The sequence below is a fragment of the Calypte anna genome, chromosome 15, assembly GCF_003957555.1.
Source record: "Calypte anna isolate BGI_N300 chromosome 15, bCalAnn1_v1.p, whole genome shotgun sequence".
NCBI classification, from domain to species: domain Eukaryota; kingdom Metazoa; phylum Chordata; class Aves; order Apodiformes; family Trochilidae; genus Calypte; species Calypte anna.
The window spans coordinates 3,752,167-4,040,524 of record NC_044261.1 but is presented as its reverse complement, the minus strand read 5'-3'; the positions used below and the strand labels follow the sequence as shown (position 1 = coordinate 4,040,524).

Below are 288,358 nucleotides of genomic sequence, written 5' to 3'. Positions count from 1 at the left end.
TGGCACGTCTCTCTTTCAAATGCCCAGGGAAGAATATAGTTCATAAAACATTTTACAGCTTTGACAAAATTTCACTTACAGATAAAATACAGTTTTTGCCAAAAAAATCATGAGCCGTTTGTTCTCTTGGCTCTGCCAGTTCCTTTATTTTGCTCTGCTTTCATCCCCAAACCTCCTACCCTTTTTCTGTCTTGTCTGTTTTGATTCAGTCCATGCCCTGAATGACTTCTGTCTTGCTATGTGCTTGTATTCTGTCTATCACAACAGGTTTCAATCTGTTAGCACCTAGAGACATTAACATAATGCAGGTAATAAGGTCTAAATTTAACTTGGGCACAACTACTTTTACTCACTCTAATATGCATCATGCTCTTCAACTGACAGACTCAAGTTGCATATAATAGCTGCCTGGCTACAGTACACAGATGAAGAAGCTGATAGAAAGCATTTGCATCAATAAAAGGAATACTTTTCTCTTCCAAAACCCTCAGCATTATTTTTTCCCATTGCTTTCAGAAGCTCTGTGTCAAGATAGATTTTCCTCCCACTGTGATGCCATTAAATCTCATGGCTGGCATAAAATATACTTTATGAGTTATTAAAGAATGTTACAGTAGCTGAATTGGGCAATCATTAAATAAATATTGCTAAATAGTTTATAAAAAGAAAATATAAGTGCTTGCCATTTTTATATTCTCCCTAGGAGGGGTAATTTCAGAGTTTTTCTTTATCTATTTTTATGACCTGGAATGAACTCTAAAAACTTCATGGTTCATCCAAATACCTGAGATTTACTTGATGAAGATCCTTTGACAAATAGCTAAGCAGCATGTCCCTAAATTTCTGTGTTTAGTTCCAGGAGTCTCCAAAACTCCAGAAAATTTTGTTCAAGACCATAGGTATTTGATTCTTTCTTTTCACAAGTCTTAACTATAACTGTTACCAGTAATAATCAAATTATGTATGGGAAATTGGAAAGAAGTAATTTAATATTAAAAGTACAAAAAGACTGAACTACAGGAAACATTTTTTTTAGAGTTAATGTTGACACAATACCCTGACTTTGGTTCTTGGCAAAAGCAAGATCAGATTGTGACTTCTCCATGTAGTAATTTTTTAATATTTTTTTCCTGCTAGGAATTCATGTTTATTTCTTTATTCACTCTTCTTCTTTCTGAAGATCTTATGGCTGTGTGGTCCATCTGCAGATGCCATCATCTTTGTTGGCCCTATTTCTTCTTTGGTTAAACTACGGGGCTGCAAAGTCTTGACCTTTTTCAAAATTCAAACATACCAAGATTGGGTCCAAATCCACGATCTGCAGCTTCTCTTGTCCATCCCTAAAGTAACTGAATCTTTTCTGGCTCTCTTCCATTTAACTGTCTTCTCTTTCAATAGATTCCAAAATAGCTCTTGTATACTTAATTATGCTTCACTTCACTCTCTTCCAGTTCATTCAGTCTCCAGTACAGTTCTTTGTCTGCTGACAGACATTCCATTTAGGCTGCCTGATGTTCAACCTATTATCCTTCCAGCCCATATTGACTGAAAGAGGTTGTTATCTTATGAGACCAGGAGCCCATGCAGCAAAGTATTGTTGACAAAAAATTAGGTCAACAATGTCATATGAGTGCCTTTCAGTTCATGATAAATTTGGTCATTAGGAGCCATGAAAGCAAAAGTATAACAGTGGACAGAAAAGTAAAGAAGTAATCAGAATATTTCCCTTTCTCCTTTTAATAAGCTATCATTTATCCCTGTTCTATTTTAAAACCTGTGGGGCATACAGCTGGAGCAGGGAAATTGAAAAAAAAAAAAAAGAAAAAAAGAAAAAAATAGCAAGAAAATTAGTAATAAAATATTGCCTGGGTTTTAAATATTTGTAGTATCAAGGCAGCAACATAGAATCTGTAACTAAATCCATGATGAAATGGAGGAACTCTGGGTCTTTCAAAGCAATTATTAAGTTCAGTTCCAGAGGGATGTCAGTGCTTCTATCTGCTTGCTGGGTTTTCTTTCAGGAAATTATCTCTCTGGAGAGCCCTGATCCAGAAGCCCACTGCAGTCAATGGCAGCTTTCTCACTGCCTCAGACTCTTCTTGAGTAAAAGCCTAAAAAGTAGCTGAAGCTTTCTATGGGTGGAGGAGCTGCCACCACAATCATTTGAGTTATGGTTGTAGCACCAGTGTCTGCTGGTGATCCAAATAAAGTAAATTATATACAAACACCAATCAGAGGACAGCCCCTGTCTTAAAAACATCCTGTCCAGAACAGGACACTGGAATACCAGAATAGGATCTGGTTATTCTATAAATAACCAGATCTTTATGACTATATTTCACTCAACACATTGTGATGCATATCAAGGAAATCCTGACAAACACATGAAGGTTCTAGAGGTGAAATGAACCCTAATTTATCTACTTGATAACCCTCTGCAAGGCAAATGCATTCATCTTTTATGGAATCACAGAGCTCCTCAGTAACATATAATATAATGTAGTGTGAAAACAGCATTTCCTCTCAGCCTGAGATATTTGACCTACCTTGCATTAGCTCCTCATCTCAAATGAATGTAGTTCATCTTTTCTTACAACATAAATATAAATTACATTTTAAACTGCTGAAGGTGTTTGCTTCCTCTGAGATGCACTTTTCATTTGTTGCATTAGTAGGATAGATGAGTGATAAAACTTTTTTAAATGCTATGAGATAATGTACAAAATCAGAGTGAGGGGAAGGAGGGAGCTGAAATACAGCAAGGGACACTAGTTTGATATCCCTATTGAATAAATTAATTACTCTGGAAGAGGAATGATGGGGTAGTCTCTATGCACTGAAGAACATGATAGCTGGAAAAATAAAAAGATAGAGTAGCAGCAGACTAACCTGCTCAAAACAAGTCTTCTCTCACATGCTAATATATTTGTTAGAGCAAGAGACACTGAGGATGCTTTATGGGCTTGATCTGAAGTCTGCTGAATCCAATCAAAAGATGCTTATTGGTGTCAGAGGATGCTGAAGTGAGCTGTGTTTTTCTTCTGTTAATTCCAATTTTTAACATCTTGCCTTCAATCCTTGTGACTGCTGTTGGTATGTGCTGAGACTGAGAACATTGTCTGATGGCTATGTCCCCCAGGCCTGACAGAAATGTCAATTAGGCTTCTAATATGACAACAAAAGAGAAGTGTTGAAGAAACATCACATTTTTGGAAAAATGTGCAAAAGTTAATGACAGAAGATACTTCCTTTTTTTTATTTTTTTTTTTAGCAAAAAGGATACTTGCCATCTTTTGATATATTGGATATATTTTACCAACTCAGAAGCCACTTTTATACTTAAAACAAAACTGAGAACAAAGACTGCTTTAAACACAGCTGCAGGTGCCTGTGCAGTGTACACTTCTGAAAGTACCAAAGTTGGAGAAATAAAATGACCATTGAACTGTTCTGTACAATGAAAATTCCTGGTTAAACATATATTCTCATTCCATTTCATAGTACAGCACATATGTCCCTGGGGTGAAAGTCACAGCTGGTTATGAAAACATTGTAATGAACTTAGAAGTGCTGTATGCATCTCACAGCCCTCTGTTGGAAGAAATTTGGATCTTTGAACTGTAGACCTGATGGAAAAGGGGAGAATTTTTTTTTCTATAATTCAAACACATCTAGTTTAAAAAAAAAACAAACCAAACCAAACCAAACAAACAAAAAAAGCCATATACCCTTTTGAAGAGGAAGAGCTGAGGCCTTTTCCTTAGAGTTCAAAACTTCCTCATGTATTTCAGGACCAAACAGAACAGGAACCTTCCAGCCTGGAGAAAAGTAAGAACACTACAGTTCTTTATATTTAGCTCCCTTTCCCAGCCTCTTCCTTGGCAAAGGTTGGTCAGGCTAATAAACATTTTCCCGTGGAAAAAAAAAATTCATGAGAAAAATAATGAGGCAGTTTACAATATACAGCATACTGAGTGCAACTTATGGGTAAGGATTTTTCCAGAGGCCAAAATATTCTGTGACTGTGGAAGTGCCTCTAAGTGCATTTTATCCCTTCCACTGCACTGCACCCAGGGCACAGAGTGCTCCTCAGTAAATCTGATCTGAGGGCAGTAACATAAGATATGTTAACTTTCAGGTTTCTATTCCCTGACCATTAGTACCAATTGTAGCAAGAGCTCTGAATGGAAGGGAGGAAATAGCAGAACCCTGATTTTCAACTTCTTTGTGCTGTAACTCAAACATTTGGCCTGCCCATACATTGTTGCTGGAATACTTAGATAATGTCAAGGGAAAGAAAGTGCAATTGTAATACAATTTCTTTATTTAGGTGCCAAGTGCCCTTGAAGGTGAACCAGGTCTCAGTGGATGCAGGAGACAGAACCATCTCTGAAATCCAAGAAGAAAAATATTCTAAGTAAACCAAAGCTGGCATTTACTCTTTGGTGCATTGCCAAAGCTCAGGTAAGGCTGAAATTTTATGCAAGTTCCATCACTGAATTAAAGAAAATTGCTTTCTAATAACTTGGTGAAAACCACTCCTAGGGTTTAGATGTGTTGACATTAAATAGCTTTTGATTTCTGATTTGTTCCATAGTGCTAAAATGGTGCTGGAGGCAATTAGCTTCATTTGGAAGTAGGGGAATGATTGATTGTTCTGCTTCCTCTCAGCTGCTTTGTGGATTTAACTTTTATCTACAGTTTAGAATCAAAGAGTGCTTTTTTTTTTTTTTTTAACTGTTTTACAATCTGTTGACAAAAAGGCCTTCCATCTGAATAGATGCTCCTGTTTATCTGGATTAAAAATGACAATTATATTTTAAGAAAAATACTATTTTCCTGATTATTTCTACCTGGGGGAAAAAACAAACAAACAAACAAAAAAAAGAGCGAGAGGGTGGAAATAAACTGTGGTTAATTTCTGCTTTCCCTTGATGACTTGAGCCTTTTTTCATTTAGAAATTTCTTCACTCCTCTCTTCACAGTAATAGATCAGGATTTGTTTTTTAAATCACCAGAGGCTCTAAATTTGCAACTGGAAGCCAATGAAGCTCTGTGCTGACTTTGGTTAGAATGAAGAAACAGGGATAGGATTGGATTGAAGCACATTTTCACAGACCCTCTTCAAACAACCAAGTCAGTGAAGGGCTGTTTCTTGCAACAAAACTTCATCAATCCCCCTATTTGGAAAGCAGAATTCCCATGGGAATGGGAGAGGTGCTGAGAGACCTTGATTCCAGGCACTCCAGTGCGGCTGTCACTAACCTGCACTGCAAATATTTCTACCCTTGCCAGCTCTTCCCTGGATTTTACAGTTCATCCAGGGAAGAAGGCAGAGGCTGCCAAGATTGTTTCTATCTTGCTGGTAGCACAATTAGCTTTCTCTTGAGATGAACATTTACCAGAGGCCTGGAACTCTCCAACTCTTTGGAGTTAAGATGATTTTTTTTTTACACTCCAGCTGCTGTTCTGCAAAAATGGTTGAAAAGTGTCCAGGGGGTGAACTTCACAACAAATGCTGCCTACAGCCAAAAGACAACAGGGGTGAAAAGGGAAGCAGCTGGATTTAAAACCAGTAAGCAGGAAATACAATTGCAAACATTTTTGTCCTGGGTTTATTTAGGGGCTTTAGGGGGAGTTCAGGCACTCTCCATGCCTCTCTTGCATCTTACTCAGTGGTTACAGCTCCTAAAAAGAGAATGGACACTGCTCAACTGCTGCAGATAGGGAAGAGGGAAAGATGGGTTCAGAGTCTTTCCTACAGTCTGCTCAAGTAGCTGCAAGCTGGAGCTCAGATTCTCTATAGAAAAAGAGATGAAACCAGAGAAGAGGTTGGGGTGTCGTTTGATCTCTGATCTGCCCCTCAGGGCAGCTATGAACTGCACCTTTCTCAGGCTAGATGGGAAAATTGTCATCTACTCTACTTAGACTACACCTGGAGAGAATAAGAAACATTTGAATGGCATCTGCAGCCCTTTGGCATTCAGTGCCCAACTCTCAGCTCTTATGTTCTATCCTCAAGCTTGGCTTATAAAGAGGATACATCCAGAAATTATTCAGAGAAGAAGGCAGGACATGCACAGACAAGACAAAGAGGGAGGAGTACCACAGATTTTCAGGCCAGGTCGGAATTCTCTGTTGCATTTTGTAGCCAGTATGCATATTTATGATGCCTGGATGGGAAAGGCCAACAGAGAAAATACAGCTCACAAATCACATCTTTCAGCCTGCTACAGAGTTTGTTAAAGTTCACTCATGTCTCCTATCCTTGTACTTCATTAATCATTCCTGGTTCTGAAAACAAGGGTAAATTTCTATCCCCAATCTGCATTAAGATCATGTCTATTTCATCTCATGGTTGTATCTCTTTCAAGGCAGTCTGCCTCAACCTTGCTTCTCATAAAAATGAATTGGAGGACCACTGCTTTCTTAATGGCCTATGACAGGATGAGAGAACTACATCTCCTGGGGGTGGTGACATCCAACTCAGTCTCTCAATGTGAAAGTTCTCCTTAGTGATCTATCCTCTGCCTCCAGTACAACCTCATGAAGTGTTGAAGAACAAAGGTTTTTTGGTTTTTTTTTAATCTTAAAATCCTTAGGGAAGGAACCTTTGATCTGTCATTAGATGACTGGAATATTCTCTGCTCCACGTTTTGACCCACTATTCAAAGTGGAATAAAGTTGAAAGTGGGTATTTTATAATATTTTCATATTTGACTTTTTTTAAAGACAATTTTACCTTCAAACAAGAAGTCCACAACTGGTCCTTATGTCTTTTTTTTCCTTCTGAATATTCATACTTGAGTGCAACAAACTGCAGATCTGATGCTGCATCTCAGGAATCCCAATTTTACACCAGTGTACTTCTGCTGGCATCTGTGATGATGGTCCTGACTTTAAAACTGTCAGTGAGGTCAGATTCATACTCATGAAGTTGACTCAAAGCTTCAAGACAAATCTGAAAGCAAAGAAATAGAATAAAGGAGATTATTAACCAGCAATGCTATTGCAGCTGAGTGTTGCTGAAATCTCTCTGCACTCAGCTCTAGTGTAGCATATGGGCTATAACCAAAAGACACAATAATGTGAATTAAAAATTTGTTTTTCTTCAACACTTTCTCTCCACAAAACCTGAGATTTCCAAATACAGTCTAATTAAGTGCAGTTCAGTCACCTTAAAGACAGAAGGCAAATATAATCCAGTCAAATGTTTTTCATTCTTTAAACAAATGCACCTATCTGATGTATGCTAGATCCCAGCATGAGCAGGAAAAACACTTTTGCTTTTAACATTCCTTCTTCATTCTGTTTTATTGATTTGATGGCAAGTTGGATAGCAGTACCTGCAATTATTTGTCATTTTGCTCTTAAAAAATCATCTGAAGTCGTGGCATTGGCTGCAAATGAGATGTTCCCTGGGGTGGAACTGCAGTATCCAAGTTACTCAGGCTTATGTTGAAGGGAATTTGACTTGCATATTTACAGGGTAGCCCTCAAAAATTCTGTCTATTTTTGGAGGAGCTAGAAATACTAAGGATTTTGCATAAAGGAAGAATTATACCATAAAGAAATGGTGAGACTGAGAAATCAGAAATAACTCAGAAAGTTGTTGTTAAGATTTAATCCCAACACTGTGGAAAAAAAACTGATTAAAAAAGAGGAGAAATTGTAAAACATTTAGAGGAGGAGTTGTAAGAGTGATATGACAGCTACTAGTTCTAAATGGGGATATTTTTCTTCCAAAAATAAATGTTTTTAGCTTAGTCTAACCATCTTAACAGTTCAGTGTATGCAGCATTATAACAATAGAAATCCCTCCCCCTCCAAGCTCTAAGACTCCTTAGCTGTTTCTCAGGCAGAACCAGGAGGGTTCCCATACCTAATTACTGTTAGATGATGCAGCATGAAATCTGAATTTGTGCCAGTAAATAATGCACATTAAGATCAGTTCATAAATCAGATTAATTACCCACAAGCAACAAATACACAATAAAAATGACCTTTTTATAGTATATACAAATCAGAATGCAAAATGCCACTTACCAGATGCTGAAATGAATATTACCATGTTTTCATGAGACCACCAAGGAGGATACATGGGCAGAATCACACTGAACTCTGCAAGACTGAAGGAGTGAACCCCACCTGCAGCAGGAAGGAATGTGCCCTCAGATACTCACTCACTGGTAAATCATGCCAAAAGTATTTAATTTGATGTTGGTTTGATACACATTTTTTTCTTTTAAAAAATTATGATAATCCTAGCAAATAGCTTTTTAATATTTAGTAATCAGGTTTAATGAAAATGCAGATGAAAGCTTAGAGGCATTAACTTCAAGACAGATTTAAAAAAGCAAAACCAACCAAACAAAAAAACCCTGCTGAAAATGGAATTGACCACTTGTCGTTGACCAAATGGCAGAATTTCAAGTCAGTGTGAAATGGGCTGACTTCACAGCAGGCACCAACTCTCCCACACATTCCCCCACCTGTAAAAGTTTTCTGCAACAAAGAGGAAAAATACCTTGAGTTAAGCTACTGCTATTTTCATATTTTTTCACACCAGCAAAATCAATAGTTCTGGTTCTTGCCAAAAGCTAGTTATAGCAGTTGTACTTCCATCTCCTTATTTTAACTCCCAGAGAAGTGCCAGCTTCGACTGAATTAGCTCTGCATTGTATCTATTAAAAGAGAGGAACAAATCCTTCGTGTACACTTCAGTGGCAAGGTCTGGCAACACTGAACACCACATGGGGTACAAACAGTTACTTCTCATTCAGCTTAACCACTGATTTAGATGGAAAGATGCTGTCCATCCAGGGATGAAATGTGCTGAGTCTAGAAACAGGTAATGGACAGTTGCTTGAAGGTAATCACTTACTAAATTTCTAATAATACATACAGTTTAGGAGAAAAGCTGGCAACCTTAGATGGAAGATTAAATGAATGAGACTCCCAGAGATTCTCTCAGCTAAAGAAATTGATTAATAGCATGCAGAAAAAGCTTTCCTTTGGAAATTGAGTGAGCAGCTGGCTGCAATTTATATAAATTAAACCTTCAGCTTGTTCTTCTGGCTGGAGGGGTTTTTTTCCCCCTGTTTTTAACAAAGCTACTGGTGTATAAATAGTGTTTGTGGATTCTTTCAGGTTTTTTTTCTGAATGTCGGTTCTGTAAAGTTGTTTTTAATCACTGAACCTTTTGGAATCAATTGTAGAATTACTTTAATTGCTGGTTCACTGTTTACTCCTTGTTCTATGGAACATGGTACAAGAGGAAAGCTGCAGCCAGGGAGAAAAGTCACAGCTTTGCATTCTTGTCTCGTGTCACTTTCCTCAAACAGTCTCAGATCTATCATTACAATCAAAATTCTTTATCCTGAAAATTGCCACATGAAATTTTAAGGCTTAAAATAGCACTTCTGTAAGGCAGAGATTAGATTCTGCAAAGTGTTAATGCAGCATTAACTGAAGAGTCCCAATTAAATAATTATAAATAGTTACAAGTCTGGCCTTTTTATTTCCAGAGCACTGTAGCTTCAAAGTTTCACACTTTCCTTTCTTTCTCTGACAATGTTATGCCAGTTAAGGAAGACCAAGACCTCTGCACCTTTTAGTTTAGTTATTGACTTTTCATGGTCCCATACACCCCCAGTTATTTCTTTGTATATAACAAAACAGTCCAGAATGGTTTTTTCTTAAGTACATTTTTGAGGGGTAGGGTTTGGCTCTTGGGGAGTGACCATTGTTGCAGTTCACTAATAGAATGTGGTTTGGATGAGATTTTTAAGTCAAACACAGCTACCCATTTAGTACCCTTTTCCTGCTTGTTTCTTTTCTCAATCTATGCAGTGAAATCAGAGAGATAATTTCATTATTCATTAAACTAATAATCTAATCACAGAAAAATATTGCATGTCAGGGACAAGAATCTACAAAATTTTCACAGCCTAAAAAACTAGTTCAACTCAATGGATCATTTCATTTTTTAATTCAATGCAAACCAAATCTTCCTTGAATGCCTTTTCTATCTTCTTTTGCTCACAGAATTTACATTTAAGTAACAGTTTCTCTGGATAATTATGAGATGATAATTTTAAAATGTTAACATTAACAGAAACACATGAAACTCTTAAACTCTAAGTTCTTCCTGGTGGTTTTTGTCTGCAGTAGCCTCAGTTACATCAGCAGTTCTGGTGCCTCAAGGGGAAGCCTTTGGAAGGTGGATACCTTTGGAAATGCACATCCCCTCTGTGTTTCCCCAGGTACTGATGATGCTTCATGTTCATCCCTGTTCCATCTTGCAATGCTCATGCCCATGCTGCTAGCACCATCTCCTGCATACATAGCAGACCTTGGTCAGAGAAGGTGCAATGCTTCAGAACTACAATAATTCTGCTCCAAACCCATCACAATTTGCACAGCCCTCTTCCATCTGATGTAGACATAGTCAATGGCCAAGGTGCTGTTGTAAAGGTGCAGTCACTGAGGCCACTGTTGGCAGACAGAGGCTCCAGACAGCTCTTGACTTCAAGTGCTGATCAGTTCTTTCAATACTCTCAAGTGTCTTAAGTCTCCTTTGACATACAATAGGGAAAAAAAAATTATGTCCTTGCCTAATCTATGGTGAAATTAATGTTTTTCAGTGGTGTGCTCCTTCTGTACTGAAGGAAAACCATATTCCTTTCTACAGCAGCCAGTTATGTCCTGAACAGATTTAATTAATTATTTCACTTATCTGCCTAAGCATTAGGTTAACACTCTCTGCATGAGATCACTTCCCAATTATTTAGCTAGTAACATCAGCAGCAGAACACAACTTTCCTGGGTAATGAGAGGCAATCAACCATCAGAGAGTCATTTGAACCAAAGCTCAGCATACATGCTCAGCTCCCTGGAGGACAGCAACGTAATGCCACAGATAACTGAAATGATAGCTCTTGCACAAGCAGGCTTTTTATTTTTTCCAGTGGTGGCAGATACCAGCTCCACTGATAAACTTGTTACAAGCCATTGCAGTCCATGTGAAAGTTAAGTCAGCTGTAATATTTTGTTTTCTTTTCTGCAGAGCCAGGAGAGTAAAAAGTAAAGAACAGGATAGGCTGTAATCTGTTTCTCCCTCATGGAGATCTAAGGTAAGAAGCTAATTATTTACCTCAGCTGTTCAATGCCTTATAATAATCTACGTAGCAATTTATTGTACTTCTAAAATACCATCTTCCTGAGGCAAGCTTTTTAAGTGACATATAAAGATGGTTAATCAGGAGTCATTATCACAACCTTAGGACAGGAGGGACAAAAGGGAAGCAATCTGATATCAAAATGAAGATTGAAGAAACTTAAAACCAAAATTTACACTTAGTATTAAGAAATACAGATATAATTGCAGTCTGACTGATCAAAGCAGGGGGATAAAAAGTGTTTGAACTCCATTAGGGCATTCATACATGCTGCAGAATGATCAGCTTGCTGGTAAGACCTCTTGCTTATTTGCTGAATTGAAAACTTTTTATAAAATGTTCCTAATCCTAGATTCACAGCTACAGAAGAACTATTCTGCATAAGAAAACTTCTCATATCTTCTGCTTTGTATAAATTTCACCTCAGAGGTCCTGATGTGTATGTTAGTGAAGGCTTTGTCTCCAGTAACATAATCACAGTACACAGAATCAAATTTTAGGACTGACATCCTGAGCTCTTGGTCTGGTAGCATGGTACCTAGGAAGCCAAGGACACCAGTGAGGCATTTTCTTTATTCATTTCATTGCAGATTCATCTTTAAGCAAAGATGAGGAAGTGAGTGTGGTTCTGAACACGTTTCTAAACAAAATCTTTAGTTATTATCCCACTAAAACATCCTAAAAGGCCCCTCTGTGCACAAACACACCCCTTTCCTATCTTTCTTGCTTCTGAATTTCAACCAAAACCAGGAAAGAAAATGAGGGAAAAAAAATACTTTGAGGCTGAAACCAGAGGGCTTTTGGTTCTGAAGTGGGTATACAGAGCTGTACACTTAATAATAAGCCAGGGAACCTCTTACAGCTTCTTTGTTGCTGTAAAATAAAGCCTGAAATACTAAATTCAGTATAAAATCCTGCCTGGAGAGGAAGAAAGAACAGTCAGGATTATTTGCTCCATAGGTTGTTCTTTTTTATGTGAAATCATCTGATGTTTGAAATTTCTTTTAGTGTATTCACTTATTGGTTTACCAGAGATTGCCAACTGAAACTATAAATATTGAACAGTGTAGTGTGGCTGTTGCCTTTCCTTTTACTGCTTTTGAAACTGCCTTTATGGAAAGCTACAAAGTATATTTTGACTTTCCAGGTTTAATGTATTTAAAATGTCAAAAGTTGCTCCCACCAAGTCTTTGCAGAGGCAAAACTGAGCAAAGAAAGAAGACAGAAAAGGGGACCTAAATTTTATAACTATTAAAATATTAAAGTCTGTCAGTTTGTTGTTTGATTTGGTCGTTTGTTGCAACTAGAAAATATTTACCACATTCTCTTACCAGGAATTTTGTCTTTCTTTTCCAAATTGACATTCCTCAGGGGACTGGTAACCCCTTTCCCTCCTTCTAAAAGGTGAATCTCCGAAGCAACACATCTCCCTTAACACATCTGTCCCTTGACAAGGAGCAGCCATGACAAGATGAGAAAGTTTAGGCCTGTCACTTGTCCCTTTTGCAAACTGGTGTATCATTATCACCCAGTTATCTCACAACAGGTATTTATTTCTGATGACAGTGTTATCTAAGAGATAACACTCTAGGCATGTGACTCAGGAGACCTGGGTTCTATTTCTGGTTCTGGTGCCAGAGATTATTTTTTGAGATTATTTTCTGTGAACAGTGAAATTACTGGTATTTATTTCACAGAAACTGAGATGCTGTGTCAATTTTCCTGTCCCCCTCTTGGCAGGGCAAGGCAAGTGGTCATAATGTTCTTTCTGTAGTGAAATTTTAAGATGTAGCAAAATATGTTTGAAGGCTGTGAACTGACTGACCCAAAATACTGTTTTTCTGTCTTAATTTTTTTCCTTTAAAAAAGAAAAAAAAGTATTCAGTTGTGCCCAAGCATTGCAAGTTTGAAGATCAGCATTAGATTGTCATAATCTTTATTTAGTACAGTGTTGTGTTGAGTTATTTATTTAAAGCTGACACTTCATGACAGTATTAGGTTACATCTTAGGGAGATACTGTGAGTTGTGTTTGAAGCTGCATCTTGGATTTATTGCAGCTGCTGTAAATATCAGCTAAGCAACCTTCATAAATTATGCTAAAGGCATTTCTCAGTTATATAAGAATTATTCTGGTATGTAAATGGCTTTCTACTTGTTATCTTTTATAAAGCAAGTAAATACATGGCATTTAAAATTTTATATTTAAGGGTCATTCTAGTTTACAGTAGTGTGAACACGTATATGTTGTATCCTGTAGAGTACACATGCAAAATTGATCATTGTATTAGTGCAGCTGATACAGTTGTGCTTTTTCTTCTAAAGACATAATTGATTGGCTAGCAACATGGGTTCTCAAAAAAAAAAAATCCTATATAACTTATCCCAGAGGAATAATCCAATTTTATATGGTGCTCCAAGGTTTGCAGTGTCAGGAGCTCTTCTGCACAGGTCTGGGAAAGGCTCCTGGTGGGACAAATTGTCCAGTTCTGCATGTCACAGAAACCACTAAACAAATACAGGCAGCAGATAAATGAGCTGAGTACATTTTGGGTGACTTGGGCATGTGCAACCACCAAGGCCAAAGACACCTGGTAGTGACAGACAGTATAGGACCTCTGTGAGAGTCCAGGTCTCAGGGTAATGATTCCTGCCTGGCCCTCAGTTATTAGAAAGAGCAGAGTGAAAATGAGTAAGAGATTGGAGCACTGATAGACTCTCCAGTGACACAGTAATGATGGTGGCTTAAAGGCAACTGCTGGCTGGGTGGCAAGGTAAGGTAAATATACTATAAATCATTTGGCTGCAGGAGTTCAACTCAAGGTGTGCTGTCAGCTTAAGCACTCATATCACTATTTACTTTTACTCATAGAAAATCTCTAGTGGAGCTGGCTGTAGTGAATGCATAGGAAATGCATAATCTTCCCTGCTAAATACTGTGCACCCTTGGGCTCTGTCCTGGCTCTCAGTCTTTGTACCACTGGCAGTCCTGGGACTTCCAAATAGAGGTCACTTCCTCCTCTTCTGCCCCTCCAGTGCCTCAGAAAATAAGGGCAGATCTTGGTACTTCCCTCCTCCCTTCATGTAGTAGTGACAGCAGCATGGATCTCAGTTACCAGCCCTTTGGGCCATCAAACCAGATTATTTTATTGTAAGTAGACTGTGTGGAGACTCTGAACTGCCTGTGCCTGCCTATCCAAAGTGAATCTCTGCTAAGGGATAAATGAGATGTATGAATTACTTCTGTGATGCATTTCATAGCTGCCCTTGCACTGAGGGAGTCCCACTAATCCCAACCCAATATAGGGATAAGAATTCAGTAATTAACTGTAGAGACACAAAATTAAAAATTTATAGGCAGTATAAAGAAGTGACTGGCCATTTAGTACCTAGTTATAGCAGCATCTGACTGCTCCAGCCAAGGCTGAACACATGGTGTGAAAACGTGTCTGTCCAGAGGAGATTTTGCATTGTAACCTGTCAAGTGGCAGGGAGAAAAATGGGAGGAAAGTATGAGACTCAATTATGTTTATAAAGGGCCTGATCCCAAGCCTATTACTGAATCTTTCTATTGACTTCAACACCAGCTTTGGACTAAGGCCAGGTGTATCTGCAGTAGTAATGAATCTATTATTATATCTTTCTGTCTGTGAAAGAAAGCTGTAGGAAAGGGAGAATTCTTACAGTGTGCAATCAGCACCTGTAATGTAGTTTTTCTATAGTAAAACTAAGAATAATTCTTCAGTCATAGCTTTATGTTTAAACAACATTGAGGTAATGCTTTTTTCCTTATCTTAATTGGTATAATTCCCAGGCTGCAATGCAGAAAATCCTTTCCAGATATTAAAGAGATTATAAAAATGTCATGTCAGATTTGAAAACTGTCACTAACACGAGAGTTTTAATTAGGAATATATTAAAAAAAAAAAAAAAAAAAAAGACAGAAACTGCTTTTCCTGTGGCAATAAGATTTTACATTGTGCACAAACACTAAAGCTTACGAATGTTCAAAGGCTGAAAAGTAAAAGTGAGATAAGAGAAGGGATAATGGATTATTCTGGAAAATGGATGAAAGTAAAACTTATAAAACATTATTATTCAAATTATATCTTTACAGAAGTCATTACAAGAGAATTAATGTTTTTGGAAGACAGAAAGAAGCAAGGTTATAAACCATTCAAGCCACTATGCCAGAGATTTATTCCAATAAATTAATTCTAGCAACTTGTAGCAACAAATCAGAAACCAGAAATCTAGCCAAGGGTGTGCAGGAAATCCAGGGGACCTTACACCATAAAGCACACATGTCCAACTCAGCAGTGAAGAACATCTTTGTATTTAGCAGCAATACCTTTCCTGAGTGCTACAGAGGATACTCTGATTTCACTGAGACTTTCCACATGCTTTGTTTCATATCCAGGCTCTGATGTGTGTTCCTGGCTCTATCCCCAAATTTCTGTCTTCCTTTAGAGTTGAGACATCTCGAGTTTTCCCAACCATTTCTGTGCTGAGCAGGACCACGGGCTGGCTCCAGCCTCCTTTCCCTCAAGATTGTACCCAGAGCCAAGGTCTACACAACATGGGCAAGAAAAGTTACATCTACTCCAATTGATTTATCTAAAAGTAAAACTCTCTAGAGTACTTGGCAGCCTTAGAGATACATTCTGGAGGCACAACTATGTTAGGAAAATATTTTACATGGTGAGGGAGCCCATTACCATTTCTCTCCCATTTCTCTCGCTTCTCTGTCTCTCTCTCTCTTATATCTTCTTTTTCTCTCTGCTCCTTTGCCTGGCTCTATCATTTTGCTTGTGTCAATTGTCAAATAAAATTCTGCTTTCCCCCAACCCTTCTACATTTGGACTTTGTTTCACAGATCCAAAACACAAATAAATTTTAATGTTACTTGGTTCCGTAACAATCTCATTTTATATTACTTTGTTTAATAAATCATCTTCCACTAGAAGCCTACTCTAAGATGAATTGAACAGACTTTATAAATGATGAGTCAATATCAACTTTGTCATAAATTCATTTTTAGTTTGGATACAGGCCCAGTGGGTTTTTTCTATTGCTTTCTTGCAAACGATCCGTAATTCATAATTAACTTTGACTTTAAAAATGTGACAACACTTTTTCTTTTGTCAAGCCTGGAATTTTTCCCTTTGATTTTTCAGCAAAGAGAAATTAATACTACTTTAATTGCAGGCTTAGGTAATGCTAATTTCAATTTACTTATCTGTGTTGCATGGGATGGTTTGAAATCAATCTAGCAGCAAGAACAGGATTAAAAATACACACTGACAAAAACAATGCATGGAGGAACAAGTTCAGTTGTTGTCAATGGCTCAGGGAGCTGCAGGGGAAATTCATGTTTCTTAATGCAGAGAAAAATATTTGCTTCAGTTCTCTTATTACTCACGTTCTGGCTTTTGCAGATATTTACAGAAAACTTAAATATTTCTGTGTTAGCAAGGAGATGAGCCTGAGGCAAAAGCAGGTTTGCTCTTGATAAGACCATTGACTGGAAATACTCCATCTATGTGTGGGACCTGAGGGTGCCACTTTCCAAGAAAGCTAAAAAAAAACAAACAGATGCCCCACCCAAATAGTTTAATTATTGCAATACATGATCTTTTAGAACAGTCATGACATTTCAGTGGGAGCATGGAGGATGTCTCAAGGTTACAGTTTGGATGGGAACAACTGCAGACTTGGCCGTAAATGAGTACAGTGTGGAAAGGTAGAAATTAAGTCAGCTAAACAGATTGAATTCAGTCTTCAACTATGTGTGGTACAGGAGCATGGAATGGGAAAGAAACAGAACCTAAAATCAACATATGTGGACCTGTTTTAGTCTCAGAAATATGACTTAACATCTGATGACTTGTATGGCTTTCTTTTCTGGAATTAATATTTTGGAACATCCAATCTAGGAGATAGGACAGTGAATCCTGCTGCTTATTAACAACTCCCTCTGATATGAGTGTCACCCATGAGAGCTACACGAATGAATTCAAGCCTCACTGTGTTCCATTCCAAAATGCAAGATTGGAATTCTACCTTCAGCTGAAATGAGTCTCTGTTGATCCATCTGTAATTATACATTAACAAGACAACCTATAAGCTACACAGTTATGGCTGGTGCAGAGAGTTTTAAATCGGTCTTTCCAAGGAAATCTTTTAACTGTGCTATATGCAGGACAGTACAGTCTATAGAAGTTTACTACTTATCCCTCTACTGCCTCAGAGAAGATGAAATAAAGGGAGAAACCAGGAATCCTACATAAAGAAACCATTCATCCTAGGACAAAGTCCCAAAAGTTAAATGAAATCGAAGTGTCCACTTCCAAGTTTACCACACAACTTGAATGAAGACTGAGTTCCTTGGTAATTAAGAAAACTAATTGTTACCAACTAATTACTACATCTGAGCACCCATGCAGCAGAGAGCAGTCTTTGGTCTAGAAGTGAGTCAGGTCACCCCCAGGTCAAAGAGTATGATGGAGATGCTACTCCATGGCAGATCTCCCAGTAAAACTACTGGTTTTACTGGAAGCTGTAGTCATGCTGCTTCATGCTGCTGCATTCTTCCCATTTGCAATAATTTTCTCAAGTATGAGGCTGAGAATGAGAGTGATCTCATTTCCATTCAGAAGGCAGGTTCCTTGCTGAGAAATCTCAAACACAGCAGTTCCTCTTCAGCAATCAGCAGTCCTTTTTCTAGCTTGTTTTGCTCAACCATTCAGCACCTACCAAGGTTGTTTTGAACCAGCCCACCTGTAACTTCTTTTGTTTTAAAAGCAAAATTGTGTATTTTCCTCTCTGCAGGTACTCTGCCTGAAATGAGAATATGCTGACATTTCCTTACTTTGCTGTCCCCTTTAGCCATGCTTACCAGATCACAACCTGGAAAACATTCTCTGTAGAGGTCTTTTGGAGGGTGATGGATGATTGCAGAGGAAGGAATCAGGTAGCATTAGAGGGGATAGATAGAATACTTGTGTGTGCTCTCTTGGCTTGGGCACTGATGTGTTTCAAGTCTTTCACATTTTTCCCCTACCTGATCACTAATGCTGTATGGAAAGAGCTCTCTTTTCTTTCCCATTAATCATCTGTGGCACATCACTGGGATTTTTTTTCCCTTGTGTTCAAGGTCAGGCTGATTGCATGGCAGAAAAGCATGCACTGTCTTCCAGTCATACATATGATAATGTGTGGTGGATGTGTGGCTTTGATTTCTTAATGTGCTTTATACAAGAACCGTTCTGCTATTGCACCTGAATATCTGACTGATAAATGCATCACAAGCACATCATCAGTCACTATCTAACTTTTATCTCCAAATTCTTTTCTTTTCTAGTAGGTAAGTGAGGGATGATTTGGCTGAGGTCAAAGTTGACACTCAGTTAGCTCCCAGGCCCAATGTGAGAGCATGAAATTCTTGCTGGGACCTTGATGAATTCTGAAAGGGTTTTCACAAGCTGATTGGTTTTTCATGTTTGAATTAGATGTGGAAAAACCTAGCAGTAATTATACATATTCCTTTGCTTAAGGTTTGTACCATCTTGTAGTTAGAGTGACTTTTAATCCCTGGTGTCAATTACACCCAAAATGCAGGACTTTTAATCCATACTAGTACTCGGTTGCAAGTCAGGAAAGTGTCTTATCTTGTCCAACTATCATTTCAGTCTTTTATGTTATATATTTCTGCTGCAGTTAGACATTATGAAAGACAGAGTCTTTGACAGAATCTTTGACAGAATCTTTGACAGTATCTTTGACAGTGTCTTTGATAGAATCAAAAAAATAAATACAGAATCACCTCTAAGAACAGGCAAAATGGCTGCCTACTTAACTTAGTAGGAAGTCAAGAATGGAGAAAGAAAAGAAAATTAAAAATGGTCAACATAGCTTGCTGGGAATTCCTATTTGCTTCCTGTTTAAGATGGTGACTGTAATGAATTTAATTCTTGTAGTAATTTCCTCTGAAGTTTGGAAGTACTTCAGGGACAGGGACCAAGAGTCAACTCTCATTTCCTAAAGACCAGGCAAATATTAGGAATGGATAAATTAGCAAAAAAATCTGGCTGTGCTGTTTTGTTTAAGATCATATGATTGGGTTAAAATTCAGTGTTAGGCTAAGAATGATAGTCAGGTCTGTGTCCATTAGGAGCTGCACTTAAATTCAGTTTAACTGGCCACATTTTGCTTCAGGCTTCTGCTGCTCACTTACAGCTGGCCCCTTACAGCAAGATTTTCATGCTGAGTTTTCTATACAGACAGACAGGCAATTTCAGTTGTTGATCTTCACAACCTTCCAAGCTGGCAGAGGGTATTTTCAGAAACATTTCCAAATTCCCCACGGAGGTTCAGGGAATATGCTTCTCTTTCCAGAGACCTTTGAACAGAGCTTCAAAAGCACATTATTAAAAGCTTTTCAATTTCAGAAAAAGTTTTAGTTGAGATTCATGGATAAAACCTGTGAGGTCTTGTTTTGTACACCTGTCACATTTCAGATTCATTTTGAATGTCATGTTTAAACAGAAGCTTCATGTAGATTTGGGCCTGCTGCCATTCTCTGCAGAGAATTAATAATGATTTGAGATGGAGGCCCAGTAGAAAGTTACCAGAAAAGTCTCTGTAGTTCTAATAAGTGATGCAAAACCTTTTTTTTTTTTCATTTTTTAAATGAAAAAGTCACACAAAATTGTACAGATAAAAACTAAAAATGTTCTGCCTGATAATCTAAATAATTGATTTTTCCAGCTTCTCAGCACCTGTAATGATAAGAAACATTTTATTGACAAGTAGTAGGAACTCCTTTTGAGAACTTTTCCATTTAATAACTTCTAAGACAGAAAAGTAGAGAGAAGGTAGAGAAGAGATGTGATAGGCTGAGACAAGTGCTGACCCCTTGCTAAGGTAATTCTAATGCAGTGAAGCTTTAGAGCCTTTCTTTTTCATTAATATAAATCAAAATCTACTGAATGAATTCAACTGTGATTCTGGATTTGATTATTCTTTAGCTGAATAAGCAGAGAACAAGTGATTAAATTAATCACTGGTTTTTAGGTCCACAGCTTTCCTTGTGCATTGGCCTTCACTAACCAAACTTAACTCATGATAGCAGGGAAATAAAAATGAATTAAAAATCAAAGAGCTAAAAGATACCAAGAATGGATGGCAAGTCAGTGCAGGAGCTTGCAGTTGCAGATATGCTATTGCTCACTTGGGGTTTTGTGTCCCTTTGCTGCAACTTTTTTTTATATCTCAAGCTTCCTCCTGGCCTCTCTGGACTTTACTGTCTCTAATGGAAGCAATAATGAGCTTTAACTTACATATACCATAACAACTTTTGTTCACAAGTTCCTCTGATATCTTGAGAGAATGGTCCTGGGCAGGAAAATCTTTTGGTTTTCTAAAGTAAAGGAATGGGTACTTCAGACAAGTTTCTGCCCTCCACTGCTGTGTGTAGATTTGGGTATTAATAATAACTCATTTTCTCCTGTCCTTGTATGTTTACATAGAAAACTCTTGAGAATAAAATTGTCTGTTATTTTCTTCCTGGACATTAAGAGTGATTTTATTAAGGCCCTCAGCACACTGTGACTCTATAAAGAAATACTCATAGTGGTTATGTCAGTGATGACTATTAGCCTTGGCAAGGGACAATCAGAAATGTACTGCTTTCCACTTGGGTCTGCTCAAAGCAAACTAATGAATTTTAACCAGTGACTTTAATGGCATACAAATTACTTTAATGGAAGGCAAATTAGGCCAGCTTGAAACACATTTAGAAACCCCACCAGTAATAAGGCACCATATAATCCTTATTCTGACGTACCAAACTGAATCTTACTGGATGTGTTTTATGCCAGCAAACACTGTGCCTGAGGTGAATTTCACTGTATTAGAGTATTGCAAACCCAGTATGGATACTGCATGATTATGAGCAGTAGCATGTGGAGAACACAGACTAAGGTGTTAGCTGAGGTGGTTCTATTGGATCTGACAGGCATCAGATTTGAGTAGCACCTGCAGGATTTGGCTCCAGTGTTTGTATTGTTATTAATTTGCTGTCATGTAGAGTAAGCAGTTTTTCATCTTGAGAGTTTGTGACGTTTTGCCATGTCAGCAGAGACAGAATTGATTCAGGAAAGGACATTTCAGTTATTTTCTCATTGACTCTACAGCTCAGGAATCTGGTGTTTCTGACACGAGTGAAGGATAAGAAAAAAATGAGAAAGTCTACACTTTTATTTACAGTATGCTACAAACAGCAAATGGCAGCTAAATTGACATATATTAAATTCCACAGTTAATCATATTTCAGGCACAGTGCTCAGTTGTGAAGAAACAGTTTAAGATAAGGGTGAGACCTATCAAATGAGCTGGCATGGTGTACATCCTCAGATAGGTCCCACACATTCACCTTTGCAATACAGGGAATTTAGAAGGGAAGAGCAGATACCAGTACAGTACTGTTTCCCAGTGGGCAGATTGGACTCCTCTTATTGTAGTTTTTGCTTCCTGGGTTTGCAGGTATGAGATTAGCCTGAAGGTCTCATCGTAGTATTAGTTTTAGCCTGAACTTCACACTGAATGAAGGAAAGTGAGGTTTTGTTATCAATGCAAGGAACAAATCCCATTTACATTCTTCTGCTGATGACCTTGTGAGCAGCCATGGGTAGGTCATTTTATCTACCTTGTTCCTTGTTTATGATCTTCTTTACCTTTGCAACATGATAATGAATTGCTGCACTATACCTCTTCTATAAAGTCTGGAATAATTCTGCATAGCTTTATTTTTGCTCAAGGAGCTTAATGCTGGAGTAATAAGGAGTTGGGAGATGAATGTTTTGCTCAGGAAAGTCATGATGTATCATAGCATCTAAGGTTCAACTCAATGTCATAGTAATTATTTAGACATTGGCATTAAGTTCACCAGAATTTATTTTTGTTTCCTCTGGTGTTAAGAATGAAAAGCATTTTGAATAATAGCTAAAAGCAAATGCATCTGCTATTATGGTACTGGGTATTAAAGCCAACAAAAGTGCAATGTTCCATCTCCAAAATATTCATGGACACCTTGACTTTCTGAGTTTCTATCTTTGGTGAGTGTTTTAGTCTCTTGGTGAGAGGTGATATGATCTTTTCAAAGACTGGCTTCAAATCTAGACTGGCATTTTCTAACTAGGGGAATAATATCTGCATACTCTAAGTACAATGATAATAATATAATATTGCTGAGATAATAAGGCTATATTCCAGGACTGATCCTAACCTGGATGATTCTTCTCAGGTTGGAATGTGAAGGGCATGATGCATCTATACAGACCAGCACAGGGACAAGGATTTTCAGAAGAAATCAAAGGAATCCCAGTGCCATAGAACTTCTCTGAAAACTCTGTTGTGAGTAGCACACATTCATAACTCATGTTAAAAGATCATTGTCTGTGATCTGAAAGGAACAGACTGATGTTTCTTACCAGTGTTATCATCTCCTGCCATTTGGAGAAAAGGGACCCATTTGCCAAGCAGGTCATGTTTAAGAGATGGTTTATTCTGTAGTCATGAAATATCTGCCTGAGCACATATGTCCTTTACCCAGAGGCTAGAGGAAGGTTTACTGTTCCAGTTGTGTGCATAAATATAGCTCTAAATAGCATCTGGACCATGAAATGAAATTCAAAATCATGAATTGTAGGCATTTAGGGTGAAGACAGCTTGACTAATGCTCAATAATCACTAATTTCAGATGAAACTCATAAGGAAAAACAAGACAAGAGGGAGATTATGGAGTAATTCTGAATTTCAAAATAATTGTCAAGAGCATAGAATCAGGCAAGCAAATTCTGTCAGTGACTGAAATCAAACCAGAATTAAAATTTTCCTATAAAATGTGAATTCCTATATCTAGCTTCATCCTTTTCCCACATCAATGTAACTTTCTGTCCTCAAGCTACAGTGTTCCAAGGGGACCACACAGCAATGAAAGAAAACTTAATAAAAAGGTTTATGTCTTTTTGCCAAAATCATAATAATTTTTTTTTTTTAATAAAACTTTAGGATTAAGATAAGCAAGATCAAATTAAGACAATTTAATGTGATTTTTAATTTTTATTTTATTCATTTATCTTTTAATGAAGTCATAATGAGAATATTTTACTTTTTTTCTGGAAGAAGAGTAACTGGATTTAACAGAAAATACTTTTCTTTTTGATCTTTGCAAAGGGATGTAAGTATTACAGAGAAGCAGCAGCACCCATATGTCATGGTGATGGCACCACCTGGATACATAAATATGAGAAAACTTCCTGTATGCTAAAAAACTCCAATTAACTGCAAAGAGAGGGAGGAGAAAGGTTTCACCTCAAATATTTTTAAAGGACAAAAAATCTGAATTGAGTTATAAGAAAGATATCCTGCTGCCTACCTACAGCTTAATCATCTTCTTACCCAAAGATGGCCTTTTTTTAAAAAAATCTAACTGGAGATGTAAGATATCTTTAAGGAGCTTACTAAATGCTGAGATGCTTATGTTTAAGCATGGGTAATTTCACTGAAATTGTTGGTACTAATCTTCTGCTTTAGATTTAAGATGTGCTTTAGTTCTGTGCACAGTGGTGTCATAAATTGCAAGACACAAGCACAGCAATTTACTCCCTAAGGCTCAGGACTGTCCCCTCTGAGCCCATTATTACTTTACTGTTGATGAACACGAAGTTCAATAGAAAATCTCTTCCTAGACACAGTCAACTAGATAAACCTCTAGTATCTTTTGTTGCAGAAGTTTCTACAGCCTTAAAAAGATTTTGTAAAAAAGCTTTGTTTAAGCTAGGTGAGAGGTAATGAAATCTCAGAGATTTTACATGAGTTTAAAAACCTGAGACCTCATTTCTCTGAAAGACCATGAGTAAGATTGCCTATGAGCAGCTCTTCCTAAATTGTGGGTTATATCACAGAATCACAGAATCACAGAATCCTAGGGGTTGGAAGGGACCTCGAAAGATCATCTAGTCCAACCCCCCCTGCCAGAGCAGGGCCACCTAGAGTACATCACATAGGAACGTGTCCAGACAGGTTTTGAATGTCTCCAGTGAAGGAGACTCCACGACCCCCCTGGGCAGCCTGTTCCAGGGCTCTGTCACCCTTACAGGAAAAAAAATTTTTTCAAATATTCAACTTGAACCTCCTATGCTCCAATTTACACCCATTACCCCTTGTCCTATCACTGGTCAATATCCTCCTCCAGCTCCAGGTCCCTTTGTTAAATGTGCAGTAAATAAAATGTTTATTAACATACCAATGGGCCACCCTGGTATTTTGCCTGTACATTTGGGAAACCAGTGGAGGATTTTCTAAAATCTCATTATATTGAAGAAAGAATGGTTTTTAGATATGAAATGTGAATTATATGGATGAGGAAGCATCAGTAAACAAGCATTTTTTTAAACTGATACTTTGGAAAAACTATTTCTAAAAACAATTAGCCATTAATTACTTATAGAACTTGGGAAGGTGATTAAACTATGTTCACTACATTAGCAAGTGTAGAGAAAATTCACAGCTCAAAGATGGGATGGACACGTTTTTTTTCTCAGACAAGGAAACAAACTGTTCCTGCATTCTCTGCATATAGCAAGGATGTTCAAAGAGGCCAAAAGGTTCATAAAATAGCAAAACCTTTCAAATCCTCCAGCTGTACTCAGGCATCACGTTCATCTTATGAAATAGTTCAGGATTCCAAATTGACCAGAAATTGAGGTCAAAATTTTTTGTGCCACTCCAGCAGTTCAAGGACTTGGCCATTGACACTCCTTGTAAATGCTGCTCTATCAAACTCCTTCGTCACCTCCTTGCCACTGCTAAACCAGAGAGGAGAAAAATGGGGAACCCAAGAAAGAAGTATAATAGATTTACTGTCAACATTGTATTTGATGCAATCAATCTGTAAAATGACATAGGATGGATTCCTACTGAACCTCATCATATTATATCTGCTGCTTTTGGGTACTAAAATACAATTTACAGAATTCAAAATTGGAGCAAAGAGCTAGTTGGGATATTTTATTTATTTCATTTTTGCTTTTTAAATCATGTTCAAATTGGGCTGTACATTGCAATAATTCTTAGGGAACCTAATCTCTCTGGCATGAGGTCTATCAGATGCAGAAGCAACACCTTCACTAAGGTGGGCTGTGAATTAACAATCTGGATAAAATATTAAAAGACAAGTAAAGAGGACAGTTATGGTTAAAACAGGGATCCAAAGCACAGCTTCAGTTCTGGACTGAAGCTTCAGTTTTGTCTTCCCTCAGGCTCCTGTGAATTCACTATCCATGTGAAGAGGTACAGGAATTTCATTTCCTCATGGATCATATCAAGGCAATGATAACTTTCAGCACCCTCTGTCTGTCTGGACTGACACTATAAATCATATCCCCAGTGAAACTCACTGAATCATCATTGGATCTTCCATAAGGTGCTACTGAAATACTGGTAATGCAGGCTGCCCTGGGTGAACTGTCTCACCTTGGTCATGTAAAGAGGGGTTGGTAATTTTACCTGAAGAACCTGTACTTTGGTGTCTTTATACCACTACAGATGGCAGAAGAAGAACTTATCTGAAATACAGAAAAAAACACACACTTGATCAGAGGCTCTGCCAGAGAAGGTTTTAATGAGTGTCTCCTGCATACCAGTTTCTGAAGGAGAGGAAAAAAATTAAGCTACCTATTTTTCCTTAAAAAAGGAAACAATGAAGATGTTCTTCAAACTATGATTACGCCAAACTATGCCCTATTTTTTCTGCTTTTTAACAGGCAAATAGTACTCCGTATAAAAAAAACAGAAGGCTTCCCATCACATTTCAACAAGATTAATTCCAGTGATCACTGAGTTCAGCTTAGAAGAAACAAGTTTGTTGAAAGAAATTTAAGCAGAGAAGAAGCAAAAATAAAAGGTAAGGTGGGTAGTTACAAGGCCAGATATCTATCTAAAGTAATGTTTCTTTCTAGTCAAGCAGATTATAATGTCAAAGGATTTTCTCATCTGATCATCCATCACAGCAGTGGGTGTAAAAAAAAGTTCTCATTACTTGCAATGTTTGACTTAAATTGCCAAAAAGAAAGAAATGTAGTTTTTCAAAGCTCTTCAGTTTATGTAAACAACTTGGTGTCTAATTGTGTTTACACCTTTGACACTTGCTCTTAAAAGAGCCAAATGGGACAGTTTTTCCTTAGGTAAAACACCCATTTAAATCAGCACATAGGAGGCACAGGGACAGGAGAAGAAATTAAATTGAGATCCTCTGGGCTACAGAATATATGAATTCCTTTTAATGAGATTTTGATTACAAGCAGTACTGCCTTGGAGCAAAAACTACAGCAATAATCTCTAATGTATTATTTTGGAGGAGAAATTTAAACATTATAATGGTAATCCAATGGGTGTCCATTAAGCTACCTAATGATGAAAGGCTGTATATTACATAGTGCTAACCAAGTAATATGAGGAGAGATGCCTTTTATGGGATTATGTAAAAAAAGATCAGTTTCATCAAGAATGCAGTTACTCATTTGGAAACCTTCCCATTTACTGAGTCTCAGGAATCATGGGGGATCAAACCTAAATATAATGAGATCATTTGCCCCAAGTAAAAATGCAGTATGTGATTAGGCATTATTGACTATTATACTAAATGAAAAGGTGTTCTATCCCACATCCATGTCCTTTCACATGGTGAAGTCTGGTTCTAGAAAGAAGCTTGTGATTTTTTTGGTTGGAAGGTCCAAGTTCTGTCTCAATGGAGACGTGTTTCAAAGGGGAAACGGTGGTATCACATTACTGATAGCTTTTTCTGAGAGGAATGCAAAACTCCCAAAAGAAACCACAAATTGACTGGAATCACTCTACAGTGCTTCGGTATCGGTTCAAAATTCCCAAGAAGCTTATCAAACCTTTTGTGAAAGTTGAAGTATTAAAAAAACTGAGCTGCCTTTCATAGACTTTTACTGTTTCTAATACCTCTCCATCCAGAAAGGAATATAAAGTGTCCAAGGATCAGGACTAGGTCTTGCAATGAGGCAAGTTACCTTTTTTATTTTTTTTTAACAACCCTCTCAAGCTGAGTTAAATGAATAGAGGAGAAAACTGCACATCTGCCACAACTGAGTAGAATGAGTCGTGGTCTGTTGTGCCTGCAGAGCTGAGAAATCTGAGCAGAAAGCTCAGGCCCTGGACAAAAGCTGAAACAAGACAAGGTGTTTCTGGGGGTCCTAGGTGGGTGCATGACAGCCTGATCTCTTCTTTTGTATCATTCTCCCTGACACAGATAAAGAAATGGCTTCCCCATGGTGGCTAAAGGAATCACTCCACAGGCTAGTGACTTTAGAAAAATATTTTATGCTTTTCTGATTTATTTTAATAGGGTTAACAGTTAGAACTGGGGGAAGCTAACGTGTCTGTCAGAGTACTCAGTGGAATACCAGTGGGTTCTTCATGTTCCTTGGTGGAAACCCAGCAGTGTAGAAACCATCAATGCCACAGACCTGCTGTTTGAAACTCAATGCTCTGCTTATTTAATGGATCACATAAACCACTGCCGAGACTGAGGCACAAAGCCTGAGTTTCATACAAGACTACATCTGCACTCTCCAGCCCAAAATCTAGAGCAGATGCGTTCTGACACAGCCGAGTGAAAATGAGTTTCACTTCTCTATTAAGACGCGTTCAGAGATGTGCTAAAAAACACCCCTGTGCCTCTAGGGGAAAAGAAAACAATGGAGAGAGTGGATGTAGTGGGAAACAGATGAATGCTTTGCCAAGCAGAAGCTGCTGTGGGATAGCATATGAGGCAGGTGGCCAGCAGCACAGAAAGCCTGGTGGGCTGAATTAACCTTCACACAGCTCTCCCAGGCACACAGTGCTTCCACACAGGAAAAAAAAGCCAAGGTGCCCCATGCTAGGCACTCCCTGAGCCCCTCCAGATGCACACTGGTGTGATCCAGGAGGGAAGCTCAAAGAATCTCCAAACCCAGGCTCGCCGATGGAGAGCTCATCATACATGAGTTTTGTACGGGAAACGAAAATCTTCCATTTTATGGAACTTCCTGGCCGGCAGGCTACAGCAAGAGGGAGTTTCCATCTCTTTAATAGCTGAAAGAATCACCGGGTGCTAAGTCCCCAAAATGGCTCCCCTTAAAGCTCAGGGAGCTGCCCCCTAACACTCCACCTGCCTGGCGGGGGTCTCCTGGGCTGAGGCGGGAAAATTCTGACCAATCAGAGAACACCTCCACCTCAGCCGCTGCCCGATTGGCTGAGCCTGGATGAGGGTGGCTATGAAATGGCGGCAGTGAGGGGGGGAGGTTGTTCACCTCAGGATCTGCGGCTCTGCGAGGGCTCCTCGAGTTAGCTGCCAAGTGCCCGGGACTGAGGTGAGGGTGACTCTGTGTGTGTTTTTCTGCCCTTTGATCAAGGTGTGCAATGGTTGAATGCCTCTTGGCTGCTGGCATGTTGAGGGCTTTGAGTTTTTTCACGCTGTTTGCTGTGAAACTGGAGCCAAGGGTGAGGTGATGTGGGGTGCTGGATTCAGAGCAGGGTCCCGCTGGCCTCAGAGGGTTTAATGATTTATACAGCAATGCAGGGCTCAATAATTCTTGATACTCTGCTGGGTTTTGCTGTTTTGGGTGGTGTATTGAGCAGGAGTTGATGAGGAACCTACACTGAAATAGCATTAAGTACATAAAGAAATGGTGGGGAGAGTGCCCGCCACATTCACCTCTCAGGGTCCCTGCTTTGCCCTACAAAGTGAGCTTGGCTGATCATGGTGGCTTTTGTTGGTGAATATGATGGGAATCTTCACTTCTGGAAGTCTTCTGGATCTTGCTGTTAATTCCATAAAAAGTTTTTTTTACATCACTTTCTTGTGAATACTTTTTGTGTATTCCCTGCTAACCTTTCAGCAAGTGCAGGTGGTTTGAGTTGGAGAACCCTAAAATGTTATGCATCACACCTGAAAATCATCGGCAAAGTCCATAACGAGCCAGGTGTAGAGAGTTGGGGTATAATTGAGCCCAGGTGTTCTGTTGCCAGGTTTGGTGAGTGTATAGACTGAAAGTATCTGGACATGAGGTGGGGGAAATAAATAAATATGTTCTTCCAGCTGCTGGGTTCTGGGGGGTGAGCTGGACAACCTCCCTTTTCTTTGTTCATGCCCTAAGCTTCCATGAGCTCCAAAGGTGCATCCATTGAGAAACCATACATAGAATGGCACATTTACTGGTGATATCACTTGATGTTTTTATTATATAATTAAACAGCAATTACTTTCTTTCCTTCCTTCCTCCTGTCTTCCTACAGAGAGTTCTGAAAAGAGCATGTTGAGATCTATTCTTGGTGAAACTGTGCAATTGCGCTTCTTTTTTTAATTACTTTGGCTGCATAAATCCAAAATAAGAAACCTGGCAGCATATATTTGAGGCACTCAAAATCTGATGTTAGTTTTCCTGGGTCAGTGACAGTGAATTAGCAAGGACTGAAATAGATATTTGTGGTGGTGTTGTTTTTTTTCCTTCTGTATCCTTTTAGAAAAATACGAGCTAATATCTATTCATCAGATATTTTAATATATATGGCACTTCAGCCTTTTGAATTCTGCTCTTGCTGTAAAATTAGTTTATCTGTATTAACTTTATGCCCAGTCATGCTTGTCTTCAAAGCTCAAGGGTATTTTGTGTAGTTACATTACAAAATTAATTTGGGATGGTCAGACTGCCTTGTTTGTCTCCTGCTTTCCTCACACAAATTTCCATAGATCCTTTTGTATGGATGACCTTACAGGTATAACTCTTCTTTTACTGTAACTTATTCCTGTAGATTACTTATATCACTACTAGAAACAAAGAAACTTGATTACTTATCTTGGCACTGTGACAGGTATAGATTCTTCTACAGTGGTTGTGGCTGTACCTCTGAAATAAAAACAAGATTTTGTGATGTATGGAGAGAAAGGAAACTCATTTAGTACTAAGCCATAGAGAACAAATCTGTCCCACTTTTCAAGAGTTAAATTCAGACTGTTTGTCTTAACTGCTATTAATATCCTTAAAAGGCAAGACAGTTCATGCCAACTCGGTGCTTGGTGCAAAATTCTCTCATTTTTCATTTACATTATGCAGCTGTGTGACTGAATAGCTGTTAAAAAGTGCTTGCATAGTTACCCCCAAGTAAACTGCTGCCTTGACATGTAAAGCTTGACCAGTGATGTCTGGTTTTACTGCATTACAAAGTAACATCAGTTTAAAGTGCAAGGCATTTGTTCTGAAAAGTTTACCCAGACGAGACTCCACATAAAATCCTTCTGAATGATTTATCTTTAGTAATTTATCAAATATAGTATTTCTGTTGTACCCTGCTTACACTGAAAACAGTGGCACTATTTTTGGTACTTGGTGTCTTCTCTGCCCTCCAATGAGATAAACTGAGAGAAACAGGGAAGATGTCTTTGCTGTCCTTTAAAGACTGAAGAACAAAGCCACATTTTTGGAAAGGGTCATCTCCCACACTGATACCTGAACTGAAGCCACGTGTTTTATGGCTACACAACTGGAGGATCTCACTGGGAACAAAGGGATGTTGCCAGGGAGGAACATGAGCTCCTGAAAATCTGGTTATCCTTTTATTCTTATCTAGCACAACTTTGCTGGCACTAAAAATTCCCAAAAGCTAATGGCTTCTCCAGAGGATAATGGTTTTGATTTATTCCAGCTTATTCATGAGTGTTAAGAAAAATGTGTGTTTTCTAAACTGAATCTCACTGAAGTTTTGGGAAGGAAGAAATACATTTCAAGTTCAGTCTGAAGGAAAAATGACCATGCCATTACTCTAAGACATGATTCTGTACTAGACAGTTTTAGTGAATATGAGAATAACTTGCTGCAGATTTTTCTTGCTTACATCTATTGCTGTGTCAGAGATTGTTTGGTAGTGTTTTTCTTCTGGTGTACCCAAACATTTTGTTCTTTAATTTTTTGAGCTTCACTTTGTTTCTAAGGAAACTTTACACAGTTGACTGTCATTAAGTATTTCTGATGTTTTATCCCTACTGAAATTACTGCCACTGTGTATCAGCACAGTCAAAGTGCTTTAATACATCAGCTAATTTATTGACAGCATAAGTTAGTGGGAGTGACAGTAGAACAACAATCAAGCAGAATAATTCCTATGGTTCTCATTATGCTTTTAATCAGGGTTAGCAGAAATAAATAGAATGTAGGTTGTTCAAACAAAAGTAGTGTTAACCTAGCAATAAGATTTGCTAAATATCCATCTTGTTCTTTATAACAATGTAGGTAGTATGGATACATCTTATTATAGCTGTGCCAATAATTTACCAAATTGGCAGATACAAGTGCAGGAAAACAATTTTGGGTTGGCCATGCATGACGTTGTCCTCTCTACAGAGGTGCTGAGTGGAGCAGAATGAAAATGGAAATATTCTTAGCTTTGTGGCAACTCTGAAATTCAGGGTGAAAATTACTAGTTTAGACTTTTCTGTAAGTTGGTTTAGAAAATGTAAATATCTTTTTTTTTTTAGCTGTTTTGCTTTGGTAATTGATTCTTTGATTTCTTGGGGGTTTTTTCACAGTAAAAGAAAGGAATAAGTGAAAGTTAGAGCTAGATTAATTCCAAAATGTAAAATTTTTACTAGAAGAATTTTGGAAAATTGCATTTTGGCATTTTGAAAAATAAATTTGAAATTTCCTAGAACTGTCTTGAAATTTCACATCACTTTTATGACATAGAAACAGCATGTTCATTTTCTTGAAAAACCTTATTAAAAATTTTGACTGGCCTCGTAAGATTCTGTAGGAGGAAGAAGAAATAGAGATTCTTGCCAAAATGATAACAATCATACAGCCAGGCAAAATGCCTTTTAGCCCTTGGGATCCAGTGTCTGTCAATAGGATAAATAAAAAAACCCAAAAACTTCAGGACTAAAGCTACCCATTCCTGCTTTTTTTACTCTGTGCCTCCCACTTCAATTTCAGCTCGAATGATTATGGGATAAAGTAGCTAAATCACATTGTGCATTGCAAAAGGTGGGAAGGTAAAATCCTGAAATGCAGAGTGCATTTTGCATTGGGGCAGATGGATGCATCTGAGAATTATGGGCACAGAGTTCTGTGCCTCTCTAACCTAACTAGACTGGGTATTTAATGTAATTCCTTGCCAGTGCTTCCCCTCACACACAACTGTAGTTTGGCACCAAAAAAGATGTATGGGATATAAAACTTTTAAAGTATGTTCATAGCAGTAGTTTAAATCACAAGAATAACTCAGTACAGAATGTTCCTGACTGCAAGAAATCCAACTCAAAAGTTGTCAGATTTCTGGAATCAGAAAGAGGGGTAGAATGTTGGAGGTAGCTCAGAGGGAAGAGTGAGCTGTGGGAACTCGGATAAAAGGAAATATGAGAAGAGTGAAAAACATATAATGTGGCTGAGCAGTGGCTACAGAGAGACATAACAGCACACAGATGTTTGAAAGATTTAAGCACCAAAGAAGGAGTGGAATTCTGAATGCTAAAGATGGATTCCTCTAGGAGTAATGGGTGAGGCTTTATGCAGCACTTCAGGAAAATCTGAGAGTCCTCAGCTTTGGGATACTGTGGTATCAGCTACACCAGGAGAGCTCTGAAGCACCAGAACTACTAAACTAGAGGTGGCACCAAAGGAACTTTTCACTACTGGGCAGGCTTTTGTTTTCTGACAAATTGAACTTTCTGGAAGTCATTCATTGCTCAGCTTTGGAAAAATGTGGCTGCCATCTCAGTCAGCTGTTTGCTTTGTTTTAAATTGTGGGGTCTGTACTACCATTCCTTCTGGAGAAGGCAGATTCTTCCAGAGAAGAAACAGAACTGAAAGTTTGATCCTGTCAGAGGACCATGAAACCCCACAGTAGAAGAGGTACATTAGATATGCAAAAGAGCACCTGCATTATAGGCTTTACCTTGAAGATGGAGATGAAAGCAACCAGCTGCAGTCCCTTTTTAGAAAGAACAGAGCAACACCTTTTGAGCTGAAGAGATCTTTCCAAGTCTCAGGGACTTGACCTCAAACTGAGATAAGCATAATTTACACTCCGTACAGCTTCTACCAAGATGTTTGTCCCCTGACAAGGTGCTTCTCTTTATTGAAGCATCCATTAGGCAGGTATAAAACCAGAGAAAACTCTGCAAGTCCTGGGCATGTTTTTATTATCAAAACTGTTCCGTGCAATATGTATTTTTATGGTGCTTTGGTGTGTGCACAGTGGGGCAGCCCTTACCTTTGAAGAAGATCTGGTTTTAGTAGGTCATTTTCACACACTGTATGAGATAAAAAACTTGTTATTACTTCAGTGTTTGAATTAGTGACAATTTGGCATTTCAAGCAGAACAGCACTTTATTGTGAAAAAGCATCTGTAACCATTAGCAACTCTGATTTGGTGTCAGGCTTAACTGTGCCTTAAAAATGATCGCTTGTCCTTGGAGATGTTCAATAATAGCAGGTGTCTCTGGGAGTAAAGCACCATGCCTGTCTATCTTGATATGGTGTCTCTTTTAAAGGTAGAGGGATAGTTTGACATGGCAAATAATACCCACAGAAAATTAGCAACAGGAGGGACAATCTCAGATAAAAATAAAAATGCTTCTTCCTTTGATCTTTTAGTAAATTTTCTAAGATATTGATAGAGCAATAGATTATTAGAGCAGATGGTCTTATTAAATATGTGCAAAATATGAGAGAGATCAGTGGAAATATGTGGAATGGCAACTAAAGAAAAAAGGCAAATTTACAATACTGCATCATTAATTGACAGAAGAAATGTGACTGAGCAAATTGAGCAATGTTATCTGCAAATAGGTTGGTCCCTTTCAAAGAGAATTTCAATAAATTCAATAGCAGTAGAAATTTTTCCCTTTGCAATACTGGGCAGTGCTTCTGCCAGAAAGCTAAAACATCAAATATAATGGTTAGTGAGAGCAGGACTTCAGAAAAATGGGTTTCACTTACATAGAGTGGAGCTCTGAATGAAGAGTGTATGGAATACACTGCAGGTCAAGAAGGTTTGGCATTGCAGTGTTCTTCTTACCTCTTACTTCCATGCAGCAAATGAAATATGAAAATGGGGCAGCAACTGGGCAATGAGACCAACTTCATGAATTTAATTGAAAAATCTTTGCCACAGTTGATCAGATAAGATTTTGGGTCCTATTTATTTGTCTATTGCTATGTTATGTCTTCTTGCTTCATAGAGGGACTTTTAAAAGGTTTCTCACATCGACTATTATTGGGAAAGAATACTTATAAGAATCAGCTTTTTCAAATCAGAATAAAATCCTTAAGGAGGAAAAAAAAATCTTATTTTTAAAAAAGCCCAACTTCCTCACTAGAAAGGTGAAAACATAATTTATTTGATAGAAGTTAACTTTTGTCATTGGAAGTTGAATATTTGGCATTGTTTTGTTTTGAGTTTCATCCAAAAAGTGGAAATACTCTCATTATCATCTTTAGGGGAGAAAAAAGCATTTACAGGCTCTCATGGAAAATAAGCTGCTTGGCAAGAAGTTTTATAAGTCCTATGCAGGCAGAGAATTGAAAATGCTGAAATCTTCATGGTTTTGTTGACTGCTTACAAGATTTTCCCCCCAGATTAATGGTTAAATTTCAATTCAACTTTTTCCCTTTAGTTTTCTTAGAATGAAGTTCTTCAGAAATAGGAAGAGATGTCTAAAGTGTGTTCTCTATAAAATGCTATTTATAATACACATACTAGTGTTTGGAAGTGTATTTGTAGTCTTTCAAATGCATCTGGAAATAAATATTGTACTGAAAATAGATTTTCATTTATTCAGGCTGCCTATCAATGAGCAGATGTATCCACACTGTGTTCTGAAAGCTTCAGGAATTCATCATCTGTCCTTGAAAAGTAGAGACAAGGGCAAGTTGTGCTTCTATAAATAGTATAAATAGGTGTGGTCCTTGAACCCCTTTGCCCTAACTTATCTAGGTGAGGACACAATCCAGGGAGAGATGTACCTTTCCTGACCATTTTTGGTGTTTTCAATGCTACAGAACTCAATCAAAAATTCTTACCATGCAAGATCAATAACTGTGGCCATTGAAGCAAAAATAGAACAATTAGTAACCCAAACGAGTAACACAGGAAGCTGAAAGGAGCAGGCTAGTGAAGAATGACACAGATAGATGCCAGCAGTAAAGAGTTGGAAAATAAAGTAGAACATCTGTCCAATTTACCTAATTGTGTAATAAAAGTTAAAGAAATCTTCCTACTTGAAGTAGTGCACTGAAAGTTTGTGCACAAAATATTCAGAACATGGTGCAGTTTGAGGAAAGGGAAGAGAAGGAAAGGGTGGTATAAGAAGTGGTGGTAAGGTGAAGTAAGGGTAAGAAAAAATAAGGTGTGGTAAATTAAGCTTTGGGAAAGTGTGGTAAAATAAGCTGTAGGAAGGTGTGGTAAGGGAAGGGTAAGGTAAGGTGTGGAAAGGTGTGGCAAGGTAAGGTAAGGTGTGATAAGGGAGGGTGTTGAAAGGGAAGGTGTGGAAAGGTGTGGCAAGGTAAGGTAAGGTGTGATAAGGGAGGATGTTGAAAGGGAAGGTGTGGAAAGGTGTGCAAAAGTAAAGTAAGGTGTGGTTAGGAAAGGTGTGGTAAAGTAAGGTGAGGTGTGGCAAGTTAAGGTGAGGTGTGGAAAGGTGTACAAAGGTAAAGTAAGGTGTAGTAAGGGAAGGGTAAGTTAAGGCGTGGTAAGGTAAAGGAAGGGTAAGGAAAAGTAAGGTGTGGTAAGTTAAGCTTTGGGAAAGTGGTAAGATGAGCTGTGGGAAGGTGTGGAAAGGGAAGGGGTGGTAAGGTAAGGTAAGGGTAAGGTAATGTAAGGTGTGGTAAGGTAAGGGTAAGGTAAGGTAAGGTAAGGTGGGGGTACCATGCCACTGGAAACCTGGCTGCCAGTTTTAGTTTGTGTGAAGGTCATGACTGACAGTTTGAATTAGTAGGTTGAATACTGAAACTGAAGTCAGAGCCTGGTTTCTATTTCCAGGCTTTCTACTATCCATCTGAGTATACATCTCCCAGTATGTGGTATTCTTTTGCTTTTTACCTTTCTTCTTGTGTAATTCTCAAGATCTTCAGGGCAGGCTTTGACTCAGGTGTCTATGACTTCAGTCTGGGTTGGAGCTGGTGTTACTGTAATACAAACCATATGTCTTAATTCAAGGTAATGATAATGTAAAACTTATTTATCCTGAGAAATCTTTTCCCAAATATCAAGACAATGTTGGATAAGGAGGAATAAAATTTTTTAAAATGCTGTAGTAGATATGTGGAAGGGAAAAGAAGGGCTCCTTGGTAAAGTAATTAGGGAATGTCCTGTTTGAGATGCTTCAAATCCACAGCTGGCAGAAGTTCAGGCATCTGTGTCAGGAGATGATGTTTAACAAAGTAGTAGACAGGGCCAACCAAGAGCTGTAAAGTGAAATTCAAAAGCAAATTTTAGGCTACAAATTTTCCAACACAGACCTTTTTTCCTAGTTATCTCCTATCTGGGAACCCTAAAAGGGGTAAAAGTGTTCTGGTTCAGCTGAGAAGCAAGTTTTGAAATACTGGTGGTTTCTGCAAGCAGAAGAGAAGTCTGGAGTTTGACTCAAGTCAGTAGTGATCCACCACAGCATGGGTGAGTTGTGTATATTCTGAGGCCAGAGTGTGTTGCATTCTGCACCACACCAACTGTAATCAAAATATGAAGAAAGTAAAATTGACTTATACAAGAAAAATGGGCTTTGGATTCCTATTAATGATAAAATTCATTTTATAACCAAAACATTGGACAGTGCCCCCTTGAAGAATGAAAATCCTGTAGACAGTGAACATTGTAAGATGCATAACATCTTATCACTTTCCATTGCAGCCTCGCCTGGGAGAGCTGTGATTAATTATGGGAAAATGACAAATGGTTGAGGCTATGCTGAAGGCAGTGGCCCTGGTGCTTGACATTGCAATGCAACTGGGGAAAAGCTTGTCAAATCAAGGTTGTGTTAATTTATTAGGTAGCTATTCATACCAAGTTGAGTAAAAGGAAGAAAAAACAACAGGTGGAATGCTACTGCAAATATTAAACATTTGTTAAATATTATATTAAACATTTCATCATATGAATAATTTAAAGTAATTTTATTCATTTAACTTCCATTGCAGGTGCTTGTTTAAGTGTAATCACACCTTACACATTACGCCGATGCTGACAATCCTTATGTCATTATTAGTGACAACCTATAGTGTCAGTGGAGTAAACGTAGTTTGGCCAAACGTGGGTTCAGTTTCTCATCAATAAATTACAAGTCTTTCACAGTCTGTCTAGTTTAATGCTTGCCAAAATACATACTTCAAAATACTTCCTTCAGTTCCTCTGATTCTTTACACATGTGCTCTCCATAAAAAAGAAAGAAAAATCAGTGGAGTCCCATAGCTAAGTTGTTGGGTTTAGCACTTGGGAAAAGTAGATTCCAGCCTTTGCTGGGCTGTTGGCTTCTTGTGTGTACTTTGGTGACTGCTTACTATGCTGCTTTTCTGTCTTGATTACTTCAACTGAACAGGAACATTTTTGTACCTATACAAGTCTAAACAAAGCTTTCAGTAGGAAGGAGTGAACATACAAAAGATTAATACTTGCATGTAAACTGAAGTGAGCTGTTTGCTTTCAGCAAGCCCCTTAGGAGGGATTTGATATTTTTTTCATAGATGCTAACAAACAGCAAAAGCCATTGGCTGAAGCCAAATGAGTAACATGACAAGCAGTGTCCAAGAATTCTGGATTTGTCTCCTTCCAACCTTAATATGCAGTCTTCAAAAAATGTCATTGTGCTGTCAGCCCTTGGAGAGCATCATGGTACTGTCCAAATGGGTTTGCATAGGAAATTGGCTTTTAAAGGCCAGAAAATATTCAGTTCTCCCTGAGCAACTGTATCTGGACATTTAGCACAGGTGCAGCTCTAATTGTGACACATTGGGAACTTTATGTCAATAGTCCTAAAATCTGCACCTCCAGTTATACAAGAGACTATAGGTAGCAGTTGTTATAAGACTAAGGATTCATAACAGACCCCTAATGTGCATGCTGGGTTTTTTAAACATTGTAAGGATAGAAAAGACTCTTTATACATGTGATGACACTTCAATTTTCATTATTTTTCTCTGAATGTTGGCTGTCTGGCTATTTAACTGGTTAACTTGCATATGACCACACTGTCTTGGACCAGAATGTGACAATGTGTGATAATACTGCTTCTGCAGCTCTCCAGGTGGCTGTCACCAGCTCATCACTCATGTTTTTTCACCATTCATTAAATTATACAGGGAAGAAGTGACTTATCTAACTAAACCCCTCCTCCAAAAATCAGTAATTTTTTGCTTGATCAGTTGATTACTAAGACATGTCATTTGGCAGCATGTATCTGATTAGAGACACTTCTAGCTGAATGTTAAGCATATATCTACTGGGATGAAATTCTAAGTAGTGCTATAAATCTGTCTATATAGGTCTCTAGTATATGGTTGGCATTCAAAAATTGTTTAAATGATGAATTGCCAATTAATTTCTTAGTTTGTGCTGTAGGCTGGAGCTGCAGATCCAGTGGTTTGCTAATGTGCAATTCGACTTCCACTGCTGGACTTCAGGCAATTCTTGCTGTTCTGTTTAAATGTGGCCCTCTGGACTGTGCTGTGGTTATATATTTCTGTGTGTGTATGGATGCTACAGTGTTTAATTATAAAAGTTATACATGGAGAACTTTGGGCAGATGTTCTGATTGTGCAGTACACTGGTGATGAAGTCCCAAAGACTGGTGCCCAACTCTGCAGGGGCAGAGAGATGGAGTGGTGGCTGCTGTGCTTCTGGCCACTCTACCTACTGAGCAACATATCCTCACCCCTTGGTTACCTGAGGGGCCACTCAGATGTTGTAACAGTTCAAATGAGGGGATTCTTGACCTGGGTAAGGATCATAAAATGGGGCAAAGCCGCTTCCACATCAGTGGTGCAATTAAAGTTGCCCTTGAAGCAGTTGGCAAGCTGGAATGAGGCATATTTTCTTGATGCAAGTTTGCTGACTGCTGATGATGAATCTGTGTTTTTATTTTTCTTTTTGTTGCTGAGGCTCAAGACATGAAAATGTGTCTGAAGTCTTTCATTTCCACCTATTGAAAATGCTTTAAAGCGGAAAGAAATAAACAGATGGCTCTCATTAGCACAAGAGTGCTTTAATCTTTTGCACATTTTAAATTTTATTTTCCTTTCAATGTTTGGAAGTAAATTGGTATAAAATTAAGACTTCACCAGAGCAATTGAGTTTCACACATTTCTGTCCATGAAAGGAGAGGTGGACTCCATCCAAATTGTGACAACTGATGTAATCCTGGCTTCACAATTATCTATTATGATGAACAAATGCATTCTAAGTGAATGAAATGCCACGAGACTGACCTTTACACATCTTACTCAAACAAAACTCATTTGAAAACTCTGTCTACAATTGTCTGTCTTGCCTCTACAATTAAACCAAATCATTTTTATTTTAAGCTGGAGAAATACAAAACTCATCATTTTGAGAAAGCTGTGCAAGAAACTGGGTTAAGGCTTGGTTTATTCAGTAGAAATTAACATCTTGTCCACTCGTTTACTTTTTTTTAAAAAGTTGAAAATTTGAGAACTTCTAGATTTTCAACACCAGAAAATGAAGCTGAAGACACTTGGGACAAAAGATTTTAATTCTGCCCCTCTTAAAGCAGAATGCTCTGTAAGGCTTTTTGAGTTCCTAGGAGCTTTAAAAGAAAAGCTCAACATTTCAGTTACATGAGACATTTTGCTTTGAGTCTAACCTTTTAAAATACTGATATTTTAACAGAAGATGGAGTACACCTCATTGTGGAAAGTTGTTTTTAAATGTGGGAAAAAAAATCATACTTTTGTGACTACTACAGAATTTTTCAGGTTTTGTTATCTAATTGCATTATTTTGGATGAGGGAAAGTATTTCAACAATTATCCTGTCAAAATCTGAATAACTTAAAAGGACTTGGCATGTTTCTCTGTTGCAGTTTCTTTTCTTGATACTAAAACACAAGATTCTGTGTCTGGTTGAAGTGTTTTGCACATAGTTCTGGAACAATCAGCTGGTTTATGCAGACTGCTAGGGAGGCCAGATAGCCTCAGATCTTTTGCTTTTCTGTATTTCTTGGAGCTGTTGGGGTTTCACTTAAGAATAATTCATCATGATTCAAACTAGAAGAAATAAGCTTTACTATCTTTCTGTTAGTTTTCATTTAAAAATATAGATAGAAGTGACACTACTGCTGAAACTGATTTTCATGGACGGAGTTCAAATGTCATCTTGACCATGTTCTTGGCCTCAAAGTGTTATGGGTGTCAAGAGGTCTTCCAGATGAACTTTGAGCCTTACTGCAGAGTAAAGTATCCTCCATCCATCAAGAGAAGTGTTTTTCTTGTTCTTAAGGTTCTGTGAAGATGAAGAGTCCACATGCTCTCCAGCCAATTTGTTGCAGTGCTGAAATAACCTTATCATTTGAAAGCTCTTCCACCTATCTACCCCAGAGCATTTTTCTACATTTTTTTTTACCTTATTGCTTTTGTTTCATCTTTCCCAATGAACATACTGCTGCTGCAGTGTTCTTAACAGCATTTCTTTCTGTATCTAAACACTATTGACATCCTTCCTCCTCACTTCATCACTTATGTGTGTATATATATAGAAACTTGACATACTCAGTTCTCTTAATATAATTTCATTATCCTTTCATATGTAAAACTGATATTTAATTTTGGCTGCATAACTTTTTTCTAATGTTGTATGAATGAAAGGAAATTTCTTATCTAAATGAGATCTTTACTGGATCTTTCACTGGTTCTTTTTGCACACTCACAAATGCAGGTCACAATTTATAAATTTAAGTTTAGAACCTCTTGTAGTGCAAGCCAGACTTTATTGTACTGAAGCTGTTTATACTGCCAGTCTCTTTTTAATATGTAGATGCTAGTTAACTATGCCTATATTCTTAAGTTTAGAGATCATTTATTTTGCCTTCTAAGAAGGGAAAAATATAAGATATGATCTTGGATTCACTTAGATTTATTTCATACCTTGTGTAATGTCATGGAGTCACTCACTGCCAGCAATGTCAGATCAGAATCAAGCCTCCAGCTTCTGAGTGCTGCCAGCTGAGCTGAAAACTGCATAACCAAATTGCAGCAGCAGTTACCAGATCTCTGCATAACAAATGAAAGGACACTCCAAAGAGTAAGAAATCCCCTTGAGCTGAGGGAGAACAGAAAAAGGCAATAATGTGAACTGCATGCTGTGCTGTCAAGAGCCAACATTAGGACTCCATTGAAATAAACTTGCCGTGGAAATACAATTTCAACGCTGCCTGTAGATTTATTTAACGGGCTCAAAAGTGCAAATAGGGGAGGAAGAAGACAAATTAAGACATTAAAAATAAGAATTCCTATTAAAATAATTGATTTTGCACTTTCTTTGAAAAATGGGGATTTTTAAATTGTTGTCTTTTCTTCTATCTCTACTCCTGGTAGCAAATAGGAAGGAAACATTTTGTTTCCGTAAAGGTGTCGATAAGCTCATGAGCTCCTGTAAAGGCATCTGAGACAATGACCTGTAAGCATTTAAACAATATTACAAAGGTCTTCCCACAAAAGTCTGACAGTAGTGGTTGTTTTTGTCATATTTAAAAGGGAATTTAATTGGTTGTGTTGGGGGGCGGGGGTTTGTTGATTTTTTTTTTTTTTAAGGAATATAATTGTCCATAGGCCCGTATGAGTTTCAGGCATCTCTGAGGGCAAAATGTTCCCCAAAATATGAAAATGTTGCCACAATATTTTGTGCGTTATCCAAGTATGTTATCTTTTTGTGAAAGGAATTTCAATCCCTGAGCCTTTGGAATGCTATATTTGAATATCACACTTGATAGAAACCATTTTCTGAACAACTGGCCTGTTACTGTCATTCCACTGGATGAGTATGTATTTTTGTAAGACCATGTAACACTTTTTTTTAAAAAAAAACTTGGAAAGGCCTTTTTAACCTGAAGAATATTTTTCAATCTCTTTCAAGATGAAGATCTTCCTTATTATCAAGGCTTTGGTGACAGTATTTTGATTGTGTATCTATATAGAAACAAACTATAATTGTTCTTCTAGTAGCTAACAACCTGTGAAGGGGTAGTCCTATATTTTTCTCCTTAGAAGGATCTCTATTGATGATTACTTTTTCCCTGGAATATGGATTTCTTCCATGGAGCTCCTGTTGCCTTTTGTATCATTCTCCTGTCATCTTTAACCCATCCCTTTCACCTACTTTCTTTTCTAACAGGCCTTTCCTCCTTATTGCTTCCTGCAGACATGCTTCACTTTGTTCTCAGTAAAGTGATGCTGGTCTTATCTTTGCCAAGTTCCATCCCTCTTAGATGTCAGATCGTGTCAGTGCCTTTGCTATTATATCCTCTTGTAGCTTTGTTTTCTCCTTCTGCAGTCCATCATTGCTGCCACATTCTGTCAGCTTAAAAAGTCCTTGTGTCTGTCACAACCACTGGCTTAGGTCATCACTGCCTCCCCCTTCCTGTTACAATGCATCTTTTCTCTCTAAATCTTCAGCCCCTAAGTGACACTTTAAGCTCCCAATTTAACAATGGGGTTACATGGAAAACCTTTATAATGTAATTTCATTCCTCTGCATCTTTATTTTCTAGTTGTTCTAACAAAAGTGAATATACTTCATGACTTTGGGAGACTTAAGGTGAAATTAGGACAATTTGTAACTTCATACTATTGATTGGCTGGTATTTTTGTTTAAAAATAAGTGACCAGTAATGGTAACAGCTACTGTCAGACTGTTGAAGCAATGTATGAGATAAATACACCTGTTTTCTCCCATTTGAACACACTATGTCTGTTCTCAAATGTAAAGTTGTTCTTTGCTGTTCATTACTATCTTTTCAAGGTTGAAAAATAAAATGAGAATATGGCTCCATGCCCCCTCCAGGAAGTGCAGGATGTTGTAGTTGCTTCGTGAAGAATGGTGCATTAATGAACTCAGGCAAACACCTAATGTGGGTGCCAAGCCAATTGTTTTGCCAGCCCTTAAAGCCCTGGCTTTATATTTAGCATTGAGCTAGACCTAAGGGAAAAACTGACAGGAGATGAACCACCTATTGATTTGGTTTTCAAGGCTTTCTCGTGTGTCAGCTTCTGTGAAAAAGCTGTGTAACACAGTCAGACAATTAGCAAACAACTTTGGTTTGAATTGACAGCACTTCTGTTTGGGCACACTTTGCATCCAAGTGTTCAGTCTTCTATTGAGCTTGAACCCTAACAGTTGGCCCATTTTGATTTGAAGCAATCAAAGAGGAGAATCTTTGGAGCGTGGTTTCTCCTTTTCTTCCAGTTGCCAGAACTTGGTGTTCCTCATCCCCAGTGTAAGGCAGCAGTTCCAGTTCTCTGAAGTTAAGGGAGAGCTCTTGTTTAGAGAAGTAAAATGGATGGGAAAAGAAAACATTATTTGCTTGTTCTGCACATAGGAAACTGATGCAAGGAGTTTCAGTGAATTAACCAAGGCAGTGCAGAGTAGATCACAGAACTGATCTGTATTGTAAATGTACAATTGCTTCCTGTACTAGATATAAGGCTTTATCTGCCTGAGAAGTGAACCCAAGTCCTTCTGAGCAGTCCAAGGTTGATCTAACATTTTGTTTCCTCTTAAAATATTTATACTTATTTTTAGCTGTTCTGTTTAATTTTTACTATTATTTTCACTACATATTTAACTAATGAGACATAAGTGTATTGACTTGAGGTGTTTCCTTTTATCTTACTGGGACAAAAACCTGACTCATAAATGAGCTGAATTCTCAGCTCTATGAAGGTCACTGTTAAAGCAGCTATGAATGATGGTTTGGGAGTCCATCTTATGAAGGATCTAGAAGCAGTGACATTGTCACCCCTCCTTCATCCATTCATGAGAAATTTTACACTAGTGGTTTGAGTTTAGGACTACACATGTACACAGCTAAATTGTTTGACATGTATGGACTACCATATAGATTGTAGCATCCCTCAGAAGAAAGATGAGAGGGTCTGAGAAACAAGATTTCTACCTGGCTAAACTCCTGTGGTTAAATGACTTCTTATTAGTAAGATGTTGAGAAGAGCTATTCATCAATCAAGTCAGAAGCCAGGATCTTTTCCAGTGTAGACAGTTTAGGCCCATTCCTTGTCACGTTTTCCAATAACTTAGATTTAAACAGGGTGAGACTGTTAGTGCTGGCTGGGGAAACACTGCTGATGGTCCTGAGACAAAATGTCTGTTCGTCTTCTCTGAAGACCTGAAATATACTGAGAGGAGTAAACACTGAAAGGAATGTCTTTATAGGACTTGACAAGAGCATAGACTTGCTAAAGAAGCTTTTTTTTTCTCTTGCACCACAGAGAGATGAAGTATAGAAGGAATCCTTAACCTCAGAAATTAGAGTTTCTGCAGGGGGTGCTATAATACAGAAGACCCTGGCCCTAGAGCTGCCCTTGCCCAAAAATTACCTTCTTCCAAGGGGAAAAACTACACCTGGGTGGTAGGGCAGCAGTAGGCATGGTACATCACCTTGGTTCACTACAGAGGGAAACACACACTATCTCACTGGAGCATTGTAGCTACAGGTGGTTTGTCAGGTACCACATCATATGGCCCAAGTTCTTCAGATTGCTTTAAAAGAAAAAAAAAATCATATTCCCCAACTGGCATTTAGCTTTTGTGTCTGTCACAGCCATAGCACTTCAGTCTGCATTTCTTGCAATACTGTGTCCCTGGGAATAGGGGTGAGAGTCTAATGGAGGAAATTAGTAGCATATGCCAGAGCCTCTATAATAAAACACTAATTGTACATCTTCTTTCAGAGTTCTGCCTTTTAGAAATATGCTGTTCCAACCACGTGTAGAATTTAACCTTATTTTCCAATCTAACAGCTAACCAGTATATTGAAGTAATTCCCATTGTCTTTTTTCCTCAACTCAAACATTACATCAGTTATCTTTTGTGCTGGAGGGTATGATTATCCTCTATAGATAGAAATGTGCTATTGGCTGAGTCAAAGACATTTAGCTTGTCCAGAGAAGTTATTGTTTGGAGGCCAAAATGTCTCCAGTTCATATCCTAGTTCTTGTTTCCATTATTATGTGTGTGTGATATTAATTTCTATCTTAGAGGAAAAAAAGAAATCCATCTAGTTCTGTGAGAAGAGGGGAGAAATGAATTTCTGTGGACATGTCCCCTGGCATATCTCTTCATCTTGGCAATAGCAAATAGTAAGGGTTTCATATAAATTCAAAAAAAATTAAACAAAAATGTTGGAAGGTGTTGCAGTTTCTGTGGAATAACTTAGTTTTCTTCACTAGAACCCAAGAAACCATTTCCATGCACATAACATTTATATGAGAAGTAGCTTTCTCTAGTGGGGCCTCCTGCATCATTTTAATCCAAACAAATACAGATCTTTGCACAAGTTAGTAAACTGAAACTGTACAACAGTTAAGCCAAACACCAAAGCAACTTCTGTGATTTATGTTTACTTAGAGAAGTGCATTATAGTCATTGTTGCCTTTTATCTCAGCCAAAGTCTAGAAAATTGCCTTCCACTGTCACAATTTATAAAATACTCTTTGAGTGTTTATTACTGGTACACAGTCATTACAACACCAGTAAATGAGTGGGATTCTTTAAACAGCTCTTCATGATAATAAAGTCATTTATGCTAGAGATAGCCAAAAATTGGCAAAGATGGAAAATTAGTAATAAAGTTGTTAAAGTTTCCACTAATAAAAACTCCATTACTTTAAAAACTCAAATTTCTGAAAAAGATAACACTTGACAAGTGAGAGCACTGAGAAGTGTGAGCAGAGGTTCAGCAATGTGCTCAGGGTTGCACAACTGAGCAGTTGCAGACCCTCAAAGGTGTAGTTCTCAGCCTGCAATTCTTTCCTCAAGCAGTGTTTCCCTGCCTTTTCCCAGTATTCTGATCCCAGATCTTTTTCCAGTAATGTTTGAAGTTACATATTTGGCCATCAGCAGTTCTATCTGAAATAAAAATCTAATTCTTTGGCATCCTTCATCCATACCCATATCCATTTAGCTGTGTTATTGTATAGCTGTCAGCAAGCCAGAGGGAGTCAAGTCTCATAGAACAGCCATCCAAAACTCAACATGCACACAAAAAGATTGAGGGCAAAGAGCATTTGAGTAGCTACCCTTCCCTACCTCTGTGGAAGGCAGCCAGTTAATTTATTTAAAATAAAAGTCTTTCAGCCAGCTGGATAGTGGCGCTTGGCTGCCCTTGCAGGGCCTTTTTGGCATTTACTTTAGCCATGGGGTTACTTAAGTATTCAGAATGTGTTGAGGTAGCTGTCAGTACCTAAGGCTGTACACAGAATAAAGAAATAAAATACCCCAGCAACAAGTAGCACAGCATAGCAAACTAAAACACTCAAGCCTGACCCTTCTTGTTCAGCCAGTATGTTTGTGCTGCTGTTGAAGTTACAGGTGTAAATGTCTGAGCACTCCTCAGCTCTCAGCCTGGAGTCTGAATAGCTGGTGACTTCTCTGTTCTCTTGGAGGCACCTCTCAGGACTGATACTGTGTAGAATGCACAGGACTCAATACCTGTTTGGATTCCCTTTGCCTTTTCATGCAGGTTTCAACAGGGCAGAGTCACAGGTCTGGTTTGTGTGTAGTCAAATTGAGACAAAAAAATTGGTGCCTATTCTTTAATTGTGGGATTTGGTAGAGGAGCTCCTAGCTTTAAAAGTGCATCATAATATTGGGATTATCTAAGCAAGTATTACCAGAATTTCTGCTGTTCCCCATAAGAGATTGATACATGCAAGGTTATGCCTCATGATATGTTGGTTTCTTGCCAGAGGATTCAGACGTAAGTGACTTACTGTGTTGTGAACTGATCATTTTTTAAAAGTCAGTAAAATTTCACAATATACCTTTAAATGTTAATATTTGGTGCACAGTGAATGTACCACAGCTTTATGTTCTACTACTGCTTCCTTCTGGGAAGAGCATTTAGAAGAAAAAAGCCCTTTTATGTAGCTTGCCATGCAGTCTGATAGCTTTTTAAAATGCTTTCAAAAATTATAAACATGATGAGCCAGGTCCTTAGCTGGTATAAATCATCCTCACCCCTCTGGATTACACCAGCTGTCATTCTCTGAAGAGTTATCCAAACCAGCCTTTCACTGGCTACCTGGCAGGGTTCAGCTGTGTCAGTCTGTGAGCTCTCAGTAGCTCTGCATGTGAATTGCCCTGATGGGGACTGAGTTCTGCACCATCCCCACTCACTTTTGGACACTGGAAGACTGTGTGAGCCAAACTGAGCCTCACTGCTGATGGACCCAACTGGGAATGATAACATCCACCCTCACATCCTTCCTACTCCACTGAAAGTGGGTTTATGAATCTGAACCAAAGCTAAGCAAGCTCAGCTAACACTTAAATCTTCAAACCAATTTTCTCCAGCTGTATTTTCTCCTATATTTAATTTTCTACTATTAGTCTGAGTTTTTAACTGCAATGACAGGAATGCTTAATTTTCTTTGCTTAATAGGAAAGGCTAAAGGAAATGAACAAAAGTGTTACATTCACCACCATGAGTATTCATGCCAGGAGCTTTTCTCTCTGCAGATTATTTAATCATGGGAACACATAATTTAGTTGTCCAGTGCTGGCTGATTGAAAATTTGAATATCAAGGGAGGAAAAATGTCTCTGAGATGTGGAAAGTTCAAGAATCACTCACCAGAATTCATTTGCTCTGATGGGATTGAGAAGTTTTGGTTGCCTTTTTTTTTTTTTTTCCAAATGTTCTGATCTGTCAAAAATAAATTTTTTAACTAGAGAGGGGGAACCCATTAAATTATTGGCTCTTTTCTATATCCAGTGGTTTTCTGCCCTTTGCTTATTGGTCATCCTCTGGAAGAAGAACTTTTACCATTTCTTCAAGTGACTGCATTCTCATGTGGAAATAAAGCAGGAATGTGGCCCTTAAAAAACAAAATCCTATTATCCTCCTCACCTGTTCACTGTTTAGCATGCAGCATGTGTTGCAGTGGTAAGATTCCAATAAGAATTCATCAGTTATGGTTTTGCAGTCTTGCTAGAAAAAAAACCCCAAAACTCAGATTTCATCAAACAAGGCTGGGCAATGAATGGCTGGGGTAAAACGTGGTGAGATTCTCTGGCTCTACTTGAGATGTCAGTCATCTTTAAACAATGAGTCATGTCAAGAGGGATGGAAAACATTGTACCAGAGAACTGTCACTGTTGGGAATGAGATAGTAACTCCCACATAAAGGAAGGGATATATGTATTTACGTTGATAATATCTGAATGAGAATCTCAGGTTTAATTTTTGATACCATTGTTTGGCAGATTTTGAATGCTGATGATATTTTTCAGAAAAGGCTCAAATGTCTTCAAGAAGTAAGCAGGAAAGATACCCTTCACCCACCTGTTCATGTTAATTGTAACATCATTCACATACTCTTGTAATTATTTCGGGATCTGTTCCAAACATTTTTTTAAGCTGGATCATGATGATAATGAACTTCCAAGGCCTGTTTTCCTACAGCTTGCAGTGTCATGCTAAATGGACTGCAACAAGAAATGTTGCTGTGCCTGAGCTGTATGAGAGCCAGCTTAGAATTTGCAAATGTGTTTTCTGGGAGCTGCTGCTATTTCTCACCACCTCCTTGCAGAGACTGCAGAACAGTGCAGAGCACTTCCCACTGCTGAAATCTGAGAGTGGGAACATTTCGGACTGATCATCCTGACAGTGGCCAGTAAAGCATAAACCAAAGCTCTGAACATGCCTAAGGAATCTGGGGTAATGCAGTTCCTGTTTGTTCTGTGACAGACACTTGCAAAAGCACCTGGCATTTTGGAAAGACAAAATACCTGCCTTCTACTATTTAAGCCCCCCCTATTAGACAAAATCTCAATTTACCCAGGGAAACTGAGTAAACATGAGTGGTCATATGATCACTGTCTTACTGGATTATTTAATGCTTGCCCAGCCATGAGGAGGTGTGTGTGTAAAACCTTTTGTTTTCCACACCGTTTTCTCTCTGTAAGAGAAAATTAAAGATCACAGAAATGGTGAGTGTTTAGTAGGCTATTGAAGGATTAGAGCACTAATATAAGGGGATTAATAAATAAACAAGATGCATTAAGCAATATGGAGCCTGGGAGCCAAATTCTGATTGAAAGCTTATCTGTTAAAGTCAGTGAAATGTTAATGCAGACCCCAGGTGCTGGGTGAGACTCCAGACTTCAGTTCCTGGATCAGAAGGGCATGCTGTGTACAGAGAGGATGGACAGGCTGTCAGTGCACCATTTGTTTAATTGGCAGTCATTATAGGAGCTTGGGTTTCTGCAACAATGAGTAGAATCCTGAAAATCATTTGGACAGGAGCATCTCAAATTGTTTTGGAGGCCGTATAATGTTCTGGAATCTCATTAATTTTTGTCCTAATGAAACTATCGAGATCTTGTATATTTTCCAGTAGTCACTTAAAAAAAAATTTCATCCAGCCATACACAAAAAATCACTTGATTTTTTTCTGGTGATATTTGTAAAGTGAAATCCTGAAACATTATTTGGTGGAGTAATATAACTAATGTACTCTTTCTGCATAAGGACAGCACATTTTTCCTGTAATGACTTAGGTGGCTTGATGGCAAAGTTATGGGAGGGAGGTTTATTCTTGTTCTTCAAGGGCAACAGTATTCTAGAGTGGAAACGGTCTGTAATATTTTCTCCCCCTTATCAGACATTTCATTGTTCAAGAAAGTGTTTCAGAAAAAACATAACAATGGATGAATGAAAAATGTGCACCTGCTGTTTGTGGAGATAAACACAAAACAGAATGGGAATTAAAGACTCTCATCAGAAGTGTCATTTTTTTCCACAATGAGAATGTTTTCTTCACCACTATAATAGAAACACCTAATGTCAAATACTAAAACAGTTCCTCCAAAATACATTCCTATCACATTACAAGGCTTATATGTAATTTGATGGCTCTTGGTATGTGGACCAAAAATGTTCAATAGCTGAGCTTGTTACTGTCACTGATAGCATCTCTCACTGGAGTTTTTTTCTCCAGATGCTCACCTCCTGTCATAGGGAGGTATCATTCTGGTTGTTCCAATGAAGGGATGCTTTGGGAGCCACACTTCTGGATTTCAAACTTGCACCAGCAATGCAGGAAAAACAAACTGACAGATCTTGTTTTCATGACTGCTCTATTCTTAGAGAGGAGCTACACTAGGAGGATGAGTCGTTTTAGGAAGTTTTCCAGCAAATGATAGATCCTCTTCTGGGTCACAAATTCTTGTCACCTTATGTATTAATAGGATCTGCCAAGGTTTTATCATAAGTTTCATTGCTTACAGTAAGTGACATGGGTAACAGAACCAAGAAGAGTGGAGCATCTGTGACCCACATACTGAAGAAGCAAAGGGAAGAAGAGCCAAATAAGGACACAGCGTTTGAGGCAGGAGCTTGATTGGTGTAGCAAAAATGTTTATGCAATGCTCTGAAAATCAACTGGGAAGCACTGCAGCAGGGTAAAGATTTGTAAATAATGTGGGATTATCTCAGTTATCGTGCCACACGCTGCACACCCCCCAAAGCTGCACATTTCTGTTGTCTGAAGACCTGGGGAGTGCCACACTCAGCAGACAAATCACTGTGGGCTTCCAGCAAATCTCTGGCCCTGCGTGTCACAAAGTCTGCTCCTGCTGGCAGCAGGTACTCATGCTCCCACAGGTTGGTCGAAGTGTTTCGTATTATTTAGCATAAAAAAGAGGAAAGTTCACTTCTTGGTCATGTTTTCTTGCATTTTGAAGGGTCAGAGGTTAGAAATGCTGTAGAAAAGTACAGCAGACTCACCCCTGAGAGGCTCACAATGCCAGCTCTCAATAGCCCAGCTAGCAGCAGGCACTGTTTATCCCTAGGCAGCCAAAATATTTCGTACCCACTGTAAGATACAGCTGGGGAAGACTTCCTAACAGGCACTCCTAGAAGGACAAATTCTGTGACCCCAGTGCATGCCAGTGACTTTGAAATTTGAAGTCATATTTAAGTGATTTTGACAATGTAATGGAACCAGAGCATTTGTACCAGCTGAGGATTTACTCTGCTAGAATGTGAATTTTTCTCTTATTGAAGGAAGTGGAGGCATTTTCTTCTCTCTCTTCTCCATTGCATTATTCCCCTTCAAAATCTGGAAGCAACTGAGGTTTTCCCTAAGCTCACCTGAGTATTTTTGTCAATGCTGTTGAACATGGCAGTGCTTCAGTGTCAGGGATAGCATTGCACTAGTGCAATAAGCTTCCCTCTGCTATTTGTGTCTGGTTCCAGCAGACTGAATCAAACTGGGATCTGTCCTGCCTGCCCCTCCTCATCTGCAGAAGTAAAACCCTCTTCCAGAAATATTGAGAGGTATTTGGCAGATACAGCAAAAAAAATTGTTCCATGGAATAAGGGAACCTCAGTTTGTCTACAGATGGCAGTGTATAGCAGTTAGCTTTTTAATTAAATGGTAAAGAAACAAATTAATAATCTGTGTGTAGATAATATGAATTAGCCCCTGTGTTATGCAGTTATTGGACTGTACTTCACTGTTGCAAAGCACTAAGCTGAAATCCATGTCCTAATTATTTGCCATGATGTGCGTGTCTCTGCTTTTGTACTAAATGAATGTAGGTAAAGATAAAAACGTATTACAAAAAGCTAGGATTCTAATGTAAGATAGGCCAGTGCTAATTACTGGCTAATCATTGTGTTAGAGTAATTATATTATGTGCTTTCACAGCCTTGGTTAGTGCCAAATTGAACACTAGCATATAATTTGTCAGAGAGGAGTTAATTTTTCTTGTTATCATACCAAGGTGGTATTTTTCTTTTTTTCTCTCAATTTTTTTGAGGGATGTACAATTTTATCAGTGTTTTGAACATTTTCCCTGTCTTGTTAGCCCTAGGGAACTGTTTTGCAAATGTTAATGTTGAATTTAGGGCAGGTTTCATTCTCTATTGCACTAATTGGAGAGAGCAGTAACAGGTTTTGTCACTGCTCAGTTAAGTGGATGCCATGGCTATGTACAGCTGTATTCTCAATGTTATTTTTCATTATTTTCCTCCTTACTGGACCCAGGCAGCACCTTTATCAAACAGTCACAATGTCAAGGAGTGATTTTTTTATTTTTTTTTTTGCATAGCCCAGTAGGAAATCTTCCAGGCCTGATCCTGCTTTTCTGACACCCAGCAAGAGCCTTCTCTTTTTGGATCCACAGCACCTCTGTCCTGTGCTTGTAATATGCTCAGTAGCCAAAGTACCTGGAATAAATACAGTCATGGAAGTTGACAGTATAGAAAGTCAACATAGTATTTTTAAGAAAGTGTTTACCATGGTAGCAATTATGGGAAGATGGATGGCTCAAATCTCCAGAGCAAGTGAATAGTTGGAAACAGCCATATTCTTCACTTAACTTCTCTTCCCATTATTCCACAGACATGTGGAATATATCATTAATTTTAAAGAGGGAAATAAAACCAAATTGAACGACCTAGATTCAAAGGCAGTACCTAAGCACTGCCATTTATTCTCTCTGTAATGGCTTGAAAATCTGTGTTGAGTTTCTTATGACAGAATTGGCAGAATACTTCCAATTAAATACGAATTCTTTGCAGATCAAAATTAGAAGCTTTTGCTAGCTGAAGATGGCTGTCTTAAACTTGGTGGGGAAAAATGGTTCTTGGATTCTTAAAGGTTACACTATATCTGCTTTTTATATATTTATACTGGTAGCTCTTTCTGTCTGGCTCACCTAATATAAAATATATTTTTTCTTTTTTTGAGGTACAATGATTTAATTTATTTCCTGCAAAATCTTTCTATCCTTGACATACTGAATCAACTTCTTGACCTTGACTGTTGTAATCCTGGAGAACTGGCTTGGGTTTAGTAGTTTTTGCAGCTTATAGCTATGTCTGAAAAGCAGTTCCTCTTCTGAAGATTCTGGGGCAAGTTTATTCATGTTCATCATGATCTTTAATTGGAAATAATCTTCAAAACAGCTCAGTCTCTGGCGTGTTTCTATGTGAAGCTGGTCACTTATTCTAGTGCCTGAAGAGATGAAGAGCTCTTTTGAAAAATCTGACCCCAGCTCCAAGTGCTGAACATATTTCTGAATCTGATTTGTTGTTTTTCCAGCCTGCAGACAATGAGATAATTACCTGTCTCTGGTATTAATAGCAAAGGAGAACCACGTTCCCAGTTTGCTGGCTGGGACTCCAGAATGGCATCTGCATTAATAAATTAAATGGGCTTTGGGCAAAGGCCACACTGGTGCTTGACCATCATTAACATTCAACTCTTGAAGCTGGTGTCAACCAGCCCTTTCCATACAGTGCCTGGCCATGGTTTGGGGTAGTGGAGGACTACTTCCACTGGGGACAAAGTTAGTTTGTATGGCAGGGGGAAAATAATTAGTTGTAGGGATGATTAGTGTAGTGGTGAAGGCAGGATTGTAATGCTGAGCTGCTGTAAATTCTGAGGAAACTGTGCTCCTACTATAATAAAGCAATATCTGTTATTGAAAATATCTGGGGAGTGGCTATCAGACCTGGGATTTTGCATGTTCTTATTTGTCAGCTATCAAAATATTGACAAATTATGCATAAACCCAGCGAGTCCATTTGAAAAATGGCAGTTCTTGCACTCTGCTCCATGTGATGGATTGCTTTAGTGAGGAAATGAGCACAAATTACATCTTTGATACTGGGAGAATTCACAAGCAAGCTATTGCAGCCTAAGTCAGGGAAATGTCACACTTCAAAATGCTTGCAGAATTGATCCCTGAGTATGATTTACAGTTTATTCATAGCTTTTGGTTTTATTGGCCTCTTGAATATATTAAGGTAATAATGATACTGGGCTGATCCAGGAACACCTGCAGCTTAGGGACATCTTTCCAATCAAGGATTTAGTGTCCTGAACATAATCCAGGATCTGGCTAGTTGCTTAACATCACAGACACAAAGCAGAGAAAAGGGCAATATGTAACATTGATGTGATTGTGAAAGTGGCTCTTTGAAAGTACAGCTCAGTGCTGGCTACAGTCAAACAGGCAAATAGAATTGTAGGGATGCATAGAAAAATGAGAGTGGAAGAGAGAGCATAATTGTGCTGCCCTATATAATCTGTAGTGCCCCCAGACCTGGACTGAACGTTGTGGACAGTAATTGCCACCAGAACACACAAGGATAGTGCTAAAAATTTGCAAAAAGGCAGAGAGATGCTCAGAGACAAAGCATGGCTTAGAGAGAGGGAGAAAGTAAACAGGGCAGAATTTACCAGCTTGAGGTGGAGAAGGTATGAGATATACAAAATTATGAAAGAGACAGAAGTCATATAAGGAATAGTTATTAATTATTTTTTTTGCTTTTAGGAGCACAAAACATAGGGGTTCCCAGTAACATTGTCAAACTGCTGGTTCAGAACAAAGAAAAGGAATTAATTTTTATACAGAATGTGATTAAACTGCAGATCTTGGTACCATAAGATGCCAGAGAAGCCAAAAGTATAAAGTGTCTCAAGAAAATTTGTGAGAGATTGGCTGAGTATAAGTGGCTTTTAAATAGAATGCCTTGGCTGTAGTTTCCAGCTACAGAAGCTACAGAACCACTGACTGCTGGAGAAATCTCAGAGAGAATCATTTCTCTGATTTTCTACACCTTTTGTCTGGGCAGTCACCATCAGAGGAGGATGCTGAGCTAGATCCATCTTGGATCTGTTGCCATATTACTGTGGTTCCTACCTTCATTTGGTTAAAGCTTGGATAGATGCCCTTGTAAAAGCTTCAGTTTCTTTGCTGCTGTTAGACAGTGTTTCAGTATTTAGTATGATATATTAAATAGCCCTGGTAGCTCCTTTGGGTAACTCCAGGGCCTTGACATGATTGTAAAAGGAGCTGCCAGGAACTGAGCAAAACTTCAAATGTCTCTGCAATGAATTCAAAACTGGGAACTGCTTCCTCATTCTGAATTAGAAATAAAAGGCAAACTCTTTGAGCAAAATCTAGTAAATGAACATTAAATATATATGACTTATCCAAAAGACTATTTTTCTGAAGTTGAATCACTTCTCTGTCTTGATTAGTTTGGGATATCTGAGGAAGGCAAAATGAGAAGGTTCAGCTCTGTCCCAGTTACCTGTTTCAACATGTTTTTAATGACATTCAACATGTTTTTTGCTGACATTTTGCCATGCACGCTGCACAGAGCTCCTACAAGATATTCCCAGGTAAATTGTGCTGTAAATGCCATTGAGACTTATTTTTCTGGGGTTTTTTCTTATTTTTTCTAATGAAAAATTTTTTTGTTAGGGTGCTGTATGTGAAAATGACAGTGGAAAAAAACCCAGAAACCTCCCTTTTGTTCAATTGTTTTGTACACCCTGAAAGAAAACAGGTAGCTGTCAATGTGGTGGTGGTATTTTTAATCCCCAAATTACTGATACAAACTTCACTTTGGGTTTTGGGACTAACTCATCAGCACAGGCTAAGATAAAATATCCTAATTATTTTGGGCATTATGGAGATGGAAGTAATAGTCCTCTGCTCTAGTAACAAATGTGAGAATTAGCAAGACATCATCCTCTGCAGTGCTGTCACTGCTGTACCAAGCTGGTTATCCCACTCTGGTTGTTTAGGAGGCTCTGGAAGAGAAGAGGAAGCTCTTCAGTATTTTGGGCAGTGGTGATTTCAGGCCAAGACCCAGAACCCTTTTTTTCCTTAGGGAAACAAAGAGTTATTTGCAAGGATTCTTTTGTGGGCTTGTGCAGAGCCAGCACTGCAACAACCAGTGGGTGGCACTGTGGTTGCAAGGAAACTTTAAAAAACCCACCCGTGTAACACTTCAGTAATGTTTGGATGGAAGTTTTCCATTGAAAACAGCAGTTTTGTCGAAATTGAAACATTTCATGGCACATGTCGCTTCTCAATGAATTTTTAATAGGGAAAAATGTAAATTACTCAGTTTGACTTTATAATTTCAGTTGAGCTTGTTTTCCCTTATTTATTCAGTTTATTAGTTTATATGGCTATGCAATTTTAAAACAATTCATAATTTTATGGTTTTTTCTATCCCAGTGACTTGAACTCTCAAAACATAATGGCTTTACTTTATGGAAAAATAAATGTTTCAATATTTATTAAAATAATATATTTTTTAATGGTTTTCAAATGCTATCCCAGGGAAAACAAACTTTGACTCTTGATTTGGGACAAATCAGGTTTCTGAGGGATTGAAATGTTTGTTTGGATGTTCTGTATTTTGTCCAGCTCCAAATGGGTCTTTTTGACAAGAGAACATGCTCTGAGATGCTGTTAGGTGGTGCCATGTGAGTGGCAGTGCTACTCAGCAGAACTTGCTCTCTAGAGAAACGCTTCCCTCCTGCTCCTACATTATTCTGTGGTGTCAGGCAGGTGACACTGAACCTTGGTGTCTTTGCAAGGTGCCAAGGGCAGGGAGGATGTGCCAACAGAGAGCTGAAACCTCGGGTTGTTACTGCTTTTGAAACATAACCAGTTGTGGGGGCTGCCCAGGAGCAGCTCAGTGTCTGTGAGTGATGAGTGTCTACAGAATGGGTAAAGGCAGTGCAGGAACCAGGAAGCAGAGGGAAAGAATTCAGTGAACTGGGGAGAGAACACCTTCCCTTTCTCTGTCTTCCAAAAAAGCCACGATTTATTCATAGATGGCTTTTCTTGCTTGTTTTCATAAATGTGAAAAACCTGATTTTTTTGTATATAGGCAGTTAGTTATTTAAAGTGACTCCTCATCCTGTCATCTTGGAGGAAGTCCAAATGCTTCATCTGCCATATGCAAAACTTCCTGCAGTTCTTGCAGGCATCTCAGATTGTGCCCACTTCATTAGGGGCAAACTAGCATTGCTCCAACTGCAGTGTGCAAAGCCATAGGATTTAAGGTGACATACACAGGGGCCCTATGGAAATAAAACTAGTGACAGGGATATTGGCTTAAGGATCCACATCTCATCTCCAGAAATGTACTTGTTTTCTAATCAGGTGTGAATAATGGCCATATGAGCAATTATGAGCGGCCTAAATCTCTCTGGATAGCACAGCACAGCTACTGCAACACCACACAAAAAGTGCTTCAGCATATGCAGCCATCTCTGTAATGACTGTAAATGTAATGTAAATCAAGGTACCTAATTAGGTCAAGACAAATTCCATAGAGATATTCAAAGTATGTACATAAATGGTTTTATAGATCAGAGCATAGAGAAGGACCCCTAGATGTCCCAGAGGAAGACCACAATTTCTGTATTTCCTCCAGGGATACGTGGCTGTCCTTTTGTTCTTGTAAGTGCTGCATGGAACTCTTTGAGAAGCACATCCTTTTTTTGTCTTTGTTTGACAGTTACTTCTGTGGCTGTGTCAACAATGGAGAAAGAACCAAATTGTGTTACTACTTCTGTCAGTTCTTAAACAGCACTGCAGAGTTCCCTCTCCTCCCCAAACGAGGAAGAGAAATTCACACTGTAATATTAATAACTGTGGGGCCCTTTAGCCTTTAATAATTAACACACTGCTAACTGCAGCTGAATGTTCCTTTTTGTGATGCCAGTTACAGACCCATTTGGACCAGGCTCAACTGGAGGAAGTGGCTGAGCAGCACTGCTATAATAGAGACCTAGATCTGACTTAAATTGTTCTCCTTTGCCCCACACAGCAGATTAAATAAGAGTTTGGGCTCAGATAATTGTGAAGCTAAATCATCAGGAATTACAGAAAAGCACATAAACTACTATTGTACCCCAGAAAACATTTTGAGGATAATCTGATAACCCAAAGATGACATTAGTACTTGCACAGAAAGTTAAAAAAAAAAAAAAAATCAGATTTTTTTTTAATTAAAAGAATTCTAACAAGCTCTAGTTGGGAAAAGCGAGTGCATTTTTATCTAATATTAAACTAATAAGAGGATGGCTTCTTGCATTTTGGACATTTTGGTGAAAGTCATTTCTTTTGGTTTCTCCAAGCCTGTTCATCCATCTGCAATCCTTTCAAATACCATTAATCTAAAATGTTACACCAATAGTGAGAAAACCCCCTGTGTTTCAAAGAAATAAAAGCATGTTTGACAAAGTAATAAAAACAGAAGAAATCTGACTAGAAAAGAGAGTATAACCTAAACAGAGCTGGAGATTGGCAATCAATGGTTTCACTTTTAGGGCTGTTTACAATTTCTGTTCTGACCTGATGCTCTGGAGCCAGGCAGCAGGAAGGCAGCTGAATGATGTTTACATCCAAAAGACATCGGACAGGATCCTGAAGTTCTGGGTTCAATTCAGTGTGAGGGTTGCTGTTTATGACTGCATGGCAATGGCCTACGTATGACACGAGGATGAAAATATTTCAGGGAAAAGGCTGATTTCTAAGTGTGAGTCTCAGTAGCACTTACTACAGTCCCACTACTACAGTCCACCACTTAGAGGGTCTTGGAGGTTTGCCTTGGTTAGGCAGTTATTGTGCTGTGCCAGACACATTTTTGAGACTTAAAATACACAGAAACTACAAGTCTGTTTCAGAAGGAACCCAGTGAAGTTGAAAATTTTACATGCCCAACTTCCACCAGAAATCTTAGACTTTTGTGACACATTTTGAGTGTGGGAGATTTTGTTTTTATAGCCCCTGTTAGGGGATAGTTGAGTGTACTTTTGCTCTGAGTTTTGACCAGAAATCCAACCCCAGACTTTGCTGGCCATAAAACCCATCAAACCCATCCTCCTCTCTTTTTAAGATACAATGTCAACTGCTTTACTTTCCGAAAATGAATTTTTTGTAGGATACTCAACCAGTTTTGTTCTGATTATAGCTTTAGTATTAACTGTTAACAATAATTACAAGGAGAGAATTTAAAAAATCTCTGCAGGTTCTGATTAGAATAAACATCTGGGTTAAACTTTCCTGGAACACTGTAAAACACTAGTTAAATCCTTCTGATGCAGTGCTTGGTTATGTCTGGATTACCCTGTTTCATGGCTATGCAGACCATAGAAAGTTAGCAGAAAATACAAATCAGGGGGCAAAAGGTGCTCTTTCAGACAACTTTGTAATTAGTATGATGGATTTACCCTAGGTGAGAGCAGAGCTTATCATTAACTCTGGGATCTATGGCTACATTTTCATGGCCTTTCCAAATCCACAAGAAGATGCACATATCACCACCTTCAAAAAGTCAAGATACCCATCAGGAAAAACAGCCAAAGCAGACATTTTGAAGATAACCTATGAACAACTGCCTTAAAAATAGCAGCTGCTTAGGAGGTGAAGATTTCATTTTTAATGCTGATCCTTTCTCCCTGCAAAATATTGCTCCCACCTTATCAATATTTTAGAAAAGAAAGAGAAACCTTTTGCAGCTGCAGAGACAATTTGGAGGGATTAAAAATTTATCCTGTTTTGAGCAAAGTTTTCAGCAGGTGCTAGAATCCACTTAATCACAGGTGGGCAACCTGCACAACCTTTATTTCCCATGGCTAAAACTGGAGTGAAGGTCCTGATGAGTCTTTCTTGTCATCTTCCAATTCCAAGCATAGTGAGCTGCATGCTTGGCTTACAACAGCACGGAATTCCAGTCTAGAATGTAAGGGGGATTTTTTTCCTTCTAGTTGCTTTCATTTGCTGGGGAAATAGTCAAGCCCACTTTTGGAGTGGCTCAGTTACCATGGCTGGATTACACCAGGCCATTCTGAATTTGATTCAGTAATTAAAAGAAGTAGTCAACATTAGCTGCAACTCAGAGTTTGGGCTCTGCAGATAATTCAGACAATTCTATGTTGATTTTCACTCTAAAGTGGAAAGAGCCACTGGTGGTTTGGAAATTTCTCTCCAAATATCCCCCTCAACAAGAATAGAGGAAAATAGAAAAACTCCAGCTGAGACTCAGAAATCAAAACAAAACCTTAATTTTGAAAAGACTTTTAAGCATACGTTTTCCTCACATCTCTAAAGAAAACCTAACTAAAACATCTCTTTTCAAATATCTTTCAGTGAAATTTTACCATGATTATGATGTTAAATGGAACCTTTTTGTTACACAAACCAGTGTTTTTCAGGTGTAAAAACATGACCTGGTAGCTGGGGAGACTTCTTTCTCTTTTGCTTGGACTATTTGACACTCACAGGACTGTTTTACTAATCCATATGAAGGAACGAATAGACACCATTGCTGAGGACAGAGCACTTTTTCTGCTCTCAAGAGAACAAGTTGCAGCTGACAATGATAGACTGTGTAGAGTAACTGTACCATTTGTTTACAGATCTGCATGTAATTTCCACCCACTAGAACTAATTGCTTTTATCAACACCAGTAATTAGAAGTGCCAAAGCAGCATCAAATTTCCTGACTGAGCATGGTATGAAATGGTGTGCAAAAGTGTGCTGGGGCACTTTGGACTCAGGCAGATAGCATTTTGGGAAAAAAATAATCAAAGAGGAGATTGATAGATAAAACACCTGCTAATTGGGTGCTTCCTCCTATACTTGTGAAGAAATAGCACAGATTCCATTGTAACTTCCCTCAGTCATTTTCTTTAGAATGCTGTGAAAATGCACTGGGATTTACAGGGAGATAACAAATTTGATTAACATTTTGGTGTGAAAGTTTTCTCAGAGAATGGAACAGCAGAAACAAATTGTTGTCTGATGAAAGTAGAACAGAACATTTGTTGTCAGGAGGATTAGGTTGTAGTAGTCAAGAGCCTCAGTTTAAAACAGCGCTTGAATTTGGGTCCCCCACTGCAGACAAGATCCTTTCATCATCAGGGTGCTGGAAAGCTGGGAAGCATCCAGTTCAAGATAGGGTTCACTGAGCCTATGGAAAAAGCAATTCCCACTTCCCATCCCTATCATTCCCTTCTCTGAACCATTGAGTGGAAAAACAGAGCTCTCCTGGGCACAGGGAAGTGCTAATGCCAGGACTGCATCATTCCACATTGCAAATGTATCCAGCCTTGCAGGAAAGTTCAGTGAGGGGAAGGAAAGGATGATTTTTTCAGGCAAAGGAATTCAAGCTTTTTACCTCAGTGCTAGACAGGTTTTGCATAATTTGTGATAGGTAATAATGGAAAACTCTTTCTGACTAAACTCTAAATAATGGCTGCCAGAATGCCATCATGGTGCTGCTGAGTATTTATCCAACAGAAGAAAAACAGCATGTTGATTTTTGAACCACAGAAAGCCATAATTGTCATTTAAAATCTGGCATGTTGTTTAAAATAATAAATACATTATCTTTCATGATCTTTATAATTATACATCTAAATTATCACTCTGAATACTGTTGCAAGTGTAAAGAAACAGACATTCTTTTTTTCCTGACAACTGATGAGACTGTTTTGTTGTTCCATTTGAAAGAGCTACCTAAACCTAAGTATTAAGGCCCAAGTGAAAAACTAAATGAAAAAATCCAACCTGCATAGAATCTAAAGTTCATTCTGTTTCAATCCACTCCTGTTACATTTACTCAAACAAGTTATCATTTTGAAATTGCAATACTTATTTGGAACATGTCTTTTGCTCATAAATGTTCCTCTTCTCCTCTCACAACAAAATAACCATACCAAAGAAATTTTTTTCATAAAAACATGTGCTGAGGAAAAAAGCAAACCAAGGAATATTAAAACTTCTCAGCTTCAGAGATACCTGTTATTAAGGACTGTGACAGGGTATAAATTGTCAGAAATATTGAAAGGAGGGAAAAAACAATCAAGCTTTGACATTAACAAGATGATAGCAGCCATTGGCTCTTGTTCAGAAGCTTCCACCCCAGAACTTCAGCAGTGAGATAATCAGAATTTCACTGGCTCATATGTGGACATGGATCTGACTTGGATCAGACCCTGCTCTTTGGCCTAGATGCTATTATCTGGTTATTTACTGGAAGAATTTTGACAAAAATTACAAACCTCTGAGTAAGGTTTTCAAGGGCAGAGATTGAATGCCCAACAGGTAAATCACAGGAAGTCCAGATCCTTGAATTAGCTCTGAACTCATGCAGTGTCTGTGTGGAAGCAGAGCTCTTGAAAAGCCAGAGCTTTGAGAGGCCAAAGAATCTATCTAGGGGTGAGCTCAGCATGAAATATTCTGCCAGTAGGGGGGAAAAGAAATCAGACATTTCTCCTACTCTAAAAAGCATGCTGTGCCTTCAACCTTTAAAATGGTATTAAAAGCATGAAAGATGTTATCAAAACTTGAGACTTCATAAGATGATTTTCATGTAATTTTTTCCTGTTGCAGCTAAGAACCAAAAAGCAGTGATGAGAAGAGCTGCAGATTTTCTTTCTGGTGTAATTTATGACTTTTGTACCTTGGATGCCTGGTGTTTAACTCATCAAAAACATCAGCAACTTATGGGCTTGGTGTCAAGATTACACGGGGAGCCCTAGTTATGGGAAACATGACAAGAATGTGGCCAGGTACTCTTAGCACATGGAGACATCTAAAAGTGCTGGGCTGGGTCTTGCCATGCATTTCTGTACCTCCAAATTCTGCACCATTTTAGCCCCCAACAAACAAAGCAGCCCATGGAAGTGGGCCCCTTGGCAAAGACCTCTGAATTCTGACAGGTTTTGTCAGCACAGGAGAGAAACAGGCAGCTCCTGGAAGAATTACAGTGATGTACATTTGTAAGAAACCTCAACCTCAGTGCTATTGATTATGGATTTTGTGGTATCTTTGTTCAGGACTCAGGTTCGTTCACTGCTGATGCTTAAACTTGACAGACAATTTACCTAGATCTTCACTGTTTTCTGCTCCTTGTACAACCTGTGCAAATCTGGCAAATAGAAAAAGAGAAAATACCATAACACTTCACTTAAACCAAATAATTCCAAAGTTCTGGCACAAGTGATGTGTTTTATAGAAAGAGAATTGAGCTGAAATAGCACTGCAGTGACATGCTTGATCACTGAGGAGAGGAGATGTAATCATTTTGGACAGCAACTGTCAGGGTTAAGAAAGTTATTTGTTCCATTGGTTTATGGTGCAGACCAGTAGTATTTTATTGTCAAGCAGAATTAGTTTTATATCAAGAAGAGTGATTACTTGGGTTAACTGTGTTTGAGATTAAACTTGATGATTTCATGTCCATTATTGATTTAGGCTTTACGTTCAGAGAAGTAGCAGTTCATATTTTACTTAGGGGAATTTGATCACAGGAGATGTAATCTTCAATGGTTTCAGCAAATAAATTAGTAAAGTTGCTATGCCTCTTAGATTAACTGGAAAAAAAGTGAAAAGGGCTAGAAAAATGCTGCCTTATCTCAACCAGACCAGTGCAAAAAAGATCTAGAGAAGGTGGCATAAAATACCACTTATCTTTCCAGTTTGGAAGGGATATGCAACACTATGGCAAGCACAAAAGCAGGAATCACATGGAAGTCCCTCTGCCAGTGGCAGACTGTGGCTCCAGCCTCAGATGGTATCTATTTGCTAAAGTGATGCAAAAAACTTACTGTATTTTGTCTCTTCTAATTTACCCTGAAACTACGCCAAAGGAGAGGGGGACATCCAAGGTGCTTTCCAACATTAGAACGGGGTCAGTGAAGCACCAAATGTGGGTGGCCTCTGTAGGAGGGAAATGTGCAAAGTGTGTAACATGTATCACTAAAAATAGCCCCTTTGAAACATTTTAAATCAGACAGTCTGTTAGAACAGGCCATGAGGAACCAACCAAGCAGTGCAGTCTGATGTGGGTCCTGCTCTGCTGCTGCTAGGAAATCTGTACCAAGAGAAGACAGATGGTTTATGGGCAGCCAGGGCTCTGCTCCCTTGGGCAGTGCTGCACGTCTGCAGAAGGAGGAGAGAAAGCATTTCGTGGAAGGCACTGTCAGAAGTAGGCTGTTTAACTTGAGAGCTCTGCAGTATTCCCCCAGGGATGGATGCTGTGGGATGCTGTCTATTGTACCTTCACCAGGAGTAGTTGCACAAGCAGAAACAGGTCCTGAGAGCTTTATTTAGAGCTGTCACAATCAGGCCATCATGAGTCCAAGCTTCTCTGGCTTCTAAAATCCTATCCTTATACACAGGTGTCTCAATGCCATGCTGAACTAGTGGTGCACCATTAAAATTATTGTGGGGCTTTTGGCAAGCACTGAGCCATTCTACCTGTATGGTCTTCTTCTTTCCATCCTACTGTAGGCTTGCATGTTGCCTCTGTGGTTTAGGCAGTTTTCAAACACACTAGACCACAGACCATAATGCACATTTTTAAAGGTATTTAGACTTATCCAGTACCTATTTTCTCCTACATTCTTACATAGCCTTGACCTAGCCAGAACCATTGTCCAGCTAACCTAACAGCTGACCTCTGCATGGAGACAAGTCTGAGAGTGTGGGATGTACTATGTATAATCCCTAACTCCTATGAGGTTGCCTGTCTCCATACTTGTCTATACACTGACTAGTACTACTAGATGGTAATTCAGGAAATATTAAATTGTTATGATCCCTACCTAGCATGCACAAAACTCCCTTTGTGACTCAGCACTTGTTCACTTGTTGCACAATTAAACAGTAATAGCTACCAAGACATACAATTTTTTTTTCCTCTATTACAATTTGTGTCCTTTGCCTTTTTGCTTTTCACTGAAAGGCACAGAGAGTAATCTGGCTCCATCTTCTTTATTTCCACCTATCTGATACTTCTGAATATTGTTAAGATTGCCCCAAGAGTTTGGAACATCTCCAAGACAAACAGTGTCGTCTCTCTCCTCCTTGCCTTATGAGTCAGATACTGCAGTCCCTTAATGACCCCGTGCCCATCCACAGGACCTGCTCTGGTAAGTCCTGGTCTTTCTTATAGTGGGTTGTCCAGAACTGAAACCAGTACTCCAGAGGTGCTCTCATTAGTGCTAAGCAACTGTTCCAGACATTGGAAAGACATCTCCATTCCAAAGGAGGAATCACATGTGTGGTTTTGAAACTGAATTGGATGCATTCATTGAGATGGGAACTAAAAACAAAAAGCCCAAAGCATTGTTTTTATTTTTATTTTTTTTTACTAATTTGGGGTTTTTTTATAAATTTGTTTCTCAATGCAGTGAACTGGTTCATATTTAAAGGATCACTAAGTTATGAGTACAATAGAAATGACAGCATGTATTTTCTAATTTAGATGTGTGGACAAATGCCCTCATTTGCAGGAAAGAGAACAAAACAGATATTGCTTAATAGCAAAATAGTAGAACCAGATGCTTGTCAGTATAGGTGGCAAAGTGAGTGACAGGTATCTGTCGTGGCTCTGACAAGCTTTGCTTGCTCTATAGCTTAAGAAAAAAACTGCAAATATGACTAAGTCATACTGCCTGACTTGTAGGTCAAGGTCATAAATAATTTATGATGCTTTGGAGAATTTTACCCAGTGGCACCTGGGGACACAAGCCCTGATAGCTTTCAGGAAGATTTAGCCTTCTTCCTACTTAAAAGGTTTGTAAAAGGTATTTGGATACTGTAAGAGATGTCAAAATGGATATAGGTGCCAAAGAATATTTGAAAATCTTGGTAGTTTTTTTACCTGGGCCTCATTCTTAACCCAGACTGGAGACAGTTGTTAACTCTGTTCAAGCATAGAGAGCTCTGGTACCTGCTGTATTTCTCCCTGTGTGTATTCTTCTTCCCCCTTGAACAGCTGAAGGGTCTATTACAGCTGCCTCTGGGAGATTGTTTTCCCTGACTTCAAAGCAGGAGGAGTCTCCCAGTAAAGGCAGGCCAGGTTTATTACATAAAAGTGGTGTTAAAAGGGCTTAACCAGGCAGAAGCAGATTCAGTAAAAAACATCTAGTATCATTTACAGGTTATGTGATTCTGCTACTGAGAAAATGCCAACTATTCCCAACTTGTGTACTAATGTGCCTACCTCAGTGTTTCTAGCCTCTGTTTTTATTTTCCTGTCAGGAAAACAGTTGTTTATCTAATGCTGCACATTGTTACTTTTCATGAAAGAGATTTCTCAGACTTTTGGCACTGCCATGTGTCTTGGTAGGGTCTCCATCAGCTACTGGTAAGTCATGGGAACAAGCTGACTTACAGACTGTCTTATAGTGACAAAAACTTGCTTCCATTATTTGGTACATACACTGCTGACTGATTTTCTTTTAAAGTACTATACATCCTTATGAGTTACAATGACCAAGAACCTACTAAAGAAAAAGGTAGCACAGTCAAATAGCAGCTGAACACACAGCAAAGTCCTTGCTTTGATCCTTGTTTGCTTTCAGAAATCATCTGTCAAGTGCCCTTATTTAAATGAAGCTCAACTGAAAGCAGAGGCAGCTGTCTCAGGAATTCCAGGGTGGCTCCTAGGTGTGTAATAAACTTGCTAGGAAAAGGACTGGCTGATTTATATGTTGTTACTGATGTGAAATAGCCTCACCAGCACACGAGGCTCCTGTGTTTATCCCCAAGTTTACTATGAAGTTTTCTCTCCTCCTTTGCTTCCACTGGTTTCTGGTGCACTTTACCTGTGTGCAGGTGAGTCCCCCAAAGGCCACCCACCCATTTCCATTCCACTTCAGACAGGTTCCAAGCACTGGAGGAGTCACAGGGCTCTCAACACGATAAGCATCAAAATCTTCTTATTTGAAAAGTAATCAGGTGTTACAAAATGGCTCATTTGTCATCAGGTACCCTGCCAACTTTTCTTTTTTAATATGCTTTCTGCTGGTGCTGACAACAGAAAGAAAAGCAGCAGGGTAAGAGGAACTCCTTCCAAATTAGGGAATGCCCTTAGGAATTTGGCTTCCAGAAGGCTTATTTTGAGGAGTGCAGCTTCTTTGGTGAATTGAATTGCTATAGTTATTATGTGCTCAACTTTTTCTAGCAAGTCTGAAATTTTTTGCTAGTCTCTATTTTGGTGATGCATGGTTTGGTGCTTTAAGCTATTTGATAAATTAGAATGGTGCACTAAGGAAAGCTCAAAACCAGAAAAGGACTTGAGCAACTGGGCCAGATCTGACTGAGAGTCAACACAGGCACCATATACAATATCTACAAGTATGACAGACAGAAGAGCTCATTTTATGCATTTATTTCCAGTAATCACATCCCTGTGTACCTTCACTAACTCACTGTGTAACAGACCTGGACTCAGTATTGGTCATTACCATTTTTGTGTCACAAACAGTGTCAGAACAGGTCTCAAAAAATCATCCATTTCACTTGAATATCTTAAATAATCTGCTTCTGTCACTAAGACAGCTCAATTTTACTCCCTCATTAACCAAACTTTTGCAGACACTGGCCACATGGCACACTGGCATAAGAAAAAAAGTCATGCTATAAGGGTTGTATTGGGAGGGTGGAGAACTAACAGCTAATTTTAACTGGCTCCTTTTTGACCAAAGAAATCCTCAAAGTTTCATGTGATGTGTCACATAAGTCTAGGCACCATCACTCTGTTTGCTACCAGGTAGAGGTGCTACTGATTGGAAAGTTTTATGTAACACAAGGCTGAGTCCAACCTCTCAGGCTCCAGACCTGACTGGTAATTGTCTGTCTCTGGTCCTGTCTTCTTTCCAACTCTTAACAAGACCAGTGGGAGTTTCAACTGAGACAGGCTTCAGCATTTGGCCTATTTAATTTGTGACAAATATCACTATGTGGCCCTTTTGCCTGCCAGCTCCTGAGGGCTCTCTTTTTTGGAAGAAAAAAAAAAAAAAAAAAGTTGTATTTGTTGGGTTATTTTTTTTCCCAAATGACTGTAGGTAGGTTTTGGTTTTTTTTTGTTCCACAGGACACACACATTGGTAGGTCAGTGTTACACCTAGGCTAGTTGTTTTGAACAGTTGAATGTATGTGTGTATAAGAAATATAACCATAAAGGCTATTTTTCTGGAAAAGCTCATACCTTTAGTTAACATAAGCAGAGCCCTACAGTGTCAATAGATCCACTGGCATTTCTTTGGTAAGATGCTGCTAAGGGTGGTGGTGAAGTAAGGATCAAATATAACTGGCAATGCAAAAAACCCCAATGTCAGTTACAAAACAAAACAAAATTCTTATTTTATTGTTGAGAGTATTGAGTGGTGACAAACTGGAATTTGTGCCCAAAGCACCATAGAGTTTAGGGTCTCTGAGGCACCTCCTTAATTGAGCTTTGCAATCCATTCATCCCATTGACTTTATTAAAAACCACTTCAGTACATTAGAAATGTCAGTAGTGATCATTAAATTGTTCAGGTGATCTTAAATGGCTCCCATTAGTAAGGCAGCCTGTAGCTTTGCAGGGAGTTTGCACAGTCAGATCTCAAGCGTGGTTCAGCTGAGAACAGCAAAAGGATGATGGAGGCACCTCCCAAGCACTGATGCCCAGTGCTGGATTGTCTGTGAGAGGCATGATTTCCTTGGGAGGCTGTGGCTGTCTGACACTTCTCCAAGACCAGCAGCAAAACCTAAAAAACTGGTGTTCAGTTCCTGGTTTGGCACTAACAAGCTGCTTCCCAACTCTGGTGATGAGGTCAGTGGTCACTTTATCATTTTGAGACTCTTTGATTCTAACATGAACATAAGGAAATTCAGACACAAAATCAAAAATCTGACCTTTGGTGATTCACCCTGGAGAGAACTAAAGGGATAGGCTCAGGTTTTTTTTTACCTTTTTCTTTAAACCCAAACATACATTTCTACTGTACTTTGCAAGACAATGGTCATTTAATATGTTCATCTGTCCATTTTATGCTGAGAAAGGATCACTCTGAAGGAAGAGGGGGCTGGAGCACTATTTTGAGGGAGGGTGCAATATATAATCTGGTGATTTGTGTTGCTTTGAACAAGGAGGCCCAGGAGCATCCCTGTGGTGATTCTGCTGATTTACTGTTCACACTGCAGGGGCACATTACCCTCAACCCAACCAGCAGATCACCTTGACCAGTATAAATGCAAAATGGTTTAGTCAGTTTTAAAAAAAAAAAAAAATCACAAGAAGATTGTTTATTTCTCCAGGAGAATCTGTTTCCTGTTTCCTTCACAGTCTCTCAGTTTCTTCTTTTCTGAGGAGTGCAGTCTTTATTTCAGGCATCTTTCCACAGAAAATATGGGGTTTGTTTTTTTTTTTTTAAGAGCACATTTTAAAAGATTAAAACTGAGGCTGGAATAGCTTAATCAGCATACAAACTACACAGATATAAAAGGTCTGTTTCATTGTCTTAACTTACAGTTTATTTTGTACAGAATTCATTATGTTATACATCTAAGACTTATATTGTATAAATATCTTGGGTGTGATGTATATACATATTCAGTGTTATAGATTCATCAATTAATGTATGCATTTCACAATACACTATAGTGTATTTCAGTGTAGTGCACATGATTTATATCTCAGAAAAGAGCATAACCACTATGAAAAATAGGTATTTTATTCATAGGGTACTCTACCTTGAAATACAGGGTTTTCCATTCTGTAATGGACTGTTTGACTGTGTCGTATGGCTGTAAGATTTCTCTTGTACATTCCCCAAAATGAATTAAGAAACAGCAGCTCAAAACATGGATCTGTGTGGTTCTACATCTAGAGGAGAGCAGGGCACTGGTTTCCTAAGTTCTTATTAGCATGAGAAAAGGTGTAGAGAAGCCCCATGGAGCTGGGCAGTGTGTGATGGCCAAATGAAGTAAGTTCTGCACAGATGAGAACTGCAAGCTCCTGCTTTTCCACTCTCTGTCTGCCAGCTGCCATAAATCACTCAGCTCTGATTGCAACAGCTGAGGATTTGGCATCAGCTTTATTTTTCAAAGTTCAAAACCTCTCCATGTTCCATTAATCCACTCTTTACTTACAGAATTTTCCCCACATGTCTCCTGGTAGATGCATTGCTACTGTGTCCCTCCTTATCTTGATAGCAGGCAAAGGACCCTGCTCCCAATGTCTTCTCTATACATGCCAGCAGTAAGATGCACTTTTTGCTCAGTATTAAATTATGAGTGCTGCTTTCCTGGGCACCTGCTGAAGCATAATTCTAATTAGTCTGTCAGTATAGTTTCTATTTTCTGTTTTTAAACAATTCTCCTTTCCTGCATACATGCATACATAATGTGCCTTTTGATCATTTGGATACCTTTGCTTTGTAATCTCAAAGGCAGAGATTCTTTTATCACCATATAAATGCTGTTCTTTTAAGAGAAAAGTAAAATATTACATATGAAGTGAACAAAATGCTTTCCTTAGAAAAACCAAACATTTAGGATAATCAGAAAACTGTGGGGTTTAAAATAATTTTAAATAAATATACTTAAAGTATGTCATAATTTTGAAACTTCAGTTTGATATATTTCACTTAAAAAGGACTGATCAGCTAAGAACTACATTTTGCATCAAATATATTAATATACATTCTTTCCCTTTTTATTTTTAGAAGCAGCATAAGTGCTTAAACGAGCACAAATCCAGCACAACTCCACTTCATTGGTCTCATCTCGGTTTTACTGAGACTAGAATTCTCTCTTCCCACCTTTTTTTGGGGTTTGTGTCATCATTTTTCCATGTAAGAACTTTCATGCAACAGCATGTGATGTAAAACAAAAAGAAAGGTTATATGAATATGCAGTTGTAGATTTTTTTTTTTTTTCCCCATTGCTAGATTTTGGAAGAGGTCTTTATGTGACCAGTTGTATCCAGTTCCATCGTTTTCCTGACCACCAGCAGTGACTGTGCTCCTTTGCAATGGGCTGTATTTGTAATTTAACTTAGGAATAGACACGTGGATGATGCCTTTAGCTGCAAAAGTCATGATTCTCAAGTAGCCCCACATTCAGCCACTGAGCCACCTAAGAACTTGATTGTAGAATTTCCCTGCAGGACTTCCTGACCATGCCTGTTGCTGCCCATGCAGTGGTGCTGGAGCCAGGTGATCCTTAAGGTCCCTTTCAACCCAAACCATTCTGATTCATGTTCAGTAAAACATCTGTGTTGCTGCCTTCTGCAACAACCATCAGCAGGTTGTTTCCTCTTATTTACAGACTAGATTTAGTTGAGGTTGATTTATACTAATTCACCCTTGTGCGAATGATGTGCTTCATTTGTTGTTGGGCTAAATACAAAGTAATGTTAAATTCTAAAAAGGGATGTTTATATTGTTAGTAAGAAGGATCATAATAGAGATTAATTTTTCCTTACAATGTCTGGATCATTTAAAGAAGAGCAAAAAACTGTTAAAGAAACCAAGATTTAATTTGACACACAAGTGCTGCATCCCTTATGAAACAGAAGCATCTCTGTGGTCTATTATTTTCTCTACTTAAAATTAGATTATAACAGATGCCATCCCCTCTTCTGTGCAGCTCAGTGCCAGCAAACAGAAGTCTCTAATCACTTATATAAGCCTGGTGTCCTCACTTCCTAGTCTCACCATTACAATTCTTATATTTGGTAGCAGTTACACTAAATATGTTACCAGTTGTGGATTAGGATCCAAATGCAGAATTTTCCATAGTTAAGGTTATCTGGTCTGTTCTAATGTCAGAACTGAATTATGAAATTTAAATTCTATCTTGATGTACCTAAAAGATGGGAACTACAATATGTAAGGCTGTTATAATTTGGATCTTGTGTTTATTGCACAGGATGCATCACAAGAACATGTGCTTTATTGGTTTTGCTAAGTATTGTGTAGCTTTAGTATTTTTATAACTGTAATTTTCAATTTATTTCAGTTATCTTTCAGTAAAAAAAAAAACAAAAAAAAAAAACATGTAATACATAGGAAATGGCAGCTTTGAATTTCCAGTGTGTTTTCCTTGTTAAAATTGGGAACAGTCACCTTCTAATGTGCCCAGTTTGTCTTTTCTTTCATTCTCCCTTTTGTTATGAAACATGGTGTAAAGTTTTTCTCTTTACCACACTTACAGTCTGAGATGTTTTAGACAAAGTCTGGGGCACTGGCTCTTGAGCACAGACTTCTTTGTCCTGCCAAACTCTACCATCAATGTATTAATTTGTACAGAGCAGCAGCTACTCCACACCTTTGCTTATTTGTTAGAAAATTTCCTTCCTGTCCCATGCATTTCAACACCACATTTGACTTTCTGGTATTAATGTGAAGTATCAACCAAGCTGCTGTTTCAGCAAAGCATTTTCCTTTGAAGTAAGTGCTGTTTTGTTGCAGATTATTTTTTCCATATTAGCAATGGCAAAAGTAAACCCAGGGCTACTCCTTGGTTTTTAGTTTCCAGGGTTTATTATTATTTACAGTTCCCTGTAAGAAGATACAACCCTTTCCCAGTAAGAGTTCTCTAATACCTTTCTATGTTGCAAATACTAACAACCCATATACCCATATGGAAAGAAGAAAGATAATCAGTGATGAAGGAGGTGTCTCTAGGGGCTGATGCAGATGAATAGAAAACTTAAATCATTATAAATATTACTGTATTACACTTTGGTACAACTGAAAAAAAAAAAAGAAAAAACTTTCAAAGAAAATATTTAATGTTCCCTAAGTCAAAGAAAATTCATAACAATAGGAAAGGAAATTAACCACATAGGGGTTTATATTGTGAAAAATAATAAGAGTACTTGGCTGCATTGCACATAGGCTAAAATTAGACTAATTCAGATCCCTTTTAAAGTGAGCCTCCTTCCAGGCTGTCAGCAAGAAATGTCCACTGTGCTTTACAAAGGACGACGACTAGAAAAATCAATGCAAACAAATATCCCTTTCTTTTCTGATTTACCCTTTATCATGAGAGATGACAGACAAATGAAGTCTCCTCTGAGTCTGAGCGTAGTTGTATTAGCATTTTGCTAGTACCAGGCAGTATACAAAAACAGCCATCGTGTGTGACACCTCCAACACCTACAGGTAGCTGTTTTAGGGGCACATCCTGGTTTGTGGTGAAACAGGTTTAACTCAGCCAGCCTCTTGTACCTGCTCAGTGATATCAGGTTATCATCTCAGTAACTCCAAGGTTGACTGTCTTGTTCCTATTGCTGACTGGACTGACTGCTCCACCATCCATAAACAGAAGGCATAAAGGTGATTACAAACATAAGAAAGTAGTTTTACATATTGTCTTGGAGTCTTTCCATATAGTCCCTAAGTTCCTTGGAATCACCAAGATTCATATCTTGGCATACCCATTTAATATTATCATCACTGTCAAATAGAATTGAGTTGGTGTAGGGGCCTCCATCCTCTGGCAGTATTGTTGTATATGAAGTGAACTTTACTCGCTTCTGCTTTGGTCCAGAAGGATTTATAGGTTCACTTTTAACTTCTTTTTCACAAAGGTACTCAGAAGATCTGAGGATATGGTTATGAAGAGTCTTCTGAGAACTGCCATTAAGGAGGAAGTTGCTTTCTTCAAACTGCATTCCTCTGTCGATCATGGTTGTGCACTCCTCTGATGGGAGTGAAATGTCAACTGGGTTTTCCAGCAGTTCAACCTCATTTCCAAGCCAGACCCAATCATGGGAATGGGGAATGTTGCCTTGCTCACTCACAGCAAACCTTTTATGTCTGTACTTCCAGGCAAATGCCACGCAGTTAATCAAAAAGACTAAGATTGCTAAGCAGAAAACACAGAGCAGGGCATACATGCCAATCTCCAGATCTGTTAATCCTCTTGGAGTCAATGTGAGATCACTGGGACTGCTTTCTCCTGGTAGTTCTACTTGAGCAGGGAAACCTGTAAAGGTAGTTGGGTTATTTTGGAGCTGCTCATCCTCCAGGGACTCCAGATCAATGGGAGATATGAAAGTTGTGCTTTTATTTGCATTGTCCTCATAACTGGACATCTCCTCGTGGTTTTTGGACCATTCTTGTGCTGTCCTCTCTTGTTCTGCTGGTTTCTCTATAGAATTGCTTGCATGGCTTTTAAAATCTCTATCTGCATCATCAATGTCATTACTACTTCCTTTTTGGTCAGAATCTTTTTGACCAAGCTTCACTTTGACACTTCCTTTCCCAACAGCCAGAATGCTCTTCCTCTTGGTCTTCTGACAAGTCTCACTGATGACCATTTCAATTTTAATCAAAGGTCCTTGCCCATCCCCTTCTGCCACTACCCCGGGCCATTTGGACTGAAGATTTTGGTGTACAGACACTACCATCTCATCCAGTGAAGTGATGGTGATTGAGAAGTCCTTGGAGTCATAGATATCTAATGGTGTTACTGACCCATCACTGAACAAAATCCAAGCACTGACTACAGCTTCCTGGGGATAAAAAAAAAAACAAACAAACATGAAACTCAGACAATCAATTGTTAAAATCTCTTTGAAGCTGGCAAAAAAAACCCACAATTTAAATTTGGTTTATTTTTGCAGCAATTAAAAAAAAAATCAAGTTGTCTACTCCAATTCTCATTTTTTTCTTGCAAATTTGTGTTCTCTAGACTGAGGCATTTATCTCTTCTTCAGGAACTATCAAAGACACGGTCACCTAAATTTAATAAAAGGCACTGACAAAAAAATAAAGGTTGACAATTCTTTTTTCAGTGTGAAGTGGGAAGCAGGAGAATTTTAAATATTGTGTTGTGCTTTCAGTTATACAAGATTATGAGAAATATCCAAATGTGATTGCAGTTCTTTCTGGGAACCATACAAACACTCACAAAAATGCCATTTTTAAAGGATGCTTAGGCCAAAACAATTTGTCTTGTTACTGCAAATTGCTAGTGCTAAATGATAGTCACACTTCTCTAGTGATTTAGAGTCTCAATTCCATAATAAATACAATAAAAAAGATATAAATATTTTATTCTGTGGTCTCATCAAAAGCTGTTTAGTTCCTCAGATTACACAGTCCAAAGTAAGCACAAACTCATCAGATTTCAGCAATGAAGATCATGAAAAAGGTCTTTTGGCTAAACTGACTTCATGAGACTGTCAAGGCAGGGGGTTTTTCCCTCTGCCTACATAGCTAAGATGTATTTTACCATAGAAAAAGTGTCTTGAGTGGTACACACATGCCTTCTACAGCATTATGTGTGCACAGACATGTCCATAATATTCAGTATTTTGTGCAGGTCTCCAAACTAGTTCTGAATAATTCAGTGGTCATTCTGTATGGGTATTTGCACCTGCAGGAGTTGGTCAGTTAGATGAGCAGCCTTGACTATGCAAACTTTCTGCTTTTCACAAAGCCATACATTACATATGCTGTCTAAAAATTACAGGGAGTGGCTTTTCTCCAGCTTCTAAGAAAGCACAACAGACAAACAAACTAATTCTATAGAGTAGTTTGGATCATACCTGTTTGGGACTATGAAGGATATCATATGCAGAGGTGGTAGAAACAACAGCTCTCTTATTTCCTTTGCTGATTTGTAAGGAGAGGGACAAGCCTGAAACCAGTTGTACTCCCAGGTCTGTAATGGTTACACGGTCATCTAGAACTATCACTGTCTTCTCTGCCAAGATGGAATCAGAAAGAGGAGACAGAACCTTGAAAGAGAAAGCAAACACCTTGCATGAAACAGACAGTAAATGTGTTGTAAAGCAAGAGTAATCTCAAATTGGTGTAACACTTCAGATTAATCTTAGGTTTGTCACATCCATGTATAAAGTAGAATTTATGTTTCCCCCCAAGACATTACACTAAGTTGCTGCTAAATTACCTAAATAATTTAATAAAACAAACAATCATTTCAAAATTGCAGCTTCATCTCAACAATGGAGTATAGATTAAATCAAATTGATTTGTTTTTCAAAAAGAGGTTGGTTTTGTGTGGTCAATAAAGCCTCCAATGAATGCAGAATTGCACTGCACGGAACACAGGAGACTGATTATCACTGAAATTCAGTAAGGGAATAAGTAAGTGTACAAAGCCTGGCTGATAGGAACCCAGCCCAATGTTTCTATAAGGACAGGGGACCTGAATGAAATAAAAGTGAGATTTGCAAAAGGACTTTGGAAATCCCAGTGATAAACAGAAGAAATGAAAACCCACTTAAACTTCTTTTTATGTTTAGCATATGACTTACATCAGCTGGGAATTTTTGTTTGGTTGTGTTTTGTTGTGCTTTTTTCTTCTCAGAGCAATTAAGTTTATATGCTAACGAGCTATTGTGTTTGTGTATCCAGCACTCTCTCTACAGGAGCTGCCTTAGGCTGTACCTGGACTGTGGTGATGCCATGCTCACGACCAACCAGAACTCGGCCATCCTGAAGCTGAGCAATCTTGGGTTCTTCCACCTTCATGAACTCAGTCACAAGGTCAGTGATGTCAAACTGCCACTCAGAGCCCAGCATATAGGTCAAGTGGCCTCCAAACTCAGAGGATTCAGCTACAAACTGTGTGAGAACTCGCACCATGGCATGCTGATACTGGAGGGTACAACCTTTTCCTTTCTTTTCATCATCCTCTTCATCCTCACTGTCACGGGTGGGCCTGTAAATAGATCCAGGTTTATCTGCTTTGCTTCGGTTGCATGGTATTTTCAAACAGATTAATGTTATCATCATTTGCTGCTGTAGGAAACATAAGAACCTGATTTTGGATGTTTCAGTTACTAACTCTAGCTGAGATAGTAGTACAGCTTTTTTGTGCTGCATAATTTAAAAGCTACTGTCACTTCTGGTACTGAATTCTTTGCTTGAGTGGGACGTCCCCAGAACTTGAAAATATATCTGTATTGCTGAGATTCCATGGAACTCCTGCTTCTTCACCATGTCTCCAAGTGGTAGTCAAATCTTGCAGAGGCCTAAGGAAAGCAGCATGAAGTGTTTATGAGGGCAGTTCTGACACCCCTGTAGCAGCAGTTCTGAAACCCCTGTTTCAGCAACCTTTCCACCACTTGTGCCCATAGTATTTGTGTCACTCTACTCAGCTCTGCAAATACAAAATGCACAAATAAATCCAATACAAAACTACTGTAACACACTCTGGATTCCCTGCTTAGGTAATGCCACCCCACTTTATCCCACATCCCTATCTCCCAGGTTCTTTAAACCCTTTGCATTTGAGAAATATACCATGATTTCACCTTAAATCTCACAGATTCCCTGCAGGTGTCTGGTATATTTGATAATGTCATGATCACATGGAGATTCCAGAAATCCAAATGAGGCACTTAAGTTACCACTTGGGACATCAACTCTGCCAAAATGGTGAGGCTTCCACTCACCCCACAGAACCAGTTGCAGCATTAAACACACTTTAACATAACTCCAGTGCTCTGTCCCCCTTGCAAAATGCAGACTGGAACAATGTCTTCCATAAGGTTTAAATAAGGCATCCCAGTGATTTATACTATAGCAGTGCTGCCACAACTGACAGAATTTTGTTTGGTTTCCATTTTCCCATTAATTCTTCTATCATTTTTATTTTGCTATTGTTTTTTCCTTGAGACTAACACATGGATTCTCTTGTCTCTTTCAAGTCAGGTATTAAGCACTAGGTGGTCACACTTTTACTCCTTATGCCCCCATGCTGTGGAATTCATTGCTCTGAAATTATTTGCCTTCCTCCTTTACTTATTTATTGAGCCTGAAGCCACCTCTATGGCAAGGGTGGAAAATACAGGGCAAGTCTCTTATTTTTCACAGTATTTTGGGAAGCATTTTGTGTTTACTCTGTTCCTTTATCTTCTGATTCAAAATAACACCTGTGAAAAACTATTATAAAACAGAATTGCTTGTGTTATAAATTGTTTTATGACAAAGTTGGCAAAGAGTAAGCTGAAAAAATATCTAAGAAAAGCCCTTATGCTTTTCAAAACGATAGAAAGTCCTGGTGTTACAGAATATAATACACTTGAAATACATTTTCAGTGCATTCCTTTTTAGCTGAATATATACATTCAGCCTCAAGTAACATATTTGGTGCAGTCTTTTGCTTTTCCTTGTGTAAAACAACAGTGTCCCATCATCAGCTGCTAAGTCAAACATTGAATAACCACTGAATAGCTAAGAAAAAACACGATTATAGGATTAGTTTTACAGAATTAGGATAGCTGGGTATTTCAGGGACATTTTCAATTGTTCTGCTTCCCAACACAAGTGTCAATCTGGACTATGAGCTGAACCAGCAGTCAGCAAACCAGCTGAAAGGAAAGTACTAGAAGGGGGGGACATTCATGCAGCTCATGTGGCCTGGGCCTCTTTAGTGGCTTGTAGAAAAATATTCACATGTTCAACACCCATACCAACTTCTTTTTTTCCTATTTTTTTTCTTTTAAACACATGCTGTCCATTTCCACTTTAAAACCACAAATCCACAATTCAATAATACATTTATTTCAGTGTTTCGTCTCCATGAGCACAACTAAATGTTTGAGATCCACTAAATTGCATGGTTCCCTTTAGAGTCTTAAACTTCTCTTTACAATGTTTTCAGTAGGCTTAAAATTCTTCCCTAAGCAGTCAGCTCATTTTGTTTTTAAGACATATCCTCATGAATATAAGCTACTGCTGAAAATTGTGCTCTTTTCCCTTTGGCCATTGCCAAGGTTAGCTCTGGGTATCACTCAGAATCTTTCTTATCCTGTTTCTTCGTGCTTGGCAAGCTTGCTTGGAAGACTTTTTGCTTTTCTGGAGTGAACCAAGGTTGCCAGATTTACATTTACATTTATATTTATTTAATTTGCATTTCACACTGAGAAACCTTTTGCCAGAGAACTGAATTAATAGAGCAGCCCTGTTACAAGGGTGCCTGCAAGCACTGATCTTATCAGTGATCTGTCAATTTTCTATTATAGATGTTGTCTGTGAGCACTTTAAGTATGTCTCTTTTAATTTGCACCACTCTCAAACCAGGCATCATGTTCTTGGGCCAGATGCTCATTTTCTGTTAAAAAACCCCTAAAGAAATCAGTTTTGCTGGGTTTGAATTTGAAATACTCATTAAAAAGTCATGTATTTAAAAAAAAACATTTGCAACACCCCTAATTGAAAGAAAAAAATCTATTTTGGATACAAAATACAAGCCACTAGAAACTGATTTAGTGGCAGCTGCAGAAATAAGTTACAAATAGCTCCACTCACAGTTCAATAAGAAATGCAATTTGGTACCTTTACAGAACTAGAAAATACAGTCTACCTGTTAACAAAAATCTCTCTGGCCTTATCTCCATAGGACATTAAAGTCAATTAACTAAAGGAATGAATTTACAATATGCTCCAGCTTTGTGCAGATGTTGTATTTCACAAATGGAATGGTTTGAATCCAGTTTCACTTAATTCATCTTAAAGTATGGCTTTCTGTCTGAGTGGCACCACTCACACAGAGGTTTAACTAAAGCAGTTTATTGTTTCCTGCATTTATCTTGGGCTAACTTTCCTGCTGCTCTCTCTAGTACTAGCCAAGACCAAAGCAGAGCCACTACCTGATTAACCATTTGTTCAACAGATTGTCATTAATAAACACAACTGTGTCTGGCTTCACTCTGTTCTGTAGGTTTCAAAGGTTTATGCAGCTCAGAGGTTTGCAGCTACCATTAGCAGTGGCTTTGTCAGCTCTTGTTCAGAAAGTCTGGATGCTGGTGAAAGGCCAGGTAGCCATGTGCCTGACCCTCAAGTGGAGTCATACTGTGTGATGCCTCTTTATGAAAACAACCATAAAAACAATTCCATTTCTCTCAGTGAGACTTTAGCCATGCAATTCCTATTAATGCAAGCTGAAGCCACTCATCCCATGGAAATGTGTGTGCACAGAGCTAGTGTAGGAACTTCAAAAAGCAAGGTAATATTTTGTAGGTGCATGAGGAATCCAAAGAAATGTTTCTGTTAGATTAGCAGTCTGCCTGGATTTCTTCTACACTCTAATATTAGACGTTAATTTAAATATACACCTTTTGTTTGCTGAGGTTTTGGGCTTTTTTTTTTCAGGCCATTGCAGGAGCAGAGTTCCTGTTAGCCCAGGCTGGCTCAAGGACCATGAACAATGCATTAGTCATGAGCTGATCCATGGAGCTGATGTTCATCTGGAAAAGTGGGCTCTTATGTCTGCAGTACCACACACCACGGAGCAAGTTCTTCCCTGAAGAATAATACAGGTTTGCCATATATTTACACAGTTATTTGGTAAAATTGTTATTGCTCTTACACAAGGGAGGCTATTTTTTCCCCCCAGTTTTTGGCATAAAAGCAGCTCACTTCTCTCTGTTCCTCTAGCAAGTTCCTGCTCTTAGAGTAGTTCAGACCAGGTGAAAAGCAACAAAGTCCTAACTGAGCCAAGCATGTGGCATTTATAAAAATTCTATAAGAACTGTCTTTTTCATTGCTTTGTGGAAATGAATCAAGATGTTAGGTAAGCAAACATGCCTGTAATCACATGTATATTACAATTACAAACATGAGGGTTTATAGGGAGAAGCAATACATTTTATTAAATCAACAAACATTACTGGAAAGAACAGATGTGAATTGGGTCATATAAACACTTTTTTAGGTCTGAAACATAAGCAGCTATATTCAGATGAAGAACAGCCATGCTGAGACAGTAGTTTCACAAGTGTTTCTTTTGTCAACAGCACCAATAAAAACATTTACAAGATTATTGTAAATCCAGTTATATTTTGCCATCTGGCTCAGCCCCTGAGACAACTCCAGCAGCCCAAGCATACTGAGCATGAGAGAACATGGGAGAACCCAAGGAGAGGAAGTAATGTTCAGAGGTTGCTGAAGCATCTCCAAAAAGTCCCTTTGAGAAATGCTCAAAACTTTTACCTTCTGTACATTGATGAATTACTTTACAGCAATGTTTAGTTCTTGCCAAGAACTAAACTTGACCATTTAAAAGTCACCATAAAAACTCCCCCATGTTTATACTATTGGCAAACATGTAGTTATGAAGGATATGGAAGTATAAGCAGGTATAAAATTAAAGAAAAAAAAAAAATCAAAAGGAAAAGCCACGAAATCTCAGGTAAAAGCCATCCAAATCTAAAAATAAAGGAAATGTAAAAACCCTATATACAAAGTAAATGTCAGACTGAACACAACTAATGCTAGTGCTAGATTGCCTATTGATTTAGAATAACCCCCAAACTTAAAAAAAAAAATCCATATGAATGTTCCATAAAACAAAAGCAAAATTATTTCTACTTGAAACCTTTCCTATTCACATGGGCATGGGCTGCTGATACACAACATCATAAAGCACCAGCTGCAAATCTGAGGAATGGTACTGTGTCCATTCTTTATACACTTCCACCTTCCATGGAAAATGCTCACTAAAGATATGCCAGCAGTTCAGATGCAGTCTGAGCAGCAACACACTTGTACCATTTGCCAGCTTGCAAACAGTGCAGACTCTCAGCCCATAATCTTTGTTTTACCTGGCCAAATAAATCAGAACAAGACACCAGGGAGTAGATTTCCAGCACTGCATGTAATGGGTTTCAAGTCAGAATGGCCACGGCCGTTAACCACAGTTGGATGCCTGACACCCTGTGCACGCTGCTGAAAGTTTACTCCTACAATAAACATCAACTGCCTAATCCTGTAGCCTTTTACTCAGCAAAAGCCTCACTGGTTTTACTGGGAGCTGCACCCAAGGGAGTGCTGCAGCACTTGGCACTTTACAAACAGCAGGTAAGTAGCCAGCGTATGTTCATCCATCACCTAGCACATCTATTCCTGCCACAAACTTTGTTCTTAACACTGAAGCAAACACACTAATTTCTCTTGTGCCAAATCCTCATCACCTCTTCTCTCATAGCCAGAAAAAATGTCAATATAGTAGAGTTAAGTCATTCACCTTCTTTGGAGCTCGTTATCTGAGTATCCTGTAAATTGTGTCCTATTACCCTTAGTTTTATGCCCTCACAAAGTGTTGGATAATTCTACTCCACTTGGCTGTCTGGGCTCTTTAAGGCTCTTCAATAGTGGAGATGTTCTCCTGGGCACGTCGAGTGCTTTAGCTGGAACTGCCCCAGTGTTTAGAGCTACATTAACTGCTGCCAGAAATGTTTTTTCACTCTATTATAAATTTGAGCTGGTGTCATGCCTTGCTCTCCAGAAGTATATTTCAGCTTAGCCCAAAATCCACCACTGTAACAGTGTTCCTGGAAGTTCTTAATCTTGCAAATCATCCAAGTGATGGTTATTCTGGTCCCTATTTTCAGTAGGGAATGCTGGGAACAGAGCTCAAAATACCCATTTCCCATCCCCCCATCCATATTTGTCCTGGTAAAATCTGTTCATCAGAATATAATCTTCAGTGGGCACATGGGGAGGTTTGGGGTTTCTTTGCATAGTTCAGATCTGCTAAGTAGTACTTCAGCCACTGAATAATCGTGTCCAAAGTCACAGAATCAGTCATAGAATGATTCAGAGTCATGGAATGGTTTAGACTGGAAGGGACCTTTAAAGTCTTAGTCCAACCCTCCTGATGCTGCCCCTAAAATTGTGTGGAATTGATTCATGCTCCAGGCAAAGCCACAGAATCTTGAACTGTATAGACCAGGATAAAAATTAACTGACGGATACAATTTTTGGATGTTTTAGTGAAGGCAGAGACAGAACGTGAAGTTAATTCTACACATGAGAGTTTAGATTCTGAGAAATACCTTAAAAAAGTGTTATGTTCTAAAACCAGAGGCCCTGGGCATGTATCTGGACTGAGCTAAGGCTGTAATCATACCTTTTGTTGGAAGTGACAGGTATCCTCCAGCCTTTGATCTGGCTGAGCTCTGTATCAGAGATCTCAATCTGCAGTGGGAGCCGTGGAACCCAGACAGTCACTTCTAACTGGGTGGTAAAATGCTGATAAGTGAAATTAACAATAGTATCCACTTTGCTTTTCATTTCCTTGCCATTAACGAAGATAGAGTCACATCTGTCAGAAACCTTAAAAAAGAAAAAAAAAGATTAATTAGGAAATGAATGAAAGTTCCTGGGGAAGCAGGAGAAATAATATATCAGGCCAAAGACAACACTGATAATGGGAGTCATGCATATTGTATTTTCAGTTTTCTAATTAGTAGCAAACAGTGATAAATGGACCCCAGGGAAACAGTTCTGCTTTCCTCAATGGATACCACTCAAACTACAAAAATAATTTAATGATGTTATATAACCTATGTGAATCTTTTATACCAGGCAAATTAAACTCTTCATGCATCAAACTCCATGTGCCTCAAAGTTTATGTTTACAACTTGCTTAAAGAAACAGGAAAAAAATGGGACCATATGTTAGTAAGAAAAAGACTGACTCAGAACCATAAACCAGACTTTTCCTTTTTCCTTGAGCACTGTAAAGCTGAAAGACAAAGATCTCCTTTATGGCTCATGAGCAGAAGTGCAGCAAAATGCATTAATTTTTAAAACTTCTCTTTTAGCAAAATGTATTATAGTTGCTTTGTGTCATTATATGAAATTACTGCTAAAACTAGCACGTGGGGTCTATATTACAACTCATTTACTCTCTTGATCTCAGGGATGCTTTGGCACAAAATCAAGGTCCTGGACACAGATCCTGTCTGTATAAAGAACATGACACAGCAATGCATTTGACCTGCATCCTAGAAAGATGGAGCTGCTTCTTCATGAGGTACAGTTTATTTATGTATAGTTTTAGATTACATACACATTACATACACATACACACACCTTTAGAGTGATGTCTAACATGCACATACATCTGTATTTTATTTGTGTCTATAATGCAGCTTTGCCTTCTGCTTAGTTACAAGAGATAAGTGATAGTCTCCACAGAGTCCATGTCCTATGTATTTAATCTTTTAAACCAATGGCTTATGAGACATAGCTGTGTTCCTGGAATGGACTTTGTTCTTGTGTCAGGACTGTTCTGTGTCATGTTGTATAATGCACTGGGACTCAGATCTGAAGGGATCCTGGCTCAGCCAGTGATTAAATTCTGGTTTACTGGAGTTACTGAAATAATTCATGTAGACTTCAGAGGGGAATATGCTGAAAGACAGGTTGGTTTTGCTTTGCAAATATACCTCAAATCTTTGATATTAACATGAATTAGGGTTTACTCAGCCAAGAAAAATTACAGAAAATGTGTAGCAGCCTTTTTTTTTTCCTCTAGGGCAGTCCTCAGGTATGACTTTGAAATTAAATCTGTCCTGCTTTAAATCTCATATGGAATAGCATTGTTTTTCTCTTGAGCTGTTAGATGGACACTACTTGAGTTCTACTATCATGTGGAGCACACTTAAATAAGAAGAATTTGCCTAAATGGCTCTCATAATACTTTTAAGATTTAGAACTATTTAAAAAAAAAAAAAAAAAAAAAAAAAAGTCTAGCTATCTAATACAGAGCTTGAAATGGACTCCAGGCTCGGGAGTACCACAATCGAGATAGAGCATACTTGGAATTTATGTTTCCCTCCCATCATGTGTCACAAGTGTCTCTGGGAAGTTTAAGCACATTAATCAAGCCCATTAATTGAATGAGCAGATTTGATTCTAAATCATAAAGCTTACATCTAGGGAGTTTAGTGAGAATTAAGACAAGACAGAAACAATTAAGGAAATTCAAAGAGGGAGGGATAAGCATTAAGATCAGATCAGGGGAATAACTAATATTTGGCATGACAATAGCTAATATTTTCGAATTCCCTCTTACTGCTTAAAATGTTCTTGTCTCCTTGTCAGCAAGCAAGAAAGGTAGTAAATTAGGGAACTGAAATATGGACTTTAATTGCAGCTGTAAAAATATCAGAGTAAGCTTACAAATTTCACAGATTATAAGTCTAGACAGAGCCATTCAGTCATTTATAGAGTGACCTAGAGGTAAGTATAAAGCAGTACATATAACTATGCTATAGAAGTTCTCACAGGGATCTTGTGTAGAGTTCAGAGCTCATTTTTTAGTTAAGTGTATCTTCCAGAAAATAACACAGTCTCAATAAGGAAATTTGAAGAGAGACATTATTGTTGTTTCAGTTCTCTACCTGGAATTTGGGTTTACTCTTAGGTACAAGCAAATAAATAAATTAGGGAAATTGTTTGTCCAAATGAGGATGAAAATAGCAGTCACCCTGAGTACAGCTGAATCCATAATGAAGTCTGTGAAACCACCATCACTTTATCCAAACCACCACCACGTTACCATTCAGGTTAGACAAAATCTCACCTGAGGAAACCTCTGTTGCACTCACAGGCATTTACTGTCATGTTTCTTTCACACCTTTACAGCACTTGTTACTTAAAAGTCTCTTTGGCACATCTGAAGGAAACTTAGAACCTGGAGCACGTATAGAAACCAGAGCTAGAGCATGTATAGAAAATGCCCAATGCTTCTGTTTCACTGGGGATCTACTCCAGACTCAGGAAAAATAATTAATTTCATCCAGGTCTCAGACAGGAGATGTGATTTCATGCTGACAGCACTCTGACACTCCTTCAAAGAGCAGAGGGAATGAGAAACACACATTGAGCTTTGGGGACTCAGTCCCAGTTGTACTCTCTGGCTGGTGGCCTACTGCCAATCTCCCCCTTCACTTTCTCACCTTTTAAGTCTGCTCCTCACTTTTTTGCTCACACTGACTGCCAGAAGCAGCTCATGCTGCTGGAAGGGGAACTGCTGGTGGGGTCTGGGGGGTGCCTGCCTGTTTACAGCAGAAAACTCTCAAGTTTGCCAGGGGGTGAGCTCTGATGCAGCAGGGAGACACAGGCAGAGTTACTTTGGAAGGTGACTTAAGGCATGGATTTCTTTTGAGCTGCTGGTTCCAAGGGGAGGACGAGGGGAAATGCAGTTAAATCTCTCCTACAAACACTACACAGTGAGCAAACAGCAAAAATGTAACTGCCATGCTCTTTTCTAACTATTCTGTTACTGCCCACATCCACTGCCTAAAAAATCAGAAAGTGCTATTGCAATAGCAGGAGTTTAAATCAAATATTTCCTGTCCCATGTGTTCGGTTTGTTTGCTTTTCATGTGATCAGTGAAGAATAATGTTAGATGGAAACAGTATAAAAACTTCATAATTCAATGCAGTCCTATAGCTATACTTACAAATACAAATGTAATTATTCCCCCCCGACACTACCAGCTTTCATGGAAGAAAAATTTAGAAACTAAAATATGTCAAGATAATCCAAAGCATTTCTAATGCTATTCCTCTTAAGTAGTTTTAAATTCCAACATTTACTGAGAAGACAACCACATACTTCTACTCCAAAACAAGAGGTATCCCTAATCCTGTTGTCTGGGGACGTTTGAATTGGGGCAAGAAAGTTTGTTCAGTGTCCACAGCACTGTAACAACAGCCCAGCCACAGCAGCTGTCAGCCACAGTATTGGGTCTGCTGTTTTCAGATATTTGCTCTTCTTTTTCATTACCTAAAGATTTGATCTTAAAACTGCTGAAAACTGCTGAAATCCAATTGAATTAAGTGGAGGATGATCACGCATCAAAGGCCAGAGTTTTAGATGTTTGCAAGTCAGATATTAACTACATGAGTGGAGATTTCCACAACCACAGGAATTAATCCCTTTGGGAAATTACAGATTACTGACCACCATTACAGATCCAGAAAGAGACAAAATATCTTCAACTTTGTTTGCCAGACTGGGCCTATTCTGAAAACTACTAATGGCAGGGATATGAAACACAAAATGCAATCTATACTTAGGCTCAAAAGATGTTAGAAGCAGAATTGAAAGGAAAACCCTTTGTCTAGGAAACCAAAAATTTGGAAAACCAGATAATAAACTGAAGTGCTGTGTGTTCAAGAGACCAGAGAAACCTGATGGGCTGAGCCAGAGCCTTATGGAGGGGATCATAAATTAGAGAGATGCACAGAGCTCCACTTGGACAATGTGACACCATTTAATAGCAGCTCAGGAGCAATTAGCTCAATAGTTACTGATACCCTATTGTTTTATTGAAGAAGCCTCTTCATTTTCTCTGTAGATGTCACTATTTAACACTACTGACAAAGAGAAGCAGCAATACTGGGTGAGGAGGAAGATGAGTGTAGGTATCACTTCTAATGATGTGAATGAGTATTTGAAGTTTTATAGTGATTTTACCTTTTAACCCCCATTGAAATGCACTGAACTGAACTAGAGGGAAGGACAGCATGGCAGACATTAACATTTTGGTTCAACAATAGAGAAAATTGCTGTGGCTTCAAAAAGGTGCAACGATCCATGAATGTACAATGAGAATGTAAAAACCCTGCTGTACTGAGGTGGGGACTATTCAAAAACTGTTGATCTATGCAAAAATTTATTAAACAACATATGAGATCTGCCAGGATTGCAGTCCCAGGTGCAGAGCAGCTGCTCTCATTCCCTCCCCATCACGCCGTGCAGGGGTGTTCCCACAGGAGATGATAATTTTGGTGGGTGCACAGGTTGGAAGGGGAGGACCAGAGAAGGTGGGTTTGCTTTCAGACTCCAGCCCACTGCTCAGTAATAACTGCTGCCCATCCAGCACAGTGGTGCAGCTGTTGGGAAGGGCAGATGCTCTGGCATTTCTTTCTTACTGATTATGTAAACTGAGTCCTGAAAGTGACTGGGGGGCAGCTAATAGCACTACGTTGTGGCCGCCAAAATGTTCTCTCCTCCATGTACCAAGTTCCTTGGCTGATCAGGTCAGCTTTTAACTGCATATTTTGTATGAAAACCAAGCAAATGAATTCTGGCAGAATTAAGTTATTGTTTCTGTGCTCCTTGCTGAATTATCATTACTATATGCAGATTAAGAAAAAGAAATCACTGGCCATTCTAAGATGCTGGTGTCTTAGGAAGATAAGAGCCTTTGTTCACAGGACCTGGAACAGACAGTGCTTGATCCATCAGGCATGTCAGCTCCCCTGCACAAGAAGTGATGTTTGATACCAGGAACTAAAAGATCATGGTGGCTGTGTTGCTATTGGTCTTATCACAGATATTCGTACAACTGGCTAAGAAAGCAGATGAGAATCTACTTTGATGTGTGAAAGCAAAAAGGGATGTAACTGGTAGGGGATACAGTATGTCTTTTTTAGCTTTGATCCAACACTCGTTGAAGAAAATGACTTTCTACTCATTTACTGGCCTCAGACCAGGAGTTTTAAAGGATGGGAAGACTTCACTGTCTAGTGCAATGACAGCCAATTGTGGCACAAGCTTGGAACAGGGAGATTTTTAGGCAGTGTTTTTTCAGAGTCTGTAGTTTTTTGGTATATCATACTTCAAGTTGTTTGGACAAACTGCCATTATCCCTTGATAGGGTTGCAGTCCCACTGCCAGGGTGCAGACAAGCAGGTGCACATGGAGCCTTCCTCGTGTAGATCTCAGCACAGTTTGTGTTTGGGGGGAGCTTCAGGAACATTGTTTTGTTTTGTTTTTTGTTTTTCCATTCAACCACTACTTCTGTTGATAAAGATAACACATGAACAAGAGCTCAGACCATGATCTCCTCTTTTCTTGTCCATTTGCAATTGATTTTGCCAGCACTATTCTTGTTCCATGAATTTATGTTTCTTTTAAGCAATCTAGTATGCAAGTCAGCATAGCTTCTACTTGCTTTGTCACCATGATGCAGTAGGTCTTTTGGGCTAACATCCCTCCCAGACAGGCATGCTTATCTCTAGACAAGCATCTGCATTCTTCCCACTAAGATAAAGGATTTTGTCAGCAAAAATTCTAATCACGTGCTTGCCTGATGTGGCTTTTGCTTTAATATATTTGATCCTTAAAAGTCTGCAGATCAGGCATCACCAACACTTGTGAGTTTAAGTAAGAATCCACCTGCTTCATATTCATCAGCTGGTATCCCAAAAGGGCTTGAGAGCTGTTTGTCTGGTGAAACCCCAGCATATGGTGCCACCTTTTTCTTGCACCAAGTCTAACTGCAAACACTGAACCTGTTCTGTGAAAAGTGCTAATTAGGTGAAACTAACACATATGTTTCAGCTATAAACTAAGGAGGTATTTTTCCCCTTTTTTATTTTCCCACTTGAGTCACTCACACAAGTGGGGTTATAGGGTCACAGAATAATTTACACAGCACTGAGAAAAGTAAGAGAGAGGCAGATGTAACACACTTCAGTTCCACTGTAGTTCTTTGTAAAATAATGGGCATTAAAAGTAATCTTCTGTGTACTTAGTAAACTTAGTGCCCATGATTTATGGCATTAATCCCTGTGACTGAAATTTAAGATCTAAGACTCCATGAAATTAGAATAAAAAGACTCGATTACATGCATATTCATTCCATTTCATGTATTGTGTAGCCTTCAGTTTTTCCAATGAAATTTGAACAGGGGAAATAGATGTTTCTAAGGAATGTGAACTTGAAAAAAACCCATCAGGTCAGTTATAACTGCTGAAATTAACCAGCTCCTCTGTTTCTGCTGCTTTCATCATATACCTGGAGAACTCACCTCACCTCCAGATTTCCTCATCTCCCACAGATATTTCATAGATGCCACAACATGTGCTGCTTTTTCCACAGAAGGATGGCTGCACCACTTCCCCTGAATGTAATTTGAATACATGGCAACTACAACAGCACCATAAAGCCACAAGCCCAGAAAAAGTCTAGACAGCCAAGTAATAAAGCTTGTGAACTTACTATAGTAATAAGAGTAATGTGTTGTCAGGAATATTAGCCACACTGATCTAGTCTTTAATCTTCTTCCAGTAAGAAAAGAATACACAATGTTTATCCCAAAGGATCAATTAGGAAAAAAATCCAAAAAAGGTTTTAATACACAGCAGTACACTTTTATTTTACAAAAAACTCTATATAGGTCCTATACCTAGATATTAGCACATCAGCATCCAAAAGTCTCCCCAGCTAGTCTCTGAGCAACAAATAATTCATTAATTAGTTAAAAAAAATGAAAAAGGGACATTTAGGCAGCAAACACAACAAAAACAGACCTTAAACTGTATTCATTCAGCCAAGTGCTTCAACAAAATTGTTTTCCTAAAAAATTACCTTCCCTCTCTGGTCTTATGAGACTAAACCATATTAGACCATTTTATTCATCTAATGTAGGATGATGCAGAAGGTTGGCATTAGAAAGGAGTAATTCAGTAAATGCAAAAAGCCAAGAGACATGGATTAATGCAATTCAAATAATCAAATTAAAAAGTATAAAAGATAGTGCAAGTTCCTTGCATATACAAGATGGGAAAACAACTTCTAGGCATCCTGTTGTACTGCATACACTACAGTCTTGCTAATACTTGCAATTTTAGCACAACATTTAAGATACTCGGTGTTTTCTATGAAAATTTCCATTCCTACAATCATGGCAGTCCTGTGAAAACTAAAGTTTGTTTTTTTTTTTCAAATTAAAAAAAAAGCATCTAGCTGTAGTGGATACTAAAACAGTATAAAAATATGGACTCTCTAAAGGCTGAAAATACAGATAGTCACAAAAGGGCCTCAAAAGTATTCTGAACATGATTTTTAGCCAGTGTTGTCACTTTCCAGGATGGTTTGTGGGTAAAGTCTTAGTGTATCAAAAACACAGCCAGATTTCCATTCAAGTGTACAGTATCAGGGCTCTTGAAATTGTCAGGAAGTGACTGAATGACACAGCAGATCTATTCCCACAAAGTATTCCTCTCTCTCCTTTATGTCAGAATGACACAAACATGAGACTTAGCTTAATGCCTTAATGCAAAGTGCTGGATTTGCTTCAGTATATAAGGAGATCTAAGATCATTCTTAAGATGGCATGCTTCAGATGTGACATAAACTCAACTTAGAAACTAAAAAGCTGCACATAAATTCAAAGGAATTCCTATACCATATGTAGATAAGCTGCACCTTAGGCACCTGAATCCCTTGAAAAGAGTCCCCCCTGTAACCTCCTGTTCCTGACAGCTGCAAACCTACAAGTCCTCCTACTCCTAGCTAAGGTTTCTTGCCAGACCAGGAGGAGAAATCAAGAGTAAAAAAGATGCGGAAGCTCAAGGATGGAGGGAACAGCTTCTGTGGGATCAGAGGGATCTGAGCCAGAGGGTGCCTTGGAGCAAAGCTCCCCTTTTGTCACTCACACAGGGACAGCAATTTCATTGCTTCTGAGTCACAGGGGGGTTTACAGATAGCTCATGAGTTACAAGAATGAAAATCTGATCTGATGACAGGAGCAGCTGCCTTTGTGTTTGCCAACTGGAACAGGAGAGGAGTGAATTTTCCCTCTGGTGCAGGAAGAAGCAGAGTGGAACAGAACAAATCCTGTAGGAAGAGCCCCATTTAGAGAGAACACTCAGGGTGAAGTCTGCTTTGTTGCTGACTGTTGTTTTACTTCTGTTGTGTCAATAAACCCCAACTCCAACACAGGGGAAAGGAACACATCTCGGCTAGAGTGTCTGTGCAGAGCAGAAAATTCCTGGTGCAATTGTAGTACAGATGTTTGCCTGCTGCACTGATGCCAATGAATCTGTTGGACTGAAGATGGAAATGCTCTTTCATTGACATGCCCCAATGGTGTAAGTGCTCTCTGTCAAAAGGGTCTGCAGGACTAAGTGGCTGCTGACATCTGCTGTCACCTCCCACTCTTTTCCCCTCTTTTATTATCATGCTTTAGCTTCTGACCTTGAAGTGTCTTCCACTGTGGGCAAAGGACAGTATTAAGGAAAGGGCACTGCAAGGGATGATCCTGCCCTACATTTTACTTCCTAAATATGCACTTCAGCAGATGCACACCTGCCACAAGTCATGGAATGCTATTGTTTTCTAGAACTCTCCTTGCCATCTCAGTGGCACAGAGGTAACTGTCATAACCCTTGTTTTTACCAAGAAGGGACTGCAGTAATCCTCACCCAGAAGAGAAGTCCTGAGCTTCTGGGCAGGTCCAGGCCCAGGGTTGCCAGGTCCAAAGCTCTCAGACATCCCAGCTGAAAGATTGTGCTGGGGGCTGCAGACCTAAGGGCTACAAGACTGACACACCACAGAGTTTTCTCTTTTGAGAAGTTTTTAGAACTGGCTAATCACAGTGAGAACAAATGTCTACATTTTGGATGACATAAAATTTACCTTTTTCCACAAAGCTCTTCAGAAACCATGACCTATCAAAATCAACTGTTTGCTATTGATTTTAACTTACAGACAGCACTTATCAGAAAAACCCAGCATAGCACTACCTGACTCCTCTGTTGTTCTCTTTACTGGATCAACTTTGCTCCAAAGCCCGTATGACCTGAGTGGACTGACCTTGTCTCTCCCACATAAGACCCTGTTAAAATCCAGCTACAAATGAATGTTCTTCCTGTCAGTCTCCCTCCCATGTACAGCCCCAGTGCATGTACTTTTATGAATTCTAGCTAAATGCCAAGACAGATTTGTAAAGCTCTTCAGTTCCTCAATTGAATCTGGGCAAAAATATCCCTCCTAACTCATGCATGAAAGATAAGTGACAAACTGCAGAGAGCTGCCATAAGTTTTCTGCTGTACTTTTGGATTTTTCCTCTTTTGGTTTCGTTTTTTTAACATCTTCCCTTAGGGCTGTGTAGCTACAGAAAAAAAAATATACTACAGTCAAAGAATGTAAAAAAGCATAGGAACACAACAAAAAGGTTTCTTTCTTTTCTCAAAGTTTGACCCATCCCTTTCATCACAAGACATGTATAAGTAAAAGCCACATCCAGCATAAAATATATATCCTAAATGCTGGCATACAAAAAGCATATGAAGCTGCCTGACTCTCTTACTATCAGCTACAATTTGTCTTCCCTAACCAGAAAGGCAAAAGGTGCATTATGGGTTTAAATGGAAGTCTGTTCAATCAGCAGTATAAACACAGGATGAGCAAGCCAGGAGAAGATTGTCTTGGTCACATCTATTTCTTTATATTTCTTTCATGAAGCCACGTTTGCCTAATCACCCAAACATTCCCTAAAAGCTCCTGGTCTGGTCTCAGGAAATGTGGGTTTGTTTAAAGCAACTGTGATGGATACAGCATAGAAGCAGCCTGACTGCTTCATCAGACTGTATCAGGCTGCAGGAGAGAGCTGGTGCTTTGTTAAAAATCCCTAGAAAAAGGGGTAAGGAAAGTCTATGTTCAAAAACCCTTGGAAGAAGAGGCAGGGAAAGCAAAATGGAAATAAACTAACTAGGCAATGTGAATACAAAGCAGGTTGACAGCACTGGCAGCTGTACCTGATTGAGATGTACTTTGTTAGCCTGGATTTTGGTAAAATGTATTACAGTTCCCCATGTGTTACCTGTATTGGAGGCTTGGATCAGTCAGCCCAAGATGAATTTTGTGCTGTGTCTGTGACCTGAGTTAGTTTACAGCTAGCAGAGATTTTATATGAATTTTAGTCAAAATGCCAGTTCCAAGCAGGCTTTCTCAGTGGAATATGATTAGATGAACAACCAGAGAGGGGCAGTCCAGGTGTGAGATATTCCATGCACAAATACAAAAACTTTCACATAAAATCCTAGGTTTTATCTGACTTCATCCACTAGTTTGCTATAGCTACAAAAGCACCCAAAATAACAAGTTCATGTGAAGCACAGATCTCTTTTTTTTTTTTTTTAATTAATACATAATTTTTCTATTGTACCAGTGTTCTCTGGAGACACTTCCTTCCAAGTTCAGTCAAATAAAGCAGAGACAATGTATTCCAGTCCTATGGCTGCCACAATTTCTGCCCAAGCAGAACACAAACCCTGCACAACAAAGACTGTAGCCCAGGCATCCCTTCCACAGCTCATCTGTGGTTTTGTGTTCCCTGTGAAAACCAGCACTGAAGTCTCATTAGATTTGGCCTTGTTTCTCTTTAAGAAACTCACGTTACCTCTCCACTGATTTTGGAGTCTTCTTAATACTGGCTTTTCAGCTGACATCACATGGATTTATTTTCTTTACAATGTTCATGCTGGAAGTGCACTTTGGACACTGTGATAGGATAGCTGTCATCTCCACCTCTGTGGTTTCATTTCCAATTTCATCCAGAAGCCTTCAAATAGTTTCTTGCATCGATCTCCCACTTTTGTGGCAAAGGAGGGATTAGTGAGGTTTTGCTTGGGATTTTTAACTATACCTCCTGCCAATAGCCATGCTTTTTTTCCCTGTCCATTCACCTTATTCACTAATAGATTCCATATTCTTCCCTTTCAGCAGTTCCTTTCAGCTGTTTCTTTTCAGGTCTCTTTTGGTTTTGTCCCTTTAAGCTCTTAAAGCTCATATCTATGTGGCTTCTCATTTTCAAAAGGGGCTTAAGAGACTGGGACCCCCACCTCCTCTTCACTTAGGTTGGTGGTGGATGCCTAAGGTGACCCTTTTGAGACATTTAAGAACTGGACAGTCAGTGTCTCAAAAAAAGGTTTGCTACATGTGCACAGAAGCCTGTGGTCCACAAGGGAGCTGTTCTCCCCTGTACCTGAGGAAATCTCAACACCTAAGGTGGTCTTTCAGTGTGGTCCCTAAATGCAAATACTCCAAATGTTCAAGGAGGGGAAAGCTGTTGAGATTAAAGGAAATTTTGTCTGTCTGCCACTAGTCTCATCCTTATAGCACAAAATCTGCCCCCAACAGGCATCTCTGAAGCCAGTTTGTGGCTACCAAAGCTATTCCATTCTGTTTACTGGAATAACTCTATATTAAAGTCTCATGTTTTATGTAGGTCATAGATGTACTCCTATTGATTTAACCTGTAAGTGCACCCTTTTTTGGTAGCAAGACATTTGCTTTTCCACACTTTGCTGCCTTCCTTGTTGCCTAACATGACAGTCTGCAGCTGGTGTAGGTCACTCCTGTTCAGTGCAGGGCATTTGCACTTCCTAATTCAGCATCAAGGGCAGTCCTTGTGCAGATTCTACTTTGCCCATCTGTAGTCCATTTCATCTGATCACATTCCTGCTTTTCAGGATACCTTACATTTCTTTTTCTTGGTTTCCCCCTTGTATTTCAGTCTCATCCTAGCCTTCTTTTAGAATCACCTTCCTTTTTAGGTACATCAGGCTTTTCCCTGAGCTTGCTGCAGCTTTTTCTGAATTTCCAGTGACAGACAGAAAAATAATTATGTGAAAGGCAGGCAGCAGCAGCCACCTTCAAAATCTCTTGAGTCTCACTAAATAGGATCCCTTCCCATCCTGACCCAGGGACACTCACACAATGTCAGCAGCCTTCTCCTCCTCTACAAAAGAATCCATGTATTCCTCAAATGGACCACAGCTGGAGGCATTTTCTTACAAGAATTAAGGGGATCAAAGTTGGCAATAATATATTTTTTCCTCAGCAAAATTAGTTACCCAAGATGAAAATATCAATAATAACATAAGGCGATTAAACAAGCCACGCTGTCAAGTTCTCTGAGAACAGAAGGTCCTAGCAAATGGCTGTCTACTAGACTTTAGACAACCATATTCACCAAGAGCATTGTGAAAAACAAACAAGCTGTAACTTAAGCAGTTATAGTCACGTGATATCCAAAGAGAATATTGGGAAACATCCATAAATTGTGAGCATTTGCTTTATTTTAAAAAAAATAGAAGTGAAGCCTCCCAGTGTCTCAGCTCTGCACTGCAGTGGTGCTGGGTGGATCTCCTCCATCTCACCATGGTTAAATGCAATTATTTAGGATCCAGCTGCACCCATGTGGTTTTGTCCACGTTATGCTGCATGAGGGGACAAAAAGCCATCCCTAGACCTCTGCAGGAGGAGGTTACCTCAGGAGGTGGTGTAGGATAAAGAGAAACAAGCCTGGCAGTCTGCTCTCATTAAAATGCAGCCCCATATTTGCAGTCGCTGCTTCCCTGCTGCCCTTTGTTTGCTTCAGTGTTACTTTACTCTCACTTTTGGTACCTGGGTCCTGATCTTCCCTGGGTAATTTTGCCAGTGTTTGTTTGGTATTCAGAGTGCACAAGATGTGCTTAAAAACACAGCAGTTGAGCATTTACTCCAAGGAAAGTTTTTCTGATTTTACACTGATAATGCCTCATGCTAAATTCACTACAAGTTGGGGAAATCTAGAATCCTACAGCTTCTGCCTGGCAGGGACTGTGTAAGTCTGCAGTTATCCAGTATTGGTGTATTGAAATCTTTCATTTGTGGGGTGGCAATAAAAGATGTAGAGAGCAAATCTCCCCTGGCAACATGTACTTTTGAAAGGCCCTTTCAAAGCAAGCATTCCAGTAGTGAGAAATACTTCAGCACACTGCGTTCCTGTCTTCTCCTTCCTTCCCTCCTATGCTCTTAGTAGCAGAATAATAAATTTCTTTGTGCCCCATCTTATGAAACCATTTCACATCACCTTCATGCACCTGGCTGGGGAAGACCTCACCCAAACAAAGGTCGTGTTATTTCACACAGCACTATCAGTATTTTATGTTCCTTTGCAGCCAAATGTTATCAGCTGGCCATAAAGCATTCAGTTTGGGGGGGGGGGGTGGGGAGGGAATAAAAATCATTGTATTCTGAAATGCTGATTGCATCAAATGGCAACTAGATTGGAAAAATGTAATCACACTGAGCTTGGACGATTAAAAACTCACTTGGAAAATTGGTGCTTGCTGAGTTTCTATGGAAAAAAATGAATTTAGTAGGAAAACAATAAGGAAGGGCATACATTAATTTTGCTCTGCAGTGGATAATGTTGAGCGTAAAAGATCTAAAGACAAACTGTGTATCTTGAGGATTTTCTCTTGTATTTTCAGAAGAAAACCTGAAAGCCATTGAAGAGGGGTCGCAAATTAAAGCCAAACAATAATCCCAGAAGCAGCAATTGGAAAAGAGCAAATAAATAAAGCACATAAATAGGAGATAGCATTTCCTGCTAGGAACTTACAATGTCTGATAATGCAGCTCTACTCCCCTCTGCTAGCAGTCCTGCTGGGCAATCTCCATTCTCCTTTCCCTGGGTAATGTCATTCCCCTCCTCACTGCTGAGCTGCATGGGGTATTTCTACAGGTACCTCAATAGAGGATTACCACCCAGAATGCCTATATTGTAGCAGTAACTCTTGTTCAGCTGTGAGACCTGTAGGGTAGGCACTGTGTGCCCACCACTTTTATACAGGGTTGAGTACATTGTCAGCACTCTACAAATAATGCATCCAGCAGAAATAAACATCCAAACCTTCTTCAGTGAAGTAAATGTATATTTAACAGCCTTGATATCTGATATGGCTATCACATGGAGTTTATACACAGCTATACATACATCTAGATCTCTAGTATAGATCTGACTGTGCCACCTTTGCAGTGTCACTCATGCACTGGCCAGAGCACAGGTTCTGACATTCCCTTAGTTTGAGTGGACAAAGCAAAGTGGAGCATTTCACCTCTAAACGTGGCAGGTGTGTTTGGGGAACCTTTCTCCTCACTGACCTTACCACCCACACTCAGCAGTCACTGCTGGACACTACACCTCCCTCTGCTAATTACAAACACTGGGTCTCAGGACACCTTCCCCAGGGATCAGTCACCCACAGAACCTGTCAGTCACCACCAGAGACTTTCATTTTGGGCTTGTTTTGAAAAGCAGAGCAGGGGCTCAGCACTTGCACCCCCAGATCAGACCACTGTTCACTGTGCCTGTGGAATGTCACAACAAAGCAAGGAGATGATGGGCACTCTCATTATACTGTGAAACACAACTGAAAGAAGAGCCACACCCTAGTGCATCCCTGCCATTCCCTGTACTCCATGCAAAGGGAAAAAAAAATTTATAACTTTACTTTGTTCTTTCATCCTTGTTTAGTAAGTAGTCCAATTCATTAATCCAGCAGCTAACTGGTATTCTTTAAGGCTTGATTTTTCCCAGTTCTTCTCAAAATCCCAGGTACACCCCATTCCTGATATACAAACATACAGATCTGTCTAGCTAGATACTATTTCTCCTCTTGTTTCTATTCCTATGATGAAAATCAAAATAGCTTTCATTCTTATTTCCAATTCCGATGATGAGAAAGAAAAGATATTAATATTTTAAAAAATAGCAAGAACAAAAAAAATGCCTTCTTCCAGAGAGGAGAAAGGGAGCTGGTTACTGTTAATGGTAGGTGCTTTTTATGTCAAACAAATTAACTGCACTTTAAAATGACAGTGGTGTGTCAGCCTCATCATCTCCATCCTCAGCTCCAATTATGTATCTCAAGGGAGTGCATCTCAGAGCACATTACTAAAGCACAGGTGTGTTAAACCACAAAAATTTATACTCAGGATGCCTTCAAAACCTGACTGTGACCCACGGGGCCAGGGGAATGCAGAGGTTTGGTTACTGAGCACACCAGTCACTGCCAAGCTGCCTCAGCACAATGTTCCCTGGAAATAAAGTCTGCCTGGGGGCTGAAGGATTCAGCATTGTGTGTACTTTTTAAATGGACTTTTCTGGTGCTCAAAACACTACTGCTTACTTAAAAAGGGATGTTATGCCATCCAGAAAGCATCATTTGCTGCCCAGTTCTCTCAGCTATCACATCAGTGAAGAGGACAGAAGATAAAGACTTTTCTTGCCCTGTAGCTATGAGCTAATGGTGGTTTTTACTTTCCGAAGGAGTAAATGTCACCCTCTGGAACACCCCTATCACTCCAGTGCCTTTCACATAGTTGCATGACTTTAGCTGAGAGCATATTTTGGCCACAGGGGTTTTGATGACAATGGGAATGTGAATTAGTTTGTCCAGTCAGAATAATAGTTCAGGAGATATAAAAGCCTTGGAATCCATGAGGTCCATACATCCACAGTTAAAATATGTTCATGGCCAGCAGCACTAAAGTTCATAGAGTTAATTTCCTACAGAACTTGGAGGGAAAAGGCTTCAGAATTTTGTCATTTTCTCCTAACAACTACTTATTGTTACATTTGCTTTTGTTGAGCCTGGACCGAGTTATTTATACTTAGTATAAAATACTAAGAGTTTATCCTAAGCAATGAGGTGGTTCAGGCTAATGATGGTTTCCCAGGACTGGGATCCATGCCCTTTGCATTTCAGCTCTCAGAGCAGCCAAATGCTAAGCCATAGAATTGTTTTCTTCCTCTGAAGCAGCAGCTGGTCCCTTGGAAGACACCATAAGCATCTCTGCCGAAATCTGTGTAATTGCATATGTCAGCATGGTCTGTTCCTAGCGGATCCTCTCCCAGACAAAACACTGTTTTCTCAAGCTGGCTTTGAAGACTGTGTGTGTTTAAAAATAGATTCAGGAAGACACACACATATATTTTGCTATAAACTGTGTACAATGTGTACTGTGTACAGAATATTAATTCCTCAATATGTGATTTTGTGAGATTGCCTCATTGGCATCGTTATTGCTACACACAGAGCTGGTTTGTGTGCAAATATGATTGGAGACCAAGGTTTTAGCTTGGCACGATCATAAAACAATATAGATTTCAACATATTGCTGTGTAACAAATGTGTTTTAAGATAAATCTTTAATATGCAGTAAGTGGCTCTGTTACTTTTTTCTGATCATGCTTTGTCTAGCTAGAGAGCTAATTAGCAGAATCTGGTGACCTGAATGTCAGAACCTCTGATATTTCAGCAGGAACCAAAATCCTTAATTCAACAGTCAACATATTGTAGAGAGATTTGCTGTACTCTCCTGCCTCTCTCGTATGACTCATAAAGATGAACTTTGGGTGGGGACAAACAGAGGGGCTTTTTTTGGCCAAAAAAGTCTAGAAATCTCATTTATAAGTTTGATGAACTGCAAACAGCTCAGTGGCATTTAATTATTGCTCTAGCTTAGGCATACCTGCTGACAGATACCAAAGACAGGGTGCACAATCTTCAAAAGTTTTCATGCCAATAAATCCTACTGGATCAGGAGGATCCTTATCATCACTGTGGTGCTACTGAGACAGAGAGCAGCAGCTCCACAGAGGAGGACTGGAGCAAAGCAGAGAAATAAACTACAACTCCTGAGTCACAAGCAGGATTCCCACCACCTAAGCAATCCTTCTGTTCAGCTGAGGAATGCTCCAGTGCCATAAACCTCTTGCCTCTGTCAGGCACCAGGGGAGTCATCATTTCAGGGGCTTTGTAATGAACTGCAGAATCGCTCACCTCCCAGCCCCCAAACCTATGGAGATGAAGCTGGCAGTGACTTGAGGCTCTTAACAGCTGATTTCATGGAGCTGATGATACTGACTCACTGGCACTAATCAGGTGAGATTAACAGGACAGCATGGACGTGGAGACAGACTCAGCACATTAAATATTCTCACTTCAAAAGATTTCTAGTTGTAACAGCTGCCTCCCACAGCCCAAACTGTCCCCTCTTCTGGGGCAAGACAGAGTGGTTAAGGCTCTAAGGGCTGTCAATCTTGAACCATACAGCAGCACCAGAGGGGAAAAAAAAACAACAAACCAAAACACTTAAAAAATAAGATCTAGTTCAAAAATGAATTGTGTAATAAACCAACAGGTACCAAAGTAAATCCATCATATAAACAAGTAGAGAGCATTTTCACTGCTTCCACAAGGAGTCTGGACTCCTGGCATGAGCTAATTTCTGCGTGAGTGACCACAAAATAAAGCCTTTAGGTAACCTAGTGATAGGTACTCAAAAAAATGATATATGGAGAAGTAAGACTAGCTCCACTTTGTGTACAAGAACATTACACTTTTGATCACATATTTAATGGTGAAGCAGTTGCAGAACTTGCAAATCACAAGCTCTGGCATTGTTTTCAGAGCTCCTGCATAAATAAGGGTATTTAACATCTCTAGGCAGGTGCTTTTGTCCTAAACTGTCCTATGAGTCTGAAGCAAGGAATTGTTCCCCAACATTCACTGTCATCTACACTGGAGAACATCAGTATCCTTTTCTTTTCTCCTGTTTTTCCCCATGGTTCCTTGCAGCAGTTACTGTGCTGGGGTCAGTGATCACTGTGCCCAGTGTTATTGAATGAAGTCCTAAGTCACTCATCTGCTTTTTTGTCTGGAAAAGGAAAGAACCTTCCTCAGCTTCAGTCTGTTTCAGCAATCATCCCTTCTGCCTGTCTTACACTACTTCTACTGCACATTAGATAAAGCCTACCTGGCTGTTGCTAGGAAAATTAGGTCTTCTACTGTTTTAACACTAATTATAGAGAGTTCAAGATAAGGTTTATGTTAGAAAAGTAGGGGGAAGGAATGGTTTGAATTTTACTTTCATTATAATTACAGAGGGAACTATGAAAAGGTAAAAAATAACTCACTGAAGTGCTTTCCTTGAGCAAACTAACAAGAAAAGGGCATTCTCACAGGGATGGAGCTCATGGTATATTATTGTAGCAGCATTGTTCTTGCTGTGTGCCTGGGCACATGAGGTCTGTTCCTACTGCATTTTACATGTGGGCAGAAATGGGCAGGATGAGGCCCTTTGACTTCCTCCTGCTCAATTGAGGGCCTTTGTGTTACAAAAACTTAGGCTGAATTAGTCCATGCTGTAACTCCATGGAAGCCATCTGAATCACTGCAGAGAGTAATGTGAGTAATCTGAACCACCAGGGAGTTTCTGTGCAACTTGCAAAAGACATGAAAATATGACTAATCTAAGAGTCAACTCTTTGGGCAGCCAACTCCCTTTCATTTATACACCAGGAGGAGAAACATTTGGACTAAGAAGCTCTCTTTATATTGTCCTCACTTTTTGCATGAAGTTTATGACCACTACAGTGATTTCAGAATTTTTTATATGAAATCACTTTTGTAGGGAAGAAAAAGGACTTCATGGACCTTGGAGATTCTAAGCAACTGTAAAGATTGATTCTTCCAAAGCCCCAAATCCAAACCTTTTTTTGCCCACATGAGGCCCCATAGTCCAACACACCAGCAAGGTTTACCCCACCATGCCTGCAGCTCCTTTACCTCTCAGTGCACTGCCCATCACCACGGGGCAGCTGAATAATTTATGGATAAAGTCTATCATTTCCAGTACCTCTTTCCTCTTAGCTTCACATCCTTATTTAGCTGTGGTTTGAAGGAAAAGCAGGACACTGGCAGAGAAGTCCTTCAAGGAAGTCTGAGGCAGACCACCACTGAAGTTATTGAGACTCTAGTGAAGATAAGGAGTTTCAGGAAGTACATAAGGCAGGCTGAGGCTGGGAAAAGGATGTATTACTCCACCTTGTTAGCAGATAAGGAAGCGAAATTCCAAGGGGAATGAGTGATTTACTCACAGGAAATCAGCAAGAGATATGGAAATTAATGCTGAGAAGCATTTCAGAGCCTTAATCATAAAGCCAAGCTCTTCACTCAAATACCAACAGCCTTAAATATTCCTTTGCAATAATGGAATAAGCACAAGAGGTTCACTGACTCACAGTAACTTTTCCATCAACCATGGCTGCTCAGTACTGCAACTGATGTCCAGCTGTAGGGACCAGCAACTGTAGAGACCAGGGACTGAAGCTGACCTGAGCAAGTTTACCTGTGAGATTCCTTTGAGGATCAAGTCTTGCTAGGGTCAGGAAATGCAAAGTCAAAAAAGTAAATAGGTGTATTTACTGCTAATCAGGTAGGCTTAGAAAAATGGGGATTGAAATATTCTCTTGTGGGGAAGCTATTAAGCTTTTAGGCTGAGGGAATAAATGGCTTAGGATAGCAAAGATTCACTGGCCTACAAATACAATATTTGTACATCATGATCTATTTTACCATCTCTGAGTAGTATTTCAATCAATGTCACACCTAGGTAGCTGCCCAGATAAGCATGTTTGCTATAGAAACATAACAGTCTGGGCCAAAGTCTTTTTTTTCTTTCAACTAGCTTCAATTCATTGTGTCTTAAGTGAAAATAATGGTGTCACAGCAGTGATCAAAGAATTGTCTCTTTAATTGTGTATTAAATAATTAACTATTAAACAGAAATAAAAGGTTAAGAATGCAACACTTAGTTCTGCCCAAAAGAATATGAATATGTCTCCAACTACAAAGAAACAATAAAGGCAAAATTAGCAGTGAAAAGAAGCTTAAGATTAGGCAATCACATCCAAAATGCCTGACAGCTCTTATTAGAGGGTTTAGCAGTACAACCTACATAGAAAAAGCAACACAAATTTGGAAGCAAAGTCAATATTGACTTTACCAAAGGATCTTGTAAAGACAATATGCATTTTTCTGAAAAAATATAGGCACATAAACCTTATACTAAATCTTAACTTAGCTAATTAATTGTTATGGAGTCAATCTTGCATAAATTTCCAGTTACAAAATTATGCCTAAACAGCATTGGGTCTGAGAGCACCTCTCAGTAATTTGTGACTGCAATCTGTTATAAGGATGCTGGGATTTTCTCATAAAAACACACCACTCCCATTTTATATAACCAGGATAAGGCAAGATGAACTCAGTGAAGGCCACATTCACTCCTCTCTGTTTGTTCATTAAATCAATATATTAGAGCTGGGTACCAGATCTGGGAAGGAGTCCCAGAAACATTCTCTTCTCTCAGTGATTTGATACCTAAATAATTTCACAGAGCAGTCAAACAAAGCCTTGATTTATACCCAACTTAGTCACTACAAAAAATAAAAAAAAAACAACAAAACCAAACCAAACCAACCAAACAAACAAAAAAGCAAAATTTACCAAGATAATCTTTTCCTTTGACAATTAAGTTAGTCATAAATGAAGATATTAATTCACACTCCTTCTGATAAGGACTTTTAAGGAAATTTGATTTCCAGAAAAAGAAAATGTTATTATTTTTTTTCCTCATCTAAAATTATACAAAAGGAACTCTGTTGTGCCTACAAATAATAGTGAGCTAAAAGCTGAAAGCCAAGCAGTGGTGTCAAAAGTCAGGCACTCAATGTCTTGATGATGTTACATTAACACTACTTCCATCTCAATGTCACAGGGAGAGAGCTAGCTGAACATATTATTTAAAGAGAAAAGCAAAACACAACACTGTTTAAAATTTCCCAACCCTTAATTTAAGGATTTTTGCAAGATGGTTGTTATTTTCTATTCTCTGTCATGATCCTCCAGACTTTGGCACAGTTCAGTATCTTAACTTGCAAGAAATTCCTGGCTGGAAAGCAGGAGATTCAGTCAGAAGCATGAAGGAAACCCTGCTGTACACTGTTACAATGTGCTGTGTTATTGCTGTTGAATAATGGATGCAGAAAAGCCACACAAGACCAAAGATCTCTCTGTGGGGACATTTCCCAGCTGGGATGAACCAGGCAGCACACACTTTCTCATCAGCATGGATGGCCAGCAGAGGAAGATGAGGACTTCTCTCTCAGCATCCCTGGCCCTCTCTCTACATAGAAACCACCAGCGCAAAGGGCTCTGGGTCACTCTGTGGAAACGTTCCAACCCTGCACAACCTCTGGAGACCAAACATCACACAGTAGAAGCCCCATTGTCCCCTCAGGTCTGTGCCTTACCTTGATGACGTCTTCATCGGCCGATTTGCACTCAGTAGACTCAGAAACATCAACCACAGACCCATCCTCCTCCACAGCAACCACCTTGACTGGAACAGACACCGTTTTGCCCGTCAGAATGGCCGTGTTAAGGACCTCAGTGTCCTGTATGCACACAAACAGAGATGAGGGATGAGCATTAGGGAAGCATAAATCCATAAGAAGGCTGCAGGGGAGAGAGGGAGGAACCAAACCCCTGCCAGGGATGTAGCAGCAATCACACCCTTCCTTGCACGCACCCTTTAACCTCCCTGCAGACAGTGGTTTAACCAATTTTTAAACCATGCATGGTTGCATCTTGAACCATGGGGATTTTCTCTTTTTGAGCCCATTTACAGGTCTGGCTGTTGTGGCAATGAAATCTGTAACACAGTCATGTGCTAAGGCAGAACCCCAGCTCTATTCATTTATGATTTCCAAGGGTTGTCAGCAGCCCTTCTCATCCCTTTGCCCCAAATCATGCTAGAGATTTGGGTACTCATTACCAAGTATTCCAGTAACAGCTTTTCTTCCTCACTGCTCCAGTTAACAGTGCTGTGAGGTGACTATTTTCCCTTTTTCAGGTCATAAATACATGGTGAGAAAAACTGATTATGAGGCAGGGTATTGCAAACCAAGAGATGCCATCTATGTGCATTTTTTTAAATCTTTCCCCATCAAAATCCCACCTAGAGATATCTTATCACATTTATCTCTAATCCTGACAAATTCACAGAACTGACACTCTAATGACTCCATTAACACAGCCTTCCTCTGTGTCTCAGTATGGTTGCAGCTTGATTAATTACTCCAAATGAGCTGCTACAGAGGTGCCTGCCTTGCATTAGCAGATATGCAGGAGGCAGGGGAGCAGCCTCCAAAGGCCTGCAGAGCAGCTTGACTGCTTCAGCCACTGCAGACCCAAATCCTGCCATCCATGTGGGGCAAGGAATGATATGGCCTTTCCCAGGGATTCAGTTCAGACTTCTCAGAAAAGCCTGTGATAGGAAATACTGCTTTGAATCAATCTGCTTTTCATTTTTCAACTTCCATAAAACTAATTGCTTTGCCAGTTGTGGAAAAAAAAAAAAGTTGGTTCCAACTAATCTAACTTTGAATTCCATTATTAGAATTGGTGGAAGGAGAAATGGATTTCAGTGAAAAATTTGATGGCAGCTTGCATAGGGAGATATATGCACTATCATTTGCTTCTGTCTGCTAGCTAGATTGATAGAAAATAATGGGCATTGACCACAAGCTAGGGACAGCTGGAGAAGACCAATAAATACTTGCAACTAAGATGTATTATTAATCAATATTCAGAAACTTCTACAAAAAGCACCCTGAATTAAATAAGTTGAAGTACTAATAACACCAGTGCCAGCTAACTGATATAGTCTACTAGAGCTTTATGGGCAGTCATGTTCCAGAAAAGCCTTTAAGCATGTACTCAAGTCCATTTCTGTTCAGAACAGCACTAAAAGTATGTGCTCAACTTGACACTTAAACTTCAATGTGATTTAAGCATGTGTTTAAGTGTTGTCCTGAATAGAGATGCTTTTCTGAATAATACCTCAGGAAATAAATACCCTGTCTTTGTTCTATTCTCTGTAAGGCACAAACCAGATGTTTTACACAGTAAATGACTGCCTAGTGTTTGTTTGTGCTGAATGGGCTTATTTATAACCAGCTGCTATCCATGAGGGGGGGACACTGGGAAAGAGAGAAGGATGTGATGAACATGAAGCGTGAAAGAGCAACTGTACAACTTTTACAAAGACTGAGGTTTGAACACAACTGAGAAGAAAATTTGCTGCCAGGTGAAAGAAAACAATTCAAGGCACCTTGGGTGGAAAGAGGCTGTATAAGACAAAGAGAAACTGAGGGTCATTCATTTACAAGTATGTTAGAGAAGAGGTAATTAAATTTCACCAAACCGACAGCAAATAAGGCCCAGACTATCAACCCAATATAATCAGGTGCCAGATATCCAGTGAAGACATGGTTATCCTGTTTCAAAATCCTCCCAAAACCAGTTTGCCAGCACAGTATTTCTAAACCTTTTTTTCAACATCAGTCTCTTCAGTGCATCAGGGGAAACAGTATTTTAGCCAGGGTATAAACAATGATCACAGAACTAGTTCTACTTCCAAACCCCCTCTCTACTTGCACTTGTATCAAATTACAGCCTCATTCAAAGCCCCACTGAGTCACAGATGAAAGGCTTATTCTTTTGACTTCGGTGGACTTGGAATCAGTTTCTCAACAGGCCACTACTAATTTTTTCTTTGGTTCTTGCTCTGTTCACTGTATCACCTCCTCATGTTGACCCCTCCTGTGTGTGACAAAGGATAAACAAAACCTCCATCTTCCTTTTAACTCTAAGTGCTACTCAGTCTGTCAGACTTAGATGCTTTGAAGAATAACAAAAGGTTTACAAAGACATTTGCATGCGTTTGCTATATTCCCTGTGAAGATGAGCATGAGAGAAGAAGTCTTAGAAGAGACACCTCAGCACCCCACTGTTTGTGGGTGTTCTGAAATAGGCTCATCGTAATCTGGAGACAAGCTCTGTCCTGAGCCCTCCCTCCTTCCAGGTGTGTACAGGGACTCACCCTGCTAATTACCTGCTGCTGCTGCACAAAACCTGCACTTCTCTGGTAAGCAATTCTACAATATAAATCAATATTTCAAGTACCTGATGCCTGAGCTGAGTGTTACACGAGTATAATAGGCTGTGTAAAGACCTTTTTAAAAGCTGGCTATTTATAAACTGAAAAAAATATTACCTGTGAGGAAGAAATATGAAGGCAGAACTGAACTAATTGACTGTCCTTTAGATTTAGAACCAGACTATTTTTTTCAGTGTCTTTTCAGCAAGTAGCATTTCATCTAGATCCTATTAGGCTTGCTTCATATCTTCATGATAGGGTTTACTGCATTAAAAAAATGTTGCTGAAGTTAAGTTACTTGTGATGGTTGTTTCTAACAGCATCTGAAATGTAGAGAGAGGCAATAATGGGGATTTACACAGGCAAGTGCTCCCACATGACACAACATCAGTGAAACAGCTGGAACAACACCCAGGGATCACCAGCACAAACCTCCAGCTGCTGACACTGCAAGGTTCCAAGTGAACACCAGGAATCTCTTCCTCTTTCTTTTGTCAAAGGTTTCGGTTGCAAGATTTTGACCAAAACCTTCAATGAAAGCAGCCCAGGTGGAAGCTGCACATTCACATTGCAGGCTCTACCCCAGAATAATGCTTCTGTGTGTGTTTATCTCCAGCTCCTTCTCTGTACCTGAATGCATTAGCACTTCAGCAGAGCTCTTCTTAATTACAACTGTAACCTGCTAATAGCATTTCTTTGTTGTCTGAAGGAATCTACTCCTCATCCAGCCTAGGCTAAATTAAAATTTAATACAACATCAGGTCGCAACAGAACTAGGAAGCAAATGACAGCTGTTTAATTAAAATCTAAAGCTGATTAGATGGCACTACTGAGAGAAATACTCAAGAGAAAGAGCAGAAAACTACTGAAACTCAAGGCCAGGATAATGGCTTTATTTAAATATGAATAAATCCTGTGCACAGCCATAGTAAATATTTGACAAGTCATTGCCTTGGACAAATGGGAGGGCAATGTGAATGGGGGATGTGTTAAGAGCCACAATAGAGTTGTGATGCTATTTTGTCTGTGTGTGATCAGAAACCAGGACTACTGAGGAATGACTACAATAGGCAGACACAAACCAGCTGAGAATATTCAGGCACAGAGTTCACAATAATTTGTCTTTAAACACCACCACACTGACCTAAATCTTCTTTAGGCATCTGACTCTAGCTTATCCAGCTACCGTGAGACAACATGACAGTTATTTCCCTCTTTTGGCTGAAAAATAAAGACATAGATTATGTGTCTCACAAGAAACCATTTCAGGATCCAGGAGCTGGACACAGGTTATCTAGATTCCAGCTCAGAGATGCCAGTGCATCTTTCCTGCTCCTTTGGGAGCAGACAGCACCTTTTCCATGAAGTCTGGCAGGGCACAGGAGTCCCATGCTGACCCAGTTTACTGTGACAGATATCATCCTTGTGATTAATGCAGAAGCTGGGTGTGGGTTTTTTTAGAAGTTAACAAAATATGCTACAGTATAGTAAACCCAATAAACACTCCATAGTAAATCAGGAGGGAAACCTAAAGCCAACCTTTTTCCACTGACAAATGCTACAGCTAAATGCCTTTTGGCATTTAGTGGAAATGACTGTCTTTAGTGAAGAAGGCACAGAGCTGAAACATTTGTCTGCAGAATTTCATTCCTTCATTATTACTTTTTTCCCCAGAGTGTACCACGTGAAAACACATTTGTAATATTAGAAAGAATCTTTAGGAACCAGTTCTCCTGCCTGGAAACAACTTCTCTCAGAAAATGGAAATTACAGGGCAGATTGTAACATGTGGGCTGGGCTAGGGAAGGTTTTTTTATTTGATAAATTATTCACCACATTTTTCTTCTGATTAGGCAAGGCAATACAAATCCATTAAGCAAGCTTAATATATAAATTAGATGCTTTGCTGAAATTATTATAATCCAAAGCAATTCTGTACTTTTTCCCCCCTCATAGCTGAACATCATTTTAGGTTTCCAATATATGATAATGTTTTCCAATACCTGTTAATGAAGACTGGTTGCTAGAAAGCTGTTTCTATTTTCCACTCTTATATCAGGTAAGATACACCATTTTGTCACCCAATGGTGAGAATGAACAACTGGGATTATATTTTTATGAAACAGTCCAAAACATGAACAAGTTTGCAAAGACTTCATGTTGCTCTTTGACTCTTTTTCCTCCCTACATTCATACAGCCAGTCCACTACATGGACCTGCTTGTGGCACCAAGTTTTCAGCAAGTTTTAGGTGTTTTCAGGTGTCAGTGAGGCTGAAGTGTAACTATGCACTGGTCCTGCCCTGCCCACCACAGGCAATGCTGGAAGGGCATCCACTCTCCCCTCCAACCTTCCTCTGTCTCCAGCTGTCTCCCCATTTCAGTTTCTTATCCAGCCTCTGATAGGTAGGAGTGATCAGTTGTGACAGATGGTAAATCACAAATACTGCAGGCTGTTGTGTCAAAGTTAAAGGTCATTCATTACCTCTTTTGTTTACCTGCATAATAGCTTTACTTCATATGGGGATCCCAAAGGAAGACCAGGCAGGTGCATCTATTCTGCAGGAGAAATTAATTAATGGAGAGTGAACCATACAAAGAGGTTCTTAATCACCACTTCTCACAGAACAATGTGAGCAGCAACCATCAGCCTAATTGAATATTATTCTAGATGTATATTACACTGTGCTGCAAAACCAAGTTGCTATAGCACAAATAATCATGATATAGTGACTCCAAAGTGCAATCTTATTTCACAGTTTGTATTCTTTTGTCACAGGTACACTGAAGGAAGCTCTCATCTTAGCAGAATGTACCTGGCATTTGCCATCAGCCAGAGTGGTAATTCTGTCATGGAGTTCATGGAAACTAAAACTGAGATTTATTCCATTTCTAGGCTTTTTTTTATGAAGGAAATTCAGCTCATTTTGAGGTTTATGTAGGATGAATAAGCGAAACCTGCAGCTGAAGGTGAAACCTGATTAGACACACAGATACTGTCATATCTATGACCTGAGGCATTTTTACTTTATTTTTTATAACACAGAACAGATCTGCCCCCATTAAGCAAAGGTTCAGAACACAGCCTGGTGCACTTGGCAGAAGTAATTGCAACCTGTCAAGCAGTCTCCACTGTCTCAGCTAAGTACCAGTGCCTTCTGCATGAGCAAAAGACCTGAGATTGGGCTCATCCTATTCCACTTTATCCCATTATGTCTCAGTAGAGTTTATTCTCCAAACCTGCTGTGTTAAACATCATGACACCATTGCCCTGAAGTACATGCTCAAGGTGGAATAAAAGGGAAATTATTACAGCTGGAGAGCAACTATCACGCATCTGATTTTTGTTGTCTGCACAGAGTGGCACCAAGAGCTCCCACCTTGTGTTTCCTACACATCAAAAAATACAGGACTTGAAGTTGCCCTAAAATATGGTAAATCCTGCTTGCCATTCACACTGGAATTTAAACTATGTTTAGAGACCTGCATAGTACGTGAGGATTCATCTGCCAGGCTTGTGCAGTTCTTCTTAATAAAAAGGGATTGGTAACCACTCCTAAGCATATTTAGAATTTCACAGTTCATTTAATTCCAGAAAAACACAATTATGTTCTAATAAAATTGTGGGTCATCTCCAACTGAAATAAAAAATATCCCCCTGAATTCAGGAGGCTACAAAATGGGCAGAGCTGTCTACTCAAGAGCAATGACAGGAGCCTCGGTACAAACTGAGACACTAATGATTGTTTTCAAATAGCCAGGAAATAACAGTATGAACACTCCTTAAAGGCACTGGGTTTTCCACAGAAAGCTCTAGGGAGGCTGTGCTTTGCCTAGGTTATGGAATGTAACTACTGGATTCACCTTGAGTACCAACAGCAATCAAAGCTACAATTTTCTAGCTCTGTATCTTTGTCCCACAGGCTTAATAATATTTAACAGCATTGCAGGTCAGAAGAATTTCTTTCAGACATTTTGCTAATTCCTGTCCTAAAGGAGGGTTTTCTGAAGGAAATTCTATGCCACCAGTGCAATGGGAGAACTGGCAACCAACTGGCTTAAAAAGGCTTCAGTTTCACAAGTGCAAAACTCCAGACAGAAATATGAATTTGTTCATCACGTGAGTTTACTGCCACAATCTGTGTACTTATGTGTGTACCATGAGTGCTACCTGGGCAGAAATCCATGTCCTTCTGTAACAGCAGCTGCTTAATGCTATAGAAGAACGCACAAATTAATTACAGCTTGTCTACAAGGCTTCCCAACATCCTGCAGGAGCATCCTCTCAGGAAGGGAGAGTGGGGTCACTTTGAGCTTCAGATGCTGTGACTTGCTTCTTTAAGTCTCTCACAGAGTGGCTACAGGTTAAGAATATCCATTAGGAGCAGAAAAGGCTACATGGGAAAGCAACTGTGACATCATGCAAAGTCCTCTGAAATCCCCTGAGAGAAGAGACTGCCAAGCAATTGCTCCTCAGGGAGTTCAGAACTGGATTTTATGTCTTCTCCTGCAGTACAGTTCAAACACTGGGGTAAGCACAGAGCTCATCATGTACCACGTGAAGTCAATAAAGCTGTTTGTTCTGGGCAGAACTAGATGCACAAACTAACTGACTGTAGCTGAGAAGCACATCGTGGAGTTTAAAACGGAATAGAGGTCAGGAGATGTCCATTGTTCTGCAAAAGGGGGATATTATTTTCAAAGAACATGGGTCTGACAGGAAAGCCTCCTGCCTTACCCAAAAAAGGATTATTTTTTTTTCCTTTAAGATGGTCTGTCTTATCTGTCAGGGCCAGACTGCTGTACTTACTTATTTTACCTACTCTCAGAGGTAAAACACACACACACACACACACACACACTGCTGCAGGACTGGCTTTCCAAGACTACAGAGGATTTGGAGACAGCTTTTTTCCCCCAGCCTGCTCTCCCTCAGGAAGGAAGTTCTCCCCTCAAGGGCCTGCACCTAGGCATTCATTCCCTGGCAGTTTCAGTCTTTGGACAGCCTAAGTGACACACTGGAAGTTTTATCTCTCTCCCTTGTATTAAAGGGCTCAGATTTAGAGCTTGGACTTGATATCTCGAATTAGGGGAGAGAAACTCTGTCCCTTCTTGTTTTCAGAAATAAAAAAACCAGTAGCTATCCATTCCTGTTAGCTCCTTTACTCCTTGGAGTTGGCAGTACTCCACAATTTTTACTCCACTGTATGTTTCCTACAGTGCCATTGACTTCACAGATGATATAACCACACCTTTTATCTACTTCACTTCATGAAGCTGCCTGCTGCTGGATTTGAGGCAGTGAAAATAAAAAGAAGGAAGTACCTGGCAGACCAGGCATCAGCCTTTACTATCTGTGCACACTCAGAACTTCCTGGTCCTTCAATTCACTGATTTGGGGAGCATCCATCAACAATATTGCTCATCCTTACTCTGCCACTCACCTAAACAAAGTTTTGCCTTTCAAGTCTTCAACATTTAGTTTCTTCTACAGAAGATGTCACCTGTCTGTGTTTAGAACTGCTTGGAAACTTTCTGGACAGCAAGGAAAAAAATTTCTCAACAAAAATGACAAAGCATAAAGAAGACACCTTTGAGAACATTTTACTTTGAAAAAAGTAAAATTAAAAATTGTGAATTTTTACAACTAAGAATATTGATTTGAGGTGAGGCTTTGAGAGTCTTCTGATTGATCGAAGGATTAATGGAGCTTTTTTTTTTTCTTTCCTCCTTTGCTTCTTGGCTTGAATTTTGGTCTTCATTTTAATTTTTCAATCTGTTCATCTTGTTTGTACCTGTTCAGAAGTGTTGCTCTGTTCTGACATGTCCCTGGGTCTGATTATTTCTTTTTGGTTCATCTTTTATAAAGAACAACCCCTTTTTTAGTTAAGTTCAGAATGAAATCCCATTCTTTTTTTTCATGATCACATTTCTCAGTGAACAGTGCATTTATTTCCTGCAGAATAGGACAATCTCATCTGTGTTTAAAAAGCTGAGCCACTGCTTTCAGAACATCAGTAGTTTTAGAATCCAACAGCTCTTAGGGGACACAGTCCCTCAACCTAAAGAAAGTTTTAAGAACCAGAAAAGGCTGACTGGATTCTGCTCTCAGCCTGACTGGTGCAAGAGGGAGTAATTATAATAAAGATCATCAAGTAACACAAATGCAAAAGTCCTAAGAAATCAGGATCACACTATTTAATTTTTCATCTTTTCCCCTGCCTCTCTCTCATCTGTTCTAAAAATGACATATTGAATGATTTATTTAAATTACTCCTTATAGTACCTTGTCTTTCCACAATACTTCAAAACCTGTTCTCAGCTCTGCCAAGGACAACAGAACAGTTATCTCCATTATACAGCTAAAATAACTGAGGCAGAAGAGATCCCACCAGGCCAGTGTTGGATCAAGAAACTGAATCCATATTCCCAAGGTTCCTGATTTTTCTGAGAGGCTATCTTCAGGCTGTTGGGTCTGTAGAATTTAAATACCTATTCCCTCATCTTCCCTATTAAATGGTTTTTTGGCATAACAAGTAAATGCCCAGCACACACCTTCTCAAACAATTTATTGGTTGGTTTACTGAAATTCAGCTGTGCAGCAAAACAAGTATCAGTGACTGTAAAGAAGGGCTTCAAATAAAGCCACCAGTAACAGATGCATGGAAAGAAAAAACCACTGATACCTTTCCTAAAGGGAAAATGATAATTCCATACTTAGCTGTGTTGGTTTGGTCTGGGATAGAGTTAATTTTCTTCATGGTAGCTCATATGGGGTGGTGGTTTGGATTTGTGCTGAAAACAAAGTTGATAATGCAGAAATGGTTTTGCTGGTGCTGAGCAGCACTTACACACTTACAATAACACCAGCACATACTCTGATACCACAGGTAGCTGAATGCACTCAAGAGAAAAATCACAGAATACCTCTCAATATGAAACTACTGCAAACCAGCCCACTTAGAGACAGCTTCCAATGGCACCTCACTGCTGGTTTGAAATGCAGCAAGACAGTAGGCAAGGGGGATGACACTGATGTTTCTCAAGAACAGAAATAGAAAGTGACAGTATTATTGGTTTCCAGTAGAAATATTCTGTAAAGAGACATAGGTCTTCCACTTATTATTCTATGAAAGTATGTACCTAAATCACAGCATGTTTCTTCAATAAAGAATTTTAATAATAGTTTCTTGTCCTTACACCTCAGAGCCAAGCTCAGTCCAAGCAGGGACTCCACAGACTCCAATGTAAACTTTTAAACCATTTTAAAACTACATGAAGTAGTGGCTGACTTGCTTTTCCATCTCAACCAAAGGCATGAAGGACCAAAGAAAAAAGACATTTAACCTTTCTTCCAGAGTATTATCTTTATAATTAGTCTTTAGAAATCATTAAGGTATTATTTGAATTCAGACTATGATCTGTTTCTTCAGAAGCTGATACATTAAGAGTAATGGGAAAAATACTGATCTTCCAGAAAGGTGAACTAGAGGAAAGAAAGGAAAAAGAGAATTACCCAATTTATGTTGAAGAACTCATATGCAAGAAGTGCCTTGGTAGAGGAAAACTTCTCCCATGTGCAGACATTTTACTTAATGTGAGAACACAAAACGACAGAGCCTGACTCAGCTGCATTAGATCACCACTACTGGGCTGTTCAAATGGAATGAGTATTTGCTAGTCCCCTCCATTAAGGAAATCTATCTTCTTTAAAATTGGCTGTGTTAACCATTCATTCTTTGCTTTTGCTCTAAAAATGGGCTGATTTCCAAGTGATAATACATTTATTTCTGCTTTTGCAATACCAATTTCAAGTTGTTTACTGCTGTAAGGTGGGAAGGAGGCCAGGTCTAAGGCTGGAGTCCATGTGCTGCAGCTGATGGGGGCCTCTTGCTGCATGGCAATTGCTCCTGCTACTTGGACAGACAAATCTAGGGGAAGATGTTTTTTCCAGAAGACACAGCTTAAGAAAAGACATTTTGACATTTTTGGCATTTTGACACCATTTTAGCAAAGGATTGACAAAGAAGGACAAAGGATTGCACCTAAATGCCTTCAGAAATGTAACACAGAATTCCATCTCAAAAATGCTTTCAGCTGAAAGCACCCTATACAATTACCACACAGAAAAAGGCATGGTCTCCACACCTTTCACTTTTTATAATTTTGATTCTTACCCTTTTTCTTCTGCATTTTGAATAGTCAGCCACATTCTCCCTCCCTGATGACATCTCACCTCCTCAGTGGTTGAAATGCACTCAAGTGGCACAGATGTGGACCAGTACTTCCCACATTTTAAAATGTTCCTCCAAAATGGAGGGTCTTATATAAATCTAATTATAAGCTCTCACACTTACACGACTGAATTTTAAAATTTTCTAGGCAACAGGAATGATCTAAAAATACATGAAGTGGATCTTGAAACATAAATAGTGTCTCAATACAACTTTGTTCCTTTGCTGCAATGCAACTTCATAATTTTCTAAAGCCCAAGAATCACTTCCAGAAGGAATCTTGTAAAAAAGAAGCAAAAGAGATGAACCAATTTTTCACTCCTCATTCTCCTGTTTTCCTGCAGGTTGCTTTTGAACGACAAATTTTTGGTCTTTTCATGGCCAATATGATACAAAGTGCCCAACCAGTGCCCAACTTCTAAACTCTCTAGAGCACAACAAATACATCACACATACCTTTGTATCCCTTTTTCATTTTTGTTAGATGACATTGACATTTAACTAAGTGCCCACTCTCCTAAATGTAGCAGCACCTGGCATTTTAATACTGCTTTTCTTCCTTATTTTTCATGAAGGAAACTGTACAAGTTGTTGTCCATTTTGATTTGGATTTTCCCTGCAGTAACACTGGAGCTGAACTCTGGTCCACGTATCCAATGCAACCCAACAAAAGCTCTTACAGACAACAACCCAGAATAAAACTGCAGCCTTCTTCCTAATGAAGAGCTGTGACAGGAGGGGAAGAGCTGATGTCCAAGTTTCCCAGCCAGGTAGTGCTGGGCTGTGTCACTGATGAGGCTCAGAAACAGCAACAGCCTGAGCCAGAGTCAATCTTGGAGATGGGAAGCAGCAGCACTTCCCCAGGCAGCCACCTACCAGTGCTGGCTCCAGGCAGCCACAGCTTACAGCAGCTTCTCTCTCTGCAGCACCACTTCTGTTTTCCTACCAGCCTCTCACCCCCTTTTCTTGGCCAAGAATCTCATAAACAGAGTTCCAATCTAAAAAGCCTTATTCCAGCTATTCAGTCCAGCAGGGAATAAATCTAGAATCTGGGAAATGTAGTGCAGAAGAACAGATTGTAGAATGTGTTAAGCAGAGATGTGTGTAGCTACTGTAATCTTTATTTCAGCAACTTTTATAATAACTCTTTGCACTTACTCTGCACAGTCTCCTGGGGAAAACCAAGCCAGAAACTCTACCTTTGACTAGAAAAATATTGACATGCAAGATGGACTGGGATATTGTATATAAAGATTTTGCTATTTTTACATGTCCAGTGATATTTAGAAAGGTTGGAAATTACGTTTAGATTTTATCTCTTTCTGGTCAAATGGATCACCAGAAGAATTTTCTGACAGTGGCTGCAATTCAGTGGCAGCAAATATGCAGAAAATGTGCAAGGTTCTAGAATTCCATTCATGAAATAAAGCAAAGTGAATTCAGATGAGGTGGGAGCTTTGGCCATTTCATGTGTGTAGAATTTTTGGATCAAAACACACCTGAAATACACCTCTCTCCAGGGCAAAGTTTCTTCCCAAAGTTTTCTGATATGCATTTCACCGATGACTAAAACTTCACAGTTAGTATTTTGTTCTCACATCCACAAGAAATGGTATGAACATTATTATAAATTGAAAACAAAATACACAATGATTACTTGAGTAGATTAACCTCTGAAACACCTGGACAGCTGTTTCAACATACTCTGTCTTTGAGGCCAATATGCTGAAGCAGCTGTTCTAATATGTTAGGTAAAATTGCCTGGTTTGTTTTGCAATGGGAATATTCTTGGTCTATTTCATATTTTAGTCACTTCAATGTACAGCTGGAGCACTGCCAAAATCTTCTATAATTTGCATACGTGTTTTTCCTCCTTGTTAGAAATTTCACTGATATCAACTCATTTCTTCAACAATATGCTCAAAAATAAAGTCAAGTGCCTCTCTGTCACCTCAATATGGAATCCAGATCCAATGCACACTGTTGACTGTTGCAAGATGCTCACAGAATGGATGAATGAATTTGATTATTTTTCTCTGCAGCTTTCCAATAGCACAAATGTTTCTTAACTGGAAAGAATGTTTGGGTTCATGGCACTTTCCCTTGTTTCCATGGCAACTCAACACACAGACATGTGCAAACACACACGTGCACACTATTAATACTCTTCTGATCTCAGAGATTTCTTCTTTATCAATGAAACACTCGGCAGCTTCTGCAGTAATGAAGCCTCAGACAAACTTCTCACAGAGTAACTCACAGCAGAAAAACATCCAGGGAACTTTTCCCTTCCATTGTGATCTTACATCGTACATTTCAGAATCTCTTTGTGTCAAGGTCTCCTGTCTCTTATAGCCTCATAAAGAATCCTGAGTCCACCTTGCAGTGGCCTTTCTGCATTGCAATGCTCTCCACCTGGTACTTCCAAAGAGAAGGAAATAACCTGGGAGGTTGGTTTGCAGAATCACACACACAGTCACAGAATTGTTCTGGTTGGAAAAGACCTTTTAAAAATCATCAAGATCAAACATTAACCTCACTTTGCGGAGTCCAGTGCTAAACCACGACCCTCAGCACCACATCTATGGAGCTTCTAAACCCCTCCAGGGATGTTGATTCAACCATTTCCCTGGGCAGACAGTTCTAGTATTTAATAACCCTTTCAGTGAAGAATTTTGTTTGAACATCCCAAAGACAGAACTGTTTGCATATGCATGTCTATTTCCTTCCAAGAGTACGGGTGGCACTTTGGGCTCAAGGCAGGGTATTACCAGCTCAGCAAGCCCTGAAGGAGCCAATCTGTAGAACTCGCATGGCTGCACCTGGCACTTAGCATGGGACCACAGCTGAATCTGCTCTCTCTGTTTCATTCTGAAACTCATTTCAGAACAAGAAAAGCCCAGGCACAAAAATGATTTGTCATGCTCAGCACTCCAGGCTAAATTCACATTTATACCCTCTGATTCTCAACTGTAACCCTCACTGGAATTTGCTTAATTGTTGGGCTTTTAAGAGCTAGGGGTCAGGTACAGACACTGAATAATGAGCACAAACTGCACAGGCAAAGTAAGAGTCTGACCAATTCTGCTCTTTCTCTGCAAAGTGAGACATAACAAAGAAGGGAGGCAGCTGGAAACTGGGGGATGTTTTGAAAGAAAGCACTTGGAATCTCTTCTGATTTATTGTTGTTTCCATCTATCTGATTTTTTTCCCTCTGCATAACAGAAAAGCCAGAAAAGCCTCATGATTGCCATATTGCCTTGGGTTTGTGTACTTGTGGTTCCCCCACTGAATGTCAGTGTTTTCTGGGTTTTCAGAGTACATCAGGCTTTGGACCAGAGTTGGTTCTTTCCTCTTTAAATATCCTGTTTGTGAAAAAAAAAAAATAAAAAATAAAAAATAGAGAGAATGGTGGTTCACACAAACCTGGTCAATCTGGAAATCTGCCATTTCCAAAATAAAACCTCCTTTTAAAATACATGCCAGGGATATTTGCAATAATATTAAGTTAAATGGCAATGCAAACTCAGGGCAAGACAAGGCAAATCCAACCCAAGTGTCTCCCTCAGATTTCACTTTTACCAGCTATGGCCATAAACATGATTTACCTCCAAGCTTAATGGAGAGCAATTAGGCTGAAGTGGGACTCTGCTTCTGCTGCATCCTGCTCAGCTTCGGGGCTGATTTAGCAACAGCTGTCTGTGATTTATTAGCTAGAGAACATGGTACAGTTCCATTAACATCTGCCCAACATCTCTGCATTTTACAGCAGTGACACAAGGGAACGTGAACCACTTTTCTGTAAATTAACCTGGGATGCTCCTCCTCCTCTGCATAAGTATTCAGAGCTGTAGTGTACATGGCTCTATTCTATCATAAAGAAAACCCAGAAAAATCATTCCTCTTACTTGCTAGATCCAAAGTTGCATTATGTCACCTCTTCTTTTTAAGCAGATTTTTAAAGAGCAAGATCTTCAGTAAATGCTATGGCACCTTCCTAATCTCTATAGGAGCTCCACGATCTTATCCTAAGGAAATATTTTATATATACAATTCCCTTAATTCATGCACTCCCTAACTTTTCACAATTGCTGCTTTTCATTTCCACACCATGTAGCCTTAATGAGCTTAGGTTATTTTGTATAACAAGCTCCTATTTATAAATGGTTTATAAAGGAGACTAATCAATATTTAACAGGCATTTAAGTGTGTAATAGACACGTATAGTGTGTCTTAGAGAAGGTTATAACCATTCACAGAATGGTTATGAATACTGGTAAGCTCTGGCTTCTAAGTAACCCACTGGGCAATGTGATTCTGTGATGATTTTAGTAGCAGGTTATCCAGTTAATAACATTTTTATTAATGACTAAGTCTTGGTAAACTATTTAAAATGGAATCCTGTTATTACAAGAAAGCAATTCTGTGACCTATCCCATTGACAGGTATTAGGGAGAAATTTGGAGGTTTGTTTTTTAAATGCCACTATCCTCTTGTGAAGGCTTCAACTGCTGCTGGAACATTTCCAATGCAAACACCACTGCAGTGTTATTCTGGGGTTTGAGCATTTTATCACAACTCCTTAGGGTTAAATTCTGCTCTAAGACACATAAATTTAAGTCTCACAGGAGCCACTGGAGCTGCTTGCTGTGCATATCTCTGCATGGAGGAGTGCACAACTTAGCCTTTTTATTTACAGAGCCATTAATTAAATTACTGCAATTAAATATCAAATCAAATTGCACTAAGATAACATGAAGCACACAGGAAGGCAAAATCAGAGCTTGTATTAGGGTTAATGGGAGCTACACGTGGTTAATTTTTAATTCACTTCTCTACAAACCATGCCCCGAGGATGTAGCTTACTTAAACTGACATACACAAAAACAACATTTATTTATGCAAATATTTTTACCATGTCCTAGTTTTTGTATCATTTCCAATCGTTTGTGTGTTCTCCTGCTATTCTTCTGGTAAGGCAAGTTACCCTCAGTGAAATAGAAGAGCTTTCTAAATGACAGTTTCTGATCAGCTCAGAGCAGTTGAGCACCACTAACTTGCTGTTAGTCCATAGTGCATTTGCTTCATTCAAATCCCATCAAAATTATGATTTTCTGCTTTATTTTCAGTCTAACTCTGTTCTAATTAACTGAGAGTAATAAAGGTGTCAGGGAAAAAAAAAAACCCACAATAAATAATTTTTTTTAAAAGTCAGAGGAATATATAAACCCTTTTTCTCCCCAGTCACACCCACACAACTGCCAACCTGTAGCACTGGGGTACTGACAGACCCACAGGGCCACTGTCCCACCAGCAGCAGTGCCTGTTCTGATGTCCCCTCTCCATACACATCCCAGCAACCACATCCCCCAAGCAGCTGGTGGCTAAGCAGGAGGTGAGCTCTGTCACTGCAGAGGTTTTGCATTGCCTTGGAAACAAAGGGAATCCCTTCAAAGTTCTGATTTTTTGCCAGAGCAATAAAGGGAAAGGACCAAGGTTTCGGTCCCTGGCGCTGCCGGGAGCGCATTACAGCCCAGCAGGAAAAGGAAATGGAGAGGTGGGAACTTCTCCTTCAGGAGCCATGCAAACCTCTGACTGGAACAGCAGCACTGAAATGGAAAATGGGATTGCATCAGACTCCTTGTAGATTCTTACTGTGTTCTCAGTTTAATGGTTTTCCGGAGATTTTTGCAGCAGAATTAAAAAATATATAAAAATGTTTCCTTATCCACTGATGAAATTAGAACAGAACTCTGTGTGCCCACAGCTCCAACTGGAGAAAAAACATCAAGAAGATTCAATATTTATGTAGTGTTTCATGGAATTTCAATAGAAAATCCAGTATAATTTCCCAATTAAAATCACCTACTAGTTGACTTATATCCATTACTATTATCTCAAGCCACTGTATATTGAAGCTGTTCACACAACAGTGTGATGTGACCACACATAGGTTAATAATTAGTAATTACTGTCTAGACAATTCACTGCTAGCTAGAGCTGAGTGAATATAATGAATTATTTATTTGATGAATTTTACATTCCTTTTCCTCTTTGTGAATTTCTCAGAACCAGTTTGGAAAACTTGAAAATGCACCCACTTATCAGAATTATTTTCTGTCAATAATTCTTTACCTGAGCATCTTAAAAAAAACCCAAAACCAACCAAACAAAAAAAAACCCCAATCAAACAAAAAAAAAACCCAAGCAAAACCACTATCTTAAAATGTGATTTGAATTCACATTGGGAGATATAAGCAGTAGCAGCCATTTGGATTATTGTTCTTTTTTTCTTGAGCAGATAGCCATGTAACTAGAAACTATGGAAAAGTACTGTTTAAAAAAACAAACAAACAGAAAACCACAGCAAAACAAAAAGCAAACAAAGCCCCAAACAACAGTTTGTAGTGATTTTGGCATACAAGTTATGTAATTAAGAAAACAACTTATGCAACTTATAAGCAACAACTGATCCTAAATTTAAATGGCAAATTTGCAACTGAAAATAACTGATAAATAGGAACCTCTGTGAACAGTTATTTGTACTATAAAACTTCTGGGAATTTATCACAGTACTTGTAGCTGTGTGGTGGATCTCTAACACACATCTTTTCACAAACAACCTGTCTGGTCATTTCCTGCTCACTGGAGATGCTGTTGCACAGCATCAGTCCCTGGGAGAGCCCAGACCTGGCTGCTGGGTGGGAGTTTCCAGCTGAGGTTTTATTACAGGATCCACCTGGACACACATTGACTCCCAACCCAGCAGGCACATGAGCTTCTGTGCCTCATCCTCTTGCCAGTGTAACTGGGCTGATTTGGACACACACAACTCACTGAAAGCTCACTGAAAATTCCCTTCTTTACTATCTGGAAGAGCCACAATTTACAGAGAAGTGTCTAACAGAGTTAAACAGCAACATTCATCCAAAAATCCCATAAATTACTATCTGGAGCTCCTGGTGTCTTAATGACTCTCAGAAATCCAGCCATGAGATGCTCTTGAAAAATTTCATCTCAAATTCTGTCAAGTGTAACTCTCAGTCATAGGGCTATCACACTTCATAGGGCTGGTGTTTCACTCAAATTGCTGTTCCCTAGAAACCAGATAATATTACATGGTAAAAATTGCTGATTTTTTATTGGCAGAGTTAGACTTGAGCTGGCAATCTAGAGGCAAAAAGCTAAACAACCATTATGGCTCTCTATTCTAACACAGAATTTAATGGTCTGTTTTTCCCTTTGAAATTTGCTCTTCATTAGGTGAGCTTCAAAATGGAGGCTGAAACAATGAGTGTTTTTACTTCTGCAGCAGATCAAATGCATTTTGACACCCATACTCTAAAAAAGAAATGATACATTAGAGGCAGAGTGATTTAAACCTCTAACAACACAGAGTACATCAGCCTGTTAACCCATGCAAGGCAAGCCAAAACGCTGCAGTGTCCAAATGGCTCCATATTTTCTTCCAACCAAACTCCAATTTTTGTGCCTCCTCCTCTTTCCCAGAGCCAAGCCGGCACCACAGGAATTAGCTTGCTCCTAAACATAGGGAAACAACATGAGGAGAAGGGATACACACAGGAATGGGGATGAATAAAGTGCAATTTTTGGATTATATTCTCTGCCTTTTTCCTCCTACTCCTGACAGTGCTCAGTGTGTAAATCCTGCTGCTGGAGGAGCTGAGAAGAGCAGGTTTGGGCTCTCACCCCAGCTTCAGTACAGGAGTCACTCCAGGACTGGTCTCCTGGCATTAAGGTTTGGGGCAGTGGCATTCCCAGAAGCTGTGAAAAGCAAGCTGGACTGACAGGAGTCATTGCCATTTCAGTGGATTTACCAAAGCAGAAATAGGAGGTCTCAAAGATTATGCAAAACTCAATTAGCTTCTCCCTGTCCTTGACCACAGATTTCAGTGTTTCCAACATTTCTTCCCTTGAAACATGATGGGATAATTCCTTCCCCTCCCCACACCAGGAATGCATTTGTAACCTCTCAAATAACCTGGACTTTGCAACGCCTGCTCCTGTCTACCCTCATCAGTCCTGACACCCTCACTCCCACCACCCCCATGAGGGAATCTTGTCTTCTGCCTGGAACTGATCTTGAAAGAGCTCCCAGATAAATGCCAACCAGAATAAAATGCACTTTTGCCTTCCAGCTCCACAGGAGGCAGAGTTGTGAAACTGCTAATTCAAGAACTTCAGAACTGAGCAACACAGAAGATTGTAAGGCTGTCCCAAAGCACCACGTTAGAGTATCTTGATTACCTTCATAAAACTGTAGCTTAGCAGTTTCAGTAAAGCTGAAGCATCTTTGGAAGAAATTTCTTTATACACAATAGCTGTTTATAGGCTACATTACAACTTCTAAAGCTCTCTGATTGCTGCTCTGCTCCACCTTTATGGTTCTATTTTAATTGAATTAAAAAAATAGAAATTACATGTAAAATAATTCCTAAGCCTAACTGATAGTGGGGCCTTGTACATCAGAACAAACCACATTAAGGTCAATGCCAGCTTTGAACAGGAGTTGTGTTCCATACAAATGACTGCTTTGTAAGAAAAGCTTTCAGAGCAACGTGTACATAAGAAATGTAATACAGCATCTGTTTGGCAAGAACATGGTCTGTTTGCATAAGCTAAGAACTATAGATAGCACCCCTACATGTACACACAATACAAAATTAATTAATGCATAAGGGCCTCAACTTGCTGTAAATCTTATAAATACAGGCTGACAATTAAATAGTCCTAATAAGACTTACTCTCCAGCTAACAGAACAGCTCAAAAACAAATATAATTTTGTTCACGTGTGCCCATTATATTAATGTGCTGATTTAATTAACAGTAATTTCAGGATCTCTGAGATTTCTTCTCTGTTTTACAAATGATGCCCTTTTGATGAGGGCTTTAGTTCAAATTACTGGCCAATCAGCTGTAGATGAAGACTAGAATGCTAAGTTAATTGGCAATAAAACCAGAATGAGCACTCTGGAAAAAATTACAGATGAGCCAAATTATTGGGTAATTGTTAAGGAAGAAGAAGAGCCTCATTTTAGTTAGACAAAGTAAAAGCTTTGCTGCTCCCTCCAGCACACTGTGTTTCCCTGATCTGGGTCCTGCTAATGCCCTGAACTGCTCCCAAAAACCACTCCAGGTTGGCTCAGCTCATCCCTCTTGCAATCTCTCTGTCAAGATGTTTGCTGTGCCCTTATTCCTGTGCTGCAGGAGGTCCCCACCCATGACATTCTGCCAAGGGATTCCCCCATCAGCTTGCTCTGAGCTCCCATTGCCAAATTTTTCATAAAGCTAAATGAAGCAAACCTAAAAAACCCTCCAGAGGCAGCACAGCCACATCAGCTCAGTGGAAGAGAACCTCTTAGCATTTCCCTTGCACATTTATTATGGAACCAGCTACTTCTAACAAGATTTTAATGTCTGTTCATCATTGGAGAAGGCTTTCTAAGAACAATTACTCTCCACATGGCCTGAGATTGTTCTGGCTGCAAGAAGGATGGATGTCCTCCTCCCCCTGATCTATGGAGAGCATGTTAATTGTTCCAGATACAGCTTTATTTGGATACATGTCACCCAAGATGCTACAGGTGTTCGTCAATTAACTCTGAATTATACTTTCTTTCCAAAACCAGAAATGTGCAGTGGAAAACTCAGGCACCATTGGTCTGATATTCAGGAAGAAGTCTCTCTGGAGCATTACACTTCCAATAAGGAGGCAGAAAGAACCTGGAAGTGGCGACGCACAAAGCCTCTGTGTCAAAGAGATTCATCCCAGAAGCAGACACAGCATTGCCCAGGGAGGATGAGGCCGTGCAGCTTGCCAGCAAAGCAAAAGGACACATCCAGTGCTTAAGAGCAGAATTTGGGAGAGATGTCCCCTTTATCTGCCCCTAGCAGTTGTTTGCCTGGATGACCATAAATTAGTTCCAAAACTGCATCTTGCAGCAATAAAAATGAAGAAAAGCCATGTCAGACTTAGGACATTCATGGGAACATTACCTACAGAGAGATGCCAGAGTGGGATCACAGCAGGCATTCCCACAGCATGGACAATTCTGTCCCATTCCTGGTGACAGAGAGATGGATTTTCTTTTTAAGAGAAACACAGGATATAAACAGCCAGCTTGCTATGCTGGAAAGGCCTTCATTTATTGGGGTAATCATTAGCATTCATGCACACTGCAAAAGAAGTAGCAATATGTAGTCAAATCACCACATTATTGGTAAGCTTCAGAGTGATTTCCAAGAGGAGGATTAGTGGAAAATGCTGCCTTTAGGATCTGATCCTGTGTAGCTTACAATAGGATCCCTGAAGCACTTGGCACCAGCACTCCCTGCATATCCATTACTGGTTTGGACTATGGTTGTAATAAGTATCAGCAAGGGTATCTAATTTCATGAAAGGAAATTATTGGTTGGCAGTGGGATAACATGGTGCTTTTACTCAAATAGGCACAAAACATGAGGATGAAATCCCTCACATAAACTCTTGCTATTGTCATTCAATGTTTAGCACCCAATACAGTTGAATACAATTCTTATCTTTGATGGATGTGGCACACAAGAACTGTTTTCTTGAGTGTAGCATAAATATTAATAGTATTCACAGAGCTTCTTGAAATTTGTCATGTCACATTGCTTTCATGGAAACACTTAAAATGCCATTATTTTTGTCCCACCAATAGCAAATGTCTTTTAGTTTCTGAATTATTTTTCATTCCCAAAATTAAATGGTAAGAGTATGTTTAACTGAACAGAGGGAAAAAAGGATAATGGTTCACGATAAGCAACTGCAAGCCCCAGCTCAGATGCTCAGATGTTCAGAATGAGCCTGAAAGGAAAAAAATGTGATATCCTTTGGAAAACACAGTCCAATTAAAGCCATTAACATTACCAAAATTGTCCTGCTCTGTCATAATGATAAGGGGCATTTGCACTTAAGATAAAATGTCCTTTTTCAAAATTATTTGCACAGTATTTAATCAAGTTTAATCAAACATGTCAGTTCTACATGAAAAATATTTTCCTGCTGCTACACAATATTGATCAATCCAGAATAGTTTTTCTGAATATCTGGTGACAAAGATGGGGAACCTCCTGACTTGGCACCAGGAGAGCAAAGCCCATGGAGACACTGCCCCTGGCTCCTTCTCTTCCAGCATATTTCAGAGTCAAAGTCTTCTCTTTGATCTAATGTAATAAAATCTTCAGTGGTTTGTATTCTGGTTTGTATGATTCAAGGAATGTTTTAAAATTTCATCTTTCTCCATAAAATTCCCCCTGTGGTTGTCAGGACAGCCTCACAAAACCAAACCATTTCATTCCCAGTGACAATTAATTTGAGGACAGCAATTATTGCAGCAGATCCTATCTCTGCCACAAGGACAGAAAACATTTGCTATGGGAAGAGGAAATACAATAATATGAAAGAAAAATTTCTTCTTTCTTATTTTATAGTCCCTTCAGAGTACTTAATGTGCTTTGAGTTTGAAATCAATCCTTCCAGTGTGGGGTTTTACAGAAGCTCAAGGCTTCAATTTTGCTCCCATTAGTTAATCTTGAAATTTATCCTGAAATCTATGATCTGGGAGTCATAGATTCTGATTTTATTTTTTAAAAAAATCTGATTAATCCCCAGTGTTTCTGGGATGAAGATCTACTCTATATTGAAGTTATATTTTAATACTTTTCCCAGGAAATGGTTGATTTTGTGATTGACAAAATGATGTCTGTGCAGTTCACTTTGCATGTAAAGTAACCAGAGATGCAGTGTATCATTTAAAGGGCATTGGAAGGCCAAAATGGAAGGTGGAGATTATTTCAAGTAAGAAATATGCAGTTAGTGAGATGGATAAACACATAACTATATTTTAACCTCTAAAAAATTCTGTGAATCACCTGAGTTTGCTAGAAATGACTGGGGTTTTATAAAACTGAGGTTTTATAGCTGACCCCAGAGAGAGTAAGGAGAAGAGGCTGCAAAGCTTGGCATTTTCTTATTTTACCTTAAGGTGAAGGTAATTTTTTTTCTAAGTCTGGGTCAATTTCCATCTTGGTGTGAATGTGCTCTTTTAATTGGTGTCTGAATAAAAGCTATATTGCCATTAGCAAGAACTGTTTCGGTAGGAAAAACCAATTCTTTAAAGGTTTTTAATTTTTATTTTTTTTAAACACTCCCTTTTTGATAGCTGCATTCAACAGTGTTCTACCCAGCCACACGAACACTCAAATTCACATTACTTCAGACATCTTTTAACTTGTACTGAATTAAAATGAATGCACAGAAGAAATCTTTTCCCCAAAGAAGGAGCACAGGAATCATCATGAATGAAACCCTGGCAGAATCTGAATAACAGAACAGGATGTAATCTCAGCAGCCTCCTAGCCAAAAGCTACAAAACAGGACAAACAGTACCAGGAAACACCTGATTTCTAAATATTAAAATGACTGCTTATTTGACTGGAGGGTGAAGAGGCACAGGAGATTCCTTGCAGATCAAGGCTGGATGTGGATGCATGGGGAGCTCTCTTTTATTTTTGTACCATGGCCTCAGCTTCCTTGAGGGCTCACGTATGGCACAGGTATATATATATTTATATATATATATTCCCAGCACAACCCAGGCACCCAAATGCTGCCTCTTTTATGCAGGACAGAAAAAAATATATATTTTATTTAGTCAATAATATTGGTAAATCTTCCCACAAAAATATTTTACATATTCAAATGAAACTTGAAGCTGGACAAGCACACAGCTCTTACTGGGAAAGCTCTACCAGGCTATGTCAGCAGTGGACTCCCCATGAATAAAAGCACAAGGCCATGGCATCTCCTCTGCAAATGGGAATTTGGTGGCATTCATCCCAAACTGTATTTATTCTCCTATTCCTTACTGGATACTTGGCAGCCAGAGCTAGAAGTACATTAAAAAAACAAACAAACAAACAAACAAACAAAAAAAAACCCCCAAACCAAGCCACCACAAAAACCCTCAAAAAACCAACCAAACAACCCAGTCTTCCCCTGCATTCCTGATTTTTCTAAAACAAATAAGCAAAGTGTTGCACACAGCAGTTCCCTGAGATATAGAAACATTTTTAAGGTGTATTTAAGGATGATTTTTCTGGGTGTTCTTGCCACTATGTTTGCTGGCAGCAACTGGAGATGCCATCATTCAACTTCATATTTAAAAGAAAACCTCACAGAATATACACAGCCATCTGTGGTTCTCTGTGATTCACAACATTAGTAAACCATTAGTCAACCAATAGCTTACATTTTTTTTTGGAGGAAACAAGACTTCTGAACACTCAGATTGAATACTTCAGGATATACAGAAGTGTTACAGGCTGAGGGGCTTGAAGTACTGGTGAAATATTGATTGTTGCATTTGAAAGCCACTTCAGAATAATGACACTCTGGGAATTACAATTCCATTACTACACAAGAAAGGATCTGTGGCTCATGTATCTGACACACCAGTGCTGCCAGTCACAGACCAAGCCATGTTTTTCCTATATAAGAAGAGAATGCTGGATACTGGTCTATTATTAAACTTATTGTTCCTCAAGCCTCCAGCCTCAGCTGGAGCTTTCTTATAAAAAACAGTTGTAATACATATCTTCAACATCTTTTTCTTTACTTTGACTAAGTTCCTGGTTGCCTAGAAACTCTCTAAAAGACCTGGATTTTTCTTCTTTCTTTTTTTTTCCCCGACTGTTAGTTAGATAACAGATTAATGCCATCACATCTACTTGTGACAGAACCCAGGATGACAGGCTCAGAACTGCTGACCTGTTTGCTTCTTGTAACCCAGGAGTCAGACTGTACTGACTATACCTTTCCAGAACTATGGAAATTGCAGGTTCTGTCTGTTCAGATCATGAGAGAGAAGAGTGAGAACAGAATCCCCACTGAATACATCAGGTTTACCTGTGCTATCCATTTCTATAATTAGCAGGACATCCACTTCCTCTTCACAATATTATTTTATTGGGACATATCAAAGCTCCCAGCTGAGATCCAGCTTTACAAGGTTCTGACAGATCTGCTGCCTGCCTCAAACACACCTCCTGATGCACCAGACATCACCCAGACTCAGAACTCACATCCTTCTTCCTTTAAATCCTTCCTTTACAATACCCACCTGCAGTGCTTGCTGTTAGCAACATCCCATGGCAGATTTTTTTCCTGATGTTCAGCAACATAACAAAATAGTTTAACTAAAAAGAGCTTCAAATATGGCTGTGTTGTTCTACTCACTATGAAAATGGATCCTCTTTCTCCTTCTTGGGACATTAGTTCCCCACATTCATCTGTACACCAGGTATTGAAAGAATCAATTATCAGAGACATTTATTTTCAAAAAGAAAACCAGATAAGCCTCAGAGGACCAAAGCAGATGACATTTTCATCTGACACTCATGGAATGTTAAACTGATCAGCCTAGATCCTAAAAGGGGTTTAGGGACATGTTTGTACCACACTGTCCTTTGGCAAGATAATGCTCAAGCTGGAAGCCTGCACATTATCTCCAAATGCCCCACCCAGTGGGGTCTTCAGTGTTGTTCCTTTTCTACAAGTAAAATTCCTCAACCAGTTTTTTTTGGGGTTTTTTCACCTTAAAGCTTATGGCAAAGCATTAGAGAAGCTAAATATGCTTTTCACTCTCCTCCAAAGAAAGGTCCTGGAGTCAAATATTCTGGCTTCTAAATTGCCTTCAAATTAAAGGAATAGTCCTCCCAGCCATGCATTTTTACCTATAACCTGTATAAATCCTACCTCTTTTCTAACCAAAACAGTTTTAGAGATAATATAGAATAGTATTGTAGGATTATTTTTAAAGTACTCCTAGGAGTATGAAAAGTGACTTACAAATCATTCAGAAACAAGTAAAGCTGAATAAGGGTGACTTAATTTCCCTTTAATTTTTCATTCTCATTAAGCTTGGTTTATTCAGGCCTGATTAATCAATATCTGTAAAGTATTCTGAAAATATAAAACTACATAAATATTAAATAATAACAGAATACTTAAGGAAAAAATAATTTGTTCATTTCCTCAGAGTTTAGGAATTAGCTTTTATTTATTATCCATATGTAAGCAGGCCCATTCAATTCCTTTCAGCTGTTGGAAATCAGAGAACCATGGATTCATTAAGGTTGGGAAAGACCTGCAAGATCATCAAGCCCAATTGTTCTGGCAGTTACAGGACAATGAATCTTCATCTATTTTATGTGTCACAGTTCACAGAAAATGCATTTAGAATTACTTGCAAAGCTGAACTTACAGAGGGCTACACACACACACTTAATATCTGGGTACCTCATGACACTTTGTCTCAATACATATATTTTTATACCTTTTCAGCTATACCAAAGGACAGCAACTCATATATCCAATTTTCATGCTCAGAAGGGGTGAATTTCCCAATCTAGTCTCATCTATAGAAACAAAACCTTCCAGGAACAGGACACAGGCTATTGGGATAAGAAGGTAGGGAGATCAGTCAGGTGATAAAACAGGAGCTAGGTAGGGTAGGTGTGTGATGCCCAGAATCCTGTCTGATCAGCTCAGCAGAAGTCAGGTTGAATAGCAGACAAAATAAACAATCTGTTTCCCAAACAGTGTAAAACACACACAGCAATACCATCTGGGAGCAGATCCTACAGGAGGCTGGAAACCCTGCCAGGGAGACAAGAAGCACTTTGCACTCTGAAGTGATTTTGAGCTGATGCTGGAGTCACTTGCTAAGGGGTAATAAGGCCACATTTGGACAAAACACGATCTGGGGGGGGTTGGTTGGGTTTTTTTGTGGAAGAGGGTACTGTCTACCTCCTTGTGTCCTTTCACATCTCAAAACATTCCTCAAGGAAAACCAAATGTGTTTTTCTATATGACTTAGGCTGTGTGCACACAGAGGGGGTCAGTTCCTTCTCCAAACTCTCTTCAGCATCCAGGAATGATGGAAATGACATTGTAGCTTCACCAGAGAATTCCCCACTCTGCTCCTCTGTAATAAGTGCAGAAGGACTGAAGCCTCTCAGCAGGCAGCTGATTTACAGAGAGAGCCCTAAGAAAACGCCACAAAGCTGCAGCAGCAGGGTTAGCAGAGCTGTCAGCCAAATCAGCTCCTGAGAGAGGAGCATTGCCTGCCTGTAGTTGGCATCCCCCATCTTGATATTTCCTCTTTTCTTTGCCCTGTCAGCCAGGGATGCTCTGCATTCCCATGCCATCCTCTCTCTGCATTTTCCTGCTGTGCACAGAACCTGCATTGGTCACCCAGAAGCAGAGATATGATTCTCAAGAAACAAATCCCGAACTACAGGACTGTGCTGTTTCCAAATGTTTGTAGCTGCCCTGGAAATCCCAGCTATTCCATTAGGAGTTTAAGGATTTGGGGAGAGCTGCCAGGATGGAGAAAGCAGGCTCTCATTACTAAATCTTGTTTCATTTTTTTCTGATTACTGCAATTATTTTATTTATTTAGGTATTTTGAATGCACTAAGATTTATTATATGAATGATCATTGAAATTAAGATGGATTATTTGGGAGGAATTCCTAATATTCCAAGATTGTATTTTAGTCCTCTTCAAAAAAATGCAAACCCTCCCAAAAAAGCCACAATATTTTTACCATTACATAGAAGGAAGAACAGTTGCTATTGCTACACAAAGTATTTCCACTTTGCTCAAGCTAACAAGCTTCTAGTGACTTCTTAATGTCCCTATCGAGGCTTCAGATCTCTGCTCCTTTTCAGTCCCAGTCTGCAGGCATCACAGTTTATCACAAAGCTCTTTCAAGTGATGGGTGCTGTCCTGGCCAGCATTTCACCTGTAGACTCTCCCTGGCTCTGCTTCCCTCTGCTCATCTCAAAATGCTCCTTAGTGCACTGCTGATTTGATACTAAAGGGCTAACCAGAACTAATCTGCAATATAAGCTGATTACAGCAAGACTGTCTGTTAATAAGGAGCTGGCTTTTGGTACATAATGTGCAAAAATCAACTCTATCTTCACTTGGAAAAACCCAAAATCAAAACAAATGCCTTTCAAGCTTCCTACTAACCATAGGTGTTAAGATCACAAAATTTGATGTCAAGAGTTTCATAAACTCACTAAAGCAAAAAATCAGCACTTTTCATTAAACTACTATTCAAGTGTTACCATGAAGACTACTGTGTCTCTATCTAAAAAAATAAAAAATAAAAAAAAATTAAGTAATGAGAAAATAACCCCACCACTATCTCCAGAATCAACACAATGTGATGACAGAATAAATTATCTGAGGCTCTTTCAATTTTCTCCTCTTTGTTTAAGAAAGTAGCATAGAAAATATAAACTCATGACCAAGTGCATCAAGAAAGCAGCAGTATTCCAAACCATAAGTAAGAGGATGTCTTTATATTAAAAGCAGCAAAGTGGCCCACAGAAAGAAATCCACCCAGAGTTCATTTTTGTTGTGCAGGATATCCCAACTAATTTCTCCTCCAGTAAAGCTCTTCCTGAGCTGACCACAGCCTCCTTACTGGAAACAAATTTTTCCTCTTCCTAACCCTGAGCTGAACTTCATGCAAATCCTGGTGTCAACCACTGACCCACCATGAAGTTTTCCTAATCTTATAAAAACATTCACTCCTGCAAGTCAAGGACTAAATGTTTCCTCAAACCTTAAACTCTCCAAGGATCTCTCTGTTTTTATCTATAAATATTCAATGCTTACAATGAAACAGTGGAGATGCTGAAAAGGAACAACAAGTAATTTATGTTCAGTGCAATGGTGAAGGCATGGAAAAACAGTGGGTTCTGGACCCCTCTGTGGTCCCTCTCTTCTGGGAGATGAAGGTGCAGGAGGTGACAAAAGTCTCTTTTACAGATACCACCTGTACTCAGAGGCATTGTGCCTTCCCAGCAGGCCAGGTAAATCTGGATGAGGAATGAGTGTTAAAATACATTTAGTTGGCTCAGGAACTCTGAGCCTCAGGAAGGTGTTTTTCTGAACAACAGAGCATGATGCAGAGAGCAGTTATTTTTTGCTGCTGATTGGGCAATGCAGTGCCAGAACTTGCACCAGTTAGTGACTGTTAAATGAAGCAGCACTGCAGACTGGCAAACAGAAGGGAAAGAAATGCAAATACAAGCTGTTGTTCCTGCTATTCCTCTCATCAATTCTCCTATCAGCCCTGGGCCAAGCAAGTCAAGGATGCTCACATGCAACAGCAAAGTAATGGCACCCATGAGACCCCCACTTAAGGACTAAGGTCATAAATTCAACAAAGAAGCTTTTTACTTCACTCCATGGTTGGTTTCCAATGACAAAGTGTGAGAGATTAGATCACTTTGAAGTCAGGCTCAGCCTCAGATTTTGTCCAAGTATAGTTAGAGACAACTGAAGTAGCCAACAGCTGCCTTAACTGCAAAGAGATGAAGTGAAACCCTGACAGAGACAACAGCAAATCCCTGATCCAACATTCACAATGAGCTTTTGGATTAGATTGGCTTTTCTTTCCTGTCTGTGGTGCTCAGCATGGTGCAGACTCCATGCCATCCATCTGAAACTGGCAATGCTACATACAGGACTGTTCCTGCACCATATTCTGTCATTATTTTGTCTGATTCACCATTACCACTTGAGAATATTCCATCCACACAATTAGAGATTTGTTTCATCTCCAGCATGATTCTAAAAAAGGCAGTAGATGAAATTTTTCTATTGGCTTTTCTGCATATAATTTCTCCTCTCTCACTGGGCTGTCAGTAAGGGTGGCCTTTGGCAGTAGGGACTGAAAATTAAAATTATTTAGAGTCTCTTTTACTTTTACAAGCATCTTTCCTTACTTCTGTCCCAGTAGAAGAACCTAGTCATCATGCAGAGGTAAATTTTTTTGTTATATGGTGTAATAGAAAGAAAACCAGAACCAGTACAGGCTGACTGGGAAAAGAAAGAGCTAATTTCATGGGAATAAAAATTACCAGAGCATTTCTGAGAGAACTGGTGTAACAGGGTCACTGGATGTTACTCTAATTTTACACCAGAATCTCCCCACTGAAATCACTGGTCATGTTTACACACTTAAATCTCTAGTACTAAAAAGCCCACCAGGCAGAAACATAAACCAGAGGTCCCTACAGGAAAAGGTGCATTCCATTTTAGAGGGAGATATTTACATTTTTTTAAACAAGCTATCAGCTTCAAGCTTTCAGCACACAAACACCTTAAACCCTGCCTGGAAAATATGGCCAACACCTACACCTTCAGAAAGCATTTTGTCATCTCTCTGTAACTCAAACTGGACCTTTTACTGAACTGACACTGTGCAGCTCACTAGGCTGTGTGGCTCTTGGGGGAAAAGCAAAGCAGAAAACAGCCCAGTTGTTTGGTTTAGCAATGAAGTTCCTCACACATGCATGCCAATTTATTTCGCTGAAAACGTCCCAACTAATTGCAACATTTACCCTTAGAGCACATGCATGGCAGTCACATTAATGCACCAGAAGACAATGGCTCCAAAGGAGCTATTACCATGTACCAGGCCAATAATCCACAAATAGTAAAGCAGTTTCACAAAAGCCTCAAATGGTTTCCATGGAGTCATTGTGGCATATCAGGTAAATAAAATATTATTGAAATGTATTTTTTTTGCATTTAAATCACTTGCAGCAGGTGCATAGGATGTAGCACACAATAAAAGGGTTCATGTTCTCTGGAATACTAACGAGAAGCAATGGAAATATTTAGGAAAAAGCAGCAGCAGAAAGTTCTTACCATTGCAAGAGGAACAATTCCCACAAACATTGTTCGGCTGACAAAGATCTCAGACACCACCAGCTCACTCAAGGAGTCATCTCGAGGGTATTCCACCTGCCAGGTAATTTGCTGGGCCCCTGCCAGGCTACTGGTGTTGTCAATCTCAAAGTCCATCTGCAGGATCTCAGAGGAGGACATGTTTAGTCTGGAAAAAAAAAAGAAAATTGCCCAAAATATCAATAGGATGTTAATAACAAAACAGATTTTGATTTCTCACTCCTATTCACCAAAAGATTTACCATTTAATTCAAATGCAGACTTGAAGACACTGACAGAAACCTAAATCAAACTCCACACTGGGCAAGAGTGATACTGTACAGATAAGGTGATGCTGTACCTTTCAGTTTCCTGAAATGGAGGCTTTTTTTTCATTAAACTCAGCAATTCATTCTCCATAATCACAGAGAATTTACAGAATAAGCCCCAAGCCCTGGGAACTGCATTGCACAGATGTTAAATTATTTAATACAGCATTCTTATAATTCTGTTGCTGCAAATACAGATTCTACAAAAAAACAGAATACTTGGCTATTCCTCATGCTGTATCAGAAAAGAGCTTTTTGGAGAGATTAAGAGAGTAGTCTTTCAAAACCAAACTGATCTTTATCTCTGTGAAAAAATGGATTTGTAGAAAATAAAAATGACAGAAAATAGGGGTAGCTTATCCTTATTTTCAGTTCATGAAAATATTCTTCTCATCAGTGGTGCAGACTTATAGTTATATGGCAATGATTATATATTTCTCATTTGGAAATAAAAGTTTAAAGGTAGAAAATTGGCTGTAAACACATAGCATTCAGAACTGCATTTAAAAATTATCTCTGCTTATTTTGTTAACAACAAGACTTAACACTGTCCTTTGGACCAACACCATGTAATTATCAATAATTAAACCTCAAGTTAGAAAGAAAGATCTCTTTATGTTACAGAGAAGAAAACAGACACTGAGATTTAGCCAACAGCACTGAGCATATATCCCCAGCACAGACATATATAGAAAAAAGACCTTTGCTCATTTAGCACTCTGCTTCCACAGAAATTAAGGTGCTTTACAAAGCACCCAAATTCCTGCTTCAGTTTTGCAGACAGACACCTGCAGTGTGGGGACCTGAGCCAGCTGAGAAAACACAGAGGTGAGATGGAAAGGCAGCTCCTCTGTCTGCAGACTCCTGGGCTTCATCATACTGAGTTGAGACAACCACTGGTATCAGTATTAGTGAAGTTTCAGGTTATGTGCTCATAAAATAGGTTAAATTGTGAATTTGCAGCAATTCTGTAACAGCTCCAATGTGCTCTTACTGCAAGCATGAGAGAGCTTGTTCCTGATACACAGAAATCCCTCAATAACCAACCTCAGCCTCTGTCCTGTCCCATGGCAAGGAAAGACTCCAAGAGTTGTGTTCACAGGAACTTTTAGCCTGCTGCTACAAAGAACAGAGATTTTTAAACATCCTTTTCCTCTTCCCAACTGCACAGAAGCAGAATCTGGTGTTGCCATATGTTTTTGAAGGAGCATTGTAAAGGAAAAAACATCTGAAGAGGAATTATTGATTTTCATGTTTTCTTTCTGACAACAAACAACAGAAACATATGCTTCAATGCCTGGAGGATAAATATTTTCTATCTGAAAGGAGATAATATCCACCTCCAGGCAAAACTAGAAGTTATTAAGGCATCTTTCAGGTGGCCAGCCATACAGACAGCAAAACCCCTTTCAGATAAATATTATCACCCAATACTAGGGAGGTAATTAAACTATTTCTGTTAAATCCATAACTGCTGTAGGAACCACAATGAAGTGCTCAACTTAATAGTTTTCTGCATACCACTTCTGGCAGTTTGTTTTATGCAAATTCCACAAAATTAATTTCCTCACGACACAGAAATAAAATACAGAGGTGAGCTTTAGACTCCCTATGACTCAAGATACTAGCCTGCCAAGGCATATTTAGATCTGCAGTTTGGGTTCAATCTGTTTATAGTTGCTACTCAAGCAACCAATTGGTTTCAAATTTGGACAAAACCAGGGCTGGAAGGTTTTGCTTTAAATTCCTCACTAAATTGCATGTCAGATGAGTCTGCAGTGATAAATCCATTCCCCATGTGCCACTGATTCTTTGAGCCTTTTCTTTCTTGACTCCTTTTGTCACCTACAAGTTTCCAGTTACCCTCAGAACAGCAGGTCAATGAATTCTTCTCTACAATTATGGTTTCACTTTTTAGTTCTTTAGGACAACAGCTTAGCCTTCAAGCAATGCCAAGTGTTACAGTATTCAGAACACAAAGTATCTCACAGACCAATCTCACCCTCTTTGTTCTGAATTTCTTCCCAAGTTACATCAATAGTGAATCCCTAACAAAACCTGAAAAGCTAATTTCTTCCTTGCTCAGACTTGTGCCTTCCCCCTGGCCACTGCATCTCTTATCCTACAGGATATTCCCACTTGTTGCCCAGTGGGAATCTTGGTACTGTATCTGTAATTCTTGCAATTTAGTAACCATCCTCTATAATACCATGTGGGAGACCACTGCCTCTTTCCACTGAAATTGATGGAGGTTGTCGCAGTAAAACCAGAGATAAATTAAAGCATCATAGAGACCTAAAGGTTCCCATTTACTTATGTCAGCTCCATCAGCTGATAAATCCTCATTGCAACACCCGGATCTCAATTTCCCTCCTGGCTATGCAGCATTCCACTATAACCCCTTTTAAAAGGAGCTGCTTTACCCTGGCATTACAAATCACCTCCTTTTAGTCTGATTTGTAGCTGGTGGCCAATGTTGGGCTTTGTATTCACTGTTGATTTGCAAATGCCTGGTAAAGAAGAAATGCTGCCACTGGGAGAATCCACAGAAGCAATGACTGTAACTCAGGATGTTATCAGCCATTAAATCCCACTAAACCACACTTTATCCAATAAAGATTTTTCAGCTTTTTCTTGAGACTTATTCCATTTTTCTCTTAAATAAGTCTGCACTGTTGGGAAAAGTCTGATGGAACCAAAGGACTATAAATCATTTCTCCCCCTTCTACATCTTTCTTCTCATTTTAGTTGAATATTTCTATTGGTGAAGGTGAAGCCTTTTCCTGGTTTGAAGGATTTTGCCAAATCCTAGTTTAGCAGAGCAATAAAAAATAAAAAGTCAAAATTACTTTTATAAAAAAAGATTATTTCCTGCAAGCACAAGGAAAAGACCTTATAATTTTAGGCAGCTGGCATGCTTGCTAATAAGTCCATTTCTATGGAAATGAGTTCATAACTATTAATTTTGCCTGCTCCTGATCTATTCTTGATGAGCCTTTCAAATTTAGAAAAGCATTTCATGATTCTCTCAATTTGGTAATTACTAACTCCCTTTGATGAATCCAGCCCAGTGTTTCAGACAGAAGACATTCATTACATATTTTTCTTTCTGGTGAGAGAAGAAAAAGAAACCACAGGCTTCGATTTATTTCCTCTCACAACCCCCAGTAAGCAGTCCCTTTCTTCAAATTGCAGTTTATAACCCTGTTTATGTACTTTCACAAGAGTGTCTCTGCTGGGTGCTGTGAGAACCCCCAAAACCTTGAGATTTTTCTGGCCTCATGCATTCAAACCAGGTCCTCACCACCCAAGTCAAGCTTTGTAGCAAACACTCCTTGTTCTGTGCCCAGCAGGAATGCTTGGGATCCCAACCTGGAATGGAAGAGTTTCTGCACAGAGTGGCAAATCCACACCAAACAAAACCAACTCTAGCTCCTACCAGCTCCAGAATAAAAAGAGTTAATCAGGAGAATGTTGCTAAGTCCCAGAACTGTCCTGCAAAGGACACATCCAGGCAGGCAGGGGCAGAGCCCAACTACCCAGCTTGCCTTGCCAAGAGGAACCTGAAGGTTTTCCTCTGGATGTGCAGGAAACCACAGGAGTGAGCACTCCACCCCCAGACAGAGCCTCTCCTCAGTTTAAAACCCTCTTCCAGGGGCACACAAACCACCAGAAAAATAAAGCCTCAGTACTTCTAAGTACCTTAGAAAACTTCTGCATCAGTGCACTTCGTAAAGATTCACGCTGGGTTTGGAAAGGCACCTATCATGTTACCTTGTTACAGATATTGATTTTCTTCCTACATCTGTCACTGTATGCAAACAGTAGGAAAAGAATATGTATCTTAAATCAGAATATTAAAAAAATCCATTACCAGGTTTTGTTTCACTTCATTTAGTACCTCACTTAGTACTTACATGGGACTGCATAGGCTTTAGATTGCTGTGAAGGTCCAGCAGAGATCTAGTGTTAGAGGTTTTAATAGGTACTACAAAACCACCTGGCATTAAAAAATTACTGAATTAAATTTATTCCTAATTTTTATCTAGGACAAACATGGAATTATTGAATTACATCCTGGAATGATACACAGTGAGTGGTGTGATGATGGCAGTGACCCTCTGACTAGTTAGTAGTTACCTTAAAGAAACAAATGCCTATTAGTAGTTACTAGAAAGATTTTCACTGTTAACCCAACTGAGGAACTTTCCCCGGGTGTTTTTAGAGAGAATGCAACATGCAGAATGGCAAAGTGCAGGAGGACCAGGCAGGGCTGCACAGAGGGTTTGCTGGCTCATGCTGCCAGTCCATCAACTGCTTAGTTGATAAAAGTCAGACCTTTATATTAGTTGCAATTGGTTGTTCCAGGAAATCATGAGTTTCATTCATTCATAAAATAATCTGTTCAGTAAATGGCAATCTGTTTGTGGAGCCCACAGCAGTGTAAACAAAACTCAAGAAAAAAAAAAAAAAAAAAAAAAAAAAAAAAAGCAGATTCTAGGTAATTGAAAATAACTAAAATAACTAAATGCCTGGTATCATGTTGCTTGAAAATCTTTTCAAGGTTAATAATGGTCCATTCTTACTTTCCCTGACAAATTGTCACCAAATTCAATGAGAGCAGGATTACATAAGCAAAGCACATTAGTTTATAAAATATTTCAGTAATGCAGGTCTCACTCCTTTGATCTCAAGAGGATTAATTTTGTAAGTATTGTTTAATGAAGAGCAAACACTCACAAGAGGAGGCTTTTCAATGCCTGATTGGAAATGTTCAAGACCCCAATTCCCTGCTGAAGTCAAACAAAGCAGCACACAGCCAGGGCCTCCTGGGGAAAAGATCCAACACCAAGGTCCTGACCTTCTCCTGCTAAGGAAATTAAGGTAGGAGCAGCCCAAGATGAAACAAATAAGAGCAGGGGAGGACTAATGGAGCAGCATCCAGTTTTCTGAATCACAGAGATCTGCATACTGCCAGCCCTCCAGCTTGGCTCAGGGCCACCCTCCTGAATGCAGGCACTGGGTAACAGGAACTGGCAGCAGCTGACACCTGGAAAGCCAGAATATCTTCTAGCAGCTGCAGCATCCTTAAGCCCAGATCCCACTTTAAAACAACTTACTGGGGTGAAACAGCTACACCTTCTATAAAAAAGTTTGACTTGATAACACATGTTAAAACCTAAGCCCTTTTCTTCCAGAATGTATTATTTTCATTAACTGGCAGGACACAGAGCTGTGTACAAGCCTGGAAGCATCCTGCTCCCACACTCCTCCCAGGGCAGCTTGCTAGGAAAGAGCCTCATCCTGAGAGGAGCATTGGGAGGAAACGGAGCCCTGGAGAGGAAAGTGAAGGTATTCTGGCTGAGTGTGGCCATGCAAGTGACTCTCCCTAGAAGCCAGGGCAAACTACCTGCACCTCCTGAAGAGTTCTGCCAGATTTGCATCAATGTGAAAATGTGCAGACAATGTGGTGCCACTGCCCCTCACTGTGTAGAACCCAGAGGTTTTTGTTCTGCTGAGGGAAACCAGAGAGTTTGGGTTCAAGGCAGACACAAAAAGCTGGGAAAAAGCCCTGCTCACTCTTCTTCCATGCCATAGAAGTGCAAGGCAGAAGAGCCAAACATTGACCTAAAAGAGGAATCAGGTATGTCTTCAGGGATGCAGAAAATTTGCTTGGTTTCTTCTTATGATCAAAATCACAGTTTACAATCCCCTCTGCTGTCTAACAGAACTTGCTTTCCAAAATATTTCTTTGTGCTAAATCTTGTTTTTCTTTCACTGCTTCAAAAACTAATGTTCTTCACATGGGCATGGGCAATGTACATGGTGACAGAGAACAAAACCAAGCTGCCAGATCTGTTAAGAACGTACAGACTGACACAGTATTTTTTAGTAATACAATAAAAAGTCTGAAAACAAGATTTTTTTTTAAAAGAAACCACCAAGACCAGATATTATTCATGTTATTTTGCTTAGCCAACATTTTTCCACAACTGAAAACAATACATCTAGATAATGAGCAAACCTTTTAAGCTCTTCAGCTTCTTCCACTGCCAGTTCACAACTGTGCTGCTCACTAACAACTTGCAATAACTTTGACTTTATCTGATTTTATCAGCATCATGATGACAACCCTGGAGACAACTGAGGCAGTCACTTCAATTATTTTTATTTGCTTCTATCTCTGTGTCAGTGTACAGGAGTTCTTTTGGTAAAAGAGTCCTTACATACTTTTTTTAGTTAGCCACTAACAAAAGAGCACTTTTATGACAAATTCAGTATGGGTGTAATTGGTGTGCTCTGCTGGTAACGTGTACTGCTGGGCACTGGGGCTCCATTTCTTCCTTTGTCATGACTCTCCCCTTTTGAACAGCATGTAATCTTCTGGGGGTTAAAAAAGCATTTTGATTGCACTGGAATATTTTTCTGACTGCTCTTTAGAACCTGTTTATTGCTGTACTGTGTATTTCATAAAAAAGAAAAAGAAAAAAAAAAAAAGCCTAAACCTTCTATGCCAGCAGAAAGCATCTTGCTGGGGAATATAACAAACACATCCAATAGGAAGTTTGGGACAGGGTTTAGCTGATATTGGATGTAAATACAGAGGGAAGAATTGTTATTTAAAAAATAAGAATTATGAAAGATCTGTGCTGAACTCTAGGCACTTAGTAAATAACAACAGCCTAAATGGTTCTTATACTTTTTCTTTAGCTATTTAGAAATTCTTATATATTTACATACCATAACCACATGGTGTGATTTCAACAAGCAGCTGAAATGGATGATAAACCTGAGATTTTTAAAGAGCTAGTGACTGCAAATTTAAGATGCTAAATTCAGAGATACAAGAAATTCTGAGGAATGCAGGAATTCACATGCTGAGACCCTCCCTCCACAGCCTCTCAAGAGACCTTTGAAAGAGCAAGAACATAACTCTTGAAGGCACCTTTTCACCACAGCCTGTGCTGCAGTTGAATAACCCCAGGCATGAGCACCTTCAGCCAAGCTGCAAGGGAACCCAATGCAGCAAACACTTCACTTAACCTCAGAAAAAACAGTCAGGGGCACCCAGAGACTCTGTGGTGGACAAGGGGAATATTCCCTAAATTTCCCTGCTGGGAATCCTTGGTGACACACTGCAATGCAATGGGACAGACTCTGGGTCTGCCCATAATGTCACCAGATAACAGGCAAACAAATGAGTTTCTTGCAGGTAATTAAGCAGAGGAAAAAGGCTTCTCTTCAGCTTGGCTCCTCCACTACCCCTGTGCTAGATTGCTTTCTGCCAGCTCAGTTTAGCTGGAGATGCTTGAGTCTTGCTCTTATCCAGCCAACTATGAAATGGAAGATCTGCAAGAGTTTAATTTATCTGTACACTCTTCCAAATTTATTGTGAGTCTCAGGAAGGGTGACTCTATGTGACAGCTCCTGAACTCATCCAATTATGCAAGGCTCTTGAATTTTATATTTACAAATATGTACTCAGCTTCCTCCTCTTCCTACACAGGGAAAGGAGCTTGGAGAAGTGACTTGGACTAACAGCTCAAACCACCTCTCCAGTGTTTCCTTGGTATTTTAAACACTGTAAGATTTTCAGATGCCTGACATTAGGATTAAGTGATCAGACTCTTTTGTACACACCAAGTGCATCAGAAACAAAGAGCATAACTAGACCCAGGAGAAAGTTACTAGCAATCCAGTTGCTGGTTTGATTTCAGAATTAGAGTTGAAGCTGACAGCTGGATCACCTAGGGGAGAAAAAACAACCAGAGGGGATATAAAGATGCAAACCCCCCATGCACTGAATTTAGGAAGGAAAGGAAAGAGGAGACAAGCTGGGAGTCTGATGAGAAGATGCCTCATGTGCTGGAGGATACATGAGAACAGTGACAAGTGGTGCTCTCCTCTTGAGGACTAAAAAAGCCTAATTCTACACACTTTGAACCAAATCCTTTTCTTACTGGGCAGACAGTGTAAATAAGTAAATACCAGAATACCAAGCAGCTAGCAAGGACAAAGGGGAATTAAACAAAAACACTGGTTGGTTTTTTCTTTCTAAAGCTTGCTGGGAGTGCATAGAACTCATGAGTCTGCTCTATAAGCTAATACCACCCACATGAAATAATTAAAGAAAAAATCAAAATAGGAACATGGGCAGGAATTATTTTATTCCTCCTACATTCTCTTCAGATTTAAACAAGATTAAGCATCTAATGACTTAGACCTGGTTTTCTTTGGATTTAATGTACACTTAGATTGAGTGATAATGTACAGAGTGTCCTGTGGCTAATCCACACTTCTGCTAAGAAATAAATGGCCCTGAAGCATCCTCAAAGTTAAGGCAGGGATCAGTGTTTGCCATTAACACAAATCTGACCTCCTCCCTCCCCACTTCCATGAGAGACACATGGAATGCATAAAATTGTTGCCTTTTATAGACTGAAAATTATGTTTTAAAAAGAGTTAAGCTGTTCCTCTAACTGTTTATACCTACTGAACAGCCAGTAAAACCACAGAAGTGACACTGGCATATAAACATCAGTTGCTCTTGTTTTAATTAATAAATGAGATTAATTCATCCAGCTGAACAAACATGGGGTGGCTCAGGGTCTGCATTCAGTGTATGAACAGAAAGAGTAATCTGTAGTAATTCTATGTAGCTCCACCCTTTGCAAGTCAAAATCAGCTTAAAGTCCAGAACTTGGCAACAAAGCTAAAAGCAAGAGTGGGACAAGCAGTTATAATAAAAGTCACTCCATTAAAAACCAGTTTCTACCCTAAAAATTAATCCAAATTTCCCTAGAAGTGAAAAGATAACTCCAAATGATGAAAAGCAGGGGGTTGTATTTAATACATCTCTTTTTAAAAATCATTCCACAACTGCTTTCTAATGGCATGAAAGCAAGGTCAAAACTACAACCACCACAAAATGTCTCTGGGTCACCTTTTCAAAGGGTAATCACTACTTTGCCACACTTTCAAGACAATCATTTCCCAACACGTGATGAATTCCAATGCAGTGCCAGATAATGGGGGCTGCTCAGAGCTAAGGTCATGCCATGAATAGATGAGTTCAGACACAAGTGAGTAATAAGTGAGGTTAATTCATTTAGGTTCTGAAAAGGAATAATTAGAAAAGGAAAGGGGAAAAGTGATTTTCCATCCTGCCTTCCACACCCTCCAGTTTAGATGATAAAATATCCCCTCCCAGACTTCATTTCAATGACTTTCCTCAGCAGTGATGGCTTTAGCAGCTTGTGGATAGAGTGGAAAAGTCAGGGCTAAGAAGATGGATGTAGGGACCTCCCAGATCTTTGCAGGGAGCCTGAGCATTATTTGACCCAAGCAAAGCAGCAATAAAAATGTTGGTGTGGTGGAGATGCTATTGTACAGACCCCCCTCTTGCCATTGCAATAGTCAAACCATTTGGGGACTGTTTTGATTTCTCATTTTCCATGCTAGAATTAAAAATATTACCTAAGCACATACCATGAAGAATAAAGTGTCAACTAAAAGGGTTTCCTGAAAGAGAAGGCAGGTTCCTGTGAGCACTGCAAATCACACTGAGCTACATAAAATATCCCTAATATTAAGGGTTAATAATTTACAAAATCATCCTCCTTCTCTTCCTCTTTTTTCTGAATCTTTTCAGGATTTCATAATCCCTTCCCTCCTTCTGGCCCCCTCACAAATCCCTCCCTGTACAAGAATATGCTCAGCCCAGGAAAATTGTTTAGTTGAAATCCTTAGATTTTGTTGAGTCCTGGCATTCTTTGAGACAGCTGTATTTATACCCATTGCTGATGGGTAGTCATGCTGGAAGCAATTAGCTTTTATGCTTTTTCAATATCCTCTTTCAAAAACTTTGAGATCCTGTATTGCTATTGATTTAGATGTAGAGAAGCACAGCAGGAAAAAGAAAAAAAAAAAGAGAAAAAGGAAAAAAAAAAGTTAATCCATATGGTGAGCTCCCTTAGTCTAATTCAAATGCATCAAATCCAGCTCCCACCTATGCAATGCCTGGGCAGACACTTCCCAGCCCATCACTTAAAATGCTCAAAGGTCTTGAAACCCATCACAACACCACTCAAAGCCAGCAGCTTTCCACTCTGCTGGGTCCAGGAAGGGTTCAAGCAACCAGCAGCAGCTCTCATTTGGAGCTACAGGTTGCATTTGAGCATCTCTGTTGAGTGCAACAACACTTTCAAGAGTATCCTTTATATTTTTCTAAGAGAAAATCTGTCTCTGCTGGACTACTTAAAGAAAAGAAAAATAAAAAGTGGAAAGAAAGCCATGGTATGATAAGACAGTAGTTAAATGTATACTGATTGCAGTAATTCCATCCATTCCCCTGTTGGAAAGTCTTGTATTGTATTTCTAATATGCCCTGATAAGTGCATTCACAACATGATTAACTGCCTCCAGACAAGAATGGCTCTTATGTTTAACAGACTGATTAGCAAGTGACAGAGCTGCAAACTCTACTCCTAGCAAATTGGCTGCTTTTAAATTACAGCAGCTTTTTTATGGCTCCATTTTTAAAATGCAATGGTTTGTTACACATATGCAATGTAATTCCTAGCTGACAGTAAGTAGCAGAGGATACTGAGCTTTTCACTTTTAATCTTCAGATCCCAATTAAAGCATTACTCATCCTCTTTTTAATTACAGTGAAATCTGCACCATACATGGCACTCATTAGGCAATATCCTGTCCCCAGTGTCTCTCAAAAACTATCCTTAAACATAGGACAGTGATTCTAATTGACCCCCTTGAAGCCACCATTTTTGCTGGTTCTGTAAGCAGTCAGCTACAACAGAATTTACTGTGTTCTTCCCAGCAGATGATTAATTCCCTCTTCTTACTGTACTGCTCTGGGCATCTTCCCTGTGGACTTTCACAGTGACCTCAGAGTAAGGCAAAGGGAAGAAATGTCATTTCTCTGCCCCCAAAAGCCCCACTCACCTTCCTGGCACAGAAATCAAAGCAGAGATCTCCAGTCTGACCTCAGCTCAGGCTTGCCTACTATAGCCAGGACTGTTGGTACCTCAAGTGAAATTCCCTGTATTCCCTGTATTTTATAACAACAAATGGTAGGATTTAGGCACACGGTTCCTGGCAATGCTTCTGAAAATCTTGCCATCAAATGTGTGGTACTGGTTTTTTTAACTGCTCCTTATTTCCATAGCTGTAACATGTGAGTGCACCAGTCCTGGATCTGGGCCCTTTGTGTATTTCATACTCACACAAGTATAAGGACAACCCTGACCCCAGAGAGCTTGCAGTTCCCCAGACAGAGACAGAAAAGAGATGTAACAATCTGCACCAATTTAAATTCATAGCAAAAGCACAAACCCTTTAAGTACAAATTTATCTACAGACTTTCAAGCTCAATGACATCATGTACTTCAAACAAGCTTATTTATAACATAAAGCTTAGTAAAACTTTGTATGGAGATAGAATAAATCAATTTGCTCTATCACAGAACTTCATCAGATACAATACAGATGGTTCTGCTACCACGGTTAAAAATAACCTTCACATTTTTAAATCAGCTCAAGGCATTTATCAAATTAGGAAACTGAAGGAGCACAATCTTGTCTGGCTTGTATACAGTAATGGGAACATCCATGCAGCAGTTTGGTGTTTTTATTAATCTGCTCTCACATGTTGATAATTTTTTTCTGGATGGTCAGCTGAGCTGGCAGAATGCAGTTTCCCAAATGATTTCTCTTTAACAGAAGAGACCAACTCAAGTTTTTTTATTGAATGTCAATAAGGAGGATGGGGAAATCACCCAAAGGGCAACCCCACTGCAGAACAGACCCCAGAACACTTCAGTTACAAAACCATTGCCAAGCAAGCCTGGTGCCCTGGCTGAGCACCCCAGTACTTCATACTGGATAAAAAAGGATGATGGAAATGAACAGACCCCAAGAAATAAACCCTATAGTAAATTAATTGCCTGGGAGATTGCACCATAGAAGCAGCCCTATAGATCCTGACATCCACCTGCATGGTTCCCAATGAGGCTGCTTGTTTCCCAGCTAATGTGCGTCAGGAAGGGAGACAGGATGCACAACACCCCCCAGCCCTGCAAATAATGCTGTTTGAAGACTGGAATTCATTTGTTTCTCAGCTTTCATCACTCTTGTTCTCACATTCCACCCACAGAAGGAAAATTAGGTGTTGATGTTTGCTGAGGATGTGTTTACTGGAAGATTTCCTGCAAGATTTTTGAAGGTTCTCTGCCCAGCTCATCCCACTGAAAGGAAAACTACAATGCCCCAGCATCTCTGGAGAGAAGGAACAGAAAGCCAGCATGAACAGCACAGAATGTGTATGCCCAGAGGCAGGACCATTTTCTACATTGGAAGAAAATTTCAGTTCCTGCAAAATGTGGAGGGAAAGCTCCTGCTGTGACCACTTTTTAATTTTATTTTTTTTTAAACCAGGTATAATAAGCTTCTGGGTCAGCCAGAGCTTTGACATCCACTGCCTGTGATTTTTCTTCATAATGAGCTCCCTAAAGAAGACCACAAACCTTTATAACTCAAATAAAGCCAGATCTCATCACAATAAACCTCAAATATCTAACTTATTAAGCAGGGAAAACTCAAAGCAACCAGATCAAACAGAAGAGAAATACAAAGACTTCTCTCCAGCTCTTTCCCCACATCATGGTGCCACTGCAGGCAGGCTTTCCACTTTGGTTCCTAAAGCTGCAGCAAACCCTGTCCCACAGCTGGCAGCCCCCAGGCAGGTCCCTCCCTGCCTTCTTCCAGCTGCCTGCCAGCTCCAGCTCCCTCTGTGCCTTCACACCAGTGACCCCCTGGTGCCATGGCCCCTCTGCACTGCCACATCCTCCTCCCACACCAGGTTTGTTACAGGGCACACTCAAATCTCTCTGCCAGCTCCCTGCTTTGAGACCTCTCTTACTGGATTATAATGCCAGTCCAGGTCCTAGTCAAGTTTCTTGGGGTCAGAACATTGACTGATTTACCAGTTACCTGACCAAGAAGTATCCAGGAGATCACACCCTAGAGTAGATGCTCAGTGCACAGGGCAGGAACACCCAGGAAGTTTAACTCTGAAGTCCATGTGAGTTTTACAGCTTCTTTCAGCAGGCAGCAGACAAAGATCTATTTTATCCAAACCTAATCTTTTCTTCTGAAGAGGATCATAAATTTTTAAAAGTAATAAACAAAACATAATAAAATCTGGGTAGACTATCAAGTTCAAAGCTTGCTTCTGCCTTTAAAAAACAAATCTAAGAAAAACAATGTACCATTAGAATTCATTAGATACACACTTTAGACTTATTGTTTATTAAAATAGATATTAGCTGTTCAGTAGTGCTTCAATTTGTCAGCTGCACCATGCCCATATTTTGTTTTCAAAAGGATTACAACACCACATCTAATTATATGAATTCTGCTGCAGATTATAATTGAAAATGAGATCAGTTGATAAGCTGCTTTGATAAGGATTCAAACCCATCCGAGGAAGAAGGCAACATCCCTGCTGCTTTTGCAGGGGAAAAAAAATGCACAGAAATTGCTTCTCTGTTCGTGCTCATTTCAAGTTCACCTCAGCTGCCTGAGAAACTCACTTTTCCTTGCAGCATTCCTCTCCATGATGCTTCCTTGGACCTCCTCACCTCCAGTTCCCTTTTTCTTGCCATTTGGCACCCACACTCCATCTCATCATCCCCACTTGGCCACCTCTTTGTGCCCCAGCAGCATCACCAACTCCCCTTGGCTTAGCCTCTTTTGCCACCCCCTAGAATGTCATCTCTCTTACCAAACTGCAGGTTGCTGAAATGCTTAAACATAAATTAATAACAAAACAATAAAAATTACAGGGTTTTTACTGGCTTTCTGAAGCTGCCTAGAGCAGCTAAGTCTTGTTCAATGGGTCAGATTTAGCTTTTGACATAGATTTTGTCAGAGGAGCAGGAGGGGGGTTTTGTGGAATAAATCCATTTTCAAAAATTACTTCTGAAACACAGAAAACCCTGAGGGTATTTTCTTCTGCTTATAAGCTGAATATTGAAACTCGGTTATGAGAGGAAAGCAACCTCTAGCATGTTATTCACAACGTGGTATTAAACAGCCTTCTTAGGTTTCTGAGTTATATTTAGGTTTAAATTGCCTTTAACACAGGAACATCAGGTTAATGAGTTTTGTGCAGCTTGACTGGAGGCAGTGAAGCAGATATTACCTGTGTGGAAGTCTGCTTCTTCTAAAACATATAGTAATTCCATATTATTTATTTTGGGGTGAAACAATGACATCTTCAGCATACAACTGTGGAACAAATGAAAAAGTCTGGGAGTTCTGAAATCCTGAAATAAATCAGAGGAGGGGGAGAGGAACTTACTACATGGAAAAGACAAACTAGGCAAGGACCATGTCTTTTCTCCCCTCCATTTCTAGTCTTCCTTACCAAACATACAGAACCTGACTGGAAACCTGTTTCCAGAAAGGGAAAAATCATGATAGAAAACAAACTGCAAGATCAAACATCTAGCAAGTAACCCAGCAGGCCACAGTATTTCTTTGGAGATCTACAAGCAGCCCAGAGATGACAATATTCTCATTAAAACAGCAAGCTGCAAAATATATCCAAAAAGCTTTCAATCCAATCCAGCCCTTGCTCAGATGCTAGGACAATGAAGGAAATATCAAGTTGCAGTGAGAGCTGTTTGCATAAGGAAAATACAAATATCGAAGAATTCCTAAAAACTCTCTTTTTTTTCTTTTAATTTAAAATTGAGAGCACCAGGTGAATAAAAGGGATGGTGTCTGAGGCAAAAGGACAGATGGTTCTGCTCCCAGAGGGTGCACAGAAATAAGGCTTTTTACAAGCCTTTTCTTTTACTCATGGGGTTTTTATTTACTTTTCTTTCTCTCTTCACTCATCTATTCAGTTACGAATTGGAGCACTGAAAATTCAAGTTCTTGCTCTTCCAATTCATATTTAAATTGAAACAACCACAAGTACATAGCACAGCTTTCAGTCTAAAAGTTTGAAGAGTTTTGTTGTGGATTTGGGGGTTTTTTTTCCTTTTTTTTTTAAGTGCATAACAAGCCAATTACAGAGGCTGAATCAGTACCTTTCAGATGAATACACAGGAAATGAGAGGAACGTGGCAATGGTGACAAATCTTTCAGCCTGAACTCCCTGGAACATGTGGTGTATGCTATTATTTTATGTATAATGAGTAACTTGTAATGTGTTTATCTCATCAAGAAAGCCACTTTTCCCCTCACTTTTGCATTCCCTGGGTGCTTAATGAAGTGGTTTTGCCTTTGATGAAGATAAATGCATAAATAATCTCTTCAAAATTATTCCTGTGCTTTGGTCATGGTCTCAATAGACTCATGTCCTTAGCCACCCATCAAAAACAACTGAGGCCACTTGCTTCAAAGGGCAGCAGGTACAGAAGATTTTCCTTAAAGCAAAGTCATCAGATAAACCCTGATTCTGTTCTCATTCTGTGTTGGAACACAGCTGCAGCAGTTGCAGGTGCCTGTGCCTGTTGCTACAATGAAGAAAAAATAAAATCAATTAAAAAACTCTTTGTTGTTGTTTTAAAAGAATACCTGTTCTTTACAAGGCACACAGTTTTAACTTTGACTTAAGTATGTTTCAATTTAACTTCAACTTATCTGGGAGTTAAAAAAAAATTGAAACTTTGGCCTGTTCAGTCCTTGACTCCTCCAAAATTGATTTCTCATCACTTTATATCCACTTATCACTGGTTTTGCTAACAGCTGTGGAGCTGTCACCAGCAAGCTAAAAAAGCAGTTCTCACACAGTGCCTGGAGAAAACATCACTGCCCTTCAAGCAAAGCAGACTGGACCCAGATGAGCACGAGAGAAGAACCTGCCTGCCCCCAGACCCCACGTCACGTTTGCAGGACCCTTCCTATCCACAGGAGAGCTTCTTGCCACTTATTGACTGGGCAACATGTTCACAAGAATTTCATGTGTTCTGGGTGTGAAAAGCTTTTCAAGAAGAGTCTCAGTCAGAGCCACAACAAGTGATGGCAGTGGCCATGAACCTACCTGCTCAAGGTGACTTCATGCTGCAAGAAAACTCCCAGTGCCACAACTTGGACACAGATCTGGGGACTGAAGTCATTTGGGGAAGTTACTTGGCAAATTGTTTCAAACATTCAGTAATGCATTCAGCTCACCAACAGCTTGTGAACAATTCAAAACAAGCAGAAGCAAAAGAAAGCTTTTGCTACAAATCCATCCAGCTCAAGAAATTAGGTTGAATAACTCACTGTTATGTTCTGGTTTGTCACCTGTTATGGTACAGCACAGAGCAAAAATCTTTGCTGAATGGATCCTGTTTAGAGTTTCATTCAGCAATGATTTTTTATGGTTTGCAGGTGTAGTCACAGGTGAAATACAGACCATGATCCCTGCTGCTTGAAATATAGATCTCTCTAAAGTCCTATAAAAGAGATACTGTCTAAAAAATTGGTCCTTTTTTAAAATAGGAAAAACCAGACACATGCTTGTTACTCAGCTGCAATAAAGATACTTCTGAAGACTGCAATTGAAAAATTTAAGTTATAAGAAAACATAAACTGTAAAGACATTCAGTATGTAATTATTTAAGCAGAAGACCCTTAACCAGCGCAGTTTATAAACTCAGCTTTTAAAAATTAGTTCAATTTCTGGGAAAAGAACTGGATTAATGTTAGACTGGCAATATATTTTATCAGGCCTCTTGCTTTTTATCTGTAAATATATATAATATTGCATGTAAAATATTAAATTTAGAATAAATGAAAACTTTAGCCAGAGTACAGAATCAGAAACAAGCATCCAAAGAGATTACATACCCAGGCACTAGGTAAACATCTGTATGGAAAAACAAAACTGGTACATCTCAAGAAGATCTGTGAAAAGCACACTGCAATAATGCCAAGAGGTCTGGGGAGCAGCAGAACAGCTTCAGACTGGGATCTAACAAGGAGAGAGACGTTTGCTGACACTGGCAAATAATGGTGCAGTGTCAAATAATGGAGACTTGGGGGTTTCTCTGCCATGAAGGAAAAAACCCCACTCTGGCCGACTGCCTCCCTGCTGAGGGGATGGATCAAGTCTCAGGGGTTTATGTGAAGCCTTCACTGCTGCCAGGCCAGCTCCACAGAACGGGTGAGCCTGAAGCCCATGTCAGTACATCTGCAGCCTGGCACCACCACACCTCGTGGCTGCCAAGCTGAGATTTTCATGGATGACAGTGTTCAGCAACACCAGTGACCATCTGTTCCTTCCTCTTCCTCCTCCTTCTCTTCTTCCTTCCCCTTTACTTCTATGTAGCTCAGTCCTAAGTGACCAAGATACACTGGAAACAAAGGCAGATCAGAATCTGCATTGGATGAGACAACATCTGATTTAACTCCCAAGAAAAAGAAGGCAAGGACATTGCAGTGAGGCTTGGAAAGAGGGTGCAACACAGGGGGTTAATGGGGGAGATGGAGCAGGCTGAAGTTCAAGCCATGGCAGCTGGGATTTGACAGACTGTTTCCCTGGGCAGCAGGTGGAGGAGCAAGGCCCCATAGAGGGTGTGTGAGAACCAGGAATGGTGCCTTTGCAGTGTGCTGGAACCAAAAATAAAGGCAAGCCAAGCCCTGCTTGTCTCTACAGCAGCCTGCTATGCAGGGAGGTCAGCAGAAACAGAGATCAGAGCTTCACCCAAGTGCCCTGTCTCTGCTTTATAGCAAATAATCATTTTGTGTCTCTGCATCTCAAATCAAGCCTACATCTTCCTGTGACAATGTACCAGGAAAGTTTAAACTTTCCATCTTGGAATTAAGATTAACCAAGGCATGCCCACACCTCTAATGCTGTTTTAGAATTAGATAGAAGCTTTCCCTTAGGAAAAATCAAATCCTACATCAGCATTTCATCAGATGGCTCCTAGCTAAGGGACATGTTAAAGGACAAGACCTGATTCTGCTGCCAAATGGCCACCTAAAGGCCAGTGAGACACTGCAAAAAGGAACACATGGGCTCATGGGGTCATAGCCCTTCCAGTTCATTTCACCATCTTGAAATAAAAGAAGAAACAGGCAGTGCTGTGCAGAGGAAGGAACACAGACTATTCCTTTCACCTTAGCCCTGCCTTTCACATCAAATCTGTGTTGCTTTGACTGTTCTGGTTAGGGGTGGAGTCAGCCCACAGGCACAGCTCTTTCCTCACTATGATCCCAGTGGTGTCTGGGAGAGTCCATCTAAGGGAGAGTGTAGAGACAGGGCAAGAATGCAGTGACACACAAGGCAAGTCCTCAACCAGCAGCAGCTACTGAATCCATTACTGAATGGATTTTTCTTCTATAAACATGTCCCTTCCCTTTCCAAACATACACAGACTTGTATCATCTACAGCATCCTCAGGGATGGATTTCCACAGGTTAAGTGAAACTTTATCACTTTATTTCCCCTCCTTTTGAACCTGACAGCAGTGGAGATTTCCCTATTCATCTGACATAATGTTTATTTCTTTAGACCTAATTCTCATTGAGATGGGTATCTTCATGTCAGTGGATATATTCCTTTTCCTGCAGAAGAACACAGATGTTGCCTTCCTAGCAGCTAATTTTTATCTTTTCTCTTAATTGAAATTACATTCTGCACCCTGAGTTTTATTACTAAATGTCCCATATGTTGAAGGTAATGCTCTTCATAGAAATTCAGCTGGAGAGAGAAGGTGAATTTCTTTAAATAATAAATATTAGAAATTTACCATAAAAGCAAATGAAATTATAATACTTGAAAATTAAATGGGATACTAGCATACAAAACAAGGCTAATGCAGTGCTGAGTTACCAAACTAGGAAAGAACTGGAGGATCCCAAAAGGAAAGATGCCTGTTGATAAAAAAGGCTCATATACTTTGAAAGAGGTAGATATTGCCTGTTCCATGTTGTAGCAGAATAAACCCCGTAGTAACAATGACTGCCAGGTATTAGGAAGCCTGTAAGCACAGTGTGACTGTACAAGCCTTCAATGAAGCATTACAAGAAAGGAATTCTGGTGTTCAGCACAATGTAATTTTAGAGGGAAGTGGATGTTCTGTTATCACATAAATGAATATAAATGAATTAAACCCCTTTAACAGCTTCTCAACAATAATGTGTACTAAATGCTCAGAGAAATTCCTCCTGGCAGCAGTGATTAAATAAACATAAAATGTTTTTATAGTGAAAGGGCACAATCCTGAATCAGGGAAGAAAGGTTTGACTTTTAACTCCAGCTTCAGAGCTCCTGCATCGAGCTCCATAACATGCATGGAACAGGGCAGGATCTGCATCCATCCCTATGGAGCAACCCAAAGCTCACCCAGCCAGCACAGTTCCCAAGGAAGATAGGACTGGGTGGGAAGAGAACACGAGGAAAAGAGCTCTTGGAAAAGGTCAAGTTCATGAATTCCTTGTGGTGCTCAGTGCTGTTCTACTGAGGTTTTGGTGACTGGAGCTCAGATCCTCTCTTCAGGGGGATGGGTGCCCAAGCCCAGCTGCAGCCTCAGGTGGAGGGAGAGGCAAGGATGAACCCTGCCCAGTGTGGATGCTGGGGAGGGCTGGGTTTAAGGATTGGTTTAAGAGTTATTTGTGAACATTCTATCTCCCAGATTTTCTCTGCAGAAAAAATACAGCAAAATAGCCCCAGGATTTCACTTGAGTCATTTCTCTGCATCCTGTATTTATGTGAATGTGATGCAGTGACAGAATCAAATTCAGAGAGAATGAGTCTGCTCTGTGGAAGCTTTGGTCAGCCTTTCCAGTGCCTCTAACTTGGAGCATCAGCGCTTCTTCATTATAAGCAAGAACAAAACCCATTTTTCTGCAAAACTCCCCAAAAACTCAAGTTGTGAAGACTGCAGTTCAGCCCCTGCTGATATTGGTCAGTGGCAAGCTGTAATTTCTGTTTTCTTAGCAGTCCTACACCTTCCCTTTTCCCATTTGTACTGTCCCCTTCCCTGTGCCAAGTTCACAAAATCCTAGCAGTATGGAATATATTTTTTTTCCACAGCACCAGATATTTATAACTCCTCACCTCCCCAAGGACTTGGAAGCCCTATCTGCTGTAAATACTAATCCCAATGACATATTTATTTTTATTACACCATCACAGTTTTCCTTCTCCTTTGTGACATCTTTTTCTGGTTTGGGGGATTTAATTTTTCTTTCTAACTTTGTGTATTTTGTAGTGTAATAGATTTGTAAGAAAAAAACCTAGATATTATTTTAGATGAAACTCAGCTGAGTTGATTACAAACAGTGATTGTTTCATGTAGCACACACACAAACACTCACACATTTCTTGCCATCAGATGCCTAACAGCATTTCAAATGTTTGGCAAAGTTTCTGTGTCTAACAAAATAGAAAAAAAAAAGCCACAGTTGATTTCATGTAACTTATCTTTGTGAGTTATATATAAGAATCCCACCCCTACAGCAAAGAAATCTGGATGCCACATAGGTAAATTAAATGTTCAGTGGAGTTTCCAGGTTGGAAACCAGTAGGAGATGATTTACTGAAAGCAGCTCATGGTCAGATAGCCTGAGTGGGAAGTTTTAATTGAGAATTATTAGAATTGGAGATTCAGGAAAGAGAGATTTGCAGGTAATTTAGAAACAATTTTAACTCCTAGTTCCAAGTTGTGACTGGCACACATCACAAGTTGTCGAGGGCAGGTGTCACTGCAATCAGCATCCAACTGTCCTTCATGATACCATCAGCTCACAAGAGCTTCACCACCACACTACTCCAAGCAATAGTGACAATTCCAAAACTAAAAATGGGAATCACCTCTCCAGCTTTTAGGATAGTCAATAAAATTAACTTTTCTATTCCCCTCAGAACACAGGGAAGCAAATTGGCAGAGTCAAAGTCCAGGGCAATTCAGATGGGTTGCTTTTGCCCATGTCTGCCATCAGGGTGTGCTGAGCCCTAAAACAGGTAGATAGAGAAACCAACACCTAAAAGTGCTCCAAGAATGTCACCAGCTCCCAGCCCAGCACTAGAAGTTGGTTGGCTGCTCTAAATGAACATGGTGAAGAGGGTTGGCATGATACAGGTGCAGAAACCCAGGAGGTGTAACAGCCTTCATCACCTCCCTCCTCCTGCAGTGCTCACTCTCATGCTGCATAGTGCCTTCCTCCCACTGCTTCTGCCTCCTGTGGGATCTTGGCCTCCATAAATATAAATAGCTTCAAGTATACTTGATACTCCTAGATCCTTAAAAAAGTCTTTCTGCTACTTTTGTCATGCCTATGGTGACAAAAGTCATCTCAGGACTCCTTGCAATGCAACAGCAAAGGGAGAGCCCTGCGCCCCGGCCTCTTCCCATGGCAGCCACAACCAGCAGTTCCCTGCCCTCTGTCAGGAAAGCCCAAAGTCTCTACTTTTAGGAAAAAATACATTTATGAGTAATGCCATAACCACCCTATCACAGTGCTCCCTGCCCTGCCTCCTCCTCCATCCTCACTGTAGGACCAAACTGCTTTCTCTCACAGCTGCCACCACTTGTCTCTGGTTCCAAACAAAAAACACGTTTGAAGTCCCCTCCCAGCAAACACAGGAACAGAGCTGAGCTCCTTACAGATTCAGCTCCAGCATCCCTGAGTGCCAGGGAAATAAATATATGGTATTTCAGAAGCATGGGACATAAATTCTGGCTTGGTTTAGAACCCCGTGGGCAGTAAAGTGCTCTGCTCATTAAAACATAAATTATCATCTGAGTATAGCTGATGAGAGGCTAGGACTAATAGGAAGTGGTACTAAATCAGAATTATAGGAATGCTCTTTCCAGCCTGACTCTGGGAATTTACTCTCCTCCCTAGTGTGCCTGAAGATGGGAGATGAAAATTAAGGCTCATTTGTATGGGAGTTCAAAAGTAAACTGCTGCCCTCCCAAATTACATCCTCATCAATAAAAAGTCTTCATAATCCCATCAGTGATGATTTTCCAACTATCATCCCCAAACCTCCAAATCTTTATGAAGAAATCTAATCTTATAATCATCCTCTGAATAAGGTAGCAGCAGCATGCTTAGTGTGATAGCAGATGGATGGATGGATGGATGAGCTTCAGGTAGAGCCAAAATCAGGAAATCTGGGAACAAAATGCAGTCCCTTGAGCCTTACTCTTATTAAGGGTGATGGCCAAGGACAGGTGAAGAGCAGCTTCAGAAGGATGCCTGATTCCCCCCCCTCTGCCTGGAGCTCAGCACAGAGTCCTTCAACTCTTGGCTTAGCACTCACCTCTCCACACCCACCCACAGTGAGCAGGGGGGTTCTTCCACTTCAGCATTAATAGTAATATTAGGTCTCCAGGGAAACTGGACCTGATACTCATTATTAGAGTAATAGAAGCCAACAACAAAATAAAATCCCACAAAACACTCAGCGTGGGGGCTATGAATTTCCTTTGAAAAATCTGGGCTTGTAACAGAACTGGGCTGAGTCTCCTTGGAAAACCTGGCCCTATGGAACACGTGGACACCACTGTGCTCTCTCAAAGATTCAGACCCCCAAGCAGTCAGCTGCTTCTCTGCAGTTGGGAGTACAGATTCTTTCCCCTTCCATCATAAGATCCCATCAGGAAAAGCTCATTGTGAGGCACCAGCTCTGCACCACCACAGGTTTCATTACTGTAAAGCACAGTGGTTACATCCACCTAGAAAGCAGCCTGGAAGACACCAAGGACTCCCAGTCTGCCTGGAATTGAAGCCAAGCTGCACTGCTCCCAAGTGACAGCTTCCCATGAGGAGTTTTAATGTAAAGCAAAATTTTACAACTGTTTAAACACAGTCAGAACTTCAAACTAATAGCACAAATAACATTGTAGTACAGGGAGGGAAGTTCACCAAAAATGCTTGAGGTTCCTGCCTTTACCTCACTGAGGACAGGCATTTTTAAGTCAACTCATGACATTTTCCCCAACATTTATGTCACTTGGTTCCCATCAGCCCAGCATGCTTGGCTTCAGTTCCTCTTATGCCAGCAGGGAGAGCCTCTTACTCAGCCTGTTACTCTTATTGTAAATAGAGAGTGTGTACCCAGCACAGCACTCAAATCCACAACATATACAGGAATTTACTCCAGATCATTTCAGATTTTCCCTATAGTTTTAACCCTGACCAATTAATAACTCCTCTTCTGGGAAGTTTAAAGAGTTTAAAGGTCAAACCTGCCAGGTTATTTATGACCTACAGATAACTCAGCACATTCAGATAGCTTCTGTCTGCCAGTAATATTTTCTAAGACTCCCAAATTTACCCTTTTCTCCAGATGCTCGTTTCCTAAGCAATATTAACTGGGATCTCTTATTTATAGTCCATCTTTGTTATTCTTTGCTCTCCATTCCACAAGAGGGCTAAAAGAGGCTGTTGAGCTACAGCTCCTGGAGAGGGGCTGTTTGCTTGCTCATCTCTACAAAGTGTCACGAGTGTCACAAAGAAAAACTGCCCTCTGGTCCCATCTCTGCAGCCTGTAATGGATGCTTCTGGATGTATGTCCCTGGGCATTACTGAGAAAACAGGACTCTTGACACAGATATATATTTTTTAAATGATGATTGAAAGTCAAAATAAATTGAATGTCAATGCTTAGGAAAAAACAATACGTGTGTGTTCACAGCACCTGGAGCTGCTCTGAACAACCATGGAGGAATCCTTTAAATTCTAGGTTTGGTTTCTTGCACTACTTGTACTACATAACTAAAGTTGCTTAAACTCTGCTGGAGACCTATATAGAGCAATATAGCCACAAACCAAAGCAGATTACAATTCCTTCTTGTTTTTTTCCCTCCCAGCACAGTGATGTCCTATTTTCCATTGTAAGTAAAGTGGAAAATCAGTTCTGCATTGAAACAGCAGGCTTCAGTGACAGCCAACACAACTGGACTGTGTTTCCATGCCATCTGAATTTAGTAGGAGTGGAATTGTTACACAGTCCCAAGGTGCCCACTGATTTAAGATGTATTTTTTATTTATTGGAGAAGACACTTGCATGGAAAAAAGTTATTTGCTGGTTTTAAATCATCCACACAGGAACAACTAAAGAAAGCTTGCAAATATATCAAGGGATTTAGGACTGAATACGAAAAGCCAGGACCGAGTACATGAGTGAAATAGGTTTAAGAGCCAGGGGTGCAGAAAGCAACTTATTTTAGAATAGAAGAGCAATCTTGCCACCACTACTCCTATGGGCACTGCATGAAGTTACTTTTTACTTTGGGACCAGCCCATGCACCAACCAAGGGGATCACACAGTCTCCTGGGAATGCTGAATGCTTGGGAGTGAGGTTTTCAGCGAATGTAACAACTACTGAAAGAGCCAGATTAAGTTCAAGCTAATAAGGGTTTCCTATCTCAGAGATGCTTCCTTTTGGGCATTTATTTACATAGGGTTTGGGACACAAAGTTTTGCATTTCCTTGGACCTGCCTCTGTAGTTGCCAGAGGATTTGGGGAAGCCCTCCTCAAAAGGGATAACCATGAGAACCATCCAAGGCATTTTTCATTGTAGTGACCAAACCAAAACTCCTAACTTGTTGGATTCATAAATGTCCCAAAGCAATAACACTCTGAAACAGAAAGCCTTCATGTGATTTCCTCTGCCCTTCAATACAATGTTTTCCCAGGAGCTTCCCAAACTCCTCTGCTGGCTGCTGAGGTGGGAATGGAGCTGGCCCCAAACCCAAGCTGAGGAACAGCTGTGGCAGACGTGTGTTCTCATTGTGCCACATGGTCACCAAAATCATAGGAATGGTAAAAGAAATGTACAAAGTATGCCTAGCCCAGATATTTCCTTGTCATTAATTCCTACATAATACTTGATAAACTTTACTGCAAAGAATTCATTTGGAATTTAAAGAGATTCTGACATTCAGCAATATCCAATGAGTGTACCCAGTGTGTACTCTGTGTGAGAGAGGAATTGCTGTGAAATGGTAACCCATATGTTCCTCACATTAGAAGGATATTGAATGTATGCCCTGGGCATACAGAACAGACTATGGAGCATCTGAAACAAGAAGAACCATCACCCCAAGATGGGACATATTTCTGTTAAAATTATAAAAATAATACAGAAAAGGTTTTCTTAAAGAAACCCAAATCAGCAACAACAACAACAAAATGAAACCCAAACAAGAAGCAGCTATTTACAGTAAATTAAAAAGACATCTATCAAATCTCACTTATGGTAATACAAAACTATTTCTGAACCTTAATTATGATGACAAACTGGTCTCCTGTGGCTTGTTCATTTCACGCAGCTAAAAAAATGTTAACAGTCTTCTAATTGTATCAGTTTTCTGCTTTAAAAAAACCCAAAAAAACAAACAAAAAAACCCATGGCTCAAATTCATTACTTTATAGGGAAGCTATGGATCATCTTCCCGTTCACTTAATGCTTTTAATTTACATATCAGAAATCCTAATAACTGTGCTGTTATTAGATCATATTGCCTTTCACTTGCAGCCCAAGAAAACAGTCCCTTTCCTTTAGCTGACACAATTTATTTTCCTATGGCATGGTTTTTGATAAGGGGTTTTATCAGAAATTCGACTGTATTAAATTTATTAGGACATCTCTCATTAAAACTACATGCAGAAAGAAAATATTTTTAATTAAAATCAAACAATGGCTTTGCCCCCCCCCACCCAACCCCATTTTGGCTTCATTAGCATACTTAATAGAGAAAATTTTTCCTTTGACTTGAACAAGAGCCACAATTGGGAGGTCCAGTTTTGTTTAAAATTCAGTAGATTATTTCAATATCATGTTATGAGTGGCAGTGCTGCATCTAGAAATGGCCAAGGTAGAAATGGCAAAGATAAAGATTTGGCAGCTCAACATTCAGAATGACAAGAAAAGCACAATTTCTGATTTTTGGCTTGATGCTGCACAGGAAAGGAAAAGAAACTTAATGAAGATCTTGGAGTTGGCTCTGAGCCATACAGAATCTTTCATACTGCCAAAACCAGTGGAAGAGTTTCAGTCCAGGTGAAGTTTGGGCCTCAGAGATAAGGTCACTTCCAACCCTTGCCATACTATGATAAATAGAAACTGCTTAAAAATCCTATATTACACTCTCCTGGTAGGTAATAGACAGGCTAAGGAAATCAAATGTGCAGTGATCAGTGTTGTGTACACATCTCATCCATCATTGCCTGGATGGATCCAGAGAGTGATTTTATTCTAATAATACAATGCCAGTTAGGATTATTCCTTTGTTCTGCTGGCACCTCCAACACCCTTTTCCTTAGGAAGTTTCTCAAGAGTTTTCTGAAGTTGAAGCTTTTACCTCACCAGCTGTATTGCCAGCTCATGTCCCCTTTAAACAGATTTCTGCTCACTGCTGAACAGACATTAATGAGCTGCTGTAACAAAGCTGCAGCCCATATGCAAAGTTTGCTTGTTTGCATCCTAGTGCCCTGTGTTTCAAATCAAAGCCAAAATGTCCATATGGCCACTGGAAAAAAAGAAGGAGGGAGGAAAAAAAATAGAGGAAAACACTGAGTTGCCTCTGCTGGGAGGAAAGAGGTATTGTCAACACAGAAAGTGGATTAACACCTCAGCAGTATAAACATCAAGTTTGTCATCCTACTGTATAATGCAGTGGCTGGGAACTGAACAGACAACACAACCATTTTTTTCTCAATTCTTCTTTTTTAATTCCCCTTCCAGGTCCAACCTTTTAAAACAAGGCAGCTCCAAGACCTTACTGGGATCACAGAAAGTGTTACACAGATGTGAGCAGCCTCCAGACACCTAATAAAGGCAAAATGGCACATTGAGTTCATGGTGCTACTTATATACAGCAAAATTTATCAGGAAGGTGTTATGAGGGAGTGTTATCACTGCTTCATAAGCTGCTCATATATCACACATAGAGGAGCTAAGTAAAGGGGGTCGTTTTCAGTGCCAAGATCAGTTTTGGGGGAGAACTTCCATTGAAAGCCAAACCTGAGGTAGGTTTGAATTTTCATTCAAACAGCTGGCAAGCAATAGTCTTCAAATTCTAGCCCAAAATAATAATAATAAAAAACTTTCCCAAGTGCTCCGGGTATTTCTGCTTCTTGGGGTTGGCCTAGAAATAGCACCTTCCTAACCTGCAGTCCTCTGAGAGTCCCAGCATCAGGGATGCTTAAAACAGAACTGAAAATTATTGTGTCAGTTTCAGCCCTGCGTTTGGGCAGGAGAATAGCAGCAGCCCCAACACAAATGATTGCACAGAGGAAGCAATCTGCCAGTGCCTGTGGAGAGTACCTGGAGCATATGCTCAGTGCAGCATGCAAACATCTTTGATTGTACCAGGCAGATCAACAGTGCTCCAGCTACACATCCTTAACAGTGGGAAGCAGGAGACTGTGGCATCAGCCTTCCCTAACTCTGCTGCTGCTGTCTGAGCTTATTATATTTATATATTTTATGGATCACCACTTCTGCAGCTCAGAACATGCAGTGTGCTGGTCAAAAGAATGGGAAATGAGGAGTACAGTGGGGTCCTGGTGACAAGCAGGCTGGTTAGCTGCTTCTGCTGCACTTTTCTTTACACTTGGCTGAGTGCTATTGTCATTTCCAGTCCTGCTGTTGCTTCTGTTTGCTCCTGAGCTAGAGTGAGTTCAGCTGCTCTTTCCACATGCAAAAGGTTTCCTTGTAGACAACCTTTGGCATTTCTTCAGGCAAACCTGACAAATGCAAGCACTCAGTTTGCTGAGTGGTGCCAGCAGTATGAGCAGTTGTATGGCATCTTCCACCATAGAGTACAGGATTGTTATTGTCTGAAATGGGATATTTTTGGACTGTCAGTGAATTATCAGCAGCTAAGTGCCCTTCCTGCCTTACCTAGATGGGTCCTAGACTCAGTTCTATGAAAATCAGACTTGTGGACCTTCATAAGTCACTAATGTATGCAGCTGGGCAAAGTATTGGTTTTTTTGTTTGTTTTTTTTTAATGTGATTGCATCTGAAAAAGAGAAATTGCAGTGTTTCTTCAAATCATCCAAAATTAAAAATTCTTCCTCATTCCTGGAAGGTCACAGTCTGCACCTTTTGAAATGTACAGTAAGAAAATTTTAAAAGTAGACTTCAAACCAAGGATATTTAAAACAAACAAACACCAAAAATCCAAACAAACACCAAAACAACCAACCAAAATAACCAATTAAGTCATATATTTTTGTAAGGTCTTGAGAAAATATGGAGCAAATGTTTTTCCTTATTTTTAGTGTAAATGGTATAAATTTGTGAGCAGTTTTGGTCATCACAAAAATTCACTATTTCTGTGAACAAATAAGGGTTTTGTTCAGTTGCACAAGAACTACAAATAATTAAGAATGGATGAGATTTTTTTCCAAACAAATTAAAAAAGCAAGGCAGTGAGACTAGAGAGCTTCCTTCTTCTCTCTAGCTCCCAGTATCCCACAGCAGCTCCCAGCTCACTGCCATGGACTTCTCAAGCCAAATTTCACAGCCCAATAGCAAGAACATAAAGAAGTTCTTTTGTGTCACTCACTGGTATTTTAAAATTAAAATCAATTTAATAACCTTGAGCAATTAATAGCATCAGATAACTGGAACAACAATGGAAATTTTGATCTACAAAATGTCACATAATTGGACAGAAATGGGGACTTAGAGCTACATTTCCAAGGAGAAAATGCCAACTTCCATTGCATATCTAATTATTACTCTCATTTTTACCCCTGCCAACAAAAAATAGCACTAAAAAGTCTTTTACGTTCCTTTTCTTCCTGAGAAAAAAAACAAGTTTTTCCTGATGTATATAATATTCCTGTTTTACCACATATTCCATTGATTTTCTGAATCTTAGCAAGATAGTAACCTAGTCCATATAACCACAAGCTATGCCACTCCAAGTGCCAGACATTAATAAAACTGTTTTAGTCACTCATCCACTCCCAAAATTGACAGTTTGAAGAATTACCAGCTCCCAATACATGAGGCTTAACTAAGCCTGGACAGCTGTATCAGTGAGCAACCTAGATTTCCATGTTAATGCTGCTCTACACAAAGCACTTCAGGTATTTTATCAGCTTGTCTGTGAAAAGCATTCAATCTTTTTAGAGGTGTAAAGCAGGGAAAAGAAAGCACATTTTTTGCCTAGGCTGAATTTACCATGCCCAGATGAGATGCAGAGCTTACACCAGCATCCATAACTAAAATGAAATAAAGAGCCTGTCAGGTGGGAAGTGCAGGCACTAACCATAACCCCCTTCTCTCTTCCAAATGCTCCTCCAGTCCAGTTTAAAGGAACACCTAGGATAAAGGCAAAAAAAGTGTTCTTCTGAGATGACACCAAAGGCTTATCCCCCCAAAAATATCAAAAATCATTTCTAAAATAAGGATAGGTCTTCCCTCCCTCAGGCCCTGCATCTTCCAGGCAGCCAAACTGAGCAAGAACTGCAGAACTCCATCACTGCCAGGTTCTGCCCAACTGGGAACAGCTCTTGCACAAATGGAATCTCCTGCTCCATTCCTGTTTCCTGATGTGATAGCCTCAAAGTTTGATAAGGGTATGGAAAAAGAAAAGAATGGAGTATAAATACATAAAATGAGGAATAAAAAAACAGATTCCTTCATCTCATAATAAAAGAAACTGTGAGACACGTAAATGAGCTTAAAAGCAACACTGCTAAGCAATATTTTTATTTGTACAGAGTTAAATCCTATTTTATCCTAGAGTTAAGTTGAGGAACTGGCTGGTCCAAGATATCGTTTAGGTCAAGAATTTAGAGAAATTTAATTAAAGCAGAGACTCTTCAAAGCAGAGAACAAGAGGCAAGAGCTTTCTGTAAAAGAAGAGAGGTCTGAAGGTAAAAACAAAGAGCTGCAAATTACTGGAGGAAGGGAGGAAAGAACACAAATACCTTCAACAATTCTGTGATGCCAGCAGTATGAGCAGTTGTATGGCATCTTCCACCATAGAGTACGGGATTGTTATTGTCTGAAATGGGATTTTTTGGACTGTCAGTGATTTATCAGCAGCTAAAAAAAGTGTCTGCAGGCTTGTGGGACAAAGATTGTCCTAGAGTAGGCAGGATAGGCAGGCTAGAGAAAAGGCAAAAAAAAAGAGGAGTGATTAGTAATAAGAAAGGAAAGATCTATTTTCTGGGACACTACACAGCACTGGCTAGCACTATTCTTGTTCAGTTGAGGGAGCTGGGCCATTGACTTCAATAAAAATAAAACTGGGCTTTAAAGTTGTAATGAACTATTTATTAATTAGTATGCCCTAAACGTTCAGCGAAAGCCATTACTTAATGTGCATTATTCTCCTCTCCAATTTTCTTTAAATGAAAGGAGTTGATTGAATTGATTATAGGATTGGGAAATACGGACTCTTGCCATCTGAATAAGCCCAGTTACTTCCTTTTTTGCTTAAATTTCATCAAAAGCTAGCACAAAAGGAATGTCAATGACACAAGAGCAGAGCCAAATGCATCTGGCTTTACTGAGTGTAATTGTAATATCAAGTGCCTTGTTGGGTTGTGTCTTTTGGAAACAAAAACAACCTATTGTGGGACTCTGGATAGGTTCCTTCTCATCTGCATGGAACTCATTTTAAAAGGATGATTTAAAACAAAAGAAACATTATCCAATCCTAGAAGTAACCATTTGCAAGGCTCATTAATGCAATGCACTGAAGCTACAGTCCCTGCAATTCTATTGCATTGCTAAACTACAGTAATTAAACTACAGTCCCTCTGTGTTATTTAGCAAAGTAAATAATTACACCATGCCCCTGAGGTCTATTGTCAATTTGTAGCATCGAGCAGAAACCTTTGTTGTCATTCCTAAACCTCCATTTTAGGGGATCACATGCTTCTGGTGCTTCCCTGTTACTGTACTGAATGTTGTGTTCCATACATCTGACCAGCAGCACTGCACAGCCCCTGTATACAGGTGGTTTTGTCCAAGGAAGACATCAAAGTTTCAGACCTTACAGGAAGGTCTTAAATAATCAACATGGGTTTACTTCACAGGAAAGGCAAGCTTGTGTTTCACCTCCTAAAAAGGGTCTGAATTCATTCACTTGCGATAGAGATGTGAACCTCAGTGACCACTCTGGGAGTTTCAGTTTTCTGCTCCTAAGGAGGAAGATGTAGTTACTCTTGTTTTCATGCTCCTCCCAGTGGCAGAAAGGAAAGGTCCAGCTGCTGGCAACACATTAGAGAGACTTCTCTTCCCTTTGGCCCACCACAAGGAAAGAGAAAAGAAAAGAAGATTGTGAACATGGTCCCTGGAGGCTTAGTCCTTACCTCAGCCTCTTCAGAATTCTGCCCAACAACTCCTTTATAGCCAAGCTCTCTTCCTAAGGAATTGAAATATGTATATGTCCACCAGCAACCCTTTTCTCATTTCCACTTAAGCCCTGTGGAGGCAAACTTCTTAGATACCAGCAAGGAAGCAGAAGTTCACAAACCCTGCTATATATAAGAAAGAACAACATCCCCACGGGTGATGTGCACGACAACAGCAATAGTCCAGGGCACGAAACCCTCACTTCAAAACCAAAAATTGAGTATTCTCTACCTCAGCCATAAAAAAAAAAAAATTCTTAATACAAAGCTTGTTCCTGAAGGCCTCCCTGCCTTATACTCTTCCTCTATACACCAAGTGTCCAAATCCATTACCTTGACAGCACTGTGCATCACTGTAATAGCAGGAGTCAGACTCACAATTTTTGTGACCATAACAAAAGCAGAGTCCCATCGATTGGCACAGAGCTCCCTGTTTGAGACTGTTATTTCAGAAGGATACTTGCTTTATATCTTGTTGCTTTCTGCTTTGTGTCTCACCAAACTTGCACATATACCAGAACTTGTTTTATGGTCTCATTTTAATGGCTTTTCTGCATTCCAAAACCTAGCAAATAAAACAGATCAAAAATCCTCCAATATGGGGTTTTACTCACAGCTTCTTTCTCATCCTTTACATACTCACTCTTAACAGACTGAGCTCAGTACTGGAACCATCTCCCATAGTTTCCAAATGATGGCTGGGATGTTCTGTTCCAGACTAAAATCCAAGCATCCAGGTGTTTCACTTATAACACCTGCAAAGCTGGACCAGAGGCTTGGAGCAGTGAAGGAAGGAATAAAGAGGAGTAAGCCAACAAAATTCTGTATCAGGTTTTCCATCTGAGAAACTACAGCTTGTAGCAAGTATTGATCCAGAAGCAGGGATGGCTGCTGACTAGCATGTGTTTGGATGACAAAGTAAAGCCAAAGTAAACAGGTTACAATAACAACAAGAAATATCTGTCACCACAAACACACAGCAATATATCTTCTTTTACCATATCCCAGAGAAAATGGGTCCTATTTCTTGTGCTTCAATGTCCTTCCCTTGTCAACATCCCCTTTCTGTCAGTTGTGCTGTATTTAGCTTGGTTTACAGACACATGTCAGGGCCACACCTTGCTATGAATTTCTGGCAGAATATTCCAATCAAAGCAGCAAGTAGAAAATGAAATTCAGCAGTAACTGGATTTCTCATCAGTGATATGGGCTAAGCATTGCTACAGAGGGTACCAAACAAGTCATGGTTTACTGCTTTTTGCCTGGTACCCATTCACAGGCTTCTGAATATCAACATCGAGCACAAGGCAGAAAAGTACAAAACTCCCATTTTATCTGTCAGATAAGCCACTGACTGTTAAGCAAACACTAAAGCACTGAGAGAAGTGATTTCTCCACGTGGTCTAAGTAGATGTCAGGACATTACAAGAAGATGTGAGCACCACTGAGTATCAGTAACATTTGGATGTGTTACGAGAGAAAGATCTTACAGCAGCCATTGAAGCTGCGATGTGGAAGTGTACAGAGCACAAGCACATTTTTAAGAGGAAGGAAAATGGACAGAAACCATTTCAAATAGCTACGTGAAAGGATGACATCTGCCCTGGCAACAAAGCAGGAGATGAAATAAGACATGGTGTGCACTCCATTACAAAATCAGAAATCCTTGCAGGGAAGAAGGGCAGCTCAGTGTGCCAGTCCCACAGGGCCTCTGAGATGCAGGGAGAAAGATGGAGGCAGCAGGAAGGAGGGAAACACCATAAGAGCAATGGGAGCCTGCAGCACTCTGCAGGCAGCAGAGAGAAAATCCACGTTGCCCTTGAATGGACCCTCACAGAAATCCTCAGCAGGGATGACTGGAATTGATGACCAAATTTGTGAAGGGGGGAGGACCATGGAGGATGCTTCTCGGGTCTTTCAGGAGATCCCAAATATTTCGCAGCCCTGAGCCTCCCATCTGTTCCTGAGAATGGGATGAAGGATCTAATTAAATGGAGATTAACATGATAGGCTTGAGGCAGAATCTCTGCTGGAGAAAACTCAGTTAACTGATGGAGGGATCTCTGAACAAGTTAATGCAATGGTATAGAACAGTGAAAGGGAATTTTCCACGAGTTTTCAGTATCTTCACATGCAACAGAGCAAAGGTCCTAACCTGTCCTTAGCGGGTACAAAAATGATGGAGAAGAAAGGTTAAATCAAAATAAGATACAAATTGAGTTTCGACACAGTATTCTGGGTTCCTTGGTGATACTCAAGTAATAACACAACATCATGGCATGTTCAAAGAAAGGACCCAACCCTGGCAGGACTTCAGTGTCCCAGCCTACCCAGTGCATGGTCCATCTCCAGGGCACGATTGTCCCTGTGACTGGGCTGTGCTGGACAAACCCACAAAGAGACTGAGGCTCTTCAGTCAAGTACTCCGAGGTGAAACTGAGGGTCATGAGGCAACATTGCAGGGAACAACACAAAGAAATAAACAGCCCTTAATTAAAGGGTGAAATTAATATGTACCAGAAGACATAAACAGCAAAGGCTGAGTGCAATTTTCTGTCATACTGCTGCAAACTTCAACAAGAATTAGGTATAAAATGTTTCCAAAAATCCTAGGGAAATTTATCTGGATTTTAGGCAGAGGAAGAGAGCATCTATTTCAGTGTTCTCTAGATTATTTCTTTTTCCACATCTATCAAAGACCTGAGGATTCACTTGAAGCTTTGACTCAGCTAAGAACACAGTCCAAGCCACAGTCCAATCGATGGCTGTTGCTCCCTGCCTGTCAGGGGAACATATACCTTTCCCTCCAACATCTCTCTGAGTGTTCAGCTCTCTCTGATTTGTGTTCCTAAGTTCCCTGTCAGACAGGTAGATGTTAATATTCCCATTTTATTATTAGAAACTGAGGCAGAGAAAGTCTGTGCAGCTTGGCCAGAGTAGCAGAGGGAGCACCTGGTTTAGCAGAGAGCTGAAGCCCAGCTACCCAGTGCCAGGCAAGCAGCCAAACTGCTGGAACAGCCTCTGACAGGAACAATTCCCATATGGGGACAAGCCATGAACACAAGGACGGACTAATTACAATTAAAAAGGAATCTTCCCAGACCCAAACAGCACAGCAGCACACAATGCATAGTCAGTCCCTTACAGTAGGACCCTACACCGAGCAGGCAACGTTTTACCATCCAGATGGGTTTTGGAAAGCACCTTGGTGCTGAGTGTCACTGCTACAGCATGGACTGGGAACACGGCAATAACCCAAGCCCCAGGGTCACTCCCAGGCAGCCCTTCTTCTCCACATCCCACCAGCTGAAGCCATCACACCAACCCTCTCAGAGAGTGTTCTACCCCAGCTCAGCCAAGCCAGTCCTGGAGCCTCTGCTCCCCAAGCCCTGTTCACACACACCACGATTTTACTGCCAACACACTTGTTCGTTCCAGTTAAATCCCCTCTGTGCTTTCCTTTGGAAGGGAGGATTTCAAAATTTGATTTCTTTTAGTCACTAAGTACTCTGTGGAACTCCCAACAGCTCCTTCATCTGACACAGTTTATCCTTGTCGCCACTTTGCTGCATTTTATGTACAGGGACCCAACAAAACCCAAGGCACCATTTAACATGGCGCTCATCAGTCTTGTACCCTGCACCTGGTATCGCTCTCTCTACCAGAGTGTTACACACAAAATGGTCCCTCTAGGTAATGTACTCACTCAGGAAGGATGTTAACTTTCCCTTAGCAGAGTCTGTGACTGAAATGCTGGTGATCTCTGCAGTTTAAAGCACAACTGATAAAACATTTGTGCACCTCAGAGCCACACTGGTCTGGCTCACCTCATGGCGGCCGGGACAGCACCGGGCAGTGCTGGCAGTGCCCACCTATATGTGGCCCAAGGGGGTGCCTTAGCCCAGTCACGTGTGAGCACCTCCTCCTACACCTCCTCTGGGCTTTTTGGTGCTTCTTCCCAAAACCCTGGGGCAAGAACCAGACCCAGGGTGCCATCCCTGAGACACAAGGGTGCCTGAGCAAGCAGGGCCTCCTCCTGCCTCAGCCTTCTGCTTCCTCTCCTCAGGCCGTGCCTCAGCTTCCTCACCTCACCCTGCTTTGCTTAAAGCAGCTGAAGGTTTACTAAAACTGACTTCAACTCTTTTTTCCTTGACTAAGGACACAACTGGGCAACCCTGAGCTGCCAAGGATGAGTCAAAAGGTGTTTCAGCTGCATAGAGATGGGAACAAAGTCCTGCCCAACGCAGGTTCTCCCTAACCACAGAGCAAAGCCTGATGTTAGATCAGCACTGAAAAAGATAACCTGAAAGGAAGGTGCCACCCAGAAAACAGAAAAAGTTGTCTGACAAACTTGAGTAGTTTTGAACTTGCCAAGTTCCAAGTGCCTTATGCTACACCCAAAAATCCAGACAGAACCACCTCTGATGCTCTCTTGCACCCAGAAAATGTAACTGGGTGAGAGTGTAACAGCTTGTTCAAGTTCCAAATTAAATTAGTGGGAAAATTTTCACCCCCTCCTTAGAAACAAAACCCCGCCAAATAATTCCAGCCTCCCATCAGTCTAATGCTCCAAAATCTTTTAGGCTCAAATTCATCAAAGCAATCCATAAATGCTAAGTGAATTTCATTTACTCTTAGGGTCAAGTCCCTTAAACCCCCCCAAATCTGACTTTATTTTCTATGAAATTGATTTTCTGAGTATTTAATAAAGTAAAAGTAAGATCTTTCCAAGTTGATCTGCTTCAAAAAATTATGATGCATCATGTTCATTAGCATCTGTCACATTACACTGTGGGAGGAAGTTTACTATGAGTGACAGAATAATGTAAGTCAGTACATGCAGGTGTGTGACAAACAAAATCAGTGTAATCATGAGGCACAGAAAATGCTTTTAATGTTATGTTTATATATATAATTCTGTTAAATTACCGGGGCAGGACATAAAAAGGTCTCACTTGACACAAGTGCCTGGAAATCCTAAACTTGCACGTATAAAGGTGGAATTTCACTCACATTTACTCTAACAATATAATGTAGAATGTGAAGATGTGTGTGCAGTATCAAAACAACATTCCAAATACTGGTAATAAAATGGCATCCAAATGTTTCAAGTCTATGGTGGGGAAAGGTTTTATTTACAATTAAGTAAAGAGTTGAATAGGTGACTATATTCTCTTTCAGATAGGGACATTATTCACATCAGATTTTTTACTCACCTAGGCCCTCAAACTTGAATGGAAATATTTTCAGGGCAGTTTGTGAGGAATTAGCTGGGTGACTTCTGCGAGAGCTACAGAAATCATACCAAGCCACTCACTGAAATCTGCAGAGCCTGTTTAGAGACTCAAGAACTTGGCAGAGGGAACCCAAGCTTTTCATTGCTCAGTCACCAGTTCAGATCTCACATACGCCAGTGATGGCCAAGAGTCATCACCACGGGAAGGCAGTTTGGCTCCTCTGAAAGGAGCTATGAATCTTCCCCTGATGTTTCAGATAATCTCTCTCAGTTAGAGGACAGGGAGCTATTTTGTTCTGTCTTCAGGCCAGGGAACAGAGCCTTCTTCCCTGTCATGTAGACAGTCCAGGACCTTTAGCAAACATTTTTAAATCATCTAATTTGTAACTAAAAATAAAATGCCATTTCATTTGATGGCTGTGTAATAGTGATTTTATATAGTGCCATTAAAAGTAACATTTAGATAGGAGGAACTGCTGACTGCTGCTAAACAGCAGAAATTTTAAGTTCTTTGAGGCAAAGAACATGTCAATCTTTTATATGTCTAAAAAATGCCTTGAACATCTACAGCACTCTATAAATCATAACAGGATTGATACAAACAAACTGGAGTTATGGGATCTTACCTCTCTGGCAGACTTTGCCCTATGGATAAGGTAACTTACAAAGCAATAATGGAATATTATCAGCAAAGTAAAGTTTTAATGGCTTTTGATTCATAACAGCATTATCCTAGCACCATGTCAATAGAAGCAGTGCTTCATCTGGGACCAAAAAGTTCCAATTTCCATATGTTATCATGCAAAATGAGATTTTATTCTACCCTTGCCTTAAGAAACACTGAGCTATGTATGAGATCAGATGACAAAATTAAAATAATTTATTGTACTGGAAGTCTCTTCTGTTAGTTTTGGCCAAGATCCCAGTTCAAGCGATTAGTGGAACCACAGAAATTCTAATTAGCAGTGTGGGGATCCTCAGAACTTAGTGTTTGTATTCATGGTGTATTAACAAGTAGACTGACCATGCTCATCTTAACATTACTGTCTGCTCCAGCATTAATTGGCAAGACAGGAAATCAAATGACCACAGATAATTTGTGTCCAAAACCCTGGAAGCTCTCCTCACCATATCATGCAGTCCAGCTGTTCCAAGTGCAAGGGCTCTAGGAGCAGCCACCTTTCCCCCATCAGCATGCAAAAATCATGTATCAGATCCTGATGAACTCATCCTAAGGAGTCCTAAAGTTTTTAGGTGTTCTTTGCTTTCTTGTCTTTTGAGTCTCATTAAATTTTCAAGGATTTTTACCAGTCATAACAAGCAGAATCTTTTATGTTTAAATGCAAGTAGAATCCTTCTTCAAACTCACTTGACTTCAAGAGTCAGTGACTAAGAATGTAAATATTTGAAAAGACATGATAAAAATTGTAAGGCTTGTCAATATGCATCACCATCACTACTTAATAAAACTCCTCTGGATGTAAGAGTACCAGCCTTGCCCCAGTATTTTATGGTAAATAAGCAGAACTACAGCTGAAATTAACCTTGTTCATGTAATCCACAAAGAGCCTACATATCACACAAGTAATTTCTTTGTAGCATTTTAAAAATTTATAGAGGAGTTTTACAGGTGGCCCAGGGGCCAGGTGCAGATCTAGGAATAACTCAATCCTGACCAACCCTAGGGTCTGGGCTTCTGAACAGCCTTCATTATACAAGATAGCCTTTTGCATCTGGCCAGAAGTGAAAATAAGTGTTCATCCAGAGACCCAATTAAAGTTCTATTTAAAAGAAAATTCAGGTTCAGGTACAGTATGTGCAAATGAATAAACATAAGCTGTCCCAGCCTTCTGAGGCCCAGTCTGTCTCCAGTGTATATGCTATCCAGCACCAAGCATATTATGTGCAAATCTAAGAGTGGAAAAAAGCTCTGAAAGGCAAGAAATCAGAAGTGATTACTTATGGAGGGAGATGGGTCTCCCCTCATGTCAGCAGATGAAGAGAAGTTTCCTGGCTTTTATCAAACATCAGCTGCTGGTATAATTTAGGAGTTTCACTCCTGATGTCCCCAAAGCCTTGTAACATGAGACCTTCAGAAAAAACACTTTCCACTTGCAAAAGCTGCTCAGGAAATGACAATCTGATTGGCAGCTCTATAGAAATATCTAAAAAGCTAATTAAAAGGCTCCTTCTAGGCCGGGCCCTGACCCTGCCATATCCCAACTGTAATACACACTTCATATTCCAGAAGGCATCTCCCACATAATGGTTTAGCAACCTACACTGTTGCCAGGAATGGAAAAGTACACCAGACTTAAGCAATTAAGTTTTTCTGTGCTGCATAAGCTGGAGAAGAACCATACAAAGAAAAGAGCACAGAAAATGAACAGGATGAATTACAGAAATCAGCATTAAGAGATAAAAAACCCAGCTTCCTTCTTTCATTCAACAGGATATTTGATGGAATAAAGCTCGTGCTGACAAAGAAAAATGTAAGAAGCAGGAGTACAAATAAACTTGCAGCTAGCATTCGTTTTGCCAGACAGAGTTCAAAATGCAATTTAAAATTGACATTTTGGAGGAAATTTCTAGCTGGGTCACAGACTTATCCTACAATTTAGGGTAAACATGTATCTTTAAATTGTATTTTATTTGGAATTGCAAAGTCAGGCATACCAAAACCATTTTAGTTTTGTATTTAAGCACGGGGCATTAGTGGAAAAAGGGTATAAAGAATAAAGTGGGGCTTTTGTGTGTTACTGTGCTTTGTCTAAAAAAAAAATCCTTCTGTATAGAATAAAAGGTAGTAGAATCTAATCAACTGCTCCCAGCAGGTATCCAGAAGTACCACTTACAGTGTGCAGGAGACTGACATATAATCATGGCTGAAACAGAATTACAGCTCACATCCCCACATCAGTTCTGCTGATCTCCACTGGAGCTTGGGGGTGGAGTAAAAGGCAGAGGGAAGAAGTCCAGCAGACATTCCCTCATCAAAAAAGGAAAACTTCAAGTAGTCTAACCAATGCCAACCCAAAAGCTTTGTGAATTCACTGAATCACAAGAGGCAAAAGCACAAATTGTCCCACTGCAGGTGATCAACTTCTTGTTCCATTGAACTGGTTGAATAAAATCCTGCTCCCACCCATCCAGTCGTCCAACACTTTGATATTTATTGTTGTCATATGTATTTTTTAAAAAAAGATGAGAGAATTTGTTTTGTGAAACACAAAGAAAGGAGCCCTACAGCGTTCCCCAACACTTGTGCAAAGCATAAAGGTATAAAGGGCATCTTGGAATCAACAGAAATCTGCTGTTCTGTGCAGCTTCTAAGAATATGTTTGACATTTGAATGCTCTTAAGTTATTTTCTCCTGCAATGTGTTGGTCAGCAGGGAGTCACAAGGTGTTGTTCAAGGAATAAGTAACAGTTTTCACTACTAAGGCATTCACAGTCAACATGTTCCATACACCTCATTACCACTTGTATTAATAAAAAAAAAAATACTGTCTACTTTTCTTTTATGGCAAGGCTTGGGAGTGACAGATGATCCATCAGCTTATCTGTTGATCTTTAATGACAGCATTTTGCGTTCATTATTCCCTTCTTAAATCACCTTTTTTAAAAGTGGAGTAACTTATTTCCTCCTCTTGTCACCAGAGAAATTAAATGGTAGAGCATTAAGAGTGCTTGTCTAACAGAAAGACACACTGGCCACAGATTTCAAAGTATCAATAAAAATTGCCTAAGAGGAAGAGCAAAACCAGGAACTCATACCTCCTGGTCCACTATCTCTACCATCCCCTCACCAAAGAGGTCACCATATTCTGATGCTCTAACTCTGCACTGAAAACTCTTCAGAGAGAAGACCAAATAACACCTTTTGATTGTGCAATGCTGAGCATTCCCCTTGGCTGCAGAGCTAAAACGTGTTAAGTGTTGCAAGGCAGCCACCTTCCTGGCTGCCAGGAGCAAGGACATTTCCTTGGGGATGCCTGGAAGTCTCAGTCTCCTCCCAGGAGCTGCAGGAGCTCTGTGGAATATGGAGGCACAGACTGCACCACTGAAGGTCCTGCTGGTGCACACCAACCCAACGCAGCCCAACACAACCCTGCAAACATCAGGGAGGTTCTGTGTTTGTCTGTCCTCAGCTTATGGCTCACCATGAAGCCTGGGCTAAGAACCAAAAAATGCAGCACCTTCATGACACAGCAGCCAATTTGCTCTCTCATTTCACAAGAGTTTATGAGGTTTTAGGTTACAAACTTTTAAAGATATGAACACAGATGAGGAACATCAGTTGTAAAGTCGGTGAAAAATTCTAACTAAAGCAAAGAATAATTGATGGCAGGTTAATGCTGGGATGTTTTAATGTATTTGGCACAGGGAATTTAAATAAATCAGAGTAACAAACTTAATATTTGCCTGTCTAGCAACAGCACCTCCTAACAATAAAATTAGTTTAAATTTTGGCTAAATGCCTAATAAATGAGTTGTTAGTTTTTGTACTCCAATGCACTCTGTTAAGTAAGCAAGTCAACACGTCTCAAGTGGAATTCAGACGTGTGCAGTAGGCTCTGCTACAAGACAAATTCATAAACTGGTAAAAGTTGGAATTAATCATACCTTAAACACCAGCTCCCTGATTTCACATTCATTCAATAATCTTTTCCAGTCTATTATATCAAAGAACAATCCAATTATGGTACTTAAGTCTCTGTGTACAGTTGCCAAAAATAAATTCCTTAGCAACGCTTCCAATATCCTCAGAAAGGTTTCTGCACCACAGGAGATTTCTGCTTCTGATTTCTACAATATTTTCAGGTTTGACACACTAATGCCTCTCATTATCCTAACAGGGCTTACCATCCTGACTTGTATTTTCTGCATCCTGCTGTCTGTAATGGCTGACAATGAGAATCTTTTAGTATTAAACATGGCATCAACAGAACCAATTCAGAACAAGATTTACAGAAGAATCAGGCAATGCTTTTCTGACACATGGTTATGCTCATGTTTTCTCCCTTCCTCATCCACTGAAACCTTCCCATCAATAAGGTGATGTTAGGTACCTGAAGCTGCTGCACAGATACCTAAACATGTGCAGGCTCCACATTTGTAAGATGAACTATGACTAAGAATGACTTAGAGGCTTCTTCAAGTCTAGGTTATTGAGGGAGGAAAAAGAATAAAAGTAAAAAAAAGTTATTATATTTTAGAAACAAAGCCCCAAAATCCGTCAGAAAATCACTTCCATTCCTTCAGTAAGAACATGTTATGAGAATGAGGACTTCAGCAGCCATACCTACTTGGGTCTTATCAGTCAGTCTTAAGTTATCAAGCTTGGCTGGCATGTGCATGAGTATCTCTGTAGAACCTTAAAAATTATCCAGAATTACATAGATTTTTGTCTTGGACCTCCTGTAGTAACCACATGAAATCATCTACAAGGCCATTAAACCATCCTGCATAGAAAATAGCAGACAGTAAACTGGGAGAGACTCAGAGAAGCCCACTGACTCTGGAATATGTCATCACTCCCTTGGCATCCAATATAGAAAAAAGCACCAATGGGTGAATAACTATCTGAGCAGTCATTCACTCATCAGCATGCATTTGAAATTTGTTCCTAGCCTCCCTGCTATCTACTTCCAGTCCTAATTATGCAGACTACCCTACCCTGAAATTAAACTTTCCCAACTGTTACATCAATATTAAGATTCACATCTAGGAATGATACACCCCAAATTAAGCTAATTAGGTCAAATGGAAAAACAAGACTCATTTCAGACTGATTCGACTCATCTTTCAAAAGAAATGTCACTCAGAATAGGCTCTGGATCAGATTCTGTGAACCACACTCATGAAGAGTTTATTTAAGCCACTTTGAATATTCATTGTTGCATCAAAGAAGAAACCAAAGGATAGACAAGTGAATACTGTTGGGTTCTTCTGACAGGACATTCCTCCCTTTTCAGATTTTCAAGACAAGAGGTTATTTACTTTGTCCTGGTTCTCTGCTGAACTAAGCAACCTTTTTCCAGCTACCAAAGGCACACGTGTTCAAGAAGATACCCTTGGGTCATGATGAAGATACTACAGCAGCACAGCAAGGATGGAGTAAGAAGTCATTGCCTTCCTGGACTGAGGAACTGGGAGCAGGAAGCAATTATCTGGGCTACCATTCAGTAATCCTTCTGACCCATCCCTGCTGGAGTCTTCACCAGAGCAGCAGTGAGCCTAAGTAAGAGAGAGGAAGAAACAGCCATCCCAAAGAGCTGGCTGGCCAGGAGGGAATTCGTGTGGTTTCCAGACTATTAGGCTCCCAACAGGAGATGGACAGACAATGTCATTGTTCTTGGGGGAGAAAAAAAACCCAAGAAACCTCCAGAAATTATACTTTCCTATTTGATCCAAGAACCACAGCTTTCTACTATAAGTTGTACCTCTTACTGCTGTTAATTTGTCTATCATTTTTTATATCCTAAAATACTGTGAGGTGTCAAGGCTTTTATCTTAAATATTTCCTAGCAGACTTGGGTTTCTTTTATACAAAAATCCATACATGTAAAGAATAAAGGTAGTTAAAATTCTTATAACTCAGTTTTTCTTTGTGATTCTCTCGAGTCATTTATGTTCAAAACCTGTGTGGATGCTTCTCACTGGAACACTACACAAAGCAGAACAGACTTCATCTCTCATAATAGAGGTCACAACCTTAAAACTGGTGCATTGAAGAGAGAATCCTCTTCATCAACTGCTCAAGAGACAGTGCTGTCTTGGGGTTTGGCCAAAGGCCAGAGAATGAACTTGTGCAGGATCTGTAGGCCACATGCACTCTATATTCCAAGCACGTTTCTTTGCCCATGACACTTCTGACCTAAGGAAAGCAGCAAGTGCATAAGAATAGAAGGGAAACACCCAAGCCAATGCACTGCACCATACAGTCTATAACTTCTTCCCACACCCTAAGCTCCTCTGCTTTTTAATTTAAAACCTTCCTTTTCAAAGCAGCTGCAGTATGGCTCCATGGTAGAACGGCTTTTATGATGGAAAGAGGCCCCAGAGAAGTCTGACTTCACCTACATCAGACTAGTCTGGCAGGAGGTAATAGCTCTTAGCTTTCCCTTTCCCATTTCCAGGCTTTTTTCCCTCAACTCTTCTCTATTCTTCCCTGCCTGCTTTATGCATCTCCTTGTGTTTCTTTGCTCCCTCTGCTCCTCTTACTCATTCACTATAGAACTATGTGAACTTAATGGCATCCAGCCCACTGCCTTTGCATGGGCCTAAAATAAGACAGAGCAAGGCTGTCTGTACCAGTTACTGCTCTTTTGTGTAAAGCAACACATGCAATTGATCTTCTGTCAGCCAACTGTTGTTGCTGATGGCACTTTACATGCTCAGTGTCCTGGGGCCAAGCAAGTTCCTTTGGTAATAAACACATCAGGAAATGTTTCACTGCATGGCCTGATGCCTTCCCCAGTGTGGTTACCAGCACACTGCCGTGTGCTCCTCCAGCCTCACAGCTTTATAGCCTTGGTTATCTTCCAGAAGCAACCAAACTCCTTGTCTGAGTTTAGCACACCCTGTGCTGCACTGACCAAAAGCCCAGACACTCCAGATACACCCAAGCTGCATCCTCCATGAGGCCAAGTCTGTAAATCAGTTCACCTGACAACCAGGACTGCAGCAGCCTGGGTCTGGGAGGCTGTGGGGATCTCTGCCATTTTTTGATGTCATATGGAGGCTACACAGGACCCGAGTGTGTTGTTCTGGAGCAGAGTGGTGGTAAATTCCATAGAGAAACACTTCCAAAAACTTGTGAGAGAGAGCTCAAAACTGGCAGAGCCAGTGCTGAGTACAGCCAAGAAGCCTCAGAGCACCCACGGGGCACCAGGTGGAGTTTTTGCTTACTGCCCTCAGGAATATATAGTGAGGAAAATGGGATTTCCCATGAGAAAAGGATGAGTCTCAAATCTGTCTGATTAAGTGGGAGAAGAGAGGACCTGAGCTCTTATATTTGAGACATAACCAAAGTTTTAACAACAAAACCAGCTGATATATCTTTGCTCAGCTGATCAGCAGCTCCGACAACACAATTTTACTTTCAATAAATACATGTACATATCTTACTGGCAGCCAACTTTACATCTTCCTTTAGAGAGATACTTCTGGTTCAAAGGGTATTTCTAAGCATGGAAAAAAATGAATCATTTAAAAATTGAAGCATCTATTTGCATACCTATAAATATATGAAATAAAAGGCTTTTTATCAATTTAAAGATATATATAGAGAGACATAAATTAAAATTACAATTTTATAAAATCATTTAAATTGTTTGAATTCCATAAAAACCTCTCAAAACTTTTAAGAGATAGAATGATCATTATAGAATCTAAAGTTTTTATTCAAGTTTAAGCAATATGAAATCTAACACCAGAGAGCTGAGCTAGTCTGCATCACTTAAAAAATACATATTTCCAACCAACAAAATAAATACTTCTGTGGTCACTTGAAAAAAAGCCCTCTAAAGATTCTACCCTCCCTAATTCTGCATTCTGAGTGTCCCTCATGCAAGTTTAATTTATGCAGTAGCAGATATCCTGACAGATGGAAGCTGTATTGTAGACATGGAGATAAAATAATCCCTGAGTGAGAAGAACCAGGTTTGGTCTCAATAACACTTTACTCAGCACTCCAGGTAAAATCAATTTCATTAACTTTGCTAGTTAGCATAAATATTAACTTTGCCAGTTAGCAGAAATATAACCCTTTGATTAAAGCACTGGTTCATCAGAGGATCAGACTTTTCTCACCTGGGTAATAATCCAATATAATCTGTTATATATAATTCCTCTGCTAGGAAAATGATCTCTTCATATACTCTCTTGCAAAGCAGAGCTGCAATTCCCTGGCTGCAGGTTTTGTGTTTGTGCCATCTTGTGTATCTTGAACCACAGGCTGGGTCACAGTAAGTTTTCTGTTCTTCAGCTTTCCAGAATGAAGATACCAAGCACCATGGAACACGTCGTTTCGTGGGGCCTTTCAAATGCAACCATGGAAACTCTGCTTGCCAATGATTTAAAATAACCTAATCCTATAAAAATGCTAAATCACTCTGGCAAAGTTCCTGAAATCCCATTCCTCTGGTTATCAGCACTGAGTTATGTGGTACTGGAGCTCTCATGCTCTTCAGGCATCTTTCCAAGTCCTCTTGCCCTAAGTCCTGCTGCAGCCTCATTTGGGGCATGTTTCTGAGATGCTTCCAGAGAACTCAGAGGTGCAAAGGACAGAAGAATTGCAAGGTTCAATACAGCAGAAAAAGCCTTCGTGGCCTTTATAAAAATAGAATCTGTTTTCTGAAAGACACAGAGGATTTTGTCTGGTTTATTCCCAAATGTTGGGAAATTAAATAGTATTTAAAAAGTATTTTTTGCAGCAATTTAACGTATAGCCCTACACCACAGGGTAAGATCCTCATCAGCTATTCTGGATAAGAGGCTGAAAGCACTTGATTTTTATCTAAGCTCACCAGCCCTGACTTCCACTGCTCCTTGCAAGATGCACTCAGCATTCAGTGCAGAAATCCATTAAGATCCCTTCCTATGGAACAGATATGCTGGGTCCCTGCTGCAGGCATTATGCAAGAGTATTTGTGCTTTAATTGTGTGGGTTTTTTGAAACAAAGCTTCAACCAACCCTCCCAAAATGAGATTCACACACTTCTGCCCCAAGGAAAGAACATGAGGGAAAAATAAATGCAGAAATGCAGATGGCAACTCTCAGTATTGAAATGGGAGCAATAAGGGCAAAGAAAGGCTCCACACAGATCAGATGTGTGCATATATACTTATGTGGGTATATTTAAAATAAATCTCTTTTTTTTAGAGTCTTTGTTCAACTACATTATCAAAAATGGTTTTAAATACAAGTTTATAGGACTATTAAAGAGGTGAATTCATGAATGTATTCCTAACAAAACACACTCTGGAAAGCTTTAATCTATGAATTGTGACAACCTTGGACAAAATGGATTTTTAATAGAATATAATGTAAACTGCCTGAAACATTGTGATAAGGAATTTTTTTTAAGTAATGCACAGAAAAGGCATGATGCACTCTGCATGAAAGGAGGAAAGGTCTTAATTTAAAGCATTTTAATGAACACTCAATTTGCACAGGGAAATGTGAGAAATGGAGATGAAAAACTCCTGATAATGATAACACTGCAGAGGGGTGAAGGAGAAAGATTAGAAAAGTAAGCAAATTTGAAAAGGCTCCAGCAGATAACACTGGCTAAAAGGCATGCAGACTGTATTACAAACATGTCACAGACCAAAGCCACTCTTCTCCTTGCAGACAGTGTCTGTTGGTAGCTCTTATCAGAGCTGAGCAATGGGGAGAAAGTACAACTGAAGTACAAAGCAGTGGAGAACAGACCCCCCTCTGGGCTAAGGGCAAGATGGGGAGTCAGAGATTCCATCACATGCAGCTCTCAGTTCCTGGACTTGCTCACTTTCACCCAACCTCCCAGAGCTGTGCCAGCCCAGCAAGCTTGCAGGGCTACCAGGGCTTTCCACCTGCTTGCAAAAAGCCCAAGGGAGGCTGCAAAACCATAATAAATTGAGCCATCTCTTCCCCATGGAAAACCTCAGAGGCTCAGGCCTCCTGGATTTACCCACTTCTCTACTACCAGCACAAAGCTGGGCAAGCTTAAAATTACCACCAAGAGAGAAAAAAATGTCCCCCCAGAGACAGATCCAGTTCTGTTTACTAATAGCTTCTGGTCTGCAATAAGAGATTCATCCTGCTCTCTCACACATACATAAACTGCCTTTAATGAAGCTCCTAAAAGGAGGAACAGATGAATTAGGTATAGTGGCAGTTTTGCCACATTGACCTTAACAGAAGCAAGTTCAGGTCTCTGCTCTTTTAAATGAAATAGAAGAACCCTCACAAAAACACTCAACATTCTTAAAAAGAAACAGGAGGGCCACGACTATGACCAAAAAGACAAATTAAAGGAAAGATAGAAGTAAAATATTTACTCTAAGAACTACAATATTTGCAAATCTGGAAACGATCTTTCAGCAGTTTCTATTTCCATACTTTAATTAATCCAAAAATATTAAACTAATCTCACAAAGGCAAGGGTCAAAGTATTAATTAATTTGAGATTCATTGCTTTTGTGCAATTTAACAGTTCAACACAAAGCAAAAATCAGTTCTAATAAAACTAAGTTACTGTGACAGGTATAATTTCATGGATTAGTGAAACCACGAGCAAGGCAATAAGTTTCAGGGTTCATCCCAATTTTTGTCTAACTTTAAAAATAATTGTTTCAATAGAGAGGTTCCTCTCTAACGCCAAATTATCTTAAGTTTTCCTCTAACCTCAGCATTTCACTTTCAAATGGCTGGTTTTAAACTTGGTAACAGTGACTGCAGCATTTAGCAGAGAGCAGACACTGCACAACTCCTGGATCAGCTGCCTGAGTTCATTCAGGTTGAGATTTCACTGCTGGAACCATCCTGTGTCATCCACAAGGACAGTGGTTCCCCTCTGAGCCAGCACCTCTGCTGCCTGAGCTCTTCCTCCACTAAAGGGAGGATGAGTTCTTTAACAGCTTTTGAAGGAACTAAGAAATCTTGCCAAAAAGACAAAGGATTTGGAAACAGAGCATACAGTGCCAAATCCAGCTGCCAGAGCACTGCTTTATCAGTGCAGTTGCCCAGCAAAATACTGATGGAAGATTTAATTTCCTACATCACAAACTCAGAACTTCAACTTTGATGATGTGCTTTTTTTTTTTTTTTTTTAATGGGGAGGAAGTGCCTGAACCAGCTAATGAACTGAAATGCTTGGTATTTCATGCCAGAAAGCTTTGAAGCACTTAACCAGAGATAAAAAGTCACCAAGTCACCTCCCCTCATGTTGTGTGTTTCCAATGCAAATGTCTGCATCCCACTCAGCTGTCTCCATTCCCTGCATCCTAACAGGAGAGAAACAGGCACTTTGCACTTCCTAGTCATCAGGCCACTTTTACACATTCAAGAGGATTCTCACCTTAACATTGCCTATCTGTCCTTGTTGCTAAAAAGCAAACCCATGGATTGGTAACTTTCACCCTCAGCACTTATAGTACTGGTGTAGTACTGGTGCCCAGAGGAACTCTTTTGTTCCCCAGATACAACTTCAGAAATTAAACAGAGCAGAAACTCTTTTTGCACTGCAAATCTCAGGCAACAATCTTGTCTTGTCTAAACAACTACTAACAATCACTTGTCTCCCTAACATGAGCTTTTAGAAAAGGATGGATGCAAAAAACTCCTCAAATAAAAATTTTGACATAAAGGTTTGTGATTTCCTAATTATGACACAATTTCAAGCTAAATTTACACGTAGTGTACTTTAAATACAGAGTAACTGCATGATAATGGAAGGAAATTGCTTTTATTGTAAAAAACATAATTCTGACTAACAATGTACATTCCTCATTACCTTTGATATAGCTTGTGGGAGCATTACCAGAACAAACATACACAGCATTCAGGAGACAGTTCACAGACACTCATATGTTTTGCAGCACTAATGAATAACACTTAACAGCTATTACTTTCATAGCTCGTCAAATAAAGACAACAGCATTGTCCTATATTGCTTCCAATTATTCTTCATGTTTCTCTACTTTAATCCATTTCTTTCTGTTGGTTCTTTGGCAACAGGAATTCTCCTGCTGCCTTGTAGGTGCACAAAAAGCAAACCTGAGCCAGGGCTAGTTGGCTGCCTCCTGTTTCATTAGATCATCTACTTCCGAAAGTCAAAAATTAAATAAAATGGGAAAAGCTCTCATCAGACCACCTACAGTTTTTGCAGTGAGGCTGAGAAAGAAAAAACTACCACTATTAAAATGGCAATACAACCCATTAAAGAAGCTCTTGTATGAATCTCAGAGCATTTTAGCAAGGGCTCTTACCTGTTCTCTGCGTTTGGGTCGTTGTGCACACAGGTGATGGTGGCCATGCTCCTCGCGCTGTCTGTCTCTTCTTGAACCCCCCACTGGTCTGCATCACTGACTCTGATGTCCAGGATCTTCACACCTGGGGCTGTCCTAATTCTGTTGGGGAACAGCAGGGATTGCCTTAGTTATACATCTCCTACAAACGAATCCAGAGGAGGTAAACAAGGAAGGTGAAAGGAAATATTCCCTCTTTCATTAGTAACAGACTGCGTTGAAACTGGAAGTGACTCTGCTTTAAAAATATACAACAGGTCCAATCATTTTAAGGAGATGAAGTATGAGTTCCATTATGTGTAAAGCCAGTTAATTTTCAGCTTGAACAATGTGGAGAGAATAAGAATGTTTTCTGCTTCGGTGGCACCAGTTTGATATAAATGAAACAGATGTGACTAAGCATAAGTTGATTTAATTTGTCCTGCAGTTTAAAATGGAGAATCAGAGCACTGTGATATAAAATACAGCCTTCTTCCTGCAAACCTTTGGGAACAAAGTGCCTTTTAATATTACAGAAATCTGCATATCTGCATGGAAAAAACATTTTTCACTGCTCAAAGACCATAATGCAGGGAGGGGAGAGAAGGAACACGTTACCCTAGATCCAGGACTGAAGGATGAAAATGATTTTGCCATTGTACTGGGATCTAGCAAACTGGGCATTTCAAACTCTTGAACCGTCAAAAATAATATGATTTTGACATGGAAAACCTTGATTTCCAAAGCACAGCTAAGGCAGTTCAGCGGTTGGTAAGCATCACTATCATTTGACTTAAAAAAAAATTACCTAAAAAGAAGTCCATGCTCCATTGAGGCTCAGTGTTAGGAGCAGATTGCAAAGGAATAGGAAACAAACTGCTTTTCATAGCAGGGATTTCATTTGTGCAGCTTGACTCGTGAAACAAGCTTGGGATTTCAACAGGAGTGCTGCAAGTATGCCTGGAGAACAATTAAGCAGAAAGCAACTGCTGTAGTGCCACATTTGCCACCACTGTGACTTAATTAATTAAAAGCAAAGCCAAGAGAGACCTTATAGTTGTATGGTGGAATGAAACAGCACTGCTGAGACATGAAGTGTTACTTAACACTGAACTGTGATGGATTTGCCCTGCTGCCTCCTGGCCAGTTGGTGTTCACATCACACTATAAAGAATTTCCTCCAGGTTCTAGCAGAGTTCATGGATTCAGATCAAAGTAACTTCAAGACTCAATGGGTGGTCTGTTCCTCTGGAAGGAATTAAGTCATCCTGCTTTTATAATATCGTTTTTGCCTGTAAGGCTTTCCTGACATGATGGGCCAAATCCATGCCTGGCATAACCAATCTGAAGAATAATTTTTCCTATAAGGAGAGAATTTTACTTGATACTTTTCTAATTGTTTCCTTTGTGATTCTCCACAGACATTGCTATCTGCAAACAGCATGCCTCAAAGCTTATGTGCCCTTTCCTACCATCTCTTTTTTTCAGGGGAACATTCATTTATTCTGTAGTAATTACATTGGACCAAATCATTCCTGCAAGATACCTACACAGCTTCATTTCAGACTGACTTGTAATTTACATGAGCTGGAGAATTAGGCCTTCAGCAACAGATTCAATAATTTTTTTCATTAAGACCTACTCAACCACTCAAAAAAAAAACCCCAAACCAAACAAAAACCCTCAAAATCAAAACACTTTAAATTTGCTCTTTCTTAATCAAACTGATAAAGTCTAACAAGTCTGCCTCCCCAGTGCCCCTCAGTTTCCTGTGTTTTGTCTTCATAACATGCCTGGAGACCTCCAACCCAACTTTCCACCCAAGTCAAAGCCCTGGCTAAATTGAAGAGCAGGAGATGCTGGGGGCAGGTCAGACAGACACAGGACATGTCAAGCAGGGACATGACAGGACAGCTGGATTTCACCCATAATTTGAGGATTCTTCAGCCTTTTTCCATCTGTCAGAAGCCTGAAGCTTGTTATCTCCTCCTACACAACTTTTGCATACAGACATCTTCAGCTCCACAGCATTTGCTTTCTTCTACTTGGATTCAAACTGAGCAGGTCACTTTATCCCAACAGGGATGGACAGCAACATGGCCCAATTCCCTGCAGCACCTGAGCAGTACCAGTGTGCAGCTCCCTTCTTTATGGAAGCTGAAGCTGCTGCTCCTCTTGACCTCCATCAGTACTCCCTACAAAGGTCAAGAGCCTAAAATATCCAAATCTATTTTCATGCCTGGCTGTTCTCACCTCCCCAAACTTGTTGCACCCCAAAACACTGGCATCCCTCTTGGACCAACCCTTCAGCCATGTCTGCCTTTCTCAGCCAGGGAGCTTTGCTGTTGCTTATCTTGTGACTGAATCCAACTTCAAGCTGCTTTCTGCCTGGCTGGACAGCACAAGTGTCCCCTTGCCTGTCCTCTTGGCTCACCACCTGGCTTCTCCTTTAGGGTACTGTCACTTAACAGGAGGGCTTCTGGTTTTTGGCAACACTGTCATGTTGGCTGTGCCTCCAGCTTCCAGTTGCTGCATATCTCCTGTCCTGTTGGGTTAGCATCAAGTGAACATCACAAACTCTGCTCCCCAGCTACATTTTCCAAAGCCATCTCAGAACACTGCATTTTAGAGAAATTTCCAGTCTAATCCCCTGTAATGCATCTGCTCTGGTGGGCTGAGACAAGATGTCATTTTGCATTTTTGGATATCAGTAGAGCCAGGAAGGTTGAAAGATGGAAAAAACTTAATTCATCTTCTCACTTCGGAAAAAGTCAAGAAATTCAAATTCAACTCAGCCTACATATGGGAGGTTTGAGCCTGCAATTCTTCAGATATGTGATTCATATCTTTAAATCTGCCCCAAACTCCACAGGCATAAAAATTTTTTCTAATCTTGTGGATCAAGGATTTGAAAAAGAAGAAGAAACTCCCACCAGAGCTGACATTAACTGGAGAAAGAATGGTGAGTGACCAGAGCATGAGCTCAGGTCATGGGTTGGTTTGTTTGTTGCCCTGCTCTGTGCCAGGGTTCAACTATAAGCCTGGGTGGATCATTTAGTTTTCTTATAACTCCCTTCCCCATATATAAAATATTAGGAAGTGCTCTTCCAGCTGCAAGGGAGCTGTAAGGATGAATAGGACTGCTTGAGAAAAATCTGAGATCCTTTAAATTTACCACCTGACAAAAAAAAAACTGCCATCTCTGGCTTGAAAACATTGTAATGATCTTCTCCTGAAGTATTTCACAGAAGAATGGCCCATGTAACTGTTACCAAGACAGCTTAATTCCCTTTTAATAAAGGTAATTCTAAGAGAAAGGGGGGAAAAAAAAGGAACAAAACATGAGAGCCAACTGGAAATTTGGCAAAACTGACATTTCATTTTCATTATACACTTGCTCTCTGCAAAGCAGAATTTTCAGACAGAAAACTGTCTTGTTAAAAACCACTTGCCCACTTTTAAAACATTACAACTTACATGGCATTTTCATAGTGCGATTAGCAGAGATGTCAGAGAGACAGAGGGATAGTGAATGAGCTCACCAGACATGAGCCTACAGCAGGGCCCCCACATCCCAGCCTATCCACACACCTTGTATCTCAAAGGAGGTGATCTCTATTTAGTCCTGGTCCCCTCTTCTCTGGGGATGGAAGAGGTCCAACAGGAACGTGCCATCCCCAAGCACTCCTTTTTGACACTTATCCCCACAAGATCTTAGGAGGAGGTAGCAGGAGGGGAAGACAGGGCTGACAAGTTCTTAGGAACAGGGAATCAATGATACAACTGCTTCCCAAGTGAATGCATCCCTCTTTTCCAGCTATAAATGTAGAACAGAGGAAGCTGCTTTCAATGGAGACTACAGAATACATTTGGTATCCCTGACTGCTTTTTCCCTGAACAGAGTGTCCACAATTTACTTTGGAATATAAAGATGGGGGCACAATAGGCAGAATGGAGCAGGGAAGCAGGAGCATCCCCAGCCTTCCAACTTGGAATGACCAGAAATTATTTTAAAATGCAACCCAAGCCCTCAGTGTATGCAACCCCATGAATTTGGCTGCTCTAAACCTCTTCTCTCAGTTGCTGTAAGAGAAGGAAAGGAGAAGGAACAAGTAAACACCAGGGTTGGAAAGTAACTTAAGGGCTGCAAGAGGATTTGCACAGCTGAGCACTTGGAGGAAGTGGTGCAGGGACCTCCCAGTCAATTAACTGCAAAATCTGAAAGGTAAATGCTTGCTTGTAATGCAAAACCAGCAACACACCCAGCAGCAGTGATTGGGAAGTAAAATCTTGGCAAAAGGAACTTTAAAACAGAAGCAGAAGGAAAAGATATTTAGGAAATAAAACAGGAATGTGCTCACAGCAGATGGAAAATGCTCAAAATTATGAGAAAAAAAGGCTTTTTAAGAGCTATTTTAGGAATCCTCTTATGTCCCCCAACCCCATTATAGGGGAAACCATGATCCAAGCTAAATCCACTCTCAATGATGTACTAATTATAACAGTTATGATAATAAATTTCATTTGTAATTTCCAACCATTTCTGTTGTCAGCTCCTCAACGTGCATTTTTAGCCCAATTAAAAATAAAATCATTATCCTTCCCTTAAAGGAAATCCAAGCTGGAGGCCAGTTAACTTGGTTATAATTATACTGTCTCTGCAGAGCCAGAATGAGGGCTGATAAGTCCTGATTCCCAGGCTCACACTTCAGCCAGACATCCCTACCTATCTTTAAGACCAAAGCAGAGCAGAGCTGAGTAATTTCAAATGCTCACAGAGCATTTTACATGTTTGAAGAATTGCACAAACAGCAAGCAATTAGTTCTGAATGAGGTCCCTGGGGAGTTTCTAGTTAAAATACATGTTTTAAGATACATTAAGCCAAGCACCATAAATTAAAATAATCACTGAATTCAGGCATAACATCTGGGGACTTTTGGGGTGTGGGTGAGATGAGCAGTGTTTCTGTATAGTGAGGAATAGAAGCATCCCTGTAGAAGGGAGGGGGAAGCAAGTGGAGTTTGCTGGGAGATAAAAGGAGAAGAGGGAATGTGGTTCATAGATGCCACATCCAAGTGAATTTCAAGGTATTTGGGAGGAAGGCACAGGCAGCCAGGAGTTCATTGGTATGAATGGTTTCCAAAAACCATTTGGAAAACATTGCTATAGCAGATGGAGGCTGAGGCAGGACCAGGATTTCCCCAAGAGAGGCACCAGCCTTCTCCTTTGTGTCTTCCTAAGCTGCCTGGCCAAAATTCTCTATGGATAATCCAGAAATACAAGGAAAATAAGGTGACACAAAGTCACCCAGAAAACACATGGTAGAACCAGGAATCAGCCCAGGGGTGCCAAGGAATATCTTGGTATCTCCAGCATAAACCCACCCAACTCTTCTGCTTCTACTGTAGACCCCCTAAGAGCAGTGTGTGCTGTACCAGAGACAAGACCAACCTGGGGGCAAATGCACATTTAATGCTGTGACTCAGCCTGTGTGTGAAATGAGAGAGTCCCACCTAGCAGATAATCATCCTGCACAGCCTCACTTCTCCTGGAAGTCAGATTTACAACAACCCAGGGGATCAGGCCCTAAATCTTCACAAGCTAAGCAAGTGTTTATTTTCGAGAGCATTTTCCCAAGAACTTTACTTCTTTGTTCCTCTGTATTTTAAATGACCTGTCACAGATTTATGTTCAGACTACTTCCCCATCAAATTCTCCTTAAAACAGCAACACTAAGCCAGCTGTGCTCATTCCCCCAGTTCCACACCAATGTCACTGGAAGTAAAGCCAAGTGTGTAAAAATGCACATCACAACACACAAACATCCCAAAACGATCCCAGCTCTCTCCCAAAGGTCACAGTCTTGTGAAGAAGAAAGTCTAGAAGCACAAATAATTTGCTGCTTTATTGAAAAGAAAAACAGGAAGCCTGTAAAGCCCTATGGAGAGGTGTGGGTAGATGGCAGACAGGTGGCAACATGGAACAGAGGGCAACTGCATCAACTGAAAGGAAACCCCAAGGAAAAGAAATGGGAGCAGCAGGTTAAAAAAAATAATTAAAAAATTATAAAAATTACTCCATTGACTCTCCCTTCATAACTGCCCCAAATTCACTTTCCCAACAAGATGTGGATCTGCTGTGCTCTTCCTACCTAAGCCCTGGTGTCCCTGAAATGCCTCCCACTCCCAAAGCTTTCCCAGATGTCCCTCACCTGTAGAGTTGCCCTTTCTGCATCTCAGGACCTCAGCACTCTGACTTTTACAATGTATCAGGAAATTTGCCTCCTCCCTCCCCTGATTCTCAACTTCTCTTTGCATCTGCTGCTTCCATACAACCTTTTCTCTTATTTAACCCTGCCGAGGCTCTGGGCACGCAGTTATTACTGTCACATAGCAGAGCATCTCTCTGTCCAGCAAGGAGGAAAGTCAATGGTGGGTAATAACATGAAAAAAGCTCTGAAAATAGAAATGCTAAAGATTTAGAACAATACAACCAACACTCTTCTACCCAAAAAAGTGAAGCTACCAATGTAATTTTTTTTTCAGCCCATCAAATGCTTCTAAATATTCTAAGCACCAAGCTCACTAGCATATTGGATTTTGAATAATGAAAAGAGTAAACAGGATTTTAATTTGGATTCTGACAGTAAAGTGCTTTCCATGTGATAAATTAACTATTAGGGAAGACAAATTAACACAAGCTACCCTTGAGGATGATGGCTTCTGATTTTGAGGAACCTTTTACAGAAGCATGGGCAAAATAAAGCATGTTGAGAAATAGCAGATGATGATAGGGGGAGGATTTCAGCAAAAAATCCTCCCTCCTCCTTTCCATCAAACTGTTGGTATAACTTCTCTAAAAAAGTGCAGCAGATTTACTCAAAAGCCCTAATTTTTCTAAGAATCTCTAGATAGTCTAGGAGAGATCCTCAGCTGTTCTAGATCACCAGAGTTTTATGATTTTTTTACCAGTTCTTTAATGCTGAAAAGTTAATTTTCACATCTCTGGAGCATGGTCAGAAAAGGAGGTGTTACCCTTTGTTATTTTTTTGGAAGGGGAAGACATATCAGAAACATTTTCTAGATATAAAGATATGCTCCTAAAATCAGCAGAGTATGTAAATGTCTCCAAAGGACTCTAATATTAAGTTGTATTTCCAAATGCAATGGAAAATTCCCATTTTTTCTGAAAGAAAGAAGACATCTTAAAATTTCATCTTCCATTTCAGCAGAAACTCCATTTTTCAATCTGCTCTCTTGCTTACTCAGGTAAACAGATAGAGCTTAAAAAAAAAAACAGAAGAAAGGCACCCTAATTGGCTTGATATTAAACCTATTACTTTTTATTCCTATTTATTTCTGTTACAAACCAGACCTGTCTGTATGGGCTTCTACCACTGCTATGGAAACCTGACGGTTCTGGAGCCTTTATGTAATACCAGATGAAAAAGCAAATCTCCCCTAGTGAACACTGCTTGCTTTGAAATATGTCAGCAGTGGAATTTTGTCCCTCTGGAAGCAAAAAGGTTTCCAGGCACTGGGGCAGAAGACATCAGGTCCAGTCCTATTGACTCTAGACCTTACATGAACCATTTCATTGTCTGGGCAACTTCATAATGAGAATAAGGATCTTTACTCATATTTGCTTAGGAATTCATCCAAGTAGGAAAAAAAGCACAGTTTGCAGGGAGACCCTGTGTCTTTTTATATTTAAAAATTGCACAGAGATTGCATTTCAATATATTTCTATGATTTCCCAGTGGCTTCTTAAACTTACAAGTAAAAATGTTCTGTAGCAAGCAGCACTTCCTTAATAAAAGTAGAAACCAAAATTTATTTGAGTCCACCTGAAAACATTGCTGTGCCTTGGACATACAATTTATTTTAATTCTAGCATAAGCAAATGTGTCTCTAGATTATGCTGAAAGCTCTTAAATTCCAGAAAACTCTGCACACAAGGAGAAGAGGTCTGCCAGAACAGGCTCTCTGTCCTTTGCCTGCCTAGAGTGACATTGCCCAGAATTTGCAAATAAATACTCAGGTCCTAAAACTGGCTTGACACTTTACATTTTCCAAGTACCCAATAAACATGAATTAACCATTATTACTATTGACCAAAAAGGGCACAGCAGCTTTTTTTCCAGGTCTAAGTGATCCTCAGCTACCAAACAAATTATAACATCCCTTTTGCATTAGGATGCACAACCAGCTCACACCTCTGCCTCCCCTGCAAGGGGAGAGATATTTTCTTTTATTCCATTGCATCCATTCAGTTCCAGGAGTTATGTGTTGATCATTACTCAAAGGGCTTGAGAATGCCTGCTGAAATGCACCCTTAGACATCTCCAAGAATTGAAATATGTGCCCTCTCTTCTGTAGCACAACAATCTGTGCTGTACCTTCTCTGAAGAGAGAAGAGGTAAAATGCTGGAGTGGTTTTCTGTAACACATCTACAGAAGAAAAATCAAAGCCCACTCAGTCCCTTCAACCTTTCTCTGAGAGTTCTAAAACACTCAGACTGTGTCCTTTACATTGAAACCAGTGCAATGCTATAATAGATGAAACTTTTCCTTAAAGTCTAAAAGTACACAAGAAAATGCATTATCAAGTCTGAAGGTGTCCAAAGGATTTGAACTTGGAATTCTAGCAACCCTCCAGAAACACAGCTTTGAAAACCATAATGAAAAAATCAAAGTAAGTCAGAGGTTTCCTCCTGCAAAGACAAAGATACTCACAGGTTTCCTTTTATTGAAGTGCTCCTTTCAGAAGTCACTGCAAAACTGTTTGCAGCCTGGATAGAGTTCAGGCCTCCTGGCAGACAAAGAAGTTTTATGAAGGGGTCATTTTTCTACCTCTATGGGGAAAAAAAACCAAAAAAACCCAAAAAACCAATGCCCTGAAGGTCACAGTTTCTGGAAGCACCTGAACAACAACATAAAACTTTCCATCCCTCTCCCTGCAAAACTGTGTAATGAGCTCCATAGCATCAACTTGGGCAACACAGGATGGGGTTACACCAATGATTACACCACTGGAAATACTCCAGCACTGTGCCTGATTTGCTCACCACCTTGGAAACTCCTCCATGTCCTGGAAAGAAAAAGTGTATTAAATACAATTTTACCTATTATAAGTAATTAGCTTCTCCCAGACACCAACGTAAAGGATTTAGGGTCAAAAGAACTTTCCTAGGGTGCTGCTGAGCACTACAGTCAGCCCTGGAGTTTGTTGTATCCTTTGCACAGTGGTATTTAGTATTGTTTGTGGTTTTGTTTGTGGCACAACCCCTCAGGCTCAGGGCAAGTGGAGGTTGATGGGCTGACAACATTCTGAGATGTCTCCTCCACTCAGGAGATGATGCTAAAAGCAAGAGGACACTAAGTAGTGATCATCATTACTGAAAAATTATTTAAAACGCTGCCAGTAAAAAATTAACAAACAAACAAAAAAGAACTGAGCAATTTTTTGAAACCTGTATACACACCTTTAACTTCTACTGAAACCACTCACAACCCTTGGCACATCCAACAATTGCTTAGCAGCACAAAGTGGTCTTTAAGGGATCTTTCATACATTTTTTCATGCTTGCACAAAAAAGCAGCACAGAAAAGGTTGTTCTTAGGAACTCGACCTAAAGTGTGGCAAGGACACAGTGACCTGAGCACAATGGGCAGAGTTAGAGGAGGGGAGAAAAAAGAAAAGCAATGAAAATCTTTCCAGAATTATAAAGGCCACAAGAACTTTGCCTGAAGTAGAAGTTGTTTTTATTGGATTATTTTATGGGGTTTTATGTTGTTTAATCGAAGAAAGAAAATGGATGCTATAAAATATGCAGAGCTAACTGGGGCTGCAGAGTACATTGGTGAATATTGCTAGTAATGCCCTTTCCCCTCCACTGTCAAAAAATAAAAATATCATTCTTTATATCCCTGTCACATGGAACAGTGCTCCTCTCACGCGTGCCAATCAATCATCTTGGAGTGCACCTTTACCTTGAGCAGTATGTGATAGGATGGTGAATAAGGAAAGCTCAAGAAATAATCTCCCTTTCCACAAGATAGAATTCAATTTCTAGTATAGCTTAGACCAGAACTTTTCTTTGAAAGGTGGCACCATATATTACAAAAAAGCATTTTTGTGCTGCTAGTGAAAACATTAGTGAGCATTGTGTGGGTTGTACTCCAGGCACCACTGACCACCAAGCTGGCAAATAATGTGAAAGTTCTGATGAGAACCAGTTCTCACGCTGGGAGAAAACAAAGACATTTTGTCCCCTGTTTTGTTGTGTTTTCTATTCTGCTTTCTTTGCTGTAAGATTTTCTTGCTAATTACAGAAACTTTCCAAGGTTCTCCTCAAGAGTAAACACTTCACAAGAAAATTATTCTACTCTGGCACCCAGCCTATATTAACCCTTTGGCCACTGTCCCAGCAGGTTTTTATCTTTGACAGTCCCAGTCTGGTTTCTTCAGATGCTGGTTCTCTAAAGATTTTTGAGGACTCTACAGGCAAATTAAGCTTTCAGCAAGAACTCTTTGAGTCCCCCTTTGGGCCCCAGCAGGTTTGGCAAGTCCCAAGCTTTGTATCTCCTCCAAACCCAGGTAACAAAGGCTGAGCAGCAGAGGCTGCTGCAGCAAAGTCCAGTGAAAGCCTCAGAAATCATAGAATCATAGAATTGGCTGGGTTGGAAGGAACCTCAGAGATCATCAAGTCCAACCCTTGATCCACTACTGCTGCAGTTCCCAGCCCATGGCACTGAGTGCCACATCCAGTCTCTTTTTAAATATCTCCAGGGATGGAGAATCCACTACTTCCCTGGGCAGCCCATTCCAATGCGTGATGGTGCTGAAGAATTGCCTCCCTGGATTTGCCTGCAATGTTTCTAACCATGAAGACAAAGAGACACTTTACCCCCTCTAGATTCCCTAAAGCTCCAGGTCCCAGCTTTTGCTCTTCAGATCTCCCCAAAATATCATTTTGTGAGCTGGTGCCTGAGAGATCCCAGCAGCCCCAAGAGCCTGAGATGGGCAAAGAGGTCAGGAGGATCCAGCCCTCCAGCATCAGTTGCTCCCAGTGCTGCTGCAGCTTGGAAAGTTTTCCCAGCCTTGCAAAGCTGTCAGGAAAATTTACCAGCCACAGCACAAAAATTGCTTGCCATTTACCATGCTGATTGATGGGAATGCAAGAAACTAATGGCATTTTACTTGCCTGTCAAAAGAAATTACTCACCCTGGTCCTGCAGGATTGTGGAAGGATTCTTTAATTCTTGTGGTGATTTTTAAATTAAACTCTAGTGTTGCCAGGGCTGAAGACCAGTCAGCCAGCAGCCTGCTTCATGAAGGATTCCAACTCTATATAGCACATGGGCAGATGGGGCTGGTGCAGCAATGAAACAGAATGAAAGGCAGCTGCAAGCTGCACTTCTGACTTTTTTTAAAAGGTTTAAAGATTTCAGGGGGGCAAATGCACTACCAGATCATTAATCTCTAATGAAGACATAAGACCTGGAACTGTGTTTAACAAAATGTTGTGGAAATAACAGGACAAAAAGGCCATAATCAAAGATTGGAGACAGCTGATCTGAGCAGTACTGGAAAATGCTCCTGTTGGGTGTATGCATGCAGAAGAGTAGAGCAGTATAGGGGGTGAATTCACTTCCTAAATCAGTAGAGTTGATAGCATCATTACTTTTGTGGCTTTCTCTTTCCTTCTTAACACAAGTCCTAAACCTTCCTTAATCCTTTGGCATTTTTCCTTTGTCACTGGTCTGTTCACCAGCAGGACTGCTCTGTTCTGGTTTTTGTGTTAGTTTAATGGTTGGACTTGGTGATCTTAAAGGTCTTTTCCAACCCAAACGACTCTGTCCTTCTGCTTTACCTGCAGTACTGCCATCCCCCCTGTCTGGATGGCAGATCCACTACCACAGAGGATCAAATCACCACATCCTTCCTACATGAGCAACTACAGTAGTCTGGGGACAAACAACATTTATTCTGAAGGAATGAAATGGTCCTTCCCCAGGAGCTGAATCTTACAAGAAGCAGCAGAGCTGGCTCCAACACCTATCACTTTCTCCAGGGAATTTCTACTCTTACAGGGAAAAGCTGCTCTTACAGGTTTGATTTTGGGTAGCTGCTCTTTGCTTTACTGGCCTTTATGATTTAAGCTCCTACACATCCTCAGAAATCTGATGCAAAATCGTTTGTGCACAAGGCCATAAACAAAAAAGGGGAAAAGAAACAATTCTAGATTCACAAAGACTACACACACCTAGGTACTAAACTTTCAGCATTTCAAAGGATATACTGTGTTTGCTACAACAAACACTCTAAAAACAGACTTTCCCACTGGGGGGTTCAGGGGGCACTGAATCAACTACCTATAAAAATGGCTACAATCCTTTATAACATATTCAATGTTTTTCAGTGAAAAAACACTTGCAGTGAGATACTGTGTCCCACTGAGCATTGAGCATTTCCCATCCCTGTTCTGCTTTTTTAGTTCTAACTAGTTCCTAACCCTGTTAGCCATGAATTTGTGATTAATGAGCCTTGTTTAGAGGATGTGAATACTGCAATTGTTCTGATACACAGGCTTTAACCACAGAAGATGATCTAATTCAGCAAGGGAATCTGCTGTGCTTAGGGGGGATTCCAAACCTTCAATAAAGGAAATCAGCTGTTAAGTCATTTTAACAAGGGGCAGCACACTGTGCACTCAGCTCTGAGGTGCCACACGATGGTCTCACAGCTTGGCATCTGGGGACAAGATCATCTTTAGGCATTAAAGATGTTTAACATCTGCTTTGTCATTCTGGGGGCAGTCAAAAAATGGCTGTGAATGAAATGCAGATGATGCAAGTGTGGTTTTCCACCAGAGTTCTGAACTCCACGAACATGCACACTACACACCCCCACACATACACCTCAGATCTACTACAGCAAAGGACTAATAACCCAGGGCTAAAATAATTATGACAAGTTATGCTTCAGCAGGAAAAAAGCAGCCACTCCTCTCCTCTTTCAAGAGGAGAAGTGAAACAAGTGCCCTTGGGACTCTTCTTCCCTGTGCCTGGAAGGGAAGAACTCTCCCTCAGGAGTCTTCCTCTCCCAGAGTATCCAGAGGAGCAGATTTCCTCCTCAGCTGGGGACATGGGGACAGGGAGAACACCTCTCCAGTCCAGGCTTAATAGCAGGCCTAGAGAAATCCCTGTGCACAGTCCCATCAGCCCAACCTTCTTGTTGACTCTAACAGAAAATTTATTTCCCAGCTGATGAAAAATCTAATAAAACAGTGAAAAACAAAAAGACACTGTTTTTAATTAAATAAGAACATCTGTCACGTGCCCATCAATACCCAGAAATAACTTGGGGGGGGGGAAAGATGGAGATTAATGATATTTGAAACAGTCAATGAAATGCACAAAGATGGAACAAACATGCCTTGGTTCTGCTACAGCAGTCACTTTCAGACATATTTCAAGAGGCTAATCCTGGAGACCAGGAGATTAATTCCTGGAGACAAGCCCTTTTCCCCTCCAGCTCCTCCCCAGCTCTTCAGAGAAAATGACCTGTCTGATCTTAACACATCTTGAAGAAGACAGAAAGATTAATTATGCTCCTCCCTATTTCATCTTCATGGCACATCTCTGCAGCTTCTGCAGCTGTGAAAACCTTCTTTCTAGGCTTCTTTTGATTGTGCTGCTGAGATATTCAAAGACTCATCAAACCTATGGGGAAGTCCTATTCACTGAGACTTGGTATGGAAAGGAGGTAGGGGAGGAAAGCTTAAAGTTAATTCTTACTTAAGTTAAAAACACACTTGGAGACAATTTTATGAATAAATCAAACTTGTCACTTGTGAAGAGTCACCTGTCACCTGACTGTAATTATTGTTGTTCTTATTTCCTCCAGCAACTTCTGTTGCTGTGTCTGAATCCAAGAGTCAAGTACCAAGACCAAGGCACTAAAGTATGTTCTGCACAAGTAATTGCTGATACAAAACCTTCTTCTCAATTGCTACTGGCAGTAGCTTGTGGATATTATAAGCAAAGCCAGTATATTATTTGGGCTAAGGTTGCTTTTGAATCTGATAGCAAGGATATGAATTATCTGATTTGCTGATGAAGAGCACAAATCACAAAGGCACCATTAAAAAAAATAGAAAAGAAAAAAAAAAGGAAAAAAACCACTAAATGTGAATATGTGGATGCCTTCTTTTGATTTTAAGTGGCATTGAGAAAGCACTCCATTCTTTCCTGGTGGTGTTGCATTCCTGACTGGAATCTTCACTGTCAAGCCATCATTCTCAATTAACTTCAGGCACAACTATTTTCTGGTATAACACTCTGCCTGCCAGCATAGCAGTAGGCTTCCAAAAGTGGGCCTTCAAGCTATAGTCTAAAGCTCATCTATCAGAAATACCAATATTATCCCTCTTCTTCACCTTTTAGAATTGTGAAACCTCAGCAGTACCATTAAGGTTGTACTTAATCCAGGGAACATTTTATCTTATTTTCACACGGGAAAACCCTTTCTTTACAGAACATTCCTGCAGTTGAGATGTCTCTGCAGCTTTATGTGGAATTAACTAACAAATGTCATACACGTGGTGCTGTAAAGACTAAATTGTGATATTAAGGTAAGTCAGGGTTCAATTTCCCTGTGTGCAGCAGGTGAGATATATGCACTGGGAAAGGGAAGATCCTGAGAATGTAATAAACAGTCACAGGCAACCATAAAACATAAATACCAAAAGCACTTTTGCCATATTTATTACATCCTTTATATCTAAATCAGGCAGATTCCATTCCCCAGATTGAGACTGATCTGAAGTAATTCAGTGGGAGGCTAGTAGCTGAAACACATAATCACACTTCTAGAACAATGTAATTACGTTGAATTTAATGTGATTTCCTGCCTCTGATTTAGAAGTGCAGCCTCCTCCACGTTCTCGATTCACGCCAAACGTGACACTCAATGTAAAGTTACTTTTACACAGCCAGGTAAAGGATTATATAAGAGGAAAAAGTATGCTATGAATCCCTAAATTACCCAAGACCTGCATGCAAAGATGTCAGTTGTGAAGAAATTCAATCATAAATTTCTAGAAGGATGTTTTGTCAGCAGATGACCACTGATTTGGGTTTCATTTTCCTTAAATATCTCACAAGGAACAATTCTGCTGACCTGAAGAACTTGGGCAAAACTCTGCCCTACTCTATGGGGCAAAGACATTTGAAGGAAAACTTACCCTGAGCAGAAGAGTTTTCAGGTTTTTGTATGTTGTACATGCTTCTGGGAGTGCTATATTAAAGCCTTTTTGTAAGAATAGGCTAATAAATGGACCCAGAGGCCACAGGCATTAAGAACAGCAGAAAAGTCTGGGGAAAAAAGTAATTGCAATCTGAATGCAGACCAAGAATTTGAATCTTAAAGCAAACACAAGGACAAACGGCTGGAAATTTATCACAGTTAGGAAGAAAGCAGCAAAGACATCAATATTCATTTAACTCCTACAAATCAGTTAAAATCTCATCCAGAGGCAGAAAATCTGGGAGCCGATGCATCAGGAGAGCCCATGCTGCCAGCTAAAGCACATTGCATAATCAGGAGAGTCACTCTTACTAAAAAACACCAGTAAGCTTATTGCTGGTCAGATGAAATCCTGCAAGACCACCCAGTATGAAATAATTCAAGTAATCTTTTTACAGAAAAATTACAAATAGTAACCAAATTTGTAAAAATGGAGCCATGCTTACAATCCATTTGCAAAGGGGAAAAAATGACTAAATTGATGGGAAATGCTATTTACTGTTGGCAGTGCATTTGGCTTTCTGCAGAATGTTTCAACATTTCTATCCCTTCATTGGAATAAATAAGTATTGAAATGTAATGGATAATGAAGCAGATGATAAAAGACAATAAAAGTACATGGGATTGTTGTGGATTTTTTTTCAGCAGAACAATATCATCTTGAATGAAACGCAAATTTAAAAGGAGGTTTTAAAGCTGGGACCCTTTTATAAAAAGGAAAGAAACAGTAGATGTAAAGCAGTATAATCACTGATGAATCCCAACACTATGAAAATGGCCTCTAAGAGCTTCAAATGCTTTATGAACTGTGGAGGGAGAGGGCAAACAAGGGAAAAAAGAGATCTGGAGAAAAAGGAAGCAATGCTGCAGCCTTTATCCAGATGAAGCACAGTGCATTTATGGAGCCCAGAGAGCTGTATGTGGGGGATAAAGCCAAATCTTGAGATTCTTCCTTCCATGGATATCTTCTTCGGCATGAACAAAGCTTGGGAAAAAACCTTAGGATGTGAAGGCTTGCAAGGAGCCAAGGAGGAGACCTCAACACCTCTGAGCTGCATTTTGACACTGTCAAAGTAGAGTGGCACTGAGCAAGAAGTGTTGTGGAAGCCTCACACAGTCGGGCAACACCGCAACGAAGCGGCAGCAAGGAACAGGAAGGTGTCACAAAAACCAAGGGACAGAAAAGCTTCATCTGGGAAATGCCAGCATCAATTACTGAGGGTTGAGCAGTCAGAAGACCTCAGTGCATGGAGAGGATAATGGGTTTGTCATCTCCCTGCCAGGAAAGGGCTTGAAGATGGTTGAAGAGAGGCTGTGTTTCAAGGCTGTGCCCACCCTGTGACCCTGGTGCTCAGCAGGGAAAGCTCAGCCCCGACATCTGCTCTCACAGCCCAGCCCAGAACACTGAATGCCCCCACGTGTCCAACACATGCTACATCTCTGTTCTTTTTTCCTCAGCTGGACAAACCTCCCAACAGGCTCCCAGCATTTCCAGATTTCAGATCCTTAACAGGGTTTCTTCAAAGAGCAAATATATTTGCATAAATTAACTTGGGGAGGCAGCTTCTTTAGAGGCACCTATTTCTCCATCAGGCAGATGAGCCCCAGAGCCTGCTAGAAGTTACACTCTGCATCAAAACCAAAAGTGCACTAAGCAGATTTTCCTTTTTGTTTACTGAAAAGCCTATGTTCTTCAAGTTGACTTGAGACGAGGCAGTTTGCTTGAACATGGAGATTTGCTGGCTGCCAGAAGGCCCCCTGTCATCCCTGATCAACCTCTGCAGCTCAGGAAGAGAATTTTGCAAGAGTACATGCAAGTAAGAAAGGAGAATCAGAACCATTTTTTAGGCTAAATCAACTGCAAACCAGGACCAGACAAACACTTGGGCAAAAAGGGTTAGGAATGAGAAATAATTTGCCTATGGCTGAATTAGAACTATATCAGCTGGGAGGTCCACTCAGCTACTCATTATGCAGCAAAAGAACAGTGAAAATCTCTGCTTGCTCCATCCCTACTACACCAGTCACATATTCAGATTTCTTCCTGGAATAAGTGCAGATTTCCTTTGATTGGCATTTCATCACTTAATACATTCATAGCATGTCAAGGGAGAACTTGACTGAATTCACAGTGCTGTACTGATTGAGTTCCTAATAGGAACACTTGTCAGAAGCAATTGTAAGGATAACTTTCAAAATCCCATTTTCTATTTGGCAGAGGACTTTTCACACCAAAGAGCCTCTCCACCTACCTGCAGGACCTTCTGGAACAGAGCTGGACAGCCTTTCCCTTTCCAGTTGCCATCAGCTCAAGCCATGACAGGTGGCTGCTGCCACTCCAAGGACTGCACAGCACTTTTTCTCTGAAGTCTTGAATTTGAGACGAAGAGTGTGGAGTTGGAAAAAGTTGGAAAAAGCTTTGCTGGAGACTCATGAACAAGCTGTGGAAGAGGAGCTACAGACCAAGTGAGGGCAAAGCTCTTTTTAACCCTCTTCACCCACCAAAAGGTCCACCAAGTGAAACTACTCAACTGCAGAGCTCAGGGGTGAACAGAGGACACAGAAAGTAGCACTGAAGGATGTCAGCAACTGCCTTAACTGAAAAAGAGGAAAGATGACAAGGAAAACTGTCTCAGTTCAAGTCTGAGACCTTGGTCAGTGCCCAGGCCTTGGGATTTACTGCCTGCTGTGCAAGGGGCACCTTCCTGCTTCTCTCAACATCTGCCTATGAATAGAAAAAAATCTGCACTCATACACTGCTCAGGTTTCCTCCTCTGAAATTTGCACATTTGTTTAAAAAGGTGTTAAAAATGCAGCTTTCAAATGAACCTAGGCATTTCCAAAGTCCTCTTCTTCTCTGCAAAGATCTGGAAGGCTGAGAAATGTCCCACCTTCAGCATTCATCACTTGGGTAAAAAACCATCTCTGACTGCTTTTACCTTTTTTATATAGACAAAGAGGGGGGAAAAGCAAAGCTTTTCAATACTTAAAACCAACCAGTTTCAAATAAATATTTACAGTTGCCCCAATTGTTAGATAAGCAGCTTCTGCTAAGTGATTGCAAACGTGACAACTGCTTTGCCATGCAGTCACCAGCAGCTGGAAGCTCTGAGATGCCCATTTCAATCAGAAATGTTCCATTTCAATTGCACTTGGCAACTTGTACCTGGGGAGAGGAGCTTCTACTCATGTGAGCTTTCAGAAGACCACAAGGAGAGACCACAGGTGGCTTTTCTTGAAGCCTGGGTCAAAGCACAGCTTTCTGTAAATACTCCTTTGTGTAAGGAAGTAAATAAATAAGAGGAGGTGCTGTGCCATACCTTCTGCACTGCTATTAGGCAGCCAAGAGGCTCCTGCTAGACCAGACAAAGCCTTCAGTCAGTCCCACAGAATATTCACAAGTCAAATGAAAAGAACAGTGGGAGGAATTGGCTTAAAAGTGCATTCATTGTACTTTCCCTTCCTTTAAATGTAATAATATGCAACAGCTCCTTGTGGTGTTGAATGGACAATACTATTAACTCTTATCACTCCAGAACTTCAACCATTTATACTTGCATTCTTCCACCTAATCACTACCTAGATTGTTGTTAAAATCCATCATGTACTATGGGTCAAATCTGGAGGTCAGCACTCAAACCCTCCCTTAAATGGGTTCTTAGTAGGATTTTTGCATGATTAAGCATCACATAGGTTTTATAGCTAACTGATATCTGAATAAAGAACACAAGAATCAGCCCTGATCATTACCATAATGCTTTCATGTTTTCCACAATGTCACTCAAAAGCCTAAAAACACGGCACAGAAGCCCTGCAGGGACTTTATGCAAAGTGTCTTTATTTGTACCAGGAACCAATCACTGAAAGAAAGAAAAAGTATATTTGAAATTAACCTGGAGGATGCATTAGCAGAAGCACTTGTGAGCAACTTGCCATTTAAAGCACGCACAGGAAAAATTCATCTCAAGAATCCCTTCAAAGGGAATGGTCCCTAATCAAAATTAACCACAATTAATCTGGCCCTAGGTTTCTGCCACTGAGAGGCAGGGTCCCACTGTCAGAGCTGTGAGCAGCAAATGGCAGGAATGATCTCCGCAGCTTCCACCTCTGCTGATCCTGCCAATTCTTCTGCTGTGCTGGTGCCATTGTGAAATGCTGCAAGAGGATTCAGGCCAAATTTAGTGATCAGAAGCATGGGGCCAGCCAGCAATATGTGCTGAATGCCACTCTTTTGAGGATGTCATCTTTCTATTTATATTACCTAATTCTTCTCCAACTCCCTGTGGCAAACCAACAGTTGAAATCATGCAGTATAAGCTAATAAGGTTATATAAGTGTCCATTTGCTGCACATATGCTCTCCTCCCCTAGGGCAAGTGATCACCAAGACTCTGTAGCAAGAGAGGTTCACCTTCCATTTGGGATGTCTGAATACTGAAGGTGCTTCAGAGCATCTCTGTACCCTTGTTGGAGGAAGATGTGTGGGTTGACAAGCAAGAAGCAGGCAGCAGAGAGCTGCCATGGCAGCAGAACCAAACAGAACCTCACCTCCTGCCCCATGAAACACTAAATCTCCCCCATGAAACACTAAAACAAGAGGGAAGATGCCAGCTCCACATCAAGGTACTGCTGAACAGACAATCCTCAAGCTTTTTGCCCAGGCTTAGTTCTTGCTCTGCCTGCATGAAAGCAAAAGAATTCCTTGATACAGAAAGAGCAGCTTCCCTTGTCTCTTGATGATTCTCAGTCTTCACCAAGATTTTCAAGCTAGTTCTGCTCTCTGTGTCAGGCTCCAACACTGCAGAAAAAGAAGAAGCCACCACAGCAAATAAGGAATATGCTATTTTCTCCATCTTTTCTTGGATGGTAAAACAGGAGCACAAGGAAAGCAAACATCCCTCAAGGCCACACCAAGAATGGCACCAAAATTCCCAACCATAGGACATGCCACATACTTTTAATATGGAATATACCTAGATGTCATTGCAGGTCACACAAGCTCACTCAAAATAAAAAAATATCAGTTGTTTCAGACTCCAGCCAGGTGACAGCAAATATATCATGGAGCTGTCAACAATCTGCTAATCTGACTGTGAAGCCCAGGAATACAAGCAGCATAAAAATACACCGGTCCTTCAGAAATCCTACATTTTGCTGTCTCTTTCTCACATACCACTGGGTAATAGGTTACTCCAATTACTTCACTCCCACCTCCCACAGTTAAACAGTTTCATTTTGGATGTCTGTTTCGAGAATGACAATCATACAAAGTAGCTGTAAGCAGAAATCACACACAGATAAAGAAACAAAGACCCTCTCTGGCTCCTTGACTGAGAAGAGCTTCTGGTGGCAGATTTAACTGTAAAGTCTGTGCAGAAATCCCAAGACAAATACAACTGAAATTTCAGAGTCTCTACAGACACATCTGGAATAACATCTCTGTCCATCTGGAAACCAGGGCTGGTTTTGAACAGAGAAGAAAGCAAAGAGAAGCCAACTAAGACCCTTCCTTCTACATCCCAAACCAAAGCATATGTCTGTGAAAAGGTGCAAGCCTAGGGAGTGCAAAAGGATGGGACAGTCCCATGAGGGAATAGTCAGGCAGTGACTTCAGTTTCTCCTAGGAAGTGTAATTAGAGAAAAATTTAAACCAGGATGAGGGGAGGATCTTTGGTTATAAACACACTGGAAGTTTCAAATTACATTTCCTTACAAATAAACAATTCTTCATGTCATTTCACACTGGGCATATTTTTGGGAGACTATAAATAAAAAACAAATCTTGTTTTTTAAATTATGGTATTTTATGGTCAGGAAGCTCACTAAGGACTACATTAACCTGCTTAACCTAAATACATTAACCTGTTTAATCTAAACAGACTTCCCCATCCAGCTGTCATGGCCTGGCTACAGAAGGCAGCTTAACTCACCATTCTTTGTGCAAGTTCAGCTCTTTAAATGAATTTCTCTTAGGCCAGATGCCTTGCTGTACCTGCCATTCTTCATTTCCCACTCCAGCCACAAACTTCCATTTTCTCTCTGTAGCACTTAAACAGCACATAATTACAACTAATTATTGATCAGCAAGGAATTACTAGTTGACAAATTCAATTTGCACACTCAAGCGTGACTGCTGGCAGAGCAGAGAGGATAAAAGGCACCTGCACTGTCCTAGAAACCTGCAGGGCTCTAAGCTGGGTCCAGCATTGTCACCATCACCACTATTAAACATCCCAGACTGCAGTGGCATCTGAAGGCCAGTGTGTTTACAGACCTATTATGTAAGTAAGATGTTCTAAGTCTACAGAAAGTGACAGTCTTCCCCCTACAGAGTTTTGCAAGCCTAAAAAAAAAGCCAAGCCTTTTACATGTGTAAATGTATTCAAATTGGCTGTGTTTGTACCACTTTCACATTCCATTTCTGCAAATATTCTCCCAAGCAAGCTCGCTGGCAGCAATCTTCAGAGAAATAGCTCGTTTCAGGGAAAAACACTATTCAATTTTCCTCAAAGCAAATTTTAAATTTGCATGCTTTGGTGGGCCTGCTGATCTCCACAAACTGGATCAATGAAGGAAAGGAGAACACTGTGCAACCCCAGTGCCCTAGGAAAGTGCTTCACACCCAGTCCATTAGTTAGTCATTAGCTGCACCAGTTCAGTTACCCAGAAATCAGGAGTTTGCTGCCACAAGGTCTGCCTGTGGTACCATGGAGGCACTGTGGGAGGAAGAGAGAATTAAAAAAAAAAAAAAAAAAAAAAAAAAAAGAATGATAAAGAAAAAAAATATTAAAAAAAAAAGTGAGAGAGAAACACGGAGCTGCTCAAACATTGCTGAATGGAGTGAAAAGCAATGTTTTCATAATAAGTCACATGATAAATTTTTCCCAGTTGTATTTCAATTGAGTTATTCACATAATTCAAGCAGACACAAATCCCAGTGTGAAAATGTCTGTGCTCTTGTAGCCCAGTGGCAGCCCTTCCAGCATGACTTACAACAGAAGACTGAGAAGGTCCAATCTCGTGGTACACACAAATTGGTTTATTAATAGAGCTCACCCAGCACTATTCTTTTCGGACTGAAAATGCATTTTTAACAGAATAGAATTTTCTCTGAGGAACATTTTTCTTGCAAATTTTAATTTTTAGGAAAAAAAAATATGTTTCTCATTGGTTTAACATTAGGATACATTTCCTTTTCTATTCTGTTCCTAAGGAAACACAGCTATTTAGAAAATGCTGCACTAAAGCTCCCTGGCTTCTAAAATAATAAAAAAAAAATGAGACTGACCCTCACAAAAAGAAAAAGATTACAAGTGCCTTACTAGAGATTTTATTCATTAAAAAAGGCTTAAATCTATTCTGCTTCTTGTCTATGAAAAGTGAAATATGGCTTTATTAAATGAAGCCCTTAATATGTTTGCTAAGACTCTGTCAGGCTGAGCAATAGCTACATTCCCATTCTTTTTCATGTCTAAAATAAAGTTGCTCTGCAAAGAGACCACCTCACTTATAGCTTCCTGATGTAAGAACCAGCAGAGAAATTTGGTTTATTGTGTTTGGAACATCCAACATGCACAAGGGGCATAAAAAAAAAAACCATAATGCACAAATTTCTGTATTTGTTTATGGAGGGGAGGGGGGAAAAAAAAAAGAAAAAGAGAAAAAAGTTCCATGCATTTCAATTTGAGGCAGTGAGATTCCCTGCCACAGGATTGCAAACATGAGTATACAGCCGTCATCTGGTGCCTGGATGTGCCCAGGATGTGCTGAGGACACCACAGCAGAGATCTGCACCTCCTCGGGAAGGAATAAAACCTGGGAAAATCTCCCAGGCTGCAGGATCTCCAGCCTTTTGCAGAGGGCTTGAACCGTGGGGTCAGCAAGTTGCAAAATCTCCCCCGTGGGCTCATTTTGGAGGTGATGCGCTGAGTCCTGTCCGGGGGATCAGTGTTAGGGAAGCAGCTCCGCAGCCCGGGCGGTACCAGCAGCAAGCCATGTCTTTGCCCAAGGGATTTCCCCTCCCGACCTGCTGTAAACTTGTGCCTGGGTTTTCTGCTTCAGACACAAGTCCGCTCTGCCCTCTCCTGGCCTGAATACAGATCCCAGCCTGTGCTGTTGCCTGGAATCTTCCTCTCTGGAAGCCAGAGGATGAAGGGAGTACAGGTGGGCTGAGAAGAGTCATTCCTGGGACAAGCAGAGGGAAAAAGCCCCAGGGAAGATGGACCACACATCACTGTTTGGAGGGCAACACGGGATGCACACCCACCAAACTCATCCCCCTGTGCTGGGTGCTCTTTTGGCCTTCCCAAATTCATTTGCACTGGTAGGAGAGCCAAAAGAAAGAGCAGGAATTCTCTTGTCTCTATAGTGCTCATTCAAAATAGCAGTTTGGGGGGTAGAAGGGTTGTTGCCTTCCCTCCTTTGGAAAACATCTCGCACTTGAGGTGTATCACTGGAAGCTGAGCAATAAAAATAGTGATTTGTAAAATGAAAGCAATGGCAGACATTTCTTGCAGACACACCCTGAGATATTACAGATAAAATAAAGTTACATAAGTAGGCTTATATAAGGTTGCATAGTAGCATTAGAACTATTATCATCGTCAAACAACAGCACTGGGGACACAGCAGTTTAGCAAAGGAAGTGAAAAATAGGGAATGTGATTTAAGAGGCAGAGAGAATATGTGCTGGCAAGTTGTAATTACTGAAGCTGAAACCCAGCCAAGATCCTGCTTGACTGCCTCTGGGCTTGTGAAATGCAACCCAGAATCTTTAAATGACCAAATAATTGGGACCTGGGTTCCGTGACACCAACGAGACTCTGCCACCACCACAGCCACACCAGGACAGCCTCCTGGCACTGGCACAGGGAAGGCTCAGTCCCAAGCATTTGACTCCACAGCATTCCTGGGACTTCAGATCCCAGAAACCAAATATTGACCTGAGCCAGATCTGCTCTGCAGGGTCATTTTTCTTCCCAGGGTGGTAGAGCTGCAGGTTTCTTTCAACTTTAACATCTTGTAAGCAGCTGATATCTGGTCAAAGGACATCATTCATCCATTTTATGGTTCCCAGAATGCAAAGATATCAACCCAATTTCCTAAGAAACATTAATATTACAGGATGGCTTTCTCAGCCCAAATCATGCAGCCTGAACAAAGTTCTCCTGACATTTTATGACAAGGTGATTAATAATACCAAAAAGAAGAATGAAAAGATACCAGATTATAAACTATTGTAAATCTTTCAGTCATCACAGGAATAATGAATGTAGATTTCTTAGGAGAGCAGTACAGATTTAAACAGAATCATTTTAGTTTTCTTGTCAATCAAGATGCTATTTATATAACAGCAGAAACAGACAATGAACTGAACTCATTTCATCTTAAAATGAAGGTGTAGCACATGCCAAGGATTATAGGTACTTCTTTAATATTTTTTCTTTTAAAGAAAAACATACAATTTCCAAAATTGTGTAAGAAATGTTCCACCTTCACCACCATTTCTGAACATTGATCTTCCCCTCTCCAAGCACAAAGCCACAGCAATAAGAAGTTCAGTGTTCAAGTCATCCAAACTTAGATCAACTTAGAAAGCCTGTGCTGACATGACCTACTTCTTTTTCAAACACTTAAGTAAAAAAAGTTTAAGAGTGTAGTCAAAACTACACTGGCCTAAGCATCCACTGGACCAAAATGCTCCAGATTTCCTTGGCATGGGATATGATGTCAAGAAAGAGCAAACCAAAACTCTTCACAAGTTTTTCTAGAAAAGCTTTTAAGTCTTCAAACCCCCATCCCCAGGCAAGGGTTATGGCCTTGTCTGCTGCTGGCTGCATGGGGGAACTCCAGCTCTCTGACCTCTTGAGGCAGGCTGTCCTACAACTTACCTCAATACAATTATTAATAAATAATAATACAGAATTTGAGCTCATGCAACTCAGAGAGGCTAAATGTTCCAAAGAAAAATGAATAATGCATGCAGAAGAGATTAATTTGAAGGCAAAAAACCTAACTTCAATTTGAAATAAAGCCCTGGTTGCCTTGGCAAAGAGGATTTAATTGCTGTAATCACTACATCTCACATAAGGTGGCTGTTTGAGGGAGTCCACAGTACTGCTATTCATTCTGTATCTGCTCCATAGCAAATAAAGGGCTAGTGGTCCCAAGAGCATCAGTGCAACACTTCTGAAAAGGTTTAAATTATTTTTAAAGGGTTATTAAGCTTTGGCAAATGAGTCAAAAGTCATCTTACTTGAAGAGCATAGGTACTTATGCCACATTATGGAGATAACAGTAGGAAATGCCATAATTAAGTCTGTGCTGCCACTGTTACTGTGTGTCATTATAAACAGTACCCAAAAATATGACCATTCCCTATCCAACTGTATCCTATCCATCCACCCACCCTGGGTTACTCCTGTCCCTAGCAAATATCCCAGTAAATATCAGAAATACGAAACTGGACACTGGCACACTACCAAATTCAAATACTTTTACTGGCACAACCCCTAAGCAACTCTATGAAAGTCAATTAAATCACCCCTCTTTTCTTTGTAAGAGAGAGAAGACTCTGGCAAGGCAAATTAAACTAGAGATGGGCCAGAGCCAAAATCCCAGATCCAAAACAACCCAAAACTCACAATGCATTTGGATCCTGGTCCAGATTCTCACAGTCTGCTACAGCTCCCCCTCTACCCCCTGCCACCTCCCAGGATGGGACAAACTTTTCAGACTGTCCTCAAGCATCACTTGGTGCATTTTATCTCCATTTTTGATCAGGGGTCTGCATCAAAGCACTCATACATGTGCTTCCTGTGGCCTCTTGGCACATTCCTTGCCCAGACCCTCATTAAGTTGAGCAGATGCTTAGAAAGCCCATGAACAAGGCCCCATCTATCCCACACAACTGCTTCTCTTCCTTTCCCACTTGCTGCCTTCTAGGACCAGTGCAATTAGAGATGGGGATTCAGTGAAAATGCATTTGAGGAGTCCTTCATTAATCCCACAAAAGCTCGGGCCACACAGTGAGAAAAAAGCAACAGAGAAAGTTTGTTTGGCAGGAAAATTTTTAAAAGGATGGAGAGGAGAGGGGAAGGTATATTTTGCTTCTAGTGAGCAACTGAAATCAAAGCACAGGAGGAGCACTGGGAGACCTGCTGGAGCCATGCTTGATAGCTCAGATAAGGGTAACAAATCTGCTCCACAAACATGGGACTGCTGGAATTCATTCCGCCCAGCAGAATATCCTCTCTGGATACCCCTAGAAATATTGCTGCTCTGACCAGTTCCTCCTCTGCTGGGAATATCCACAGCTTCTCCACATGGTTCCTAAGTAGAACATTTTTTAAAAATGTTTTACTCTTAGGTGTTTGGACCAAACTCTTACCATGGGACAAAGCATTGCTCCATACAGGGCACCCACATCCAGCACTGCTCAGGGCAGGGGGGTTTTAAGGTGCAGGCTGGAAGCTGGGGGGAGAGATGAGAGATGAACCCTGCCTTACAGGAGCAGCTCCCTGGGCCCTGGGAAGCCCATGAAGAGCTATCACTGCCCCATGAAGCAACACTGGCCCCACTGCATGGGGGTCTTCTGCAGCTCTGCCTGCACACAGCAGTGTTTGCCTCCTGCTGCCCTGCTTCCCGCTGCCCACCCAGCACTGAAGGACTTGCAGCCACACAGTGAAAAAAAAGTGAAATAGCTTTAACTGCAGGCACCAGTTACAGTGCCTCAGGATGGCAGCCTCATTTGTCACTGTTTTCTTCTCCTGCAGCTTTTTTGATTCACCTGGGATCCAATAACTTTGTTAATATGATTTCTTTCATACCGTGGCTGAGCACAGCATCCAAGGCACATGTGGCAGCTCTATGAAGCATTAAAATCCCCACACAGCGTATAGGTCCCTCCTCTGCTTTGCCCAAAACCAGATTTTTATACAAGCCCTTTATTGATATAAATTGCATGGGGGGCAGGAGGAGCACCTAAACCAAGCAGATAGATTGACAAGTTTCTTGCCATAGCCAATCTCCTACTTTTTCTCCAAGTCTTCCCTCCACAGAGATCTCAGCTAACCATCACACTGGCCTTCTTATATCACACGATGAAAAAACTTTGGGATAAACACTGGGAGGTAAGCAACTCCCTGTTAAATCAGCAGGAATGTGAAGAAATTGAGATCAATGGGCTCACTCAAAGCAACACCTCATCAGCTTTGTGGGATAGTTCTCTGTTTTTTACCAGGGTAAAATGACAGCAAAGGACAGCTGAAAAGATTTCTCTCAGGAAGAAAGTAAATTTCAAAGTAGACAGAGTTTTATACTTTTAATACTATTAATTACACACAAGAAGTAGCTACATCAATGACTTAACTACTGTTTTGTCTGACTTGTTTAAACAAGACTGTGATTTACTGCACTGCCAGCTAATGAAGAGGAGTACAAGCAGCTGATCAATGCCATCATTGTCTGGCAGCACAAAGCAGGGACCACTCTGCATATTGTCCAAAATAAAGACCCCTGCAAGCTCCCTGCCAGGAACATTGGGACACACAATCTGCAAAAAACCCCAGTGTCCCCCCAGAACTTGAAATGATCACTCAGACACAGTAATCTTTTCTGACCTGTTTTCAACCTGAGTACAAGATGCAGAAAAAATAAAGGATAAAGAAATTGTCTTGCAGCCCTCTTCCTTAAAGACCCTTTGTGGCACTGTGGTGTTCATCAGTTTTGTCACCTGAAGACAGCTTTGTCTGCATTAATGGATGTCACTGAACTCAGAACCAGGTGCTCACAGGCAAAACTCAACTCCTCATTCCATCTTTGGTGACTTACTCCTCCTATTTCATATCTGCACCAATGTTAATCACAGCAGGGGTAAACCATCTGGCCCTTCCTGCAAGACAATAACTACAGACAGGACAGCCCTCAGCAAACCAAAGATTTGGAGAAGAGCACTGGCAAGGCCCTGTGCAGTCTGGAGAGGCTGAGTCTTAGGCAGCCCTTGAGATGTTGCTCCTCATGCAAGAGGGATCAGCACCCAGCACACCTTCACTTTGCGAGATGGGAGCTGAGCAGATGACACAAACCATAGGTGCCCTTTTAGCAGTGGTCTCCAAAACCCAGTTGTCTCTTTCTCAGGCATGCTCTGCATGGCAAGCACTTTAACCACAGCTCATGCCCTGCTCTCCGTGCAAGGGTACCACACCACATCTGCTGACAGCACTCTGCAGATCCACCCCCAGCCCCAAAGCAAGCACTGAGCTGTGCAGGAGCTGCCTGGAGTTAATTAGCAGGAGCTGTCATGTTGAAAGTTTAGGAGATGGGGATCAGCTTAGGAACAAGCTTGTAGAATCCACACCATTTCAAATGTAAAATCTCTTTCCATTACTATCAACAAGGCTGAGCTGGTGTCATGGCACATGGCAGATCAGCACCTCCCAAATCAATGAGAAATGCTTCTGGCATCATCTCCATTTGCAGCACATAGCAGTGTCTTGCTCACACAATGGCAGACAAGAGGTTGTCAGAGTGACTCTTAAAAACCTTATTTGTCACATGTGCAAAATGATCTGATGTGTCAAGATGCACTGCCACCAGTTACACACAGCACTGCTAACCCACTTGTAGTTCAGCACTGAAGAGACAAGATGCCTGCTCACACACCAATTGACTTAAAATCAACATAACTAACTCTCTTTTTTTCCACTTTATGGTTCTGAATATGAGATACAGCAAATAAATTTACATAGCATTGCCACATCCCTTGGTGCTCATAGATGCAGATGAGCAGATGAATGCAAGAGCTGTGCTGCTGGCAGGGCTTCAAATAGAAGAAAAAGTAAGGTTTCAAGGCAAACCAAACACCTTTTCCAATGGAAAGCGGGTCCTTGTTTCAATCCAGCTGTACTCCATGTTCCCCCATCATACACAACTGTCAGAATTAGAAATAGCTAGCAGTTGAACTGTTCTCCTTCTCAGTGAAAAACACTGCTGAAACCCAGGTTAAATATTTTTAAGAAATCTAATACTACATTTTGGTCAACTCTTAAGAACATTTCCTCACTCCTATGGGGGAAGCATCCCTAAGCCAGGACTGTAGAGGGTGAGGAGAGGAGCAGACAGCAGGGACACTTGCCATATAACCCAAACTCAGCACCACAGCTTCCCATCAGTGTCTCATCCTTCTTTATCAGAACACCACCTTAATAACACTGCAGGAATGAGCAGCTGTGTTTCTGCACAAAGCAGCACATTCTGCAGGGCAACAGAAGTCATCTTCAGAAAATGTCTCAATAAAGAAGAGCATTTTATCACAACGATGCTGCCATCCCGTCTGGAAGTGCTTCAAAGCCAATCTCCAACAACCAACAAGAGTTTCTCACCATCATGTGGGGCTGCTGCTCTGCTCACTTTGCTCCTATGAAGAGTGATCTTGGCTGGCTGATTATTGTAGCAGATAGTTGACCTTTATCTAAAATTCCATTAAAAAGCTTTATTGACTCTAGTTTTGCAGGGCTTTCAAGCATTCACTGGGTCATTTATTTACTGTCAGATATCCACCATTTTTTTAAGCTTTTAGGATTGCTCAGACTCTAGAAAGGAGAGTTTTTTGGTTGTGGGGTTTGGGGTTTTTTTCATTTTCTGTTTTAAGACTGTGTGAGGGGCTGGTATCTTTTCTTCTCCCCCTCCAGTGTGCCTAGAGAGAGAAAGTTATCTTAGGGCATGTAAAAAGGTGACAAAACCTGGCAGTGTGGTCAGACTACTTCCAGGCCAGGTATTCTCCTGCAGCTGGCTGCAGGTACCCAGGGATGATGCCTTTTTCACTTCAGTCAACATAGATTAGAGTCTAACTAATTCATACAACATCCTTTTGAAATTTATAACTCCATACCATCCTGACAGACTTTCACCAGTTAAAGCCACTTTTTCTGGCCCACAAGCCTGTCACAAACAGAAATAAGAAAAATAAAAGAATGGTTCAAGCCTTTCTGAAAGAGACCTTATAAAAGATGGTTTATCCAAACTAAAAAAAAAACAACTGGTGACAGCTTCCTCTGCCTTTGCAAAAGGGTCCTGAAAAGGTGTTAGTCTCTTTCCCATTGAGTGACAAAAAGAAAAGAGCACCATGATGTACACAAGGAATGAAGCCAGAGATCTGGAAAAAACCTATATGAATTTATCTTTTTATCTTTGTTATAAAGTATATGCAATGAGTTCAGGTTGCACAGACATCTCTGGTGTTTCCAGACTTTGCAGCACTTCATATTTACCAAGATTGCATATTACTTTTTGTATTTTACATTCACTTCAATGTACATCCAGGGAAAAGAAAAAGAAATAACCAATTTAAACATTCCTTGTGGGTTTATTAAAAGCTTTGGGTAGAAAACAAATATGCTTAAGTCTCCAGTGATGCTTTAATTTTGTAATCACTCCTAAATCTGAACTAGCATTTTGATTAATATCAAAAGTATATTTTTCCCTTTCTCAACATTCTCACTTCTGCTGAATTTTCATTCTAAAATGATGCTTTAGTTAATAATTTATTTCTCTTGCCAGTAATAATCCTGCTCTGCTTCCCTAACCATATCAGCTGGGTTATAAGCAATGAAGGCAACACAGAGCCTCCTCCTCCTCCTCACATGCAGCCAGGCTGCATTCCCCACACTCTGTGTGCTCTCATTTTCTATGCCTTTCCAGATCTAAAACCTTCTGTTTTCTTTCCCTTGTTTGTTCTTGGCAGGAGACATCCTCTTAATGATCTTTTTCTGGCCTTCTAGACGACCGCTCAGCCTTCTACAAATCTTTCATTATTAACGCAGAAGCCTTATAAGTCAGTTTTAATGGCCTGTGCAATTTTTATTCCTTAGCAGGAGGCATAACCTCCTCCATATGGATGTATGTTTATTAATATAAAGCCTTAATATCATTTTTCCTAGTGAGAATAATCTGTAAACTCAACCAGCGTGTATTACACCTCGTACTGGTTCATCCAGAAATCAAAAAAGTAATCTTTGCCCTGCAATATGTGGAGCATGGCAGGGAGAAGCAGATAATCCTTTCCCCTGAGGTTGCCTAGGCACCGAACCACAGCCAGCTTTCTTTGACTGGTCCCACCATTCCCCTCCAGACAGAGAGCTGCATCCCAACCATAGCTGCTTTCATTTCTCTAGCATGGGATTCATTACCTGGTTTCAGCCCCTTACAATTACTCCTGGACTGGCTCCAATCTCTGTTTCTATTCTGGTCAGGGATAAAAGAAGGATGGGTCAGTTGTGTTAGGGATGTGTAACGAATGCCGACAAAGCCACTTTGTGTCTGACTGGAAAAATTGCTCTTGGTTCTCAGCCTTCATTACTGGCACATCCTTGCTGATGGTCTGAAGGGGGAGATTTGGAAAACAGGACAGAACTATGCCCTTTATTTATAAAGAGAGTGTCCTGGTTTCTTTCCTACAGCCAAGGGGTGATTGCCCATTTATTCCATAAAACATTTTCCTGCGGTATAAAATGACTCCCATTTTTCTTTTAAATCCATCCTTTGAGTCTCAGAATAAAGTTAAATAATAACATACACCCCAAAAGAAATGCAAGCTATTCCCAGAGCTATTGGATGAGATTTCCAGCCTTGTAGTTAAGCAAGAATTGTTTTCTCTTCTCTTTTTTAAAGCTCTTCCGTCTATGTCAGGAAACATTTCTGCTTCATAAATAGCACAAAAGTTGGTGTTATTCCTTCTTTAAACATTATTTCCATTTTTAATCATTTATTATATTTCATCTACATCTGTTAGTAAATAAGGTAACAGAGATACTCCAGTGTGTCAAACAACAAAAAGTGCCTGAAAATTTGAGATGCTGGTGGATTCTCAAAGCTGGGCTTTATTTTTCCTTTTTTATTTTTTTAAAGTAGGCAACCCATCAAAAACTTTAATCATGGCAAGATAGTCCATTTCACCTGTCTTTATGGTTAAATTCTGTTTAGCAGCAACCCACCTAGTGAGCAAAATTTATGTTCAGGAATGGTAAATTTCCCAGTGCAGATCAGACCAGCAAGGCCACAAATTCATCCAGTATCATAAGACATTCATTGCACACATCTATAAATCATCTGTCAACAAAGTGAGCAATCTGACTGTCAGGAACAGCAAAAGCATTAAATCCATGCTTAGCTTCCAAATTCTGCCCCCTGACATATCCAGGTCCTTCCATCACACCAGGCCACACTGGCTGGATGAAAAGAAACCAATTCCCTTGACCACAACAAAACTAGAGCTCCAAGTTATTCTTAAATTCTAGTTACTGAATGAAAACTCCCAACCAAGACTCATCTTAAGCAGAGCAAAACCAGTTCAGACTGATGAAAGGGACTGGAAGTGATAGCTGGAGCTTCACCAGTAACATGCAGCACTGCCCAGTAAGTGTCCTTGCTGGAAGGAAGGGGGTTTAGCAAGGGAGTTTCTTTCACCACAGCACATTATTCAACCACGAAACTGTTTCCAGTTGCTTTCCAGTTTCTAAGCTTGGTTAAGGATCCCAAATTTTACCAAGACAAGGAAAAATCTGCTCTCTAATGATAAGTTGGTTTTGCTAGAACAAAATCCAACATAAAATAAAATACTACTCAACACAGCATGAAATAATGAAAAAGTCCATAAAATTGAGCATATCTGCTCTTTTGCATACTGTCAGAGCTCTAGGTTGGCATCAAATGCTGTGTGGAGAATGACTTGATTTTGATCTATTGTCTCATATGAGCCAGACTGCAATTCACCCCACTACACTTACAACATATATGATTAAAAACAATCATTTATATTAGGCAAAAATATATTTCCCAAGGCCAACATTCACTTCAATGTATTTTTTCTCAGGCTATAACACACACAAATTCTGTGTATATAAAAATCTTCTGGGTTTTTATGGACATTAGCATTGAGCTGAAAAACAGGGAAAGCCTGTGAGGGAAACTGAATAAATTAGATGCAGGCACTGTAGTGATTGTATTTCCCTCAGCATAATTCCCTGCCTACTGTGTAAACTTCAGCCAAATAATCTCTCCATGGGCCCCACGTATGTCATTCAAAATAATCATAGCAACAGTTGCTGGTGCTCTCTCCATCCTGGAGGACAGCTGAACCATCAGCAGAATTGTATTTTGTCTCTTACTTTCAGCATTCAACCAAAGGTTAAATAAAGCAGTTTCTCTGATGCACAATGAAAGCAAAGACAAATGAAAGACCAGACAGGCTGGACTTACACAGAACCAAGAGTGAATTTTTCAAAGAAATATTTCTGGCCACATCAAACATGCTGATTTACTGTAGCAGAAACGTATCCTGGAGTAGAACAGATTCTGCACACTTTTTCAAAGACAGAAATCCCCATGGAAACCTGACTGCCTTCCCAGCAGTTCAGGAGCACTGAGATGTATGTTCTGCATTCCAGCAGAGCAGCACCAAGTGACTCCTGCCTGTCAGCTGGAGGGATGCAAGACCTGGGGGCCTAGGGGAGAAGATGAGGGTCTTGGCAGTAGCCAGGCTCTTGAGGATCATCCCAGGACTCCCCAGTTTGGAGGCTCTCAGTTCCCTCACTTTCTGCTTCCTTCAAGCCTCAGGTTAGTTGCCCTGGTTCAGTGCTGTTTTGCTTTTGAAAGACATCATTTCAAAACTGTCTCTCCAAGAAGCTTTTGGTGTTTTCCTGGGTGACAAATATCAAAATTCTACACTCATGCCATTTGTGACAAGGTAAATGTTATTTTAGCAATTCCAGTGGAAAGAAAACATCCTTGTCTTGGATTGTCTCTAAAACCTGGGGAGGTTTTCTCCATGGTGTGGCAAAGAGAACAAAAACATAAGAATTAAGAGCTGATGTTAAATCCTTGCAGAGTCTTAGGCAAATTTCATAATCTCTGCTACAGCACTGAGCATCAACAAATGACTGCTGAAACCTGACTCCTCCATGAGGTGGCTGCTGGCCAAAACCATATTTAACAAAATAAAACCAGCAAACCCAGGTAAAGGCAAGAATCAGTTGGGTTTCTAGGAAGACCCAAATCTTTTCAAGTCTGGTTAAATCCTGTGATATTTCTTAAACATTCCCCCCCCACATCCTGAGTAGATGAAAGTGTTTGGGATATTGTGGACCATTTCTTTCTCCCTGTGTGCTGTGCTATGAATCACTTGTCTTGATTCACCCCACAGTCAGCAAGTTCATTAATACACATGTGCTATTTCATAAAAGTTGAATAATCTGAAAGCACTGCATAAAGTTTGTTGTCTGTTTTCTCAGCATCTCTCCCCAAAGTGAAATTTCTGTTGTGTTCTGCTCCTATTGTTCTTGGATCAAAAATTTAGAAGCAAGGCATGAATTTGTTTTGAGGTTTGCTAGGGCTGGCTAGAACTCCTTTCCCAAGTGTCCTGCATTGTCACAGCATGACACTTTCCCATTACCTTTTGGCCCTTTTATTCCCCCAGTCTGGCTCACATTTCTCTTCAAATTTGGTCTCTATGCAGCTCTGAACCCACAGCCTGACAGCTAAGGACATAAATATGCAGCACTAACCCTCAGGGTGGTTAGAAATGCCTGAATTCTATTACGGGCAGATTCACAAGTAAAGGTCACCAGAAAGTCTTAAAACTTAAAACAAAAATGGGCAGTGCAACAAGTAGTCAAAAGGTTGATGAAGCATGATGGGCTGTCTTACAGGAAAACCAAAGACAACTCGCAAAGTTTGAATCCAAACCTGGGCTCAGCCAAAGACAAGCTGAGGCACGTTGCATTTTCTCACATCTCAGCTCCTCCCTGTACCATGCAACAAATGAGTTCCTCACCACACATAACCTGTGCAAGATGTATCCAAGGTACTTTGGAAAGAGAATAAGAAAGTTGATAGAAAGAGATGAATTTTCACCAAAGGAATTCATAATCCTCCTGCAAACTGTGTAGCATTGTGGATCACAGCAGTTATCCTGGCTGATTTAGAGGCATAATTTAAGAGGCAGAATTATGACTAGAAGCAAATAGAATTAAAACATAAAATAATCATACAAGCATTTATAGCTTATGCTTCAAAATCAATTCCCATGTTCCAGAAAGTGTCATCCACACAGATAATTCAAGCCTATTTATAGTTTTCCCCAGTTGGAGAGGAAATGCTTAAATTCTCACAGGAAAATACTGAACGTAACCAAAGACATTACACCTGACATCAATTTATCCCCATTTGCAGGTTATTTAGCATACAACACTTCAGAAATTCTCTTACCTTAAGACAAACTGGTCTGCTAGAGAGTCATCAGCCAGGGAAATGTGAAAGGTCACAACATCACCTTCTCTGACCGGGTTGAGTGGTAAGCGAATAACGATATTTTCATCTAGCCTCAGAGAAGACTGTTTTAAATTGTCTTGATTTGGGTACACAATGATGCTACCAATCCTCTCCATAGCTGACAAAGCCTTGTGTTCACTATCTTGACCTGCATGGATATTGTTTCCCCATTTTTCATCCTCTGGAGAACATTCCCCATCTGCTGTATAAATCTTATAGAAGAGCTCCACAGTAATCCCTTCCAGGGAGGCTGTTTCCTCTGAAACCAGGGGTGGAGGGGAGCTGAACCAGCTAGGAGATAATTCCAGCTCTGCAACACATAATCCTAGATGACCTGTCAATCTACAGCTGGCCACAACTTCTCTAGACTCCAAGAAAGCAAACATCTTCACACAAGGCAAGGTCTCCGCAGAGTTATTGTCATCCCAGTCCTTCCCTGCGATATAGAACAGGGTTTGGATTTTAGGTTTGTTGGAATAGATGGAGCTGTCAATTATGTGAGATTTTAATTTCCAATTAAAAGTGAATTTATCTGTGAAACCAAAAGATGCAGAAGTCAGCATGAGGTCCAAGGGAATAGCCTGTTCAACAGAAAAGGGTCCGTACGTGGCATTTACGACAGGTGGCAGTTTGGCTTTGTATATAAAGAATGAATCCACCCTAGTCTGCAAACTGGAGTTCCTCATGATATCCTGGTTGGCTTCTTTGAGGAAGAAAAACACATCAGCATTGCAGATGTGATAGCTGGCAGGGAGATACGTTGGCAGGTTGGAAAATCTCTGTATGCTGTCCATGATCCCTCCTCGGCTCTCCACCACTGCAGGCCAAAGAGAAAAGGAAAGAGAAAGACAACTCTAATGGTTGCTCAGCATGCCCCTCCATTTTTCTCACAAGCAATGTATTACCAGAGATCAATACTGTTAGCAACAATTACAAAACAATCTGACACAGGTTCCATGGAATAACACTTGGCTCAAAGCTCATATTCTGAAAACATTGCATCAGCTCTACAGCTCCCTTCCCATCTTCCCCACTCCAGAATATACTTGAAAACCATTAATCAAGTACTGGATAAACCAAGGATTTTAGAGATTGATGGGCCAGATCCCAACCTAAGATCTAAAATTTTTTGCTGGTTGTTTTTTGTTCTTTTGTTGTCAGATCAAACTTAATGACTTTTTTCTCATCCAAGTTTCAATATATTAAGGAAAATGGCACACTGAACATTAGTAGGCAGTAGATGTTGTTTAGATGTTGCTAATCTGCATCACTCCCAATCCACTTCTGACAGGTCAGAAATTTGGAAATGAGCAGCAAGCCAATAAAAGTTTTGTGTCCTTGAAACCTAAAATTTTCACACACAAAAAACCACGGGGTTTGATAAAGGTGTCTCAGGGGGATGGTTTTATAGGCGAGATTGAACTTGAGAGAAGGACAGAAATCCTTCACATGCAGAAGGTTTGCAGATGCTTAGAATGATTTTTTGGTTTAATTCCAGAGGAAAATGAAACACATTTGGAAACCACAAAAGTTTCTCTATAACACAATGGCCAATCCTCCAGTCAGCACTGAGCAATTTTTCCCCGGCAAGAAAAGATTCCAGAGGGAGGGAGGGATCAAACAGATGTCTTTGGTTTGGACCGACCTCTAATTAATAGCGAGAAATATTCAATCTGGGCTGTGATTCTACCAGAAAGAAGCAGTGGGTCTTTCAAACTAACAATTCATATGCTTCAACAAAAAGCCAGTGAATGCCAGCTCCTGGGACTGCCACAGAAGAAATAAACAGGAACCAAATGAATTAAAATGAAGCCGTTTCATAATGGTGCAGAGATAACAAAGCAGTGATGACAGATCCTAAGGTCAAAGCTCTTGTTGTCTCTCACTGAGCTCAGTGGTGATTTTACTGCTTGTCAGGACTGGGCAGAGCAGGTACACAACACGACAGCCACACAAACAATTACACCTGTTACAAGGCAGATGATTCAGATAGTTACAGCCACCATTTAGCACAGATAAAAGCTCTAATATTTCAGCTTTTTTTTTTTCAGGTTGTGTGTTTTTAAAGCATACACTTATCAAAGACAGATTCTAGGGCAAATCTCATCCGTTTGACTTTGCTGCATTCTTGTTCTCAGTTGAAATTCTGGTCATTTATTTTCAATGCCTTGCTATTATCCAGGCTTGTTTAAATGTTCCTCATTTCTTCACAACACTTATACCTTTATTTTTGGTGCACATTTAATTGTGTCAAGGGCTTTCTGTGGCCACTGGAATATTCTTTGTAGGAACAAGTAAATATGCAAAAATATACAATTCCTGAAGTGTAGATAAACTGAACTATGTTTGAAATCAATGCTTTTGAGAAGTCCCATTTATCATAAAAATTGTGCAGCTGTACAGATAAGCAAAGGGCATCCAACAGTCCTCTCTAATATCTGGGAGAAAAGATAAAATTTGGCTTCTCCCAAGGCACATCAAGAGAATTCCTGAGCCTGAAGAGGTACCAAACCATGGCTTAAACACACCTGTGTTCACATTATAGGACTTCTCCCCCTCTCCTCATTCTTTATGTAGATATTTTATCTCTCTCAAGCAGTGATTTACAGAAAGTTTTAAAGCTATGTTTTTCCTTTTGCTTTGTTTCATTACAGTGGCAACATTCAGTGCTTTTTCTCAAAACTGGTGTGAGGAGGAGAGTATCAGCCTGCTGTAACTCAAACAAAATGAAACACAAATTTTGTCTGAAAACTTAAACGGGGAACCATAAACCCCAGCAGACAGGACTGGGCTTTGTCCTAGAACCAGACTGCAACAAAATATGATATCTGAATTTAGAAGCATTTTATGATGCTGTAGGAGCACTGAAAAAGAAATATTTCATGCAGTGGCAGGCCAACACCCCCACCTTTTTAATTCAGAGTTTCAGCACCACAGCACCAATCTCCTTGCAGGACCAATAAGGAACAGAACACATTTCCAGCTTTCTGGTGGGCTACAAAATAACTAAGAGATCATCTTATCCTTTATAATTACTACCTCAAGATCAAAATTGGGCAGAACATGAGATCAGAATGTGGGTTAGTCCTAAAGATGTCACAGAGGAAAGCAAGAGTGGAAGAACAGTAACAGAGGCCAAATAAACATCCCCAGAGCTCAGTGTTAATTCAAAGGCTGAACACAAGCTGTTTCTCAGGCTCCTGTGGCACTGGGGGTGGTAAGGGAAAACTTACTGAAAAAACACATTGTTGGATATGAGATATTTAGCTTGAATTTCTAAAGTAGCTTTTATCATGTATGAGTTTTTGAGCAGGTGCTTTATCCCTTCTAAAATTTGTATTTGGACCAACCAAATATCAAGACCTCTGGAGCAACAGGTCAACTTGTACAATCTCCTTGCTTCCATTTTATGCCAACACCCCTCTCCCCAGAGCTGGGCAATAGCTTCATAGCTCAGTTCCTCCTGCAGACTCTGAGACTGCAGAGTGAGGGGAAGTCTCCTTCTGATGTTTCTGAGGAGCAGAGAGAGACACTGAAAGCCCTCATGCACATAACCAACCATGGGATGCTGTATGTCAAGGAGATCCACCATCCAGGTCCTTACTCTGGCCAGCTCAGACCTCAAAAGAAACTTTCTTTCTGTTATTTTTATCATTTTTTTTATTTAACCATAAAATTATCCACCCATTTTGTTTCTCGTCTTGTTTGACCCTGACTTGATTCCACAAAAAGCAGCAGAGGACTAAAGCACATGCAAAGCCACAGCTGTAGTTCACAGAGTGTGCAAGGAAAAAATTCTGCCATTCAAGTAACTCAGCATTTCATCCCAGCTACATTTCTTAGGCTTTATACATTTTAATAAGAAGCAAAACAAATATCCTACCAGAAGGCAGTGGTGGCAAAGGCAGGTCAGCATTAATAACTAATGCATCTATAGTAAGCTGTAGTAAGAAGAAAGTCTTTAAAAATCATTGTTTTGTAGCTGAAAGTGAAAATCAGTCCCGTTGGAGCATAAATCCAAATTTCACACCTAAATCTTCTCTCTGCTTTAGCCTCCTACTTAACAGAAGCCAATTCTCCCATAAGCCCTCAGTAATTCTGAAGCTGGAGGTGCAAGGAACAAGCAACATCTAAAATATGCAAAATATTCCTTTTTTTTCTGAAAACAAGAAAACCAATCCTGCACCTGTGGAAAAGCTGCAAAAACGCTGAAATTCATCTTTCCTGCAGCATCATCAGAATTACAGCATGAGATCATACAGACACTCTGCTTTATAAAAGAGGAATAATTTCAAGTAATGTGGTGCCAGTAAGTACTATGATGTTATCCATGACTCACACAGCAATCAATGGCTTGTCTGTATAGGAGAAAAATCACCAGCCCTCACTAAAGACCATAAAGACCAAACCACACATTATTCCACTATAAAAATGGCTCTATTCATAATAATGATTTTGCTCTGGAAATGCAGGCATTATCCTTGAATAAAAACACAGTGTTTCTCAGAATATGGGGTCTACACAAGGAAAGCTACTCCAGAAGTGATAAATTACAGCAGATTAATTTATTCTGGACCATCTGTATAGGTCACGTTCTACCATGCATGCAAGGGCTAAGACCTGATGCTGTTCAGGGACCCCATCCACGTGAGGTTGTGCAAGGTGGTTTGGCCAGGCTGCAGCTGGGGAAAATGATTTAATCCTGGCAGCAGGAAAACAAGGAGGGTGATTACAGTGTGAGAATCTAGTACTGAGTTTAGACCTCATTTTAGCACTATGAGTAGGATAAGTTTGGACTGTGCAAGGATTTCAGGAGCCTAGACAAACACCCACCTCATGCTCTCCCTGACTCATTCAAAATTTAATAAAATAACCATGAAAGGAGGACATCATTGTTTACTTCCCACATCCAGAGTCCATCCTGTGACTCATCTCCTCAGTTATATATTAGGAAGAAGAAGAAGCTGAAGAACCCTCCACAGTTCCACTGAGGAACAATGAAAAAAAAAATCTGTTTAAACCAAACATCTAAAACTGAAGTGAGGTCCATTAACTTTTGTAGGCTTGGGACAATGTTGCCCATACTTATCCTCAAATGCCTCAGTCAAACTTTTGTTACTCAAGTTTCACTGCAGTTATTTCTTCTACTCTCCCTCTGTGGGAGTCACTCCAGCTCATTTTAGAGTTATCTAAGCCCAGCACACACTCTCAAGCCTCTCTTTTTGGTAAATCACAGAAAAGTGTCTCTCCAGAATTCATTTATCCCCTCTCCTTGACACTTTTATGTTAGGAGTGATAAATCACTCTTGGGAGGAGCCTCTTTCTGTTAATGTGACTGCTAAGAATGCTGAGTGAAGACCTTTATGTTGGAGGTTTACATATATATGGGCAAAGGAGTCCTGTCCCATCAGATCTGATGCTTCTCTCTTGCTGAAGCTTCTCTTCCCACACTGCACGTCTGTTTGCCCATCACTCTGCTTCCAAAAAGCTTAAAAGCAACATCTCAGGCCTCAATTTGTTGTCTACTGAAATACATTTTTCAGTGCAAAACTAAGCCATGCATATGAATGAAATCTCTCTTCAATAATAAATTGTATTATTGTGTTGCAAAGCAAGTGCTTTGTCTGCTTACTGTTGCCAAAAAATTAAGTTGGATGTGGAAGTTTCTGAGCTGGTTCTTATTACAAGTTTTTTGCTTGCATGGATTCTGCACAGTCACCCATACTGAAAGACACACAGCAAGGCCACCTACAGATAGTAATAAAACCATTCTGTCTGAAAGGCTGCCTGTAAATCTTATTAAAGTAATCCCTTCCCTGAACCCAGATTATTACATTCACCTTTATGGTAGAATAAAAATTAATTTTCTCAGCTATAATAAGTGTATGATAAGAAGGCATCACTTGGGACTAAATAAAGATTATAATTAACTCCAACTGAATAAATCTAAATTTAGCTTGGACTAGCAATTTGTTTTCATACATTTTTCTCTCCAACTGACTGAATAGGTACAGCAGGATTAGTATCCCATGCCAGTTCCAGCACTGCTGGCACAGAGAGGAGTGAGGCAGAGTGTAATCCAATACCCAGGAGGCCTGGAGATTAATTCAGGGTTCTCTATCAGCAAAAGTTTAGAAAACTGGTTAAAAAAAGAAAGGCTTAAAATTGCCATTAGTCCAGCAAGGAAAGTATGTGAAGTGCTGTACTCCAGAGAAAATACTGCTCCCTGCACTCCCTAAATCAGTTTTATGCAAAGACAGGACCTCTGCCATGGGCTGCTGAGAGCACGGTCAGGGAAAGCGTCTCTGCTTGCCTCATCTTGTTTTTTCCTACTGAGTATCTGCTTTTGAGTGCTATCAGACACGGGCTGTTGGGCCAGATGGATCTGGAGCCTGGTACAGGCATCCTTAAGCTTCACTCCTTCATCTGCAACACCTCAGAGGTGATCCCGAAAGCAAATGCAAAACAAGACACAACATTACACATGTACAGGCAAGGGGCAAGAGCACAAACAAAATGGGGTAAAGTAAATGTCTAAAATAAAGATGCAAAGTTTACCATTATTTTTTTTTTTACTTTGTTGAAAATAAAAACTCTTAGAACTATCCACAACAGATTGGAGATTTTCATTTTCAAGGAAACAAGACTCCACTTCTAAATTGCTGAGGAACTGCCTTGCTAAGCCACTACCTCATTACTTGCCATGAAAATGATTGTTAACCACTTTATTACTGTGAAGGACTAGTTCAGGCTTGTTTATCAAACCAGACCACATATTTATCTTAGCCACTGTGCTTCCTCCTCTGATTTCCATTCTAGCCCATCACACACATCAGATTTGCCTGCCTAAGAAGATTTTATCAGGTATAAAGGTACAGCTGAGCCATTATTACAGCAGCATGTTCTCCATGCAGATGTGTTGATTTCCAAAGACTGCAATTCTTTTAAAGGTGACACAGTCTGAGACCAGAAAAACCTAAGAGGGCAAATTCCTCCTGAATCATTAACACTGTGTTACTTAAATTTGTCAGCTTCTAAACCAGAGATCCAGCATCTCTATAGGTTAATAAGGTGGAAATTTTATTCTGCCATGGAGAAGAGAGATCCCCTTTTCCTCCAAATGCTACCATCATGTCAAGGCCTGGAAGGACCCGAGACACAGGACATTAAACCTATGACATCTGTGGCTGTAGGAAGGTTATTTCCAGCAAGTTTTAGAGGCTTTTTATTGCTCCCTCTGAACTCTGTACAGTGGGAAACATGGTAGATAAGGCACCTGGTTTTATGGGCTGGAGTAGCAGAAAAAATAGTCACAATAAAAAAAAATTTTAAAACTTTCTAAACATCCCTAAAATAGCTTTTCTTGAAACACACTGGGATGGTTTCACCATCTGTGAGTAACATGCCCATCCCTATACCCCATAAAGTCCTTATGTCAGCACACGTTCTATTTATTCATCTCCAACACACTCTCACGTGCACAGTTCTGGCCAAAGACTTCCCTGTTAAAAACACTGATTTAAATGTGCAGAAAAGTAGCACTACAGATGGTGAGGCCACAGCTTGAGTCCTGTGTCCAGTTCTGGGCCCCTCAGTTCAAGAAGGAGATTGAGGTGCTGGAGCAAGGAGGCTGTGAAGGGATCCAGCACAAATCCTGTGAGGTGAGGCTGAGGGAGCTGGGGGTGTTCAGTCTGGAGAAGAGGAGGCTTGGGGGAGCCCTCATCACTCTCTACAACTCCCTGAAATGACGTTGGAGCCAGGGGGGAGTCGGGCTCTTCTCCCAGGTAGCTACCAGTAAAAGAGGGCATGGACTTAAGCTCTGTCAAGGGAGGTTTAGGTTTGATATTAGGAAAAAATTCTTTACAGAGAGGGTGATCAGGCATTGGAATGGGCTGCCCAGGGATGTGGTGGATTCTCCATCCCTGGATGTTTTTAAAAGAGACTGATGTGGCACTCAGTGCCATGGGTTGGGAACCACAGTGGTAGTGGATTAAGGGTTGGATTTGATGATCTCAGAGGTCCTTTCCAATCTGAGTGATTCTGTGATTCTGAGACATTCACAGGGTTTCTCCTTCAAGCCTCCATCAGCTGTCTCCAGCTCCCATCTTGTCTGACAGAGACAATACAGGAACTTATTTGCAGAACTGAAGTTTTTTCCAGCCCGGATTAATTCCCTGAGTGTTAGAAGGAGTCTTCCTCTATATCACACTCAGCACATGCAAGGCCACCTCAGTGCAGATTATTGACAAAGCTGCTCTAACCACACAAATATCATTGCAGGTAGGGTGCTCAAGAGAATAAATCCCCCATGAGTTTTCTCATTTAATGTGGCTGTTGCAATCACTCAGGTTGCTCTGCTGGGCTGATCATTGAACTAACTGCTATTTTAGTTTCAAACAGGGGTGTTGATACAGCAGTTAAAAGTCACAGGCTTGCTCTTGGCAAGTTTCTCTGCATCTCTCATACAACAGCAATGGGGAATTGTCCTGCCAGTTACAATTAGAGGTGTTAGCAAACTGGGGAAAGGTCATTCATTCATCAGCTGAAAGAACTGAACAGAGCCACTATTGCGAGCTAAACTGAAATTTAAACAAACATACCTAACCAAGGAGGTTTCAATTCTGGTTACCTAGAGGGAAGAGATGACTGCTAAGGCCATGCACACAGAGCTTTTGCAGAACCTACTGCTTGCTGGGCAGAAACCCCAGAAACACAACCCACAAAACCACAGCCTGTGTCCAGGTGCTTCCCCCCAGGCTTGAGCAGAATTAAGATTTCCCAAAACCTCCTCCTCTCTTCCAGACACCCTTCAGCTCTTCTTGCCCAGAGATGGACAGGCCAAAACCAGCCCTGGAAACCAGGGCACCTCCAACTCAGGCAGCACCCCTTTGTTATGGGGGAAATGGAGAGGAAGAGCTAGGCCAGGTGAAGATAAATCAGGAAGTCAGGTGGCAGCTCCAGGGGCCACCCCAGGGCTGCTAGACCTCCAACCAGCTCCCTGCTGCACATTCCTGGTGCTGGCATTGCTCCTCACCCTGGTGCTTCCAACTGCTAACACTGCAACCCCCTCTGCATCCTTCCCAAGATCTGATAAATAAGGTTTGTCACTGCTACAAGAGTTTGCATTGCTAAAGAGGAGGTTAGGAGAGGGCTCCCTACTACCGTTATCCAAAGCAAAACTCATTTTCCTTCAGTGATACTTCATAAACAACAGAAAATGGATATAACTATGAGACTGTATGGATATATTCTCTAAACAGAAAGGCCTTACAAGGCAAACACATTCACTCGAGGTACCAGGTGATTGCAAAAGTAAATCTCTTAAATATATGCTCTAAACTATTAGCCAACTGTGAAATATTTGTATTCCGTGTCAAAATGTCTGTGTCACATAAAGCCAAGAGAGTGACAGGAGAAAGGCCAGGATTTATGTTAGCTGGGATCTATCTGTCATGGAGACAGGAAAGCTGAGAGAAAGTCCTTTTATTAAAATCACTCTCCTGCTGCAGATATTGATCTAAGCAGCTAAGGTTGAATAGCAAAAGGCATCACCCTCTCTCACACAGTACACACTGGCACAGCCATAAGGGACTGGAGTAAATGTCCTCACAATCTCAGCAAATGGCACCCCAAAAGGAAGTGGGCAGGGACCAATGGGCATTACCTTCCAGGAACAAGAAAGTCCCTCTCAATTCACTTCCCAAATTTCCAGGGAGCTTATTTTGCTCCCCAAATAACTCGTGTATGTTGCCATTACTACCAGATTGAGTTCACCATTAAAACAATACAGAGAAACAGAGTGCTGACTCTCAATGACCTCAAATATTACAATTAAAGACAAAATGAAGCAAAGAAACTTGAAGTTCTTTGTATTAGAGACTTTCTACATTCTTTCATCCACAGGTTACATGGATATGGAATTTTATAGCACTTCTGATTTGCCCCACAGAAGCTTCTGCCTTTGATGATATTGCAAAATCCCTTTCATGAGCCAGAAATTATAGGATATTAAAATGCTGGCAGCAGATTCTCCAAAGGCATTGTCAGGAAGAGGAAAGGCTGGTCCAGAGCCTTTATCCAGAGCAAGGGGCTTTCACTGGATTCTCCATCCTGCTGTTTCAAAGCTCCTGGAGGAACCGAGCTCCAAAGCGATGGGCCCCATCAGCCATGGGAAACCACAAAAGCAGCTTACAATAAAACCTCTGTAAAGTTATTAAGAACACAGATACATCTTGAATGCACGGAAAATCCTCTGTCTTACCAGCACTCATCCATATCCCACTGTGACTGTAATCCCAGGAAGAGGATGCTCCGTGCAGAGCCCCGCGGGGAGACGGCGATAAAACAGCACAAGATCCAGAGCCACAGAAAGCAAAATCCTGAGCCCCACAGCTCTGCCTCAACATGGGGAGCAATTCCCACTTCTCCCCCCATTACTGTTAGATCCTGGATAGCAACCCTGACGACACATGATAAATTTTGGGACTGTTTGTAAGGTAGGCAGTTAAATACCTGGTTAAACATTTGCAGTGTTTAAGTCTGTGGGAAGAAGTCAGCTTTGACTTAGGTTTCCCCCCTGATTTCCAGAGCTACAGGCTGTTGCCTCTAAAAAATTTGTGTCCCCATCCTGCAAGCTGTGTGTGTGCAGTCTCACTTAGTCAGGAAGCTTTCTCATTGGGAAATTTAAACACAAGCTGCAAAGTTTCATGAGGGAGACCTGTGAGGCCACCCAGCCTTTTAGCTGCTTCAGAAAAAGCTCTACAGCTTTACAGATTCACCACTATTAATTCAGGGATAACGGTACCTTTTTGTTTTTTTATCTGAACCCAATCTTTAACCTGCACTTTGCATTGCTCTCACAGGCAACCAATATTACACTAACCAGACTCCCAAAGCAATTTTTGTGCTCTGGCTCTCCTAGGAGCAACCACGTTGCCCTACTTCAGTAGTTCAGACATCATTAAGTTATCAGGTTTTATCTGCCTCTCCAGGAACTGCACATGAAAACATGAATCCTTTCTTTCTTTTTACAGCTTTTTTGGTGTTTCTTTTTTTGCCCCACCCCCCAAAAAACACCTAGAAAAAAAGTTTCCGTTTTCTCTCAGATTCCTTTACTTAATTCAATATTTTATTTTTGGAGTGACAACAGCCTCGAGCAACTCCATTAATTTGGTATGGAGGAAGAGAGCTTTGCATTCCTGGGGTGATTGCTGACTTTCTACCCTGCTTATTGAAACAGTCCTGCTCGAGCACATCCCAGTATCAGAACAAAGCATAATTTTTCACACTTGAATGCCTTATTTTACGTTATGAATACACATTTGACATATTTTACAAATTCACAGCAGCTGCTGTCAGAAAGGACAAAAATACCATCCCTCGGTACTATTTTCTCTTACTACAATGATCAAAGCCTGCAGCTTGTCATCCACACATGGAGAATGACTCCTCTTGGGGAGAGGAGAAAGAGCCTGCAGCCCCACCCAGGACTTCCTGGGTGTTTGTTTCTCTGCCTGGAGACTATTAGCAATTTACAGTTCGATTTTTTAAGCACAAGGAAAATTCCCAATAGCTTTGGAGGAGGCAGTTCAAGGAGATCTTGTCAAAATATTGGTGTGTAAGAAAGCCTACAGCTTTCATACTGTGATGCTCCAAGTGCAGTTATGTTGTTCACAGACAATTATTAACTTCCAAGCAAAGAATAAAAACTCTCAAGCAAAAAAAACCCAAGTTGGATGAAGTCATACCAGCTGTGTGGTTCACTTGTGTTAATATATTAAGGTAATGAAAGATAATGAGCATTAGTTGATAGTGTTTTCAAAGTCTTCAAGAGTCAAGAGAAGTAAATTAGATCAGATTTGATATTGTTTGTGAAGGCAAAAAGCTGAATTTTTTTTTTCTCAATGACAGGACAATTATAAAATGGAGAAAGAGTCACAGGACATCAGTATTGTAAACCAACCCAGGGTACTAGTTAGGAAACTCCAGATCAATGTGATTATTACTTTAGGATGATGATTAATTTAGGATTAGTGCAGACCAGTGCCTCAACCAGAGCAGAAAGTGCTCACCTACCAGTGCTTAACTACCCCAAGGGGATGAACTGGATGCACAGTAATTTCTGTGTTTCTCAATTTGCCCTATAGCCTCTGAACTGAAACAATTCACTGATAGATCTGTCACAGTCTGGGGAAAGGGCTGAGAGATCTGGAAACTCTGGGAAAAACCTTTCCCCTTCTACAAGATTTTATGCAATCTGTAGAAGCAGTTGTCAGCTATCACTGGGAAAATGCATCATTTAAGAAATAGGAACTGAATTTGGACCAGTAATAACTTAGTGCAGAGGTTAGGAATACAGACAGCTGCCCCCTGCTCCTCTGCATCACTTTGTACATTAACACAAGCCTGCAGGCTCAGTTTCTGGCTGGATTAAGACACAGTAAATCCAATGTGAATTCATCAACCCAAATCTCATCTCTCTGCTTCTGAATGTAGAGCCTGTGCCACTCCTGCTAAAGATAGCAGCGATGCTCCCACCCCAGTGAGCAGCCCAGGGTTCTGCACATGTGTGACAGCAGTGACACACGTCTGTGTACGCTGAGGATATGCAGCTCCATCACAGCTCAACACCAGCATTTGCCTGTCCAAAGCTGCCATAGGAGCCAAAAAAAAGCCATGTTCACCTTCTGCTTAGTGGCATCTCCTATAAACCTTTTTGTGGAAACATAAGAAGTGGAGTTCAAGTTCAAGTCGTATGTTATTACATCCAGTAGAACACAACTCTGCAGAAACTCAGCAGCACAGGTCACTTTAGCACACTCCTTCATCTGACATTGATAACTACAGCCAAGCACAGACTTCACACTGCATAATTTATCCATGGGATTTAGCCCATGGAACACTCAAAGCAAAAAAATAACTTTTTCATACCTATTTGCCTTTTAGAAAATTCAGTCAACTTATTCTCTGATGCTTCTGAACTCTGCAAAAAGATTACAAACCTCTGGCTATATTCTTCCAGGGCTTGAGCTCTTGGCTAGCTGTGACCAGTCAGATTAACTCAACTCTTTTTCAGTCTTCTACCTTCAGCTATTCTTGCTTCTTGAGTAGAGAAAAATGTGCACAAGCACTAAATCTCAAACATGCTATTCTAACATTCAGATTCCATTATCCTAGAGATAATATATAATCCTCTAATGATATGTAAGAAGTTAACATTTAATCTCATATTAGATAGTTCAAAGGGATCACAGCCAGCTGGTGCTAAAATCAGCATTTGCTAGAGCCTGCAAGAGTGGGAGACAAAGATGAGAAGTGAGATCCAAGGTGTCTGATGCTTTGGGTTGGCAAGACTAGTTAGTCAGGAAAGAATGAAGTAAACCCCTGGTCTGAAGGGGACCATCTCCAAAATCAGCTGACCCATGTCATTTCACTGTGGTTGTAGTCCTTGCAGTCCACCCAGCATGGAGGAAGGGAAGATTTTCCACCTCAGAGCTACCAAGCAGGTAAGGTCATCATTACTCAGGGGACTTAATTTGGTCCTTGATTCATCCCATTAGTCAAGGTGTAGAGATATGATGAGGCTGGGAACAAGAATCCAACCCAGGGTTGACCTCCCTCCAGCTGGACAGATCCATATCCACTCTTTTTTTTTCCCTGGCCCTACTTTATGCACATGCAGGACTGAAGAAGGATGTATAGTTTCAACACAGAGAAGCCAAAGATCATTTGTCATTTTGCTTCCCCTTTAGACATGGTGCTAATATATTGACCACTGCACAATCTTCATTAGCACAGACAGCTAGAAACAAAGGTTTCTCCAAAGAAGCCTCCTTAAGAAATGCACACAGTGACTCTAGTGAGGATGATTTGTTTCTCATGAAGGAAGGTGCAATTAAAAGCCCCCAGCAAGAAGATGCAGCTTCCTGAGCTTCACAAGGCAATGATGATCACTAAGAAGTGCTGGCTCTAAGAGCAGAGATAAATGCCTGACTTGCCAAAGTTCTGGTGACTTCTGCCAAGCCAAGATGTGACTGTTGGGGTAAGGGATAAGAATTGTCTTCATCTTCCTGGACACTCTTCTCCATTGTCCCAGACAGATCCTATGGCATGGGACATTTCTCTGGAAATTTGCAGACTCCAGCAGTTAATCTTTGTTCATGGGTAGCAGCAAAAAAAAACTATTGACATCTGTCAGATTCAGGTCCTTTCTCTGAATCCAAAGATACACTTCATCTCTCCATCTCAAACTGGAATACACTTTTTAAACAAAAAAAACCAAAAACCCCACACCTGTCGGGTAACCAAGAGAGCCAAGACAGAGACAGTATTTTTAAAAAATACTGACAACCCTCTTTGCTAGTTTTTAGTGGAGGCACATCAAACTTCCTGCTAAATTAGCCAGAAAGTTAAGGCAGTTAAAAAAAAAAAAAAAAAAGAAAAAAGAAAAAGAGAAACTTAGGCAGGATAGCACATAAAAATATACAGCAAGTAGAATTTCACAACCACGGACAATGACCACAGTTTTGTATCTGAAGAAAACTTAATAAATAAAAGTAGCAAAAAAAAATCTGAAGTGTTATGGAGTTATCTTTGTTCTAGCATAAAACACACATTTCTATTACCCTTTCTGGATTAGCCAAATGAAGATCAATGTATCTATAAAACTCAATGACATGTTAATGCAAACCTTAAAAAAGATGAAATGCCTTTTTATCTCAGTCTTAGGAAAACCTAATAAAGAATTAACAGTCCATGAAGCCATGGAATTTCACTCAAGGCTTTACTTCATACCAGGACTTCCTACTCCATTAATTTTTAACAGACAGGTTTCCCCAGGCTTTGGGACATGTTGGTACAATTGTACATGGTCATTAAAATTGGTCCTTTATTTTCCTTTGGAGCTGAGATGGGAACCTTGTAGTATGTGGGCTTAAAGCATAGACAATATCCACAATATATCAGAACTGTAAATCTGGAGCAACTGTTAAGGTAACTGAGTATATAAATACTGGCAGACACATACTGGTTTTGATAATGATCTGAAAATTAACAGATTTATGAGACGAAACTTTTCCCCACAGGATGAGCACTTTGGATCAGAGCTCATGTGTTACATCAGCTCTGCATTTCTATCAGAAGCAACAGTTAGTTGCCACTAACACAATACTAGACCTTGAATCTTTAAAGGGAAGCAGTCAAATATTAGTCTAGGATGAAGTTCAAGATTGGTTCTCAGAATTAATAAACCTTCAGTGACTGCCATGGACCATGCTGGGAGGCTGGGATCTAGATCCCCAAGCTTGGAGAGAAACCACTCTCACTCAAGTTCCCACCTGTATTTACTTCTACTGTCAAACATATGGCAGCAAGACCAGAAATTTCAAACACCAGCATTTAAAACCAAACTAAATCCAGTATTTCTGCACACATTTAAAAGCTGCCTCCTCTAAAGGAGATTGAATACCTGCGGTGCCCACTGACATTAAAGGAAATACAGATGCTTCCCACTTCAGCTAATTGGGGTGGGATGGGTCCTGGATGCCAGTGAAAGGGCTGAGTCCTTTTAGCCACCCACGGGTGAAGACTGTGGCTGCAGTGCCCATTCCTAAGGGGAATGTGCCAATAGCAGGAGCAGCACAACACAGAGCCCAAGCTCAGACACTCTTCCCAGCTGACAGGTCTGGGCTTGTATGACTCAGTGGTCCTGTTGTGAGAGTAAGGAAACAAGACTTCCATACAGAGCCATGGGCATTTGTGTCTCTACATACAAATGCTGGACATGGAATAACAGCCCTGGATGTATCAGTCACTGCAAATCCATTTGTTGACCCAAAGAATTTATTTTGCCCTCTCTAGTCACCCAACACCTCATACACAGCAAGTACATTTGGATCATAAAGGTGAGATGTTAAATTAATCAACAGAAAGCACTGCCTCCCAAAGGCCACCAATTGTAGATCTATTCCTGGCTAATCTTCAAGGAATGCTCTGACACTCTTACTCATACAGAAAATTTGTAAGAACTGCAAACAGAAGAAAATGCTGCTTGGCACAGTGAGGTTCAGACCAGCATCATTTGTTGCCTGACATGGAAAATTCCAACACCAGACCTCAAAATCTGCCTAGAGTCCCTTCTGAGAGCCACTACTTTTAAGAACTCTTATAGAAACCTGCTGCAAGCTTTGAAAAAGCAAATAAAGAATAGGAAAATAAAGACTTCCTTAATAAAAAGAAAAAATCCTTGTCCTTACCTTTCAAACACACCCTTTGAACCTCCCCATCTCCACTGAATTTTAAAGGAAACCTAGAGCCAAATATTTATAGGCAGCAGACTAAATGGGTTTCCCTTTTGATATCACCCTCTGAGCCTTCAGTTCAAGGCTGGGCAAGACAGACACGTGAAGACAGAGGGTGAATGAGGCCAAGTGGGGGAACTTGTCAATCATAGCTGCTAATGCAAGTCCACAACAATACTTCAGCTTAACCCCAGCACTGACCACCCGTCACCATCTGGCACTTTGACTGCCTGTCAGCAACCTGTGTCAAAAAACAAGGGTGCTGCAGAAGTCTTTCTGAAACCTGGCAAGGAAAAATGCCCCTATCTGCTAGGCATCCATCAAGGCTTCCCCCCATCTGCAATCAAATGAACTCTCAACAATTCTAAGTAAGTTACAGAGCAAAAAATACAGTATAAAAGATTAATACAGATACAGGCTCCACACTGCTCCCCTCTGTGCCTAGGGCATCATTGCTTTAAAAAAAAATGAAGCACTTCTTACAAAAGCACAACAAGGTTGCAACTGGAGAGATCCCATGTTTCCCCTCACCCCAAGCTCCAAGAACACAAGGCTGTTGAACACAGTCTGAGAGAGGGTCCAAAATGCAGTTGCAAAAGCATCAACTTTAAAGCATCTTGATCCAGGAAGGCAAGGTCATCATGCCAGGGAACTCCCAGGCATGTGTCCACAGAAACCAGAGGTATCTGAGAGGGACCAGATGGTAGCCCAGAAGAGGTCACATTCTTCCTCTTTTTGTTGGCTAATATCTGAATTTACTGGGTTTCCTCCTCTCACACCAGGAGGGATACCGATGTCTAGCTGGATCCCTAACTTGGACAACAAGTGGGCTTTGTCTCAACATGTTTATTTAGACTTCTACAGCCCTAGACCTCACCCTGCTTCCCCCCATAACAGCAGTGTCTTAGAGACTTGCTGTCTGAGCACAAGTAAATGCAAGACTCACAAGATATTATCATAGTTTAAACAAAATGTTTGCAGTTTTCTTCAGAATACTAGTTTTCAAAAATGCAGTGTATTTATTCATGCAGTTAATTGGAGAGATTGTAATAAAAACCAAAATACCCATTCCTTCTAAGAGTAAGAGTAAAACTAGGAAATATAATATTAACTGATCAACAACCTAATCTTACTCTCTCCTGAGCATTTAATCACAAGGTTTCCAGCATCTACAGCTTGCAACAAAGACCCAAAGTAGTTAATTTTCCAAAAGCAATAAGTGTTATGAAACCTGTAAAGCAAATAAGCCAATCTTTACCTCCTGAATATAAAGATACCCCAAAACAGCAGCAAATGAAGCCCTGGGAAGTCTGGGCTCCTGACAGTACTGTCACTGGGTCAACCATCAGGGTGTTCTGGTGATGAGAGCAGCAGTGGGGAAGGGAGGCAGTGAGGGTTGAACTCCTGCCTTTCCACAGACCTCCCAATCCCCAGCTCTGGGGCTGTGCTGACTCCAACGGCATAACCCACACCAGCTTCAAGCCCTGTCATTTTATCAGTGAGAATCAGAAATGTGTGAAGATCAGCTTTTGCTGCACTTTATTATGTTTTTAATATAATTTAAAAATTGATTGTGTCTCATTAATAAAATTCCACCACAACAAACCAATTAGTGAGGCTCATTAATTTTTTATGCATGTTACTAACGTGCATGAAGGCAGATGACCTTTCAGTGACTAGTGAAGCATAACATTCAGGTTTTCTGCCTTCTTTTCTTTCATTTGCAGTAGTTGCAATGTGGTTTCCAAAAAGCAAAGCTTTTGGAACTTGTGGGAGAAGCTGGCTTCTCCCACACAGTTCCTGCCTAGTCCAGCAGGACCAAAGGATGGGGGAAGCACACAGACACCTCCAAGCTATTTCCATCTGCAGAACAAATTTAAGCAAAGCCTGGCCACAAGTGCAAGCATCTGAAAACACAGGAAATCAGTGGTTGTTGAGAAAGACTTCTATCTCTGCAGGGACTGAGGATGGGCTGTCCTTGTACTGCTTGTCCTTGAGACCATGACAGTTTCCATCCCACTTCAATATTCTCAGCAGGGCACATTCACTGGTGGCTTCATAGCAAGGAGTCCAAACATCAGTCAGTCCCCCCCAAAGCTGGATGGCCCAAAGCATAGGATGCTGCTAATAGTAGCATGAGGCCATTAAGTCAGTAAAGCAGAAATAAAAGAATTTAGGAATAAAATTAAGCTTCTGCTTGAGTAAGGGCTTCTGGTATTAAAAATCCCTTGTACCTCTCTCCAGTGTCACCTCACACCTATTTTCTCCTTATAAAGCACAGTATTGATTTTTAAATGTTTTCATTCGCACTTAGAAGCTTTCAAAGATTGGACTTTATTCCTCAATATTATCTGCTCAACAGTGAAACACTGCAACAGATTGCCTGGCAGCACTACAGGGTCTTCAGCACTGAGAGTCCATAATGACAGGCTCTCTGCAAGGAACTCCATTGGTAAAGCTAAGCTTTCCTTGGGATGGAGGGATGGACTAGATGTTCCCTCCCATTCCTATTTATCTATGAGTACTCAAGCATCTGAAACAACCAAGAGAGTTAATCTGCCCTTTGAGACATCCTAAGAGTCTCTGTGGGGGTGAAGATGAGATCCTACCACATCATCTGCTTAAAATCTTGTTATCTCAGAGCTTATCTGTAAACCATGCTCTCAGTTTCTCAGATCTTACCAGTCACAACACATTGCACAAAGAGAGTAGCAGCTCTTCAGAACCAACCACACAACTACAAGATATTTCCTGAGTCCAATGTGGTCTTGTCCCAATTTTGGCTTCTTTGCTCAGGACTGCAAATGCTCTCCAGAGAAGGAAACAAGCCTGGACAGATTTCAGAATGGTGACACGTGCAAGGACTGAGGACCCCCTGGAAAAAACATGCACAACCACAACAGAGGGGACTAATTCCACCCAATGAAGACTTTGAGAAACTCAACCCATATTCACCATGGGTATCAGGCATATTTGGAGGGTTAATATGTTAAAATACTGACAAGTGGTAAGTACTAAGAAGCATTATCCAAGTGACAAGTGCTTATGCATATTTTATGAAGTATCTTCAACCACAGTTCAATGTATCCAAGAATATTTCTGAAAAATGGCAAATTCTGGAGGGGATTTGGAGAGGAAATAACATATAGAATAGGACAGATGTTGCTAATTTATGATGCAAAGGCCTTTACTGAAAAGCACACATTCTGCTTAAGATTCTCTACAAAAACTATTTTAATGCTGATTTCCTCCTCTTTAGAATTTCACAAACTCTTCTCTTTAAGAACTTCAGCTTGGCTCAGAAGTTTAGCTTGGATCAAAAGCAGCATCTGCAACCAGCAATTAAACTGGGGCTTCAGTTTTGTGCATGTTTTTAAAGCAGATTTCAACAATGTCACTTGGAAAGACATGGCTATGCTGTATGTTGGGAACAGGAGAGTGCATTTCGTCCGTGTGCCTTCCACTCCTGTCAGGAACATTGGGAATTTTTGACCTGGGACTAAACTCAGCACAGCAACAGCATAGAAGCCACAGAGATGGCTGGTTTCATAATATCCAATGAGGCCAGAAAACGGAAGCAAGATCATCTCTGGGAAAAAGTGGGATAAATTGGCCCAAGTCACTCCCAATGCCTCATACACCACTACACAGACTTGCTTTTCCTATCAGCACTGAGGAGCACCTTCAACGTGTATCAGTTGGTTTTCTTCTCCTCCCTTCCCATTCTGCCCTGAAAAGTTTGAAATAAAACTGTCTCATGTCCCACCTGCTGAAGCCTACACACATTTTTGTTTCTTACCAGCCCCTCCACATGGATGTGTCTTCGTTGCTCCACTGCAGCTCTCTAAAGAAGACACACACTACAGAGCAGATCAGCTTCTGTAAGGCTGCTAACACTGCCAGGAGGGTCTGTGAAATCCTCCTTGTATGTAAATATCAGTTAAAAATAAAAAAGGAGAACCATGCGCCGACTTTTCCTTCTGGCATTCATTCCAGACACTGCTGGATCATGCCAAAGTGCAAATGAATGGCAGATGCAATCATGTGCAGATGCTGCACTGAAAAACCTGACTTCAGTCCAGCACTTGCACTCTTTCGCAGGCAGTTTTTGCTCCTATATTAAGGCAGCATCATTATTTCACACAAACTGACATTTAAAAAACCCAAAAGAACCTTAATGTTACATAATCAGCATTCCAAAAATTTAAGAATTAATGTTCCCTGTACAACCACACTGGAGATGGGATCACCAGGGGTTGTGGTAGCTCCAACAGGAGGACATGGCTGAAGGCCACACAACTGCTTCACTCATTCCTCACCCATTAGCACTTTATGTTCAGCACATTGTTTGGGCTGCCCTGAGCATTTCTTCTTTTCTTCTACCACACTGCACCCCTTGGATCTTCCCTACACAGGTATAAGTCAGGCTTTTGCTCAACTACATGGCCCAAACAAGGCACAAGCATAAAACCTCACCCACCACCCCCAGGCATATGATTTGGGGTGCCCCAAGCTCAGCTCTTTACTTCCAACACACAACAGCAAATTACAACTGTTCTGCATTTCACTTCCAAGGGTGCCTCTCGGCCCTCCTGCAAATCTGGGATGCTGAGGCAGAACCCCAGAGGACAAGGAAAAACAACCAGAGATCCCCACAGCACCATGGGCTGCACTGATTTCCTTGGCATGGCACATAAAATCTGTAGTCAAGGCAGGGAGAGGAGTTCCATAATTCAGTGGCAATCTCTGCCCGTGGATCATTCCAGCCCAAATGATTTACTGCTATCAGTGTTAAAAGCTGCTAAAATCCAGATCCTGAGAAGGGGGGTGAGGGGTAGCAATGTTAATTATGACCAGTGTTGATGTCTGGGCTTACCAAAAGCCCAAGGGACTCCCTGCTTCTACATTAGCATTTCCTGGGACCATGTACTGTCCATCACCACATCACACACTCACAAACCTGTGGCCACAAGCACATCCTGTGAAGGAGGCTCTGTAGACACTCAACCCCCCACCAGAACCAATTCAAACCAGTTGCTGCTGCTCTAGTCCCCTTGCTGGTATGGATCCTCCCAGTGGCAAACAGCCGTGGACAGGGTCTCAGTGTCAGCAGGCACCCAGCTGGATCCAGCACAGCCCCTCAGCAGCTCAGGGCTGCTGTGAGCTTAGCAATACTTCATGGTCACATATTCCCATGATGCTTTCAGAGGAGAGTGATTACCCTGCAGAACACTCTCTCAGCCACCCCAACCAGAATTTATTTACCTTTCTTTTTGTTTGTTTTAATCTGATAAGCTGAAATTTCAGTACACTTGTCTACAAAAACACTTCATTACAAAGACATATAACAAATACCAATTGTTTATAGACTACATTATTTATTCCCAGTGTATCTTCTTACCTTTTAGTGGCCATGTCTTTTATCAGCAATAACCAATTACCTTTCAAGTTGACAACCTGTTAGGTTTACAGCAGGAAAACGTATCCAAGTACCTTTCAACCTGCACAGAATTCAGATAGCTCAACGAATGTCATTCTTGCAACATTTAGTTTTGATGTGATTCACCTTTTTGTTGGGTTTTTTTGCAGGTTTTTTTTTGTTGTTGTTAATGTTTTGTCTTAGGAGGGGCTTCTTAAGGCCAAGCAAACTACTCAAAACCAATAGTAAGCAAATGTAAACAGAATAAAGTGTCCCAGGCTAAATAGTGCTCAAAATTATATTGTCCATAAAGAATAATAATTATGATCAGGTCATTTCTACTTAGCACCAAAAGGACCTCATGGATGTAGGAAGAATATCAGCTAAACAAAGGAGGACAAAAGAAAATAGGTACAGAAGCTGATTAAGGGAGGTGCCAGGCACACACACAACTACAAGATTTCAAGGCAAGAGAAGAAAGTATGAAAAAAGTGACCAGGTGTGCAAGGTAACAAAAGCAGCCTGAATGCTCAGATCTGGACCCCAGACTTGAATCAGAGATAGTTTCACTTAGACACAGGGAACAATCACAGTGGTAAAGCAAGACCAAGTGGTTCCATTGGGTGTGCTGGCACCTCCCATCCCTGCTCCCCTCCCATACCCAGACTCTACCAGGCAGGAGTCTGCCCTTCTTCTCCCTGCCTCCCTCCATTGCCTCACCACTGGCTTGCTTTCCATGGCTCTTCAAATCATTTATTTCCTTTGGAAAAGACTGATTCAGAGGCAATACTCAGGCTTTTGTGTTTTGATCATACTCAGTCCCCTGCTCTCCCCCAAGCTCCCTCCAGGTTCATGGCAATGACACCTTCCCTTCAGATTCCCTCCAAGAGCCTTCACTTCTCTCCCTAATTGAATTGTTGTCATGGAAATCATTCCTCCTCTCCATCTTACTGAATGGCTTTACAAAAAACCAGCCCCTTTTCCTCCACCACTTTTCCAGCCATCAGTCATGCCACGTCTCCTCCATGACCACACCACAGCAGCTCCTTCAGCTGGGCTGGGAAAGCCCACACATGCCCCACATTTCCCCTTACCTACAGGCATGACCCGACCCAACCAGAACATCTGGGCACCCCCACAACGTAACTTTTTAATACATCCCTGATCACTGGGTTTGCTTCACCACTTTCCTTCTCAGACATCCAATACCCCTGGAGCCCAGGAGCCATTGGCTACAAAATGGCGAGCACAGCCACAGCCTCCTGCACTTCTCTATCTCTTATCTCTCTATATATAGAGATAAAAAAGTAAAGTGGTTTCTTAAAAAAATTGTTTCTGCTTACATAACAGGCAGTCATTTTGCAGTCAGGAAATTCTGTTTGTTTGCCCAGGCTGGAAACTTAATTACCGAAAATCACCCTTGATGAACTTCCAAGAAAACGGCCGCTGGCTCCAGAAACTGAGCAAGGTTGATTGGGTTCCAAAGAGAGAAGAAGAAATGATGAGGCTCAAAATATCACCCACTTTTTTTTTTTTTTTACGCTGCTCTGGGTGCCCGTGCCCAACCCCAGGGTGTCCTCAGGGGTCTCTGTGAGGAGAGGCGCTGCCCCGCGCCGGCCGCAGGCGGTTCCCGCCGGTTCCAACAGCCCCAGCGCACGGCACAGCTGAGCCCCTCAGCCAGCCCGGTGCTGCCTCTGGGAAAGCAGAGCTAAGGAAGGGCAAAACCCACACAGACTGAGGGAAAAAGTGTGAGAAACAGCCCCCTGAGCACCCAGGTCTGAGCGAGGGTAGGGTTTAGGAGGTGCTGAAGGTGTCAGGGCAGAGAATCCCCAGTAGCCATGGTGGGGAGACCATGGGGAGCTGAGGAAGGGCGTGAGGAGGAGGGAGAAGCAGAGAGGAGATGGTGAGGACTGGCTACAACTCCCCACCCTTCTGAGCTGCTCAGCGTGTGGAGGAGATTGAGTGGGTGGGAATGAAGGAGTGAAGTGCAGGCAATAAAATGGGAGCCAACATTCAAAGCAAAGCCTGTGCCCAGAGCTGGGGCACAGCAAAGCTCGAACCATCCACAGCAATTCATTGCATAGAGCAAATCTACTCAACAGCTACTACATCAGCCATGTTTGCTAAAAACCAGACCAAACCTAGACAAAGAGGATGTTAAGGTCTCAACAAGACAAAGAAAAGCTGCTTTACTTGTGTCAGGAATCCCACCAGCAGCCCTAACCACCCATGCAGAGCAATCCCCACACAGCCCAGTGCTGGCCATGTGCTTCCCGCTGTTCCCCTGCACCTCCAGCCCAGCACCAACCACACCACCAGCAGGAGACTCCTCAATTAGAACAGCAAATCATCCAACCACGCTGATAGTGGTGACAGGTCACCTTCTTCAAGTTTATCTGACTGATACAAAGGCAAAACTGGAGGTCAGCATAAGGCCAAGGACAGCTTTCAGTGCTTCTTAATAGAAAGGGCATGCACAGAGAACCAGGATTAAAATATCCTAAATCCCAGATAGGAAGACACAAGCAGGCATTCAGCCATGACTAATACCCCAAATATTCTCAAGACGGAAAACAAGAAATCTGCTCCATGATCATTCACTGACAGAGTCCCATAAAGCTACTAATTAGAATGGTGTTTACAGTCTATATTTCATTTTGTTTGATGTTTTTACTCTGATTAGTTATTCTATCACCTGCAGAGAGCTAGTTAGCTGAATGCAAAGATGTCATTGGACTTAATCACATAAAGTAGCATCTCATAGAGGGAATCCAGCTAGCTCTGTCCTGCTCAGTGCTGTTTCTCAGTTAATAACTTAAAAAATTAAAGCTAAGAAGAGTCAAGCTAAGTCTGTGCTCAGAAAAGAGACCTGCAAAAAAAATGTGTGAGCTGCAGGAAATTGTTCATTACTGATCCTTTCTTCTGCATAAGCAAGCCCAGCATAACAGCACAACTTCAGGAAGAAATATAAAGCCAAGTTCAGTGCTCTTTTGGTCCTGTACACAGTGCATCTCCTAGGAGGAGCATCACTTCTCCCAGTGCCTTCTCACACAGAGCCATTTAGCCTTCCTCAACTGCTTTGAGATTTCAAATCAGACTGGAAGGCTTTCTCTCCCTTCCAGCCAGGTTATCAGTGGTCACAGTCTCTCACTCCCATTCCTTGCATCCTGCCAAGCTGTCCCGAGGGATTCTGGAAGAGCAGAGTCACTTCACGTGTCCTCCCTGCACACAGCCCTGCAAAGTTCCTTCGTATTGGTACATGGCATGCTGGTTTTTGTCCTGCTGATAGCCTGATGTTACCCCAGATCCTTTTCCTGAAGTGCTGCCTTGCCTTCTATTTGCTATCTGCAACAGTTCTTGCCCCAAGCTATCACTTGGCCCTTTTATCCTTTTTTCCAGATCACCATTTCAATCTGTCCAGATTATTTTAAGAAAATGCTCTGCTGCTTCTTCCCTAGGAATCTGCAGTCCCTCCCAACTTTATATGACCTGTCAGTTTAACAAACGTATTCTCCTTTCCATTACCCAGATTGATAATGAAAATATTGAATAGAGATGGACAGAAGCCAGCCCTGCAGAGTCTCACAGATTTTCTGGGAATCTAAGATAAATGGGGCTGCTCCATAAACCCTTAACTCCTCTTTCCCCTCTGTTTCAAACTCTGGTGCCACTAACACTGTTATCTTCCTTACAGGCAACTTCCACTTTGCATGCCCACCCAAAGGACCCTCCCCTCAGCACCATGATGCTGCAGCCAGGGTTCTGTGGCATTTGAAGAGCCCAAGACCTTGCTGAAAACACCTAAAACTGCAGTTGATGGGGATGCCTCTCCTTTTTTAGGAGGCAGAGATGAGTGCCTTCAGCCTTTTCCTGCTTAGCACTCACAACCAGCACCCTGCTTGGTGAAAGACACAAATATAGTTTTACTTTAGAGCAAATATTGTTGCTTTTCCCCCCATTTAGCTTCCTAATCCCAGCTAGCCAACCCTGAAAATGCTATCCTGCATTATGCAATAATCCACTGAGAGTAAGGGAATTTTGCATAAATTGTGCACTGTAATGAAAAGCATTTCTGCTCCTTTGCTAGGGGGCAAAAGAAACCCAACCCACACAAACCAAATAAAACCTCTGTACTCTCATAGATATTCACTTTTACCAGCATTTGTTTCATCTTAGTCATTCACCCACTGACGTGAAAAAAGCAGAGCAAAAATGGTTCCATTTGTGAAGAGATGGGCTGTGTCCACTTCTACAAAAGCCATACACAGTTTTGCCCCAAGTTCCACTAAAAATAAAACCAAAAAAAGCTGCTTCTCTCTAACTGAAGGGCTGGGGTTCTTTTTTGAAGGGAAAATGCCATTATTTAGTTATTAAAGCAGAGAAAGACATTGAACACTGAAATATTCTCAAATTAACAAACTGGTCTACATGGTGCATTTTTAAATTAGAATTCATCTTTCAGAGAACCTGTATCCAAAGTTGCAGCCTGATGCAAATTAAAACAGTAATAAACACTTCAAAAACACGTTTATAATGGAAATGCTAACAAATCCTTAACTATAATGATAATGGCTTGCTAGGCAGCTCTATAATGTAAAATTAATCCTTAACATGTCTTAATTTTTTTCCACTGGGTCATTTAATAATGTGATAATTCATTTCTTTCCTCTGCCTTCATCTCTCACATTGCCATGGAGACAATTGTGAATCAGATATAAATAAAAATACTCTAACACTGTGGCACCACATGTTCTTTTGATCTGTTGCCAACATGATTTTAAAATTACAAGAATTCACAGGAGCTCAATAATTAACAATTCATTTGCTAAGAAATCACTTCTTTTTAGCCAGTTTCCTGGTGATTTGCTAACTCAGGGCTGCTCACAAACACGAGCAAAAAAATGTAAAGTTCTGTATTGCCCTTCAAATGCCTACTTCTACTTCAAACAGCAACTCAGAGACAAACAATTATTGCAGGCCAGAGCCTGAAAGGCAGCACTCCACTTCCCTTTGTAGTCTCATCAGTCTCAGCATGAGTTCTAACAGGAATAAATTTTAAGACCATTTTTAATTGTTTGAGCTCTGAATTTACTTAGAAGGAAATACCAAAGCATACAGAGAACAAGTTTATTGCTGGCCTCTATTACCAAAACAAGCACATGGATCCCTGCTTCTGTATTGGTTTGGGAAGTACATACAGCAGTACAAAGATTAAGATTAATTATGTATTAATGATCTTGACACCCCTTAATTGCTACCCACTGACAGAGGCCATACTCCCTGATATTATCCATGTTCTCACTAATCCCAGTGCAAAACTCTCCTCCGTGACAATACCACCATACTTTGCAGAGAGATTGGCCTGGCTCAGTGACTTTTTAGACCACAGGATGCTAAATTCAGTCCTTGCTGAGGGCCACCTGGTCTCAAACAACTCCAGCACTCACAACACCTTGTCTCTGTCACTGTACGAAACCTGAAATAACTTGTAGCTCAGCACTCAGAGCATGAGGACAGTCCACAAAGTTCACAATTAACAACCTTAGCTCATTAAAGAACTTCACTGTGTGCTCAAACCTTTGAAGCCAGGGAAGAGCTCACTTGCTCAGGTTTACAAAGGCATTTCTACAACTCCAAAATTTTTATTTGCAGTTACATAAAACCTTCAGTTAAGCAGCACTGTTGTTAGCATTTACACAGTATTCTGTTCAGCCTCACCAGGCATTTCCACCCCAGCATTCCAAAAAGAAGACCTATTTCTCTTCACAGCATTTTCCACTGCCTTACAAGTGGAAGGGCCAGCATGGGCTGACCAAGTTATTAATCATTGCCACGTCTCTTCCATTAAAGCATATAGGCTATGACTCTACCAACACCTCTGTGCATCACAGGGAAATCTCACACATACAAGGTCTTGTAAAAAAGCCCCCAGCTCTAATAACTGCTTTGTCCAAAAGGGTTCAAAGTGATTTAAGAGTTCAACTCTGACTCTCAAGAGCAACATAAGCACCTAAGGAGTTTAAATAATAACAAGGACTCAATGCCTCAGAGTTTGCCTTTACAATATAATTCTTGCTGTAACAGATAACTGTAATTATTGGTACAGCAAGGAGAGGCTTGATATCAGCCCCATCCTTTTGGCGACTTATAATGATCTGCTTGTAGAGCAGACTAGAGGGGAAAGAAGAAGAAGAAGAAGAAGAAAAAAAAAAAAAAAAAAAAAAAAAAAAAAAAAAAAGAATGGAAAAAGGTCACCCTTTCCCACACAAGGGCAGTTTAAGTCTGGTCCATGGGGAAACAACACATCAACCAGCCCCACTAGCTGTCTGGAGATGGTGAGCTCCAGCTACTCCAGCTTCTGCTCTGCCCTCTCCTCCTCTGCAGTAACTTGCAGGTGGACAGATCCAAAGGCCAATGTTTCAGAAATGGGATATCAGTGCACTTGAGGCATTCACCCTTTCTCTGTATGCATGTACAGGGCAATGGCATGCAAACACTGCTTCAAATCCTAACATGAAATAAATGAAACAGATACTTATTGGATAAAACCTATTAGGGAATCTATGGCTGAGACCAGCACTGAAAGACAAACACAGAACACTGGTTTTGTGTAAGGTGAATTGAGTCTTTTGTACCTCCCCGCCACTTCCTGGTCTTCTATCAAGCAAAGCAAACTGGGAGACAGAAATAACCCCAAAATGCTGGGAAACTGCATGGTGTTGATTTCTGCAGAGTGGACAATTGCCCCATCACCATGGGGGGCAGATGAGCAGGGATGCACAGACCACGTGCCACATGTGGGCACACCACCTCCAGATTCCTGGGAAATGCCAAATAGCCATGGGAGCTGCAGGAGCATAAAAGTCAGCTGAGAAGGAAAATAGGGACAGAGAGACCTCTCCCTCACTTTTTGCATAACTTGACCTAAATTACATGTTCACACTAAGCAGCCAGGGGTAGATTTGCAGAGAACAAGTTACTATAGGGGCTTTAGCCTCCTACATGGCTCTGCCATTGAAAAGCTGCATGAATTGCATATATCTTAATGGGCAGCCTTTTGCCTACTCTCTGTGTCCAATTCCCCCCTTTGATCTGGCTCAGTAGTCTAAAGTTAAAATACAAACATCAATATTCATATCACGAAGAATGCCAAGGTAGGAGGGGATTTTTAGTTGAGGGAGAGGGCTTAATCCACAAAGTAACTTTGACATTTTGTCATACTCACTGAAAAACTCTTCATCACCTCCAGCTTGGCTAAGCCATTTGAAAACACAGAGCTTCTAATCAATACACAGCCAATCCTTAAGAGGAAAGCAAGGCATAATGGTGCCATGTTACATATCCACTGTCCCAGTCAGACAAATCAATGATTCATGATTTTTGTAAACACAAGGCTCTACCATACCCTTCCTCCTCCTTGCTGGTGCAGGGGGCTCTCAATCAGCCTGAAAATATTTTCAGGATAGAATGAACCTGGAGGGTTTGTGCCATCTCCCAGCCATCCTGCCCACCTGGAGTGGGAAAGTCTTGTGGTCTCCCAGCCAGCAAGGACTGCCCTCAGCCAGGCAGTGGGAGAGAAGACAGCAGGAGCTGTCAGCTGGAGGAGTCACACCTCCATCTGGCTTGGAGGCAGCCAGGCAGGAGTTACGACAGCAGCCTCATTTTGCAAACATTATCTCTGCCTTGCAACCGGAGAATTGAGACGCGCACAGATGAAGTGTCCTCTGAAATTCCAAGCCCAGCCACAGCTCAGAACTGAAGGCAGACCTCTTGATCCCAGCCTAATAACTTAAAACTCCACAATCTCTCTTACTCGCCTCCATCTAAATGCCTGGGTAATCATTAAAGATTCAAAAGGGAGCCAGAGAGCCTACGTGCCAATTAAATGGCTTCAGTAAAACAGCATTCTTGTGATGGATACCCTGCGATATCCCGTGTGCTCCTTCTGTGGGGCTCTGCTTTTCATCAGCTGTTGTAGCATGGAGTTAATGACACACCAGTTTCCTCCCTTGTTAGGATTTTGCTCCCTGCATTCCCTCACAACAGCTCCTGTATTTATTAGCGGTTTGGTAATAAAGCGAAGCACTTGTGAAACTGGCCCCAAGCTCTGCTCGCTGAACTGTGAATTAACTGTAAATATAATTAGAGCTGTACCTCACACTCGGGACTGGGAGGAACAGGAGGTCTGCCCCAGAGCTGTTGCTACAGCAGTACACAAGTCCAAGGCTGATAAAAATAGCAGTCCCAGCTAAAAGAGCAGAATTAATTACATCGACTGTTAAAACAATCTACACAGAGTGGTTGTGCCTCTGTTTTAAAATCAAGAGTAAATTCCTCACTGCTTCCTGACCTGTTTGAGGAACGAGCAATGGTTTGAGCAGTCACAGTCAACTCCTGCTACATTACTGACTGCCACTGACTGACTCCATGAAGCACTGTCCAGTCAGAGAAAGATTAAGCCAAAATTTTCTAAGACAGATACCCAAACTGATTTTCAAAAGTACCCATCTGCATCCTTTTAGAAAGATCCAGCTTTCTGGTAAGATGATGAACACAGCCATGGTAATCAATCCTTTTGAACCAGTCTGTGTCCCCCCAGCAAGAGGACCCTTATTCTTGTAAGACAAGCAGTAGAAGATGAGCAGGGACACAGCAGAAGGGCAAAGAATGGTGTTAGCTGTGACAGCTGAAAAACTAAGATCTTTTCAGAAAATTATGTACTGTTCAGTGTTGGAGTTGAGGAGACTTTGGCATGCAGGAGGGAAGGTGATAACAGGTGAGCAAGGACTGGAGGAGAACATAAGCAGATTGAATTGAGTACAGTATGGAGTGATTCCAAAAGGGGATCCCTCAAGAAACAGGGGCAAAGGCCACAAGTCAGACTTTAAGAGATACAGTCTGATGGTTAGAAAGGTCTTCCCTTTGAAGGATCTCTAGAACAGGGTTCAGCAAATCTACTGCTGCCCTGACCTCATACAGGCAACAGTCCTGCTCCTAGCAGGACACTGGGCTTTAGCTCTCCAGAAGATGCTTCCAACCAACCCTTCTATGATGTCGTATCACCTGTGTGAGATTACATGAGCTGCATTTGGCATGGAGAGGATCCAGGAAAGCACACGTCATGAAGAAGAGGAAAAGTAGGAGGAAAAGGCCCTGAGGATGCCATGTGATTCTACAAAATCACATTTTCTATGGAAGCAGTCTGATCTTTTGAAAGGCAATCAGCTGAGCCATGCAGCAATGTGAAAGCATTTCTTATTTTCAATTTAATAATATCAATTTCTTATATTGTTTTAATATGAGTTAGGTTTAGGACAAAAGCTCAAGATGCTCTGGAGCACAGAGAACCTCCCACAACCTGGCCACATCCTCCCTGTCCCATGGCAGAGGCATTTCCCACCTTTGCAGCTGCAGCACTAGCAGGGCATAACTCCAAACCCAAACACTGTATCCATCTACACATTTCTGACTTAAATCCATGACCACAGTGGCAGGCAACACACCGTAAATTGAATAAAAAACCTCGTAACATAATGTCTCCTTGTGTTGCCTTCCCCCATAAACAAGCAAGATTTATGCATTCCTGTGGCTATTAGCAAGAGCCATTTGTCTTTATCTCTGCACACAACTAACAGAGACACCAGCAACACTGATGAGCCTCGTGGGATTAATTATTAAGGCTGTTTTCAAAAGGGTATCTATGGACCCGATTTCCCTCAAACTAAAGGGAACATCAAGCGTTTTTCAAAACATAGGAGGAAATTTCATTTAAGAGACCAATGGCCCATGTGAGCTCAATCATTACCAAGCTCAGATGCAGCCCTAGCAAAAAATTACAAGTGCCCAGAAGGCTGATGACTTTCTCAAGTTTTCTTTAATTATTTCATTTTACAGCCTTTTTTACATTTAAGGCAGCACGATGCATCAAATCCAAAAAAGGCCAAAAAAAGGGGGTCCATATGGGTCCACTCTGACTGGTTGATGGCCAGAACTTTGTTGGTTCTTTTAAACAGCCATTTCTAACCAGCCTGAAGGAACCTGGAATTCAGGGAATTCTCCCTTTCCAGGGAGAATCACACAAATCAGGGGGAAAAGAATAAATAAAATATTAATTTTTGAAAGACATTTCTAACCCCCCCTGTGATTCCAAATTAAATCAAAGGGTGAGAAGGGCTTAGGACTCTATAGTCTCATCTTTTCTATAGGTTTGTCTGCCTACTGAGTGCCCATGCTGGGGCACAGAACAATAAAATGAAGGGTGAAAGGCCAAGAACAGACCAGAAATACTCGAGACAGTTTAAACTTTGTAAATATGAGCTTTCACCAAGACAACACAAACAGAAATGATTCATTAACTTAATTAATTTTATGAAAAAGTTTAATAAAGGTTAAGAGAAAATTAGTCATCTTTCCCTGTTTTTTTTTTCCTACCCATCCTACATAATTTAATTAAAACTGTGCTATGGAGTTCCAGAGGATGATTAAAAATAACCTCTCATTTTTTATTAAACTCCTTAGGTTTGTGCAGGAATTCTTATAGAACCTTATTTAATTTCTGTTTACCTCTGTGACATTTCATGTCAATTCTACACATCTTCTCCTTAAGTCCAAGGGGATTTCATGAAGAAGCTTATTAAATAAATATTTTTTCCCATGGCTGGCAGTCCAAGCCTTAGATGAACATTAGATCAGTGCAAAAATTCCACAGTGGAAAAACTCTTTAAAAACCAACATCATTAGCTCTGCTTTTCTAAACAGGAGACATGAGACAGTCAAACAGATCTTTTCTACTTATCACTTCTGTATATTTCTTAAAGAAAGGACTCAGAAGATTGGTACAGCCATTTTTTTTCCAGCCTCCTTGGCATTTTAGTTCCACATACAACCCATAGCCACTCACTCATGCTGCAGGCTTGCCAAGATGCTTTTTCTCAATCATTTCCACAGTATGTTGCTGTGGAGGAACAGTACAGAGCTATGTAGCATTTATTAAAACAAGGCCAGGTTGCTTTACAACAGGTAGAATATATTCAGAAAAAAAAATTTCAGAACTTGCAGGCATATAAAACCTGTTCAAAATGGTAGAGAACAGTTTTAATACCCTTACTCAAGCAGACAGCTCCTGAAAAATTTGTTCCAGTGAAATTCATTCAGCAATTTGTGTGTTTAGTCCATCCCTGCTGCATTTCTGACTAAACCCAGAACAGCTTGTACAATATATCTGGGTTTGTTCATTGATATGAAGGAATCACATAGACCTATTTATTTTTTAAGGAGCAATCCTCACCCCCTGCTCCCAGCCTGATTCACTTCCACCATGCAAGTAGCAGAGGCCACGTTTTGAAATTTGCACAAGAGACACAAGGGCATGAAGAGGCTCAAAGCTGCTCATGCAGACACATGGGCAGCCTCTTGCAAGTGCATAATCTGCATTAACAGCCCCAGCAACAAAAATAGTGGTGGTTTCACCTCCTTCAGCAACAGAATCAAAGGAAAAGCAAAAGGAGAGGACACAGCAGTGAGAAACCAGCTTTGGGGCTAGAAGATCCAAGCTTGATGCCAACTGCCTCCTATGAAACGCTGGTTAAATATTATAATATAAATATTATATATGAAATATATATGTTATATATATTATATAAATATATTTTATATATAATATTATAAATATTATAAGCTTCCTTAAACCAGGTTTGCTGAGGTCCCTGCATATCTTAATGGGAGTGCAGTACTTAAATGAGTTACTGGACCTTATTTTTTTTTTTTCCCACCACTTCTCAGGAAAGATGAGAGATGAAGAGTAAGCACCTGAGCACACGTGCTCACCAGGGATGGAAAGCAGACCTGGTACATGGCACACGTCCTCACCATCAAGGCTTAAAAATTCCCAAGCCTACAAGGGCAAAAAGAGCCTCTCCAAGAGCAGTGCCAAGGTCTTCCCTGGCCCATGGCCACCTGCTCCTGCAAATCAAGATTGATGCTCCAGCAGAATATGCCATTTTGAAACTAATTGCACAACAAGGAAAGATTCTTTAATATCATGCAGCTGATCCTAGAGGGAACAATTACGAGGAGATAAAAAGAACAGAGGAGGGGAAAAAAAAAAACCACAACAAAAAAAAACCACAACAAAACACTTCTGTGTGCAGAAGATAGATTTACACAGTTTCTACATTTCATTAGGAAAGCCTTCTGTGGGTTTGGCAGTCACCTTGAACAGCATTAAGGAGGGAAGGGAGGAAAGAGTAAACATTCAGAAGCTGTAACATTGCAGTTCTGCCCTCAGGTGACTGTGCTGCCATTAAAGGCCAAATCTAATAAGAACTCATTCTGGCTCACAAGCCAGGAAAGCCTTCAATAATCAATTAAACTGTGAGATAAAACTGCAGCTGCTTCCATGTACCTGGACCACTGAAGTCTTGGTCCCTCATCAGTCTTCTGAGATCAATGTGCATCGATACATCCATCATCCCTAAAGGCTGTGACCAAACACCACTGCCCTGAGCACCTAACAGGGACCAGCCCTTATTTTCCTTTGCAAAGCCAAGCCAAGCCACCTTGTTCCCTGAAACTGAAGCACAAGGACTGAAGATAATTTTTTTTTATATGGAAGGAACACCAAAAGAGGGGCCTGTGCTCCTTAAGACCCAGACTGAAAACCCCAGCCAAGGGGTATGAAAAGGACCTTACAGTAGGTATATTACTGCCACTGGTTGTACTGCCAGAGACTCAGCTCCTCCCAAGTTTTCCTGCCACTGAACCTTGTCTATCTTTCCATCCTAACACAAGATTTTTCTTTTCTGAATAGAACTGAATAATTCCTAATTTGAATGCCATTGCACAACACAAACAGCCTGTAAAATCTTAAAAAGAAGCCAGCTCCCTCTAGCAGAATAGAAGATATATTAGACTTCAGGACTGTATAGAGCAGAACATAAAATTAAAATAACAGACATTATAGACTTTGATAGCATCTTCCAATCACAAAGATCCCAAAATACATTACTGTCTGCAACAGCCATTGCTCTGTTAGACAACTGCACATCTCTGAAGTGATTCATCTATTCAAGAGAGGAGTTTACAAGACTTTATGTAAATGGGAAGCACTTTCCTGATCCACAAAACACCACCAGCTCGGGGAGGGAGCAGAGCAGCACCACACAAAGGTCATAACATTCACCATACGTGGGCCTGTTCCTCCAGCTCAGTTCAGACAGCAAGAGTAAATCAGCATTTCTTCTCTCACCAGCAGCGAAAGATTATCCCATAAGTGTATTTTCATCAGCTTTATGTAATTCAGGATCTTCATTTCTTTGCTCTACTCAGTACTTAATTGCTAAAGAACATATTCTGTTGTTAAAAATTGGTATTGCCATAAAGCAATGTAATAATATCCTTTTTCAAGCCAAGTCCCACAGGCTTCTCACTGGATGGTTTAATCGAAGATGCTAGTTAATAGTTGCCTCACTGTTTTCATTAGTGGCTACTTTTTTTTTTACTTTAATTTTTATGTAGATAAAAAGAAAGCAAGTACAACCTGCTCTAAAAAGTTTCTCAAGGTCCCAGTTCAGTGTTAATTCAAAGCACTTCAAATAGACTTTTCTTAAAACACTATTTATTTTTTTATTATATGCCTTTTAAGAACAAGCTTGGTTTATCCTTTATCCTCTTTCAGCAGACACAGAAGAATCAGATCTATATTCAATATCCAACTTCCACAAAGAAAAACTCATTCTAACAGAATGTTTTTTTTAATGCAAAGCCTAGAATTCATTTTTCACGCCACCCAAATAACTCCAGATGCTGATAAACAAGGAACATAATCCAGGCAAAATAAGTGTCTTGAATCCTCACAGCTAAATTCCAATTTCTGTGCAAATTTCAAATTCTGCCCTCCAGTCCCCAGAGCTGTGCATTGCACGAGGAGACAGTAAAGGCAGTGACCTGATTTGTTCTGCCAAGTCTATAACATGTCATAAAATATTGCAGAGGAAAGCTCAAAATTAGCCATTCCACCACCCTCTTAATCAATGGCAAAAAACTCAGGAGTTTCCCTAGCCATCCAGCAGCTCTCCAGACCCTGACAGTTTCTTGATGAGAGTTTGTTTTCCAAGTCATTAATTTGTCAGCATTCCCACAGGATTTCATAACTCCAGCAGCAAACTAAGGCATCTTCAAATCAAAAGCCCAAAGATTTCTCATCCTCTGCAACCTGCAGAGAGCAGTTGGCTTTCTCCTAACCATCCAGCACAGCACAGCAGTGCCCTCAAACCTAGAAATACAAAGCCAGAAGCTCTTTCCCCTCTCAGCAATGAGCACCCTCTCTTTCTCCCATCATGGGAACAGACTTCAATAAGACAAAGTATCAGGCTGAAAAAAATGTGGTTGCAATTGGAGATGTTGAACACCTGAGCATCTGTGAAGTCATTGCCAGGATTCTCCAGTAGCAAACAAAGGGAAATCAGCATCCTGCTGGACTAAATTTGACTCCCTAGGTGTTGGAGAAGGTTTTGAAGACCCAGTCCTTATGCACCCATCCCGAGAGATACCAGCAGCTCAACTTTATCATATTTGACTAGAAGCAAGGGAAGACTTCCCTGAGCAAAACCTGCTGGATTTATTATTTTCTCTGCTCTCCAAAAACCTTTACCTTAAAAAAAAAAAAAAAATCCAACCAAAAACTAGTAGACTATTTTTTATACATTTTTTTAACAAGAAACCTAACTCTAAAAGCTCCTACAATAGCCAGTAATCCCCAAACTGATTCCAGAAAGCATATTATCCAATGCATGTTTGCACCAGAGAGACCTGATTCTGCATTTTTCTTTGACTCAGAACTCTTGTTCACTGTCAAGGGATTGAGTTGGGCAACACAATGAGCAGAGAGACCAGTGAGCTGCAGATTAGAGCAAACAGAGAACACCAAGCCAGGCTGGATGCACCATGTGGAAAGCCCTTTCTGCAGGAAAAGCACCAATTTCATTAGTTAATGCTGTTCTCTTGCAAGTGGCACCACAAGACAGCCCAGATAAACCTAGGAACCACCCGATGCTAGGAGGGGATGGCTCAGAGTAGATACAAAGGACACAGTGTCAGCACTGCAATGGCATTTCCTACATGAGTAAAAACATAAAAACTAAATGGAATTTCATACCTACTTGACATGGATTGTAGCTTTTGTTATGCCTTTTTCCATTCACTTGTACCTACTTGCTGTTCAGTTCAGTTCAGTACTTATAAATCCGATTGGAACTTTCAAAACCATCATCATGATGCTGAAATGATCCCACGTGGAATGGGCCCAACACCAGTGTCTCAGATAGCTCTAAATTGCCTGGCTGAAATGATAATTCTCTCTGCTAGGAGAGGGGCAGCAACTCATTGCAAAGAAAAATTGATTTGAGGGAGGATTTGAAATGCTTCAGCTTCATTCAGACTAATCCCCTCACCACCAAGAGAAATCCAGTTTGGCAAACCCCCACCCAAGCAATCCAGACCCAACCTTGCACCACAAATTGATCCAGAGAGGAAACATTCGTTAACTTTTTTGCTGAAACACAGCATCAAAAACACCTGAGCTGGCAAATGAGAATGTATTTCAAAAGAGTGACAAAACACAGGGCAAAACTGAGATTTCTGAGCCATCCATTCCTGCAAGCCAAACACTGAGCATGCATCACCTTGTAGAAAGGTTCTCTTGATTTAGGGATACCCTTATAATACAGATAGGAACTAAAATCTATCTGCCACGTGCCACAAACAGCTACTAATTTTCAAGTTAAATAAAAGGCAAAATGTAGTTTCTGCTCCTATAGCCAGGACCACAGCTCTTGCCACCCCAAGACAGGGCACAGCCTTTAAAGATAATCCGTGGGAGTGGTACAGAAACAGCCTCATGAGTCAGCAAGCCACCTGTAAGGACTTTAGGGCCTCAAGAACACTGAAAAGAAAAAAAAAATACATCTCTTTTCACCTGCATGTACTGAATGTGTTCCTAGATACCATACATGCTTCATATTACTGCGTGCATGGTATTATCTAGGGATACAGTGGGAACTGCTACCAAGGTAACATGGATAGTAATAAACAGCAGCCAGGGGAAAAACACCACCAGGAAAACAATACATTTCCTCAGGTTATATTTTCATTCCCCCTCAGATAAGCTCTTCAGTATTAACATATCAAATATTGGATTTGTAGAATTCGACGTCTTTTGCATTTTTGGAGAATTGAGATCAGGGTTTTTAATAGCTCTGCTAAAAGAAAAAAAAAATCTCATTAATAACTGAAGACAAAGTGCTCAGAGATTTCTTACATGAGAGACTCTCCAGAGGAGACATATTTGTGTGAGTCAACAGCATATGTCACTCTCAGAAAATAACACATTTGAATGAGATTTCTTCTCTGCTAGTTCTATTTAATGAACAAACAGAACCATTCTCCAGCATATCTTTTCAAAAGGATGCACAGCAGGGCACAGGTTAAGTTGGTTTTCAAACTTCACCATGACAAGGTAAGAATATTCCAGTGGTGCTATAGATCTGGGGAGAATGCACAGGGCAAAAACAAAAGGATTTCTTTCCCTTTTTATGATAAGATGACAATGTGGGAGCCTAGCAAATCCTTAAAAAGAAGTCTCTAGTGGATGGATGCAAACAATAACCAGCCTGGGCACCTCTGCTGCTGCTTTCCCAATCACATTTATACACCCAGCCCAGATCAACAAAGGGAAAAAATGAGCCCTTCCCAGCAGGCCAGATGGACTCTCAGTCTCATGTGTTGACAGTTTTCATTTCTTTTTTTTTACAAATGAATGTGGCCGCTTAAGGATAAATTTCCATTTCTATACAATGTATGCAAATGGCCTTTCTGGATATACCTGTCTCAGTAAAAGAAGCCATTGCTTGATCTTGGCCTCAGCTCATCTGGAAAAAAAAGAAGGGTGAGGAGAGTAAAGACTTAGGAAGGGCTGCCACATCCCCAGCCTCTCTATTTTGTCCCCAGGCTTTCATGGCAGCCCATGTTTTGTTGTTATCACTATTATTTTTAATGTATTATTATCATTATTGCTAAGACAGCACAGAGAGCTGGTACAATAGGAGGAAGGCAAGGTGGACTTTACTCTGCCCTACCACACACTAACATCATTACCCAGACCCTGGCTGCCCCATGGTGCCTTTGTCACTGGAAGTGATTCATGAGTCCAAAGGAGCTCAACTGGAATTTAAATTCCCAGGGGAGGTTGTTGGGCTGACAGAAAGGAGAGGAAAAAAAAATAAAATTCTCAGAATGGGGACATTTGATCTGAACGACTCAGAGAGGCAGATGTTGAACTCCACAGCACTATATTTAGACTCACTTTTCAAAGGAGAAATGCACATCAAATTCCCTTCATTAGAACCCATTCTTCAGTGATGGTTTATCCTGGCAAAAGCAAAAGGGCTGTGCCTCAGGGAGAAGCATGGTGCCCCCTCTTCCCACGGTGACACAAGGAGGTTGAAGGTCCTTTTCCCACCTCAGAAACATTCCCACGAATACGTGGCAGGGGAAGAGGATATTTCTTAGCTCAAGGGCATGGTATCAGCACACACAGGGTGGAAAACTCCATCCAGCTGGAGACTGACCCCACGGCTGTGCCCATGCCTGTACCTTGCCACCTGGCAGGAGCAGAGAGTCCCCTCCCCTATACACAGACATGTGGGTCAAAGCAGGACAAGTTACCTCTGAAGAATCCCACTCCTCTGCAGTGATGAAACAGAGAACCAAAATGCTCTTTCAGATGACTAATTGTTAGACAAGATACAGCCCACATGTGGCACACTCCTCCTCAGCATCACCAGCCCAAATTCAACACACTGAGGGAAGCAAAAGGCTCCGTTCTCTTTTAGCTCCCTGGGAAAAGCCACACAGCAGGAATCTAGGGATGGGTCTTCACTCCAAAGCCATGCCAAGCTGCCTCTCAAGTCCTGTCCCCACAGCAAAAGAGTTCAGCATCCACCTGGAGCCCAGCAGCCCCCTGGGGACACTGTGTATGGGATCACTGCTGACACAGCAGCTCAAGCCTTCCTCCTAATGCAGGTCAGCTCCTCCAAGCAATCCTGACTGCTTGCAAAACACAAACACAGCATCCCATGGGCTGGATCTGACCCATGGAGAACCCCGAGGCGGCAGGATGAGTCCCTGTGCTACCACAGCTCTAACACTCCCAGGCCCACACAGAGAAATTGCCTCCCCCCACTACCAAAATTCTATCAAACTGCAGCCCAGAGACTTGGGCAGCTGCAAGGAGTGCATCCAAGTTGAAGAGGCCAGACATGACCCAGAGAGGCAAATGCTGCTCACCAAGGACTCTTCTCCAAATGCTGCAATAATGCATTTTCCAGAGAGCAATCTCCATGCTCTCAGTCAGCTCAGATTTAAGAAGTCGCACACTTCAAATGTCTCCAAAGAATACTAAAATGAAAACTTGGTCATACTGCACTGTGACTACTGTGAAGCACTATTAAAAAGAAGCCAACATTTGTTTTCAATTACCCAGCATATATTTGAATGGCTTAAAATTGTCCCCAAAGCATCAAATAAATGCTGTGTGTTTACTATGCGCTTGTGAGTGGAAAATGAAAGTTATCTCACAACCATCTCCAAATACCAATATTTTACCAAAATCTTTATATCGGCACATAATGAATCTCCTGAGCTTCAAGCCATGTTAAAAGTAAAATTAGAAGGCAGAAGTATGCTAAACACTTGTCTTTGAGATGTAGAGTAAATGCAAATGATAAAGCTAGTATCTTATTCCCACATCTCCATTTTGTTTATAACAGATCACGTTGCCATTTTAGTCCAACTCTCTAGACAAAATGACACAGAAAGGAGGAAAGTTTGTGCCAAATGCAGAATGACATCCATAAATTTATGAACTAACCAGACTGACATTCAGTGCAATGCAAAGTGTTTGTCAATCAATAGCCACGAGCATCCATTCCCGCATGAACAGCATTCCTGCGCCTCCAGCCTCCCACCAGCAACAGGCGTTGCCCTTTCCAGCTTAACTTTAGGACCACTGGAATCTCCCCTAATCAATGCTATCGATGGGGCTGTGGGATTGCAAGGCAGCAAGAGCAGCAGTGAGGCAGAGGCTGATGCAAACTGGATGTGCAGCAGCACCGGGGTACGCAGCGCTCCGGCAGGGTTGCTTAGCAATAGAGCCCGAGCCTGCCCATCCTGAGGCTGCTGCCTACACCCAGGGAGGAAAGGGATTTAGACAGCAATCAAAATACTGAAGAGGAGAGGCAGGAGGAATAACTGCATGCCAAATAAATAAGTGGTCTGTTTTTTCTGTGTGATTTATAAAAATTTAACTCCTCTGTAGCGGGGTGCAAGGAGTGGCTGGCACTGTGCCCCTGAACAGGGCAAAAAGGGGCTGTGCTGCCTCAACTCTTCCTCCAGCAGAGATGCTGCTTATGAGCTATGTGGCCTGCAGGAATCACCTAACACAGAAGAGACTGTGAGCACCACAGCAAGTCAATAGGCTAGTGGTTTGGGTTTTTGGGGTTTTTTTGGTTTTTTTTTTGGTTACTTTAAGCCCTTCAATTAAAGATTTAAGTCAGATTTATTAGACACACATTAAGTGCTAGGTTCCTGCTGATGATTGCTAAAAGTGACCTGCAATGTGCATAACATAATCCTTCAGTTTCTGTATTGCTCCCAAATCACCCCAGACAAGGCCACGGGGGGAAAAAAACCCAAACAGCTTTTCAGGGCCCTTTTCAGCATCTGCTGCAAAGAGCAGGTTTCTGCTCAGCCACTTGCCCAGTTTGCTCAGCATCAGTTTCTTCACTACCCCAGGACCCTGAGATCCCCAGCTGGGGCTAAGTAGAGGGTCAGCAATGATGTGGCAGAGCCAGCATTCCTTCCAAGCATGTACAAGGGATGCCTCGTGGTTAATGACTGAAAATCCCTCTGTGTCCAACACTGTCAGAGCAGTTAGATCATAAACTAATAACTGTCAATCTCCATTTGTTTGCAATGCTGCAAAGAAGGCTTTCATAATTTTCTTAGAGATTTAAAACAGGCACTCTGATTTTGCTTTAAATGAAAAGCATGCAGTTATGTTAGCTGCCAGTAAACCTCAAAGACAGTATTTATGCAGCATCAGAAACATTTACAAAGACAGGAAGAGAATGCCTTTGGACTGCAAGACTTAAAAAAAAAAAAAAAAAAAAGTATCCTGCAAACTTTTATGCCTTTGCTTAAAAACGCTGCAGGATCTGTGCCTCTCAGTATCATGATCACCCTGACAAAGCCACTTGTGCAGAAGAAGCTGCAGAAATTTGACAGCATATTATTCCTTTACTTAATAATTTTTCTTTTTAAAAAATTTAGAGGATAATATAACAGACCCAGAAACTAGAGTGCTCAGCTTGTACACCACAAGTACAGCACGAGTTGCACAATAAAACTCTGAAAACTTTTCCTAAGCAGAAGGCAGGACAACATTTCTTGCAGAGGGTTATATTCTTCCAGACACCATGCAGGAAACTGCATTTCAAGCAGCAAAACCTCCTGAAAATCTGATTTATGCCCATGCAGTCCCAAGATCTCCACTTTCTGTATCTGCTGGTGGTGGACAGACAGAGGTGGTGCTGGTACAAGGTATCTCAGAGTGAAATCCTAATAACTCCAGATGCCAATAGATCTCCCAGTCCTGTGGGTCCAAGCAAGACTGTCCTAAAGAGCCAGCAGTGACTAACACAGATTTGCTGGGTGGTTGCACAGACCTTGCAGAGGGAGCAGTAAAACCAACAGCATTTGCAGACTCCTCGTGCATTTTTATGTACATCGATGACCTGACCAGAACTTGCCTGTTCCACCATGCAAAGCCAAATGAGTATTTCCCAAATCCCACCTGAATAAGGACAGATTAAGGATGGATATATAAAGAGGACACTAAAGGGGGTAACCAATGCCCAGCAGAGTGGAGATATTCAACATCAGATTATTTAAGTGACAAGACAAGTAGTCAAGTCTATCAAGGCTTCATCCCTGTATCTATATAAGGTGTATATAATCTAAAATATTCACCACTGCTTTCTTTGCTTATCACACAGAGAAATTCCCTGTATCTAAGGGCAGGATGATTGTCCCAGCCCTACACCCCCTGCTCCAGCCACATCCAGCCTGGAGAGCCCAGGAAGGATGCAGGAGTTAAAGGCTCTTCCCTAATCCTGGCTCTAGCAGGGACCAAAGGTACTGCACATCTCCTCCAGCTCCTTCTACCTGCAAAACAGACTGCAGAGCTGTGGAGAAGTGCTGGTAGGAAGTACCATTATAGAAAACCACAACCACTCTAGGTGAAAACCTACAGTACAGCAGACTTACCAAACCAGGCTGCAGCCTTGCAGTTACACCAGCCCTGCAGTTTCCCTTCTCCCCTGAAGTTAAATGAAGGCAATTTTCATGAATACATTAAATTGGCTTGAAAAACTAAGAACAGTTTGTTTCTGCTCTGGAAATTCTTATCTCCTGGCCTCTTCAGAGTTCTTGCCAGTATCCAGCATCTTCTCCACTTTCAAGCTACCTTCAAGTGCTATCACACAGCCTTATAGAAAAGAAGAAATAACATCAGTAATAGCCCAGCCCTCATTTCAGGGTCACCTAAAGAAGATCTCACCTGGCCATCAGGATGCAGCTGAGGACTCCAGAATATTCATCTGTTGGTCCTGCAGGTGCTGTTTTGACAAAACTAAAGAATTACCCACCTACTAATAGTGTTTCTAAGAAGGAGCTGGAGAGACTCTGGAGAGGATGGCAGAGAGGATACAAAGTAAAATGAGATCATCCTAAGTGGGCAAAAATCAAGGAGGATCTGGAACCACCTCTGTTTCATGCAAGCCAGGATTCTGCTGTGTTGAAAACATGACTGGCTGCTTTCCCAGGTAAAACACCATTGCTTGAAAGAGAGAAAGAGTCAATTGCAGCCTCAAGGAACCTTCCTACCAAGGCAAAAATGTTATTTCTGATGAGGTATTGAACCCTTTCCATGATTAGAAAAAGAGAAGAGGAGAAAGCTGCCTCCATCCTGAGCCAACACCAAGGAAATTCAGCAATATTCAGGCACTCTTTGGACCAAAGCCTGGCAAAGGTGAGACCATCAGAGCCTCTGCTCTGAGAAGCTCCAGCTCCACTTTGAAGTGAAACAACACAGACCAGCCCAATGTGCTCAGTGTTTGGCACATGGATAATGCAAAATCCTTCAGAGGAACCTTTAGGGACTCCCCTCAATTTGCCTTTTTCGTTTTCACCTAGCAGGGACTGAAGACTTCTGGAAACCTCCATCCACAGAGCAGGAACCCCTCAATGATGAGGCCATTTCAAGCCATCGAGGTAACTCTGTGGGCTCAGAGACCTCCCAGGAGCCAGCTGGGCTGTCAGCATTCCCTACCCCATGGCAGGTCTGCTCCAAAGGTTTGGTGAACCTACCCATGCACCCAAGGACCAAAATTCTGGTGTCAGGAGCCTGGGAGAAGAATGCTATTGCCCCTTAATCAGTCAGAGCAGAGCAGGCTGTGAGCCCAGCAGTGGAGCCCTGGGCAGATTTGGTCTTACATCACCTCCAAACATTCAGTTTTGGATAGAGAGAAGGACCTATTTTATAAGAGAATATACACATCTCTCTCTGTGGTGTGTATGTGTATATATAGAAAATACATACACACCCAGCTTCCAAAGCAGAAGATGACAGCATGTTTTCACATTGTAAATCTGAAGAAAAGGTCCTGTATGAGTGCTACAGCAGAGAAAATTTCATCTTGCTATGAAGAAAAGAGAGGAAAAAAAAGAAAAAGAGAGTGAGCACACTTTTCTCCTTATCATGTCTGAGGAACTTAACTCTAGTGAAAAGCAAGATATAAAAAACCTCAGACAGCAAAGCAATATTCTGGAAAGTACAATATGCAGAAAACTCCTGCAAGCCCTTGTTAACTGTTCCTCCCCACCTAGCCTACAGCCTGTGCCTTCAGGGTGCAGCTTTCAGGAGACAGAAAGATTTAATGCTGCCTTGGTTAGAATAACCCCCTGAATTCTTGCTGCAGAGACTGTCATGACAGCATCTTCCTCTGCTTTATTATATTAATAAGCAGACTCATTCAGCACTCGACATGATGCAGCTGTTTTGACTTGCACACAACTGTTTCCCCAAGCTGCAGCAACACAGAGACCTTCCCCCCATCCCTCCTTGCACAAACACCTTTTTATTTCCAGGAAAAGCATCCACAACTCCTCACAAACATGGACACACAGCCAGAGGTTGCCACCAGCATGCAGGGGTTCAATTCACCCCTGCTCCCTGCCAGGTTCCTTGGGATGCAGGGAGTGCCTCCCGTCCCACTCCCATTTCCATCCCATCCCCATGCACCCAGGGAACACTTCAACCTTTTCTCCACTGGTTAAAGCCAAAAAAAAAAAAAAAAAAAAAAAAAGAAAAAGAGGAAAAAACAAAAGCTTATTGAAATAATAAAAAAATGCCTGACCCATGAACAAAGCCATTCTTCCTCTCTCTGCCTTGAAAAACAGCACTCACCCCCTTGTCCTTGCCTGAAATTGCATGAACTTCCCTTTTTACCTCTAATTACTGCTCCCTGCCTTGACTTCCCTGGCTGCAAAAGGCACAGTGTTATTTAGGCCCATCAGGCAGCAGGGCTTTCTGAAGCTGCCCCATGCACATTGTTGTTATTATCACTTTTTTTCTGGGATCTTTGGTTTGAGTACAAGCAGAAGGAGACTCTGTCTCTGCTGCAAACACCCATGCAGTTATCCACATGTACTAAAAGCAGAAGAAGGACCCCAGCTGATATTCTGCTCCCCTTCCCAAAAAGGCTTTTTTATTTTTTCCTTAAGATGCAGCCCCAGTAACACGTTGTGTTGCAGAGGTTTTCTACCATGTAAAGCAGGGAGATTGTTTATGCAGTGATTATGTCAAACCCAACTGTTCACCTTTGCTAGGACTGCAATTATTTTAACACTAATTGTAATAATAAATTGGGGAGAAAAATAATAGGAACTTTCCATTTTGGCTCTCAAAACCAGAGCACTGCCAAGCATGACTTGACCTCAGACAGGTCACGGGGAGCCACTTATTTTAAAAATCAACGGAGCTTGTCCATGCATGGGAAACAGACTGCTCTGCAGGGTTCTGGACAGAAAAGAGTTCCAAAAGGTTCAGAATTCAGCCCAGTCACATCTTCCTCATTTACCACCACCTGCTTAAGCTGCCACAGCACCCAAACACCTTCCCAGCAGCCAAATAGCCAGGTAATGCTGACACCAAACACACAAAACCCAAGGTCACACAGCTCAGAAGACAGGCACAAGGACCATCACCTCTTTCCAACAGCTTTGCTCTCTGCCATACAAAAAATACCACTGTAGATCCATTTTGCAGCTGCTGCAACTGTTCACCAGCCCTCCATGCACTTCTCCTGCTCCTCCTATCCCCCTGGATATCAGGCAGATGCCAAGCCCTGGAAGTTACTCGTCCATTTACAGCATCTGATCCTTGGCAGAATCCTCAGGCAACTACATCCATAGCTTTAAAGCTCTCTCTAGCTCTGCTTCATGGGTTTGCTGCTTTAGGCTTGTAGCAGCCTCTTCTCATCTCCCTTGTCTGTCATTTTAACTAAAAGTTGCTGTTAAAATGTGAAAATTAGACCACTTGCATCTCCCTCTAATTAGGGAGAAAACTAAAAAGTATCCCACGTTGTTCCTGAAACACGTGTTTTACTTTCACTGCCACATTCAGGGGGCCTTGGGCACTCTCTTGGTCATGAAGCACCATGTAACTTGGAATCATTTGCAACCCCTGATACACCCTGGACAATTACACCTCCATACAAGCACAAACATTTTTTAATTATTTTTTTGCTCTTGTTCTGTGTGAGGAGGAAGAGTTTCATTTCTGCCTCAAATCTCCTCAGCAGTAACACTCAGAATCACATTTTTGCCCACAGACAAAAAGGCAGAGAAACCTTCACCAGCACCTTGGAAATCCCTCCCTGAAAGGCTCCTGAGTGACCAGACTCTCTCACAAAGAAGGGCCTATCCCTGCCTTAAAAAAAAAAGAGTAGGAAGGGAGGAAATCCATAAGCCTCAAAGTTCTTCCAACACTGTGGGAAGGATTTTGCCTTTCCTGCCATCAAAAAGCTGTAGATAAAAGTTGATGGACATTGTAGGTCCTGTCCCTCATCGTCAGCCTGAGTGACCACCTCCTGGGATAAGAGGATAAGGTGATGCTTGATCCAGTTTTTCTGATTAAAGCTGCCAACAACTAACAGAAATCTGCACGCCTGCTCCAGGACCTGCAACACATTTTGGATGAGCTGAGGCAAGGCCACCATGGGGTGACAACCTTTGGACACCACTGGCACAGGGTGCCCATCAGTGAACCCTGAGCAAGCACAAAATAAAAATAAATAAATTTTAAAAAGGCTAAAAAATAAAAAAAAAAACCCACCGAACCAAAACCCAAATCACACCACCCCAAGGGCACAGAATCACCACCCTGGGGTCTCAGAATAAATCTGGTGGAAAGCCAGCTTTTAAAAAATCATTTAAAACCAACCAACTCCCCACGTTACCATCAGGGGATGCTCCATGGAAGCAGCACCTTTGCCAGCTCCATGTCTCACCAAGAGAAATGAGCTGCAAAGTGTTCCGGAAACACACCCACTGGGGTGGCTCCTGACCTCCTAAAATGCTCTCAGAGAGGAGGAGGAAGCAGCAGCCTGGATATTCATCATTGCTTCTTCCTCTCACTGCTGGCTCACTGCCCCAAGCAGAATTAATTGGCCTGGCTTGCGAGAGCATCCATCCAACTGGATGGGGCTTTTCTGCCTTGAGAGAAACCAGGCACCCTCATCCAAACCCCCCCAGGACCCCCACCAATGCCTCACACATCTCTAAAACATATAGATAGAGCCAACATCCAGGGAGGGAAAACACACAAGTGACACACAGCTGGGAACTTGTGCCCAGGAGGTCCCTGCAGCCACCCAAAGCCACTGGAGAAGATCATGAGCTACTTCAAAACCACATGGCAAATAAAAAGAAGTGTTTTTCTCCCTTCGATATTTTGGAAAATCCTTTAAATCTGTGCTGTGCAAAATGGTTCTACCAGCAGGCCATGGTGGCACAGCCCTGCTGCAGCCCCAGTGCTCAGCTCCTGCCAGGAAAACTGCTTCCTAAAGAAGTACAATTACTTACTGAGTTTTCCTGCCCACAGACTCAGCCTGCTCGGCCTCCACACAGAATTTGTCAAGTTTGGCCTCAGACTGGCAGCAAAATCACCAGTGCAAAATCCAAACCAAAAGAAAAGATCAGATCATCTATTTAAAGGTGTTATAGATTTATTTTTTTTTTTTAAGAGCCGTGAGCAATTAGTTTTGAGCACAGAGATCTTACCATTCATTTATCCTGAAAATAAAAGTGGGAGAAGGGAAAATGATTGCATTTTCATTGTCATGCTGCCAGTATTGAAATGAAGTCAGAGGGCTGCCAGAAGATCTCCTCTGATCCAAATAAGTATCATTCTCATAAACATTTCAAACCTACAGGGAGAAAACCCCAGTCAAACCTTACAACCATGATTCTAAACATATGTATATAAACAACTAAAGAAATCATCTTCCACCACATAAAATACTTTGCCATTCAAGCTAGGCACAAAAGCTTTTTTTAAAAGATGCTGTTGGGGAGGGATCCAGAACTGGATGAGAAAAAGCCAAGCTTGAAGATTCGCATCATCAGCCCAACATCATCACTCACAGCGAGTCAGAGACATTAAAAAAAAATATTTTATATATAGAAAAGATTCTACATCAGGAACCAATTTACTTTTGCTGCTCCACAGAGCAATCATGCCCCAGGACCTGCAGCTAAATGGCTGGAGCTCACGTAACTGGAACAGCAAAGGAAGTAGCGGAGAACTTTAATGGCTTATGAAATTCAATTGAAATTGATGGTTGGAGAAGTGAAACATTTAACACCCGACCAATTTAACATCAGCCCAGGCATGTGCATGGGTCCAGACAAGTACCTGGACAAAAAAAAAAAAAGGTGGGAGCTCATTTTCCACACACTTACACACCCGCAATCTCCGCAGGGCTCAAGGGAAGGAGAAGGACCCTCAGACTGTAACTTAAACAATATATAAATATTTTAACACCTCTGGACCTTTTTCCACTGGAACCTTTAATAAAAAATCCATCTTTTGTGAAAATGGCAATACATTATTACAACCTGCCTCGTCCACTTCTCTGACAGATTAGAAGCCACGTTCTGCATTTCATCTTCAGCTGGAGCAGGAACTCATAATCTGTCCCTGCTATTTGAGAAGGCTTCAAATAAACTGTCTGCAGCTGATGGACTTTTCCAGCACGGAGCTCTCTTGTTATGAAGCCTGTCTCTGATGAACAATAGAAAAATATTGTTGACAGGGGTGTACTTTCCCATCAACTAAAAAATATAATTTTGCAGAATATTTTCACAGCTCAGCAGAAGATGGAAATAAAGACAATATTATGACTCCATAAGAAAGAAAAAATAATTCATTATAATTTGCTTATAATAATTTTCCTGTTGGCTTTGGCTTGCTTAAATGAGGCTCTTTACTAGTTAAAGCCCCAGTCTGACTTAGAAAAGAACTTCAGGGAAAGCTCACATTACTTAAAGATTCACCTGGGTGATACATTCAGAATTTTGGCTGAAACACTTTAGAAGGATGCTTATTTTCACAAGGCAACAACAAGAACCACCAGGAACATCATCACTTTCATGCATTCCCAGCTGGACAGTCAGCTGGGTGCTCTGGGACACATCATCCTGACTCGGAGGGAAGGAAGAAGTTGTCAGGTCCTGGCAAGCATCAGCCCTATCATTTATCAAACAACTTGAGACACACAGACACTGCTGATTTGGGAAGGACCAGAACACCAGTAAGCACCACAGCAGAGCACACATCTTGTCCCCAGAGCCTGGGGGGGGTGACAGTGTCCATGCCGGCACTCCACAGCCACAGAGTAATGGAGCTGCCTCTGGTGTGCTGTACCACTTGATTCATGGGGAGGCTTTGATGTGCAAATTAATCATTATAACTTTTAATTGAGCTAATGTAAGCATCATATGTTACTAATTACACAATGCAGGGGGAAAAAAAAATATTGCAAATGAATTTAACTGCTTAATCTAATCAGGACAGCAAGTTGTCGTTTAATTACAAATTGGTGTGTAGCAGGAAAGCATCTGCTGCAATTCAGGGACTCTGCCCCCAAAGCACCTCACCCATGTGTTCAGTGTCCAGCTCCACACACCTCAGCCCCAACCCCCTACCCAAGGCCATGGCATGGACCCAGGTGTCACATTGAAACCCCACCATCAGTAAAAGCCCTCCTGTAATCTGCATGTCTGCTCTAAAAGGCAGGGGCAGAAATCTTTACAATCTTGCTCCAACTCAGTGACTGCCAATTCACATCAGCAAGACTCAAGCAGTGCTTTGGGAGCCTGGTTCCTCCATTTCCTTACAGTCAAGGGGAAAGAAAAAACACAAAATATGTGAAAAAATTAAAAAAAAAAAAAAAATCAAATGAGATTACAAAACCAACCCCACCAGTCCTGGACTTTGGCATCTGAGCAAAGCCTGGAGCAAGATTTTACAATTAAATTAAAATCCCTGAATATTGTGAATTTTAATGGAGACACTGATAATGGAGCCATGCAGCTCATGCAGCTCTAGCTTGGCAACACACCTGCATAATGCATCACCTTGAGAAAGCATTCCTGTGAGGTGTGTGACAGTGACAAGATTCACTGGCTGACTGTACCTGAGGCAAAGAAAAACACCAACTCACAGATAACTCTGCTGGTAATCAACCCCAGAGTTTCAGAGAGGCAAGAAAGAAAACCTCTGAAATGTTATGGCAGATACATGATGTCTAAAAAGCAAAGGCAAGCTATTTTTTTTCCATATATCATTTTTAATTTGATACAGCCTCTATTTGTCAAAAGGAAGGGAAAACCAAATAAACCCATGAAGTTAAAAAACAAAACCAAGCAAACCACAACCTCTGATCACATTAATGTGCTCCAGGTTTTGCCAGTTATCCATACTGAAGCAAAAACCTGCAGGATTTTTGTGGGTTTTTTAAACACCAGGGGGCCGATTACTGTGAAATGATCTTAGGTTTCTCCCACTAAGTGGGCAGATGGATTGCTACTTTTGCAACTCCTTTTTTTGCAGCACTGAATTCAGTTGCTGGTGGGAACCTCCATTCCAGCTCTCCCCAGCATCATTTCTCTCCCTGCTCTCCCCATCCCACTTCCCAGCCTGAGCCCAGGGCAGGCACAGTCTCTGCAGGGGACAGGGATGTGAAGGCAGCCTCAGAGCCCAAGGGTGCACCCAGACAGAGTGGCACAGCACCTCTGGTACCTGCACAGAGGGGAGGGAACAACACAAGCACTTCTGGAGCTCCACACCTGGAATTTTGTGGCAAGAGGGAGGTGCTACCAGGGTAAGGCAAAAGACCTCTCCAACATCCCAGTAAACAAGCTGGAATTTAAGGGGTTTAAGTTTAAGGAAAGAAAAAGCACTGCAACCCATCTCCTGAACTGTTTTTTAAAGGATAAACTTTACAAAGTGAAAACATGAACACTTGCTGCCAAACTTCATCCCTGCTGCCAGGATAAACCCATCCGTGGTTCTAGGAGCCCTCTGAACAGTCACAAAGATTCTGGGTGTCCAGCCAGCAGTCACTGCACTCCCAACCCACCATTCTCACAGGCAAAACACAGCTGGTTGGGAAATGAATTTCAGAGAAGCTCCTCAGCACACCGGGATGGGAACTGCTCATCCAGAAGGTGCTTTTTAGGAACAAGTCCTCTGAACAGCCCCTGCCCTATGTGCCCGCTGTCAGGGAGCATCCCCTGCAGCCCAGAGACTGCAGCCCCTTTAAGATGAGGAACAGAAGGAGGAAATACTCAGTTTGATCTGAGGAAGTAAAAAAAAAAACCCATGAAAAGCAAACTCCCAGCCTCAGGAATGACTAAGCAGAGAGCCAGGCTGGCAAAGCAGCCGGGCAGCACAGGTTCCCAGAGGAGGGCTGGTTCTGAAGGTGTGCTGCCCAGAAAATCCATTTCTGGGGAAACAAAACAAAATAAATAATACAAGAAACGCCCACCCAAACCTAAAAATAAGGTCCCAGTTCTCTAGCAAGCCACACACACACTGTCTAAAAGGGCTGTTTATAAGCATCCTGAGTTGTCCATCTCCCCAGCTGATGCACAGATAGCAATATATGGGTCAATAATTGTTTATCTAAAGATAGGTATCAACCCATCTCTGGTCTGCTCTCAGATAAACCTTTTACAATAGCCACTTACTTTAACCCTGAATTATCTGCCTCTGCTCATCTTCAGGGAGAGGCAGCACAACAGAAGAAGAAGCAGGCAATTCCCTGGGATCTGCAAGCTCACTTTCTAAATCAATTTTTCTAACGTAATTTGCCTAATCTAAATCACTGACCCATGCATTTTCTCACAATCCTTTGACAAGAGCTGCACCAATTGAAGCAAAACTAAAACACTTCAACCAGACCAATTCATAGATGTCTGTGGAGGAATTCTTTCATCGCTGTAATTAATTCTTTAAGTACCACAGTGGGATGCTCTGAATTCAAACCCAGTCCAAGGAGTAATGATTATACTAATGGGAGAAGCTGTGCAGTAAATAAATGCAAGTGCCCTGCTGAAAGAGATGGTTTTCAATAGGAGACTGCCATTGAGGAGATAGATAACTGGGGTTTGGAGAGAATAACTCAGATGAGGAGGTCCCAGAGACTGAAGGGTGATACAATTCCCAGACCCTACACACCTAACCAGGCTGAGAATTCTGATGGAAAACAGGTTGAGCTGGGGCTGCCACAGTCAATTGCAGACTGTGCAATCCAACCTGCAGCTGAAGCCAGGCATCAGCAGCTTTTTAAGCACAAAAGAGCACAGGCATACAGGAGGGCTGAAGGCTTTGCAGCTGTGACCCAGCTGCTGGTAGCCAATGAGGCTCAAAGCTGGGGAGTTCTCAGCCTCATAGGGACACAGCATTTAGCAGGCAAGGCCCTGGCATGGGACACCTGGCCAGGGGACATGGGAAGCTCAGCTGCTGATGGACACTTGGATTTGGCTGCAGGATGGCCACGGAGACTGCCCTGCAGCAAGCAAGGAGGCACGGGGGTCAGAGGACTTTGGGAAACCATCCAAGTTTGCTGGTTGATGTGAGAACCAAAAGCAATGACTTCTCTTTGACTTTCCCTTTTTGTTAATTGGCTAAATGCAATCAAGCCCTCTAATGCATTTAATGTGTTGGGCTGCAATATGCTCAGAGAAAAGGAGGAGGATAATTTAACTCTGGATGAGCAGGAGGCTTCAGTAAGACACAGCTCCAGCTACACCCAGGAGCTGAGACTCCTCAAAGCCCCACAGCCCCCAGGGCTAAGGGCAGACATCAGGAATCTCATTACTCCACTCACGGAGTTGCACATACAAAGGATTTTGTGGGGAAATAAGATGCATGACATGGACATTTAAGTTTTAAAAGGGCATAGAGGAAGAACAGCTCCGCAGTTCAGCCCTTGGAAAGATGTCCCATAACTCTGTGACTGCCAGGCTCTGTCACATCAGGGAGGTGATGGGGTGGGCCCTATGGGCTGGGCTGTAGGGCAGGCTTGGATTTCAGCAATAGAGGACATAAATTCCAACTCTTCATTTCTGTTTAGGACTTCCAAGAACATTTTTAATGAGCTGGTGCAAAGCAAACTCAGCAAAAGAAACGAGCGTTAGTCCAGCCCTTCCATACCCAAACATTGGTGCTTCTGATGCCAATGCTGGGGCAGCCCAAGAGAGCCCTGACACCCACTCACCCCCAGCAGCAGGGACATGGGCCAGAGATGCTGAGGAGTGCAACCACCCAAACAAGGCAGAGTTGAGACATGGAAGAGGAGATCACACTTAACCAGTGCTTTACCATGCAAGGAACCAGCTCAGTAGCTCCCATCCAAGGTGAGCCTTGCTCCCCAAAGAGCAGCAGGAGTACACAAAAAGAAAAAAATGAAAAAAAAAAAAGTAGAAACCATCTGTCTTCAAAAAATAACCCCAGGGCTCACTCTCACCCAACACCTCTGCTCTCCCTGCCAGCAAAGCTTCAGGCATGGGCCTGCTGGGGCCTCTCGCAGAGAGGATGGGAGAACACAGACCACATCTTCAGTGGTGCCTGTACTCTTCTCCAAAGCCCTCTGAGAGGGCTTGAGATGGAAGACTGATGAAAAATTAACATTTGAAAATTAGGAAAAAAGAAACAACCAAAAAAAAGCCTGAATTGCAATAAAATTCAGCCCTCTTCTGGTTTTCTTTTGCTTGTTTCTCTACTGGAGTTGAGCCTTTTTTGCACCTATGCTAATAACTTGCAGTGAGCAGAAGAGAGGAAATGAGTAACTGAGCTGCATTTAAAAAAAAAAAAAAGGAGGAAACTTTTGTATATTAATTCTCTTAGCTGTCAGAGTTGAGGATTTAATACTGTTAGTAACTATGCTACTCCATTATTTCCAAACACCTTGGAGGAGAATGTCTTAGTGGGAGATGGATTAGAAAGTGTAGATAGTGGGACTGTAACTTGTGAGTAACTTCAGAGCAAATCTATGGCTCATCACCACATGCATTTCAAGTCCTTGCCCTTTATTTACCAAGTCACCTCCAACTGTAAATGTGTTTACATGTGTTTATATGCCAGGCTTGGCTCCTTCTTTCAGAGAGTTTCCCACTTGGTGTTTAACCATTTGTCCCTGTTTTACAGACTTGTCTGGTTTGGTTTTAGACAGGTAACAAGGATGGGAAGGTGTGGATTCAGGTCACCCAATAAAGCTGGAACAAAGCAGAGAAGGAAAACCGTGGGAGGAACCCAGGAGTGGTCTAATAGGCTGGGGAAGGCTCTGCCAAAGGAAGCAGCAGAAGTCCTGCTGCCTGCATCTCAGCCATGCTCCAGAACAGGCTGTACCCACCAACCCTCAGAGACAGGAAAAGCAGCTGATTTGCCAACTTTTCCAGCTCCAATTCCCGTGATTCAGGGATGGCTGAGGCACGCTGGCCTTTAAGCTCACCCCGACAGAGCTCTGCTGCTTCCCAAGAGCTTTTACCATCCTCTCCAGATGCTTCTGTTGCAGCATTTTAAAAGCTGGTGCCATTCTGTGGGTCCATGTTCTGCCCCCTCTGCATTTACCAGTCCTCCACCCCCCTTCTCCTAAGAGCCTTGACTCCTAAAGTCACCCTTCAGGCTGCCAGAGCCCTGCAGAGTCAGGACACGGGCACCAAGGGCTGGTGGCTGCTGTCTTTTGCCCTACCAAGTGCCCACACCAGCCAGAGATTTGCCCCCCACACACATCCAGACCAACTCATCTCAGATTTGCTCCTTTTTCCCAAAAAATCTGGGTACCAAAGAGCCAGCAGCAACCAAATATTTGCTGACTTTCCAATGACTCCTCGTTGCATAGAAACCTGCTCCATCTGCTCAAGGGTTCCTTTTTAGGGTGCACAGAATCTGTAGGGGTTTTTTTGTGGGGTTTTTTTTGGTTCAGATTTCAGCTTTTTCTAGAGCTGTAGCATAAATGTTTGTTTCAAGAGCTGGAGCACCCATTAAGCACCCTCCTTCCCCAGCGTGGCAAAGGTCTTGCTGCTAAGCAAAAGCTGCAGCTAATTGAGAGCAGCAGCTAAACCCAGAGATAAAACAGTTGTGCCTGCCACTCATGCAAACAGCTGGCTTCAGCAGCCCAGCTGCTAAATAATGTAAAATAGTTCATTTTCCTAACTCGGGGAAGAACCTTTTTGAAGGAAATGAAAATCTGGTACTACAGAGCCATGCCCCAGATCATTTCTGCATCTGAAAAATCTCACATCACTCAAAAAAATCATAAGTAACATAAACCCTGTTCCTTCCACTACTCTCCCAATCAGAAAAACTGGATTTAAATCACCTGCTGGAAGGTTTATTACAAGGCCCACAAGCAGCTAAGGTCCTGTGCACCAGCCCTCTGAACTTAACAAGGAATAAATCTCTGCTTTGCCATCTGTTTTTGAGATGTTCTCATTCAAGCAAAACAAAACAAAAAAAACCCAAAAAAAACAAACAAAAACTACCAAAGATATTTGCATTTCTAATTTAGTCTTATGAAGGATTTTATTTCTTGGGTAATAAGGATGCCATTCCCCAAATCTCTAGCAGAAATGTTTTTCCTCCCCAGGTCAGTTCAATCAGCAGATGACCAAACCCTCCCAGCTTTGTGTATTTAGGGAATGTGCTATCCTGAGGCCTAAATGGTCTTGGGATAGGGACAGCTGCTTGGTAGGAGGCACCATCTCCCACAATCCAGGGGCTGTTCCCAGTGGGAACACCATCTTTGGAGCCTCTTGAGCCCCTTGGCTTGGCCAGAATAAGGATTTCAGTCCCTGCTTCTCCATTTAGCCCCAGCTTGAATGACATCAGTGGAATTTTTCCAGCATTTCTTCCCATCTAGGGCAACTCTGTGGCACCATCACTGATGTCCAGCTAGAGCTGGCTAACAGGGGTGTGCTTATCCCCCCCTCTCCCCATAACCATCCCTCTGCTCCCTGTGCACCCCAGAGCAGCACAATGACTTGGGACAGGAGGACAGGGCCACACCAAAGCCCCAAGCACCCTCTTCCCAAAATTTAGCCTCCTTAAAGCCCATTTTACTGCTGTTGCAGGTCTCCTCCTCCACCAGAGGGGAAGCAATGGGGCAGAGCAGCTCTGGAGGGTCACTTGGTGCAGGCACAGGGAGCTGAGCAGAGCTGGTTTGGCAGAGTTTCCAAACATCCTGCTCAGCAGCAGACCAGAGCCTCATGGAAACTCCTCTGGTCCTGGCTATCTCCTCCAGGTACCATTTTGTTTCACCCTCTACTACCAGAACCATTAAAAAAACCAAGCAAACAAGCAAAAAAAACCACAAAAAAATCAAATGCTACACTTCATGTTTTTCCTCTCCTTGCCTGGGGTTGCAGGAGACAACCTGGGATGTAATCACCACTTCTAAATCTCCTATGACAGGCAAATTGATCAAGTGGGGAGACTGGCTTGCTTTTAAACTTGAACAAACTGATTTTCCATGAAAGATGGTGTTTACATTGCCTCTCAATAGCATGCTGAAATATGCATACCTCTTGCCATTTCATCTCCATCAAAATTTGGGAAGAAAAAGGAATTTGGGGGAAAAGAAAAAAAAAAAAAAAAAGAAGAAAGGAGAAAAGAAAGTGTGCTCAAATCTGGAACACATCATAAATTCATGAAGCTTTCTGAATGCTGTCAGAAACAAACACGTTTATATAAACAAGGAAAAGCTGGGAGTGTGCTGCAAGACAATTTTTGCAGAGCGTGGAAGAAAAGTTAATATTTACTCTGGAACCTGAGACCGAGTCCATTGTGCAAGATGCCACACAAAGAGGGAAGCCCAAGTCCTTCCACATGGAATTAACCCACTGCAGACATCCCGAGCAGCACTTGCATGGAAATCCCCAGGGAAAAGCAGCCACCCAGCAGCCCCAATCCACCCCCCAAGTTATCTCAGAGGACTTTTTTTGCTTGTGATTCCTGCCTGCCCATCCTCGGGCGGGAGCAGCTGCTTCTGAAATGCCAGCTGGGAAATTCCCGACAGCACAAAATCCAAGCATCTTCCACGACATCTACAGCACCACGTGGTAACTCTCACACTCCCCAGCATCCCTGGAGTTGCATTTGACAGCCCTGGTGAGGAAAGCATCTCCCATAGCTCCTGGTGCCAGCACATCAGCTGAGCCACTCCTGACAGGGCTAAGTGCTAATGCTACGCCAACAAATCAAGTCACTGCTTGTCATTGACAAACATTAGTTATATTTAGGAGGGGAGACTAAGGGGGGGGAATCAAGTTCAGGGAATTTCATTTGTTGAGCTGGCAGTATTGATTTCCGTGGGATGGCTTCTCATGCACTGGGATGTTTATTAAGGCCAGGAGATTTTCATTTGCTTCCCACAGCACGTAGGAGATTGCCACCTCCCCTTTGCTCCCTGGTCACACCTCCAAGACAGGGCAGGTTTGCAACCACCTGCACAACCTGGGTGAAGGCAGCATGAAAAAAACTCATGTTCTGTAACAGCCTCAACCACTGAGGTGGGAAAGAGCAGCACCATGAGCTGCCAGAACCCAACACCACGAGCAACAACATCCTTCACATCTTCCCCTCCTGGGACAGCAGCAGCACAGGGCTCTGGAGAAATCCAGCTTCAAACCATGTTTCTGAAGAACTACAGAGGGCAGGAGGACCCTGACTTGTGGGATTACCAGGGTGGAAATCACCACCCCTCAGGCACAACTAGCAAAACCCTACACAGCCTAAAACACTGCAGAGCCCAAATCCCTGCCATGCTCTGTGCTTGCACAACTCTCTCCAGGCTCTTTGCAACAAGGGAGTCCTTGCCCAGAGATGCAGCACACACCAGACATCTGCCTGGGCTCTAAAAACAGCCCAAGTCCATGATGGCAAACCCATCACAGCAATTAAATAAAAAACGATGTCATCTCTGGCTCAGGAACCCATGCCTGATCCAAAAATCCATCCCGAGACACAGGCTGGGTCCTGGTCTCTGTGAGCCTCTGCTCTCATCTCCTACAGCTGCTCCTGGGTTTGTACCTTCCTCACCTCACTAAGCTGCTTTAAACTCAGAGATAAGTGGGCTTGGAATGAGAGCCTTGGAGCTCCTATCATTCCCAGTAATAAAATACAGCAAATTAATTGTGCTTTATTGATTTTTATTTTTTTAATGTAACTATTTTGGCATTCAAACCTCAAGAGACTCTATTGATCCATGTCAGAGTCTGCAGCTCTGCGACCAAGCCTGACAAATTGTAGAAAATTATCAAAACCAAAAGCAGTGAGTGATGTGGACTTCCCCATTTCAAAAATCCAAAGGAGGCTGCAGCATCAGTGACAGGGTATTTTTTAAGTGAAAAATGCTGTGCAGAGCAAGCCACACAGTTGCCTCCTGCATTCCCAGATAGCCCAACACTGATCCCAGTAGCAATGCATAAATCCAGAGCAGCTTCACTGACTTCAGAGGAGCTGCTGTAGATTTATACTGATGGGAAGTAAAATCAGAATATCTGAAATATATTGCTCTAATGGATGCTGGAGCAAGAGGCAATGTAATAATTTCAGACTTCTCCCACCACCTTGCCATCCCCTAAATCATATCAGTTTGGATGCTCATTGTACAAAATATTGAGATCTGCACAAATGTGGGGAAAACGTAGGTTATTTCAACAGTTTGTGTGACCAAATTCTGCAAATCTGTTGCACAGTAGATAATACAGGTCTTTCATTTTTGTTCCTGAAGAGCCCCTGCATAAAAAGTGCCTCTATATTACATAGAGTGATACAGTGACACGCAATAAAATAAGCATAATATCTCTCCACCCACACCTCCCTGCAGCCAGAGTCTAAAAGCAACTCACAGGTCCTTCCCCACCACAGCCCAAGCACATTTCCCAGGGGCTGAAGCAGCTGTTGAGGGTTTGGTCACTGAGCTCTGACAGCAGTGAGCCCCAGGTTCCCACTCCTGCTCTGGGGTGCACGGTGCTGCTTGGACACAAGGCAGGGGACGGAGCCACTGAGATTGCACCAGGCAGGAAAACAAAACATTCAGGTGGTTCATCCAGGTCATTCACAGGATACCTATTCATGTAACCTCGGAGACAGCTCTGCCGCCACCAGCGAGGAAAGCAGCCAAAAACCCTGCCTGGATGCCAGCAACAAACCAGGACCTGCTGCCAGCAAGAGACATCCTCAAGCTCGGCGTGAGCGGCCTTTGGCTGCCAAACACACCCCCCCATGTTCCCCCCCCCTCTGCTCCCAGCCCCATCCACGCCAGCAGCCGGGCCGCCAGAGACCCGGGGACAGGAGAGTGATCTCTTAATTGGACCTTCTCAAAGCTGTTTAGGGGACCTGGCTGACGGGAGAACAAATGCCACCTTCTTTGAAGATGCTGGAGGAACCCAGCCTGGTGCACCTCCGGTCCCTGAAACGCAGCCTGCCCGGAGCTGGCTACAGCAAGAGGGAAAGCAAATAAATAGAGAAAAATGGCAAGTGCCCAAGACGACCGTCTGTGTGAGCCCAGAGCTTTGCAGAGATGGCAGCACCGCGGCATGACTCATGCAGGTGCCTCTCCTGTCTGCAACAACCCAAACCAAAATGTGGTTCCTTAACCCCAGTAATCCAGAGGAGACGTGACCCGGAGCCCAGTCAGCACAGCCCTGGGCACTGCCACCACTCTCCTCTTTCAGAAGAAGCTTCCCCAGATCCCAAACCTCCCCTCCACAGGCAGATGTTGCTGCGGCCCACAGAAGGGGTGAGTCAGGGCAGGGGCAGAGCTCCTCATCAAAAGCAAAGGGATGCTACAGCCTAGAGAGGGGCACAGGCTGGGGACCGATTGACAGCTTGAGTTGAAAGCGAGTTTCCAACGCACACATTGTGCAGGGAGGCATTGGGAGAGCAGAGGAGAGGGATGGGGATGAGGGATGACTGTAGGTTTGCAGCCACAAACTGTTTCAAAGTGGGTTTCCATATGTTTAAGCACTCAGAGCGCTGGAAGAATTACACCCACAGCCCAATCTCACCATGGTAGCTACCCACACAGGAGGAGACAGGAGAGGGGAATATAAGAGAAAAAATTATCATTAATGTGTCAAAGCAATACAGGAAAAGAAGAAAAAAACCACCATAAAACCTTCTCCTTTGCTGCTCTTAACTCCATGACTAAATGGAAAGCCATGGCTGGTCTGGGGCAGTACAGACCCACAGGCAGCTCATGCTCTGTCAGTGCCCCACTCTCTAAGACCTGCACCCCATTTTCAGTGCCCTGCCACCCAACCCTTGCACACCCAACTCCCCCTGTCCTGTGTTTCCAATTTGCAGACGCTCGGGGGTAAGAAGGGAACCGGAGGGCAGGAGCAAACTGAGCCCTTTAGGGTAAGCAGAGCAAGGACCCCCTCCTGCGTATGTCCCCAAGCCTGATGCCTCCTTTCTCGCGTATCATTCCAGTTGTCCCTCAGGGACCTTTCCCGAAACACCTCCGTACCACAAGGCATTGTCTGTGCCCTCCCCAGTAACCACAGCCGCTGCTCTTACACCTTCCCCCGTGATCACTCCTTTTTCACCCCAAATCCTTGCATTCTGGCATAATCCCTAAAGCCCCAGTGAAGTTTCCCCAGCAGCTCAGGCTCCGTGTTTAGCCAAACGCGAGCACCTTCCTGAGCAGCCGTAACGGCAAACAAATCGCTGAGCAACTTCAGCACTGATGCACCTTAATTAATTTGTTTTTAACAACCCCTATTTACTAAGAGCAACATCTGCCAGGGAGCTCACACGAGCGAAGGGAAGAAAACGTGCCAGGGAGAGAAGTCCTGCAAAAGACTTTCCCAGGGGCAGCGCGGGGCTGTGCCAGCCAGGGGGTCAGACCTTCTCCCGCAAACACGCGCAACTGGGACCCAAAAAACGACTCCTGAGTTCAGCTGAAAGGGGGAGGGGAGAAAGGGGTGAAAAATTAAAGCAAAAAGAGGGCTTTGCTCCAAAGCCCGTTCTGCCAAGCCGCCGGGGCGCTGACGAACCCACCTCAGCTCACCTAGGGGCCTGATCCTGCCCCCCGCCAGCCTACCGATACCCAATTCCCCTTAAAATTGAGGGCAGGAAAAGCAGCACGAATATTATTTTACCAAAGATATTTATATTCCTGTATATACCCCACCCACCCGAGGATAACCACGGGGAGCAGCAGGGAGAACCAGGAGGTCCCTGTGAAAAGCCCCAAACCCAGCAACCCTTCCCCGGCCCCAGCCCTCCGAGAAGCCGAAACTTTTCCTTTTTCCCCCCCAAAGCGGCAGAGCCCCGCGGGCAGCCCCCCCTCACCGGAGGGACTGTGGAGGCAGCGGGGGGGTTGCTGCGGTGGAGATAGATGGGGATAACTTTGTGCGCCCAAGAGAGGTGCAAGTGTGTGCGTCCCATCCTCGGGCGCGCAGGGCAGCGCTGAGTGCGCAGGGAGCGGGGGTGTCCCTGCCGCCCTCCGCATCCACGTCTGCCGGAGGGCTGCGAAGAGGACATGGGTCATAAATTAAATTTTAAAAAAGGGAAAAGGGGAGGGGGAATAAAACAAATAAAAGAGTTTTTTAAAAATTACAACAAACAGGGTCTCGGGGGCGCGGCGGCGGCACTGGGGGTTACCTCGGCAAAGGAGCAGCAGCGGCGCCAGGAGCAGCGCGGGGCCCCAGGAGAGCATCCTCTTTGTTCCATGCCCAGAAGTAGTCATGGTGCTGATTTATTTGGAGAGGGGCGGCTGAACGGGGCGGGGGGGGGGGGGGGGGGGGGGGCTGGGGGTGTCTCGGCGGAGCCGGTAACCACTCCCCCCGCGCCCGCCCGCCCTCTCCCCTCCGCTGCGCGGCTCCGTCCGCCTGCCCGGCAGCAGCGGGGCCCCGCGGAGGGGGTTTGGGGAGGGGGGGTGTCCCCTCTCCCCGCCGGCCCCGCTCTCACCGCCGCCCCCACCGCATCGCCGCCTCAGGGAGGGGGGCAGAAGGGGGGGGGGGCAGCCGGCACCGCCCCCGCCCGCCGCGGCAGCAGCCGCAGCCCTCCCCGGGGCGGGCGGGCGCGGTGCCGGGGGCTGCGGCGGTACCGACGGACGGGCCGGGGCTGGACCAGGCAGGGGGCGGTGTCGCCGGGCACACCTGCGGGGGGGAGGGTCGGAGCGGTGAGGGGGGGTTGAGCGGGGCCGCCCCTTTGCGCCCCGGGAGGGGCCGCGCTGCACCGGACACAGGAGCCCCGAGGTAGGCGCAGGTGCACCCCCTCCTCACTCTTGTTGGCCGCCCGGAAAAGTTTATCGCCCCCTGGTGGGGTCGGACCCACCCGAGGCCCGTGGATCCCGAGGTCAGAGCGGCACCCCCAAGGGGGGGAGGGGGGGGGGAAAGTGGGGTCTCTGGGTGGACGCGGAGCGACGGGAAGAGCGCGGGTCCCCCCTCGCGGCCGCCGCCGTCACTGCGCGGGGTTGGATAATGGGGGGGGGGGGGGGGGGGTTGTATCGGGATGCGGGGATCGTACCGGGATGCGGGGATCGTACCGGGATGCGCACCGAGGGTTTGCACCGGGCAGCCGGAAAGGTCCGCAAAGCCGCTTGCGAAGGGACGGGAAAAGCGGTTTGGGAAGAGCTTGGAAAGGGGAGCGCGGAGGGGGCTGAAGGATCCGTGCGAAGGAACGCAGAGAGGAATTTGCAAAGGACGTACCGAGAAGTGCGCGGTGCCCGCGCAGGGGCGCGCAAGTTGCGCCGGTGGTGGGACACAAGCGAGCTGCAAGCACCTGCCCCGGCTTAAGTGGCGTTCTAATTAGGGAGCCCAGTGTTGCACGTAGACCCCCTACCCTTAAATACCAAAATCAGCCACAGCTGGAACCAATTTTTCGCTGCAAATGAGCTCAGCCCTTTAAGAGCCGCGAGCTGTTTGTGTGTTCGCTATAAAAACAGGGAGGTAGGAAAAAAAAAAAAAAAAAAAAAAAAGGAGAGGAAAAAACCCAAAAAACATCCCCTTGGGTACTTCTGCAGTTTTGAAAACATGTCTCTGAGTTTGATTTTTTTTTCCCTTCCCTGCACAAACAAGCTTTTATGTAGTACTTGCTGTAATCTTGTTTGCCTCCATAACCACTCCTATGAATGTCATAAAAAATTTAAGTCTAATATTTTACCACTCTGCACAAACAGAACCAAGATTAAATGCTTATCTCCCGGGTAGGGAAACGTTTTACAGTGGCATGAGAGCCAGGCACACAGCACCAGACTCAGGCTGGAAGAACTCGACCCACACAGGTGGGAAAAAAAAATACAAAACACAAGAGAACCCAAAGATTTGGTTCAAAGATTTGGTTTCCTTAAAGAAGGTAAAACTAATAAAATGCAACAGGATAATAAATGTCAATTGCCTGAGTCAGTACAAATCATCCAAGTTTCTGCTTTCTGTAGGGGCTGCTGAGCTGTTTCAATGCTCCAGAGCTGGCTCCTAACATGGCTTATCTTCTATTTTTTTCTGCAAAAAGAGAGCAGCAAAAGCAAAGTGAGGAGATACTTCCCAGCCACCCAGAGCCTGATGGTGCCATAATCTGGGTCTCCCATGAGTGATCCTCAAAATAATTCTTTTCTCAAAGGAGATTTTATGCTATTCCAGCGGGATGTTGCTATACTTTTTGTGCTGCTGTGACTTTGGGCACAGAGGCACCTGGCTTAGACTTGAAAGACTTTGCAACTTTAAGGGATGCTGTTGGGTTTTTACAGGGCTCAAATGTCAGAAGACTGAAAAAAAAGAGCCCAAAGTGTTCCCTCCACCAGTGTTTAATCCCCGTGTGAAAGAATTACATGGAATTACCCTTTGAGGTGTGGTACAGGATTTGAAAGCACCCCATAGCTTTTACCACTTCCATACTTGTGGCCAAGCTTGTTAGATCAGCATTTATAATAAAAGTCTGACAGAGCTAAAAACAGTTAAGGGATTTAAACAATAAAAACCAACCAAAATTTGTCCTAAAACTGCTGTTCCAGGGATCCCTGCAGCAGCTTGTGAAACCAGGTCATACTCTGCAAACAGTTTTGGCTGAAGGAAGCAAATGGTAACATCTAAATTTTGTTGGTATTTTTGAGTGGAAACATTTGGGTTTTGTATGTTAAGCACCTTTGGAAATTGACCTTATTTAGTTAGTTTTCAGTACAAAGGAGATCAGAAGCAAGCAAAACCCATGGAAATTTCTGCCAGCAGCCCCACCCTCTACCTGCTCCCTGGGTTTTTATCCTCTGCTTAGACCAGATGAGCAGAGAAATCATCACAGTCCCTGTTTTCTGAGTGGGGTTTCAGGCTACTTTGAAGAAACCCAAGCCCCATGAGCTCTCCTTCCCCCACTATAGGAACTTCACCACCAGCTTGCCACATGGCACCCCTAAAACTCCAAACAGGATCCCCAGGGGATCTGCTCTGCTCCCCAGCAGCTGCAGAGGGAGAAACCCAAGGGCCAGGAGCTGCTGTTCCCTGGCAGTGTGGGGACAGCCCAGGTGATGGAGACAAGGGACAGATCCATGCAGGAGACCTATGAGCAAGGCAAGAACTGAATCAGGGAAGTATTTTTTGCTTTTAATCATTTTCTGGCTCTCTCATTATCCTAAAAGCCTCTTCCCAGAGGTGGAGGGGGCTTCACTCACCAGAAGGGAGCTGGTTAATCACTCCCAGGAGGGAAAGCTTAGTGCTGGAAATTGTGGTGCCCCCCTGCAGCCAAGCACCTGCAGAGACTGAAAGGTGATGAATCACCATAATTTGTTCCCTCTTTCACCTGGGTTTAATTAAGTTGGTTTAAGACAGGTCTGAGAGGGAGACTGGATGATTTCTCTCTGTGAAACTTAAAACACCTGTATGGATGCTCAGCACAACCCACACCTGTGTGCTGGGTTACCATGACCCCTGCCTGGCAGCTGCCTGCAGCTGTGAGTTACCAGCTGCACCAGCCCAGCTCCTACCTTATCCTTCCCAAAATGCCACAAACTGTCCCCCAACACTGCCACTGATTCCCAGACACACGGCTGCACAAGGACAGGCTTGTACAGACACCTGCTGCTGCTGCAAAAGAGTTTTGCTTGGCTGCTGTCACTGGACTGGGCCCAGTTTGGCAGGAGCAGGCAGGCAGGCCCCAGCCCTCTCTTCCAGCACTTGCTCCACAAAAGAACCAAATTCCTATTTGGATGCTGTGAGCCCAGAAGCAAGAGTCACTACACACCCATGTGTCATGCCAGCATGGAAAGGAGAAAAAATAAAGTGGAACAAGTTAATCTCAGATGAACCTGTTGCTCCATCCCTGATCTCTGCTTACTAGAAGGTATTTTTCAAGGTACTGATTAAATTTCAGAGAACAGCAGATCTGGCTTTTGGATGCAGAGGTCAGAGGAAGGGGCAGGGCAGGGTCTGATGTGGTTCCCATTTCCATCAGCAGAAGTTTCCCCACTGACCTCAAGCCAAGAAGGACTGGGGCCCAACCTCTGTTCTTCAGGCTTTGGGGGGACGGGCAGATAACTGGGGGCAAGACCTGCATATCCTTGACAAGAGGAACTTCCATTACATCCTTACTGGGGCAAATTCTCACCCCACCCACAAACCTCAGCAGGCACAGGATGGACAAGGGGGATGCTGGATGTGGCCCCTCTCTGGGTGCTGGCAGGGATCTGCAATAACCTCCTCCAAGTACTTAACATTTTCTAAGCTCCTGAGCTACTTCTCAGAAGCCAAGTGAAGAGCTTTAAGAAAACAACAGGAGCCCAAGGCCCCTTGGAAATCTGTATTATTTATTATTCTCTTTCATCCTTTATTATTCTTCCTTTTTTTTTTTTTTAACCTAATAGCCAAATAATGAAAAAAAACTCTAAGGAAATAATTGTGTACAAAGAAAATCAGTTGGCTGCCACATAGATGCAGTTATTTGTGTTATTATGAGAAACCTGACTTTTGCCCTTAGCTTTCTTAAAATAAAATTATCTTGTACCTTGTTTTGGTTCATCATTTTCAGATGCCTTTGAACTGATCAAAACACTCACTCCCATACCTCTGGTGAACTCAGGGCTGGTCCTTCACCCGGCTTTCATTCACCATCTCCAGGTTGCAAAGAGAAGTCCCAACTCTTCCTTTTCTAAAAATCTTCTCCTCACCTCCCAGCAGCCACCAAACCCCAATCACAGGGATGGCTCAGCTCTCCTGCTCAGAGCTGTGCTGCCTGGAAACACAATGGAGGGAAGATCTTCAGTAATATTTTTGGATCTGTCCACAACCATGGACCCAAACATAGACCTAACCAGAGATGTTGGGGCTGGAGCCATCCAGTCTTCCTCCAGGTTCAATCCGGGTACCCTCTGTGCTTTGAATTCCTCCTGCAAAGCAAAGCAACACTTCTGGGGAAACATCACACCCCACTGCAGGCCACAGGGACAGGAGGGACAAAGCCATGGATGGAGCAAAGGCTCTGGAGGAGGAGCTCAGCCCCCAAGACCACATGAAATTGTGGTCACCCAATGGACCTGCATTCCTCAAGCATTCAAGAGTTGGTATTCCATGGGAGATAAAACCAACCCCAAAAAATCGAGTGTTTTCCATGGAGGTCACAGCTGGGGAAGTTCTCAGCTAACTCCACCACCAAAGAGTTGCTAAAAACAGGAGCCACAGAAAGCTCTGTGCCTGCCAGCTCATTAAAACAGTCTTTGTGCTCCAGAAACGCGTATAAAAGACGCACACGGGACCTGTCATTCTTGCAGAGTTCTTCTCTTATGTTTGCTCATGCTCAGCTAAACTCAGAAATGCCCAAAGCTGTCAAAGGGGATGGTTCAAAGGCAGCCCCGAGACAGAAAGGGAGCGAGTGGGCGCCCGGGAAGCTGCGCTGATCCGAGGAGGGGACTCGCCTGCTTTCCCCCCTCTTCCCAAGCACAGCTCCTGCTGCAGCTTTGAAGACCTGTCACCTGTGCTGCTGCTTTGCTCCAGCATTTAAACAGAGAGATTCTTGCTCAGAATATTCATGTTCTTTTTAAACCAGGCTGCCCACCCTTTGCCTCCCA

The 288,358-nt window shown here is 41.0% G+C and overlaps 1 protein-coding gene across 1 annotated transcript; it reads right to left on the bottom strand.

Moving 5' to 3' along the window:
• Positions 1–73,459: 73,459 nt before the first annotated feature.
• TMEM132B (transmembrane protein 132B) lies at positions 73,460–283,074 on the bottom strand. Its single transcript, XM_030460487.1, has 9 exons — positions 282,970–283,074; positions 220,836–221,715; positions 185,244–185,384; positions 135,316–135,502; positions 104,610–104,753; positions 82,992–83,197; positions 76,523–76,796; positions 75,658–75,849; positions 73,460–74,619 (listed from the first exon to the last, which is right to left on the bottom strand). The coding sequence occupies exons 1-9, from the start codon at positions 283,052–283,054 to the stop codon at positions 73,465–73,467; spliced, it is 3,264 nt and encodes a 1,087-aa protein (XP_030316347.1). The 5' UTR covers positions 283,055–283,074; the 3' UTR covers positions 73,460–73,464.
• Positions 283,075–288,358: the final 5,284 nt, after the last annotated feature.

Excerpts from the sequence above, each read along its gene's own strand:
- TMEM132B (XM_030460487.1), bottom strand. The coding sequence starts at position 283,054 with ATGACTACTTCTGGGCATGGAACAAAGAGGATGCTCTCCTGGGGCCCC. Across the intron at positions 76,797-82,991 it reads CCTGTCACTTCCAACAAAAG|GCCCACCCGTGACAGTGAGG; the intron begins GTATGATTACAG and ends ATCTATTTACAG. Across the intron at positions 75,850-76,522 it reads ATGGCATCACCACAGTCCAG|GTTCTGTCTCCTCTTTCTGA; the intron begins GTACAGCCTAAG and ends TTCTCTTTCAAG.